This window comes from Oryx dammah, unplaced genomic scaffold (assembly GCF_014754425.2).
Source record: "Oryx dammah isolate SB20612 unplaced genomic scaffold, SCBI_Odam_1.1 HiC_scaffold_15, whole genome shotgun sequence".
NCBI classification, from domain to species: domain Eukaryota; kingdom Metazoa; phylum Chordata; class Mammalia; order Artiodactyla; family Bovidae; genus Oryx; species Oryx dammah.
The window spans coordinates 34,793,146-35,081,503 of record NW_024070199.1 but is presented as its reverse complement, the minus strand read 5'-3'; the positions used below and the strand labels follow the sequence as shown (position 1 = coordinate 35,081,503).

Genomic DNA, 288,358 nt, shown 5'->3' with positions numbered 1-288,358 from the left:
GATGTATTTACCTGGGCTCCATTTTTTAAAGTTGAGCATGGGTTTAAGTTACCTGGAGAGTTTATTTAAACATAGATTGCTTAGGCCCCTATCCTAGAGCTTCTGAATCAATAGGTACAGATATGACTTAAGAATTCACATTTCAAAAGAAAAAATAATAATTCACATTCTTAACAATTTGACAGTTGATGTTAATGCTACGGTTCTGGAGACAACATTTTTGAGAACCACTGACCTTGGAAGACAGTTAACACTGGTTCTCAACCCTGGATTCAAACTGAGAATGTTGCAAAGACAAGGCAGAGAGCGTTTCAAGTCGGAGTGAGGGTTCAACAAGAACAAATACTGTTCAAAAGTCCAGTGAGACGGGGAATTTCCTGGCAGTCCAGTGGTTAGGACTCTATGTTTTCACTACTGTGGGCCCATGTTCAATCCTTAGTCAGGGAACTAAGATCTCAGAAGACGTACAGCATGAACAAAAAAAAAAAAAAAAAGTCCAGTAAGATGAGTGTGAAAATAAATATCCATTGGATTAGTAGCATAGAAGTAATTGGTGACAGTAGAAGGTAAAGTGAAGGGAAAATCAAATTAGAGGTAATGAGAAATAAAGGAGATGCAAAAGTGAAGACAGTGAGTGCAGATAGTAGTTTTGAGAAGTCTGGCTGTGAATCCTGTGAAGAGGAAGAAAAACAATGTGGCAGGAGAGGAAAGGGGGCTGAGAGCAGACAAAAGCATGAAGGGCAAACCACTAAGACCAAATCACAGTCTTCTTCCTTGAATTAAAATAAAAGTTAAACCACCAATTCGTGTTCTGACAATGAACTGCATTTCAGTAGTTTCATCTTAAAGAACTAATGAGTCTTCAAAAATCAAAAGGACGGACTTTGTGGATATTTTGGAGTCCTGCAGAACAGGTAAGTCTGCTGAATCACAACCTTCTTCCCTGAGGTCACAGGTCTTGGGAAGCCCCCATACTACTATCTGATAAAACTTGCCCCCAGATTCATTTATTTCATATATTTTATTAATCATGATTAATTCATTAAACATCTATCAAATACCTATTACGGGCTAGACAGCTGGGCTCTGGGATTAAAGCGGTGAATGATGAGTGCCTTACAATGGTAATTAGAAGTGTTGGAGAAATGTGGAGGGCTCTAAGAATCTATATCATAAGATCCAACACAAGCTGAGGGACCAGGGGAGGAGGTCTTTAAAGAGTGACTGTCAAAAAGAGAGCTGAATTCCATTTGTGTGAAAGGTCCAGAAGTGGCAAATCTGTAGACACAGAAAGTAGACAGGTCAGTGGTTGCTTGGGGCTGAGGAGCTAGGGAGGAAGGGAGAGTCACTGCTAATAAAAGTTTCTTCCTAGGGTGACAAGAAGGTTCAAAGATTGACTGTGGTGATGACTACAAAATCTGCATGTACTAAAAAACACTGAACAATAACACTTTAAATGGATGAACTGTATGGTATCTCAAAATGTACATTGTTGTTCAGTTGCTAAGTCGTGTCCAACTCTTTGCGACCCCATGGACTACAGCACACCAGTTTTTCCTGTTCATCACTATCTCCCAGAGCTTGCTCAAACTCATGCTGGGTTGGATGAAGCACAAGCTGTAATCAAGATTGTCGGGAGAAATATCAATAACCTCAGATATGGAGGTAACACCATCCTTAGGGCAGAAAGTGAAGAGGAACTGAAGAGCCTCTTGAGAGTGAAAGAGGAGAGTGAAAAAGTTGGCTTAAAATTCAAGATTCAAAAAACTAAGATCATGGCATCCAGTCCCATCACTTCATGGCAAATAGATGGGGAAACAGTAGAAACAGTGACATACTATTTTCTTGGGCTCCAAAATCACTGTAGATGGTGACTGCAGCCATGAAATTAAAAGACGCTTGCTCCTTGGAAGAAAAGTTATGACCAACCTAGACAGCATATTAAAAAGAAGAGACATTACTTTGCCAACAAATATCCATCTAGTCAAAGCTGTGGTTGTTCCAGTAATCACGTACGGATGTGAGAGTTGGGCTATAAAGAAAGCTGAGCACCAAAGAATTGATACTTTTGAACTGTGGTGTTGAAGACTCTTGAGAATCCCTTGGACTGCAAGGAGATCCAACCAGTCCATCCTAAAGGAAATCAGTCCTGAATTTTCACTGGAAGAACTGATGCTGAAACTGAAACTCCAATACTTTGGCCCTTGATGGGAAGAACTGACTCATTGGGAAAGACCCTGATGCTGGGAAAGATTGAAAGCAGGGGGAGAAGGGGACAACAGAGGATGAGATGGTTGGATGGCATCACCAACTCAATGGACATGAGTCTGAAAAAGCTCAAGGAGTTGGTGATGGACAGGGAAGCCTGGCGTGCTGCAGTCCATGGGGTTGCCAAGAGTCAGACATGACTGAGCGGCTAAACTGAACTGATATCTATTGAGTCAGTGATGCCATCCAAATATTTCATCCTCTGTTGCCCCCTTCTTCTCCGCCCCTTAATCTTTCCCAGCATGAGGGTCTTTTCCAATGAGCTGGCTCTTCACATCAGGTAGCCAAAGTATTGCAGTTTCGGCTTCAGCATCAGTTCCTTCCAATGAATATTCAGGATTTATTTCCTTTAGGATTGACTGGTTTGATCTCATTGCTGTCCAAGGGACTCTCAAGAGTCTTCTCCAACACCACAGTTCAAAAGCATCAATTCTTCAGCATTCAGCCTTCTTTATGGTTTAACTCTCACATCTATACATGACTACTGGAAAAACCAGAGCTTTGACTAGACGGACCTTTGTCAGCAAAGTGATATCTCAGCTATTTAATATGTTGTCTAGATTTGTCATAACTTCTTCCAAGGAGCAAGTGTCTTTTAATTTCATGGCTGCAGTCACCATCCACAGTGATTTTGGAGCCCAAGAAAATAAAGTCTGTCACTGTTTCCATTGTTTCCTCATCTATTTGCCATAAAGTGAAAGGAATGGATGCCATGATCTTCAGTTTTTGAATGTTGAGTTTTAAGTCAGCTTTTTCACTCTCCTCTTTCACCTTCATCAAGAGGTTCTTTAGTTCCTCTTCACTTTCTGCCATTAGAATGGTATCATCTGCATATCTGAGGTTGTTGATATTTTTCCTGGCAGTCTTGATTCCAGCTTGTGTTTCATCCAGCCGGGCATTCTGCATGACGTATTCTGCATATAAGTTAAACAAGCAGGTGATAATATACAGCCTTGACACACTCCTTTTCCAATTTGGAAACAGTCCATTGTTAAATGTTAGGTTCTGTTGCTTCTTGTCCTGCATACAGGCTTCTCAGGAGATAAGTAAAGTGGTCTAGTATTCCCATCTCTTCAAGGATTTTCCACAGTTTATTGTGATCCACACAATCAAAGACTTTAATGTAGTCAATGAAGCAGAAGTAGATGTTCTTTTGAAATTCCCTTGCTTTTTCTATGATCCAGCAGATGTTTGCAATTTGATCTCTGGTTATTCTGCCTTTTCTAAATTCAGCTTGTACATCTGGGAAGTTCTCAGTTCATGTACTGCTGAAGCCCGGCCTAATGGATTTCGAGTAAAATCTTACTAGCATGTGTGCATGCATGTGTGCTAAGTCACTTCAGTCATGTTCAACTCTTTGTGACCCTATGGACTGCAATTTACCAGGGTCCTCTGTCCATGGGATTCTCCAGGCATGAATACTGGAGTGGGCTGCCATACCTTCCTCTAGGGGAGCTTTCCAACCCAGGGATTGAACCCGAGTCCCTTATGTCTCCTGCATTTGCAGGCAGGTTCTTTACACTAGCGCCACCTTGTAGGTCAGATAGCATGTGAAATCAGCACAACTGTATGGTAATTTTAACATTCTTTGGTACTGGAATGAAAATTTGCCTTTTCCAGTCCTGTGACCACTGCTGAGCTATCCAAATTTGCTGGCACATTGAATGCAGCACTTTAACAGCATCATATTTTAGGATTTGAAAGAGCTCAGTGGAAATTCCATCACCTCCACTAGCTTTGTTCACTAGCTTTCTAAGGCCCACTTGACTTCACACTTCAGGAGGTCTGGCTCTAGCTGAGTGACCACACCATTGTGGTTATCTGGGTCATTAAGACCTTTTTGTACAGTTCTTCTGTATATTCTTGCACTTCTTCTTAATCTCTTGTTTCTGTTAGGTCCTTGCTGTTTCTGTCCTTTATTGTGCCTATCTTTGCATAAAATGTTCCTTTGGCATCCCCAATTTTCTTGCAGATATCTAGTGTTTTCCATTCTATTGTTTTCCTCTACTTCTTTGCATTGTTCACTTAAGAAGGCTTATCTCTCATTGCTGTTTTCTGGAACTCTGCATTCAGTTGGGTATATCTTTCCGTTTCTCCTTTGCCTTTCATATCTTTTCTCAGCTATTTCCTCAGACAGCCATTTTGAGAACCCCATGAACACAATAATGTTCATATGCACTGGTAAAAAACAAAAATCAGCTCAGTAAATTTGAAGCTCTAATTAAGCTTCTTCTAGGATTCCTGAATCAGGTAGTAGCCCATCTGTCAGGAAAAGTGTGGTCTGAGGGGTTGTACAAAATGGAAGGTTTCACAGGAAGAAGGATGAGGACAAGGGATTTTTAATAAAGAATATGAAGGATTATCTTAAGGCCAGAGCATCTTCTTCTGTGGGGAAGAGGGATAGCAAGGGTGTTACCATGCAGACTGCTTGTCTTCCTGGGGCAGATGGGGTAGGGAATGGAGCAGGTCCATATGACAGACTGCCTCATTAGTGTTGACTTGATACTTCCAACTTCAGTTCAGTCACTCAGTCATGTCCGACTCTTTGCGACCCCATGGACTGCAGCATGCCAGGTCTTCCTGTCCATCACCAACTCCCAGAGTTTACTCAAACTCATGTCCATTGAGTTGGTGATGCCATCCAACCATCTCATCCTCTGTCATCCCTTCTCCTCCTGCCTTCAATCTTTCCCAGCATCAGAGTCTTTTCAAATGAGTCAGTTCTTCACATCAGGTGGCCAAAGTATTGGAGTTTCAGCTTCAACATCAGTCCTTTCAATGAATATTCAGGACTGATTTCCTTTAGGATTGACTGGTTTGATCTCCTTGCAGTCCAAGGGACTCTCAAGAGTCTTCTCCAACACCACAGTTCAAAAGCATCAATTCTTTGGTGCTCAGCTTTCTTTACGGTCCAACTGTCACATCCATATGTGACTACTGGAACAACCATAGCTGTGACTAGACGGATCTTTGTCAGCAAAGTAATGTCTCTGCTTCTTAATATGCTGTCTGGGTTGGTCAAAACTTTTCTTCTAAGGAGCTACTGCTGCTTCTGCTGCTAAGTCACTTCAGTCATGTCTGACTCTGTATGACCCCATGGACTACAGCCTACCAGGCTCCTCCATCCATGGGATCTTCCAGGCAAGAGTACTGGAGTGGGTTGCCATTGCCTTCTCCGTTCCAAGGAGCAAGTGTCTTTTAATTTGATGGTTCCAGTCACTATCTGCAGTGATTTTGGAGCCCCCCAAAATAAAGTCTCTCACTGTTTCCACTGTTTCCCCATCTATTTGCCATGAAGTGATGGGACCAGATGCCATGATCTTAGTTTTCTGAATGTTGAGTTTTAAGCCAACTTTTTCACTCTCTTCTTTCACTTTCATCAAGAGGCTCTTTAGTTCTTTGCTTTCTGCCATAAGGGTGGTGTCATCTGCATATCTGAGGTTATTAATATTTCTCCCAGCAATCTTGATTCCAGCTTGTTCTTCAACCAGTCCAGCATTTCTCATGATGTACTCTGCATATAAGTTAAATAAGTGGGTAACAGTATACAGCCTTGATGTACTCCTTTCCGGATTTGGAACCAGTCTCTTGTTCCATGTCCAGTTCTAACTGTTGCTTCTTGACCAGCACACAGATTTCTCAAGAGGCAGGTCAGGTGGTCTGGTATTCCCAACTCTTCAAGAATTTTCTACAGTTTGTTGTGATCAACACAAAGGCTTTGGCACAGTCAGTAAAGCAGAAGTAGATGTTTTTCTGGAACTCTCTTGCTTTTTTGATGATCCTGGATTTTGGCAGTTTGGTCTCTGGTTCCTCATAGGGGACTGGAATGCAAAAGTAGGAAGTCAAGAAATACCTGGAGTAACAGACAAATTTGGCGAAGCAGGGCAAAGGCTAATATAGAGTTTTGCCAAGAAAACATACTGATCATAGCAAACATCCTCTTCCAACACATAAGAGAAGACTCTACACATGGACATAGCCAGATGGTCAATTCCGAAATGAGACTGGTTATATTCTTTGCAGCCAGAGATGGAGAAGCTCTATACAGTCAGCAAAAACAAGACTGGTAGTTGACTGTGGCTCAGATCATGAACTCCTTATTGCCAAATTCAGACTTAAATTGAAGAAAATGGGGAAAACCACTAGACTATTCATGTATGACCTAAATGAAATCCCTTACGATTATACAGTGGAAGTGACAAATAGATTCAAGGGATTAGATCTGATAGACAAGGTGCTTGAAGAACTATGGATGGAGGTTCATGACATTGTACAGGAGGCAGTGATCAAGACTATCCCCAAGAAAAAGAAATGCAAAAAAGGCAAAATGGTTGTCTGAGACTTCCAAACCAGTTGATTAACATCAATTCCTGGTAAAGGTTGAAACTTCAATTAGGTCAAATACTAAATCTAGTTTTGCTATCATGGGCTTCATCAAACTAATGCCATTTGGGCATGTGGTTTTTCTCTTTAAATACTTATATATGTAAAAGAGATGTCAACTGAGAGGAATTAGCTGAGGAATAAAGTATATATACACAGAGGAAATCATGTGTTCATTGGAGGAAAGTGTGTGGCATTTTGAAGATTCAAAAAAAAATCTGCAGCTGGCACATTCCTTGAAAGAATATAATGAGAGTTGAAGCTGAAGTTATATATTGAACAGGCTCGTGTTATGTAGCTGTGAAAGCCATGATAAAAGTTTGATATTTTATCATAAAAACAGTACTCCTGGTGAATTTAAGGTTCTTTCTTTGCAGCAAAAGAATTCACAGACGAAGCAGAGAGGTTCAGAAAGTAAGAGCTTGAGAGAGGGGAGTGGCAGAAGACAAAATGGCTAGATAGCATCACAGACTCAATGGACATGAATCTGAGCAAATTCCAGGAGATAGTGGAAGACAAAGACCAACAAATGTCCCTTTAGTCAAAACTATGGTTTTTCCAGTAGTCATGTATGGACATGAGAATTGGACCATAAAGAAAGCTGAGCACCGAAGAACTGATGCTTTTGAACGGTGGTGTTGGAGAAGACTCTTGAGAGTCCCTTGGACTGCAAGATCAAACCAGTCCATCCTAAAGGAAATCAGTCCTGAATATTCATAGAAAGGACTGATGTTGAAGCTGAAACTCCAATACTTTGGCCACCTGGTGCAAAGAACTGACTCCTTGGAAAAGACCCTGATGCTGGGAAAGATTGAAGGCAGGAGGACAAGGGGACAACAGAGGATGACATTGTTGGATGGTATCACCGACTTGATGGACATGAGTTTGAGCAGGGTCTGGGAGTTGGTGGTGGACAGGGAAGCCTGGCATGCTGCAGTCCATGGGGTCTCAAAGAGTCAGAAGCAACTCAGCTACTGAACAATGATGCTCTCAGAGGGCAAACAGGTGAGGAGCTGCTGCCCTGTGTTTCTTTGGCAAGCTGGTTATGAGGGGCATACAAATGAAGGGGCAGAATATTCACTGGGGAAGGAGTTTAGGGATTGTTTCCCTAGAATAGAATTTTTCATCCCAGCTCCATTTTCCTGAGGGGAGGAGGGATTTTTGTCCGTTAGCTTAGATCAGAAGTGTCATCACTTCAGAGCCTGATTGGTACTTATCTGCAAGGCTAATTTTATTGTAAGACCACCATGAGCAAGGTTACAGTTGGATGCAGGAGATTCCTGCTTTTCCCCACCTTTCTTTGTCTGATGTCAGGACACTTATCACCTCAAAGGTGTGGTTTCCTGTCAGTCTGGAGGTTCCTGTTTTTCTTTGTCTGCCCATGGACCCCCGCTATTTACAAGCGTTGCAAGATTTCCTGCCACCTGGTCCCTGCCCCCATTCTCTGCTCATACCTAGCTATCTGCCTGCTGTAACAACAGGAAGCCATTGTTGTGTGATACTAAGCATTGTAACTCCCGCTACCATGCAGAGAGTGAAGAGAGGGGGCAGTATATTTGGGAAACCAGGTAGTCGGTATTACAATTCTCTGGACACAAGGTATTGGTTGGTGTTAGATTAGGATGGTGGCCATTAGGATAGGTGGCTTCCCTGATAGCTCAGTTGGTAAAGAATCCGCCTGCAATGCAGGAGACCTGGGTTCAATCTCTGGGTTGGGAAGACCCCCTGGAGAAGGGAAAGGCTACCCACTCCAGTATTCTGGCCTGGAGGATTCCATGGACTGTATAGTCCATGGGGTTGCAAAGCATCAGACACGACTGAGCAACTCACACAGGAATGGACAAATTCAGCAGGACATGTTGATGGGTTGGAACTGAGATGTGGCAGAGCAGTGAAGCTGGTGTGCTCAACTGGACAGATGATGAACTGAGAATAGTAGAAGAGGTCCAAGTTTCAGGGCTGGGGAGCAAGATTAATTTTCTTAATATACTTGGAACACTCTAATAAGGGAGCAAGGGTGCTGTGTGCAGTAATGAGTTCTCTACCGGAATTATCTAAGTTGGACCAGAGATCTCTGAGATATGTGTTCACTGTTTGTGCTCTGAAGTAAGTTGTGGACTAAATAACCAGGTTCCTATTCAGCCCTAATGGTCGACCACAAGCTAGTGCCATTTCTGCCAGAATTTGGTCCCCCAAAAAGTTCACAACTAAAATAAAACCCTCTTTGCCTGGAATTTGAATTCCTCAGAATCACCCACACCAGGTTAATAATTAAAGGTTCCTCATACTGTCCACCTTTGTTTGTTTCACCTGTGTGCAGGATTCTGGTTTCATAAAATCCTCCCGGCAGTATTATTTAATCAGTGTCAAAGAAAGGTGTATATATTCCACCAACCCAAGGGCAAGTCTCTACTAGCCCAAGAAGGTGGGAGGCCGCAGAAGCCACAGAAACTGACCCTGCCCAAAGCCAAAACAGAGGAGAGGACTCCTACAAAGCTAACCTTTGTATTTTTTCTCACACCCTATCCAAGCATCTCAACTGGTAAAGAATCCGCCTGCAATGTGGGAGACCTGGGTTTGATCCCTGAGTTGGGAAGATCCCCTGGAGAAGGGAAAGCCTATCCTCTCCAGTATTCTTGCCTGGAGAATTCCATGGACTGTATAGTCCATGGGGTTGCAAAGAATCAGACACGACTGAGCAACTTTCACTTCATTTCACTTCATCCAAGCATCTAGTGCTGTGCCCTTAGGGCCCCACAGCCATCGGGTAGCCCCACAGTGTGGCCCCACAGATCATCGACTGATCCTTCAGTCCTAGGGTGAGGGTGCAGTGAGAGGATGCTAATTTTCAAATATAAAATCAAAAATAGAAAAGTATAAAAGGGGAGAAGAAACAAGAGAATAATATATATTTTGTGTTAGGGCTGTCTCCTCAGTCCCCAGGGAAGCAGTAAACACTTGCCTAGTGGTCCTTTATTGATAGTCCTATTAAACGCCCTAGGAGAAATCGAGGGGATTTGTTTGACAGCTTTATTCCAAGTGCTAAGTCGCACACCTACCCTAACACAAGGACCACCAGGACTTCAGGCTCCTGGCCTTCCTTCAGACTTGCTTTGTTGCTGCTGTTCCTCTAAGGGTAAGCATTTCGCCTTATTTTCCTTCTCCTTCAAATCTCAGCACAAAACTTTCTGGGCCTCATTTGCATCTTCCTGACTTTCCTCATCTCTGAAACGGGAATAATAAACACGATGGTGGGAGTAACAGTAAAACTGACCTATTAAAATTGCTGTGAGGATTAAACATATATACTTGAAAATCTGTTGGAAACCGCAAAAGACTACAAAGTTAGACGTTGTTTTCTGGCTTTTATTTCTAAAGTATATTTCAGTGGTTGGAATCGGTGGGTACCAGGGTGCTGTTCTCTCAGGGAGATTAATGCCAGGCGTTGCCAAGCGTTTCAGAAGAAAACGCCACTCTGCTTCAAAAGGGACGTCAAGCCCACCTTGCACACAGCCTTTTGGTGGTCTTTCGGTGCAAGAGCTGGGGGCGTGGGAAAACCATGTATGCAGATGCGGGGCGCCTCGCTAGCCGCACCCCCTCCGCCCCCGCGCAGCCCTCCGCTCGCCTGGGGCGCCCTTCCTCCCCGCCCGCCTGGGGGACGATAAGGCATGGGGTCTCAGGAGCTCTAACCCTGGGCGCGATTCTGCAGGTGACCGAGAACTCTCGAGCCCCCGGCAGAACTGATCCCTTCGGGGCGTCCCGAAGACGCCCTCGTCGGAAAGTCAGGTTAGTGGAGGTGGAACCCAAGGAGGCTCCAGGTGTGGAACAGGCCTACATGGGGAGCGGCTCTAGGTGCCCTCGTGTTTGGGGGAACGAGGTGGATCTCGCCACCCATTTCAGAGCTGGACGTCCCGCCAGGCGGCCCAGGGACTTTCTAGAACAACCCCATGCGCCGAGGCCACAGGGAGCCGGAACCCGGCCGGGAGCGGGAGCCGGCGGGGCTCGGCGTCCTCACCTGCCTGGGGCCGCCTCTCCGCAGGCCTCAGTTTCCGTGTGTGAGAAATGGGCTGACTACGAGCTTACCCCCTCGCCGAGAGAAAGCGGCTGGGGTGTTCCGGCTCAGCGCCTCTACAGAAACCACTCGAGAAAACAGAGTCTGTTTCGGTTTTAGTTCAAAGAAGGGGAAAAAAAAAAAAAAAACAATAGCTGTGAACCTTGCCCAGAAATGCTTGTCAGGTTGAGCGAGAAGCCGGCTAAGCGAACGAGCACAGGAAGGACGAATTGGCCAGGTGGCGGGTAAAGGTAACTCGGCACTTATGAAGATGCACCGCCCGTATCAGAACCCGGCTGCCTCAGGAGACTGAGTCGCACACGGTTGAAGTAACGGATACCGGGAGCGGCCTCCTCTGCGCTTGCGCAGTACCCCCGTCTCCCCCGCCCCGAGCTCGCGCCCCGCCCCCGAGCTCGCTCGCGCCCCGCCCACTTGCCCTCCCCTTCCCCAGCCCGGCCGCCCGCGCAGAGCATTGTGGGACACAAACAAAGTGCCCCCAAACAGGCTGGAGTGAGCCGAGCGGCAACAGCGGCGGCGCCGGCCCGCACGCGCGCGGCGGCGGCTCCCTCCCAACCTCCCCCTCCCTCCCCCTCACTCCCCTTCCCCTTCCCCACCCCGCCCCGCCGGGAAAACGCGAGCCGTCGCCGCGCTCCCCAAACCGCCGCCTGCCCTCGGCCAACCGCCCCCAACGGCCGCCCGCGCGTGGCTCGCCGGGCCCCCTCGCTCCTCCCCTCAGGCCCCCGGAGCGCTTCCCTCCCTCCGCCTTGCACTCTCGCACCTCGCAGGCTTGCCGCCTTTGGGGGCTGCCATGCCCCTGCCTCAGGCTGTCCACGGGCCTAGGCGCGGCGGCCCGAGATAGGGTCCCCTCCGCCTCCCGGGGGAGGAGAGAGGCAGCGGGCCGCGCGCTCCGCCCCCTCCCCCCGGGCCGCCGCCACCTCGCCGCCTCAGCCTGGCGGGGAGGAGGAGGAGGAGCAGCAGGCCTCCGGCCTCCGGCACCGCCGCCCGCAGGTAACCGGGAAGGGAGGGCAAGGCCGGCCCCTCCTCGCCGCCCGCGCCCTCGGGCGGCCCCCCATCTGGGTGCTGGGCGGAAGGGAACGCCAGGTCTCGTCACCCCCATCCGCCCCGGGAGACACCCCGCAGGTTCCCCTCAAAGGCGTCTAAGCCTTCAGGGAGGAGATTGGCCCTGCGCCCCGCCGTCTGGGAGAAATTGCCCCGATCTCCCAGGGCGCCCCTCGACCGCGCGCGCGTGTGCTCAGCACCCTGACCCCGAGGAGGCGGGGTGCTAGCGTCTCACCTGGTCGAGCCGAGACACACAGCTCCCCCCTCTCCCCCGCTTCTTTTTCTTTCGTATTGGAAAGAAAAGGGTGGCATTTATTTAAAAAACGAAAACCTTTTTTCTTCCCTACCTGGGGCACAGTCTGCCTCTAGTCGTTTTCTGCTGGCCTAACCAGAAAAGGGTTACCTGCGAGTGAAATGATGAGTACGTTGGAAGGAAACTGCATGCTTGTTAGAGGTTTGAAGCTTAACCAGAATTTAGAATAAAGCCTAATAATGATTTGCCTTATTGGAACTTAATTACAGAAATGAAGGCCAAGGCTTAAATGTTTTTCGGCATGTAAGTGAATTATGGATTTTGGTCAAGAAGACATTCTAACTTCCAATTATTTTCTTACTGTTTTATTCGGATAGAGGCTAATACCAAAAGTAGACTTCACAATTTGAGAGCTACTAATAGTTTGGATAGGTAGATTTTTTTTGTCTAGAGGGTTTCAGTTGGAATTACTGCATTTAAAAAAATACTGTGTAAATCTTCACTTATACAGTCGGTTGCTCCCATTACTTCCCTTTGACTGCCAATGGATATTTAATTTTACCTGATGTAGTTTCCTAATCATAGAATGTGGCAATAATGAAGGGAATGTTTTGTTATAGTCTTGTATTTTACAGTGTTTGCATTAATTAATTATGAGAACCTTCTCCATATCTGATCTGATTTGCAGAACAACCTAATGACTTAGATATTATTACTTGAGTTTTACAGGTGAGACGAACTTAAGTAATGTTAAGTAACTTGCTTTAGGCCACACAACTAGTGATAAAGGTGAGATTTATACTCAGATATGTTTTCAGTGTAGGTGTGTTTTCTACTGTATCTTCAGTACAGGTACACCTTTTTTTTTTTTTAACACTTATTTATGAAAAATAATCAGTCTCTTTGAAATTGAGGAAAAATTTCAAGGAATATTCCAGTACCTAGGTTCTGTGATTGACATTTCTGCCATGTTGTCCCCCCCTTTCTGTGTGTAATCACTTGAAAGTAAATTGCAAACACCATGACACTCCAATATTTCCTCCTGCGGTTATACTGACCCCAATATCATTATCAACACTTTTCTAAATTAGCAATCCATATGCAAATATCTGGGGTCTCTTTGGGAAATCAACCCCCACCCCACCCCCCCAGCTGTATTCAGTTAAGGTTCACACTTTGTTAATTATGCCTTGGATCCTTTTGTTTTTTTAGACCAGTACCCATCTCCTTTCATTCTGCCAGTGAACCAAACCACTTGCTTTATAAGAATGCTCCCACTTTTGGGACTTGTCCATTTCCTAATGGTGTCATTTAATGTAATCCTCTGTCCTCCTAATTTTCCTGTTACTGGAAGTTAGGTCTAAAGAAAAGCTAGATTAGTTTAAGGAAAACTTTTTATTTGGCAAGAATATTTCATAGATGATGCTATATACCTATGTACTTTTATGTTACATCATGCTACACTATTAAAGATACTAAATGTGACCACTTGCTTAAAGTGGTGACAACCAGATTTACTATAACAGTTTGGTTTGCCTGTTTGTGATTTGTATATGATCTTGGGGTAATATCTTGACCCCAAGCAAACAACCTGTTTCTGGGTACCTTTTGCTCTGTGATAGCACCCATCGATGACTGTTGCTTCAATCAGTTATTTTATTGGAGATTTTCTGTCAAGATTTCTTTCATTAACTAGGAGTGAACTGAACTTTCTCCTAAAAACGTTAATGTCCTCCCTTTAGTTACCAATATTCAGGGTAAAGAGTTGGGGAGTTAGTCACCCCCACTACGTGCATTGCATAATGGTGGCAAATTAGATTTTTTTTCTTCTTCTTTTGGGGAATACTATGGACTGATGAGTTTTGATTTTTTTTTTTTTTTTAAATATAACCATTACAGTCGTTTTTCTTTTTGATGATCAAACTGTCCCAAATTTGGACAGTAAAACCCTTTCAAGTTGGTTCCTGTGTCTTTTTAATGCTCCTGCTCACCATTAGTCTTGGAACACTCTCTGGTGCAGAATATTCCAGGCTTACCTTGTTACTTTCCTTGTTCCAGATCTGGAATGGGCTTTTCATCCAAGAAGTCTTGACTCTCTTTAGTGACAAATGGTGTATAGAAACCAGGGTCTGACTGGCATATTCATGCTGCTGGAGTGTCACTGCATCTAGGCCCTTTGAGAAGGGAGAACAACAAATGGTGTTTTGCTTGTTTGTTTAAGCAAATTCATAGGGATATATCCAATTCAGATTTAACATAGCAGGTTTTTCTTTTCTTTGTCTCTCATCTTAAACGAAAATCTTAGTTCCTAATAAAATGAACATTCTTGCTGTATCCTACTATATGTACTTAAAATTATTTCAGTATTTTACCAATATCACTACTAGCAGTAAACTTCTGAGTAAAGTTTTAAGATTTCTTTGCATTTATTCTTGTCGTTAGAATATATTGCATGAAGGCTGTGTAATCAGAGTACTTACTGTGTTCAGAAGTCACTTGAAATACTTTCTCTGGTTATCCTGCCAATTTGATATGGTTCATTGGTTCCATTTTTTATTTTATGGTTTTCTTTTTTTTTAATTTTCCAAAAGAAACAACTTTTTATTGCAGTATAGTTGATTTGAAACTTGTTAGTTTTAGGTACACAGCAAAGTGATTCACATATATATATATTCTTTTTCAAATTCTTTTCCTTTATAGGTTATTACAAGATATTGAATATAGTTTCCTGTACCATACAGTAGGTCCTTGTTTATTTTATATCTAGTAGTGTGTATCTGTTAATACTAAACCCCTAATTTCCTCCCCACTTTGGTAGCTATAAGTTTTGTTTGTTTGTTGTGAGTCTGTTTTCTGTTTTGTAAATAAGTTCATTTATATCACTTTTTTTAGATTCCACATGTAAGTGATATATGATATTTTGTTTTTCTCTGTCTTACTTCCCTAGGTTCATGGCATTATTTCATTCATTTTCATGGCTGAGTAATATTCCATTGTGTGTGCACATGTGCACATACAACATCTTCTTTATCCATTTACCTGTCGATGGTCATTTAGGTTGCTTCCTTGTGTTGGCTGTTGTAAATAGTGTTACATTGAATACAGGAGTATTAGGAGTATACAGGAGTATGCCCAGGAGTAGGATTGCAGGATCATTTGGTAACTCTGTTTTTAGTTTTTTAAGGAACCTCCATACTGTTCTCCATAGTGGCTGCACTAGTTTACCTTCCCAGCAACAGTATTGAAGGATTCCCGTTTTAAATTTTATTTTTGAGTATATAAACTATATGTGCTTAGTCGCTCAGTCATGTCTGACTCTTTGTGACCCCATGGACTATAGCCTGCCGGGGGACTTGTCTGTGGGGATTTTCTAGCCAAGAATACTGGAGTGGGTAGCCTATCCCTTCTCCAGGGGATCTTCCCGACCCAGTTATTAAACAGGGGTCTCCTGCATTGCAGGCAGATTCTTTGCCAGCTGAGCTACCAGGGAAGGCCATGTAAACTATATACAAGGTTCAGAAGTACTTTTAAATACATTTTAAAAGTATTCTTAAAGAAGCCTTACCTGAGTTAGTTTTAAAATGAAGTGTTATTTAACTGTCATACCTTTTAATATCTAATAGACTCGTATATCTTCACTGTAGGAGGATTAACAGTGGACAGAGTGTGTTACTTAACGTGAAGTGGTATTGGAGTACATTTATGTTTTGCAATTAGATTCCAGTTTCTCTGGCAAAGAGAAAGAACTAGACTAATCTTTAGAGGTGAGCAGAGAAGCAGATTTCAGGCTTATTTTTGCAAGCTTTACTTTGAAAAATCTCTTTATTGATGAGTCAATTCTTTTTTCTTTTGGCCTCGTGGCCTGTGGGATCTTAGTTCCCCAACCAGGTATTGAACCTGGGCCCTGGCAGCAAAAGCCTGGAATCCTAATCACTAGGCCACCAGGGAATTCTGAAAATCATGTCTTCAAAGAGGCAGGCAGTTGATACAGTTTTATAAATCCATCTACTTACATGTAACACAACAGAACTGACGTACATATGCTATCTGCAGATATAAAAGGTATTTGGATGTGTGATCAGTGAAGATAGCACTTTTTTTTGATTGGGCAAAATGTAATAGAATCTATAATTATGCCTTCAAATGAGGATTTAAGAAGGAGCAGTCAATGACGGTCTGAAGTGAGAATACAATTACACAGTTTATCAGCTGCCTGTCACCCAGGAAAAGATGAGCCACGGTGTGTTCCCTCTGTACACCACTACTGCTTTTGTTAACAGAGCAAACATTTCTTTCCTCAGGGAATGGAGTGGGAAAATGAGCAATGCATATGCACTGGGCCATTTGCCTTCATCCTGTCTTTAATCTTGGTAAAATATACTGCTGAAGATTATTAGGAAACATAAAGTGATGAAAAAGTGCCACAAACAGTAGCATAGGTCTATAGTCTCACATAGCAGCTGTAAACTGTTTTGGTAGACTGAGTGGGCTAATACAGTTATGAGAATTGCCAGCATTTGTTGAGCCTTTTGAAAAGGTATCACTGTGCTAAATATTTCATACATCATCTCATTCAGATCCCACTTTAACCCTTTGTTATTGCCACTTGTATCTTTGCAAACAAGTAAAGTGATATCCAGGTGTCAAACTAAAGTCCGTCTTCAGTGTTGCACTTAACACATTACTGCCTCTCACAATTAAATATGTGTCATAAAATTGGATATATTTTCATTCAGCATGAATCACAAGAAATACATGACTGACATTAGTCCTACAGCAGCACTGAAGATTGCATCTGAAATTTTCCATAATAAAATGTTGGAGGTTTTAAACTTTGAGGAAGTCTATTTTCTAGCCTTGTAAAGGATAGAATTCTCTTGTTACTGAAAATGGTGAAGCATCAGAGATTATTGTAAAGAGATTTCATATTGAATATGTGTGTGCGTGTATATAGAAATACATATATTCCCCCCCACCCCACCGTGGTTTCCTGGCATTTTGTAGACTACAAGTGAGCATATCTTTATATGTGCTATAATGGGATGTCTTAATGCAACCACCACATTCATGATTGAAACAGTTCTTCCTGTATCTTGACTGATTTCTTGAAATGTATCTCCTATTAAACTGAAAGCCACTTTCGTTTTTTCCTTTGTTCTTTATATCAGAAATACTTCACTCCATAATGAGCTGGAAATCTCTGGATTTTTAGTCACGGCATCTAAAAATAGTGATTGTACATGTGCCTTTAAAAAGATAAAGATGCATTAAATTTATATTGCACTCCTGCTTGATGGGCACTTTCTTCACTAACATTATTATTAGTGCCAAAGGTGACTTCAGCCAGCACATTTTTACATAACTGATTCTGGAGTAAATCACTGACTTACATCATTGTGATCCTTCACATTGATAATTCTTTCTTGCTGCTGCTGCTGCTAATTCACTTCAGTCGTGTCCGACTCTGTGCGACCCCATATACGGCAGCCCCCCAGGCTCCCCTGTCCCTGGGATTCTCCAGGCAAGACTACTGGAGTGGGCTGCCATTTCCTTCTCCCATGGTGCGTGCTAAGTTGCTTCAGTCGTGTCCGACTCTTCGACCCTATGGACAGCAGCCCACCATGCTCCTCTGTCCACAGGATTCTCTAGGCAAGAACACTGGAGTGGGTTGCCATTTCCTTCTCTGAATTCTGTCTTATAAGAGTGCAAATTGATGAATGAAACTTAAACTAACGTCTCGGTTTTCTAGGAGAACATCATTTCTGTCTCCATATTGAATATTCTTCCATTTTAGTAATTGTATAGCTTAGAAAAAAAAACCTTTAAATTATAAACGTTTGATACCCCAGTTTCAATATTCTATACTGTTAATCCTTCTATAGGTATTAAATGGTGTATGTAGGTTGGTTTTTTTTTTTTTTAATGTTGACATGATTCGTTATTTACTTGGTTTTAACAGTTTTTGATGCATTCAGCTTACAAACAACTTAGGGTTACATATAACCAAGAGTTTGAATCTTTGGAATCAAGATTTTGTGGAACTACTAGCCTCTGGCTTCTGAAACAATGTAATTCTTTTTAAAAATGATTTTCCCTTAATTCACATCTTAACCTAAGTGGATTATCACCTACTGTTAGCAAGCAAGCCTGTTCAGAACTTTGGTGTTTTTCAGTTGCTGAGTTGTGTCCAGAGCCTTTGCAGCTCCATGGGCTATATAGCACACCAGCCTCTTCTTTCCATGGTGATTTTTCAGGCAAGAATACTGAAGTGGGTTGCCATTTCATTCTCCAGGGTATCTTCCTGGATCAGGGATTGAACCTGTGTCTCCTGCACTGGCAGGTGGATTCTTACTACTGAGCTACCAGGTTAGCCCCTATTCGGAACTGTCCTCTATTAAATGTGGCATGTTTAGTTTTGGAGGCTGGATAATTTCATTAGGCTAATGAGTGGGAGGGTTATTCCAATTATTTTGGAAAAGGGGCAGAGAGTTCCAAGAACTGGGCCACTGCCCACTTTTTGGGCTTTACAGTCAGCCTTGGAACTATCTTGGGGGCTTCCCAAGTAGCTCAAATGGTAAAGAAACTGACTGCAGTGCCAGAGACCTAGGTTCGATCCCTGGGTCAGGAAGATCCCCTGGGGAAGGGCGTGGCAACCCACTCCAGTATTCTTGCCTGGAAAATCCCATGAACAGAGGAGCCTGGCAGACTACAGTCCGTGGGGTCGCAAATAGTTGGACACAACTGAGCAACTAACACACACACACACACTTGGAACTATCTTGGTGCCTGTGGATGTTTCATTTAGCGTGCCGATTGTAACAGTGAGTGAGGCTTAGTGTCTAGAGGAAGTAGACTTGTCTGTCACCTTGGACCTACTTGCTTTATGTCATGTCCTAGGGCTATGTCGTTCTTTTAAAGGCTGTGCCCTGCCACCTTCCCTCCTGTTTCACATTTGGAGTGCTTCCTAGGCGGGAAGTGAGCCACTTGAGGATAAGTCACTCTGGTGTATACAGCTGGCCTCAATTTGGGCTTTCTCTCAAGTCAATTTGTCTTGCATTTGATTGGTGTACCCTGTTGAAGAGAGGAATTGTTGTGAGACTGCCTGATTTAGGAACCGGTTAATTTGCTTTTCCAGAGCTAGGCTTGCCAGTTTGTTTGAAGGCCTCCGTTTGGGAGTGGAAGTGGAATTTTTGACTACACCTCTTCTGATTTTCTGTGTTACCATAGCTTTGTTGTTATTTATGTTTTTGTGTATGTGACTTTGGGATAATCTATATATGGTCCCTTTTTTCTGGGCTGCACTTTGTCTGATTATTTCTTTGTGGGGCAATGTGTTTGTTGTTTGTATGTGTGTTAGTACCTGCATTGGCCAGTTAACAGGTCTTGGATATGACAGTACCAACTTTCTTATTGCTTAGGTTTCGCCTGTGGTGCAGCGAAACCACAGGTTAGGATTTTCCCTTTTGAACTATCCTTGGTCATTCATTCAGCTTTATCTCCAATGGGGCATTGGTTAGGATTCTCCCCTTTTGGGTGCTAGGGAACTGTGACACTGAGAGAACAATTTGAATTGCTGTTTGCTTGTTAATTGGTGACACCAGCTGTGAATAATTAAGTGTAGATGATCATAGTTTTTATTTCATCTTACAGTCCCCTGGGGTTATTTGCAAAACTTAAGAGATCTTTAGCTATGCTTTGTAAATGAAAGAAAATGTATCAGTCAATACTCCCTGAGATCTGGAAGGCAAAGGCCCCTAATAGATTGACTATTTTGTCAAAGTGGGTCTTTTGCAGTTGCTTTTATCTTGAGGGTATGTGTGTGTATGTGAATGAGTGTCTTGGTACCTGAATCCAAATCTCTTTTGCTCATTTTGCTGAAAGAAGACTTGTGAATGTGAGTGGATGGTATGTATTACTGTATTTGTTTAAACTGGGTTGTTTCACTTAGCGTAATATCCTCAAGGTTCATCCATATCATAGCATATATCAGAATTTTATCCCTTTTTAAGGCTAAATAATATTCCATTGTATATATATATACCACAGTTTGTTTATCCATTTATCTGTTGACAGATATGGGCTATAGTGAATAATGCCCCTATGAACATTCATGTTACAAGTATATGTTCATGTCTCTGCTTTCAGTTCCTTGGAGTATATACCCAGAAGTAGACTTGCTGTATCATATGGTAATTCTGTGTTTAATTTCTTTGAGTAACAGCCGTAGTATTTTACATAGTGTCTATACTTACATTCCCACCAACAGTACACTAGGGCTCTTTATCCACATCCTTGGCAACACTTACCTTCTGTTATTTCGTCTTTTATAGTAGTCATGTTAATGAACGTGAGATGGCAGTGTGTGGCGATAGGTCACTGATTTGTAGACCGTCTTCTCTTTATATACATTTAAAGCTATAAATTTTACTCTAAGCACTACTTTAGCTGCATTCTATAAATGTTGATAATGTTGTATTTTCAATATTACTCAGTTAGAAATACTTTTCAGGGATTTCCCTGTCAGATCCAGTGGTTAAGACTCTGTGCTTCCAAGGCAAGGGCCATGGGTTTGGTCCTTGGTTGGGAAACTTAAGATCCCACATGCTCTGTGGCAAAAAAAAAAGAAAAAAAAGACAAAGCTTTCTAATTTCCTTTGTTGATTCCTTCATTACTATGGGTTATTTAGAAGTGTATTATTTAAAATACCTGGAGTTTTCTTGATAGCTCATTGATTTCTAATTTTTTAATTTGTGATTAGAGAACACACTCTGGGTGCATTCATTCTTTTAAAATTTATTAAGATTTGTTTTATGGTCCAATTGGTGAACATACCTTGTTGCATGTGAAATATGTACCAATGATTTTGTGTCACTGGTAACACTTTTTGTCATGAAGTATACTTTGTCTCATATTAGGGATAGCCAATTCTTGCCTTCCAGAACTTACAGTTTGCATGGTATATCTTCTAACATACCTCTTTGGTTTTTTATTTAAAGTGGATTTCTTATAAAGTGCATGTAGTTGGGCTTGCTTTTTCAATCCTATGATAGTGATAGTGAAAGTTGCTCAGGCATGTCCGAGTCTTTGCGACCCCTTGGACTATACAGTCCATGGAATTCTCCAGACCAGAATACTGGAGTGGGTATCCTATCCCTTCTCCAGAGGATCTTCCCAACCCAGGAACTGAACCCAGGTCTCCTGCATTGCAGGCAGATTCTTTACCAACTGAGCTGTCAGGGAAGCCTAGTCTCTCTTCCTTTTAGTTGAAATGTCTGTTAGTCCATTAAAATTTAATGTAGTTATGTTTTACAGTATTTCGAAAAACAGACACATATTTGTCTGCTCCTGCTGCTCTAGCAAAAGAACTACAACCCGGATGGCTTAAAGAGAAAATTTTGTCTCAGCTCTGGAGGTTAGAAGTCTGAAATCTTGGTGTTGGCAGGGTTGGTTCCTCTTAAGGGAAGGAACTTACAAGGGAAGGAGCTCTTCTTGGCCTCTCTCCTTGCTTTTGCTTGTGGCAGCATAATTTCAGTCTTAACATGGCCTCTGTCTTTGAATTTTACTTTATATAAGTACATCCTAACTACCTCAGTTTAGTTTGATTACTTTTGTAAAAAGCCTGTTTCCAAATAAGGTAACATACTCAGGTACTGGGGATTAGGATTTCAACATATCTTTTAGGGGATACGCTTCATAAGACAGCAGTGCAAAAGTGTTTTAGGTAAAGTCACTATACTTGTGTACATATTTTAAAGCATACAGAGTAGGACTTGGTATGAACACTTAAAAACTCCTTAGGGAAATACAGAGCTCTTTAAATGCTAATTGACTATAAAAGTGACTTAAATTTGACTTGCTTATGTAAGGATCCAAGAGACTGAATAAGATATACCCTTTCTTCAGGCTTTCTTTTTAGTAAAAATGATTTGATGTTAATGGCTGGTATTCCTTAAGTACTGTGGTTGAATTCTTGTAAATGGCAACTTGTAAGTTGGGGAGAAGGGACTGAATCTGTGTTTTTTAGTCAGATCTTTCTTCAAATCCTGGTTTTATTACTTATAGGAATGTGGACAAGTTAATTTAACTTTCTATTTCCTCCTTTTAACTGGATCTTAAAAATTCTTTCCTGAAAATTGTGACCACAGTGAGATAAAGACACTTGGTAGGAGTTACTCAGTGTATATTAATGTATTTTCCCTGGATATAGAAATTAATAATAAGCATAATTCTGGTTACCAGCAATGAGAGGAGATTCTAATAATTTAATGTTACTGGTTTTATTGATTTATTGCTTTAACTCCAGGCAAATCTCATTCTTACTCATGTAGTAAAATAATTAAAATTTTTACTTGATTAAAAAGTGGCTAGTTATAAAAAGTTAAAATGACCTTTTTTTATAACTCAGATACAGTAATTCATTTGGAATTATTTGTAAAAAATCAATAAAGACTTAAGGAAGACCTTTGAGGGTTAAACTGTTGTCAGATAAAGATCACATGCATTTTATTAGTGTTCATGCTCTCAAATATGAGTACTCATATGAAAAAGTTTAGTACTCCATTCAGAAAAAAAAAGGTATGATTCCTCTCATGGAAAAATACAGATATTTGTTTTTGATTAGATTGACAACATAGTGACAGTTTTTCTTAGAACAAAATTTAAAGTATGAGGCACTGTAGCATTTGTCCAAAACACTTGATTCTAAAGGAAATGATAGTGAAAAACGTTTTAACAATAACTTTCTGGAGAAGGAAGTTGGTGACTTGTAATTTTCACTGCTTGACTCAGATTTCTGTGTAATTCTGAGCAAGTGTCTTCTGAGCATGAACTTTTTTCTTCCATCCTTGCTTAAACCATGTATATTGACAAGTTTTCTATAAAATATTTGTATTTTAATTTTATATAAAATTATAATTTTATACTTTAAAATATTTGTATGTTAAACTCCTTAAAGTATATATTTTAGGTATTTTGTCTGAAGCTTTATTTTGCTGTCATTTATAATTGTACTTTTATTAATAATATAAATGAACATAAAAGAATGTGCTTATTCCAAAAGTAAGCACCATAAATCACATTTATTCAACTTTTTTTTAAAATGCCCCCCCTGTCTGTGTTAGGAAGTTATAGAATATACACAGGCTCAATGTTTTCCCGCAAGTAGCATATGGATCTGTACTACCTGTGATACATAAAATGCTAATTAAAAGAGCAATGATCTTTTTGTGGCCATAAAGAAATGCCCAGTTGAGAACCACTACACTATAATACACAATGTTACTGATAAGAGTGTAGCACATGTTAATGGTGTAGACAGAAATGATTAAGAAACTGCTGGTATGTTTACATGAAGACTGCACAAATAGTCATAGCAACTTTATTTGTAATAGTCTCAAACTGGGAACAACTCAGAGTTTGTTCTGTTAGGTGACAACCAGACTGTGGTAATTGCACACAATGGAATAGTATTCAGCAGAAAACAAAAAGTAACAAAAATTCTGGAGCCTAACAACATAGATGAATCTCAAAATAATTATATCCAGTGAAAGAAGGCAGGTGATTCTATATATATTAAAATTCTAAAAAATGCAACTAAAATGAAAAGCAAATTAGCAGTGGAGGTGAGAGACTGGTGGGGGAGATTGTGAAGAGGCACAAAGAAAATTATAGGAGTCATGGAAGTGTTCCTTATCTTGATATCCTGATGATATCTGTGTGAAAACTGACCTGATTGTATTGCAGGGCCCCTTCCAGGGCCCAAGAGTAGGCTCTTGTCTTAACACTTGAAATGAATTGTCCGAGGAGACACACGTACTGACAAAGCAAGAGATTTACTGGGAAGAGGCACTCAGGCGGAGAACAGTAGGGTTCGTTCTGACTCAGGATTCTTCCTGATGGTGTATCCATTGCTCAGCCAAGATGGATGCCACTGAGAATTATCCTTGGAGGTGATTAGACACATGGTGTTTCCTTTGACCTTTCCTGAACTCTTCCAGTTTGTGGTGACTTATTAGTGCCATGTTCCTTACTGGGACTAGGACCTCTTGTCATAAAATAACTCACATAAATGGTTAACTCTGGCGCCTGGCCAGAGTGGGCGGTTTCAGTCAGTGTGCTTCCTCTAACAGTTCAGTTCAGTTCAGTTCAGTTCAGTGGCTCAGTCGGGTCCAACTCTTTGCGACCCCATGAATCGCAGCATGCCAGGCCTCCCTGTCCATCACCATCTCGCGGAGTTCATTCAAACTCACGTCCATCGAGTTGGTGATGCCATCCAGCCATCTCATCCTCTGTCTTCCCCTTCTCCTCCTGCCCCCAATCCCTCCCAGCATCAGAGTCTTTTCCAATGAGTCAGCTCTTCGCATGAGGTGGCCAAAGTACTGGAGTTTCAGCTTTAGCATCATTCCTTCCAAAGAACACCCAGGGCTGATCTCCTTTAGAATAGACTGGTTGGATCTCCTTGCAGTCCAAGGGACTCTCAAGAGTCTTCTCCAACACCACAGTTCAAAAGCATCAATTCTTCGGCACTCAGCTTTCTCCACAGTCCAACTCTCGCATCCATACATGACCATTGGAAAAACCATAGCCTTGACTAGATGGACCTTTGTTGGCAAAGTAATGTTTCTGCTTTTCAATATGCTATCTAGGTTGGTCATAACTTTTCTTCCAAGGAGTAAGTGTCAATTTCATGGCTGCAGTCACCATCTGCAGTGATTTTGGAGCCCAAAAAGATAAAGTCTGATACTATTTCCACTGTTCCCCATCTATTTCCCATGAAGTGATGGGACTAGATGCCATGATCTTCGTTTTCTGAATGTTGAGCTTCCTTAAGCCAACTTTTTTACTCTCACTTTCATCAAGAGGCTTTTTAGTTCCTCTTCACTTTCTGCCATAAGGGTGGTGTCATCTGCATATCTGAGGTTATTCATATTTCTCCTGGCAATCTTGATTCCAGCTTGTGCTTCTTCCACCCCAGCGTTTCTCATGATGTACTCTGCATAGAAGTTAAATAAGCAGGGTGTCAATATACAGCCTTAACGTACTCCTTTTCCTATTTGGAACCAGTCTGTTGTTCCATGTCCAGTTCTAACTGTTGCTTCCTGACCTGCATACAGGTTTCTCAAGAGGCAAGTCAGGTGGTTTGGTATTCCCATCTCTTTCAGAATTTTCCACAGTTTATTGTGATCCACACAGTCAAAGGCTTGGGCATAGTCAATAAAGCAGAAATAGATGTTTTTCTGGAACTCTCTTGTTTTTTCCGTGATCCAGCAGATGTTGGCAATTTGATCTCTGGTTCCTCTGCCTTTTCTAAAACCAGCTTGAACATCTGGAAGTTCACGGTTCACGTATTGCTGAAGCCTGGCTTGGAGAATTTTGAACATTACTAGCGTGTGAGATGAGTGCAATTGTGCGGTAGTTTGAGCATTGTTTGGCATTGCCTTTCTTTGGAATTGGAATGAAAACGGACCTTTTCCAGTCCTGTGGCCACTGCTGAGTTTTCCAAATTTGCTGGCATATTGAGTGCAGCACTTTCACAGCTTCATCTTTCAGGATTTGAAATAGCTCAACTGGAATTCCATCACCTCCACTAGCTTTGTTCGTAGTGATGCTTTCTAAGGCCCACTTGACTTCACATTCGAGGTTGTCTGGCTCTAGGTGAGTGATCACACCATCGTGATTATCTGGGTCGTGAAGATCTTTTTTGTACAGTTCTTCTGTGTGTTCTTGTCACCTCTTCTTCATATCTTCTGCTTCTGTTAGGTCCATACCATTTCTGTGCTTTATCGAGCCCATCTTTGCATGAAATGTTCCCTTGGTATCTCTAATTTTCTTGAAGAGATCTCTAGTCTTTCCCATTCTGTTGTTTTCCTCTATTTCTTTGCATTGATCACTGAGGAAGGCTTTCTTATCTCTCCTTGCTATTCTTTGGAACTCTGCATTCAGATGCTTATATCTTTCCTTTTCTCCTTTGCTTTTCGCTTCTCTTCTTTTCACAGCTATTTGTAAGGCCTCCCCAGACAGCCATTTTGCATTTTTGCATTTCTTTTCCATGAGGATGGTTTCGATCCCTGTCTCCTGTACAGTGTCACGAACCTCATTCCATAGTTCATCAGGCACTCTATCTATCAGATCTAGGCCCTTAAATCTATTTCTCAATTCCACTGGATAATCATAAGGGATTTGATTTAGGTCATACCTGAATGGTCTAGTGGTTTTCCCTACTTTCTTCAATTGTACACTTTAAATATGTTTGGTTTTACATCACTTATACTGCAAACATTTATAAAATGATTTTTAAAGAGCATGGGTATCATTGATTCCAAATATATACTGGAATTATTCTTGGAAAGATAGGACATACATCTGGTAAACCTAAATTGGTATGGTGTCATATGCCAGATCATTGGTCAAGACAGAAAATGGTACAGGAGTTCAGGGGAGGAAAGGCAGCATAGTTTAATAGTAAAATGAGAGGATTAAGTCAGAGTGTCTGATTTTTAGGCCCTGTTAGGCCACATATTTTCTCTGATCTTTGTTTTCCTTGGTCTTTGAAGAATTTCCTCATCTACTTCAGAAGATTGTCTAATTTTTGTATTTAGCTGCGCCAGGTCTTAGTTGCAGCATGTGGGATCTTTTATTTGCAACATGCAAATCCTTAGCTTTGGCATGTAGCATCAGTTCTCTGACCAGGGACCAAACCCATGCCCCTGCATTGGGAGCTTGGAGTCTTAGCCACTGGACTATCAGGGAAGTCCTTCATCAGATTTTTTTAAGATCCAAATAAAATATATTTTAAAACACAGTGTAATCTGAAAAATGGCATGCAAGTGGCAGGTATTGCTGATATCCAGAGTAGAAGAAAGAACATAGTAGAGTAGTATTTGACTTGATGAGAACAATAAGGGAATTACAAAATGAGACCAGAGATGGAAAGTGGAGATAATGTGTAGTATGTTCAGAAAATGGTTCAAAAATCAGTTTGGAGCAAAGAAGAACATCTAAAACAATAGCAGAACGGAGAGAATTTGAAGTATTAGTGAGAAATAGTAGCATCAGGTTGTCAATTGCTGTTTACTAGCCTTATGACCTTGGATAAGTTGTTAATTCTCTGAGCTTCTATTTCCTCACCAATATAATGAATGGTGAAATAATAGTCCACCTTAGAATACCTAAACAGACATTTCTCCAAAGAAGACTTAGACAAAGCTAATAAACACATGAAAAGATGCTTAACATCACTCATTATTAGAGAAATGCAAATCAAAGCTACCATGGTATCACCTTACACCAGTCAGAATGGCCATCATCGAAAAGTCTACAACAATAAATGCTGGAGAGGGTGGGAATCCTCTTGCACTATTGGTAGGAATGTAAATTGATACAACCACTATGAAAAACAGTATGGAGATTCCTTAAGAAACTAGGAATATGACCCAACAGTCGCACTTCTGAGCATATACACTGAGGAAATCATAATCGAAAAAGACACACATACCTCGCTGTTCATTGCAGCACTATTTACAATAGCTAGGAAATGGAAGCAACCTAGATGTCCATCAGCAGATGAATGGATAAAAAAGCTGTGGTACATATGTACAATGGAATATTACTCAGCCATAAAAAGGATTGCATTTGAGTCAGTTCTTATGAGTTGGATGAACCTAGAACCTATTACACAGAGTAAAGTAAGTCAGAAAGAGAAAAATATCACATATTAACATACATATGGAAAGGTGGTACTGATGAACCTATTTGCAGGGCAGCAGTGGAGATGCCAACATAGAAAACAGACTTATAGACACAGTGGCAGAAAGAGAGGGTAGGGTGATTTGAAAGAATAGCGTTGAAACATAAACTTTACCATATGTAAAACAGATAGCTAGTGAGAATTTGCCGTACGATGCAGGGATCTCAAACCTGGTGCTCTGTGACAGCCTAAAGGGGTGGGAGGGAAGTGGGAGGTTCAAGAGGGAGAGGACATGTGTATACCTATGACTGATTCATGTTGGCGTATGGCTGAAACCAACACATTATTGTAAAGCAGTTATCTTTCAATTAAAAATAAACTAATAAAAGTCTGCCTTATCTCAAGTATTTTATATATTGAAATCAGTTGATATCAAACGATAAAAAGGCAAGTGCTGAGAAGAATTCAGTGCTGTTAAGAGTTGTTCTGGGTGATAGTTAAAGCATGAGGTAATTGCTGGACTAAAATGATTGGATTTTAAACAATGTGAACAGTGGTGAAGGATTAACTCAACATCCTGAGACTAAAGACAGGGAGAACAATCAGGATGTTAAGTAGCCCAGGGCAGTGGCCAAAACAGAAAGGACTGATTTGATACAAGTCTTAGTGACCAAGTCTGTGTTTGGAGGAAAAGTGAAGAACAGAAGTTGTATTAGTTTCCTGTGGCTCTTGTAATAAATTATCACAACCTGGATGGCTTTAAACAGCAAACTCATCCTTTCACAATTCTGGAGTCTAGAAATTCATAATTGGTATCATTGGATTGAAATCAAGATGTTGGCAGGTACCGTCTTTCTCCAAAGACTCTGGTCAAGGTGGGAAATCCATTCCTTGGCTCTTGTAATTTCTGGTGGCTGTATGCATTCTATGACTTGCAACCTCATCACTCCAATTTATGCCTGTCTTCCCCATCACCTTCTCTGATATCGGTGTCATATCTTCTAACTTCTCTCTTAGAAAGATGCTAAAGATTGTACCTAGGGGCCACTTGGATATCCAGAGATGTCTCCCTATGTTGGGATACTTCATCCCACCTGCAAAGTCCTCCATAAAAACTGTTTGCAAATTCCAGGGATTAAGACATGGATATATCTGAGGGAGTGATTTTTTTTTTAAGACTACTGTAGAAGTCAAAGATGACGCCCAGGTTTTTTGCTTTTTGGAATGATGCTATCTTTATCTTGGGCCAGAGAATTTGAAAATAAAGAGTACATTTGGAGAAGTGATGATTAATTCTTTTGGACCTGTTGAAGTACCTATGGGAGGTCTCTGTGTGGATATTTATTTTGTGGATCAGAAAACTTTTAATGGAATGAGTTAAAACACTATTTCAAAACAAAACAAATTCTAGAGTAAGGCAGCTTCAGAGTTAGTTACTCTGCAATTCAGTGACATCATCAAGAGCCTCAGTTCTCAACTTTTTGCTTTGCCATCCTGAAGTTAACTCTCGTTATGGTTCCGAGGTGACCCGCCACAATTCTAAGCCTTAAGTCCAGAGATGAAAACACCTAACTGCATTTTTGTGTGCCTTTTTTTTTTTTTTTTAAATCACCCTAACCCCTGAAGCTCTGAAGCAAGCTCTGTTCCTTTTAGCCAGATAAACATTTTAATGTTTTCTTGGTTATCTTTTACCTAAATAGACCTATTACGTCTATGTTGCAGTTGGAACTTATGATTATCTTATGTGACAAATGGATTTTACTACTCTTTGATGTGCAAATTTGAATACACAAACCATGTCTCTGGCCTGGCTCAGAGAAGCAGCCCATTCACCTTGTTGAGCCTTTTATTAGGTTCTTGTCTAAAAATTTCTAACCATCTCTTGATTTATTAAATGTTAAGGCATTTAAAAACACTTATAATTTTTCTGAATTTGCCTATGAAGGGGAGAGTAGCAAAGGAAAAATTTACAGATTTTTAGAGGAGATGGTGAATCAAAAATAAGTACTAGATTTTAAGCTCTGGGTGAATGGTTAATTAAAAGCATCTGTCATTAGCAGTTAGAAATCCTATAGTGGAGTGTCAGTTGAGAAGAATTTGGAGTTCAGTTTCAGGCAGTGAATTTGAAAGATAGCAGACATATCCAGATAGAATTGTCTAGCATTCTTGCTGATCATACAGAGGAGCCTGATGGGCTGCATACAATCCATGCGGTCACAAAGAGTTGGACATGATGCTAAAACTGAAACTCCAGTACTTTGTCCACCTTATGCGAAGAGTTCACTCATTGGAAAAGACTCTGATGCTGGGAGGGATTGAGGGCAGGAGGAGAAGGGGACGACAGAGGATGAGATGGCTGGATGGCATCACTGACTTGATGGACGTGAATCTGAGTGAACTCCAGAAGTTGGTGATGGACAAGGAGGCCTGGTGTGCTGTGATTCATGGGGTTGCAAAGAGTCGGACACAACTGAGCGACTGAACTGAACTGATGTGACGGAGCACATGTGCACTAGCTCAGCATAAGCGGCCCAGAATTGGAGTTCAGGAAGGTGCTGGGCTTAGAGATTTGAGATGAATTGAGCCAGCGGTGATAGAGCCCTGTCAACAAAGACTCATCACTCAGCGCTGTATAGCATTCTTCTGTGTATGCTATGTGCTAGGCACTGGGCACTTCCCATGTACTTGTTTTATCTTGCTTGACTCCCGCCACATTTAACTAGTTTAAGGGCATCCAGTAAGTTCAGTGATACAGACATGATTAAGATCCAAGTTTGTAGAGGAAAATAAATACTATATGATACTGCTTATATGTGGAATCTTAAAAAACTAATGACTATAACATAGAAGAAGCAGACTCACAGATCCAGAGAACAGATTAGTGATTACCAGTTGGGGTGGGCAATATAAAGGTGTGGTGAGTCAGAGGTACAAGCTGTGGACTATAAGACAGACTCAAGTATGTGTTATACAACATGGGGTATATAGCCAATATTTTGTAATAACTTTAAATGGAAAGTGACCTTTAAAATTGTGTAAAAATAAAGCAGGTTTTTAATTAAAAAAAAATTCCCTGGAGGTCCAGCGGTTAGGATTCTGAGCTTCTTACTGCAGGAGGCATAGATTCAGTTCCTGGACCCCTGGTCAGGGAGCTGAGATCCCACAAACCATTTAACACAGCCAAAAAAAAAAAAAAGAGGACACTGAAGCAGACTCACAGACATAGAGAACAAGCTTATGGTAACCAAAGGAGAGGGATGGAGGGATAAATTAGAAATTTGAGATTGTAACAGGTAAAAACGACTATACATAAAACAGATAAGCAACAAGGATTTGCTATATATATAGCAGGGAATTGTGCCCAAAACCTTGTAATAACATACTATGGAATATAATCTGCAAAAAAAAAAAAACAAACCACAAACCCTGAATTGCGGTGCTCTACCCTTGAAACTAATAAAGTATTGTAAATTTACTATTCTTGAATAATAAATAGATTATAAAACTGTAGCAACCACAAATATCCAGATTTGTCTGAAGTACAAAGCAATGCTCTTCCTACTATATAAACTATTCCTAGGCAACATTAATTTATTAATTGATACTGAATTGGGTATAGTAAAATAAAGAATGCTTAGTTTTACATGAGGTGGAGAAGTCTGTTATTGGACTTGGGCAATGTGAAAAGACTTTACTTTTAATTAATGCATTATACTGTGTCAAAAGGCTCAATGTATTTATCCTTATAGCAGTTTATCATTCAAAGGGACATGGATACCAGGAGTATCTATCTATTACATATATCTAGAATTTAAAACCTTAATAGCAATTGAGGAGTTATGATGTATGATATATATTACGCATTGGGGAGATGTGAGATAGTAGTTTCTAAGAAAATTCAAATTAAGAGGTGTTTTTTAAAAGTTTACTGTATATTTCTATACAGATTGAAGAGTTATAACTATAAACTTAGTTTTGGGGGGCAGTCAGATAATCATAATAGGCTAATGTTTGGTATTTTCACAGTGACCTTTTCCTCTTTAGATTATTTTGCAGCAAAGACTAAACTCAGCTTTTAAAATTCTGGTCCAACAGCAGTTTATTTCAAACATCATTTTGTTACAGAATTTGCCTTACTAAATCTTTGACAATTTAAAAAGGTATTTAATGAGTCCTAACCTTTTCCTATCCCAAGCTGTTTCCAATTGTTCCTATATGGAAACAGTTATTCTTATACTATTATGAAATCAATGGAAAGAGTACTTGTTGTAATTTAGGAGTGCTGGTTGCAGGTCCTATTTTTAACTGTGATTTTTGTACAAAACAGTAGACTCCAAGAATCAAGTAATCTGAGGCTCCACTCCTGTCTTCCATTGAGTTGTGACTGGTTGACCTTTCTGGGCTTTTTAGCATAGTATTTGTATTTAGCACCTGATAATGTTTGTTGAACTAAACTTTTTAAACCATTATCTTCTTTCAGCTTTAAAATTCAAGTTCCTTCATTCTATTTTCTGAGAATTCTTTCCCCATTGACGGGGAAAAATTTGCCTCTTTTCAATCTATTCTCCCATTATCTCTTTAAGTTCTAAGATAATGAGCAAGCCGTGAAAAGTAATATCTGTAGAGTAAGAGAATGAAAACTGTCAGTTCCAGAGACGTACCTCACAGTCTGGCATATGGTTCCTCTGGAGACACTTAATGTAGTATTGACTATATAAAAGTGTAGTTTTTCCATAGTTGTCTGTATCTTCAAATACAGGTGATGGCTAGAGTTACTATAGGAGTTCCTGTTCTTGACCAGTTTGAGTCAGGAGTCTTCAAAGGACTGGGTCTTACCAGAGGTTTTTGTTTTTAATTGGAGGCTACTTACTTTACAGTAATTATGTAAATAAATGTATGGTGGCTTTTGCCATTCATCAGCATGAATCAGCCACACGTGTGCATGTATCCCCCTCCATCCTGAACCCGCCTCCCTCCCCACCCTATCCCTCTGATTGTCCCGGAGACTGGCTTTGAGTGTCCTGCTTCGTGCATAGAACTTGCACTGGTTACCTGTTTACCAGAGGTTTTGTGATTGCTCTTAATCAGTTATGAGTTAAAGCTAGAGCTATTGTATAGAACCATTACTAATGTACAGTACGTCTAACAGTTGTGGCAATTGTGAATTATTTGTTTGTGATTATCACAGTTACTTCTTTTTTATTCTATCCATGAATAAATTTTTAATGAAAAAGATGAGTCAGCTAGGTGTCAATTGTATGTCCATACTGCCTATAAGCAAGAATGATTCCATGAAAAAATTTGTAGTAAAATACAGTGTAATCCTGTAAATTTTACCTACCTGTGTGCTGCCTTTTTAATATTGCCTGTGGAGTAGAGAATCAGAAAAATAAAATCAAGATTCCTTCTTATTAAATAAAGCTCAATTTTTAAAAATGAAATTGAACATATTTTCTTTATATAAAATGGAAGTCTCTTGATATATTTAAATGATGAGCTTATTTCTTACACACTTTGTAACATTCTTTTGGGACTATCATGCCAAAGTCAAGTCTGTGATGCTTTTGTTCTCTGCAGTTCTTTTGAATGTTGTCAAAATCTATCCTTGTCAATGACAAAATTTTAGAAATAGATAATGGTGCTATCTCCACAGCAGTGTGAATGTACTTTATGCCACTGAACTGACAATTAAAAATGGTTAGAATGGCAAATTTTATGTTAACATATATTGAGCACAGTTTTTTTGAAATCTGCCCTTGCCCATGGAGGTGTATCATACATGTGAATATCCTCTGTCATATGTGCCATGGCTAAATTAAAACACTGGTGGTAGCTTCCAACTTGGAAAAGAGAAATGTGAACAGCTTAAAGTGGTAGCCACTCAACAGAATTTTATAATTGTGATAATTTGTATCAAATGATTTAAGTATTAGAAGGCTATGGAACTAGATGACCTCTAAGATTGATCTCTACCTGAAGATTGTTTGAATTTGTAAATAAATCCTGTTTTCATTAGTTAAGTAGAGGATTAAAAAATGACACAAATCTTCATCAACAGGTGAATATGTTAATAAAATAATCAATGGGATATTATACAGTCTTTAAAAAGGAGGGGAATTCTGGTACATGCTACAGAGTGGATGAAGACTTTGTGCTAAATGAAATAAGCCAGTTGCAAAACAACAACTATTTGATGCTTCCACTTACATGATGTACCTAGAGTAGGAAAATTCATAGAGAATTGGAAGGTTGGCTGCCAGAGTCTGGTAAAGAGTGAAGAATGAGGAATGAGGAGTTACTGTTTGGTGGATATTGAGTGTCATTTCAGAATGATGAAAAGTTCTGGACATACTGGTGATGGTTGCAGAACAGTGTGAATGTCCTTAAAGCCCTGTACTGTACACTTTAAAATGACAAATTTTGTTTTATTTTGCCACAATATAAAAAAACCTTTATTGACCACTATTAGTTAAATAACTGAGAATGTGGGCATTTTCATTTATAATAGAGTTTTGGAGAACTTTTTTTATTTTTATTTTTTTAATTTTTTTTTGGAGAACTTTTTAAAAATGAAGTGATATGTGCACATTACTAATTCAGTACAAGTGCTTTTTCACATATTACTTTAAATGTGTCTAGTGAGATTGAGGAGGTGAATTTTCAATTTAATTTAGTTTAATTGATTTAAATTAAAATTACCACATGTGACTGGCAGTTCCTTCATTGGACAGTATAATTCTGTATTTTTTTTTCATCCTTTTATAATACTTTAAACTTCCTTATATCATTATTTTGAAATGAGTGCCTTATGGATAGCATATAGTTGGCTCATGTTGGCTCATGTTTTTAAAATATCCATCCTACCAATCTTTGTCTTCTAGTTGGTTTTATTTGGACTGTGTACATTCAAGGAAATAACTGATATGTTGAGACTTAAATAGACCATTTTATTATTTTTTTTTATTTGTTCCCTCTATTCTTTGTTTCTGTTACTTTCCTGCCTTCCTGTGGCTTATTGTACCTTTTTGAAAATTTCATTTTGATCTATCCTTGGTGTTTTGAGGGCATGTCTTCTTAAATATTATTTTGAATCTGCTCTAGGTATTATATATACATAAATAACTTATCACAGTCCACTGATGTCAATACGATATCAGTCTGAGTGAAGGCTTACCTCTTTTTGAAGTTACACTCCCCTGTTTATAATTGTCTTAAATATTTACTTTACATACTTTGAGAATCACATCAGCATTAGGATAGTTTTTGCTTCAATTATGTGAAACATAATTTAGAAAAGTCAGAGGAAGAGGGAAGACTAGAACCTGTACAGTTGACGCTTGAACACGGCAGCAGTTAGGGGCACTGAGCTGACTCTGCAGAGTAGATAAACTGTGTATAAGTTATAGTCAGCCCTTCGAATCTGACAGTACCTCTGTATCCAGGGTTCCGCATCTTCAGATTCAGCCAACCGTAGACCAGGTAGTATTGTAGTATTCACTGTTGGGAAAACACCCACGTATGAGTGGACTTGCACAGTTCAAAGACTCAGTTATATGTTTTTACTTTTCGTTATTCTTTCATTTCAAGAGCAATCTGAACTTATTCTTTGTGGGTGAATCTGCTGACGACAGCCGATTCTCTAGTTTTTATTCACATGAGAATGTGTTGATTTCTCTTTCTTCCTGAAGGGTATTTTTGTTGGCTGTAGTGTTCTTGGTTGGCTGTTCTTTCTTTGGGTACTTAGAAAGTGTTGTGTCACTTCCTTCTCTCATGGTTTCTGATGAGAAGTACTCCATTATTTGAATTGTTTCCCCTTATTATAAGTAGGGAGTCATTCCCTTCTTGATGCTTTTAAGATTTTTCCCTTTGTCTTTTTGTTTCCAGCAGTTTGTATCTGAGCATGGACTTATTTGAATTTATCTTGTTTAGGTGTGTTGAACTTCTTAAATCTCTAGGTATAGATTTTAAAATTAGTATAGAGGCAATGGCACCCCACTCCAGTACTCTCGCCTGAAAAATCCCATGGACGGAGGGGCCTGGTAGGCTGCAGTCCATGGGGTCGCTGAGAATTGGACACGACTCAGTGACTTCACTTTCACTTTTCACTTTCATGCCTTGGAGAAGGAAATGGCAACCCACTCCAGTGTTCTTGCCTGGAGAATCCCCGGGACGGCGAAGCCTGGTGGGCTGCCGTCTATGGGGTCGCACAGAGTCTGACGCGACTGAAGCGACTTAGCAGCAGCAGCAGTGGCAGCATACCCTACATATTCACCCATTTAAAGTGTACAGTTCAGTGGCTCTTAGTGTATTCGCTGATTTGTGTATCAGTCACCACAGTCAATTTTAGACTAACATTTTCTGTTATCTAAAAAAAAAAAATCCCTGAATCCCTTAGCTGTTAACCCCAAATTTCCCCCACCGCCCCCCCAACCCTAGGCAACCACTCATTTACTTTGTCTCTCTAGATTTGCCTGTTTGGAACATTGCCTATAAATGGAATCATACAATATGTGGTCCTTTGTAACTGGCCTTTTCACTTAGCATGTTTTCAGATTTTATCCATGTTGTAGCATATATCAGTACTTAATTTCTTTGTTGTGAAATAATATTCCATTGTATAAATATACCATGTTTTATTTGTCCATTTATCATGATGGATATTTGGATTGTTTTCACTTTTTGAATATTATGAATAATACTGCTATGCTCTATAGTTTCTGTATGGACATGTTTTCTGTTCTTTTTGGCGGGTGGGAGTTGCTGGGTTGTATCTAAAGATCCTAGTGTTGCATCTGCTACTAAACACAGTCAAGACATTTTCATATGTAATGAAAACACAGTACAGACATTTTCATATGTAAATTCCACCTGGATATTCCTGTTGGAGGCATCTTAAATTCGGAAACATCAGAAACTTTCTTTTCTGTCCTTGATCGGTTTTAATGAGAATATAGGAGGGGAACAAAATTATATCTGGCATTTCCCAATCTAATCTTCATCTTCCTCCCATCCCATACCTCCATCTTTATTATGCTGTGTACCATATGTGTGTAACCATTACGTTGTACAAATGTGATTTGCAGAAGATACTAAGAATTTATTTTATTTTTGTCTTCCACCATACATATAAATTTGTTCTGTAGGGTTAGTACTCCCTCCAGTTCCTTGAAGGGCAAGTCTTCATAACTTTTTTGGTCACTTTTAGGGAATAGAAACATTATTTTCAAGAACTAATAAACTTAATTCAGAGTTAAAGGTTTTCTTATTTGCCCACCTCAGGCCTACTACAGGTCTGCAGTGGAAAGAGATTTGTTTGGCTTCCTTTTTCTTTCTGTTTTTCCCCTCTGCCTTTTTATTCTTCCTTGTTTGGTGAGTGGTTTCTGGCCCATCCAGGATTGGGAGAGGCACAGGATTGAGTAAGAAAGGTCTCTAATAACAGTAGCAGCAGCACCAGGACTGGTGTTCTGTAGCATTTATTTCATGCTGAGTAGTGTTAAAAGCACTTCACATGTATCAGGCCAGTTAATCCTCAGAACTCTGAGGTAGGTTGTCTTACTCTCTTTCACTGCTGAAGAAATGAAGGTGCAGTCTGGTGACTTGCCTAAGGTCCCACAGTGACACACAACAGAGCAGGGCGTGCACCCAGGGTTGGGGCTCCAGAGGATCCTTGCCACTCCAGGTATCGCTTTTATTCACTGTTGGGAGGTGGTAAGCATACTTGCTAGTCTTGGCCAGAGTTTAAATCAGACTTGTATCCTTTAGATTTGTTTCAAGTGTGGCACATTTTCCATAGACCTAAAACAAAGGGCAGACTTGCCTCATCTCCTTTCCCTTACAGGGGAATAGAAGGGAATGGGAAAGGGATTGGAACTCAAAACACACTGATCTCTCTCCACAGGAATCCTTTTCTGATATTTAACTCTTTACCTCCTTGCACAGGTTGCCTTGCACCTCTCTTTGAAATGGTAGTATCTGTTGTTTGGAACCTCTACCCAAATTGCGATTGAGATGTTTTCAACATCCTGTTGCACATGTTCTCCAAATACACTATTTAATTTCTTGCCTTCACACCTTTGTTCACGCAGATGGTCCCTGGATTATGAGTGTCGCTTCCTTGAAGGCATGCTCCTGCCTGAACCGTGTGATCTCCATCAAACTAAGTGCTCTTGGTGGCTGGGCTTTTAAAGAAGCTGGTTTACTGGGGTGCAGCAAATGGACAAAAAACTTGATGTAAAACCTTCCCATTTTTTTTCCTCTTCATCTCATTCCTATGAGAGAGAAATCAACAAGTATGTTGAATGATACTTTGGTTAGATCAATCCTAGCTGCCTGGTGTCTTATGATTACTTGTCTTTGGGAAAGTAGAATGGAGCAGGTTTATGTTTGAACTGTTACCTTTGATGTGGTTAATTGTTTCAGTGGCCTTACCTGGCTGTCTTGGCACAAGGTTTTATGCCATTTATTGTGTTATCAGACCAAGAAGATTCTTAGATTGATCATTTTGTCCTCTTATATTAGAATATTCAGTGGATTATTTGTATCTATTCAGCTGGAAATCATTAGAATGTCTTTTTAAAAATTGTTTCCCCTTCACATGTACATATACCTACAAAGAACATTCAAAGGGGTTGTTTATGTAATGGATTGATGTTTGAACTGACATTGACCTCTGCATCCTCACATTTAGAGTAACTTCTAGTGGCTCAGAGGTTAAAGCGTCTGCCCGCAATGCTGGAGACCTGGGTTCGATTCCTGGGTCAAGAAGATCCCCTGGAGAAGGAAATGGCAACCCACTCCAGTATTCTTGCCTGGAGAATCCCATGGACGGAGGAGCCTGGTGGGCTACAGTCCACGGGGTCGCAAAGAGTCAGACATGACTGAGCGACTTCACTTTCACTTTCCCTGGTGGCTCAGACGGTAAAGCATCTGCCTACAGTGAGGGAGACCTGGCTTCAATCTCTGGGTTGGGAAGATCTCCTGGAGAAGGAAGTGGCAACCCACTCCAGTATTCTTGCCTGGAAAATCCCGTGGACAGAGGAGCCTGGTAGGCTACAGTCCATGGGGTCACAAAGAGTCAGATACAACTGAGTGACTTCACTTTACAGTGCCATTAACAACAGTTGGCCAGTACAGTGCACCCAAGGCATGTCAGGATGGTGAGCACTCACTGAGATCGTGTGAGGTCCCATGAGAGCTTGGTGCACCTGTTTGCTTTGTCAACCTGTAGAGTTCTTTCATGAGGCCCTGCCCTCTGTGATTCTTCTTCTGCCTAGCACACTCAGAATTAAATGTTTCATTGGTTGCTTTCATGTAGCGCTAGCTGTGTAGTCTTAATTAAGTACATATGTCATTTTCATAAAGACTGTAAGCTTAATGAGGTAAAGAACAATGTTTTACTTGTAATTGTGTTCCTCTCTTACATAATAAAGTTCCTCACATCTAATAAGTCGATTATTAAGTTTTCATTAGTGTAAACAAAATCAGTAGTATGGCTTCACCATCTCAATACCCAGTTTAGTCTTATTTGTGCCGAGATAAGGAAGGTAAAGATAGTAAAGTTATGCTCAAGTTATAATTCCCATACCTGTCATATTGTATGCAGCTCTTTGAACCAGTCTTAAGGGAATATGGGAAGTGGAGATTGTTGAGCAGAGCAAGGATATTCATTAAATTTTAAGAGGCACTTAGAGGGACAAGGGATGTTTAGCTTATAGAAGAGAACCTTAGGAAAGGAATGTGACTGCCATCTTCAGTTTTTGAAAGGTTTTTCAAGGGGAAAGGCAAAGGCCTACTCTGCATGACTTTTGGGGTCCAAACCAGGAGAAATTGAAGCCCTAGTATGTGTGTGCATGCTCAGATGCATCCGACTCTCTACCCCATAGAATGTAGCCTGCCATGCTCCTCTGTCCATGGAATTTCCCAGGCAAGAATCCTGAAGTGGGTTGCCATGTCCTCCTCCAGGGGATCTTCCCTACCCAGGGATCAAACCCAGGTCTCCTGCATTGGCAGGTGGGTTCTTTACCACTGAGCCACCTGGGAAGCCTCAAGCCCTATTATGGTGCTTTTTTAAAAGAAAAAAAAAATGTTTAATGTGGAAAAGAATAAACACCCATACGTTTTGTGTAAAAATGAAGAAACTACCATCTATACATGCAGACATCTTTCAGTGTACAGTTTCAAGAAGATCATGGCCCCTTAGTGAATCCATGAATCTCTAGTTAAGATTTTATGTTCTCTTGCTCTGTGTGTGTGTACAGATATATACATATATGTATATATTTCACAAAGATGGTTATTATCTATGTACTCTGATGACATAACTACTACTGAGTGTTCACTGTATTTAGTGATTGTGCATTATTTAATGCTCAGAACCACACATTTTCTCTGGTCAATTAAATATTCATCAACTGTTAAACATTTTTTTTAAACTGGTAGCTCTAATTTTGAGGTATTTGAAACTTTTTTATCTAAAGATGGCTTACAAAAAATATTTCCCCGAATATGCTTTGTTTTGTATTTATTTTAGTACTTTTTTTTTTTAAGGTTATTTACCTTAGATAAAATAATAGCTATGTGTTTTCGTATTGGAAAAGTACTGTGATTAAACAGTAAAAGACTCAGATCTTAGCTTTGGTTATCATTTGTTAGTCACTTAACTTCTCTGAGCATTATCTTTCTTATCTTTATCAAGGGGCTAATATCAGCCTCCCTGACTTCACATAGTGGAGAAGGAAATGGCAACCCACTCCAGTACTCTTGCCTGGAAAATCCCATGGATGGAGGAGCCTGGTAGGCTACAGTTCTTGGGGTCGCAAAGAGTCGGACACGACTGAACGACTTCATTTTCACAACAGTTTAAGGGGAAAGTACTATAAGAACTAGTATTTAGAAGTATTATTAGAGTTTAGAAATTAAAAGTATTTAAGAATGTCAGTTTTCTTAGTTTTTAGTAAATGTAAAATCTGATAAAGCCAAATCAGTCTTTTTTTTTTTTATTTTTTTTTTTTAGGAAAAACCCAATCAAGTGTCTGATTTTAAACATTTGTTTCATAAACTTCCTTCCAGAAACGTGGTTTCGTTGTGTTAGTAATATAAAAGCAGTCACTTTTCTCTTGTTGCGTGTTCACAAAGTGCCAAATACTGTGCTTAAGCATATGCTACATGTGTTTCATTTAGTTCTTATAACAAACTTGGAGGAATTGTTGAAGAAAGAATGCAGACCTGTTACATTCTATGACCCAGGCTCTTGGCCACTTGTACTTATACTCACCTCATATCCTAAAAGAGGCAAGATAAAGCATTGAGGTTTAGGGTGCAGATTCTGGGGCCAGCCTGCCTGGATTTGAACCCTGGGTCTGCAACTTAACAGCTTTTGATTTCTTCAAGGTAGTTAGCCAGCCCTTTTCTCTTCAACAGCAATAAAATGTACCTATTGGTAGAGACATCATGACAATCAAATTATGAAATGTGACACATTTGAAAAGTATCTGGCATGTGGTTTGCAAGCAGTGGTAGTAATAGGGACTCGTCTTCTGTAAGCTATGCGTGTGACATGAGCACACAGACTCCTCTGGTAGGATGCTTTAGGGAGCAGGCACTGGGAGTATATTTTAACATGGTTGTTACCTTGGACTTTCCCATGGCCATCTTTCACCTTTCTATTTAGCATGGTGGCTTCATGAAAACAATCTCAATCACCTTGTATTTCAGCTACTGATCCATTAATTAATGCTTATTTTATGTATCTTTTAGGACATTTCTGATTCATTTGCATCCTTGAAGAGCATCTATAGAAGAGGAAGGGAAAGATGGGTGTGAAAACATTTACTCATAGCTCCTCTTCCCACAGCCAGGAAATGCTTGGAAAGCTAAATATGCTTCGAAATGATGGACATTTTTGTGATATCACTATTCGTGTCCAGGACAAAATCTTCCGGGCACATAAGGTGGTACTAGCAGCTTGCAGTGATTTCTTTCGCACCAAACTTGTAGGCCAAGCAGAAGATGAGAACAAGAATGTGTTGGATTTGCATCATGTTACAGTGACTGGCTTTATACCCCTTTTAGAGTATGCGTACACAGCCACTCTGTCAATTAACACAGAAAATATCATTGATGTTCTAGCTGCAGCCAGCTATATGCAAATGTTCAGTGTTGCTAGCACCTGCTCAGAGTTCATGAAATCAAGCATTTTATGGAATACACCCAACAGCCAACCAGAAAAGGGTCTGGATGCTGGACAAGAAAATAATTCCAACTGCAATTTTACGTCTCGAGATGGAAGCATTTCTCCAGTGTCTTCAGAGTGCAGTGTGGTAGAAAGAACCATCCCTGTCTGCCGAGAATCACGGAGAAAGCGCAAAAGCTACATTGTTATGTCTCCGGAAAGTCCTGTAAAGTGTAGCACACAAACAAGTTCTCCCCAGGTGTTGAATTCTTCAACTTCCTATTCAGAAAATAGAAATCAACCAGTTGACTCTTCTCTAGCTTTTCCCTGGACTTTTCCTTTTGGAATTGATCGAAGGAATCAGCCTGATAAGGTTAAGCAAGCAGAAAATACCCGGACTTTAGAATTACCTGGCCCATCTGAGACCGGGAGAAGAATGACTGATTATGTGACTTGCGAGAGCACAAAAACTACCTTGCCTCTGGGTGCCGAGGAAGATGTCCGGGTCAAAGTGGAAAGGTTAAGTGACGAGGAGGTCCATGAGGAAGTATCCCAGCCTGTCAGTGCGTCTCAGAGTTCACTGAGTGATCAGCAGACAGTGCCAGGAAGTGAGCAAGTGCAAGAGGATCTTCTGATTAGTCCCCAGTCTTCCTCCATAGGTATCGTGTCTTCTGTGTTTTCCATGATGCTGTTAAGTATGGGGAGCCATTTTTAAGTGTTTACTAGATAAGTTTTGTGCTGTATCCTATAGGAAATATTAAGAAGACTAAAACATGGTAACTGGGATTTTTTAGTTGCTATCAGTCCTACCATATTTTTTAGTAAGTTACACATGAGTAGAAAGAAAGTAGTTGAACAGTATCTGATGGGACACATATATTATGGCACAGTTCATGTACCAATGAATTGTGAATTACTTTCAGTACAAAAAGGACCAGTTTTAAAAAATGAATTAGTATTTTATTCTTTATTAAAATTATTTATTAAAAACTTACCATGTGCCAAACTTGGGGGGATATATGATAAAAAAGACAGTGCTTGCATCCGAGGAGTTAACACTGTTAATTGAGAAAGCAGATGAGTAAGTCAGTAATTAAAACTAGGCTAGAGGTATAAACAGTGTGACAGGCTCACACAGGAAAGATCAAGTTAACACTGCATGTTTGAGCTGGATCTTACGTAGTAAGTAGGAGTTTACCCAAGTGAGGAAATAACATTCCTTTGAAAATGTATAGAAGCTCAGAGGTGTGGAAGAACATTCACTGCATGTTTGATAAAGCAGTGAATTCAAAGCACAGTGATGTGAATAAAGCATGAAAACCTGCAAGTATAGAATATAATGGGAAATAAGAAAAATGAGTGGTTGAGAACATGTTTGAAAAGCCTCAAACACTAGTTTCAGTTAGGATTGCATTCAACTACAAAGAACAATCCCTTCAAAGTGGCTTAAACCAAATAGGATTTTTTTTTTAATTATTGCATACAATGTTCAGAAATAGGAAGTCCAAGAGCAGTATAGTGGCTCTGCAGTGACCTAGGCCCCTTGTATTTTTGCAGTCCACCATCTTTAGTTTGTCATCTGTCTACTTATTACTTCATGGTTATAGGTTTTTTGCTTCATCTTTAGCCTTGTCTTTTAGAAAGGAGTAATGCTTGTATGGAAAATGTTTCTAGAACTCTCAAAAAAACTTCTGCCAGATGATGTCACATGCATGGCCCTTCCTAGCTGCAAGATAATCTGGGGCTGCTGCTGCTGCTAAGTCACTTCAGTCGTGTCCAACTCTGTGCGACCCCACAGACGGCAGTCCACCAGGCTTCCCTATCCCTGGGATTCTCCAGGCAAGAACACTGGAGTGGGTTGCCATTTCCTTCTCCAATGCATGAAAGTGAAAAGTGAAAGGGAAGTCGCTCAGTCATGTCCGACTCTTAGTGACCTCATGGACTTCAGCCTACCAGGCTCCTCCGTCCATGGGATTTTCCAGGCAAGAGTACTGGAGTGGGGTGCCATTGCCTTCTCCAAATCTGGGGCTATATATATATATATATCTTAGTTGGGTATGTAACTGCCTCACAAAATTATAGATATTATTTGCAACTAGCAGTATCTACCACAGCTAGGCCAAGTAAGCTTGGGTTTTATCCTACTGGTAATAAGGAGTCTACCTTAAATGGAATGAAAAAATATTTTCAGATATTTTAGGAAAATTTGATATTGGTCAAATTCATAGGGGGTTGGTTGGGAAGAGACAGTCCAAAAGCCAGATATAGTACAGTTGTCTTTGTGTGAAAGAAGATACTTGAAGTCTTACTGTAAAGAAAATGGATATGAAGAAACTTTATAAAGGAAGAATCATTACTACCTGATGTTAATGAATATGTGATTTGAGGAATAAGAAAGTCAGGGTTCGTGAATGACTAGAAAAAGAGATAACATTATTGTCATTGATTATAAGTCACAGTTTTTCACATTTTATTATCTAAATTCAGATATGCTTTACAATTAATAATCTTTACAGTTACTTTTTCTTTCTTAATGGTGCAAAAAATAATGGTAATCATATACTTGATAGGAACCTGTTAAATACCATAACTACTATGAAAGTCATTGGGAGGAGGTAGAAGCCCAGTTTTAAAAGTTAACTAAGCAAGGTCAATTCTTTGTGAACTGGGCTTGGGTGATGACCAGGCAACCTGCCTCAGAGCCCTTGAGGTCAGGACTGGAGGTGACCACTTTAGCACTTTTAGCAGTGACACATTGACTCTCAAACAGGAAAATGTAAGAGCCAGAACCAGAGAACTGCTCCTTGAGAAATAATCTATATTCAGGGAGAAAAGGAAAGCCAACAGAGATGAGTGAAGAGGATTTCTCCACAAGGTTGGAGAACCAGGAAGGCCGTGTTGACGTTAAGTTCTTAGATTCTGATGCACTACCTGAGTTTCCCAGGGTTGCCACACCAGGCACCATAGACTTCAAACGGCAGAATTGTATTCTCTCGCAGTTCAGAAGGCCGAAAATCAGAGCTTAGGTGCTGTCAGGTCTGCAGGGAAGGATCTTTCTTTGCTCCTTTCTAGCTGCTGACAGTCACTAACACTCCTGATGGGCCTCCGAGTTTAGCTGCCTCTCTCCACTTTCTGCCCCCATCCTTCTGGGCCTTCCTCCAGATCTCCTTCCTCAGGACACCAGTCATTGGATTATGGCTGACCCTACTACAGTATGATCTCTTCTAACTTGTGTATTAGTTGGGTGTGAAACCACCTCACAAAACTGTAGGAGAATGGATATTGTTTGCAACTAGCAGTGTCTACCACAGCTAGGCAGAGGTGATCATATACTCTGTTGTTGCTGTTTCGTCGCTAAGTTGTGTACGACTCTTTTCGACCCCATGGACTGTAGCCCACCAGACTCCTCTGTGCATGGGATTCTCTAGGCAAGAATACTGGAGTGGGTTGCCATTTCCTTCACACACTCTAGGTAATGGTAATTACCTAGGTCTCTGCAGAGAGCCTGTTTCCAAGTAAGAGTATATTTACTGGTATTGGAGGTTAGGGGGTGAGTATGCATTGGGGATGGGGAGGAATGCAGTTCTTCCCACAATACCTATTAAAGATAATATTTCTAAAGTTGGGTCAAGATACTTTTGTACTTTCCAGATAACCACACGTTGAATAATGTATTTGATGGCAGGAGATCCTAGCTATGTGTCGGTATAACTCGTTTTTTGTTAAATTACTGACATCTTTAATCTTGAAAACACCTTTGTACCTTCTACATAGTGAACTAATAGGTAATTATTAATACTATTAATTATCTGAGAACTTAGGAACCAAATACTAATATAACTGAACATCTTGCTAACTAGCTATGTGAAATAGCCTTATTTTAACCACTCTCGAGTATACCTAATCAGTTCAGGCTTTGCCTTAATATATTATTAACACAATTAAATAGAGGAGTTAGGACCATAAGTACAATAAGCCTTTCCGTTATCTAAGAATAATTTCCAATATATACTATTACAAATGTAGATTCTATTACAAATCAGACATATGGAAGAACTCTGATCTGAATATATGTAATCAAATAATCCAAACGAGTTGTCTTTTCTTTACCTTCAGAGCAAACTCACTAATTACTCTCAGCTACCCCTGTTAACTCCAAATGTATACACTAAACACCTTACAGAAAAGTGAAATTCAATGAAATTTGTTTAAGTGAGGACTCTAGACTCTAAAATCTGCCATTAAAAGAGAAGTAATTGTTACGAGGGTCAGTTAAGATGTTGAGAAATAGTTTGACAGTTTCTTGGTAGCAGTAGTGAATAGATAAACTTGTTGAGGTGAGCAGTTAGAATGATGGAGGAATTTGCAACACTGAGCGTATATGCAGTATGGGGAAATGATTAAAAGTTCAGGACTTGGAGTCAGGCAGGTCTAGAATCTGCTCTCAGTTTCTGCCACTTACTAGATGTGTGACTTTGAACAAGTCACTGAGCCTCACTACTTTTCCATAACCATAAAGTAATGATAGTATTGACTCTCTGTTGTATGTCAGTGCTCTCCAGCAAGACTACCAGGAATACACCTGTAGTTGAACACATTGAGATGGTGGTTTGAATATCTGAAAATCCCTAACGATTAGCTAACTATACAAGATAAGTTAGTGTGCAGCAAGCTTGGGTAAACCCTGTGTGCACATAGAAATAGTGTTCTAGTAGTGGGCATATTGAAAGTATAAGAACTGCTCACTGCAGCAGGAGTGAGGCAGTTTTGGTCCCTTAAAATGGACAGATTCTTTGGAGTTATACAGTTCCTGCAAGTCAGACTCAAGTGTCTCTGAAGAGAACCAACTGGCTATCATAATTGAGATGGTCCCAGGATTCTGGTCTTTCTGACTGAATAGGTCTTGCTGTTAGGATTGTAATTGCAGGAGAAGCATGTTGATTTGAGGTCAGGGTCCATTTCTCTGTGGCTGAAGGCTGGAGTATGATATATAATGTTGCCTATAAAAGGGAATCTACCTTCTGCGGTGCTTAAAAGAACAGTTATTAAATTTTTGTCAGCAGGGTCAGATGGAGGTTAACAGATCTAACAATCTGTCAAATTCATATCAGTAACTAGTCTGGGGTGGGGGTACAAGAGGTTTTTTCTCAAGTGGCAGAAAAAGATCTTAGGGGATCAGAAACTATAGGATGAAGATGAAAGATCGTATTGGCTTTTATAGGAATGATTAATAGTAAAGAGAGGAGTACTAAAGAGTCAGAAAATTAATCTGATTTTGCCATCTTCGGTAGAAGCTGTCCACTTTTGAGGTCATTATCTTCTGGAGAATTCCTTAGAGGGAATGGATGTACAGGAATCAGAAGGATGTGATGTCTTTCAAGTTAGAAACTATGAATCCAGTGAATGTCACCTCGAACTGTTACTGCTGCACCAGTGGTTAACATCCAATCAGTTCCTTTCTATAGATACCAGTGGAAAGTTTTCTCTGGTGGCATCTTTTCCAGAATACCAAAACTCCAGACTTTAAAGCATTCATCGGCTCTTCTGTGTTTGTGATAAACCTGGAGTATCATTGTAGTATTTAATTGTATCAGTTGGTAATCAGGTAGAACCTAAGATTTAAACCAAAATTCCCACCTGAAAAAGGAACATTCTGTTACCACATAAGGGGTCACCTTGTGGATCTTAGAATGATTTATCTTATTGCCATCAAGACTCTTGACAGTACTTAGGACTGTGGAAGTTTGAGGGTTTTAAAGTGCTTTGATAAATATAGTTTTAGAATTCCATTTGTTCTCTTAACGTTTGTGGATGATGGGGATATTGGAGAGTCTGTGTTTTTAAAAGGTCATGCTTATGGGGTGTTTTAAAAGCAACATCAGTGTAATATGTGGTCCTATCACTTGAGAAATAGTTGCTATTTCCTAGTCAGGAATACAGAATCTGCTCATTTGTTTTCAACCATTATAACATAGCTCTTTAGCATGAGGAAGCCTCAGTCTACCTTAAAAGTAAACAATAAATAAAGTGATAACTCATTTGAAGGTGTTTAAAAGTATACTCAGTGCTTGGTTCTTGTCCTTGGCTTAACCAGGAGGACCACACATCAGCAGCATCCATGGGGATACCTCTTGAAGTCCCTGCTCCAGTGTTGGTACAGTGTTGGTGTATCACAAATGAATGATCTTGTTCATGCCTGAAGCTCCCCACAAAACGGCTACTTCCAACTCCAAATTGTCCTTGGTGAAATGGAGTTAGCTGAGAGATAAGTGTAACGTGTTAGTTACAGAGAAAGCATGAAGGAAGCAGATGTTTGGCCAGAGAGAGATGCAATTTCAGATTGAGACACCTCATGATAACTGTAGGAGTCCAAAAGAATAATGCTTGTGTAATTTTTTATTTCCAGTTGCAGAGGCCAAGGATCAGACAAAATCTGGTTCTGAAGGCATTTGAAACTAAGCAAACCCATTCTCAGGACACGAAGACAAACTTGAAGTCAGGGCCTTATAAGGTTTTTTTAAACATCTTTATTGAAATACAACTTACATATCATTAAATTCACCCATTAAAAAGTATACACTACTTTACTGTAGTGAGTTTTAGTATGTTCACAGAGTTGTATAGTCATCCCCCCAAAAGAAACCCTGCAGTCCCTCTCTCCAGGACCCACCTCTAGTCCCAGATAACTACTTATACACTGTCGGTATAGATTTGCCTGTTCTGGATGTTTCCTATAAATGAGAGCAGCAATATGTAGTCTTTTCCGACTGACATCAGTCATTTTACATTATATTTTCAAGATTCTTATATATGTGATACCTTATAAAGTTTTCAAATGTTTTTGCCAGTCAGTGGTCTCTCTGACCTCAGCCTCCAGGGCCAGTTCATAGGGACTGATCTTGTCTGTGTCCATCCTCTCATTACAATGTATTCCTCTTGTAGATGGGAGTCTGCACTCAGTAGATTATAGGAGAAGGTATTAGAAGGCCAGAAAGTAGTTTCATCAGGGAACAGTGACAAGTCTAATTGGATAACCAATATATTCCCCAGAGACCTTTTTCTAGAAAAACACAATAAACCCAATACTAAAGGGTTTCAGTGAAATATTTGAGCTCAATTCAGCATGAACTTACCTCCTAGCCAAAGGGCAGGTTCCACCTCAAAAGGAATTTTAGATACACACTTTGTTATCGAGGTTTCCAGTGCAAGGCAGTAAGAACTTCAGCCAGATGTGCATGGGCCCTGCATTTCTGCCAGTGCCCTCTTGCCAGAGACCACCAGGAGCCACCTATAATTCAGCAAGTTGAGTTCAGTGCCCATTTGCAGTGCGGGAGATCACACACCGGTGGGGGGTGGAGGGCTTCAGGGCTCCTCATAAGACCGTATTAGAAAGGACCTAGAGGGTTTGGGCTTGTGTTATGTGATTTCAAGGAGGATTCAAGGAAGTGGGATTTGCTCAGGGACTGGTGGTGTCAGAAAGTACAGATGACTGACTGAGAATCTTAACAGAGATCTAGGAATGCAGACCAAAGTGAACCTAAAGCTGCAGGGACATCCATTACTTTTGCAAGGGGAGGTGCAGTTTTTATGATTGCACAATAACCTTGTTTTTGTCTGTGCTTAAAAAAGTTATGTGTTTGAGACCAGTGTGACAGGGTCTGCTGTTGGTGTTCTGTGAGGTTGTTTTATGTCCAATAGAAAAACGCGTCAGTGTCAAGCCAGTTCCTCTTTCACAAGTATGAAATAAGGTGTGTTTAACACATATAGAGCAGTGGCTGGCATATGGTAAAAACTCGGTAGTAGATGACCACTGTGTCTATTTTTCACCACCAGAAGGCTTTTTTTTTAAGTGTCTTAAGTACTTAAACAATGGTTACCAAAAACAAGACTCATTTTGATGGAACAGCACTCCTTAATGGTGGAAGAGAGTGGATTCTCTGTTGATAAGATAGCCTTAACATATAAAGCTGTTAAGTCAGAATTCTTAATCCCTGAGAGCAGAATTCTTATAGTTTAGAAAGGAAACTTCGTTTTAATAATTTAAGAAACATCACTATTACCTCAACAAAGTAAATGCTGTGTATACTACTATTAAATTGGTTCAGGTAACATTCCAATTAATATGATTACTTGCGTTGATGGGCAGAAACTATCATGTCAGGAAAAAGAAAAAATTTATAAGATTTATTTTTGTGTATAGTTGCATAACTGATACAGCACTATGTTACAATGCCCACAGTATGGATAGATTTCTAAAGGTCTGTTTTAACTCTTAATTTAGCTTGCAATGGTTTTTATTTTTAGCTTTTGGCACATTTAATGTGTCATGGACAAGAAGAGAGTGCCCTTTGTTTTACTTTCCATGCTTACTATCCATCAAGTTAGGGATCTAGAGGCCAAGGTTTAGATATTTTAGAATGTGGAAGTAGATTTGTTTTAAGAGGGACCATCTGTTAGGTATGTCTTGTTCTCCATTTTAGTTCTTTTTGACCAGCTTTTAAAGCAAACTCTTGGTAATACCAGAATCAGTCCGAAGCACAGTGGGTTTTATTTCTACCTCACCATGACCCCACCCTCTCCTGAAGTATTATAGCTTGCCTTGCCTGGTGGTCATATGTCAGTTAGGTCAGTCTTTCTGGCCTGCCCAGATCACACCCCCAGGCTTTTTTTTTGGGGGGCAAATATTTACCTATAAGCTTTAATGTTGCCTGCATTCTGAACAACTGCAGAATACTAGAAAGTAGATTTGTGTGTGTGTCCATGGTGACCAGGTCCAAATACCAAGACTTTTCCAGTTTTTATCCTAGGACAGGTTGAAATGTTAGAGTTCCCTCTTCTTTAAACAAAAAAGTGACAATGGGAAGAAATTGACAAGAGCTCTTTCTTAAACAAAATGCAGCATTATCTGGTTTTCCAACTCACATCTGGTTTAAAAACCAATGAGAAGGATCAGGAATAAGTTGGATAAGTAGGCATAGGGAAAAGGCATAAATGTCTTGACAGTAAAGGAAAGGCATGCACTGACATGCCAAACACAAACCTGTAAGGGAGAGATGGCATGGGGGCAGAAGGAATAGAGGTGCAGTTGGGGATTAATGCAAACACATAGGGTCTTGTCTCCTTTCAGAAGCCTCTGTCAGTGTATTGGAACAAGGTATAACAATTGGTGTTCTTGAGTTATCAAGAAACAAGCAAAAGTTACATTTAATGTTCTGTATTTAAGAAGTCAAGGCAAAATACAATTCTCGCACAAATTTTGTAGTGCAAATGACTTAATAAAGTTCGGATGCCTTAAAAGGGATTAGGTTAGTTTTTCAGGAGAATTTTACTTAAGTAGAAAGCATATTCATTTCCTGATGTCACATGGTTCAAGTGTTCCAAGAGGGAAAACTGAAGTGGTGCTGGATTCTAAATTTTCACTGGGAGGAAATTTAATCTTACATGTCTGTTAACAAATGATGTTTATTAAATGTTCACGTGTATGTGGTGTTGTACAAACTGTTACAGTTAGTACATTTTAGCTTTTGTTACAACACTGCCACCAGAAGAGTGTACAGCTGCAGAGGCTCCTTGGTTCAGTTGGGGCAGCACAGCTTTCTGCACGTGGTAGAGACATCGACCAAGTTCAACACCTGATGAGAACTGTTTGGATCTACCCTCCCACTGAAAACAAAAATACCTTTTTTTAAAGTCACCTTTTAAGATATTTGAAAAGATGATCAGGGTTAATTTTAAGGAAAAGAGTCTGACCCAGAGAGGTAAGTACTCACCAGAGCACTAAAACCTGTTTTCCCCTAGATATTTGACAAAACACCAATGGGCTTTGGTTCATCAGCTCAAAGGTGAGGGAGACAGAGGTCAACCCAGAGCATATGGAAGCTGCAAAGTCTTAGAAAAGGTGCATGCATGAAGTAGGGGCCCCAGAGTTCACATACCACAAGGACTACACCTGCTCACCTTCCTTGGAGACAGCTACCTTGGCAATGGGCTGCCTAGAAGATGAAAAGGGAAAAAAACGCACCCCTGAGAATGATGGATAGTACTCTTGCAGATTTCTGTCATGCTTGCTCCTTGCAGGGGCAAGCCAAGGAATCTCAAACAGTAAATTGGTTTAGATAATGCCTACCTTCCAGGAACCTCACAGAGGCAAACAGAAACCTTTTCTGGAAGAGGGCACATTCATCCTCCCCTCAGCAAGTCAGTCCTCTCCAGGGTGTTTTCAAGGGCAATAACCACTGTCAGAAACAACCAGCCCAAAGGAACCATGGCTAATCAAATATTTTGGTAGCAGGTTGAACTGAGCAGAAGAGAATTGTTGAATCCGAAGATAAATTAGAAGAAACCACCTGAGCGCTGCACAGACAAACTGATAGGGTTCTCCAGAGGAACAAACCCAGTAGGATGGATAGGCAGAGGTGTGTGCAGGGTGAGGCGGGAGCGGGGGATTCACTCACATGACAGTGGAGCACTAGAAGTCCCAGAGTGTGCTGTCTTCTAGGGGGAGGCCAGGAAAGCCGGGAGTGTAGTTCCAGCCCAAAGCCTGAGTCCTGGGAACTTCAGGCCTGGTAGTGTCAGTCCCAATTCAAGACCAAAGGCCTAAGAACCAGAAGCACTGATGTTCAAAAGCAGGAGACCACGGATGTCTCAGCTCAAGCAGAGTGCAGTTTGCCCTTCTTTCACCTTTGTGTTCTGTTCAGCCCGTCACCAGACTAGATAATACCCACCTGCATTGGTGAAGATGGTTCTCCTTATTCAGTCTACCAAAATACTAATCTTCTTGGAAACATGCTCACAGATACACCTGGAAGTGATATTTTACCTGCTCTTTGGTTACCTCTTAGCCCAGTAAGTTGACACATAAATTAACCATCAGACTACAGATGTACAAGAGGGTAAGGCTTATGGACGGTACAAACATAGGTATATTTAACTTCTTAATAACATTAGAGACCAATGAAATAATCTCTTTAATGTGCTAAGGAAAATAAATGTGAATCTAGATGTCTGCACACAGTGAGAGTATCTTTGAAGAATGAAGGTGAAATGCATTCTCAAAAATGATTCGAATATCATCACTAAAGAAACATTTAAGGATAGGCTACAGGTAGATGTAAAGTGAACATGGAAGGTTTAATATACAAAAGAATGAAGAGCAAAGGTAAACATGAACAGATGTGGACAAACATGGCTTATATGAAAAAGAGGCTTTATCTAAAAGAAGTAAAATCTGAGGCAGTAATTTGTAAATTGCAAAATGGGTGTGTATGAGAAATGAAGTTAAAATTTCTAAGATCCTTCTGTTGTCCAGGTGGAAGTAAAGTTTTCTTTCGATTTTGGTAAGTATGTGTCTAATTTCCAAAGCAACCAGTAAAGTGAAGGGAAAAACTGTGTGATTTCCAAACTGATAGAAAGGGAGAAATGGAATAATTATCATTTACATTCAACAAGTTAATTCTAAAATGTATAAAGAAATGCAAAGGTATTCAGGAAGCAAATGAACAAGGTAAGAGGATTCACTCAGCCTGACATCAAGATTATTCCAAAACTGCAGTAAGTACAGCCTGGCATTCATGCAAATATAGACCAGCAGATGGAACTAGTAGAGAACCTGGAAACAAACCCATGCATTTAGAGCTCTGCGGAGCAGAGAAGAAAAGACAGACTTTTCAATAAGTGTGTTCCCTTCACAAAATCAACTCCAGGTGTGTTCAAGAAAGATATAAGTGTCAAGGGCAAAATCTAAATCTTTCATAAAGTAATTTGAGATAGGAAAGGATTTTTAAAAACAAGCCCCCGAAGCCATAACTGTAAAGAAAAAGACTGGTCAATTAAGGTATAAATCTTTTGAGTCCTCAAAAGAAACCATGAAAAGACAAGTCATAGAAGAGGGGGAAATATTTGTAACATCTTTCACTGATAAAGACTTGGTATCCAAAACATGAAAAGAACTTTTATAATGAAGAGGGCAACTCAGTAGCAAGACTTGAACAAGCATCTCATAGAAAGTGAAAATGTTAGTCACTCAGTTCATGTCTGACTCTTTGTGACCCCACGGACTGGCTCACCAGGCTCCTCTGTCCAAGGAATTCTCCAGGCAAGAATACTGGAGTGGGTTGCAATTTCCTTCTCCAGGGGTTCTTCCTGACCCAGGGATTGAACCCCTGTCCGGATTGCAGCCACTTTACCAACTGAGCCACCAGGGAAGGGTACATGAAGTTAAAAAAATACATATCCTGCTGCTGCTAAGTCACTTCAGTCGTGTCCGACTCTGTGTGACCCCACAGACGTCAGCCCACTAGGCTCTCCCGCCCCTGGGATTTTCCAGGCAAGAGTACTGGAGTGGGGTGCCATTGCCTTCTCCATACATATCCTATGACCAAGCAAATCCATTCCTGATTTAGATACCATAGGAATAAAAAACCTGCATACCTCCACTGTTGTACAAGAATACTCACGACAGGGAATTCCCTGGTGGTCCAGTGGTTAGGACTCAGCGCTTTCACTGTTAGGAGTGCTGGTTGAATCTCTGGTGAGGGAATATTCCGCAAGCCACATCACAGCCAAAAAAAAAATGAAGGGTGAGGAGAAAAGGAAGCAAGTTATAACCGTGAAAGACAGGATGATGGTTGCTCTTGGAAAGAGGGGTTTGTGATCAGGAAAGGGTAATGGGGACTTTAAGGATGCTGCCAGTGTAGTGTGTTAGGGTTTGTGAGTATTGTACATGTTCACCCTACAGCTGTCTTTTTAATTTTGTGTAAAAGGTGTATGTACAACAAGTCAGCTGTGTGTTGCCATAAAATGTCTTTAAAAACAAAACTTGTCAGTGATTCCTTAAATGTTACATTATTTAATTTTTTATGTCAATTTTTGTTTCATTTATATTTGAATTTCTGTGCTCCTTTCTAAAATTACTCAAATAATCCAAAGAATTTAAGTAGTAATATAAGAATGTTGTTTTACACATGATTTTTAAAATCACATGTAGATAATCTGTTCAAAGTCTTAGAGACAGAGCTTGCAATTTATATATCCTGGTTTATTTATTTCACCAGAGTAGTGACAGCTGTCCTCTTGTTCACAGGCTCAGTAGATGAAGGCATCACGGAAGGATTGCCTACGCTTCAGGGCACTTCTAGCACCAACGCTCACGTAGACGATGATGATCGGTTAGTACCAACACAGTAGGACGTTTTCTTGTAAGGGTTCCGCATGTAATTCTAAATCCAAGCATTTTACCTAGGATTACATAAAAGCTTACTGAAACCTGACTTTTGTATATTTTGTAATCATGACGTAGCCACATAAATTAGACAAGGTTTTTCAGGTATTTCCTAAACTTCCCAGCTCCATTGGTTTAAATAGTATCTGTTTCAGGTGTTGGCAAACCTGTGGCCCACAGGCCAATTCTCCCACCACCTTTATTTGTAAATCAAATTTTATTAGGACACAACCATGCTGTGTCTGTGGATGGCAGAATTGAGTGGTTGAAGTAGAGATCATGTAGTATGCAAAGCCGAAAGTAATTGCACCTGTCCTGCTACCAAAACAGTTCACCAGGCCCTTTGCCTTATACTCATGATTCCCAGGTCATTGTCTTCTCATTGACCCTTCCTGCTGATATTCTCACAGACGTAGCAGGGCCATTTCAGACTTAAGACCAAAACAGTGCTCCAGCCTCCTCCGTCAGACCTGCCCTTCTAGTCTTCCTGTCTCAGTAAATTGTGTCATCGTCAAGCCCAGATTTCTTCAGCAGCGTCTCTGTGAATTATACTTGATACTTTCCCTCACACCCACCCCTGTATTTAATCCACAAGTCCTTTCTGGTCTGCATCCAAAACATGTTCCTTGTCAATCCACTTTTCCTCCAGCTCTGCTGCAACCACCCCAACCCAGGTCACCACCACCTTTTGCCTTGACTATTGCAGTAACCTTCAACTGGCCCCTGATTTCATGATCCCCTCTACTCCAGTCCTTCATGTAGCAGCCAGAATTTTGTTTTTTACATTAAGTCAGATTGTGTTGCTGTTCTAAGTAGCAGACTCTTTAAATTCTCCAGTTGTTCACTTCAGTCGCTCAGTCGTGTCTGACTCTTTGCGACCCCTTGGACTGCAGCTTGCCAGGCCTTCCTGTCCATCACCAACTCCTGGAGTTTACTCAGACTTATGTCCATTGAGTCATTGATGCCATCCAACCATCCCATCCTCTGTCATCCCCTTCTCCTCTTGCCTTTAATCTTTCCCAGAATCAGGGTCTTTTCAAACGAGTCCTTCACATCAGGTAATGGAGTTTCAGCTTCAACATCAGTGCTTCCAGTGAATATTCAGGACTGATCTCCTTTAGGATGGACTGGTTGGATCTCCTTGCTGTCCAAGGGACTCTCAAGAGTCTTCTCCAACACCATAGTTCAAAAGCATCAATTCTTCAGTGCTCAGCTTTCTTTACAGTCCAACTTTCACGTCCATACGTGACTACTGGAAAAACCATAGCCTTGACTAGACGGACCTTTGTTGGCAAAGTAATGTCTCTGCTTTTTAATATGCTGTCTAGGTTGGTCATAACTTTTCTTCCAAGGAGCAAACGTCTTTTAATTTCATGGCTGCAGTCACCATCTGCAGTGATTTTGGAGCCCCCAAAAATAATGTCTGTCAGTGTTCCCACTGTTTCCCCATCTGTTTGCCATGAAGTGATGGGACTGGATGCCATGATCTTAGTTTTCTGAAAGTTGAGTTTCAAGCCAACTTTTTCACTCTCCTCTTTCACTTTCATCAAAAGGCTCTTTAGTTCTTCACTTTCTGCCGTAAGGGTGGTGTCTTCTGCATATCTGAGGTTATTGGTATTTCTCCTGGCAATCTTGATTCCAGCTTGTTCTTTCAACCAGTCCAGCCTTTCTCATGATATACTCTACATATAAGTTAAATAACCAGGGTGACAGTATACAGCCTTGGTACTCCCTTCTGGATTTGGAACCAGTCTGTTGTTCCATGTCTGGTTCTAACTGTTGCTTCTTGACCTGCATACAGATTTCTCAAGAGGCAGGTCAGGTGGTCTGGTATTCCCATCTCTTGAAGAATTTTTCAGTTTGTTGTGATCTACACTGTCAAAGGCTTTGGCATAGTCAGTAAAGCAGAAGTAGATGTTTTTCTGGAACTCTCTTGCTTTTTCGATGATCCAACCGATGTTGGCAATTTGATCTCTGGTTCCTCTGCCTTTTCTAAATCCAGCTTGAACATCTGGAAGTTCATGGTTCACAAACTGTTGAAGCCTGGCTTGGAGAATTTTGTGCATTACTTTACTAGCATGTGAGATGAGTGCACTTGTACAGTAGTTTGGGCATTCTTTGGCATTGCCTTTCTTTGGGATTGAAATGAGTAGATTCTTAAATCTAAACTCCTCGCCATGCCTTGAAAGCCATACATGATGTGATTCTAGCCTGATGCCCTTCAGACCACACTCCTAACAGACCACGTTCCAGCCATGCTGACCTTCTTCAGTTCCTGGAGTAGTTCATGTTTGTTCTGGCTTGCAGCCCTGCCATTTTAAGGCCTTTCTTCTGCCTGAAATGCTTTCTTCCCTAATTTTCACTTTGCTCCCTCTTTCTTCATTCTTCAGATCACTGTCAGTTCTGAAGGTTTTTCATGACCTCCAGTCTAAAGTAAAACAGCACCAATCATTGTTGGGTTACTCAACTTTAATTCTCTGTTCTGATCATTTTTTTGTATGCTATTGTGTGTCTCTGACCATTGAATATAAAACTTCACTGAAGTAACTCCTCATCATTAGAGTCCAGGACAGACTTTAAGAAGTGTGTTTATTGAAAACTCAAAGGATTGAAAGAATTCAAACATGATTTATTGTATTTGAGAAGATAACCTGGTAGAGCAGGTTGTGAACCAGAGTCCTTTGAGTAAATGATAGAAGGTGTATATATGGAAATATGCCTAGCTTTCTTAATTTCAAACATGAATGGGGTTGTCTGTTCTGTACTAGATACTCTGCTGAGTGGTAGGGATATTGAAATGAAAGGTAACCCTTGTCCTCAAAGAGGTCAAGCCAACACTTGAGCCGGGAGAGAGGTTAAAGACTGACAAGTAAGCAGATAATCATGGGTGATCAGCAGAGGAGTCTATTGCTCTGCATAGGAGAGTACCTACCTAAATCACTGATGAATCAAAGAAGGCTTTCAGGAGGAGGAAGTTAACTTCTTGGCTACATCTCATAAAATGACTGGTGTGTTATCTAAGCAAAAAGGGTAGGCAGGTAGAGTAAGTTAAATATATGAAAGCACAGCACTGAGAAAGAAGTGTTAAGGAGGAACTGCTTGGTAGGGGTATGTTTGGGGAGTGTGACAAGAAATAAGACTGGAAAAGTATACAGACCCAGATCATGAGGAGTCTTGTATGCCTTCATTCTGAAGATAGCAGTGAACCATCACAGGACTGTTATCAAGAGACTGATTTAATCAGCTCACTGTGCAAGGGGTGTGGGGCAAAATAGAAAGAGATAGCCATATATTGACCAGAGCCTGAATTAAAGCAGTAGTAGGAAGGAAAGGATTATTAGATTAAGGATACCTAAAGTAAAATCATTTATATGATCTTGGTCACATGTCTTTGCTTAACTTAGGATGCTGGACATTCTGGACAGTAACAGTTTTTTTATTATAAATGAATCTTGTAATCTAACTTTTAAATTTGTTTATTTCCTTTTGTTCATTTAAACTTGTGCAGAACTGTTTATTGAACTTAAAAATCAGAGCCTGGTTGCCTTCTTTGGTCTGTTTTTTAGATTGGAAAATGTTCAGTATCCCTACCAACTCTACATTGCTCCTTCCACCAGCAGCACAGAACGGCCAAGTCCCAATGGTCCAGATAGACCTTTTCAGTGTCCAACGTGTGGGGTGCGATTCACCCGTATTCAGAACCTGAAGCAGCACATGCTGATCCACTCAGGTAATGCCATTGTTCCTCTTCTGGCATAAATGAACCCTCTAGAACATTTTATTTTGGAATTCCAGTTAAAAATAGTAAACAGATGCTTTTGAGTTAGGAAAAAGTATATCTCTGGGAAGTCTAGTGAGAACAGATCAATTCAGATCTGTTGCTGATTTGTTGCATTGTCAAAAAGATATTTGCTTAATACATCAGCCACAGGCATAAATAAGTTTTCTGATTGGGAATGGGGACAAGTGTGATGTGTACATGATATACATGAAAAAGAGACCAGATATTTGTGTGTGTATATGTGAGGGAGGAAAGCACAAGTGCACTTGGTAAAGCAAATGGGGTTAAAAGGGCATATATTGGTATTCTCTGTGCTAGTCTTAGAATTATTCTTAAGTTTGTAATTCCAAATAAAAAGTGTTTTTAAAAATTAAATACAATAATTTTATTTTAACTGTGCAATTCTAAATTTCTCTATGCCCTATTCAGCCAGCCTTGCAGTATTATTTTAGCGTAAAAAAGATTTTGAGTAAATGATGTGTAGAACATACTTGAAACTTAAGTTCAGTGTTCACATAAAGGCAATAAAATTCTTATAGATAGAACACTGGCCTCTGATAAGGAATATTCTCAGCTGTTTAACTGTCTCACTTTCCTCTTCTTCAGATAGGTCTAACAATCCTGTGCTAACACTAATTCCCTTTGACTGTGTTGAATCAACAGATTATGTTTTGAAGGTTTTTGAAATTTTTTTGCTAAAACTGTGATAATGAATTTGAAGAGACCATAAATGCACTTTACATTTCATATATTAATTTCTACATATTTATGTCACTATTACATTAAGTACCCCAAAACTTAACCAAAGGTAGTTCTGTTACAATCACTAATTATGTTCAGAGATGTTAGAATTTTTTCTTTTTTCTTCTCATTTTTCTCTGAGATAGGAAATTAATATTAGATAACTGATCAATTTACACATTTTCTTGATATAAACTTTACTACTTTAATGAAATGAAATAATAATAGGTGAAGAACTGGCATCTGCTTAAATAAATACTCTTGTTATATTGTATTTTGAAGCCTAAGAAGATTTGGAAGAATTAAAAAATCAGATGGAGTATATATCATTTCAATTACCCCCACCCCCACCCCATGGTGCCTTTCTTGCTTGCTTGCTTTTTTTCAAGCACTAGTGACTTTTCAGATGTTTTGTACTTTTTCTAAGATACTGAATTTGGGACTCATTTCTGCTGATGATTTTTATCTTTTCAGATTATCTGTTGCTACAAAATTACAGTTCAGAAATTTGTGAAGTTTATGACATTTCCATTTATTTTGTTTTTAGATAATATTTCTTATCGCTTTATTTTATAGGAATTAAACCATTTCAGTGTGACCGCTGTGGGAAAAAGTTCACCAGGGCTTACTCGCTAAAGATGCATCGCCTAAAGCATGAAGGTAAACGCTGTTTCCGGTGCCAGATATGTAGTGCCACTTTCACTTCCTTCGGGGAATATAAACACCACATGAGGGTTTCCCGGCACATTATCCGCAAGCCTCGGATTTACGAGTGCAAAACATGTGGCGCCATGTTCACCAACTCTGGAAATTTAATCGTGCACCTGAGGAGTCTGAACCATGAAGCGTCAGAGCTAGCAAACTACTTCCAGAGCAGGTGAGGTGCACACCGAAAACTGAACCAGGGAAACTGCTTTCTAAACTCTCTCTTCCTGTTGTTAGGGCAGCCGGCTGGGTTTTGTTTTGTTTTTTTAATCAGGTTGCCAGCTAATCAATCACATTCCTTAAAAATTCCCACTATCCAATAACACTCTGATCTCCTGATAAAATTTTGCTAATTCTACTAAGTATAAACAGTTTTAAATACTTTTATAGTTGGCATTAGAAATCTTTTCCTACAGAGATAGACCACTTGTTTTGGGTTTTGGGGGGTTTTATGGGGTGGTTTTTTTGTTGTTGTTGTTGTTTTTAATATAAGGTTAAAGTAATTCTGTAGTAGATTTTAAATAGACCTGACTGGAAGATTTACCATGTCAGATGATATTTGGTGACAGTGGATTACTTCCCATTCTTTGAATGTTGGTTAAATTCTTGACGACTCCTCTTTTTTTTTCCCCTCCCTAAATAATGAGAGAAACTTCAGCAGCAACTGATAGTTTACATCAAATGAAGTTTTCCTCTTTTTCTTTCAGTTTAGAACTCCATACATTGAATATTAAAAATTTATGATAGAGTTAACCTTTCTGATTTATCGGGTAGCTGAGGATCGGGTTCTAGTTCTGGCTCTGCCGCTCCCTGCTGGTATGATTGAACACATCACTTCACAGATGAAGAAGCTTGAACTTAGAGAAGGATAATGTGTAAGCTTTAAAGATGATTGCTAAGGTCTCCTCTAGATATAAAATTCTGTTGTCTATTTTTAATACTTTATCAGAATTGTACATCTATAGGAATCCTTAGTTTCTTATAAAATGAAATCAAATTTTACACCACCTTTATTTTTTTAATCTTATTTTTCTATAAATTTTTTTTCCTGCATTGATTTTTTTTTTCTCTTCAAGCCAGACATTTTGTCCAATCTAATCATTCCTGACTCTGAGTGTCTGGTTATTATATCACTAAACTTATATGATACATGACATACCAAAGTTTGTTAAGGACTAAAATCGTGTCCCAGTTAACTGCACAGCCCGTTTTCTGTATCTTCCCTGTGCTGAGCCCTCTGTCCTCCAGTCTTTAACATCGGAAGACTTTTATAACCGAGGACATCCTAAATTGCTTTGCAAATGAGCAGACTTTAATTTTTTTTATTAATAGTGGACAAATTATAAAATAACCTAAAGTATATTAGATATTGAAATTATAAAGTATAATGAACTTTTTTGTTCAATAGTAAAGATTTAAATAAAGCATCTAAGTAGTATTTTACATTTTTCTATATAGTAGATTGTATATAAGGTCATTTATGCATAAGAATTAGTTTCTTAACTATATCCAAGAAGTAATAAAAAGCTAGGTTTATATACCTTATAATTAGTGTATATTCCAAGAAAGGTTACACATAAGTTATTCAAATGATCTTTGTTTAAATGAACATGCTATTTGCGTTTGTTTTGTGCACAGAAACTCTTCTACATAGAAGGAGAAAGGCTGTTTAGGTGTCCACAGTGACACTGAATGTGATCTCTCTCTCGTGATGGTAGGGAGAGTTGATATACTTGGGTTCTAATGGATGGTTTGGGCTCATATCTAGGGAAATTTAGAAGCTGAAAATTCCTGAGTTATAATCTTCATTCAAGAATTAGAGAATGAAAATTCCCAATCTTGTTTTACAAATCAGGTCTTTTTATTATGTCTTATTTATTCTTGGCTTGAAAATTAACTCCCTGTTTCATCCTTTGCCTCTTACCTAGTGATTTCCTAGTACCGGACTACTTAAACCAGGAGCAAGAAGAGACCCTTGTTCAATATGATCTTGGAGAACACAGTTTTGAAAGCAACTCCTCTGTTCAAATGCCTGTAATTTCACAGGTCTCCTCGACCCAGAATTGTGAAAGCACTTTTCCCTTGGGGTCTCTTGGGCTGACAGAAAAGGAGGAAGAAATGCCAGAGCAGCCAAAGACCAGTGCTTGTACCGAGGCAACCAGAGATGACCCCCCAAAATCAGAGCTGTCTTCTATAACTATTGAGTAATTTCATAGTTTGGCTTCATTTTTAATTTTTGGAAAGTGCCTGTGCTTGGTCTTGTACGTTTGAATTTTAATTTTTTAAGCAAAAAAAAGGGTTTGGAAAAATTTCCCTTTTTACTTTGTAAGTCCTGCAACTGATGTTTTATTTTTCGTGACTGAGAGATTGCTTCTGTAAGTGCACAATAACATGGTGTTGAAATACGGTAGAAACCCTGAAACTTAAGGAGAGGAAGCAGGTGACATCACACTTACATCAGTTTCCTCTTCCGTCATCAGGAGTAGGCTAACAACATATTATTAGGTTGAGAAGAAATCAGATGATTATTGACCTTCCTGAAATGAAAGGGTACACCAGAAACATACTACTAAACAAATTTGGCAAATAGCCTGAATAGATGTTACTCCTATACACAGGACATTGTACAATCTTCTGTAAAGCCTGTTGTTTCTGGAAATATTTATGGTGAGCTTTCTTAAAAATTATTAGATGTGTACTTCTGAAATTCCACGTATTCTTTTTTTTTCTTTAAGCTTTGTCATTATAATTTTTTATGCTGAAAATTTGGTATTGGGATAGGTATTCCCTGTACCTTTATAATAGTATTCTCCAAATTATCTTTCTTCTGTGAAAGACGGCAGAGAGCCACAGTTGAGAAGAGTCAAGCTCTGCATGAAGAGACCAGGAATGGGGAATATAGTGTGTGAATCTCAGCTTCATAGGAACTCTTTCATACTGCTTTTCTGGTTAAAATCATTGTTTACCTGGTCTTTGAATGTTAATGCCTGGCTAATGAGGTCATTGCCTAAATCAGTTTTTGTCTTACCCTGTCAACAGTACTTTCTTTTGCCTATACTTGGTGTGATCCCATAAAAAGGAAATATACTGGAGATGTTCTATATTTTATATATAGGTTTGTGTATTATTGAGGATGTTTTCATTCTGCTGTTTGGACAAAATAAAGAATTCTCTCTTAAGGCTATGTTCTTAACCCAACTAAGATTGTTTACAAAATACCATGTGACAGTGATATATTGTCCTTATTCCAAAATATTTTTAGACATTGCCAAATGTCATATTGAAAGCAGTTAGTATAGTTTTTACAGAATGTAAGCAATAATGTAGAAGAGAAGAGGCTATAAAATGATGATCTGTGACTCAGATCTATTTGGGGGAAAAAGTTGTTAAGACTAAAGAAAAACTAAAAACCTTAAGGTAATGAATATTACCTCTTGCTGCTAAAAGAAAATGAAACTTCCTGGTTTATAGTTGAAATACATATGATACTCTAGACTGGAGTATATATTTTACCTGGTGCTGTTAAAGCATCGCTTACCTTGATCCTAAATTTCATGAGTCCATGAACAATGATCTTTTGAGTAACTTTTTTTTCTATGTACATACCCAGAGTTTAATCATTATGAAAACACCTGATTAGATTAGAAAAAGGAAATACAGTTTCTTATTCAGAACACAAGATCTCAGTTTTGTCTGGGTGCTAGACCTCAATAAAAATTTTTTTAAGTTATAGTGATTTGTTTCATTTTTTTGATTGGCTCATTCTGTAACTTATCTCTTACAAATGTAAAGGAAGGGAAATGAACTCCTTGAAGTTTTTTTAGGCTAGTGTTCTTTTTGTTTTCATATTCTGTTGTTTTTAACTTGTTTCCAACTCCTTTTCTCACTCAAGAACCTGTTGTTTCCTTTTTGCTCCCCAAATAGCTATATTATCTTAAGGAAAATGAACACGTACAGATTCTGATCGCCCTCCATCATTTATGCTTCTTTATCAGTAGGTTGAATTACTTTTCTTAAGCAAGACTATATGATACTAATAGCGGTACTGCTGTGTCTCAACTGGAAAGGTCAGGAATTTTTATTTTTAATATTATATAGATTCTCTGGAAACTATTATGCCTACCAATAGATAAATCTCAAAGTTAATTTTAAAATCTTATATGGACAAGACAAGAGTAAGTGAAATTATCACCAGGAGTCATTGTTGCCCTCAGTTCTAAGAGTTATTTTTTTTAGAATAAGGAAGGAAGAAAAGAAAGAAAACAGACTCGAGGAGAAGATATGTCAGAACTTGGAGACTGGTTGATGGAAAGTAATTTAGCATACCCCCTGTCCTGAGAATTTTGGACTGAGAGTCCTGCAGAGATTTGCCCGTTCTGAGGTGTTCTGTGTTCTCAGAATGTAGGATTACCATCACTGGCTATTTTTTCCCAAGTGGAAACTTTAGACTTTCATTGGTAATTACAAATTATACAGATTTCCAAGTCTTATGCGACATTTGAACCTACTGTGAAAATGCTTAATGCTGGTTGTCTGTTCCCCACATCTTATCAATACAGGTAACTAACTAATATTTAACATGTGGTATAAACAAAGGCCTTTTTTCTCTATTTCAGTGAGGCGCTACATTTTTCTTGATCTATAGTTTAAGGTTACTTAGCTTATGGGCCTGTTTTAAGAAACTAAGCTGCAAGAAAATAATTGTATATAGTGTTACTTAGATTTATTTAAAATTCATCTAAGAGAAGGATGCCTGGATGTATAATTTTTACCAGAATATGTGGAGAAAAAAATACAAAGAGATGAAAACCTGTTATATTATCTCATCATCAGAAATTACCAGTATAACTGAACATTTAAAAAATTCCAATTTAGAATACCATAGCTATCTTGCTTAAATTAGGCCCCAGGAGGTAACTTTGTGATGTTTAAAGGGCTTAAATTTTAGGATGCAAGATAAATTGCCTTTTTTAAGCAAGGATTTTATATAATAAAAACATTTATTTTCATTTTAAAGCTACCAAATAGGTATGCTATACATACTTCACAGATGAGCAGAGATGTGTGCTCTGATACTGGGTGTTTCAGCACCTGCAGGCATCCTTTCCACTTTATAAGGCTGTGTTCTAATAATGAAAGCACTTGGCATGTTAGTGATTGCACTAATTCACAAACAAAAATTTAGTGCTCATTTTTTTTTTAAGTTTTCAAGAAAGGGATGCAGATGGAGGTTATCACCCACAAATATATTTAAATAAGTGTTTCTTACTTTGAAAGTAATCCTTAAGTAATTAGCTATCTATCTAGTTACATTACCAGTTTATAAAGTTCTCAATTTCAGTGAGATAAAGTGTATTAAAATGTTTAAATAACCTCACTTGTTCTTACATTCTGGCTTACAGAACTTTACATTCTGGTTCCTTGTTATGACACATGCCCTTAGGTTTTAAAAACAAACAACAAACAAAAAAACCCTTCTGTTTTGTTAAAATATGTTCCCAGGTGGAAAGAACTATCCAGCACATCTAATGTACTTACTGTTGGTAACTCTGTTACCTTCTGACTACTGAGCCAGTCTCTCCTGATGTATAAATGGTTCCCTGGGAGCCTTTGGAAGCCGTATTAACTCTTTCAGTTTTTATTTTACCTCTTACTAACTTTTATTCTCATACTTAATCTAAATAGAGGCCATTTATCTGGTTCAGTGGCTTTTATTTTGAAGATTCTCAGATCACGGTTTGCTTTCTTTCAGCTTTGTAGCCCCTGAGAAATACATAACCTTATAATGTAATGGCAGTGTATGCTAGAATAATCACATGGAGAGAATTACTACTTGATGAATGAACAATCCTAAAATTATAACTGAAAGGACTTTGAGATTTAAGGAATTGATGAAGAGAACTAGCAACTTTTGTGTGGCGTTTACTCTGTTTTCACTCATCTACAAAATGTGAAGTCATAGCTTTGGAGATATACATCCTAGTGAGGGAGAGTAGTTTTCTAGTTATTAGTATTAATTGGGAGGGAAAAAACGAGAAAAATTCACATCAGGAAGTGACCCAAAGTTGCTGAAGGATAGTAAATGCTGTTTTCAGTGTAAGTTATTGACAGAAAATGATTTAATTTATGTTTATATTTTGAGAGTTAATGAGAAAAGCATATATACAAACTTGATTTTCTGAATCAGAACAGAATGGTAAATGGGTGCTCAATTAGAGTAACCATGTCTATGAGGAATATTAAAGCTAAGCATACTCCTACAGGCATTAGACGCAGATCATCCAAATTTAAGTTATTCTTTATTTTGCCTATACTCATTTTTATCTTTCAGTGTCATTTTTGCCTGACAAAATGTTGGTGACATAGGGTATTTTTATTTGGAAAGTCCTCAACAAGACTAATTGCCAAAGCAATAATGGTTCACATTAACAATGAAGTGGAATTAATATCCAGGTTCAACTAAGGAGCAGACATCCTATGGCTATTTCATTTTTAGATTATAAACATGTTGAGATTTATTAATGGGGGATTAAGCCTATGTCAGATTATGGGATGACTCTTCATGACATTATAGTTGTACTTTTCTTTAACTTCATACTCAACTAATACACTTAGATATTTATACTGTATCATAGTGATTATATTTTTATGATAAAAAAGCAAAAGTTCCATATCTTTACAAATAGTCTCTGCAGAGATGTCAGGCGATGGTGGTGGTGGCATCTCAATTTGACAGTGTCTGAAAAATGAGACTGCCTTAAAGTGTACGTGCTACAGAGCTCACTCTGCATGTGGTCCAGGCCAGTTCCAACTAACATCAAGCTTTTTATGTACATAATAGTTTACAAAGAATTTAAAGGTTTGGACTATTGGTTGAAAACAAAAACTTAAAAAAAAAATTTTTTTTTAACTTAAAATTTTTTAATTTCAGTTTGAAGTGCCTGGTTTATAAAAATCAGATTCTTTGATTATTGGCTTTCTCTTTTAAACTGACTTTTTGCTGATTAAAGCCCTAGGCTCAATTGTGATGATTTATGGATAAAATTGCTGCTTGATGGTATGAGGGCCTAAGTGTCAAGATTTTATTAAATTGTCCTTGTTTTTCCAAATATCAGTCTAACCATATCCAAATTTCATCATTCAGGTAAGCAGGTTAAAAAATCATCCTGTGAATTAATGTTCAGATTACCAAAGTACATGGTCTGCTGAGGAAAGGTCAGTCTTCCCTAAATTAATTGTATTAGTGGAGGTTATGTTCACTTAAGGAAGGGCAGCCTTTTGTGCCATTCCTAAAAAGACCTGTTTTTTCTAGAAAGACTTTTTTTTGTATTTTCTGTAAGAGCTTCCTCTTATTTCAACCGTCAGTTTAATTTTCAAGTTGACAAATGCTATGTAAAGTCTCTCATACTGAGAGGGGTCCTTTGAGTTATTGAAAGTCGCACTGCTGTTCATCTTTCAGGCACCTGAAGTGAATGCCATCAGCTGAATCAGGAGTAAGATTAGTCATTTTCTTCCTTATACAAAGTAATGGCTTCTCATGCTTATATTTCAAGATATTTTTTAAAAAGACCACAGCCCCTACTAGAGTACAATTTGATCTCAGTTCACGTCCCAATAATATGTTTGATGTTTCTCTTGTTGCTGGTGCCTCCTGTTGCATCAGATAGAGATTGCCTGCCTCTTTGTAGGGCACCCTTGTGGCACCTTATGTCCAGTTGGAAGATGGCATATGGCTTCATTTTGTGCCTCTGCTATCTTCTCAAAAGCCATTTTATAAAAATCCTAGGTAGCCTATTTTAATATTTAAATATATATATATTTGTGAGAGATACTTTTAGAACAGACTTTTTTTTACTTTAAAATTCCTGTATTCCCATTTTTAAGAGTAAATTTAAACTTTCCAGGATTTGAACTTTTTCCGCAGCAGCATAATGAAAAAGTCAATTTGAGATAATAGAATGTAATTCAATGATAAGAGAGATTGATGTCTGGTTATAGGAAACAGAAGGGAAGGGAAAAACGTTGTTTTGATGTAACAAACAAATTTTAAATAAAAATGTTTTTGTTTTCTGTAATTTTGTATTTGCTGCTACAGTAGCTCAATGTTTTACGGAGCTAACATATAGATCTGGCTCCATTCAGAAACTGGAGTACTTTCTAGTACAACCAACCAACCTAGGAGGAAGGTGTGTACCACAGTCTTCCAGAAAGGTGACTGGCGGCCCTGTTTAGCTGATGCATGCTTTAAAATGCGCCTGTAGCCCAACATCAAGGAAGTGTGGGAGAAACGTTTATCTTGCTAGTTAGTAGCATTATGATTCTTTTTGGGCCCTGGCATTTTGTGAAACCCTTGAGGGAGGGAAGGTGATGCTGGAGAAGAAATGTGAATTACATTATGTAGAAGGATGTTTTCATGCTTCTGTCCTCTCCTAGAACCAGAACAGCTTTTGTATCTGTGCCAGGCTCTAGTTCACCAGCTATGTATCCAGTCGTCATCTCATTCACATTTGGCTTCACTTGGTGACAGCGCCCATAGCTAAGTTATTTGGCATGTTTGACTTTGAACAGTAACAAAAATGGTTTTGGATTTTATTTCCTAAAAATGTATACAATGTCGAAACTTTACATTTTATATACTAGTATCTGGCTATTAGTATTTTACAGGAACCATGGTTCTTGGTGACTACATATATATATATATATATTTTTGTGACTTTTTTGTATACTAAGTGCCGTTTTCAATGTTACAATCATTTTTAGAGTTATTGTAATCAATGTGAATATCATGTTTTTTCAAATCTGTTCTGAGCCTATAGTGTTTGCTTTGTGAATATATATGTGTATTGTATATATTCTGTATAGTTACATTGTACTGAAATATTAGCTTGTTTGATATAAGGAAAGTATGTATTGAGTACTTTTTGCTAGTTTGGTTGTTTAATCTTTTTAAAAAAGGTTTAATCTTTTTAAAAAGCAAAAACTTTAAACCGGCCTTTATTACATGGTCACAAATAAAGTTGCAGTTAGAAGGGATGGGCAGGGAAAAAAATAGTTTTGAGTGTCTTTGAATAGAAACAAGACTAAGTTTTTAAGTTTTGTTTGGTTCTCTTCCTCCCTTTATTAAAATATCTTATTAATGCTTTATGGAGTAAAACTTCCTGCTGTTGTCATTTACTATTGGCTGGAAGGAAGAATTGCTGATTGAGGTCAAGTGGATAAGAAAAGTCATCAGAGTAATGCGTTTCTTAAGTAAGCATCTGTTGAGTGTGTACAGACCAGAGAGTGCTCTGTGAGACAGCACACATCAGCTTCCTGGGCAGCTAAGAAAAGAGTTCATGAACACCATCCCTGAAATCAAAAGGAATATACAGGAGGCTAATGAAGAAAGTCATCAAATCCCAGAGCGACCAAGCCAGGTATCTTGTTGGGGCTACTTTCCTGAGTGCTGGGCTGCATTTTTCTGAGCCTGTGCCTTATTGATTAGAGACCTGTTGGTGATACTTCCATAATATCTTACAACCAAGGAGTAGAGATAGTACTTCCTGGGGAAGCTGCTCATCGCATAGGTGAGGAGCCTGCGAAAGCCCTGAAGGAAGGCCTTCCTAACTGTAGGTTCCTCTTGCTATGGACTTTGACAGTGAGTGGTCTGCAGAGTGAGAGTAACAGGCAGGGGAAATGTTCACTGACCCCAAGTACCAGGATCACTTCAGTTCTGGGAGGTAAATTTTTAAGAAGCATTTTCTGTCATTCAGCGAGTGTGTTGAGTATTTTTAACAACAGTTTACCAGACTACTCAAGGTCAGCAAACTGCTGGGGTCCTCAGTAGCCCCAGCCAAGGGTGATCTCTACGAACGCAGAAGGCAGCATCCATAGAATCATGCCCTATAGTTTATTAGAGACCAGGAAGATTGCTTCTGGAGAATGATACTCAATGTGATAACCAAAGGTGTGTGTATCCTTGGCACATGGCACAGGGATTGATAGCTGCTTTTCTGAACAGAATGTTCCAAGTACTAACCCTGAGAGATCTGCAGACATACTGAGAGTTGCAGTGGGCTATACTTGCCCATAAACATCAAGTCCCAAAGTGTAACATCATTCCCTTTCCACGTGGGTAAACTTTTATACAGATGGGAAAACTAGGACGGGACTGTCAATCCAGAAAGAGCTTCCTCATCAGCAAAATGATGAGAACTAGGGTTTAAACAGCCTTGGAGCGGAGGGGAATGCTGTTTTATTAAACTCTTGGTTCGTTTACTTAAATTCTTATACCAAAAACACTGAATTTCTTACCCATTTTGTAGATAAGTCATTGCAGAGGCTGTGGGCAGAACTGCCTTTAGAATCCTGTCGGGCTTCCATGCAGCCCCACACCCTTCTGTCTGTTCTTCCCTATGTTTGTTTTCCACACCTAACATTTCTGGCTCCCTTTGGCTGAAGTCATAATGACTGAATAAGTGAATGAGTGAGTCTCATTGACCAAAGAACCTGAGCATCCACACATACCCACGGCCTCTGGTAAGCCTGGCCATCTAGAGATCCTTGGGAAGGCTGCTTTAAAACAGAAGAAAAGGTCACACCAAATAGAGCTCCACTCATACACTCTAACTGAGGGGCCAGGGCACATGTGCTCTCTGGGGTTCAGGCGTCACTTGGGCATATGGCGGGACGTGTGCATGATTGATAACTTGTCCAGAAAAAATTCTTGATTGCAAACAAGTCTACCTGCAGGATGATCAAAGATTCCTTTTCAGTATGTGTTACAGTTTATAAAAGGCTAGCACTGTGAGTGACTTGGTCTTCAAAGCCCCAATGACATAACAAACATGTGACCTGCACAGATAGTTGGCACCCTTCCTACCCACTGTGAAAAGGCATAAGGTCCACCCTGAAACCTCCAGGCACCCACAGGGCTGGAGCCCAAGAGGTGTTGAGCTGACAGAGCTCTGTTCTGCCAGGCCTAATGATGGGCAGAGACGCCAAGAACTTGACCCAGCCAGTGCCAGCATCAGTTCTTTGGGGCAGTAGCATTTGGGGAGAATCCCTTGAGCAGTGCTGGCAGAAAACATGAGTTCAGTTATGCAAGTGGGTGATTCTGTCTTTCGTGCCAGGGCCTAGTTCTGAAGGAGAATCAGGTTAACTTACTCTTCTGATGTATAACAATTGCACATGACCTTGTCCTGTGTAAACTTTTGTAATACGGGTGCTTTTACCTAGCTAAATACCACCTCTGGACTATCCTTCCCACCCCTGCTGGTAATACCATCTTATTATTTTCTCTATCCCTACTTCTGGTACTTAATTGGAGCCATTGTTATTGCTGGCCTAGCAACTAAAACAGCCCTGTCTCCTGCCAGGCCCACTCTGGTCCATCCTTCCCATTTCTGCTGGAGTCATCTTTTAGTTGGGCCACTGCCCTACTTCAAATCTGCCTTCCTTTCTCTTGGGAAATGTCCCAGCGTGCTGAACTTGGCTAGCTGTAGTTGGACTTCACAGCACAGATCAGGCTTCACCTCCTCTCAGAACCCACCCCTCAGCCCCCACTCGCATCTTCCTCCACTTTGGGGATGCAGTCCCTCCTGTTTATTCCCCTAGCATATTTTGTTTAGTTCCCAACAAGCCACATCTCAATCACATCATCTTGTAATCTACTTCATGGGGTGGTTGTGAGAATTAAAATGAATTATATGTAAAATGCTTACAGTCGTGCCTAGTGTGTATATCAGTCAGTTCAGTCGCTCAGTCGTGTCCGACTCTGCGACCCCATGAACCGCAGCACACCAGGCCTCCCTGTCCATCACGAACTCCCAGAGTTCACCCAAACTCACGTCCGTTGAGTCGGTGACACCATCCAACCATCTCATCCTCGGTCAGCCCCTTCTGCCCTCAGTCTTTCCCGGCATCAGGGTCTTTTCAAATGAGTCAGCTCTTCGCATCAGGTGGCCAAAGTATTGGAGTTTCAGCTTCAACATCAGTCCTTCTAAAGAACACCCAGGACACACAGTGTGTATATACACCCAGTGTGTATATAGTAGCCACTTAATAAGTCCTGTCTATTTATTACTCGTGTGTCTCCCTCAGCTGGCTTAATTCTTGACATCGGGGACTGTGTCTTCTATTTGTGTATCCCCTGCCCAGGCACATAGTAAAACTCAAAAAATGTCGAATGAATAATTGAATGTCCCAGGAGATGCTCACAGGTAACTTTATGCTCACCAGGGAACTTTAGGACAGAATACCAAGAATCATGTCACCTGGTAGCTTGCCTCCATTCCCACTTCACCATATACATCAGAAGCCTACTCATCCTTAAGTGAAGGTCTGAAATGTGAGGCTGTACGCAGTTTAATCCCTAAGTCGTGTCCGACTGCAGCCCCATGGACTGTAGCCCACCAAGCTCCTTGGTCTGTGGGATTTCCCAGGCAAGGAGTATAACTTCAGATCTAATCCTCAGAACAGCTGCCATCAGCCTGACCAGAATGTCCCCACGTTACCTGAAACGCTGGGCCTGCCGTCTCTCTCCCCTCAGGGTTTACTCATCCATCAAGCCCACAGCTGCACTGGCTTGGGACTTCGGGTTCACAAAGCGTCCGATGCTTCTATTACAATGGTAATTGAGGATTCAAAAGCAGTCCATTAGATTCAGTGCCATTAGGACAGGGCCCTTACCCATCAGGGCCAGGGTTGATTGAATGAAGCCTCAGACCTTAGGAATGAACAGTTTCTGAATTGAAGAATTATAGAAATAAAACTAATAGAGATATAACTGCCCTCAGGGAACCACCAGAGCATGTGCTCTGCAGATTTGGAGGGCTCAGAGGGGACATGTTGGGGAGGGGCCCTCCCTGTCTAGAGGCCTAGTAGAGATGGGGGGCGGGGTGGGTGGGGCACAGGAAACAACACTGAGCGTGGAAGGTGGCGTGTCCACGGGAGACGGTGGTTCAGCACCCCTGAAAGGACTGAGTGTTGGAAAGCAGACTAGGGTCGGATCAGAGGAGGTCTTTTAAGAACCTGAACTAATCTGGTAGGAAATAGAGAAGCATCACACATTTTGAGGCAGAGAGACAGCTCAATCAGAGCTGGCTCTAGAAAGATGAACACGCGTGGAGTAGGTTAGAGGGCTTACAGGCTGAGCTGAGATCACAGAAGAGTTACATCAGTAGTTCAGGAAAACAGTCAGAGGAGGGTGCCCTGAGGGGCTAGAGCAGGGGTCTAGGGAGGGCTTTGATAAGACGTCGGCCTGGGATCTGAAGACATGTGTCACCTCTGGACAGTGGACAAGATACTTTATTTCAGGCCCTCACAGTGCTACTTCCTTGATCTTGTCAGGTTTTCAGGCAGATTCCCCTTGTTTCTGAGGAGGAACTTCGTATCCTAGACAGTGAGAGTCAGGCAGAGTTCCAAGCTGGGTTCCAGAGCTGAGCTCAGAGTGAAGGTGAGAGGTTTAAGAATAGTCCTGCAAGAAAAGTTACGTAGCTGGGTGGCTCTTTTCTAGCAGAGCCTGGCTTCTACTAAACCAGGTTGCTGAGGTTGAAAATTCCCCTTCGCTCTGCTTCTTACATTCCATCTACTTTCAACAGACTGCTGCACAGGGCGCTGTTCTAGGCACTGCAAACAGCATGGAACAGCACAGCAAAAACCTTGCCCTCATGGAGCTCATCACCTTGATGGGGGAAGGGGTTTGTCCAACAATAAACAAGATGAAGTGTGGGAGTGGGCAGGGCAGCAACTTTAGGTACACTGGCCAAGGTGAGCAAATGGTCAGTAAACTGGGTCCAAGCACCTGAGGGCCAGGGCGCTGCACGCAGAGGGTCACCAAGGTCAAGGGTGCTGCCCGGCCTGTACAGGAAGGAGGCCGGGCTCCTCCCCACCTACTTCTCTCTGGGAAGAAGCCGAGTAGCAAAGGCTGTGCCAGGAGATTATAAAGGGAAACAGTGTGGAGAACAGAGGAAGTTTGTTTCCACATGTGATGTCTTTTCCTGGACAAACTCAGAGGAAGTCTTTTCCCCCAACACAGGCCAAGGAACAGGTTGCTGGGAGTCAGAAACTGAGCTTAAAGGCCAGCCCTGGCAGCAGCTGTAGATGTAACAACGTAGCTGAGCTCGTTCTCTAATCCAAATTTTTGACCTCTGTCTAAGATGGCATTTAAGAGACCTCTGCATGTGTCAGATATCCGGAGGCAGCCTTTCCTGCAAAGATGGACTGCACACGGGCTCCTGTGCACACAGCCCAGAAACGAGGTGTAGACTATCAACGTGTAATCCCCATTCACCCAGCAGATGGGAAGTGGCTTTTGTAATACAGTTGCTCTCCCCTCAAGAACCTCCTGACAGGCAAGTAGACATGCGTAACTGCCCAGGACAATCTTATGTGCCTCCCGAAGAGGTACAAGAGGGAGGTCTAGGGTAAGGCGGAGGTTTAAGCACAGGGACGCGCACTAATTCATGCAGTCCTGCTGAGTACGTGCCAGGTGCAGCCGTGCACAAGTCCTTGCCAGAGTTGGGGTTCCACAGCACCCCCTGCCTCCCAGGTACGACCGTATGACATCTGTGAGAGCTCACATCCACTGTCTGACATGGCAGGGCTTTCCACATGGTCCCAGGAGAAAGACTGGCACAGATCAGCCCTGGAGAAGGCCTCGCTTTGCCTTGCACGTTGGAAGTGCCACAAAGCAAATATATAGACACAAAACACACACAAAGGACAGACAAGTGAAGAAGGCAGGGTTCTCTACTTCAGTCAGGGTCCATCTACAGCTCTGGTCTCCCCATGTCCTTGGAGAGCTGCTGTGACCAGGAGTCCTGCCTATCCAGCACCCCTTCCCCAGGGCTGCTGCCAGGCCCTCCCTCCTGGGGCCCCAAGCCTGCAGCCCAGAAACACGTGAGGCCAGAAGCCCTTTCGAGCCCCCACTGGAGCTGACACCGCCCCTCCCCCCGCCCCCACTGCCACTACTTCCTTTCTGTCAGCAACAGCCACCATTCCAGAGCGAAACAGTTCTAGCTGTGTACTTGCCTCTGTTTGCAGGCACCAGGTGTGGAAGGCTTTTCCCCAGCGTGCTGAATCCCTTCCCACCTGGACTCTCACTCAGTCACTAGTTTACCCTAGCGCTCATGTGTGCGTCAGTGGATTTTCTGGCTCCTCTTCCACCATAAAGTGTAGGCTGAAATGAGGGTGGAGGGGTGAACAGAGCCAAGAGCAAAGGAAAAACCCAGCAGCTCAGTGTGCCCAGCAACCCCCAGGCTCCAGTGGGAGCCAAATGCCCCCACCACCCAGGCCCAGCCCACAGCGCCTGGGCTCCAGCACCTTGGCATGCAGGCCTCTCCCTCACTGCCCACACGTCACTCCAAGTACATTACATAAGCATAATCTGTTTTCAGTGTAGACTTGAAAGTTTGGTCCTTGCTTCCCAGAATTTATCTCTAATGCAGTCCCATGAATAATCCAAGCACAAATAGAAGGGGCTCACTAATCCCAAGGAGAATGAGAAGTATGTGGGGAGGTCAAGTCTGAACATAGTTCAGACTGAGTCCAAGATAATGTTAAGCTAGGGTGACAGGAACATGTGGTGACAAATGTGCTTAAGACCTTTCCAGAGCCAAAACCTCATCTGTATGAGTCGCTGGGCACTGATACCTTTTCTGTGAAACCATCAGCTCTGCCTCCTGCCTCTTGACATTTCTTCCCCTCCCCTGACGGACACACAGGACAGATAGGTGTATGGGCAGCTGAGCTGCTTACCTCCCCAGGCCTCGCTTTCCTCCCCAGTTACCATGGATGCAGCTCTGGCCCCCCACAGCCTGGAGCAGGCCTGGCGCACCCTGAGAGGTCAGTGAGTGTCCTCGGAAAGATTCGGTGAGGAGGGACAAATGCACACCCTGGAAAAGGGTTCGTAAGATTATCTGGTCACAGTTTTAAAAAGGTGTAACACCTGTAACATGTAACCTCAGCACACTTCCTGCCTCTCACTTTCACCCTCAGCAATGGACCACAGCTGACTGCGAGCTGCTCATGGAGGAGCAAAGCTCCTCGGCAACTTCCCCAGACCTTGTTATGAACACGACTGAGAAGCCAGAAAACAGTCCCAGGGAGAAAAGCCTGACAGGACCGTTTCCACGTATTGTCTGTGCTCTCAGTCGTGTCCAACCCTTTGTGACCCTACGGACTGTAGCCCACCAGGCTCCTCTGCCTGTGGGATTCTCCAGGCAAGAGTACTGGAGTGGGTTGCCATTTCCTTTTCCAGAGGATCTTCCCAAACACAGATACATTAAGTGGGATGAGATAAATCCACGCCTTGTAAAAGGTGACCCAAGGAGCTTCTATGGACCCTCTACTCATCCCCCCTCCACCCCAAGAAGAAAGAAAAGAGGATACTGCATCCCCATGGTAGTGACGATGATCCCAAACCCCCTGGGCCTCCCGTAAACCTGCTCCAGCCTAGGAGTCTGCCAAGCAAGGCGGCACCACGCGCAGAGGTAGCAGTCCAGCGCCTGCCAGCCTCTCCAGGATGGTGGGTTTCCCATGGGGACCACTGCCCAAGAAGTTCACATCCTGGAGTGAGTGGCCTGGAAGAGGACGCGCAGCAAGAGGCCGCGCAGCACGACCCCCTCCCCCCGCTCCCCCAGAAAGCTGCCTTCACAGGGGCGCACACATGGTGTTCCCCAACTTGGCAACACAGGGTTCCATCTGTTGGAACACAGGGACGCGAAAGACTCACCATGAATTGGGTGGGAGAGGGTCGTGGAGAGAAGCTGCCCACCACACCTTCCTTCTGGATGTGGCTGCTTCAGCCACTGCACCTGCGACGTGCAGAGCATGGGCGCCCTCTGCTGCCCTCACCTAGAATGAGCCCCAGGGTGGAAGAATCTTGGCCTTTAACCCAAACTTACAAACTATATATATGTACGCATGTGTTTGGCTGCACCACGTGCAACGGCTAAGTTCACCAGGTGTTAGCTGTGGCACGTGGAATCTCTTAGCTGCAGTGTGTGGGATCTAGTTCCCTGACCAGGGATTGAACTTGGGCCCCTTGCAAGCACAGAGCCTTTAGACCATGAGGGAAATTCCAAACTTACAAAATATTTATTAAGCCTAATCAAAAGGCTTTTGTTTACAATAGATACCCAGTGAGACAATTCAGACTGTTAACCACTCACATATTTTTCAAAAGCCCTTAAACTAGAATGAGGTGGACTGTCTTTTCAGCTCAGGGGGTGATACTCCCCCAGGTCCTAGTGAAAGTCCCTGTCATTGGTGAACAGAAACACTTCTGTCACCTCACACATGCTCATTTCGTGGCTCGCTCTTTGGGAGAATCTTGAGAAAGGGGATTTCCTGGACTCAGCTGGCTTTCCGTCAGCCCTTCTTTTCCAGGCTCTCCTCCAAGCCCAGGTGCCCCATCACTTTTGGCCTCTGTTCCTTTTGCTCCAGCTTCCCCCAGCGCTCAGCAGATATGGCTCCAGGGAGGAAAGTGGGGCAAGAAGAATTGATCCTTCTGAATCACAGGTCAGAACATGTTCAGCTGCCCACAGATGAGACCGCAAGGAAACATCATCTCCCTCCAGTCCATGCTAGCCCCAGTCAGGGGGACAAGGGGAAAGCAGATGGTTTGGCCCCTGCAAGAGGGAAATACCCAGGGGCTGCCAGGGTTGGCCAAGGAAATGGGGACGGGAAAGATTTTAAAATGCTGCAGGAGTCCTTCCAGAGCCCAGCTAGCTCACTTTAACCGCGTCCACGCGTGCCTGAGCCAGGGAGCTGATCACCTGGCAAGAGGTCCCGGATCCTCGAGGCTTCAGGTGGGGAGTGCCTTGCTCCCGGAAGGCAGTGCAGGACGTTACTACACAGTGGCTGGAATTCATCCTTCCTCTTCTCTTTCTACTTCTTTTTAAATGTAGTTGTTCTTTTCTTTAAAAAAAAAAAAAATTTAATAATGGCCACATCAGGTCATAGTCATTTCTCGGCCTTTGGCTAAGATCACGTGTAGTATGGGGGCTTCCCAGGTGACTGCCAGTGCAGGAGATGCAAGCGACTCAGGTTTGACCCCTGGGTCAGGAATATCCCTGGGAGAAGGGAATGGTAACCCACTCCAGGCTTCCTTTGTGGCTCAGCTGGTAAAGAATCCACCTGCAACTCTGGAGAGCTGAGTTCAACCCCTGGGTTGGGAAGATCCCCTGGAGAAGCGAAAGGCTACCCACTCGAGTATTCTGGCCTGGAGAATACTATACAGTCCATGGGAATGCAAAGAGTTGTACACAACTGCGCGCCTTTCACTTTCAGTTTCCTGTATCCCTGTTGGGAGTATCCCATGGGCAGATAGATGAGGTTTGCGGGCTAGTCCGTGGGGTTGCAGAGAGTTGGACATGACCGAGCTGCTGAGGAGAGCACATGGGATCCTTCGTTGTGGTGTGTGGGCTCTAGAGCACGTGGGCTTAGTTGCCCCATTGCATGTGGGGTCTTAGTTCCACAACCAGGGATCAAACCCACATCCCTTGGAAGGTGAATTCTTAACCACTGGACCATGATGGAAGTCTGGATTCCTCTTTTCTTTCGGAGGAACCTTGAACCAGATGCTCTGGTGGGGAAGCAGTGGCGGAATACACACGCAGCACTCAGCACACGATGCCCCTTGTTGCTGACCCCTCCTAGATGCCACGGGAGTAGCTGATCAACCGGACCCTCCCCTGCACAGACAGCAGCGGGAGACTGCAGACGTCTCGATGACTTCTAACAGGTGGCAGGGCAGGTGTGTGGACGTGGGTGTCCTGGTACCTGGAAGTCTGTCTCCCAATATGTTAAGCAGATTCCTACCCACCAGACCTTTGAGTTTCTTTCCAGCTGTGAGATTGAATGGAGGGGTCCTCCCAGTTCTAAAATTCAGGCAGTTGTTATCCCACCAAGTAACAGCGGGGGAGGCACAGAACCGTCCTGGCAGGCACCCAGAAAAGCCGCCAACATAGGCCCAGGAGACAGGTGGTCAGATCCGGGGAACCCACACCTCCCAGGAACGTGAACCCCCAACCTACTACTGCCTGTTTCCCCTGTCATGAAGGGCACAGGCCGGCCCTCGGCAAAATCTTGTTGAATTGATTACTTCCTTCTCCATCTTCCCTCTGCTATCAATAAACTTGTTACCATCTTGCAAGGCACATGTTTCAAACATAAATTTCAATTTTCTCTAGTCTGTTTGTACACATTTTTCCTGCCCTATTAGTTATTTGGACAGTACTTAGGTTATGAAATTCAAAAAGGTATTGGATGCCTTGTTTACTCTGGGAGCTGGTGGTCGCTGACGAGAGAGGGAAAGGGGAGAGATGGAGAGACCTTCCCCACCCTTCTCTCTGGACCTGGTCCTTCTCGCAGACCCCACCCCAGCCTCCTTCCCCGGCCCCCCTCCCCACCCCCACCACACGCAGCTCTTTGGAAAAAGAGCACAGGCTAAGGGGAGAAAAGTTTCCTTTTCGAGTTAAATAAGTCCGTATGAAGTTCCAGCAGAGAGGTCTGGCGGAGAGACTGAGTTATTCTGGACCACAGGGGTGTGGGCAGGGAAAATGCTGATAACCTCAAGGTGAAGGAAGCATGTGGTGGAGGGGAGCACAGAGCCAAGGGGAAGGGCAAGCTGGGCTTGCACCCCAGGAAAATACACAGCCCTCCTGCTGGAGGGTTCTGAGACAATGGAACAAACAGAGAATGGGGTTGATTCCACCTCGCCTGGAAACAGTCTGGACCCTGACTTTTTAGGAAACAGCCGGAGGTGAGGGCAAAGGGCAGACTGAACGCAGTTGCCCACATGCAGGCGCAGGGCAATGATGACATGGGCGTGTGCACCCTCTGAAGAAGGAGAGGGGAAAACAGATGATGGCACTGACTGAAATCCTCAGAGCTGGGGTTTTTTCACCAAAATGCAGTCATTGCCATAGGTATGTCAGACCCTGAAGCAATTAGTGCGATGTCAAGTGCTAATCTGAGAGTCAAGGCTGCTCTTTCCTTAGCATCTCTCTTGCAGTGGGGAGTGAGGGGTGGGGGGATGGGGGTGGTGCAGACAGCCTGAACTTGAAGACAACCCAAACCCAGGCCTCCCCTCAGGCATAGCCTGCTTGCTCCTGCTTTTCCTGATGTTGTCAGAGTCAGCTTGCCCTCCTTCCATCCGCCATGAGCGCAGTCGGCTAGTCCCAGGGAGGAGGCTGGCCACCCCGCAGGCCTAGAGGAAGGGCCACTCACTCAAAACCTCTGACAATGTCCCTCCCCAGCGTCAGGGCCCATGTTTGTTATCTTGTGCAAGGACTCTTCGGACCACCTTCTAGGTAATCCCAGGATATAAACGCAGGTGATAATTATTTAAATTCTGCTCTGGGGTTTGATCTCATCATCTGAATGGTATCTGGTGGCTTTCCAAGCTCTGTTCCTGATTGCCACCCTAAGGAATCCCAGACCAGCAACCAGGTACCTGACCTGCCAGCATATCCCCACCTGCTTCGAAAAGAAAGCTTTCCTCCTCCCTCCCTCCGCCAACCACCTTTACAGAGCAAGAGGAGACGCCCGAGAGCTGGTACAAACCCAGGGACATCCTCACCGCCTGGGACTTTGCTGAGGCTCCCATCCTGCGGTGCTATACACCCTCCCCTCACCCTCCTGTCTGGGGAGCCTCAGGTAAGGGCAGAAACATAGCCCCCTGCTGGCCCTGGGGAGGTCACGGGGCACTGTGGTCCCCGCTCTCAGCCCGACCCTTTAGGATCTGGGCTGAGGGGAATTTAAACCCAATTTCTTGCTACTGGAGCTAGAAGAGCCCACTAAGGCCAGTAAGAAAAACAATTACCTAAAAAGAAATAAAGCGTTTTACTCATACACACAAATACACACAGTGAACCCCACCCTTGGAGCCAGTAAGACATTCTGATCCTGGACCGGCTGACGTTCAGGGCCTTCGGGCCTGAGCTTCCTGAAGACTGTGACCCTGGGGGTGCCACCAGCCCCACCAAGGGGTCCCAGAGGCCACACGACAGCTGCTCCCGTGCTCCCGGCGGACCAAGCGAAGCAGGCCAGCTTGGAGAGGGGAGGTTCCGTCCTCTAACGCGCCTCCCGGCACAGCCGGGTCCTCCCTGCACAGCCAGGTCCTCCCCACCCCAACCCCACCCCCATTTCCGAGGCTGAGTGGGGAGGCCCCCCCATCCGCAGTCTCGGGGATCAGTTCACAGTCTGGGTTCCGGGGCCAGAGGCGGGGGCGTGCGGAGTAATCCCGTCCTCAGCCGGCAGATGTGCACCTGGGGTGACTGCAGCTGGGCCTCGCGTCTATACCCCGATCTGCGCTTTAATCCAGTCCCGGAACACAGGGAGCCTCGTGTACACGCCGGGTTTGTTCCTCTGCGCACAGCCCTCGCCCCAGCTCACCACGCCGGCCTGAAACATCCGCCCATCCGCCTCCGGGCTGGACAGGGGGCCCCCGGAGTCGCCCTGCAGGGAGAGCAGGCCTTGGCACGGCATGCCCCCACCCTGGCCGCCACCTCCACCCCGCGCCCACCATGCCAGCCCCGCCCACGCCCCAAGTCCCTGCTTATCCCCCCGCCCCCTGCGTCCCTGCCCCGCGCCCACCTGGCAGGCATCCACGCCACCGCTGAGGTAGCCCACGCAAATCATGCGTGGGGTGATCTGCTGCGGCAGCAGGTGCTCGCAAGTCGTCTGGTTGATGACCCGGATCTCGCCCTTCTGCAGGATCATAGCTCCCTGGCCTGCGGAGGAGAAAGGGCGGACATGGGCAGCTCGCCAAGTCAGGCCGCGGAGGCAGGACCCGGGTCCAGGGCTCGCGGAGCCGGGTGGGATGCTGCGCAGCTGGACACAGTGGTCAGGGTGTCCTGACCATCGCGGGGGTGAGGGGGGGCAATCCTGGGAAGGCGTGTGGGAAAGGAAGGGACAGAAGGACAGCCACGAAGCCCCGAATCCCACAGCAGTGCGGTTGTGAGCAGACCCTCGGCCCCCACTCACCTGCCTCCTGCGTGTGGCCCCAGCCAGTGACCCAGATGGCCTTGCCGGCGGGGAAGGTGTGGTCAGCCGCGGGCAGGCAGATGGGCCGGATGGTGGCGCTGTACTCCACCGGCCGGTCCAGCTGCAGCAGCGCAATGTCGTAGTCGAAGGTGAAGTCGTTGAAAAACGGGTGCTTGATGATCCGCTGCAGCCCGCGCTCCTGCACCCCCGGGGCGTTGCGCTTGCTCTGGTCATGCAGGCCCAGGAAGGCCGTCCACATGCTGTGCTCCGAGTACCTGCAGGGAGCGAGGGCCCGAGAGGGAGGCCTGAGCCAGGACCCCAGCCAGATGCCCTGCCCCAAGCCTACGCCCACTCGGAGACCATGCTCAGAGGCCTCCTTCCCTGCTGCCCTCTCTCAATACACTCTTATCTCACTACTAAAAATATCTCGCTTTTTATTAATCTACCCTTCCTGCCAGGAGAGATTCTTGAGAGTCCCTTGAACAGCAAGGAGATCAAACTAATCAATCCCATAGGAAATCAACCCTGAATATTCACTGGAAGGACTGATGCTGAAGCTGAAGCTCCAATACTTTTACCCCCTGATGCAAACAACTGACTCACTGGAAAAGACCCTGATGCTGGGAAAGATTCCAGGCGGGAGGAAAAGGGGACAACAGAGGATGAGGTGGTTGGATGGCATCATCGATTCAATGGACATGAACTTGGGCAAATTCTGAGAGATGGTGAGGGACAGGGGGCCCTGCGTGCTGCAGTCCATGGGGTCTCAGAGACAGACATGGCAACTCAACAACAGTAAGCAGGATAAAAATAGCACATCAATCCAAGTACTTCTCTAGCGCAGCAGTACATATTTTAAGTACCAAATGAGCTGAAAAGTAGATGGAACTTTGTCTCCCAGGTTTGTGGATGGCAGCAGAAGGGTGCAGCAATTCTCACCACTGCACATAGGAGAACTGAACCCATAAGGACAAGACCCTGCTGTTGCTGGGAGACAGGGAGATGCTGGCAGCAGAGGCGGAAGAAGAGGAGAACTTGCACTGGGAAGATCCCCTGGAAGAGGGCATAGCAACCCACTCCTGGAGAATCCCCATGGACAGAGGTGCCTGGCAGCTACACTCCATAAGGCCTCAAAGAGTCAGACCTGTCTTAGTGATTAAACAATAAAAAACACCAACAGGGGAAATACCTTTATAACGGAGAAACCTGGTGGACATCACCCTAACCAAGTAATCAGACTTTTCTCCAAACTGTCCTCCATTGATGGGGACTTGTGTACTTCTTGAAGACACATCAGCTATATGGCGTTTCCTGACCAAAAAAATGTTGAACCTAACTCTCCTCATGAAGCAACAACCAGGAAAAGCCACATCGAGAGACGTTCTGCAGAACAGCAGCTGGGACTTTTCAAAAAGGCAATGCCATAAAAAAAAAAAAAAAAAAATTAAAAGGCTGGGAGAGACTATTCTAGACTTAAAAGAGACTAGCATTGTAAAGCAACTATTCTCCAATTTAAAATAAACTAAAAAAAAAAAAACAAACTAATGACTAAAACAAAGCATATCCCTTGACTGGATCCTAGACTTTTTAAGAAATCTATAAATACCGGGAGAATTGGAGGAATCTGAAATCAGGCCATATTGCCAGTTAACACTGCTATGTCAGGGCACTCGTTTCTGGGTTTAATAACTATGGTGGTGACGCGGGAGGATTTCCTTGTTCCTGGGGACACCAGCGGCTGTACTTAGGACAGAAGCACCATGATGGCTGCATCTAACTGGGAAATGGCTCAGAAGGGTATATGTGAATATCTCGGGAATCACAGCTTAGATGTGACCCGTGTGCTGGAGTCCACAGATGAGTACAGTGTCTGAGAGAAGAAGGAATCTGAGAAGACTTCCGTGTCAGTCAGCAGTGAGGGCCTGGAACTTTCAGAAAACAAAGAAGAGAAAAGGAAGCAGGGGGAAGAAGAGACAAAGTGTGAAAGTCCCCGCAAGGTCATGAAGAACGCTGGTCCCCCGCAAGGCCATGAAGAACGCTGGTCGTGCCGAGGCAGCTGGTGATGCTGTGTGCCACACCATCACACGCACATCGGCTGGATGGCAGACAGGGAAGGTCACACATCAAGAGGTAACTCAGCGACAGGTCAGACAGCACAGCAGCACGAAACACCTGCAGTAAACCCTGGCCATTCCATTGAGACCTAAGCAGAGGTCGACCAGTCAACCAGAACAAGCACTCTTCCAGAGGCTGACATGCTAAGTCATCTTGTCCCTAGACACCCCATCAAGGTGGTCACGGGCCACTGACTCTACCCAGTGCTCTAGCCCGTGCTCTTGACACATGAAGTTACCTCTCAGGAACAGCCTGGGGTCACCTGCTGACTTAGAAATGTGTGCAAAGTACCTGCACTTCAGGTCCTAGCATACTTCACCCCTGCCTGTCCCTGCTCACAGCCCTGCCTTTACCTGGAAGATCTGAGTCACCTGGTCCAGTGACAAACACCCTCACATTTCAACACCAGACCGGACACCCTGCCCACATAGGCACTCCCTAGCAGTCGCTCTCCCCAGCCTTCAGGAGAGCTCTAACGCCACACACTGGGCCCTCGACAGCCTCTCCCCAGCTCTGTGCACACATGTGTCAACATGTGTGTATGTGTGTACCCTGTCCCCCTACCCCGGGACATCTGGAAGAGCAGGGACCAAGTCTAATTCAGCTTTGTCTTCCCATGCCAGTGATAACAATGGGTATTGAGTGCATTCACTGACAGAAGGAAGACTGCTGAGCAGGAGAAGAGGAAGGAAAAGGAAATGAGAAATGAAAAGATGAAGCAGGGGAACGAGGGCCCAGGGGCGGGTTCTTTAGGAAGCACTTCCTAGCTCACCCGGCCGACAGGGCTGCAAGGGGACTGTGGGAACCAAGGGGGTGCGCAGTGCCCAGATCTTGGCTTCTTCTCAGGGGAATACCTAGCTCTGGGGCTGGGCCAGGAAAATACAAGATGAGCCTGGAGCACCAAGTAGTGTCAGCAGGGAGGCGGCTCAGAAGAACAAAAGAAGGGGGAACATGTCAAAGGGAGCCGGGAGCCAGCCTGGAGAGTTCCCAGTGGCCAGCTCCAAAACAATCAAGTAATAGCACACAACACGGTACCAGATTACAACCCAAAATACACACACAAGTCCTTGCACACAGAAATAGACGATTAAATAAACACATGGGAGAGAAGGGACAAATCCTCCTTACAGAACAACGCCAGACTGACTCACTTCCAAAGAATAGAGACCAGAAGAAGGAGACCCAGGCAGGGAGGGGAGGAAACTGGCATCAGCCTCTGAACCAGATGACCAAGACGAGCATCACCAGCGATCAGCCACGGTGACATCATTTACCTGCTGATAAGACATGACTGTCTTCCCAACACTCGTAACCCCAGGCTAACCATGAGAACAACGTCAGCAGCCACTGGCCTTCAGACAATCCAGGTCACGAAGAACACACAGAGACAACTGAGAAACCGTCCGGGACAGAGGAGACTGGAGAGACACGCAGCAGACACTGAGGGGGCACCTGGAAGGACTCTTGCTGCAGAAAGGAGGCTGGTATGAAACGCGTATGGTGTTAAATGCTCGTGTGGCACCTGGGGTTGGAGGGATGGGAGTGGAGTCCTGGAGCAGCCCCGAGGCGAGTTTCTAGGACAGAACTGTGAGTTTCTCGGAGCTGACAAACGCAGCACGATAACATCAAGAGGAAGTATGTGTGGGGGGTGGTATAGTGAATTCAGTCCTGTCTTTGGAAGTTGTCCACATTCCAAAATGATAAGTTCATTCTAAACTTTCTTCAGAAGGCTCCCCCCACCCCAGAAGAAAGCAGCTCACCTCTCCCCAGAGCGGTACGGAGTGTGCTAGTGAGAAGACAGGCCACGTTTTGCCCGCCCAGCCATGCCCAGCGACCACCACTAATCCCAAGCCCCCACAGGCCTCCGGTGACCCCTCCAGCACATGCACCAGTCAGGCCCCGCCATCTGGACACAGGCCTACTTCCTGCTGCGGGCCCTGTCTGTCCCAAAAGTCCACGGTGCTCCTTCTCTCTCTTTGCGAAACGGTGACCGTGGCAGCCTGGGTCCCCTCCACCCGCAGCTGCCCAGGGCTGGAAGGCTGGTGGCTGGCAGGAAGGGCCTGAGGGAGGGGGGGCCCTCCAAGCCCTCAGTCTCACTCCCGCAGCCGATGGCCAGAGCGCCTGGGCGGGCTGGACCCAAGTCACAAAGAGCCCCAGCCCTGGGCCACCTGGTCCCGCTAAGCCACCCTGAGAGGCCAGCTCGGCCCAGTGATGTGCTTGGTGACCCTCCCCAGGGTGGCTTCGGGTCTGCACGGGCGCCAGCATGGGCTCAGCGCTTCATTGTCACCCTTGTGTTTCCTTCTCACACCTCTCAGCCTACAAATCACAGCATCACCATGAGCCCCCAGGAGCCCCAGGCTCAGAAAACTTGCCCATGGCAGCCTGGCAGCCTAGAGCTGGGCCGTGGATCTGAGGGCCCCAAGCGGGGGTCCCACCCTGCAGACACTGACCGCTCAGGCTCAGGAATCCACACACCAGGGCTACAGTCTGGTTCTGCAGCTTAAGAGCTGTACAACCTCAGACAAATATCCTTACCTCTCTGATCCTCTGCTTCTGTAAGATGGGCACATATGAGACCTGCCCGCCTGGCTTTTAGAAGAGGCACTGAGGTCCCAGCAGACAAGCAGGGGCACCCACTAAACATTTAGTGCCCCAGCCGTCCAGTCCTGCTCCTGCCTCACCCAGGCAGGCCTCACAGATACAGGGCCTTTCCACCTCAGGAAAGATACAGGGGCCCCACTCAGCGCCCTGGAGAGGCCTCCCGGCTCCTGCCTGTGACCCACCTGAATCCTCTGTCGTCGACGAAGCAGTGTGCAGCGGATACCATCCAGCTGGGGGAGATGAGAGAGGCCCCGCACAAGTGGCCGTGGCCCAGGGCGTGGAGGCTCACCTGCCAGGGCCACTCGCCTTGGTCCGAATTCTCACCTCCAACGACCCGGGACTGCCTGGTAAACGACCGCCGCCCACAGTCTGGGAGAGGCACAGGCAGGAGTCACCGGGTGGGAGTGGGGGCGGGGGCAGCCTGCTAGACCAGCCTCCTGGCCCCTCTAGCTGCCCCCGGACTTAAAACCCTCACTCCCCACCCCTGGACTCCTGCACAGGTGCCATCGCGGGCCTTCAGACCTCTGCTGGTTTGCTGAGATTTAATTTGGATGTCATTTGCCTAGATATCCTCACTGAGTGCTGAAGGACACAGCTCTCAGAGACAAGAGTGATGGGTGATGGAAAGTCAGAACGGTCCAGCTCTACACACATTGAACCTGTGGCCAGCGCTTCTGAAATATGCAAAGGGCTGCAAATATGGGCAGGGTGCAGACAGAACCCTGCCCAGGGGTCCAGGAGCTGTGCTCTTTCTCCTCCAGGTAACACGGAGAAGCCCGGCCTTGCCCCCATGGCCAGGTCTACAAAGCAGGGGTCAGCCCAGCACCGCAGCCCCGCCACAGAGGCCTGACATACTAGCTGCCCTGGGCCTTGCCTCTAGGGTCAGAGCTGCGGGTGAGGCAGTGCCTGGGTGCCAGTCAGCAAACATCCTTTCCTCCAGGCAGACACATCCTCTTCCGGGGGCAGAGCTGGGTGAGTGAGGCCCTGGCGTGATTTCTGCCTCTGTATGCACCTTGCTCAGTGAACAACCTGCACAACTGGACGCAGCAGCCCTGCTCACCACAGTCCTTCTCATCCGAGCCATCAGTACAGTCCTCGTTCCCGTCACACTGGGGGTTGCTCTTGTCCACACAGAGCCCATTGAGGCAGCGGTAGGTGTGTTCCGTGCAGGTAACGGCTTTCACTGCTCGAGAAGGAGGACTCAGGATAAATGGACACACTCCATTTATCTGAGGCACCCGACCTGATGCTCACCCACCTGTCGCCCCTCTCTTGGGCCTGCCCCACCCACCCACAGACACCCACTCTCCTCCCGGCCCTTCTGGACAATTCTCTCCCAGCTGACACCCTTTCTCATCCTGTTCCACGTTGAGTGACTGTGGGAGGCGGGCCCCGGCCTCACCGTCTTGGCACTTGGCCTCATCGGACCCGTCGCCACAGTCGTCCTTCTTGTCACACTGCTGGCTCTGAGGGAGGCACTTCCCGTTGTCGCACTTGAAGGTATTGGGTGGGCAGCCTGGGGGGCACAAGGACTCAGCAGGGGCTCGAGGGCCAGCAGCGAGGCCACGGGGAGCTGGGCAGCGATCCCCACCCCGACCCCGGCCACACTCACTGCAGCCCTCCTCGTCGCTGCCGTCCTCACAGTCCCTCACGGAGTCACAGACCCAGAACAGGGGCTTGCAGAACTTGTCCTTGCACGTGAACTGGTAGGTGGTGTTGCACTCTGGAGGGGCGGAGAGGCAGTTGGATGCCAGGCTCACTCGGTACTCAGTCACTTGCCACGCTCCTGGGGATCCCATCCCGCCCAGTCGTGCAGGCTGACTCAGCACCACGGGCTGCAAAGGACAGGAACGACCCCCACCCCCACCTCGGGCCTTCCGGCTCGGGGTCGCAGGCAGAAGCCGGGCACAGACAGGGCAGAGGACGCCAGGGGACTCACTGCAGTCGAGCTCATCGCTGTAGTCAGTGCAGTCGGCCCAGCCGTCACAGCGAAGTTCCTTCCGGATACACCGCCCCGTGTTACACATGAAACTGCCCGGGCACGCTGCAGGCAGAGGGTAGGCCTGAAGTCCACAGCCACCCCCATCACCTCCGCTGCAGGCTTCCCGACCTTGCAGCCAGCCACACTGGGCACCAGAGGAGACCTCCCAGCCCAGCCCCCAGTACAGGGGAGTGAGGCTGCAGCTGGGGGCCCACTGAGCTGTGGCAAGGGGTTCCTACAACCGGTGGGACATCCGGAGAGGGTGGGGAAGGCACTGGTTGTGGTCCCTCCTGGCCCCTATGACCAATCCCTGGGAGGCCCCGGGCAGAGCGGAGAGAGGCCGGCGGGTGTGCACTGATTTCTACAGCCCCCTGTCATTGGCCGGCCATGACCCCAAGCACCAGGCTCCCCATCGGCAACCGGGAGCAGCAGCCACTCGGCAGACAGATGACGTGCGTATCCTCCCCCAGGCACCGGGAATCGCTGGATCTCCTTAATTCTAAGGTGTTTCCACACTTGAACATTTCTGAAACTAGGATGTGTGTGACAACTGATGTCATCGGGCAGATGACAAACTGAGAGGCGGAACCTGTTTCCCTTTCTCTGCACAAGTAGCTTTGTCACTTACCAAAGGGGTTTGCTCATCTAATTACACTCTGGGTGGTGAGCCACGCAGCTGGATGTGAACTTAAATTCGGATGCTTGTGTGCAGTTAAACGGAGAAGGAAATGCCACCCCTACTCCAGTGTCCTTGCCTGGAGAATCCCAGGGGCGGGGGAGCCTGGTGGGCTGCCGTCTATGGAGTCGCACAGAGTCAGACACGACTGAAGTGACTTAGCAGCGGCAGTGCAGTTAAAGTGTCTTCCAAAAGGTTATTCTATGATTTGTTATTGTTTACTAGCTAAGTCGTGTTCCACTCTGCGACCACAGGGACTGCAGCCTGCCAGGCTCCTCTGCCCATGGGATTTCCCAGGCACGGATACTGCAGTGGGTTGCCATTTCCTTCTCCAGGGGATCTTCTCAGACCAGGGATTGAAACTGCATCCCCTGCACTGGCGGTTTCTTGACCACTGGCAGCCACCTGGGAAGCCCTATTCTATGATACAAGGTTGAAACAAACAAAAAGATCCCACTGTGGACAGAGAAGAACTGATATTCACAGCAGACAGTGAAATTAAACACCACGGAAACAGTTAAGATCTCTTCAGTAGAGATCTCACAATTTTCAGAGCTAGGAGTGGTTCATGCGATGATCCATGCCCCAGTGTGCCCTGTCTCAAAAGCATGCTATTCATCTGGCAGCTGCTAAAAGGCCAGAGACAAGCACAGATTCTCAAAGTGTAAGGGACAGTGGCCCAAAGGCACTTGGAGTTCCCGAGCCTGAGGGGCTGCTCCCAGGGACCTAAGGGCACTATTGGCTCCTTTTTCCTCAAAAAGCTACTGCAGTGACTGAGATGCCCCCTACGAGCTCTGGTGGCTCAGCGTCAGAGATGCTAATGAGATGCAGAATAGACAGCCAATCTCAGGTCGGCCCTCCAGCCAGGCCCCGCTTCCTGAGCGCAACACTCACGGTCACGGGCATCGAAGGACAGGAACTCGGCCAAGAATCCCGTGTCGGTGTAAGACTGGTCCGAGTGGAAGTGGACAGTGATCTTGTTGCTCCTGCTGCTGGCGACAAACTGTGGCCTCTCTCCACAGTACCTGGGGGCGGCGGGCAGCTCAGCAGAGGACGAAGACTCACCTGGGGCTGGGGCATCCCCACTCGCCCTCCCCCGACACTCACTTCTCCCCGTTGACCTCCACGTAGTCCTTGGTGCAGGAGCCCACGGGGACATTGGGCTCCTGCAGGAAGAAGGCTTTGAAGCGCACCTTCACATTTTTGTTGTTGGGCACCTACAGAGAGAGATGCTGCTGTGGGCCTGGCTCTGCACAGCCTCCCTCTTTCCTGAGCTGGGGGGGATGCGGGGGGGGTTCTTCCCTCCCACCTGCCACCCACCCGCCTGCCTGCAGGGCAGTGAGGACACAGCAGGAGGGATCTGGAAGGAAGACCTTCCTGACTTGCCAGCCGCAGCACACATTGGTGTTCTAAAGAAGGCTGGGCAGTTTTCCCACATCACTGACTGGATGGCGCGTGTTTCTGGCCACCCAGTGAGCGTGTCCTCCTCTGCACGGCACTCACTGTCCCCACAGCTCCTCTAGGAGGCCCCAGAGCCAGCTGCATCCCGGGGGTGGGTCCCTCTGGCAGGCACCGGCCATAGGAGGAGGGGTTGAGCTTGGGCCTAAAGATGCTGCTTCGAAAACTGCCCCGCCCACAGCCTCCACACACACCCCTTGGGAGTGGCCGAAGGTGCGCATCGCCCTCTCTCCTGCCTCCCTGGAGCACCCCCGCCCCTGTCCTCCCTGGAGCACCCCCAACTGCTTCCTCTTTCCTCCCCCATCAACTGCCGAACCAGCTTCTCTAACCCCCCACAGCACACAGCCCCCACCTCAATGTGCCAGGTACAGTTGACATTGGGCGGGTAGTGGCCTGGATAGTAGGGGCTGTTAAATGTCCCCTGGGCTGCCTGCAAGTAGCCTCCACAGCCTGGAAGGAAAGGCAGAGAGACGAACATGACGACTAAGGTCCCAGGAGGGCGAGGGGCCCCGAGGAGCCGGCTGGCCTCCCTCAAGCCTGGGCACCAGACGCCCACAGCTCAGGAGGGCCTGAGCTTCAAACCCCATGGCCCCGAGGCCTGTCCCCGCCTGGGCCACCCCTTACTGCTCATCCGGGGCAGCTGGAAGAACACAGCCTCAAAGCCAGGGTGCCTGCGCTCGGTGCTGGTCACCAGCGTGATGAGCAGGACGTTCTGGGAGGAGAGGAAGGTCAGGTTGTAGGAGGGAGGGTAGGTCCCACACAGCCTGCGGGGCAGAAGGGGGAGTGTTATGGGAGCCACAGAACCCCAGCAGAGGGGTCGAGGGTGGGGTCCCCCACCACCCTTGGCCCGCCAGTTAAGTAAAGATCTCCTCATAAGACTGTCTTTGTTTATAAACAACTCAGAAACACTGAATGCCTGATAATAGAGGACTTGCTAAACAAACTAAGGGCCAAATAATTGCAGCAGCAGTTAACAGCATCAACTGTTAACACTAACACTTACTAAGAATATACCAGGCACCATCCTTACTGCTTCTATATCCATTAACTTGGGTATTCATCACAACAACCATTAAATACTATTATCCCCATTTTACAGATAAGGAAACAGAGGTGAAACAGGTTAAACAGCTTGCTCAAGACTGCACAGCTGGTAAGTGGCAGGACTAAATGAAGAAACAGCGCATAGAATGGGAGATAATATTGGGAGGTGATACAACCCACAGGGGATTAATCTGCAAAATATACAAACAGCTCATGCAGCTCAATATCAAAAACAAACAAAAATAAATAAATAAAATGGGCAAAATATCTAAACAGACACTTCTCCAAAGAAGACGGCAGCCCACCAGGCTCCACTGCCCCTGGGTTCTCCAAGCAAGAACACTGGAGTGGGTTGCCATTTCCTTCTCTGATGCATGAAAGTGAAAGGTGAAAGTGAAGTCGCTCAGTCGTGTCCGACTCTTAGCGACCCCATGGACTGCAGCCTACCAGGCTCCTCCATCCATGGGATTTTCCAGGCAAGAGTACTGGAGTGGGGTGCCATTGCCTTCTCCAAAAGAAGACATAACACATGGCCAAAAAGCACATGAAAGGATACTCAACACAGCTAAATATTAGAGAAATGAAAATCAAAACTACAGTGAAGTATCAGCTCACACTGATCAGAATGGCCATCATCAAAAAGTCTACAAACAAAAAACACTGGAGAAGGTATGGAGAAAAGAATCCTTCCCACACTACTGGTGGGAATGTAAATTGGTGCAGCTACTATGGAAAACAGTATGGAGGCCTTAAATAAACAAAACTGGAGCTACCACATGACCCAGCAATCTCACTCCTTGGCAAATATCCAGAAAAGATGAAAACCATAATTTGAAAAGATACATGCAACTGAAAGCTCGCAGCAGCACTATTTACGGGAGCCAGAACGTGGAAGCAACCCGAATATCCACTGACAGGTGAATGGATAAGGAAGATGCAGCATGTACATACAATGGAGTGTGTACTCGGTCACAAAAAAGAACGTAATAATGCCATCTCCAGCAACATGGACCCAGAGACCATCATACTAAGTGAAGTAAATCAGACGGAGAAACAAAAATACCCTATGATATCACTTATGCGTTGAATCTAAAACAATTACACAAATGAACTTATTTATAAAACAGAAAGAGACTCCCAGATATAGGAAACAAACTTCTGGTTACCAAAGGGGGAAGGGAGGGAGGGATAAATTAAGAGGTTGGGATTCACAGATACACACCACTATATATAAAGTAATCAACGAGTACCTACTGCATAGCACAGGGAACTCTACTTGATACTCTGTAATAACCTATATAGGAACATAATCTGAAAAAAGAATAGACAGAGAGATGCATAACTGAATCACTTTTCTGTACACTTGAAACTAATACAACACTGTAAATCAACTACACTCCAATATAAAATAAAAAATGTTTTTTAAATCTTTCAACGAGTGAATAAGTCAATGAAGGAAAAGAAAATCTCTGCTCACCAAAAAAAAAAGCAGCAGGACTGAATTTCAGACGCGTCACTTGGGCACTGGAGCCCTCACTGCTAATAAATACGGCATATGAGCTGACCGATACCAGCACCGTCAACAGTGACACAGACATGCCACTCATTTGGGAGGGCCATCATAACAGGCCTCATCTTTACAGAGCAGGCAGCGTGACCAAGTGTGCCACATAAGCCTACTTTAAAATAAATACACAAAGATACACATAGCAAACAAAACCTGCAAGAAGGTACAACACATTTAACAGTGACCATTTCCAGATGGTAAGATTATGAGTGGTGTCTGCCCTCTCTGTGCACATGTTCTACCCTCTGCCTCTCAGGACCAGGTATGTGTTGGTTGTACAGACAATCAGTTAGAGAAAGAGAAAGAAACCCAGCATGAAAGGGGTGTTTAGATAGAAGTCCTGGCTGCCAAGCTGTGGTAGCAGATGGCTCTCTCTGGGTTTCAGCCTGAAGTTTAGCCCCTTATTAATCACAAAACATCTGTCCAGCTCATTTCTATAGACAACAATCGAAGGCTCCGGTCCACTGAGTCCAAGGTGGCAGGGGGAGGTGAATGGAGGCAGTTCATTCCTACCTGCAGGCTCTGATTCACCTCAGCACCCCCCAGCAGGTATATTATGCCTTTTTTTTTTTTTTTTTTACTTTTAAAAATAATTTATTTCATTTTATTTTGGGCTGCGCTAGGTCTTCGCTGCTTTTGCTTGGGCTTTCTCTAGCTTTGGAGAGCAGGACCTACTCCTTAGCTGTGGCGCACAGGCTTCTCACTGCCGAGGCTTCTCTTGCGGCAGAGCATGGGCTCGAGGGCGCATGGGCCTCTGCAGTTGCAGCCTGTGGCCTCAGTAGTTGCGACTCCTGGGCTCCAGAGCACAGGCTCAACAGTTGTGGTGCACAGGTTTAGCTACTCTGCTGCACATGGTATCTTCCCAGACCAAGGATCAAACCCTAGTCTCCTGCATTCGCAGATGGATTCTTTACCACTGAGCCACCAGGGAAGCCTCCACGCCTTTTTTTAATTGAAGCATAGTTGATTTACAGTGTTTCTGGTGTACAGGAAGGTGACTCAGTTATACATATATATTTTTTCTTTTGGATTCTTTTCCATTATAGGTAATTACAAGATTTTTAATATAGTTCCCTGTGTTTATATATTTTATATACAGTGATGTGTATCTATTATGCCTTTTTATTTCCTATAATTCTGATGCTCTGACCCCTGGGGGCTTGCTAACCCTGGAGAGGTAGCCTTCCCCCGCTGCCCCCCAGGGCTAGTCAATCCCTCGAGACAGTTAAGACTTAGGCAAGACTTTTAGATGCAGGCTAACTGGAGCCCACACCCCAACACCTTCTCTGTGGGGCTCTTCTACTGGAGACCACTCTCTACCTCCCCTAATTGCCCAGGTACCAGTCTAGTGGAGACAGCCCCAAGCTACAGAGCCCGCTGGAGTTATTCAAACCAACCCATCCTAAGGTGTAACTCTGCCTTGCCTTTCCTGCAGAATCCACACAAAGGCTCTTGCCCACATTATCCCTCCAGGCCCCTCTGCCTCCTGAACAACCCTGGTGCCTCCCCCTGTGGCCCTGTGTAGCTCTTCCTCTCAACAACTAACTGTCAGCTTGTGAGTAACAAACTGTCTTTTCAACAGCAGTCATCTCCCATCTGTAGGCCTCGGCCTCACAGAGCAACAATAAAACCTTCATTCACAATAGCAAGGGCGGGGGGTGAGAGGGGTCCCAGGGGTGGGACTTCCTTGGTGATCCAGTGGTTAGGACTTGGCATTTTCACTGCCATGGCCTGGATTCAATCCCTGGTTGGGGAACTAAAGTCCTGCAAGCTTTATGGTGCGGTCAAAAATAAAAATAAAAAAGAGAGAAAGAAAAAAATACAGTAGTGGGCAGCACCTTCACAGTGGCAGGTAAAGGACAGATAAAGGAGCACCCTGCTCACCAGCATCTAGGGACCCGTGGGCCTCCGGCACCCTTGCCAAGGCTGATGGTCACCTCTAGATGCTCCCTGCAGGTCACGCTGAGGACCATGCCACCCCTGCTCTGTGATGCCCGCAAGTCGGCCGTGGCCTGAAGTTCCAACCTCCACAGCGGTCATTCCGGAGGCTCAGCCCACCACAGGCAGCCCACTGCCCACCTCCACTCGCCCGGGACACTCACTGCACCACGGCCCGGGGTTCCACGGGGCTCAGGGTGTCATACACCGTGACCAGGTCACTGCCACGTTCGTCACAGGTGGCGACATCGAAGCTGCGGAAGGTGAGGCTCAGCACGGAGTCAGCGTCCCCCCGAAGCGTCCACTGGCAGCGGGCGTGAGATGGGTAGGGGCTGTCGGGGAAGCCGGGCGTGCTGAAGCGGGTGGGATCGCTGCCCTGGGCGTGCAGGGCAAAGTTGCAGCTGTCTGTGTGGGGCAAGAGGACACGGGGCAGAACTGGGCAGGAGAGCCACCAGGACCCCCGCCCATGAGGGTGCAGCCAGCCCTGGCCCCTCTAAGGTGCCCCAGGCTGCTCTGGACCTGGGAGAGGCCAGGAAGGGGGTTTGTCCTGGCCTGGGAGAGGCAGAAGGATCTGGCCATCACCACGTGTGACTCTGGGGGACCCCCTTGCCTGAGCGGGCATCTGGCCACATCGCTTCCCTTCTCCTTCGAGAGGAGGGCAGATACTTACTGTCCTGGGTGTTCTGTACTATCCTGGGGTCACTGGCTGAAGAACAAGAGGGAGAAGAAAGCACTTACTCATGCAGTCCATTTCCTCATTCCCCTAGAGGGAGGTGCCCGGTCAGCTCGTAGTCTCCTCTCCCAGGCACTGAGTCCGGGAGAGCTGAGGCCCCCACACCAGCCCAGGAGCAGGCCGTGCTCCAGGCCGGACAAACGCCCACCCCGGTGCCCCCTGCACTCACGGAAGGCCACCACCGAGGTCATCACGAAGGAGCTCATGGAACGGGCTCGGGGCGGCACTGTGACCATTCGCTTCTCCGCCATGGCCTGCTCAGCTTCCTTCACCAGGTGCTTGGGGATGTCGAACTCCGACCAGTAGTAGGCAATGACGCTGCCCTCGCTGGGGAGAGAGGGCTGGGCCTGAGACGCCGGGGTCCACACCTTCCCGGGTGCCCGGTGAAGACGGAGCAGGATTAAGAGCCTCCCGGCTGGAGGAGACACTCACCGAGAGACCTTCTCCAGGCCGGTCCCCCCACGCCACCCTAGGCTCCTGTGTGCCCACCCACCTGCTGACCCCTGAGCCAGAGGCCTGGCCCTTGACTCTCATAGGCTCACACCCAACCGGACTCGCTGGGGTTGCGGCTCAGGCTCAGGAGTGAGAGAAAGCCTGGAGTGGAGTGTGGGCTCTCCTTCTAGCCTGGGCACACTGAGTGACAGCTCGAGTCTGTTTCTTGAACGTGAAAGGGGCCGACGGCGCCGCCTGCCACGCTGCCTCCGTAAAAGATTCGATGAGACCAGCAAACTCTAAGGTACTTTCCGGATAAAGTCAGAAGAAGGACTGGCGGGCATCCTGGCTCTTCAAGCAGGACGTCATGGCCTCATCGCCCCGGCGGGCCCCACACCCTGCCCGCCCCCCAGCGGCCCCCCTCTCGCCAGCCCTCCCAGCACCCACCTGAAGGCGGTCACAGTCGACGTCTTGTAGTAGGGGCCCAGGACCGGGATCCCGCTGTATAAGAACTTCAGCTGAGGGATGGAGAGGAGGCTGACGGCCGGCCAGAGAGCGCCAAGGACCCCGGCCCCCAGCCCAGGCCGCTCCCTCCCTCCTGGGACTTGGGCCCCCTTCCCAGGTGCTGGAGAGCCCCTGTCACACGTCTGGGGGCAGCGGGGGCCTCCTTTCTGGGGGTGCCAGAGCCGACAGCAGCGCCGGGGGCCGGGACTCACCGCCTCCTTCACCTTCTTGGCCAGGTTTGCAAACTCAGTGGAGTTGGAGTTCTCGTAGGCATCCAGGAAGTTCTCGTTCCGGACACTCAGGTAGCCGTTGAAGATCTTCTGGACTCGAACATTCCGGTCTGTGAGAGACCCAGGGAGGACGGTGGTCAGAGGGAGGGACGTACGCCCTCCAGAACCGCACAGGCCCAGCTGCCCTCAGCCACCCCGGGGAGCGGACCCTGCGGTCCCCTCTCCCTCCCTCGAACCGTATCCTCCCTCCACCCCCGAGGAGGGTCACTCACCCTGGAAGTGCCACGCCAGGAGCCCCGCCAGGAGGGAGAGCGCCAGGAAGGCGGCCAGCACGGCCACCAGCACCACCCACCGCCGCGGGCCGCCCTTCTCCACCTTCCTGCTGTTGTTGGCCGGCAAGAACTCCACGCCTTCCTCACAGCCATTCATATTCTGCACAGAGAAGCCAGTGCACTGCCCGTCAGAACCCCTGCAGCCTGCCGGCCCCGCTGGGGAAGGACATGTCCAGGCTCTCAGGTCCAGCTGCACGAGAAAAGCCGGGAGGACCAAGCAGTGGCCTCCCCTCCGGCCATCTGCAGGCATGCACTGCCTGAGAACTGTGAGTGTAAATAAAAATGAAACAAGCAGCCCGTCTGAGCTCAGTCAGTTGAGACTGTCACCTTCGTGAGTCACCTCGGATGTAGGAGGAGGGCCAGGTGTGGGGAGAGCTGGCCCAGCCCAGGGATCACCTCCTCAGCACCTCCGGGCAAGCTGCACTGTACACCCTGACCCCAATCCTTGCTCTGCCAGTGTGTAAGCAGCCAGAAGTAAAAAGGCAGTAACGTGAGCAGCTCTGCAGTGCCACGGCAGGGCAAGTCTCTGCCTTGAGCGTGAAGTCTCCCAGCCCAGGACACCATGGCGAGCTGAGAAGGCCAGGTCTCTACTGGAATCCATACGTATCCATGCTCAGACCCAAGAGCCTGAAAAACGAATGAAACTTCCAACAAACAGGATGGCGGGGGTGGGGGGGCTCCAGGAATAGGGGGCACAAGTATGGACAGGGAGGTGGGGTGTCTGCAGCATGCAATGGCAGGTAGGCAAACTCATCCGCCTACAGCACACACTCTCATCTGCAGCCCTAACAAGCAAAAGCCCCACCCCAAATTCCACAGAGGTGCCCATTTAGTTTTCAGACGTGGCTGTCTTGGTGTGAATCTCAGACTTGTGCTTGAGCTGACATTTCCTGTTGTCACATTCAGACATTCTCACACAGCTTACTCACTGCTGTGAGAGCTTGTCCCCACGCCTGCCACATTTGGGTGTCTGTATCTCGAATTTTAGTTTCCTAATGGATTATATTTGTGACTTCATCTAATATCAAACCCAGACACATACCCTCTAGCTAACCCCGCCATGATCATCGTACTACAATATCTAAACGGATCAAACCAACACGTTGTACACCTCAAAATTACATCTCAAAACGAAATAAAATTTTAAAAACAAAAAAGAAGCACACCCCAGAGTCAACCACTTAAGATGTTTTCAACCTGCTTGTTCTGGAATTTGTCTCCGTATTTCTGAATAATACACCAATACCACCAACTCGATTCATCTATAAAATATAATCAGCTGACTTATTACGGAAATGTGCATTTCAAAGTCCTTCCTTCTGTCTTTCACCCATCTTCCCAAAAGATACAGGGCTAAAGTTAAAAAAAAAATTATATCCATACTCTATATTTTCATTATTAGTCTTGAGAATATTGTTCACTATAATTTCCTTCTCGCTATAATTGATTTGTTTTTCCTGCTGTGAATATTCATTTACTTGGGTTTTTTTTTCCCCCTCCACATATATCTAAGTCTTTCCATACAATCTAAGTGCTCTGTAATGTTCTTCTCACCTTCCACATATAAAGTCTGTCAAAGAGCCTCTCATTTCATTTTCTTCCTAGAGGCACTCTGTCCTTTCCCGTAGCTGCTGTCTGGAACTTCCCCCAACACCATGACCCTGGGAAGTTCCTGAATTCAACTTCCTCTTGGGTGGATAATATCTATGACTTTCAGGATTATAGTTCCCCGACCAGGAATTGAACCCAGGGTCATGGCAGTGAAAGAATTGAGTCCTAACCACTGGACTACCAGGGAACTTCCAATTCCTTCTTGCATTAAACCCCCCATTTCCTGGATTCCATGTCTTCATCTCTGTTGGCTTACTTCATTTTGGTGGACACATACTTCAGTAGTTTCTAGAGAGGGACATTTCTTGCAACTTTGCATGTTTCAGAAGGACCTTAACTCTGTACTCATGTTTGTTGATGTCTGGGCTGGCTATAATTCAAATAATTTTCACTTAGAATTTTGAAGTCCCCAATGTTCTATAGCTTTTAATTTTGCTTTGCAGAAATAAGATAATAGTACAAATCCATCATTTTTTATCCATAATTTGTCTTTCTCTGAAAATCTTGAGGAAGTGTTTGGAATTGGATCTTTCAGCTTCACAACATTGAGCTCTCCGTCCACCCTTTGAGCGTGGAAAGTTATATCTTTCAGTCTGGGAAAGTTTCCTGTATTATTTTAAGTTATGCCCTCTCCTTTATTTTCTCTTTTCTCTTTCTATAAGTCCTATTATATGGATCCTTTATTTATCCTTTCTCTGCTACTATTATCCATCTTGATTTTTAATCTTTCTATTTTTTCATTTCTGCTATCAAAACTTTCATCTCCAAAAGTTCTGTCTTGTTCTCTGATTTTTTGATGCAAAAATGTTCTCATCCTGATATTTCTATTGAGTAACTTTTTTCAATAGAGAAACTGCTGTTGATTTTCTCTTTTGTGTTGAAGGCTTTCCTTAAATGCCTGAGAATACGAGGCTGTTTACTCAAAATCAGGAATGAAGTCCTAAAGGTTGTTTGGAAGTTCTGTGGACATGGCTAGCCACAGGTGGCTTCACTTTGGGCCACAATTCAGTGACTAGACAGATACTTTACTGGACAGTCCCAACTGCTAGACTGTGTAGATCTTTTCTATGGGATGGCTTAGTTACTGCAGAGAATGATTTTCTAGTCTCCAGGATGGGGTAATTTAAACCTGCTGCTGCTGCTGCTAAGTCGCTTTAGTCGTGTCCAACTCTGTGCAACCCCAGAGATGGCAGCCCACCAGGCTCCCCTGTCCCTGGGATTCTCCAGGCAAGAACACTGGAATGGGTTGCCATTTCCTTCTCCAATGCATGAAAGTGAAAAGGGAAAGTGAAGTCGCTCAGTCGTGTCCAACTCTTAGCGACCCCATGGACTGCAGCCTACCAGGCTCCTCCGCCCATAAGATTTTCCAGGCAAGAGTACTCAAGTGGGGTGCCATCGCCTTCTCCAATTTAAACCTAGCCACTAGCATTCAGAACACAGGAGAGAAGAGACCTATGACTGTTTTCGCCTTCACTGCAGCCCTCTAGCTCCCGGTGTCCTCGAGTCTGGAGAAATCAATTTCCCATCCCTTCTATGAGATGTGTGAGTAGGAGCATTTTTGTTTGGAGTGGAGGTGGGGCTCTGGAGATTTCTAATAATGCCCTTCCCTGTCTCACCTCTGTCTTCTATAAATACCTGAGCCCCATTCCTGAGTCTGGCAGAGGACGTTATCAGAGAAACACTAGTAGAATATTTCCAAGCACTAAAGAGAGTCGTATCTCTTCAAAGGGTTCGTTGAATAATGAGAAAGATAAATGAAAAAGCACACATAACAAAATACATCATGACGAGGTTTCAGAACACTGAGGTTTACAAGCACATCCTCTACTGCACGATGTGAGCGACAAGGGCTTCATTTCCAAAATATACGAGCAGCTCATACAACCCAGTAACAAACAACAAACACCTCAATCGACAAATGGGTAGAAGACCTAACCAGCCGTTTCAAAGAAGACATACAGATGGCCAACAGGCACATGAGACGAGGCTCAACCTAGATAATTGTTAGAGAAATGCAAATCAAAACTACAATGAGGCACCACAGGTATTCACTGGGCAGAATGACCATCATCAAAAATTCTACAAATAATAAACGCTGAACAAGGTGTGGAGAAAGGGGAACCCTCGTACTATTGGTGGGAATGTAAACGGGTTCAGCCACTGTTGAAAGCAGTATGGACGTTCTTCAAAACACTAAAAACAGAGTTATGTGATCTAGCAATCCCAGGCCTGGGCCTATATCAGAACAAAACTGTAACTCAAGAAGATACATGTTCCCCTAAGTTCTGGGCAGCACTATTCACAATAGCCAAGATATTCAGTTCAGTTCAGTTCAGTCGCTCAGTTGTGTCCGACTCTGCGACCCCATGAATCGAAGTAAGCCAGGCCTCCCTGTCCATCACCATCTCCCGGAGTTCACTCAGACTCACGTCCATTGAGTCGGTGATGCCATCCAGCCATCTCATCCTCTGTCGTCCCCTTCTCCTCCTGCCCCCAATCCCTCCCAGCATCAGTCTTTTCCAATGAATCAACTCTTTGCATGAGGTGGCCAAAGTACTGGAGTTTCAGTTTTAGCATCATTCCTTCCAAAGAACACCCAGGGCTGATCTCCTTTAGAATGGACTGGTTGGATCTCCTTGCAGTCCAAGGGACTCTCAAGAGTCTTCTCCAACACCACAGTTCAAAAGCATCAATTCTTTGGCACTCAGCCTTCTTCACAGTCCAACTCTCGCATCCATACATGACCACTGGAAAAACCATAGCCTTGACTAGATGGACCTTTGTTGGCAAAGTAACGTCTCTGCTTTTCAATTGAAACAACCTAAATGTTGACCAGAGATGAATGGATAAAGAAGATATGGTATATTTATACAAAGGACTATTTCTCGGCCATACAAAAGAATGAAATATTGTCATTTGCAGCAACATGGATGAACCCAAGGATTATCATACCGAGGGAAGAAAGTCAGACAAAGACAAATACCATATGATATCACTTATATGTGGAATCTAAAAATTGACACAAATGAATCAAGCAAAATTTCATGGACATGGGTTGGAAGACTCAAGAGAGTTAAGATGTCTTATTTTCCTCAGTTGCCTACAGCGTCAGCACTATCTTGATCAAATCCTCAGCAGGCTGTTCACAGAAATTGATGAGCTGCTTCTGAAATTCATACGCACCAAGCTCTGAAAAGGAACAAAACTGAAGGACTTACATCACCTTATCTTGAGATTTACTGCAAAGACAACACATTTTTTTTTTTAAGTCATGCATTTCATTTCCAAGAGTGACTTTGATTCTTAGATGGTTCTTTTTTTAACCATAGCCTTTTCGATTCTATGAATTCACCACCTTCTTGTTCTTTCTTAGGATACCAACTTGATTGTTTTTATATGATCTTCAGAATCATGTCTTTGCCCGTCTAGGTTGCAGGTTTGCTGTAAATGTCCAGTGGTCTTTGGTTGTCTAAACATACTGGAAAATGAAAAAACAGTAAGGCTTTAGCTAGACTCTGAGCAAACTGTGTGTCTATGTTTATATGTGCTGGAAGACATGTAACAGAATAATAGTTTATTCAGTTTATTTTCAGCATACAGGGTAACTTCACAACTGTTTTCTTACTCAAGCCCCACAACAACCCTGAAAGCATTCATGACGGGTATACTCTACCATTCTACAGAAGGGCAGGGAGAAATGATGAGTTTGTGGGATCACACAGCCACGAGGTGGCGCTCCAGATTTGACCTTCATCTTCGGCCTTCCTCGGTCAGCATCCAGAACTCAGGGACCAAGTATTCTGGGAAACAGGAAAGCAAACTCCTAGGGAAGGAAAGGTGGCTGACAGCATGGACAGTGGACCCCAGGGGCGACCCCAGACTGGCTGCGGAGCACGGTGTCGACGGTGGGGCTGGCTCCAGGGTCTGTTCATCCCTGCAGTGTGAGTCCTGGGCTCCGATCAGCCCAGAAATGCTGTTTAATCAGTAACTAGATGACTTCTTTTATTACCCTACTCTTGGCTCCATTTTCAGGTATATGAGAGATCATCTTGCCTAACCCAGTCATTTTACTGATAAGGAGACTGAGGCTGAGAGACAGGGAGTGACCTGTCCAAAGTCACAAGGGAGGTGTTGCTGCTGTTGTTTATCACTAAGTCGTGTCCGACTCTTTGTGACCCCATGGACTGACTACAGTACGCCAGGCTTCCCAGTCCTTTACCATCTCCCGGAATTGACTCAAACTCATCTCCATTGAGTCACTGATGTCATCAAACCATCTCAACCTATGTCACCCCTTTCTCCTTTTGCCTTCAATCTTTCCCAGCATCAGAGTCTTTTCTAATGAGTCAGCTCTTCCCATCAGGTGGCCAAAGTATTGGAGCTTCAGCTTCAGTCGTTCCAATGAATATTCAGGACTGATTCCTTTAGGATTGACTAGTTGGATCTCCTTGTTGTCCAAGGGACTCTCAAGAGTCTTCTCCAACACCACAATTCGAAAGCATCTTCAGCACTCAGCCTTCTTTATGGTCCAACTCTTACATCCGAACGTTGACTACTGGAAAAACCATAGCTTTGACTCTATGGACCTTTGTTGGCAAAGTGATGTCTCCCCTTCACAAAGGGAGCGAAGCTAGTAAAACAACAAAGAGGGACGAGCCACACCAACCCTTGAGGCTGGGGTTTTACAGATGCATGGGACCGGGAGGCCCCAGGGAAATAGGAGGCAGGCAGTTCCCACCGGCTCACACAGCAATGGCAAACAGCAAACACAGCCTTCTCCCTACATGTGACCACCTCTACAGGCCAGAGAGCCAATGGAAGTGGGAGGATGTGCATGCCCACCTGGGCCTCTCCTTTCTCCTTCATAAGGTAAACACGTTTGCAGGTGCACACATAAAACCCGTGCTGTGCTGTGAAGCAGGTGCTGGCCTACCACAAACAGAGGCCACACAACTCTCGTGGCCTCTTCTCACCAGCCGGCTTGAGTCAGATCCTGGAGGCTCAAGTCCAGCTCAGACAAGAGAGTGAGGAATGACTTCCTGGAAAACAGATGGATATCACAGGTGCACACAAAGCTCCTGGAGGGATAACCCAGGGAGCGGGACACCAGGGCAAATCAGATCACCACCCTGTCCACCCGACTTCCTGGAGGGATGGGGGGGTACCACCCAAAGACCCAGGAGGAGAGACATGTATGCCCTGGAGAATATCATATTTTTTGCCGGTTTAAAGCACGCCAGTGCAGATGATGCCTATCCTCCCTAAAGTCAGGGGTTGTCCGTCCAAAAAACGAATTTATAGAAGGTAAAAACAGAAAGGCATATTTTATTTGATGCTATAGGAAAGATCCTTGTGGGCTTCCCTGGTGGCTCAGTGGTAAAGAACCCTCCTGCCAGGACAGGAGACGTGGGTTGTTTCTGGATCAGGGAAGATCCCCTGGAGAAGGGAACAGCAACCCACTCCAGGATTCTTGCCTGGAGAATCCCCATGGACTGAGGAGCCTGGAGGGCTACAGTCCATGGGGTTGCAAAGAGCTGGACACGACTGAGTGAGTAAACAACAGAACCTTGTAGCCACCCTACTCCTGTTAAGTACCAAACTCACCAGAGCTAAAAGCTACATGCTTAGCGAGCAAAACTGTGTCCAAGTCAGCCTCAGAAGCCTCCTCTGGACAGCACCCTTCCCCCAGTTCCCCGAGTGCCCCCGGATGGGCTGGCACCACTGCCCAGGTCGGCTCTCCCACCGGCTCCAGGGACCAGCAGATCCAGAGCCAGCAGCTGCAGCTGGGCAGCCCATTACGGTCCTTGCGGGAGAACAGCTACTGGTGAGTGCTTGTGTTTACAAACAGCAGAAAGGACAGTAATGACCCAAAAATCCACACGAGATTCCAGTCAAAGCAGACAGGAAAGAAAGAAATATTCACACCAGGCTCTCCTTTTTAAGACTGTTCCTCATTTGGCCAAGGTTGGGTATGATCTGTTGGGAAGGCAGGGGATGAAGCTGAGGCTAAAGAGGTCACGGAGAGTCCTGGGAGGGGCCATGAAACGCCCTCACGTGACGCCGGATGACATGCTTCTGCAGCTGAGGATCAAGATCAAGGGGTAGAAGTGATGTCACTGGCTGCAGACAATGACCTAAGGCTAGACACAGTGGCTGGCTTCATGCACCACTCCCAGCTCCACCGTGACTGCTGGTCACAGTCTCCATGACTCAGTATACCCACCAGGTGGGACAGATTTCAATTCTTTTGTAAGAGTTATTTGTTTCTTTATTTTTGACTGTTCTGAGTCTTAATTGCACACAGGCTTTCTCAAGTTGAGGAGGGTGGTGGCTACTCTCTAGTGGAGGGGCACAGCTCTAGAGCATGGGCTCAGTAGTTGCAGCACACAGGGTTAGCTGCTCTGCAACATGTAGGATCTTCCCAGACCGGGGATCGAACCTGTGTCACCAGCATTGGCACGTGGATTCTTAACAACTGGAGCACCAGGGAAGCCCAGGATGGATGTCAATTCCATGATGAGAACCAGAAAATATCCGTGAGATGGTTCAAACATGGTGTGCATGCCTGCAATCATTTCCCAAGGTGAGGGTCCATCTCGTGTGACTTTGAAGATGCCTTTATTTTCAAGAGGAAAAGACAAAGCCAGCATAACTCTCTTGGCCACTCCCCAGTGCCAGGTCAAGTTAGATCCTGGCCAGAGTCCCTAGAAACTCAGCGTGGCTCAAGGCCACCTGAGATGACAGAGTAAGGAGTTAATTCCAAAACCTAACACTGTCTTTGTCACCCTGGGAGATACTGAGCGCAGTACAATGCATAGCACTGAGATACCAGGGATGAACCTGGAGAAAGGCCCCTTCTTCAAGTTGCTAGTTATAATGGGACCCTGTCTCCAGGCAGGAGGGGCCCTACTTAGATGGGCTCTCTCCAGTTTAATCAGAAGCATGGGCTTACCTGGTGGGCCAGTGGATAAGAATCCACGTTGCAATGGTTTGATCCCTAGTCCGAGAAGACCCCATATTGGGCAGCTGAGCCTGAATGCCACAACTACTGAACCCAAGCTCTAGAGTCCACGAGCCCACAACTATTGAAGCCCACACGCCCTAGAGCCTGTGCTCCACAACAGAGAAGCCACTGCAATGAGAAGCCCATGCACCTCAACTATAGCAGTCCCCGCTCTCTGCAAGTAGAAAAAACCCAGGCGCAGCAACGAAGACCCAGCACAGCCAAAAAGTAAATACATAAATCTTAAAAAACCAGCACCCGTCAAAAAACACTCAAGCGGCTGTAGGCAGAAAGCAGCCGACATGCAGGCTCTCAAGGGCAGGGACTCCACTCATTCTGCGGTCAGTGCAGTCCCAGCCCTGCACAATGACCAGCACAGAGAGGACACTTGATCCGCTCATCACAGGATGACTGAAGCAACAAAGGAGAAGGGAAACGACACCCACTTCAGAATCCACTCACTCACCAGCCCTAGGGCGACTGATTCCCCAAAGAAGCCAGATTCTCAAGAAACAAGAGGCTCTCCTCAATCGCACCACCCCAGCATTTCCCAGACTTGCCTGGTGTGAAAAATAATGATTAAAATACACCAGCAAAAGGAGCATAGTGCTTGCCCAGTGTCCAGAACCCCTGGCCCCTCTCCCGGGAGGTTCCGATGCTGCGGGGCAGGGGCACCACCCCAGGGTCTGCAAGCTTAACCCGCATCCCAGGTCACTCTCGGGAAATGGATCTGGAGAGTACCAGCCAGGCCGCCTACCTTTTCCTGGAGGCTGCTGGCCCGGCCCACCCACCTCCCCTCTCAGTGAGAGGAGCCCGCCAGCTGGGTCATGTCAGTTTCAGTTGGCCTATTTTAAGCAACCACCTGGGATGCAAGGTACCTGCAAGAGGGGCTGGACTTGGCGCCTAAGCTCAGGGCCCCCCCACAACAGCTTATGAGCAGCACCCAGAAGTCCCGGAGACTGCCAGCAGACACACACTGCCAGCCGAGGCTCGTCAGCGGCTGATGGCCTCCCTGAGCTCTCTGCCTTCTTGTTGCTCGACCCTCTGACCCTTCCCTTTCAACCTGGTCACTTTTCTCAGCTGCTGACCTGCCAGGAAATGGGTGAGGCGCCGGGGCCCTACAGAGGATCCAGAATTACCTGCAGATCTGTGACCCCAAGGCATCTAGGAGAACAGAAAGCTGACTCAGAGCCAACGGCTCCCACTGGAGGAAATAAACCTAAACTGTACACCTGGTCAGAGCTGGACGGAAAGTTCCCAGGGTCTGACTCAGTCAACTGTGGGCACTGTGGGCACAGGACCTGGTGATTCTCTGCCAGTCAGCGTCCAGCTCCTGCAGGTTTCACACCTGTATCCCCTCCCCATTCCTGGCACTGCCCAGGGCCCTGCCTGGCCACACCACTGTGGCACCAGGACCACATACACCTGCAACCAGACTCGGCAGATACAAGCCGCTTCTTCTTTTACGAGGGGTCGGGGTGGGTGGATTTCTACCCCTCCAACACTGGTCTGGGCGTGCTAACCTTGTCCTCAGCCAGGTGGCCCCCAGACCTGTGAGGAAGTAGGTTGGTGCCCATCCTGCCACCCTGAAAGGCTCGGCTCCCATCACCACCTCTGAAGCCCAGTGTGTCCCTGAGGACAAAGCCAGGGCCCAGCCCCTCCAGGAAGTGTCTGTGGACCACCTCAGTCCACAGTCTTTGTCCCTGGGACCTCTCCTCCCTTAGACCCTTGGCATCAATGATATCCCCAGGGCACAGCGGGCAGACAGGCAGTCCTGGGAGGTCAGGCGCCCCAGTTTCCTCTTTCTACTTCTTCTCTGCCCCACACCCTCTACCCTTGACTTTGCCCAGGGTTAGAACCTGATTGGCAGACTGACGGAAGGACTTCGCTCGTCAGAACTAAGTAGCCTACCCAAGACAGGTTCCAAGACCCAGGGAACTTTCCAGACCTGTCTCCACTCAGAGAAAGCTCAGTTTACCCAGGGATCAGCTGGCAGCTCGCCAAGCTCTCTGCTGTCAGCCACCCCGCCACATGCTATACCTTTAGCATCTAACTTTAGACCCTCCTGGTCTCTTCCTCTCCCAGTCCTCAGTTAAATGCTCCCCCTCTTTTGTAACTCCAAGCAGAGAATTCTATCTCAGATGGGCTCCAAGATCCTATAACAGAGCAGCACCCCTCAGTACAGCAAGTCTCTTTGATCCCACAAACTTTGCCCCCACTGTGTCCTTTTCGGTCAGAAACCCTCTTCCGGGCCCAGCCACGCCCACCTTTCTCCTGTCACCTGACCGGGAGCAGACGTATCTGCCTGCAGGGGCAAAACCAGGCACATTCCCCCAGAAGCTAAACCAGAAAGAAACTGAACAAGAAACTTACAAACTAACAAAGGAGAAACTGAAGACAGAAGTGAAAGGAGCACCATGCAATTTCTTTTCATCTTTCTTCTTGACTTTATTCTCACTGAGCCCATGTGCCAGTTTCAGGGGGTAGTGCTTTTTTAGTCGTTAACACTTTTGTTGAGATCACTGTAAATTCAAATGCAGTCGTAAGAAATAATACCAAGATCTCTTGTACGCTTCACCCGCCTCCCTCAATAGTAACCTCTCATAAGACTATAACACCACGACACTGCTATAACCCACAGATCTGATTCAGATTTCCCATTTTACTTGTACTGATTATTAAGTTCCATAAGATTTTATCACTGGTGTATGTCTGTGTATGTATATATCTGTGTCTCTACCAACAGTCAGGATTCTGAACCAAGACTTCTCTGGCAGACCAGTGGTTAAAACTCCTCGCTTTCAGTGCAGCAGGCATGGATTTGACCCCATGGACTATAACCTAGAATACTGGAGTGGGCTGCCATTTCCTTCTCCAGGGAATCTTCCTGATGCGGGGATTGAACCTGAGTCTCCTGCATTACAGGCAAATTCTTTACCATCTGAGCCACCAGGAAGGCCCCAGGAATGTTAGAAAAGTGAAAGTGTGAAAGTGTTAGTTGCTCAGTCGTGTCCGACTCGTTGCGAACCTATGGACTGCCAGGCTCCTCTGTCCAAGGGATTCTCCAGGCACGAATGCCGGAGTGGGTTGCCATTTCCTCCTCCAGGGCCAGGAACATTAGCTCAACTACAAATCTAGCAGTTTGGGAGAAAGCACTGAATATCCAAACAAGAAAGCCCCATCACCAGGGAGAGGCCTGGAAGCCCCAGTCCACGATTACAACTCGTGCAAGGACAGAGCGAGGAGAGAACTGCGGAACCCTATCCGGTCCCATCCCCTGGGGGCCACCCTTCTGGGGGAAACAGCTTTTAGGGCTATGGCCAGCGTTACAAAATTCTCCCTTCCCCCAGGGCGTTTGGCATCATAATAGCCCAGCATATTAGCGTTGCAATAGAACCAGCCTCGTTCCTCCCAGCTCCTCCAGCTCCACGCAGCTACAAAAACACTCCTCTGGGTCTGCTCTTTGTCCAGCTCAAATGCTGAACTCAACCAACCGTTCAAACTGTTTCCTGAACCTCTGGTCGTCTGGTGCCACTTCACAGGAGCAATGTTCCCGTTAAGACCTGGAACCCAGAATTCAGCAGCAGAATTCAAGTGGGTCAGGGCTGTTTGTCAATTTCTTCCCCTAGCCCCTTGGCTCTGTTTCCATTCATTGTTCCATAACACAGGCAATTAGCACACACAAACACCACAAATAAAATAACAATCCAGAATGACACATCCACTTGATGAAACGACACAGCAATCAAGAATAGCTTTTCAAAGAGTAGGAAAAAACTCTCTAGAATACAATGTTAACTGAAGAAAAACAAAGTCAGTGTTGGGCCCTTCCCACCCTTCCAAACTCCCGCTTAGGTGCCTCCTCTGAGAAGCTCCCCAGGAAAGCCCTGCCCCTTCCAGTCTCCCCAGCGTCCCAAGCACAGCTCCAGTACCAGCTGGTCAGTGCTCAAGGTCAACCACCTGCTCCTTAAGGATGGAGGTGGGGAGCGGGAGGGAGCCATGTCTTGTTCCACAATCCTAGCATGCATAAAGATCTGTGATAAATGTGTGATGAATTAGTTCATTACAACCATGCCTTTAGCTGCAGAACAGGAAGAACATTATGATTCCATTTGGGTAAGAATATATGTACACATAATATTAATATGCCTAGAAGTACTGGTTCATGCATAAAAGACTGGGGGAGTAGAAATCAAACTACTTATAGGGATTATGAAACCTGGGGGAGAGAATTTCAGAGGAATTTCACTGTGTATATTTCTACATTGCTCAACTTTAAAAAAAAGTCCTGAGGCACCCCTGGTGGTCCAGTGGTTAAGAAGCTGCCGGCCAATGAAGGAGACACAGGTTTCATCCACGGGTTTGATCCCTGGTCCGGGAAGATCCCACATGCAGTGGAGCAACTAAACCTGTGGGTCACAACTACTGAGCCTACGTGTGCTACTGAATCCCACTCGCCCTAGAGCCTGTGCTCTGCAACAAGAGAAGCCGCCGCAATGAGAAGTCTACACACCATAAGAAGAGTAGCCCCTGCTCACCACAACTAGAGAAAACCCGCACAGCCAAAGATAAATAAAAGTCTTTTCCTAACTTCAACAATCAGAAAAAAGAAAGCAACTTTTTAATAGAAAATATACACAGGCAATACCAAGATATTAAAAAGCCTCTCTAGGGAATTCCCTGACGGTCCAGCGGTTAGGATTGCACGCTTTCACTGCTGAGGGCCTGGGTTCAACCCCTGGTCAGGGAACTAAGATCCCACAAGCCGTGAGGTGTGGCCAAAAATAAATAAAATAAAATATGAAAATAATTGTTTAAAGTATGACCAAGTAAAGACGCTGGGGAGCGGGGAGATTTACTTGACATTTTAGGGAGACACATTACAGGCCTGGCTTCGTCAACTCAAAACTCTGGGTCTGCCGTGGCATCCTGCTGGCTCCTTGGACTCCTTCGGTCCCAGCCGTGGGAGGCTGAAGGCTTGGCATCCGCAGTCAGGGTGGTGCGCTCACTCTCAGCGAAGCCGGGCAGAGCGGTATTCTGCACGGCCTCTCTGGAGGCAGCCCAGGGCCTTCTGACTCATGATTAAGTCATCCCAGGTGTCAGCCTTTCCCTCCCGGTAGGATGCCACCGACAGAGACGATTTCTCCAAGACCACGTCAGAGCTATTTCGATATAAGAAACGACACAGGAAGGATGCAGGACAGCCCCAAGGCCACCGCCCTGAGCGACTTGGGTGCGTGAGGGCACCCTCTTGGGCACAGCTGTGCAGCGAGACACCCGTTCCTCCAGCCTGCAGTCCTCCACTGTGCCCAGCACACTGGAGGCTGAGAGGCCTTCCAGAACATACACTGCACATGTACAACCACACGCTAGGTGAAACCCCGGTGCATGGCACAGACTGCACAGAACATGCAAAACTATACCTGATTCGTTTCCTCTGGCAGGTGAAATTCTTCTATTTTAAAATTCCCACTATGGGCTTCCCTGGCGGCTCAGTGATGTAGAATCAACCTGCCACTGCAGGGTTTGATCCCTGGTCAGGGAAGATCCCACATGCAGCAGAGCAAATAAGACCTTAGGAGTTGTGCCACCACTCCTGAGCCTGTGCTCTAGAGCCGGGGAGTCAAAACCACGGAAGCCCACGTGACCTTGAGCTGGCGCTCCACAACAAGAGAAGCCACCGCAATGAGAAATCAGGGCACCGCAACAGAGAGCAGCCGCCCTCTTGCCGCAACTAGAGAAAAGCCCACACAGCAACGAAGACCCAGCACAGCCAAAAATAAATAAATTAAAAAAAATTTTTTTAAATTCCAATAATGATTTTTAACCATGCGTATCCTAAACAAAAGCTACATTTTTCAGCGTCATCTCCAGTCGGTCTCCTGGTTTACCAGGTGAGGCTTACCAACCTCATCAAAGGAGAAACCAGTCGGGTGTGGTGTGAGAGGTCGGCAGTGGACCCATGTTGGCGCCTGGTGCTCAGGACTCTGTCCAACCACGTGTTCCAGGGCTTTCCTGGGGATGTGCGTCAATCACCCACCCTTCGGAATACAGCTGTACAATGGCTTTGCGGTTAAGGCCGCAGACTTTGAAGTCGCACAGATCTAGGTTTGAACTCTCACTCTGCCTCTAACTGCCTTTCAGCCATTCCATCAGTTCAGTCCTGTCACTTAGTTGCGTCCAACTCTTGGCGACCCCATGGACTGCAGCACGCCAGGCTTCCCTGTCCATCACCAACTCCTAGAGCTTGCTCAAACTCATGTCCATTGAGTCGGGGATGCCATCCAACCATCTCATCCTCTGTCGTCCCCTTCTCCTCTGCCTTCAATTTTGTCCAGCATCAGAGTCTTTTCCTACGAGTCAGTTCTTTCCATCAGGTGGCCAAAGTATTGGAGTTTCAGCTTCAACATCAGTCCTTCCAATGAATGTTCATGACTGATTTCCTTTAGGATGGACTGGTTGGCTCTCCTTGCTGTCCAAAGGACTCTCGAGAGTCTTCTCCAACACCACAGTTCAAAGGTATCAATTCTTCAGCGCTCACCTTTCTTTACAGTCCAACTCTCACATCCATACATGACTACTGGAAAAACCATAGCTTTGACTAGACAGACCTTTGTCAGCAAAGTAATATCTCTGCTTTTTAATATGCTTTCTAGGTTGGTCATAGCTTTTCTTCCAAGGAGAAAGTGTTTTTTAAATTCATGGCTGCAGTCACCACAGCTCCAGTGATTCTGGAGCCCCCAAAATAAAGTCTTTCACTGTTTCCATTGTTTCCCCATCTGTTTGCAATGAACTGATGGGACTGGATGCCATGATCTTCAGTTTTTGAATGTTGAGTTTTAAGTCAGCTTTTTCACTCTCCTTTCACCTTCAAGAGGTTCTTTAGTTCCTTTTCACTTTCTGCCATTAGAGTGGTATCATCTGCATATCTGAGGTTGTTGATATTTCTCCTGGCAATCTTGATTTGAACTGTGCGTCATCTAGCCCAGCATTTCGCATGATGTACTCTGTATATAAGTTAAATATGCAGGGTGGGGTGACAATATACAGCCTTGACTTACTCCTTTCCTAATTGGGAACCAGGCTGTTCCATGTACGGTTCTAACTGTTGCTTTGTGAGGTGCATACAAATTTCTCAGGAGGCAGGTAAGGTGGTCTGGTATTCCCATCTCTTGAAGAATTTTTCACAGTTTGCTGTGATCTACACAATCAAAGGCTTTGGTGTAATCAATAAAACAGAAGTAGATGTTTTTCTGGAACTCTCTTGCTTTTTCAATGATTCAACGGATGTTGGCAATTTGATCTCTGGTTCCTCTGCCTTTTCTAAATCCAGCTTGAACATTCAGAAGTTCACAGTTCACGTACTATTGAAGCTTGGCTTGGAGAATTTTGAGCATTACTTTGCTAGCATGTGAGATGACTGCAATTGTGCAGTAGTTTGAACATTCTTTGGCATTGCCTTTCTTTGGGATTGGGCCATTACGCAAACCTTTTGAATCTCAGTACTGTCATCTGTAGGGGCTGCCCAGGTGGCCAGTGGCAAACAATTCACCTCCCAAAGCAGGAGACACAAGAGACATAGATTTGATCCCTGGTGGGGAAGATCCCCTGGAGGAGGAGATGGCAATCCACCCCGGTATTCTTCCTTGGAGACTCCCATGGACAGAGGAGCCAGGTGGGCTACCGTCCATGGGGTCACAAAGAATCAGACACGACTGAGCAACGGCATACACATGGTCATCTGTAAACCAGGCATTTTTCTCCTATAGTTTCTGTGAGGATAAGAAAGAATAAACCAAAGTGCTCATATTTAGTGATGGGCAGTAATGACTGCCATCCTATTCTTCACATTTCACCACCATCACCACCAACTCAAGAGAACAAAGGATCCAAGATTCTGAGCTGTGAGTCAACCATCACAAGGATTCTAAAGATTCTGTTGCTAAGCCTAGAGGAACAAGCAAATTCTGAAAACGTGAGCTTCCAAGATGGAATTCTTAGTAGGAATCTGCTTCTAGAAAAGTTCTTAGCAAAGAAACAAGGGCAAATACTGCCCACAAACATTGAGCAAACCCCAAACACTCTTCTCACCACTGACAGCCCGGGTGAGAGTTCCATGAACCTCTCAGAAGTTCCCAGTGACTCTTCCTATTCTACCAAATGGTTATTATAAATATGTTAAGTCCCAGAAAGTCCCAAGAAGAAAAATCCATTTTCTTACCAAATCAAATCAGCTCTTACCCTTAGTGCTTCATTCCTTTCTGAGCCCACTGGGCTACTAGCCCTGTATTTCACTAAGGCAGTCCAAGTGGAATATAGCAAAGCCAGACTGCTTGGATTCAAATCCTGATCTCACCACTGTTTCGCTCTGTGACTTTAGGCAAGTTACTTAGCCTCTCTGTGCTCCACTTCCTTCACTTATAAAAGGATAATAACAGTACTGATGCTAAGAGGTATAATACATGGTCCATGCTCAATAAACTCAGCAGTGATTAGTATTCTAAACACTCCAGCAGCATGGATGTGGCCAGAAGCCACATGTTTGGGATCTGGGCTCCTTGGGGGTTTGTCACACAGTCACTACTTTTCCAAGAATAGACTTTCTCTTTTAGAAGACAGAAGCCAATAGCCTGGGCAGAACCACAGGCCAGAGAAGGAGATGGCACCAGGGGAACTCCAGAACCACAGCAGCCACAAACCACAGCTGGCTGTCAGGTGTGGGCGGAGGAAGGGGCCTGTGATGAGATGCATCCCCCACCAAGGAGCCAGCTCCTGGAGACTCCCAGGGGTTTGCAGGCGACACAGCCTTCTTCCTTGGGCAGCTGTCAAGCTAGTGCCATCTTCTCTTACCCTCAGTTTTCCCGTGTCCTAAATGAAGGCCATGGATTTCCAGGTGTTCCCAGGACCGAGGTGGAGGGAAGGCTGGGTAAGAGCTGAGGAACACAGGCTTCCTGTCCATTCACAGCACCCAGGTCTCAGTACCCCCCGCAACCCCCCACCGCACACACCTCCCAGCACAGGGCCTTCCCCTTCCGGAGGGGCCAGCACAGAACCGAGAAAGAAGGAAGTGCTTAAAGTTCTGTTTTATGTGGTAGGAGGGAGAAAGGGTCGAGTAGCCGGTCTCAGCACCATTTCCCTTTCCCAGCAGGACCATGTTCATAGAAGCTGAGTAAAGGGAGGAGAAATAAAGAGGGTCTCCATCACTGGGGAGACATTCCCTGTGTTCTGGAGACAGGCCACACACCTGTACACCAGACTGAACCTTATAAAGGGCTTGCATGTAAATTATCCCTTTTAATCTTTGCAACAAGCCTGTAACATACCTATCATTCTTATAGAAACTGAAGCATAGAGAGATTACATAACATCTCTGAGATCACCTTGAGGGAAAGCAGTTGCACCAGGTCTTGGCTCTACATTAAATATTCCTGTCACCACGTCACAGGTGGCTCTGGCTATAATTTACCTACCCTGGTCCTTCAAGCCTGAGTCAGACACCCCTCCTAAGTGGCCCCCCAGCTTCTCCAGAACCCAGTTCTCACCATGAAAAATCAAATATCTCTATGCTACACTATGGCATCACTGACTCAATAGACATGAGTTTGAGCAAACTCTGGCAGATAGTGAACGACAGAGGAGCCAGATGTGCTGCAGTCCATGGAATCGCAGAATCAGACACAAATGAGCAACTGAACAATAATAACATTGCTACACTATACTGGGCGGTCCCTGAAGGCAGAGATTGTGTGGCTGGGCTCTCCCTCAGGACTACTGCCCAGGGCCTGGCACTTGCTCTGTCGATGGGCACCTAATAACTATCTGTCAGGTGGGTGACCAACTACCAAAGAGAGGAGACCCTGAGAATAGCCAGAGCTGCAGAGCCTGGCCCCCAAGACATCTGACTTTGACCCCACCAAATCTGCTCTCCTAATCCTGGTCTCTGCATGCCGAGGGGACACTGAGTCTCACCCGGGCAACACCGACTTTAGAAAGAACCAAGGACTCCTTCCAAACAGCTGCCTGACCACCATCTAAAGTTCGACTGGGGCCAAGACACCCAGTGAGGCAGGCTTCCCAGTTATTGTCAGTGTCCATGATAACTGACATCCGTGTCCCTACTCCCATGCAGGCTGGGCTCATGGTCGCCAGACAGGACATGCACATCAGGTCTCTACAAACATCGGGGAACACAAAGATGGCCACCTCCCACTTAATAGTAATAGGATCAGGTGGAGGGCGCTGGGGCCAGAGTCATCAGCCTTGGGAAGGAGGCAGCCAGATCCAAGCATCACCAAACAGAACCTTTCTCCCTCCACAAAGGGATGGAAGTGGCCAGGAGAAAGGAACTCAAAAGCAACAGTGCTTCTGAGGGACTCAGCGTGACCCAGACTGGCTCTGCTAACACAGAGGACAAACCCAGGGGCAGCGGCTGCGCTCCTGGTCAGAAGACAGCTGAGGCAGAGTCCCCAGACCCTGGCTGCAAGCATGGCAGGGCAATCCAGAGTGTGAGAGAGCTAGGGAAGCAGGAAACAGGAGGGCACAAGGGGAGACTTCCTGGAGAAACTGAAATGAGTTTTGGGCACAGCAAGCTACTTTCTTCAGGACAGTGTTAAACAACCGCTCAGTCATGTCTGACTCTTTGCGACCCCATGAACTATAGTCCACCAGGCTCCTCTGTCCATGGGATTCGCTGGGCAAGAATACTGGAGTGGGTTGCCATGTCCTTCTCCAAAGGATCTTTCCATCCCAGAGACTGAACCTGGGTTTCCTGCATTGCAGACAGATTCTTTGCTGTCTGAGCCACCAGAGGAGCCCAGAGTCACGTCTAATTTTCGTGCACATCTCTTAGCATGGCTCTCAAGAGCGTAAGGGCCTCCAGGGAAATAGCCAGATCTTATTTGTCTTTGAGAGCCTGGCCCAAGACCGGACACGGTACTGCCGGTTACAAGGAGCTTGGCGGGAGGAAAGATGGAGTGATCCACGTGGGAGAAAACGGCAGAATTGGCGTGGAGAACAGATGAGCTTCACGGAAGGTGAGAAATGAGGGGAAGGAAGTGAGGGCTGACGGGTGGCCATGGGAGCTCAAAGGCCAGTGTGGCATGTGGGCAATGTCAGCTGGAGAGGGTCCCTGAAAGGGAAGTGAGGAAGAGGGAGGGAAGAAAAACAGTCCTGAAATAACACCACCAGACAGCGGGCTCTCTGCTGAGAAGGCAGGACTCTAGAGCTCCTATAACAGGCAATTATCAGGGATTCACAAACACAGGAATTATGGAAAGGAAACATCGGCCGCCAGCAGGACAGACAACTGGCCACAGACCCCCAGCCTCCAGACTGGGTGCTGAGTCCTGCTTCCTCCCGCATAGGGAGGACAAGTGGAGAAAATAATGCCCACCTCAGTTGTGATTGGTGGCTCAGGGCACCAGGGCAGACCCTAAATCTAGTCTTTGGCAAGCTCCCTTAGTCCGCACACCACTGGAGAAATGGACTGGTCCGTGAGACCTCCCAAATCAGGCCCAATGTGGGCCCAACCACCGAGTGCGGGCCAGTAGAGGAGCTCACTGGCCCCAGGGTCTCAGAAGAGAAGGGGACAGGCCCATGTTTGCAGAGCCCCAAACAGCTCCTGCGTCTCAGCAGCCCTCAGTGCCGGTGACCTGGTGTGCAGGGGACGCTGGGGGCCCCACTACAGGGAGGTGGAGGCCTGGCTGCCAGTCCTGCCTGGGCACTGCCACCTAGGGTGCCCTTTTACTGCCATCAGTAAAGAAACTAACAACCCATTTCCACTCTCTATGGTAAGATTTAATGTTTTCAAGTTCCCAACTCATTAGAAAAAACCCTGAGGCTGGGAAAGATTGAAGGCAGAAGGAGAAGGGGGGCAACAGAGGATGAGATGGTTGAATGACATCACCAATCCAATGGACATGAGTTTGAGCAAACTCCAGGAGATGGTGAAGGACAGGGAAGCCTGGCGTCCTGCAGTGCATGGGGTCGCAAAGAGTCAGACACGACTGAGCGGGACAGGGCTGACCGACTAAACAACAGCAACAAAGATTCTTTCCGCCAAACAAGAGCTCCCTGCTTCAGAGTCTCCAACAGGTTCAAGACACAGGTTCCCACTTCCTTCCCAAAGGGCTCCATCCGCCTTCCGAGAAGACCAAGCAAGCCCCACCCTGGAGTCCTAAGCTTCAGGTTCTATGGCAACCGAAGTTCTGGGCTCCCGGTTGCCCTCTGCCCGGGGGGCTCAGATACCTTCTGACCAGTGAGACAAGAGCAAATTCCCGCAGAGGCCAAGGATTCCAGAACACCAGAGCCGCCTGGAAACTTCCCTCCCCGGCCCAAACCCTCGCTCGCAGCCTGCGCCGCGGCTTCCTTCCCGAGGCGCACGCACAGCGTGGAGATAACCAGGTGCCGAGACGAGCCCACTTCCAGGCCAGGGAACTGCCCGGGGTTGGGGTAGGGGAGAGGGCCGGGGGAGGGGACCGCGGGGCTGAGCCGAAGGTCCGGCCAGGCACCCGCCAAGCAGGAAATTCCACCTGTCGGGCCGGCGCCGCGGCCACAAACCGGCAGCGCAGCGGCTCCCTCGGCCGAGACAAGCGCGGCGCTGCCGGTTCCCCGGCCCCCCTGGTCCCCCCGGCGCCCAAACACCCCCCGATTCCCTGGCCCCCCCGGCCCCGCCTCGGAGCCCCCCGACCCCGGAGCCCCCGCGCCTCCCACCTCCGGCCGCGAGGTGTACTTGAGTCCAGCGCCGAGGGCACCGGAGCCGCCTGCGCCCCTGCGCGCCCGCTCGCTCTTCATGGTCCCGGAGGCCGTGGGGCTCTAGCCATCGCCGGGGGGCCGGGGCCGGGGCGCGGGACGGGCCTCGTTCAGATCGCAGGCCCAGCGCTCCGGCCGCCCAGGCTCTGCCCGGCCCTTCCTGTCGCGCGCAGGTAGTTTCAGGGTGTGGCTCCCGGGTCGCCCCGCCCCGACCGCCGCGCCGCCGCACCTTCCCGGCCCGTGCCCTCCCCGCCTTCGCCCCCGCTCCTCCCCACTCCTCCCCCATCTCTGCCCCCTCCCCTCCCCCATTCCCCACCCCCACCTGCCCCCACCCACCGAGCTCACGGCTGCCTCCTCCCCTGGGGAACCGGGAAGCGCGGCCACCTCCTGAAGGTGGTGGAGCCGCCAGGCTGACTACCTGCCTCGTGGTGGCCCTCGGCTCGCACTGTGCCCCGCACCGAAGAGACCCGCGGGAAGGACAGAGCGATGGCGAAACTTAACCCTCCTGCCCTCCTCCTCGCCTAGAAGTGGCCCTTTCCGCTGGAAGACAGCCTCCCAGCCGCCTCTCGGAGGCCCGCCACGATTTCCCTCCGTCCCTGCCTCCCTCCATCTTCAGGCTCTCCCCACCTAGCTCCACATCCAGGTCCCACGTAGAAACCCTCCAAATCCAAACAAAACCCAGGACGCCCCTGGGCCAGCCTGCCCCTCCAGCCACTGCCCTCCGTCCCTCCTGCCAGCAGCTGCCCGCCCAGCCCTCCCCAAGTTCCTCAACCCCGTGCCCTCTTTTCTGTCCTGGGCTCCATCACCCATCTGCAGTATCTGATACCCATAGATCCAGGCCTCCAATGCCCACCTTCCCTGGATTGTAGTCCTACAAACATCAAGGTTCCTAAAGCTCTCTCTTTCAGCCTCTTTTTCATCTACACTTTCTCAGCAACTCATCTTGTGGTTTCAAGGAGGTAAATCTGGGATTTCCCTGGTGGTCCAGTGGATAAGATTCGGGGGGCTGGGGTCCATCCCTGGTCAGGGAACTAGATCCCACATGCTGCAATTAAGACCTGGCGAAGCCAAATAAATATTTTTAAAAAACCCACAAAGCCAACATGCCCTGCATTGTTAAAATAACTTAAAAAGGAGGTAAGTCAATGGCAACCCACTCCAGTACTCTTGCCTGGAAAATCCCATTTTCAGAGGAGCCTGGTAGGCTGCAGTCCATGGGGTCACTAAGAGTCGGACACGACTGAGTGATTTCACTTTTGCTTTTCACTTTCATGCACTGGAGAAGGAAATGGCAACCCACCGCAGTATTCTTGCCTGGAGAATCCCAGGGATGGGGGAGCCTGGTGAGCTGCCATCTCTGGGGTCGCACAGAGTCAGACATGACTGAAGGGACTTAGCAGCAGCAGCAAGTCTGCCTTCCTAGCATTGACATTACAAAAGAGTGGCAATCTGGCATTAACAGTTCTTTGAGAACTTCTCCATGCTCTACTGGTATTACACAGTCAACAAGTAATACTGAGCACAGACTGTGTGCTGAGCCTTGCTCTAGGTACTGGGAGACAAGAGTAAACAAAATAAAAGCCCTCCTTTGCAACCAGCAAAGGTCCATCTAGTCAAAGCTATGGTTTTTCCAGTAGTCATCTATGAATGTGAGAGTTGGACTATAAAGAAAGCTGAGCACCGAAGAATTGATGCTTTTGAACTGTGGTGTTGGAGAAGACTCTTAAGAGTCCTTTGGACAGCAAGGAGGTCCAACCAGTCAATCCTAAAGGAAATCAGTCCTGAATATTCATTGGAAGGACTGATGCTAAAGCTGAAACTCCAATACTTTGGCTACCTGATGCAGAGAACTGACTCATTTGAAAAGATCTTGATGCTGGACAAGATTGAAGGCAGGAGGAGAAGGGGACGACAGAGGATAACATGGTTGGATGGCATCACTGACTCGATGGACATGAGTTCGAGTAGGCTCAGGAGTTGATGATGGACAGAGAAGCCTGGCGTGCTCTAGTCCATGGGGTCTCAAAGAGTTGGACATGACTCAGCGACTGAACTGAACTGAACTGAACTTGCAGTCAGCAAGCTCCTAATGTCCTTCCCAGACTTGTCCATCTTGCACTGTTTCCTCCAGTTATAATATGATCATTCTCCTAGGCTCCAAACCTGACTCTCCACCCTCCTTTGCATCTCGTATGTAATTTGTTCCAGACCTCACCAAGTCTTTCTCTTAAGTGGGTGATGTGTAGCATCCTCTCTTTCCTCTCCATTCAGAGGATCCCACTCCAAGCTCTTACCCACCTTTGCCTGGATTAGAAAGTGAAAGTGAAAGTCACTCAGTCGTGTCCAACTCTGTGCGACCCCCATGGACTATACAGTCCATGGAATTCACCAGGTCAGAATACTGAAGTGGGTAGCCTTTCCCTCCTCCAGGGGATCTCCCCAAGCCACGGATCAAACCCAGGTCTCCCGCATTGCAGGCGGATTCTTTTTGCCTGTATTAGTGTAAGAATCAAATGGAGAATGTGCCCACTGTGTCCATGGAGAGAAGCTGTGGTGCCGCGCTCTGGCCTGAGGCACTGGGGCACCTAGACAGGGAGGATGTCAGCTCCATTAGTCCGGGCCACTGTCTGGACAGTGGCTAAGACTACAGTGGCTTTCCTGCTGGTCCAGTGGCTGACTTCACACTGACAGTACAGAGGATCCAGGTTCAATCCCTCGTCAGGGAACTAGATTCCATAAGCCACAACAGAAAAAGATCCTGCATGCCGCAACTAAGACCTGGTACAGTCAAACAAATATATATATATTTTTAAAAGATAAGCCTGAACACATAGTTTTGAAAGTTGGTGTCCCAACCAGGGGTTGTAATGGCCTTTCCTACATGCTAGAATATACAAAGACAAAAGGAAACTGTGATGAAGAAATTGTTCAAGATGGAGTCAGTTCAGACTGTTCATCAAGAAGAAAGCACAGCTAGCACTCTTAGAAACAGAAACGGATGATGCTGAAGACACATTGTTTATGTTCAATAACCCAAACATCAAAGGAAAGTGTGGCTGCCAAGAAAGCTTAATATTTGACTCTTCAGGGCTATGCAGTCTGTGGGCCCCAGGAGAACTGCAGAAGCTCCAAGGTTTATTGAAGAAACCACGTGACTGTCACATGCTCAAAGTCTGCAGTATCTGGCCACCCTACAAAGAGAACAAAGTGATGCATTTAAAAATAATAATAATAAGCAAATGGATCTCCTGCCTCCAGTTTGGCCACCCTTTTATCTCTCCTACACACAGCAGTCAGGTCACTCATGCTACACCACAGCTCCTTTAAAACCCTCAGTGTTGGACTTCCTTCGTGGTCCAGTGGTTGGGAATCTGCCTGCCAAGGCAGAGGACATGGGTTCAATCCCTGATTCAGGAAGATTCCGCATGTCAAAGATTCCACAACTAAGTGAGCCTGCAGAGAGCCCGAGAGCTGCAACAAAGACCACCACAGCCAGTAAATAAATACATGAAGCCCACAGTGTCTCCTGGATCAAAGCCTGGACCTCCTTGCCTGGCTGTCACAGTGTGACTTGTCTTCCTTTGCTAACTTATCTCCCAGCACTCCTACTGGGATCCCTTCTCTGCAGCCAGAATTCCCCACTGTTGCACTCTTCCTAGTGCTTCTCACCCACTGGAAGCCTTTCTCCTTCACAGACATCTCTGCACATCAGGAGAAAGTCACCTGCCACAACAATAGTCATTTGTGTTCTTCACAGACTATTTCTAGGTCTCTGCCTTCTAGGCACAGGCTAGGATTTACAGTTAGATGTGGCCATATGGCTAGCTGTGGGCAGGGAAATGACAAATGGCAGATGATACACATCTCTTCCAGGTAGGAGCGTGAGGAGGCAATGCACAACCCCAGCGTCGTCTAGGCAAGACCCCCATCACCCCGCAGCCCAGCTGCAGTGAGCAGACATAAATTGTGGTATTTATCACCTCTTCTTTGCATTTCTGTCAATGTCTTATGCACCTTTGAGTCCTCAGGGCCTAGCACACTGATTGGTGCTAGTAAATCATGTCCATTGAATAAGTAGCAAAAAAAAAAAAATCTGCCACCTTCTGCCGTATGAAGCATTCTAAAGCTAAATAGATGTCAGAATGTACTTTTCTGCACAATGGGACAAAATCACCACGGAATTTGTAGGTGTACCAAGTAGGTGCTCTACAGTCACCAGTGATGCAGTATTCTTCAGACAGGGTAGATGACTGAAAGTATCCCATCCCAAGTAATGACAAAGAGAGACACTCATGGTACTGAAAGTGCTACTCCACCCCCGCCCCACAGCTCCTTTAAACCCTCAGTGTTGGACTTCCTTGGTGGTCCAGTGGTTGGGCATCTTATATTGTCTCCCAGGTTCCTTCAGCATCCCCTCTCACCTCATGGAGCTGTGAATGCCTTGCACGTAGAAGGCACCCAGTGCTGTCATCTGAATGCAATGTACATGTATGCGTTTACTGCAATCCCAGATCAAAAGAAGGTGATGCAGGCCAAGATCCTTCCCGTGACACTGTGTCCTGTCAGCTTACTGAGTGCACACCATGCGTGTGACAGAGGAAGAAGTGTAACCACATATCCTGGCACTAAACTCATGACATGTGAGGTCAGTGCTTCTGTTCCTAAATGGTACATGAAAAAAGCCAAGAGCAGAAGCCTGATCTTTGTAATATGCTCACATGCTCATCAGTTTCATGGCCTCGTGCTTCCCTGCAGCCACGTTTAGAGAGCTCTTACGTGGGCCAGGAAAATCAAAACGCCCTGCTGTGCAAGCTCTAGTTGAGAAGAGTTCCGGATTCTGGGGGAACTGAGGGGGACAGATGAACTCTGCCTGTGACACCTTCATAGGAGTGACATTTGGGCTGAATTTGGATTTCACCGGGCCAAGGAGAGAAGGCAGGGTGGGGTGATATGGGGAAGATGCCAGGAGGGTGCAGCGTTGCTGTCAAGGCCCAGGTGTGGGTGGGCGTCCTGCAGGGAGAAGGCTGTGCCCACCAGACAATGGGTATTTAGAATCTAGTTCATGTTTACCCTACACAGGGAAGTAGGTGTCAAATACAGTCCTTGTTCTAGAAGGTTAAGATACATTCATGGACGAGGGCTCCCTAACAGGTTGACTCTGCTCTCCCCTGCTCTTTCCAGACCTCCCCCACATCAGACTCGAGTGCAAACTGGTCCTCGCAGGAATGGCCCCTGCAGGCAGGCCTGGCATGATCTGCCTCACCTGGGTGTGTGCCCGATCTCATCACCTTGAGCAGCAGAGCTCGATGATTTTAAACTTGAGCTGGAGCTGCCTGACATGGCCCCTACTCCCTTCCATGTCATCACCCACTGAAGCCAGTGTCTTTCAGCCTGCAGCCAGGTCCACACGTGGACACCCCGTAAGTAGCTCTGGCCCCAGGGACGTTTGGGTGGTTGGAGCAGCCTTCTGAGGAGGCCCCCATGGACAGAGTCCTAGGGTCAGGAAGAGCAGGACTTACGGGGAGGGGATGGCAGCTTTGGACACGGAGTGTTTGTGGGGGAAGAGAAAGGGGATGGTGGAGGCTGTGTGACACGGGCTGAGGCTGACACGGGTTAGAGTCTGGACACACCCCTTAGGAGCGTGAGAACCTGGCTATATCCGACAGGCTGTCTGCTCTCAAGTTTCCTCAGTTACCATTTAGGAACGGAAGCACTTACCCATGTGCATAATTTATGAGGATTAAAGCAAGCGGGTTTAACGTCAGGACATGTGCTTACACTTCTCCATCTGTCCCACACGCATGGTGTGCACTCGGCTGATGCCACACGGTGTAGGGGAAGGGTCTTGGCCTGCACCGCCCTCTCTCAGCCTGGAATCGCAGTAAATGCATGGCATGCACATTGCATTCAAATGACAGCCCTGACTGCCTTCTACATGCAAGGCATTCATAGCTCCATGAGGTAAGAGGGGATACTGAAGGAGCCTGGGAGGTGGTATGAGACTCCTTTTGTGGGTGGAGTGGGGAGGGCAGCTTTCAGCGTCATGAGTGTCTCTCTTTTATGTTACTTCAGATCTGCTCACCTTAGTAATATTGGCTTCATCCATTTAATGAAAAAATTGTAAAGACATCTCTGGGGACTTCCCTGGGGATCCAGTGGTTAAGATTCTGTAGGCACAGGTTTGATCTCTGACTGGGAAATGAAGACCCCAGCATGCTGTGGGGGTCTTCAAAATAAAATAAAAATTGATGCAAAAAAAAAAAATCCATGATGTTGGCACATACACACACACAAGACATCACTGATTTGTTTTTGTTTGTCCCACTCAGCCACAAGAAACAAATCTGTCAGTTTTACCCCCAAAAAATATTTGGAATCTGTCTACTCCTTGACCTTTCTACTATGTCTCTCTATTCCAAGCCACCATATTCTCCTTCCTGGACGACACATGACCTCCTGAAGCACTGCCTTCTTCCACTTGGTTCCACTCCAGCCCGTTGTGATGACAGATACATGGCGCTCCATCAGCCACCTCTCGAAACACAAAGCACCTGACTTCCCTGGTGGTGCAGTAGTAAAGAATCCACCTGCCAATGCAGGGGACATAGGTTCGACCCCTGGTCCGGGAATATCCCACATGCCACAGGGCAACTAATCCCACACACCCCCACGACTGAAGCCCGTGTACCCTAGAGACTGTGCTCCGCAACAAGAGAAGCCACCGAAATGAGAAGTCCACTCACAACAACTAGAAAGCAGCCCCCGCTCCACAACTAGAGAAAAGCTGGAGCAGCAACAAAGACCCAGCACGGCCAAAAATAAATAAATAAAAATTTAAAAAGTAATAATAAATTTTTTAAAAACCCCACAAAGCTCCTGAGGGCCAGGATTGCTATCTGCTTGTTCCCCAGCTCATACTCAATAAATGTTTGTTAGATTATTGATTTACTTACTTTTATTCAGCATTCATTCAACATGTTTATTGTATATTTACAGCATGTTAGGTACTGCTCTAACATGGAGGATAGAAGGGCCTATAGGATAGAAAATGTTCCTTTTCAGAAACTGTTCCTACTGTCATGGGACATTATAGTTGTGGGGGTCAGGGGGAGTAAACACTTAAAGAACAAGATAATTTGATAGCAATACATACTATGAAGTGTTAAATTATTTTAAAACTAAACGAATAAGTGAAAACATTTTCTGGTTTTCTGTTATCACTTAAAACTTTTTATTGTTAAATGCAACACAAATATAAAAAACAGCATAAAATAAATATACAGTGTTCTGGATTACTCTCAGGCAACAGCATCTTGTCAACACAGCCAGCCCTGAGCCCTCCATGTGCTAGTCCCCAAACAACCCCACTTCCCCCCTGACTAGCTGTGTACCCACCTCTCTGGGGATTACTTGAGTGTTTTTTTTGGTATGGTTTTTATCAGGCAGGACTGAACCTCTGCACATCAGGGTTTAGCTTCAACCCACTTTTGGTTTGTCTGTTCTGTTTTAAATATGTTTTTTAGGTCTCTTTTAATCTAGAGATTCCCTTTTTTCTTCCTTTACAACTTATTTACTAAAGAAATCAAATCATTTGTCCTGAAGACTTTCCACAGGATTTTTGTGGATTATCTTCTCCAATTGTTGTCCTTTAGTGAATTTCCTCTCCATTTGTATTTTCTACAAATTGTAGTATCTAAAGGCCTGGGCTTCCCAGGTGACTCAGTGGTAAAGAATCCTGCCAATGCTGGAGATGCAAGAGACATGGGTTCAATTCCTGGGTCTGGAAGATCCCCTGGCAGAGGAAATGGCAACCCACTCCAGCATTCTTGCCTGGAGAATCCCATGGACAGAGGAGCCTGGTGGGCTACAGTCCATGGGGTCACACAGAATCGGACAGTACTGAAGTGACTGCTGCTGCTAAGCCGCCTCAGTCATGTCCGACTCTGTGCGACCCCACAGACGGCAGCCCACCAGGCTCCCCCGTCCCTGGGATTCTCCAGGCAAGAACACGGGAGTGGGTTGCCATTTCCTCCTCCAATGCATGAAAGTGAAAGTGAAGTCGCTCAGTCCTGTCTGACTCTAAGCGACCCCATGGACTGCAGCCCACCAGGCTCCTCCGTCCATGGGATTTTCCAGGCAAGAGTACTGGAGTGCGGTGCCATTGCCTTTTCTGACTGAAGTGACTGAGCAGAGGCTTAATCAGATAAAGGTTTGATTGTTTTTTGTTTTTTAATTAATTTTCTGGCTGCACTGCATGGCATGTGGGATCTTAGTTCCCCAACCAGGGATGGAACCTGCACCCTCTGCAGTGGAAATGCAGTCTCAACCACTGGACCTCCAGGGAAGTCCCAGTTTGATTGTTTTACAGAGGGAAGATGCTTAATAGGTGGTGATGTGTCTTTCAAGTGAGGTCCGTGTCTGATTATCTCATTCTGTTTTGTTAGTCCCATGCTTAGACTCTAAATTCAGGAAGTATAACCAATAGTGTTTTAACTTATCACCCCTTGTTTATTTACATGCTGGAATACTTCTAAATAGAGAAATTTATCATCTATGTGGTTACCTGGTGGTAATGTTTCTACAGGAAGGGGAGAGTAAAGGCCTGTTGTTGTTGGTGGTCGGTCACTAAGTCACGTTCAACTCTTTGTGACCCCATGGACTGCACGCCAGTCTTCCCTTATCCTTCACTATCTCCCAGAGTTTGCTCAGACTCATGTCCATTGAGTTGGTGATGCCATCCAATCATCTTATCCTCTGTCACCCTCTTCTCCTCCTGTCCTAAAGGCCTGACTCTCCCTCTATAAGCAGTTTTCAAAATAGCTCCCTAGCATCTTCCAAAGGAACCAATTGGTGTTCACTTTGTTTTTGTATTATTATGGCTTCTTGGATTTAAGCGTATTTGATATGTTTTGGTTTGTTGCCATTTTTATGCTATCGATGTTCAAACTCTCCCCTCTGTGACCAGCAGGAATGTCTTTAAGTGAGTTCTGAGTCATGTTTGATCTATTCCTCCTCATCTTTGATCATTCTTTGCTTTCTGGCCAGATATTTCAGGTCCACCTTGTACATTCTCTGCCTACACTTGCAATCAGACATTTTTCCAAGACATCCTGTTGTCTTTCCATTGAGTTAGACAAGGCTGTGGTCCATGTGATCAGTTTGATTAGTTTTCTGTGGTTGTGGTTTTCATTCTCTCCACCCTCTGAGGAATAAGGATAAGAAGCTTATGGAAGCTTCCTGATAACAGTCCTGATGGGCGGGGCCATGCTCAGTAAATCTTTAATCCAGTTTTCTGTTGTTGGGCAGGGCTGCATTCCCTCCCTGTTGTTTGACCTGAGCCCAATTATGGTGGAGGTGATGAAGATAATGGCAACCTCCTTCAAAAGGTCCCCTTCACGAACTGCCACACTCAGTGCCCCCAACCCTGCAGCAGGCCACCGCCAACCCACACCTCTGCTGGAGACTCCTGGACACTCACAGGCCAGTCTGGGTCAGTCTCTTGTGGGATCACTGCTCCTTTCTCCTTTCTCACTATGAACAAAGCTAGTGGAGGTGATGGAATTCCAGTTGAGCTATTTCAAATCCTAAAAGATGATGCTGTGAAAGTGCTACACTCAATATGCCAGCAAATTTGGAAAACTAAGCAGTGGCCACAGGACTGGAAAAGGTCAGTTTTCATTCTAATCCCAAAGAAAGGCAATGCCAAAGAATGCTCAAACTACCACATAACTGAACTCATCTCATACTCTACCAAAGAAAGAAAGTGAAGTTGCTCAGTTGTAACCGACTCTTTGCGACCCCATAGACTGTAGCCTACCAGGCTCCTCCGTCCATGGGATTTTCCAGGCAAGAGTAATTCTCCAAGCCAGCCTTCAACAGTACCTGAACCATGAACTTCTAGATATTCAAGCTGGATTTAGAAAAACCAGAGGAACCAGAGATCAAATTGCCAACATCCGTTGGATCATCAAAAAAGCAAGAGAGTTCCAGAAAAACATCTACTTCTGCTTTATTGACTATACCAAAGCTTTTGACTGTGTGGATCACAACAAACTGTGGAAAATTGTTCAAGAGATGGGAATACCAGACCACCTTACCTGCCTCCTGAGAAACCTGTATGCAGGTCAAGAAGCAACAGTTAGAACCGGACATGGAACAACATACTTGTTCCAGATCAGGAAAGGAGTACATCAAGGCTATATGTTGTCACCCTGCTGCTTATTTAACTTATATGCAGAGTACATCATGCAAAATGCCAGGCTAGAAGAAGCAAAAGCTGGAATCAAGATTGCCGGGAGAAATATCAATAACCTCAGAAGTGCAGATGACACCACCCTTATGGAAGAAAGGAAAGAAGAACTAAAGAGCCTCTTGATGAAAGTGAAACAGGAGAGTGAAAAAGTTGGCTTAAAACTCAATATTCAGAAAATTAAGATCATGGCATCTGGTCCCATCACTTCAAGGCAAATAGATGGAGAAACAATGAAAACAGTGAGAGACTATTTTTTGGGCTCCAAAATCACTGAAGATGATGACTGCAGCCATGAAATTAAAAGATGCTTACTCCTTGGAAGGAAAGTTATGATCTACCTAGACAGCATATTAAAAGGCAGAGATATTACTTTGCTGACAAAGGTCCATCTAGTCAAGGCTCTGGTTTTTCCAGTAGTCATGTATGGATGTGAGAGTTGGACTATAAAGAAAGCTGAGTGCCGAAGAATTGATGCTTTTGAACTGTGGTGTTGGAGAAGACTCTTGAGAGTCCCTTGGACTGCAAGGAGATCCAACCAGTCCATCTTAAAGGAAATCAGTCCCGAATATACATTGGAAGGACTGATGCTAAAGCTGAAACTCCAATACTTTGGCCACCTCATGCGAAGAATTGACTCATTGGAAAAGACAGTGATGCTGGGCAAGACTGAAGGCAGGAGGAGAAGGGGACTATAGAGGATGAGATGCTTGGATGGCATCACTGACTCAATGGACATGAATTTGAGTAAGCTCCGGGAGTTGGTGATAGACAGGAAAGTCTGGTGTGCTACAGTTCATGGGGTTGCAGAGTCGGACACAACTGAGCGACTCAACTGAACTGTTATCTTTTAGGAAAAAACAGCATTTCAAGACAATCGTCGGGCCACCAGGGATGTTTATCACTACTGAGGTAGTAACTGTTTCTGGGGCTTTTGGAGGACAAAGCTAGGAAATTTTTAAGAGATAAAACACCCAACAAATTCACATTGATATTTCTGATTCAAATTTAGGACCACTGTAGTATCGACTATAGCATCTTATGTCTGTATTTTCCTTTTTCCTACACTCAGAGTCCTTCTCATGTTACTTTTTGCTTTTGTTTTTTGTGATATCTTCTTTATTTTCTTTTTGAAAAAGATTCATTTATTTATTGATGGCTATACTGGGTCTTCATTGCTGTGGGCAGGCTTTCTCTAGTTGCAGAGAGCCGGGGCTACTCTCTCATTGTGGTTCAGGGGCTTCTCATTGCAGTGGCTTCTCTTGTTGCAGAGCATGGGCTCTAGATGCTCGGGCTTCAGTAGTTGTGGAGCACAGGCTTGGTCGCTCTGTGGCATGTAGGATCTTCCCAGACCAGGAATCAAACCCCTGTTCCTGCATTAGCAGGCAGATTCTTTACTGCTGGGCCACCAGGGAAGTCCTGCATTATCTGCTTTGTTAAGGGAAGGCAACAAGGTACCATTTTCTCACTAGAGTTCAGTGAGTTTGCCCTTAATGCAGTTTTTGTCAACTTGCCAGCTCATGAACAACAGAATGCTCTAGCTAATTTGAGCGAAAAAGAAGAGAGAGAATTATTTGAAAGATTCTTAGGAGGCTCATAGAATCTCTGGGCAGGTAAGAGAGGCAAGAAGGGAGGAGACACAGCCAGAAACGTGGCCCGACACACCACAGGGGAGCCTGGGGAGCCCCACTGTCCCTAACCTCGGGAGACGGCTCGCCCCACTAACCGTGGAGGCCTGCGATGCCGCCCTGCTGCCCGGAAGCTGCGTGTTCTGCGGTCAGTGTAACCAGAGAGTGGTCTCTGGGCTCTCCTTGTTCCCTCTTGAGTAAGCCTCCTGTAAGTGCCTCTCTGGTAAGTGACACCTGTGCCCTCCCCAAGCCAGCTGATAAGTCGAGTTCTGTTCCTGCTTTGGGTAGACAGGATGTGTAATACAGAACTTCTGCCAGCATAGAAGAGCTGCTCCAAAAACACCCTGTGGTGTCCCTGGATGGGGCAGACGCAGGCACTCTGAGCTGGCAGTCTCGGAACCTCCCTAGACGTGTGTTTAATTACCTGCTACTCTGGTGAGCAGCACTGTGAATTTCTGCCTTGTCCACATGGTCAACACATCAAGGTTCATCCTTTCCTTCACCTGATATTTGTGCCTGCCCCCTGACCCTGCATGGTGCTGCATGGGGCCTACATTGGTTTGGTTGTTTTTTTTTAAATCAAAGTACCCAATGCATTTGCTTGCATTCTGAGTCCAGGGCTCATTCACCAGGTTAAAGGAACTTTATGTTTTAAGCAAATAATGTAAACAAATTTGCACGTGGCTTTACAAGGTTCTTGCAGCATTATTCTTCACTGCAAAGAACAACAAAATGATAAGATTGATGTTTCTACTCCTAGTATAAACCCTTCACTGGCCACATTATCAGGTTACAAATATTATCATCTGATAAGAAGTTGGTAAAATTTTTTTTTTTTGGGTCAGGTGGCGTTCAGAATCCTTGTTCCCCAACCAGGGATTGAACCCAGGCCATCAGCAGTGAAAGCAAGGAGTCCTAACCACTGGGAAGTGCCAAAAAGTTCTAAATGATCAAGACTGTGGATTTACTTTGCACATTAATAATGTCCACTTACAACATACATTTAGCAATGACATTCCTCATTCTAAGTGTATGTCAAGTCAGGTGGCACTGACGAATATTTCAAGACCAGCATGATTAATGTCATTTAAAAATTTAATATCCAGAACATGAAGACAAGCCACTACAATTTTTTCAGTGCTTAAAGTCATGCAATATTCAATTACGTAATTTACAAAATTTCATTAAGGAATGATAAATACACACCTTGAGTTAATTAAATGGCAAAGACAGGAAGCCATAAACCAGTATAGAATCATAAAGAGGCTGAAATAAAACACAGAAGTGACATGGTGGCAGTATAATCCACGGTCCTGTCAGCAAGTGCTGTTGGAGGAAGGTGGATTTGAAGAAACAAGCAGAAAGCCATGTCAGGCTATGTTTGGAAGAAGTACAACCCAATTTATGGTATGTTGTTGTTTAGTCACTTAAGTTGTGTCCAACTCTTGTGTAATCCTATGGACTATAGGTCACCAGGCTCCTCTGTCCATGGGATTTCTCAGTCCAGAATACTGGAGTTGGTTGTCATTTCCTTCTCCAGGGGCTCTTCCTGACCCAGGGATTGAACCTGTGACTCCTGCATTGCTCAGACGGCAGGAGACCTGGGTTTGATCCCTGGGTTGGGAAGGTTTCCTGGAGGAAGGCACAGCAACCCACTCGAGTGTTCTTGTCTGGAGAACCTCACGGACAAAGGAGGCTGCAGGGCTATAGTCCATGGGGTCCCAAAGAGTCGGACACGGCTGAACGACTAACACTCCTAGGTTGCAGGCAGATTCTTTACCACTGAGCCATATTCAGTTCAGTTCAGTCGCTCAGTCGTGTCTGACTCTTTGCGACCTGAGCCATATAGTATTTGCCAATTGTTTTAATCAGGAAGTACACAACTACTTTTTTTTTTTTTTTTTAATCAGTCCCTGTGTTCTGGGAAAAGATGTTTTCAACAAATAACACTAACTCACATTCACTGAGCTCATCTGTACTGGGCATTGGTATAGCTTTAGCATCTTTCCCTGTGGTCACTCACTCCTAACCCAACAGGCTAGTGCTGCCTCCACCCCATTTCTTCAGATGGAGAAACTAAGACACAGAGCAGTTACGCAGCATCCTCAAGGCCACCAGTCAGTAGGTGGCCAAACTAGAAAAAGCATCACGAGGTTTGGCTTCAAAATTCCCACTTGTAACATGATAGCTACCTCTTCAATTTTATTTGTATTTTATGGGAAAGAATGTAGTATGCAAAATCTGGGAAACGTAATGCTCTGACTGGGGAAATGAAGTCAGTCCGTTCAGTCGCTCAGTTGTGTCCGACTCCTTGCGACCCCATGGACTGCCGAACGCCAGGCTTCCCTGTCCATCCCCAACTCCCGGAGCTTACTCAAACTCACGTCCATCAAGTCGATGATGCCATCCAACCCTCTCATCCTCTGTTGTCCCCTTCTCCTCCTGCCTTCAATCTTTCCCAGTATCAGGGTCTTTCCCAGTGAGTCAGTTTTTCACATCAGGTGGCCAAAGTATTGGAATTTCAGCTTCAGTATCAGTCCTTCCAATGAATATTCAGGACTGATTTCCTTCAGGACTGATTTCCTTTAGGACTGAAATGCAGTATCCCCAGATAAAGTTTGGTGCTAGAAATCATTAAGTGCAATGCTACCAAATGTCTCCAACCAATAGAGTTATTCTGGTTAGAATCAAGAACATTTAAATACAAATCTTCACCATATTTTTTAATAAGGCAGGAAGTACCCAAGAAAACATTCTGTACCTCAGAGATTCATCCTGTGACAAAGTATTTAGAGTTGTACTTAATGATGCTAAACTGTTTTCTGGTTTTCATTTTATTTAATTGATCTGTTTTTGGCTGTGTTGGGTCTTCCTCGCTGTGCTGGCTTTCCTCTGGTTGCGGCTAGCAGAGGCTGCTCTCTAGCTGAAGTGTGCCGGCTTCTCTCTGCAGAGGCCTCTCTGGTTGCTGAGCACAGCCCTGCGCGCGCGGGCTTCAGTGGGTGTGGCTCCCGGACTCTAGGGCGTAGCCTCATTGGTTGAGGTGAATGGGCTCTGTTGCTCCGCTGCCTGTGAGATCTTCCCAGACCACGGATCAAACCGGCATCTCCCGCATTGGAAAGCAGATTCTTTACCACTAAGCCACCAGGGAAGCCTTTTTGTTTGCTTTTTAAGCTAAAAAACGCCTGTTCCAATTTGCTTTCTCTAAAGAGAACTATGCTGTGGAGAAATTTGAAAACCAGCATCTGGAAAGTTTTCCCCTAGTATATAATTCTGCTATCAAAAGTGGTGCCTCATCTGAAAGACCCATTTGTATACTTAAATTCGGGAGTGGAATCGGTAGATAGGATTGGAAATTAAGTATTGTGCTGTTAACAGGCATGGTCAAAGATGGTTTCTCCCATCCCAGCCTGTTTTTGCAAGGTCTCTTTCAGCTTAAAAAAAAAAAAAAACTTTATTGAGGTATAATTGACATACAATAAACCGAACATATTAGAAATGTACACTCTGATAAGTCTGATACATGTCAGGCTTACACAACCCTGAACCCATCACCACACTCAAGAACTCTTTCAGCTTTGATAGCCATGAGATATAATAATGAAACAAGCAGACTTTAGAACTAGACTTTCTAATTGCTCTGTTGCAAACTGTTAGGACATGATTTGAAAATAAGAAGGTGTGGCCCAGCATAACGCCCCACTTCTTAAGCACATAACTATGTCCTTCCAGGGAGAGAGGAGAGAGACTCCACGGAACAAACCGACAAGTGTACCTACAGGCGAGTTATCAAGGCCAAGATAGACAGTGGCGATCATGGGGACAGCTCATACCCTTGACGTGCTGTGATGAGCATGGCATTTGGCTGTGGTCTTCCTCCCCAGTAACACACAACCCTAGGGTCTTATCATGATAAAAAAAAAAAAGGTGTAACCAATCCTGGTAGAAGAGCATCCGATAGTATGCTGACCTGTACTCCTCAAAGCCATCAAAAAAGAGGAAAGTGTGAGGAAATTTCTACAGTCAAGAGGAGCTTAAAGAGACATGTTTTCCTGAAGGTTTTACTTTTGCTTTAGGTTAGAAGGATTCATTAACAAATCAAACCACTTGTGGCATATATAAACAATTATTTATGGAAGATTATTTGACCTAATTTCAATATAGTCATTAAAAGAAAAGAAACAATAGAGAAAAATAACAGCATACACATCACCAAATTGGGCTGACCAAAATCCAGAATTAAGCAGCAATGGGAAGTCCCTTGTTAACAGCAATCGGGAGTCCCATTTGGGAAAGCCCCCTGGGCAGTGCATTCACCCTTCGGCAAGACTTCAAATTGCAGTTTTGGGGGGCTCCTGTTTATAATCCCAGGCTGAAAACTGATACCAGCATCAGATGGTGTACAAGAAAATGCAGCTTTACAAAGCTGTTTCACAATTTTTGTGAGTCACAAGAATTCTTAGACTTGGGGGGGATTGGCGAGAACTCCAGGGGCTCAAGAATCCCAAGACCCACTCCCTTTCTTATCTAAAGGGCTGCCTGATTGCTGTGCTTGCAAGTGAGCAGATACAGAATCTGAGCAAAGTCAGAAGCAAAGTTGCTCTTCTGCCTCTGAAGCCTGAACAAGACTTCCTCCATTTTAATTTCCCTAACAAGACACATCTAAAAATGTGATATCTTGGGACAGAGAAAGGACATTGGGTAAAAACTAAAGAAATGTGAATCATCTATGGACTTTAGGTGGAAGAAGAATGAAAACAATCACTTTGCTTCCACTGAAACTAGTAACATTTCACTAGACCCAAAAGGCTTTATTCCTTTAATAAATAAAATTTTGCAGGCAAATTTCACCTTTTTTATGCTTTCCAAATTTCCATTTATAAGTGCATATATATACTTTTTAAATGACTATCTAAGACACAAATTTAAAAGGTTTTGGAGTGCTGGTAAGGAACAAGGAAACTTTGTGCACTGTTGGTGGGAATGTAAATAGTGGTGGTGCAACCACTATGGAATACTGTATGGACATTCCTCAAAAAAGTAAAAATAGAAATACCATTACAAAAAGGTTTTACTGATGGAGATTGCTGCTGTAAAGAAAGAGCCACTGCCTTCAGTTCAGTCAGACCTGGGTTAAGTCGGCCGAGAACTGGAGATTGATCAAGAAGCCATGCTCCATCCATTTCAAGGATGCTAGAAAAATGTTTTCTGTTTGGTCAAGTCCCATCCCCTCCTCTGGATACCTGGACCACGCCCCTCAGGAAGGCACAGCTCTGCTGGTTGTAAATGTCTGCTGGACCCAGTGCCCACAGAGGTCAGGAGAGACACCATTTCCCCTTGTTCACTGCAGCTAAGAGGGCATGGCGCCAGCTGGCCCTGTTTTACAAGGACCACTTCACCCTTTGTCCCAGAAGATTACTGCATACCCCACAGACTTTGGCTCTGTGCAGGAGCGTGTGAGCTGGTGGCCATGTGTCAGCTGTGAAACGAGGGTGGGACAGGGAAGCCACGGGGCCTTCTGGTTCCTTCTCTCAAGTGTCCACTTCTAATAGTCATGTAAGGCCGTATGTTCCTTTGGAGGGGACCCCGGGGCCTCCCCAAATTTGAGCAACTCATCACGTCCCAACCTATCAGAAATCAGCGTCCGCGGCAACTGAAACCAGAGTTACTGGGACACCTGGGCTGGCTCAGACCTGACTGCCAGGTTCCGCTCGTCACTGAGAGCAGACACGGGAGGTAGGAGGACCTCGCGCCAAAGTCCGCAGGAGCTTCGGGCGCCGGAGGCCACCAGGAGGGGGTGGGGCCCCGTTCCCCAGAGGCAAGGCTGAGTCACCTGCAGAAACCAGGAGAAGAGCGGAGTTTCTCCCAGGACGGCGTCAGGGAAGGTGCCGCCAGGGAGCGGAGTGGAGCTGGCTTAGATAAGACTGCCTTACATATGCTTCCTTTTTTTTTTTTTTTTAAATTTACTTATTTATTCCACTGCACCAGGTCTTAGTCACACCAGGTGGGATCTGGTTTCCTGACCAGGGATTGAACCCAGGCCCCAGCATTGGGGGCACTGGACCACACGTCCACATTTCCTTTCAAAATTAAAAAACTTAAATCTCCACAGAGCTTCTACACATCTACAGTTTTCCATCATTCCAGGGTGAGGACGCGGGAGCCTCGTTGCCAGGACATTCAGATCCACCCTCGGCTCCCTCTGCACCGACGCCCTCGGGGGGTCGGAACCCACTGCTGTTTCACCAGCGCCCCCCGCCGCGTGTCTCTGAGTCACACTGTCAACAGGGGCGTGGGTGATGGACCCTGGGGCTAAGAGCTGGTGAGCTGGACGAGCCCTGGCTGACAAGCGCTGCGTGTGGGGTGACTCCGGCCCGTTTCCCAGGACCGACATCCCCTGGGCAGGGGGTGTCATTCCTCACCTCTGTGTGTAAGACAATAGCCCCCTGTGAAGTCTAGACAATAAAATGAGGCAACGCATTCAAAGCAGCCGGCAGATGGCAGGCGCTGACCCAAGCGAAGCTGGTCTGTTAGATTTGGGAGGGAATCTTAATGAATGCAGACCCACACATCCCCACTGGTATTGCAGAGGGCCAACTGAAGACACGTTCAGAACTCGGAGACACCGGCTTCAAAGAAATGAAGTTTCTATTTTCCCAACTTCCTGGCAGTGAGTTGTGAGGTCAGTGCAGGAGGGAGGGGCAGATGGGGAGCTGCTGATGGCAACAAAGAACCAGCCGGTTCAACTGGTTTGTCCCAGGGCATTTCCTGGCCAGAGGCTCATAAAACGCACGCCCCCAATTCCAGTATCTAAAGAACATGCATACACCATGTCTGTGTACACATGGACACACAGTGGGATCTCGACAGCACCATATATGTAAGCCCACACTCCACTAGGGTGAGGACTGCTGAGATCAGCCCCTGAAGTTACTCATGAGTAGAAAGACTTCCATCAGAGTGAAAATCACCCTGGGGCACAACGCACTGAAAGCAGGTGTTGAGTAAACAAATCTCCTTCAATGAGAAAGCAGTGCCTACTAGTGGCAGGTTATTTAAGAAACTCAGAAATGAAGGCTGCAAACCTTTCTTAAAAATTCAGCCCCAAGCTCTACTCACTGTCGCCAGGATCGAGAAAAGTCTCATGTTAATAATTTTATTTTGTTGCACCAAACCCTTCACTTTCTTCTTTCTTTCTTTTAGCTAATCATGTAGTTCTTATGTTTGATCAAATGAATGGTCACCACTCATTTATAGGAATTCAGATGGTAAAGAATCCACCTGCAATACGGGAGACCTGGGTTCCATGCCAGGGTCAGGAAGATCCCCTGAAGAAAGGAACGGCAACCCACTCCAGTATTCTTGCCTGGAGAATTCCATGGACAGAGAAGTCTGGTGGGCTACAGTCCATGGGGCCACAAAGAGTTGGACATGACTGAGTGACTAACACTTTCACTTTCAAAAGCAGTCAAAAGGAAATAGGCATATGGAGAACAGTATGAGATCCCTTAAAACACTGGGAATAAATCTACCATATGACCCAGAAACCCCACTACTGGGTACACACCCTGAGAACACCACAATTTTAAAAGACACATATCCCCACACTCATTGCAGCACTATTTACAATGGCCAGAGGGAAGCAAGCTAGATGTTCACCGACGAATTGATAAAGAAATTGGGGTACATATACACAACGGAGTATTACTCAGACATAAAAAACAGAACAAATTTGAGTCTTGGTTCTAGTGAGGTGGATGAACCTAGAGCCTGTTACAGAGCGAAGTTAAGTCAGATAAATACAGTATATTAACGCATATGTGTGGAATCTAGATAAGTGGTACTGATGAACCTTTTGCAGGCAAGGAATGGAGACACAGATGCAGAGGATGGACTTGCGGACACGGTGCAGGAGTGAGTCAGTGGACAAATGAAGAAAGTGCCATCAACATACACTATCACGTGTCAAACAGACAGCTGGGGGGAAGTTGCTATGTAACACTGGAGCCCAGCCTGCCGCTCTGTGATGATCTAGAGGAGTGGGATGGGGGGAAGGCAGGAAGACTCAAGAGGGAGTGAGTACGTGTGTAATTAACGGCTGATTCACATCGTAGTATGGCCGAAACTGAAACAACATTGTAAATATTAAAAAACAAACAAAAATAATAATAAAAAAGGAAACAGGCAAGTTAGAGAAGGAAGAATACTTTAAAAATCCTACTGCACAAACTCAGATGGATTTGTCCTCATAAAAAGATATGTTATGAGAGCTATCAAGATAAAGCCAGCAGGGAATTCACAGGCGGTCTGGTGGTTGAGACACTGCAAGGGGCACAGGTTCCGACCCCTGACGGGGACTAAGATCCCACATGCCACCAGGGATCAAACACCCCTCATGTAGCACAGCAAGGAAGAAAGGGAGACAGAGCAATGAAGCAAGCAGTTCTTAGGAATTTAAAAACATAATTACAAAACTCACTAGAAAGGTGAAGACACACAAAGGAATCACCCAGATTACAGACTATAAAGAAAAAGGAGCAATTAGAGGTTTAACCAGTTAACAGTTCTAGAAAACATAAAATACAGTGCAGGAAATCATTACAGAAATAATGAAAGACTACTTCTCTGAGATCAAAAATGTCATAAGCTTTGAGGTTGAAGGAACTTTTCCTCTTTTTAAAATGAAAAATGCAATTCAATCTCAGGAGTCCAGCCTGCTGGACCACTTCCTGCCTCCGCCGAGTGGTCAGTGACCCTCTAGAAAAGGAAGCCACCCACTCTCCGGGGTGGAGGGTTGAAGCCGTCACCACGAGTAATGCCAGGCCAATGACACACGGAGTCCTGGTGGAAGTTAAAGTATTTATTGATGTGTTTAAACTCTGTACATTCTCCACAGATCAGATTAAGGAGTTTTTAGGTGAAGCTTATCTGTGCATAGTGGGAAGACATGGATGGGTAAAGGGGAAGAAGAAAAAAAACATCACAGGGAAATAGAAAAAAAAAGATACACCACAGGTTACCAGAACCTTCTGAATTTAAAAAAAAAAAAGGAAAAGCAGCAGCTGTGAGCAGCAACATCAACTACACAAGCATTACAGAGACTCATGTGAATGAAACAAAACTTTCGGAGCTTCCATGGGGTCTACAGGTCATTTCGCGAACAGCTTGGAACATCCACCTGCCACAGAAAAGCACACCTCCCTGGTTCTCCCCGGGCTGCTGGCTGTCTCCTCCTGCCGTCTTCTCCCAGTGGATGGTGTGGACCAGTGCCTTGGCGGGGGAGGGGGGCCAGGAATTACCCAAAGAGGAAAACTGCACATCTAGACATCACTTGGGAAGGACGTGCGTGGTCAGAAGCTACGGTGAGTCAACAGCAGACAGAGGAAGGTCGCCAGGTACCGACGACAGGCTAATTTCTGTGGAAGAACTGGATTGAGAAGGAGCGCAGCAGTGGGCCTGCTCTGCACACACAGGCTCGCTGAGAGATGCTGAAGCGCAAATGCTTGCTCCGAGCACCTCTCTGGTGACAGGACTTGTGTGAAGACACCCTGGTACCCAGCAGCGGGAGCACCAGATCTCCGAGAAAGGGTCCTTCAAAGGCATTTTCAGAGGGGATGCTGATGTACTTTAAGGACCAATAATTACAGCTCTTGATTCGGCTTTCTCAGCAACTTTCTGAAAGCCCATTTAAAGGTAATACTGCCTCCTCTTCTTCCTTTTTTTTTTTTTTTTTAAATAAAAACCAGGACAGTGAGCCTTAAAGAGTTGGTTTACACAGTGCAGCTGGAACAAATAGCCCGCATGTAGCATGGTCAGTCTATCGTTGACAATCAATATTTTCCATTTCAATAGAGAGCATGTGTGAGACGATACAACAGAAGTGAGATTCCTGATTAATTTAAAAAAAGAAAACTACATCAGTCAAATATCTGCAATAGATCATTTGTTCATTTAAGGTTTATATATCATATATTGTTATATTAACATTTTTTTGCCCATTTAAAAGAATGGAAATTGCGACTCTACAGTAGTACTTTATAGTCTTAATGCTCCAGGAGATCTGAGTGTCGAGGAACTCCTCTGGAAGTCACTGTCGGTCCATCGTCCATCCAGACCTCTGGACGTCTGCTGCCCGCCCAACCTCCCTCCACTGGCGCTGCGCTTTCCCCGCTTAAATCTGCATCTGCTCCAGGTATTTGTAGGTTGGGTTTTCGTAGCCATGGTTCTGCATCTTGCTCAGGTGACGCTCTTCTGGGGTGAGCATCGGGTCGACCTGGAGGAACAAAGACAGCGGTCACTGTGTGAACGTAGCAGAACATGCCAGAAGATATGAACTGTGCAATCCCCGGGGACCACGGGGGTGGACCAGCCAAGAGCAGGCGGTGAGGACCCAGGGGGAGAAGAAAGAAAAGAAGAGGGTCAGGGGGCCTCCCTGGTGGTCCAGTGGTTAAGAATCCGCCTTGCAACACAGTGATACAGGTTTGATCCCTGGTTGGGGAATTAAGATCCCACATGCTGTGGAGCAATGACACCCACATGATGTAACTACTGAGCCCTCGCGCCCCAGTGAGAGCCCTTGTGTTGCAACGACAGATCCCGCGCGCCCCAGTGAAGACCCCAGGTGTTGCAACTAAGATCCGACGAAGCTAAAGAAATAAAAAAAGAAAACCGGGGAAGGTATCGGCACAGGAGCTGGGACGGAGAGTTCCGCTTCCAGTGGCAGGGTCTGGGGAAGGGGCGGGGTGGCAGGCGCCACGTCAGGCTGCGAAGGTGACGAGAAGCCCCTGAAGCCGCCCAAGAAGCAAGCCAAGGAGATGGACGAGAAGGGTAAGGCATTCAAGCATAAACAGAAGGAGGAGCAGAAGACATTCGAAGGGCTAAAAGGAAAGGGCATGGGGAAAGGACCCCTGACCACAGGTGGAATTAAGGAATCTGGCAAACAGTAAGCTGTTCCTTGTGTCCAAGGTGGTGATGACCTTTAGTTCCATTCCTGTGCAGATATCCACATTCCCTGCCGTAGCAGCTGCTACACCTCTAGGTAGGATGAAGTACTGTCCTGGAACTTTTTGTACATTTAAAAAGTTCTTTTTTCTATTTATTTATTTGTTTTTTTATATTTTACTTTACAATACTATATTGGTTCTGCCATACATCATCATGAATCCACCATGGGTGTACATGAGTTCCCAATCCTGAAACCCCCTCCCTCTTCCCTCCCCAAAAACTTTTTATTAAAAATAATAATAATAAAAGAAAAGAGGGTCAGAGAAGCCAGCCTCCTGAAACCTAGAGTCCATGTTGGAGGGAACGGTGAGCTGAACCTATAGCAAGTCTCTGCTCTGCCGTGTCTAAGAGGGGTGGCCTGGGCCAGGGCGAGCCAGGCCAGCAGCAAGACTGGATGGCCTCAGGTCTCCTTCAGCTCCGGAATCCTACCACCTGATCAGTGTCCAGGAGGAGGTGAAACCAGATAACTAAGTGCATTTGGACTAACTTTCCCAAGCACATTCTATTCCTTACCCATTTACACCATGGGCATACCCACCGCCCACTAAACACTAGTGCTAAGTAAACATTTCTGAATACAAATGAGCAAAAGATAAGTCAGAAAACAATCTGGTCTGGCTCTTTCTGAATTTTCTGCTGCTTTTTTTCCCCTATTGAAAAATAAGAGTGTTATTCCTCTTTCATATTTTTAAGACTCAGTTCACTCACATAGCCATTGTTACCTGATCTGTTGTATACCTACCTGGTTTGCTCCTTAGAAAACAAGTCAAAAGAACCAAACTATTAATAGATATTAAAAAGTTAAAAAAAAGAAACCAGTATTAGCAGTCTTTCATTCTCAAACATCTAATACACCTGAAAAAAAAAAGGGAAACACTAAGGAAACAATTTGAGAAAACCATTTTCTCAGCATAAAATGCTCTTACGAATTCCTCACATTCACAGTCAAAGCCCAAATTAATGTTAAATGTTGGTGGCAGCCCTTGTGACTGGATCAGCTTAATTCAGCGGGGGCTAACTTCCAAGACGGGCGCCAATAACACTGCGATTAAGCTGATGCTCGGGTCCTGTCCAGCTCATTGACGGCTCACCTCCACGATGCCATGGCTGATGCTACCGTACTGCCTCCTCCTCAGCATCACTAGGCTGATGACGATGATGGTGGCGATGGCCACCGCGACGACCAGCAGGCCGATGAGGGCGCTGCTGCTCAGGCTGAAGTCTTCCCGCAGTGGCCCTACAGACTCCTGAAGCAACAGAACAGACAGGCCACAGGGGGTGAGAGACGACAAGCCCGCGGGGGCGCCAGGACCCTGCTGCCCAAGTGGTTATCCAGGTGGGGAGGGCCCCCATCCTTTCTCTCCAGGGACAAACCCCAGGTCTCCCGTTTTGCAGGCTGATTCTCTACCAGCTGAGCAACAAGAGAAGCTCAAGAATATTGGAGTGGGTAGCCTATCCCTTCTCCAGCAGATCTTCCTGACCCAGGAACTGAACCGGGGTCTCCGGCATTGCAGGTGGATTCTTTACCAACTGAGCTATCAGGGAAGCCCTTCCTTTCCCTTCATGGGGATGCTAATCTTTCTTATCTGAAAGTACAGGAAAATAGGGGACGAGGGACCTTGATAACTAGATAGCAGGTGCTGCTCCGTTTTCCCCCTGAACTGAGAGGGTGGGAGAGAAAATGGCCAAGGCTGACCTGAGACCTGCCATCAGGCTCTAGAGCAAAACACATACCGGTTCTTCCTCGAGGCCTCCAACTCTCTCAGAGTTGAAAATCATTTCCTTCACGTCCAGGGTCTCATCAATGACCTGGAACAGTGGGAAAATGTCACCAAATGAGTGGGAGGCAAAGTTTAGCACATAGATAACTACTTTGCTGCTCCACATACCATTTGGTGGAGGGAAACAGACACTGGATGGATACCCAGTAACCCATCAGTTCTGCCACGTTCACCTAGGTCCACTCACCAAACTCCTTAACAAAGGGGCAGGTGTGCATGCAAAACTCCTGTACAGCAGTTGGCCTTTTAAGGGCTGTCACCTGCCTTTTCCTTTAAGTGACCATCGTGGAGATATTTCAGGACAGGTTATCCAGTAGCCATGTTTAAATATCAAACTCAGTTAAGGATAATCTAGAAACATTAAGTGATAAACATGCTAGAAAAATAATTAGCAGGAGGTATAAACCTCAGGCAGCTTAAGAACCAAATGTGACTCTATTCCACTTCAAGTTATTAAATCTACTCATTAGAAACAGCTCTCACATTTGTTCATACCCTTAGTTGCGTCCCTGGTGGCTCAGAGGTTAAAGCGTCTGCCTGCAATGCAGGAGACCTGGGTTCGATCCCTGGGTCGGGAAGATCCCCTGGGAAAGGAAATGGCAACCCACTCCAGTATCCTTGCTTGGAGAATCCCATGGACAGAGGAGCCTGGTGGGCTACAGTCCACGGGGTCGCAAAGAGTCGGACACGACTGAGTGACTTCACTTACTCACTTAGTTGCAAATATTATTTTCCACTGTATAGCAAGAGATGAGCTACTGCTGAAAGAATTGCTCCGTCTCATACTCAGATGCCGAAGAACAGAGCCCAACTGCAGGGGCAGTGGGAGCCCGCCCTGTGCTCCCCCGTGGGCACGGACACGTCGGGGTCCCGTGAGGGAGCGTCCGATCATTCTCAAAGTTAAATCGGAGACGGAGGAGGGAGAAGCGGCTCACCACGTTTTCATCCACTTTCTTCTTGCTGTTGATCACTTTCTCTTCGGCCCCGATCAGTCCTCCGTCCTGCTCTCCCAATGCAGATCCTGCGTGCAGAGAGCGCAGCTGTCTCCCAAGGTGGGCTGAGCTCATGCCCACCTCAAAGAAGTGGCAGACTCCCTCCTGAGGGTCAGGAGCCCCCAGGGCATGCCCCCACCCCCGGCTCTCGATGTGCTACTTCCTCCCATCCTGGAGGATGCGCCATACTCCACAGAGATGAGGGACGCAGGACCGATGGGTGTCATGGGACAGGAAGAGGATGCGGTGCTCACTGTGTAAGCCTTCAGGAGAGAATGCGGCTTGAAATACAAATACAAACTGGGTCTAAAGGCCTTCCAGCACCGAAAAACCATCGACCCCTCTGTGATATCACCAAGCACCTACTACCCCCACCTGCTCCTTTGCCATCGGGGCTCCGAATGGAAGAACTGTCGCCCCTGCATGCCCACCTCGAGCACCATCTTTCTGCTGAAATGCCCTCCCTTCTCTTGTACCTGCCCAGCTGTCCTTCAAGCTGCACATCTTTTGGGGAGACATTCCCAGGTCATGGTACTTAAAAGTCACTGTGTGTGATGACTGGCCTTGTTCTGTCTCTCACTACGCTGTAACCCTCCCAGGCCTGGATCAGATCATCACACCCTGAACAGGAAGGAGGCATTCCCTACACAGGGAGAATTCTAACACCAGGCTGGACAGCACCTCTCCAGAAACAGAGCAAGAATGTCAACTGTCCTCTTGTCAAGGTCAGACGTCACCTGCGCATGGCACTCCGAACGACAGCGAGAGGAAGAGTGAGATGCAATCTTCTAGTTTTCGCTCTGAAGCATGTGACTTCCAGCTTTCTTTTGAGGGTCTTGTTAATAATAACAAACACAGTGCTATAGAGATGCCTGTGACCTGAACCTTTTACAAATAGGTCAACCTGGCAACACAACTGGCATCCTAAGGCCACCATGGCAGGTGAATCAGATGCCAATATGGGTATCTGCAAAGCTCTGCTGTCCATGGGCTGCTAGAGGCCCAGCCACGGCAAAGCTCTCCAGCTCACAGCCAGACTTGGGCTGGACCCAGAGCCTCCAGTCACTACACTGAAGTTTTTGAACCCCCGGCCAGCTGACACTTCACTCATTAGAATGCAGCCAGAAACCAGGCAGCTTTTCCCCTCAAAGCTTTCATTTTAAAAGAGTCTCACAACGTGATTCGAGGGTGTGTTAAAGCAGGGCTGGTTTCTGTAGCCTCAGACGTCAATGGAATAGTAAGGCTGTATTTCAGCGTACAGATGCTCACGACCAAGCCCAATCAATTCAAACTGTTCCTCCCATCCCTCTCTCTCTCGTCAGAATTTCAAAGGTCCTAAGGGCAGGATCCTATTTGAAAAATGTGGCACTGAATCAATGGACTTAAAGCCCTACTGCCAGTGCGCAGACTGTCCTAACACTTTTTTTGGTGGTACAACCCATGTGTTTCTTAAATGCTGACCAAAACCACTTTGGTTAGATAGAATGAATAATCAGGAGACGTTAAGAGACCAAAAGTTAACGTTTAAACTATTCCAGTGAATAACAGCTGAAGCATAAAGGTAAAAGCCAGTTAGACTTTTAGAAAATTCGTCTTCATCTAAACACACACTGCTCAGAATAATGTCCTCCAGTGACGGAGAGGAACATCCAAGGGAATAAAACCAAGCTCACACACCCTTGTATTCTGAAAAACAACACATACACCACACCTCCAATCCTTCAACCAGGGCACAGCACACAGCAGTCAGTTTGTGTGTCCTTGTTCACAGAGACTCTGGAGGCTGGGCCACCCACCCACCCAGAAATGCCACAGCCACACTGCATTCCAGGAAATAGAAGCACCGTGGGCTCAGAAGACTGAGGAAGCTAGGTTTAAATTCTGGCGGCTCTACTTCTTAAGCTCATGACTTAACTCATGGAAGTTGAGGCTTCTTCAACTGCCTTATCTAGAAAAGAAAGTTAAGACCGCTACCTCCAGTGTGTGCAGTGGGTTACACAGGATCAAGGTTGCAAGCATGCAGCCTGTGCCCACACGAGTTAACTTTGAAAACTGGACACTTATTACATCAGGAGTTCACTTGTCTCCACCTGTTTCATCCATCAGCTTCTACTATGTCCTAAGGGACGCTACATCTCAGGGGACATGAGACAGCTGCAAACAGACACACCTGGGCATGGACAAAAAGCAAGGGACAGCTAAGAAGAAAGGGAACAGATGTAAGCGGGAGCGGCAGAGAAAGAGAGGTAAAATAAAATGACTCTCCACCTGGCCACAAGTGTGTTTTTACTTATGCCAGCAACTGGCAACCAACCCGTTTAAACTGGATATACTTTCAAAGTCCACCCAGATTAAAAGGGTTTATGAAGAATCTGCTTTGGTTGCTCAGGATTCAGGTGCCGGAGGTCTGGCTGCACTGGCTCCCCTCACAGCCACATCTGAAGGGATGAGGTGGAAGAAGTTAATGATGGGATGAAGCAGAGCATGAAACTTCTGGGCAAATGAAGGGAATGAAGGCCTTAGAGGAACATCTATGACAAACCAACCTTTCTTCATTGGGTGGTACAACTCCGGCTGAGAGTCTAGCAGAAAGGAAAGCAACAAAAACAAAACAGCACAAGAGGAGATTAAGGAAAAAAAATGCCTTCTTTCAAAATTCCTACCTTAGACCTTCTCTGTAACACAAATGAAAATCATGCTTCCTTACAAAAGGGGCCTGTACTTCCCCATAAGCAAACAGCATCGTGAGAGCTACAGCAAGACTGGAGGGGAGGGGAAAAAGGCAGGCGGTCTTGGGTCTCTCGGGAGGGCTTCTGTGAGATTTCTAAATCATTTAGCTTAGCCCCAAGTTATCTTCCTGAGAAAGTAACAGAAACACAAGTTATTCCTCGTCGTGGTTTTCCGAGGAGACAAGGTCCTAGTTCACAAACATCTAAGGTGCCCCCGCCAGTAACAAGCTATGAAGCAGGGACCCTCACAGCCCTGCAAGGGTGCAAGGGTGCGGGTCTGTGAGGGAACAGCTGGGGAAGGAGGCGGCACCTCTTTGTCCAGCTCCTTCCTTGGATTCTCTTGTATTATCAGAGGCTGAGCGGTTCTGAGTCGGCACCTCTGAGACAGTTGGTTTAGAAGGAAGACACTTGTGTTGGGGTCTGGAGGCCGAACTGGATGCCCTCTTTCTTGGGCCTCTGTGGCGGCATCACGGGATCTGGGCCCAGGACTCAGGACTGCCTCAACTCAGGCTCCAGTCCTTCCTTCCCCTCTATGAGCTATGTGACCCCAGGCAGACACTGACCCTCTTTAAACCTTGGATACCCAAACAGGAACACTCCCAGTCCCTTCCTGAGAGCGTTATTTTGGGGAAGACAATATATAGGAAAGCATCCACATACAGAGGCTGGAGTGTGTGGAGGCCTGGACAGCGGTGGCCACAGTTTTTATCATCACTACCATCAGCCGAGACAGCAGTAAATAAATGGAAGCTGACTGCACACCCTGGCCTCAGGGCCTGGGACCAGCAGCCTGTTTATTTCTGGTACAGACTCATGGCTCTGAGAGCACAGTACACACCCGGGAAGCAGCAGGGAGCCTCCCATCGCCTACTTCCCAAGACTGTGAGGAAAAGGCAAGGACAGCCTAGGACACCAGAGTGCTATTTAAGCTGCAAAGGGGCCTCCACATCTAGGCCTCACACGCTGGACGCAGCTGGTAGCCACGGACAAGCAGAGGGCTTTAGGCTTTGGTTTATACAAGGGAGAAACACCACAAACTTCCGAGGTTCTGAAGGCGCCCCACTCGGAAGGTGCCTGGCGGACCCCATCCCCTGGCCTGCCCGAGCGGCACAGGAACACAGCCCCCCGACACCCCCACCCCTCCCTTCATCTGACTTCCATTTGCTAACCGTGTCCCTCCCTGCCCTTGGTTCCACTGCCGGGCTGGCCTGTTGCGCATACGCACCTTCGTTCTCAGGCACGGATGGGAAGGGATGGAGGGAGTGGAACGGCGGGATCTCGTCGCTCTCTTCCGAGCTCACCCGCACGTCCACAGGGGTTTCTGAGAAGGAGGAGCTGAACTGGTCCATGTCGGCTCGCTGTTCTTGAAGCAGTTCATCTGACAAAGACAGACGCCCAGGAGCCATGTTTTCAGAAGGATACCGTTTCCTGGCACAGGACAGCCTGAACGGGACTCATCTGGTCGGATGGGAGCTCTGCTTAACGGAGTCTCAGCAGTTCACAATTCAGGCCACGACCTGTTCCTCTCACCTGAGGGTGCACCTCTGTAGACTGCAGAACCCCAACACTGGGACCCCAGGGCTCGTTCCTAAGCACCCCTCTCTCCTCTAGCAATTCACTCTGGTTTCCTCCAATGACACAACGTAAATACCATCCATGGATCATGACCCCCATATCTGTGTCTTGCACCTATAGCCCGGAGATCTGGCTCATCTACCTGAGAGCCGACCACTTACTGTCCAAGGGCAGTTTCCATCTGAACAAGTGAAGACTACGCTGTACCTCGGCACTATTTGGCCCCACCACCCACTTAGCTGCTCACAATGAGAACCAGGGCATATCCAGTGCTTTTCTTCCCCTCACCCCCTGCCCCACCCACCCCATCAGCACATCCTGTTCACCCTTCCTCTGAAAGGCACCCTTCAAGTCCACCCACCCCTCCAGCTCCTCCCATTCCTATCTCAGGGCACTCAGCCAGCCCCTCTCCCTTGGATTTTTACAACTACTTTCTGGTGACTTCCAATTTTCATCAATCCTCAACACAGCAACCTGGTAATTTTTTAAAAATTCACATTGTTTTAAAAAAGCATAATCCAGATATAGTCACTTGCTAGTTTAAAACCCTTGAGCGACTTTCTGTTATCCCAGAATAAAATCCAAACTCCTTGATTTTGCTAAACTCTCTCAACTTCAGGTTCTGTAGTTGTCACTTCCTGTGCTTGCTGTGTTCCTGCTGGGGGTCTCTGCAGGGAGGGCTCCTCCTCATCACTCAACTGCGCCCCCTCACTCCATCCACCCCTGCCCTAAGGCAGCCTGACCACCAGGCACCTTCCCCAGCCCACTCTTCCACCTCCAGCACAGGACACACCCCCCACAGACACATCTTCCTGTCCTCTCCTCCTACAATGTGAGCTTCCGGAGGTCTGTCTCTGTCACACACGGTAGACACGACAAACGTTCGTTGAATAAATGAAGGAAAAGACCAGAAGAGGGAGAGGAAGTGAGAATGGTGTGAACAGGTGCCTTGAAATATACCAGCAATTACAGAGGCGAGGGTTAAGAGGGTGCATGTCCAGTCCCTTGCAATTTCACACCCTAGATTTCTCTTCCGGAAACAAGAGTCAAGGTCAGTGAAACTCAAGGCTCTGTGGCTGCCAGCCCAGGACTTGACCACGTGAGCCTGTGCACACTAACGCCCAGCCTCCTTTCTCTAATCCGGCACGGTCTGACCTTGATGCCCACAGCTGGCACCCACCGATTTCCTCTTGGATCTCTTGGGCCACGTACGGGACTTTGTAGAGCAGGGAGAGGCTCTGGTTCCGCCGTTCTTCAATCACATGGAGATGTGTCATCACCTGCGAGAGAGTACGAGGTGGGGGAGAGGCTTTGTCACCAGAACAGCTGGGCCTGTCGGACACCCACACACTCTACAAAGGCCTGTGTTCTCCAGCAAAGCAGCTGGTCAGAGGGGCAGTAGGACTTGCCCCCGCCCCATAGTCATCGATCACTGTGGTGTAAGAATGTGTGGTATTGACCCTCAGTGACTTAAGGATTCACCCACACAGAGTGCTCCAAGTTAAGGGAAACTTAAAAAAAAAAAAAAAAAAGAACCCTAATTTGCACAATGTCAGACACTCAGGAAGGTTTTTCTGAGTGAAAGAGGAAACCAGTTGGTCAGTTTTTACCACTGGCCAGACTAAATGAAGTAACAAAAGAATGAAATCACTGCTTAAAAAGTAGATTTGCGGGGTGGGACCGTTCATGGATTGTGCTTAGTGAAGCAGCTGCTTGAAATGATTATCACTGTAAGCAAGAGAACAGGTGATTCCTGTTTAACTAAACGGGGTTTCCCTGGTAGCTCAGGTGGTAAAGAATCCGCCTACCATGCAGGAGACAGGCTCGATCCCTGGGTCAGGAAAATCCCCCTGGAGGAGGAAATGGCAACCCACTCCAATATTCTTGCCTGGGAAATCCCATGGATAGAGGAGCCTGGTAGGCTAGAGTCCATGGGGTCACAAAGAGTCAGACATGACTGAGTGACTAAAACTTCACTTTAACTAAACAAGCTATGCCTCCAAACCTTCACACTGAGGTATAAACAAACCTGATTTAATGGGTGATAAGAAAGACATATCTACCATGTCTTCCATGCTCATTTCTTTTCTGAATGTAAAAGTTCCAAAGTAGTTCATCCAAAAAAAAGAGGGGGAAAAGGGCATTAAAGTGGTCCCTGAATTTCAGAGCTTTTTATGGTGGAATTGGAGAAGGAAATGGCAGCCCACTCCAGTACTCTTGCCTGGAAAATCTCACGGACAGAGGAGCCTAGTAGGCTACACTTCATGGGGTCGTAAAGAGTCGGACATGACTGAGCTACTTCACTATGGTGGAAATAAGATTTGGGCTACCTCCGCCCCTATGACACAGTGAGTGTGAGGCAGGTGCCCACAGACCATACAAGGTCCTTAAGAAGGCTAATCCCACCAGTTACACCTGCAGCCACCAAGCTGCTCCTTAAGAGGGCGCTCTGAGCCAATGGATTAATTATGTGGGCTTGAAGCCATTAACGTGAAGGGTCAAATGCAAAGTGAAGTTAAATGGAAAGAGGCTTTTATTATAGATTGATGTCTCTCTGACCTTTAAAAGCAAGGATGAAAGCAATTTAATTTTTCACTTGCCATTCTTTCAATCAAGTGAATTGATGGGAAAGCACCAGAGTTGAGTTGAGTGCCTTACAGAAAAAATGCAAATGGAAGGGGAACCATCAGCTGCCTGGTCTGGTCTCAGCAGTGGTGACACTGTCGCAGTCAGAGGATGGTTTCCACGAGGACAAGACCAACCACAGGCCGGGACACTGGGCGTCAGGGTTTTTGGAGGAGCCCCTGGAGCTGCAGAGTGAGGGGGCGGCAGCCCATCAGCTATGCCTCAAATCAACGTGCAGATGATCTAAGAGGCTCAGCGTGTTCGGGGTTTTCTAGAGTTTACATAACATGACAGGGAACAGGCAAAGGCTGGTGTAATCTGGGGGCTGAGCTGCCCTAGAATTAAGGGCTTTGAGCAGACGGTAAACAGCACGCAGCAGAGATGCTCTAAGAAGATGCTCCGCCTCCTGGGGCCCTCACTCGTGTGGCACCTGCCTCCTGGCTCGAAGGTTTACTGACCACACTGACTGAGGTCTCATCTGTCCTGCTACTCTAACCACACGAAACAGGCTGTTTCTCTGTAAAATACTTCACAATAGTCTAGCTTTCTTAAAAAAAAAAAAAATAAGAAAGAAAGAAAAACGTGATTACACTAAAAAAAAAAAAAAAATCGAGTAGACCTGAAAAATTCTAACCTCTTGTCAGGATGCAAGCTCCCCCGCCTGAGCTTTCTGGAAGCTGCCCAAGGTCTGCTGGCCTTTCCTCCTCCTCTCCTACCCCGTCCACCTTCAAACGCAGCCTCAGCTCCAGGCCCAGGAGAGGCCCCAGGTCCACAAGTCCCTCCCACTCTTTAGGAGCCCCATTTCTTTCACTGGCTGAACACTCAGCTGCCAGGGTGGGCTCGTATGTTAAAGGACAATTCTTCTCCATCTTTACAGCTCACATAACTAACGCCACACGACTGTGAGCTGCTCAAGGGCACACAAGGATTCAACTGTGCAGTCAGATACGGGAGCAGAACCAGGCAAGCAACAGGAGGCGGGAGGGGACAGGTCCCCAGCCTGTGCACGCCATGTCCCCACAGCCTGCAGAGCACTGCATTTAGAATACAGAAAGTAATAGAGGAAGACCACTTATATCATTTCAAGGCCCTCTAGGAAAACTAACAGGCGAACTGTTTTAAAGAAAGCTAGCGGTCTTGAAGGCAACTTCATTTCTATGAACACAAGAGAGTAAAACTCAAGTTCATATACAGACAAACCCAGAATGAGAAAGCAGGTCCAGAAACAATCTGCTTTCAACCTACAGACAAGTGCACAGACTGGCGGGACACAGCAGGGGACAAGACAAGGTACCTAACAGCATCTAAACAACAGCGAAACTGTGCAAGACAGTGCCGTTTTTAAGACGTGCTTGGTATAGAGTCGGCTAAAATATTCGTTCAGGTTTCTATACCATCTTATGGAAAAACCCAAATGAACTTTCTGGACAACTCAATATTTGCCTAGAAAGAGATTTTAAATGTTAATTCTGGTGGTACCCTTAACCAGTAGTAAACTGAAAGAAATTGACTTATCTTGTCAATACAATTATCCATTTCTAAACTTCCAGAAACAATTTAAATAGAACATACTTAATATTAAAAAGTATGGGATACATATGTTTGAATTTGTACCTTTGCAAAACCCAGCTTTTGTATTTACTGTCTCTGGAAATAAAAGGTCATTCTCCGAGGACTAACTACAAGCAGCACTGGCCAGAGCGGTCTCCCCACTGTCTGCTGTACCTGGGACCTCATCTGGGCCGCCTTCTCGGGGTCGACAGCCAGCACGTGCTGGTAGTGACGGAGGGTATGGAGGCGGTCTTTGTTCTCAGCGCGGACATAGCGCCGCAAGGCCTGCAGGATGCGATGGGGCTGCAAGACAGAACGGGAGTTTTCACGTCCAGAGACTACAGAACTAACAGGCAGGAAAATGAAGCTTTAAGAACTCACTGAGAATGTCAACCTCAGCAAGGCATAGGAATGAAACCTGTACTTTTAAAAGCTTTCAGTTACCGAGTAGTAAGAAGCTACCTTTCTAAGTAAGGTACCAAAAGCTAAGTTCCACAGTTACAGAGGCTCCTCTACAGACAGTATTTCCCAGAACCTCTAGCCCACTTCCTCTTCTAGCCCAATCTATGCTGTTTCCTGAGCTCAGCATCTGATGCTGTAAATACTCAGGACAGACCTCACTTGCTTAAGGAGGATACAGACAAACACCCTGTCCCCCCAGAGCAAGGCAAGTCAGAGCTGAGGGATCAAGTCTAACAGCACTGGCAGAAAAGAGCTGTGATATAAACTTGCTCATCGTATGATTTAAAATAGAATTGGTTCAAAAGTCTTCATCCATGGGAGGCATGTTTTTATCTTTGGAAGTAAGGCTACTATAAAAATGCAAAAATTGGGGAACTGCCGACTAGCACCCCGAGGTTCTGCTTTTCCAGGGGAAGCTGTGTCGGCACCGCCGGTGGCCCCGAGCTGGAAGTGGTCCCACACAGGCCACCCTGGGCTTCAGGGCTGGGCACACTCACCCGCGGAGGGTCGGACTGCAGGGCCGCCAGGTAGTTCTCCAGCGCCACCCGGCGGCGGTCGTTGAGCATGGCCTCCACACGCGCCAGATGAGTCTCCACCAGCTGCTGCTTCTCGCTGGCTGCCTCCTTCTCCAGCGCCTTCACCATGGCCTGGAAGTGCTGAAAGAAAGAAGGAACCACATGGGATCCATGCCCCTGCGGGCGTGCACCCCACTCTGCCTCTCTGTGCCCAGTGCCCCTGTAAGAGGCACAGACTCGGGGGAGCAGGGGTCAGGTCTGAGGGTTCTTAAGAGGTGACCTTGAACATCGCAGGGGTTGAGGGTCCCAATCCTCCTTGGTCAAAGATCCCATGTAACTAACTTACAGTCGGCCCTCTCTATGTGCAGTCCCGCATCCACGGATTCAGCCAATCATGGATGGAGCGTTACTGTGATGTCTACCACTGAAAACATCCCTGTGTTGGGGGGATCCTCTGTTCAAGGGCTGACTGTACTTCTCCATCTAACCAGAGCACATAAATCTGGGTGTCATGCAGCCTCCTCAGCACCTCTAGGGATAGAAATCCCAGCACGCAGAGCCCAGGCCTGGCCTCTCCATGTGCACTGTGAGAAATGGAAGGCTGTCTTTCCCACACTGTAACAAGGCACCCCCAAACCACAGATCAATGGGGGACAGGCTGCGACACACAGTCCAGCCCCAGGGTGGGTGATGCTGACCATTCATACCATGTGGTGAAGGGCAGGCTCCCTGCAGGTGCCAGGCCAGGTCTGCAGACAGAATTTAAGGCTGGAGAGCTGAGACCGCCCCCCACCAAGAGTACACTAGCTATGCATAAAGGGACACTCGTGGGTTTTCTAGGTTACTGGTGAAAAAGCAAAGGTGATTCAACATCACAAGCAGAGAGATTCTGGCCCAACATAAACACAAGCTGACTTAAACAGCAACCAGTGTCGAGTCCCAAATCGGTCCTGTCAATTCCTGTCGACGCCCTCCTCTAGTCAAGGGGAAGGCAGCTGCTGAGGTTCTAAGATTACATTCTTACATCCAAAGTTAGAGATGAACTGGTATCAGAGAGCTCTATTTTCTGCCTTAGACTTTAATTAAGTCTGCCAAAGGAAAAAAAAAAAAAAGCATTCACTACTGCAGAAAATAAGGCGCAGCCTACGGACGATGCCAGAGGACTTGCCAGGAGAGGAGAGTAAACACAGCTGAGCAGAGGTTACTTCTGCGCATGAAAGGTGTGTGTGCTCTGCCCTGGGTTTGGGTTTCCCTCCACGGCAGGTGAGCAACTTCAGAGAACACCACTAGGAGGGAAAACGAAGCAGCAAAGACCTCCTTGTGACCCGAGCTCTCAACTAAGAGGGGGTGTCAACGTCTGCCTTGTGGGGAGTCTGGCTCTGACCATATCCTGAAGGGTCTGCCTGGGGCCCCTCCCTGGAGGACACGTCTCACCTGAATGAGAGTCTGCCTCTCTGCTTTGGGGAGGTTCTTCGCTTGAAGTTCAGCCTCTTCCCATTCCTTCTTCACCTGGAACAAAGGTCAAAGCCACTATGACCAGATAATCTCTGGAACGATGGTCCCATTTTCTAAAAATACTGTGGGGCTCTGAACACGATGTGGGAACGCACACAAGGAGCGCGTGGCCCACGTGCCCACGAGCTCAAGATCTGTCCCAGGGCGGCTGCTTCAGGCTGGCGTCAGTGGCCCCCCACCAGGGGAGCCCCATCTCACGGCTGCCTCGTCCATAACCTTGGGTGCGTTATTTGCCAGACTCTGTGCCTCAGTCTCCTCACAAGAAAGGGGAGGAGGGCTAACGCCTGCTTCTCAGAACAGTCACAGGTTTCTCCCAGCACACAAGCGAGCACAGGAGACATGAGGCTGCTGCCCAGACCTGGCAAAGAGTCCCTTTTCAGTTTTCTTTCAACCTTCTGAGTAAGTCTAGGAGAAAGCTGCACTCGTGTGGCGCTCTTGTTGCTCTGACCCTTCCAACTCCTTTAAGGAAAAGAAACCCAGAGACTCAGACCTTCAGCAGGCAACAGTATCTAGCTGGAATGTTCTAACACTGCTTTCATTCAATGTATGTTAGTATCGTTACCCTCTTCTAATGGTAAAGGATACTAGCTTTCTACTTACAATATTGATATAGAGTTCCTTTCTTCAAAAATAAAAAAACTTTAAAAAACAAGCAGAACGTAATGTTGACAGGAAGTGCCCCCTGGCAGAGTGGAACAGTAAAGCCCTGGGAAGGGTGACTCCACCATCACGGGGCTGGGGGAGGGGCGGGCACCGGTCCCATCCAGCGGACAGCCTCGCTCACACTCACACGCCTCACCTGAGGAGGTGGTGTCCCTTTGCTTCAACTACGAAGCCCTGACACCACCAAGATAAGGGGCCAAGGTTTACCCTGTCCATCCGGTTGCGGTGGCGGATTTCCAGCTGCTCCTTGGCCTTCTGGAAGCGCGCGTGCTCATTGTCGTCTGCAGACGTCTCGAAATACACGTCGACGTCATTGGTTGGCAGAGGAGTTGGGGGAACTGAAACAGAATGACCGGACAGTTCTCTCCAGGGCCCGGCCTGATGCTGAAGCTGCACGGTGCTCGGGGACAAAGCCCAGCTGGGCCTGCTGGAGATACCAGGGTGTCCGGCACCACCTTGGGGGGTGCGCCCATCTGGCGGGACTCCGCCCTGTCTTCCTTACCCAAAATCCAGCTGCCAGGCCCATCTGCACCCCCTGTACCTTCAGAACCAGCGAGGTACCTACTTGGGACTTCACAGGTAGAGAAGGGAACACTTCTTACCCTCCCTCAGTTCCTGAAACCTTAAAACCTAAAACTAACTACCCGACCAACCCTTCTGGTCACTGAGTGCATCTGACCAGAGACAGGGCTGACGGCAGGCGTGCAAAGGCACCGCAGGGCTCAGGCTGCCTTTTCTCCAGCTATTTTCAGGTCACAACTCACGCTGCACCACTGATTCAACTGTGTGTTCTCTGCACACAGACTGGGCAGAGAAAGTCCAAACGGCCCAGCTGCCTCTGCTTAGGTTTTAGTCCCGCTGGAGGACCCTCAGCCCAGGCCCCCGGCAGGGACAACACGTCTCACAAGGACTTGCCGTGGAAGTGAAGCCACTCAGGGCTTATCCATCCATGACGCTCGAGGGCCTCACCCGGCCACCACCCAGAGAACAGCCCATTAGAACAAACACTCCGCATGCCTAGTCCAAGTTCCTGGTGGCCCCGGGCAAGCGAGTGTCTGCACGAAGGAGCTTATCCACATCTAGGAGGTTGAGGCAACAGGTTTACTTAGTTGTCTTAAATACCTGTGGAGACGCTGAACACCCCAACTCACTGGGGATTTCCCAGGGCAGGGAGGAATGTCAGGCAGCCTGCTCACACAACTTGTTCTGTCAGTCACACTTGAGAGCCACATGGACAGCAAAAGCCAAATTCAACGAATTTCGATTCGGAGACAAACTCACCCGATTTCCAGAAACACGTAACTTTAACACGATATGAGAGCAACTGGCAAACTGACGAGCGTGAGCACAAGCCAGTCTGCCACTCCACGTCCTTCTGTCTGGGCATCTCCCATTCACCCTCTTACTGAGTTTTAAACCTAAAAGTTACGGCTCAAAGTCTTGTCAAGAATATCTGGATCCTACATTAAGTTTAAATAAGGTCTCAACAGCCAATTTGCAGACTGTCACTGAGTCAGAATCTATATAGACTGCTTCAGAAACCACGTTCCCCACGACACTCAGGAGAGTTTCAAAGCGCTGAAGTCCATCCGTGCCAACAAGCACATTGCTCAGTGATGTAGGCCCGCAGCTTAAAGGCTTACGTGTTGGAGACAGCCTTCGGTTCATATCATTGGGCTGGATAAAGATAATATAAGCGCTGGCTACGTCCGCCCCGGAATGAAAGGGCACAGGAGCAGCACACCTGGAGGTCTGCTTCTGAAGACAATGGACTCGGACCCGGAACAAGATGCCCTCTGCGTGCAAGCAAACGGCCCAGGAAGCTGGCACACTCGCAGGCGCTGGTCCCTTTCAAGGGACAATGATGCTACCAGGTTCCAAAGCGCTCAAGTCAGGGGCCCCACAAGTGCACGGACACACTGCTTCTCCTTCCACAGTAACAGGAGACGCCGGTTCTGCAGACTTCAAAACCGTTCGTGCTCTGCCCACCTGCTGTCGCCTGGTGTCTCTTACTGCCCATCAACACTTGACCCTTTGGGTAAAGACTGCGCCTCACGTTCAACATGATCTTCAATGACCCCGATTCCTCAGGCTTCCGCCACAAACAACGCTTTCTTGCCCCTTAGTTTAAGGAGTTTAACAAAGCAGGAAGAATCACTGTAATTTCTAGCTCTGTCTTTCCTGAGCGAAAAAGTTTCTGCCACCGATGTTCCCTAAGGGCTTTTTTTTCCTTTCATTTTTTCAATGATTTCAAATAAAAACTCCACAGAGCAGCCACTACAGTGGAAGCACTAACAGTATACCGTATCATATTAAGAGGGAACAAAAGGTTGTGAAGGAAACCTTTGAATGAAAAGCCATCAGACGCTAGAGCCAAAAATCTTTAGAGCAAATGACCAGGACCGGCAATGAGTGTCAGAATCAGAAGGCAGAAGGGTCTGTCCAGCCAAAGGGTTTTCCTACACACAGGTCAGAATTGCTCCAGATGAGAATCTTCAACAGGAAAAGGGCTAACTATGAAGAAAAGCAACCTATTGACATCTGAGTGAACCAGACTCCACTGAACGTGGAATTTCCTTTGTGACCAAAGAAAATAAACCAAAACTTCCTTGCTTCCTAAAGCTCTGTGTCACCCAAGGTCCCCCAGAATACTGGGGAAACAATCACCACCGCGTGTCTGCAGAGCAGGCTCCCTGGAGTGCATAAAGATGTTCCAGTGCTCTCAGCGTCCCAAAGCGTCCTTACTGTCACCTCCTTGGAGAGGAGGCGGTCCCCTTAGTGAGCGTGCATTGTGGGGTTGGCGACAGGGCTGCTCAAGACCAGAATGAGGGACAAAGCCTGGACACGAGCATGTGCAGAACTCATGGCCTATCGCGAGTGCCCTTCATGCCTTTCAGCGTCTGACAGCAGAGGGCAGGGCCTCCTTCCCAACCAACACAAGCGCTCCCAATGAGAAAGGGCAGGCCCCAGGCTCTCCCCTTGGGCAGGGAGGGAGCACCACCCCTCCGCCATCACCATCACCTCCACCACCACCACCGCCATCACCTCCACCACCAGGCCCACAGCAAGCACAGGACACAGAAAACTGAGCTGACAACTGCCGACAGGAAAGCAGAGCTAGATCTAGAAAGCACAGAGAGGAGGGCAGACGGCCGACAGTGACACCGAGTGGGCGGGGAGCACCACACAGACGCGGCCACGAGGACGCACGCCGGACGGGACTTACTCATCGCTTTACACACAGCCATACAATAATCCTCAGACTCAAAATTGTTCCTGTTGCCGCCGCAGCCGCCATATATAAAGCGCACGCACTTCCCCTTGGAGAGGTCGAAGTACCAGCGGGGCACCACGGCCCGGCACGGCCCCGTCAGCGCCTCCTGGGAGCAGACAGCTGTGTGGAAATGGTCAGAAGGTCAGCGGGGCGGGGCAGCGGCTTCGGGGGCTCACAAAGCTACAGACCAGCAAGGGGAGAAGGGCCGAGTGACACTGGACCTCAGCGAAGGGACAGGGTGGGACCCGGGGGTCCCGGCCAAGCATCACTGCCAGCCGTCGCTGAGCATGCAGTCCTCTTCCTTCCCGAGGCAAGGGAGAGCTCTGGGGCTGGGACACTGAGCGGTGCTGTCTGCACCGTCTGGAGCTTAGAGTGGGAAAGGGCTGATGTGGAGGAACTCCACAGCGCGCAGCTCGGGAGCCTCACATTTCTGGTCTGTGTAGTGGGGACAGCTGCCTGCCGTGGCGTCTCAGAGGCGCCCAGGGCAGAAGGAGGCAGCGTGGGTGCAGAGGCAGTTTAAGTGGCCGTCACCATCGTAAACACTACTCAGGCCCCTTGAAAGGGCCAGTGTACCTTTTCTGTTCTCCAAGGTTAATCACAAGCTTCTAGACTCGGCAAGTCATCAGCTCCTGGCTGAACCCTAAACAATTCTTCAGCTCCTAAGTGGCTTCAAATACACAGTCAGCAGGGGGCTGCCCAGAAGTGGTCTGGAACGTTCACTTTTTATTTAACGGTGCAATTAAAAGGGCCCTGATCCCGTACCAGAGGTCATCAAATTCCAGATGCCCCGATGGCCAATCAGGGCAGCCTACAGATTGGAACACACTCAGGAAAAGAACTAAAGAAGTGAGGTCCACTCCAAAACCTGGGACTTTGGCCTCAGGGAGAAAGGGGCTCCCAGGCGGGAGCATCTCCAGCTAGATGCGGGAGAATCCTGCCGGGGGGCAGACAACATGGTCTCTCTGATTCTCTAAGTCCTCACATGCACATCACAGTTTCCTGACTCCATCTGTCTGCTGCCAGACCCGGTAGCACCCAGAGCTGACCTCACTTTTGGGGCATGAAGCTGCCCTCCTGGGAGGCAAGCAGCCTGTAAGTGAATGAAAGAATATTAACATATTCTAAGTAAATGACTGCAGGTCTACCTCTGACATCATGAGTGATCTCCTCCTCTGCAGCGGCCCTGTAGCTGCTGGGCTCGGTGGGGCTCTCCTCATTGTAGTCATCTCCCTTGAAGGTGTCGTAGTAGTAGTCGCGGTCTTCCACCACCTCCTCCCCCTCCTCCTCCTCGTCGTCGTCCTCGTCTGCAGTTGCCTCTGTGAAGTCTTCCAGATCTGCTTCGGTAGGAAACTCACTAAAGGTCACAACAAGAAACGAAGGTCACCACCAACTGCTGCACACAGAGAACCACTGACTCCCTTTCCCTACTCTGAGACTCGGAGCCCAGAGGCAGGGAATAATAAGTTCAGCCCATCCCTGGTGGCTCAGACGGTGGGAAAGAATCCTGCAATGCAGGAGACCCAGGTTCGATCACTGGGTTGGGAAGATCCCCTGGGGGGAATGACAACCCACTCCAGAATTCTTGCCTGGGAAATCCCATGGACAGAGGAGCCAGGTGGGCTACAGTCCATGGGCTCGCAAGGAGTCAGACACGACTGAGTGACTAACACTTTCACTTTTTCACTTTCACAGTGAGCTATGCTGCTAAAAGCCCTGAGCCCAGCCACCTCATCAGGAGCTGACCTCCAGGGAGCAGGGGCCGCGTGATTGTGCAGGAAGGCGCGTCCCAGGATAGGTGGATGAAGGCCACTGGTGCACCTGGGCTCAGCCACAGTCGAGTGAGATGTGCTGCCCGGCTGTGGAGGAACAGGCTTCACCCAGAAGCCTGGGTGTAGCAGCCGCAGCTGCCCACAGGCTCAGGACAGAACTCACCTTTTATAAACGTCATAGTCTTCCTCTTCATCCTCGTCGTCGTCGTCATCGTCGTCGTCCTCGTCCTCTTTGGACACCGCAGTTTGGACCACTTTTGTCTGCGGGCAGCACACGTACTCGGTGCCGTGGAACTGGTCCACCCCGCAGGGCAGCAGCATGCCGTAGCTGTACAGGGTCATCCCCTGAGTGAGGCAGGCCTGGGGGCCCGGGATCACGGTCAGGAGACAGCAGTGCACTCAGAGACCCCACCCCTAGCTCTCTAAGGACACAAGCGTGCTCAGAGACCCCACCCCTAGCTCTCCAGGACACAAGTGTGCTCAGAGACCCCACCCCTAACTCTCTCAGGATTTACCAGTGCGCTGAGACCCCCACCCCTAGCTCACTCCAGAAGAACCCCTCACTAAATCACAATGTTAAGCCTTTCTCACGGACACATTAATTTTTTGCCAAAAAGTTGTGATGCTACTACTTTACAGATTTACAAATTTCGCTTAACCTGCAATGGGAAAATGTCATCTGGCCCAAAACAATGAAAGCCCAAAGGTGGAAAAAATTAAGGCTGGGGTGATGGTGGTGGTGGTTTCTTTGAGTAATTATCAACACTGGTTAACAGTGGTCAGTAATAACATACATTCTTCAGTGGTAAGGAATTGAAATTACTTCATAATTAGACAAAATAAAGGCAACTGACTGGAAAAACCAACTAAACTTTGAAGACAAGCTAAGGAAGCTCCTTCTCCTCTGAGGAAGAATGATATGACTTCTGGTCCTGTCAGCATGCATGTCTACACAGATTCTCTGTAATTGGATATTTCCACACAGGCCTTGGGGTCTGGGGCAGCCTTACTGGATGCCCTGCCGAGAAGTTCTTAACAATCCTTTTAACGTCCTTGACTCCAGGTGCTGTTAATACTGTACTTCCTTACCAAAATATCTATTCTTCTTCCAAGTATTTTTAACTTAGAAGATACAAGTAACTGTAAACTTTGATGAGATAAAGGGGAAAAAACTGAGTTAAGAAGACTATTATTTTTCTGGAGAAACACGCTACTCTCTCTCCCGACAGGAGCAGCAGCCCCTGACTGCTGCCGTCCGGCCTTTACCTCTTTGACCACGGTGTGCCAGCGCTGGTGATTCTCGCACACCTCCATCCGCTCCTTGTGGAAAAACAAGCACTTCTCTGGAACTAGCAGAACATCACTGACAAATTCACCCACTGGAAAAGAGAAGCTTTGTCAGGAGCAAACCTGATCACAATTCAAGGTGAAAACGACCCTGACTGCAGGTTACTGGGACGGTCACGCAGCCACGTGCAGACAGGAGCAGTCTCTGACATGCGTGAGCTGAGCGGCAGCTCATCTGCAGGAGCCAAGTGGACGTTTCAGCTCCAGGCCAGCAGACACACAGCCGTGACGCCCGGGACTTCCTCCCTCCTCCCCGCTCTCTATCCCTTACTCCCGGCAGGCCTGTGGTATCCAGCAGGGAAAACAGGAAGAGGAGCCCATCAAGACCTCAAACACACATGGCAACTCCCCACCACCTCTGACTTCACACCAACAACAGTCCCAGACTCTCACTTCTCTATTTCTGCTCACATTGGGTTGAGTAACAAAATGTCCAGGAAACTGAGACTGCCTGTTCTCCCACAGTACAGATGAACTTTACTTTAGCTCTCTGTGTACCTATAGATACTTTGCTCTAAGACAAACCACCACTGTGATGATTGATCCGGGTACAGACCATCAGTGGAGAGTGAATGACGAAGGGGGAGAGATGTCTTTGCACAACTCCCCAACCAGGACCAGGACTGTTTCCTTTCTGCCAGAGAAGGTCTGGCAGATACGACTTTACCCGGGTGAGTAATAAGCTGATGGAAGTCATGTTCTGAGAACACATCACCTAGACAGTCTTTCTGCTACAAATAGTCATCTGGCTCTAATTATACACAACAACAAGAGGATGAGATAGTTGGACGGGATCACCAACTCGATGGACGTGAGTTTGAGCAAGCTTCGGGAGTTGGTGATGGACAGGGAAGCCTGGTGTGCTGCAGTCCATGGGGTCACAAAGAGTTGGACACGACTGAGTGACAGAACTGAACTGATACACAACAATATGACAGAATCATATTCAGAGATACTGTGTTAAACAAAGGGCTTAGGCTGTCAAAAATACTGTCATGAAAGATTCAGGAACATCCTTAGCGGTCCAGAGGTTAAGACTCCACTCTTCCACTGCAGGGGGCACAGGTTCGATACCTGGTTGGGGAACTAAGACCCCACATGCTGCCAAAATAAATAAAAGATTCAAAAGAAGAAGCTGAGGAACTGTCTAGATTAAATATAATACATCACCCTTTTTGCAAGGGAGCTGCAAAGGACATTATTTGAACACTAAGGACAGTTGTCCCAAGTGTGACTGCTATATCACAGTCATAACCTGAGAACGCCCTTGCTCTTAAGAAGCTGAAAGCTACTTGGAGGTGAACTATCATAAAGTCCCAACTCACTTTCAAATGGTTTAACAATGAAAAGTAAGTAAAGGACACAAAATAGACAGTAAGATGGATAAGGCAAAACTGGAAGCCCAGGTAAGAGGTATAGAGTTCAAGACTGCATTTACCACAGGTCTGAAACTTCTCAAAAATAAAAAGCTGGGGGGAAATTACACATAGCTGCTTAGAAAATAGAGCCCTTATCTTTTAGAAATACATGCTGAAATATTAAAAAAAAAAAAAGGTATCTGTGATTTGTTTCCAAATAATGAGGGGTTGGTGGGAGTGGGCCACAGACGGGGTAAGGGTGGTCCATGAACCGATGCCCGTTTGATTGGGCAATGGGCACATTGGGGGGTAAGGCAATGATTCTCTCTGTGTCTGGGTATGTTTGTAATATCCGTAATAAAAGGCTAGACACTCTGGGTCAGTAGGTCCAAGGCGGGCCTCAGTGATCCACACTCAACGAACATCCCAGGCTCTTCTGATGCATCATGGACAGGGCCCACAAGGCCCAAGTGCAGGACACGGAGGTGGTGCTAGGCTCAGGGGAGGCGAAATAAGTAGGGAGGGGAAAGGAGGCGGGCAGGCTCAGCTCTGACGTTTTACAACAGCAACAACAACAAAACAACAAAAAGGAAAACCTAGTAAGGAAACTGTCTGGCAAGAAAGGTCTTGGGGAATTCCCTGGTGGTCCAGAGGTTAGGACTTGGTGTGCTCACTGCCAGGGCCCGGGTTCAAGCCCTAGCGGGGAAACTAAGATCCCAGAAGTCAAATGGCAAGGTCAGAAAAAAAGCGCAAAGTTATAGGCCTGAACTGGTGTGAAGTCTACACGTAGACCAGCTTCCCAGCCTCACCACAGCCTCAGGCCTCAGTCTCTGGGAGGCCAGGGGCAGCCCCTGACCTGCTGTGAGGGGGAACACACACTCTTGTCGTCACAAGCAGCGTCACAAGTGTCACAAGCAGCTGCATCGTATCAAAACAGCCCTCCACAGGGCAGTGAGGTTTCACTGCGCTATTAGCACAGGGACTTTGGGGGCCCAATAGCTCAATTTGACACTAATGCAGGAATACAAAGGTGAATTACACACAGTGCTGCCCTCGAGGGCCTCAAAGGCCCCAGGGAGGTAGAAACAAAAGTTTACCATCAACCAGGCTTACAGTTGGAGCTCAGTACAGGCAAAGCCCAGTGGCAAACCAGCATTCAGCTCCACTGGGGAAGCAACCTGAGGCTCAATCTAAGTAGAAATCACTTGAATTCTGACATCCAAGTACCAGCTCTCATTGTTGACAGTAAGTGTATTTACTTGGCAACATATTTATTTTTGGTTTTTATTTTGGCCCCACCTCGAGGCTTCTGAGAACAAGACATCATGGCAACCATCCCCATCCAAAAATCCTTCCAGAAATAAACAAGGACAGAAACAGCCACAGGCTCACAGAGCTCCCTTCTTTAGGTGCAGGAGTCCATCTGTATATAAATGTCAGAGATGACTAACTACCTCCCCAAAATATCAGCACCTTTGCCTCTTCATACTTTACCAACTGTGTCCCACTCAGACCAACCTATGTAGATAAAACTTTATGGATAACGAGGCAACTAGTAGTAACGTAAGCTATAAGATTCAGTTTGAGGGGGAACATCAAAGGGTAACTTCTCACTGAATATACTAAGTACCAGTGAAAAAGAGCCACACTGGGAAAGATCGAGTTGCAAAGGCTTATGGACAAGGATGCAAAAGGAAGAAATGATTGCTAGGTACCATCTATCTATTGTGTATTCAAGAATGCGCTTTCATTTCCTTAAGCTTGAGAGTTTTACAGAGAATGAATGAAACCTCATACCCAGAGATTCCTTACAGCCAAATGCAATGAAAAAACATCTTCCAAACCATGTCACACAGAACCTTTCAAAAGCCTCTCACCACTGCAGGGTGCTCAGTTTTAAATAAACCGTGTTAAGCACACACAGTGTCCTTTCCCCTGCTCAACATGTTTAAAACAAAGTAATTACTATGTCTTTTAAATACTGTTACTCAGGTGCTGCCTCTGTTAGTTTGCTATATGTGAGAATGAGAAAAGCAATGAATCCCATGTTAGGAAAGGTTTTAATGAAGGGAGGAAGGGGAACAGGTTAAGTGAATGGTTAATAGAAATAGCCACACACAGAGAACAAAGCAATGGATACTTAGAGGGAAGGGGCAGGGGGGGGGGCGGGGGGTGGTGGGAGGAATTGGGAGACTGGGATTGCATAAAATAGGTGACCAATGAGAGTGGACTGTACTGCACAGGGAGCTCTACTCAGTGCTCTGCGGGGACCTGAACCGGGAGGAAATTCAAAAAAGATTTGGAAACACGGCTGATTCACTTTGCTGTACAACAGAAAGTAACACAATCTTGTAAAGCAACTATACTCCAATAAATATTAATTTAAAAATAAATACATCCACAGAACTACAGAGGCTGTCTACTTTTTGTTAAACTTTTTATTTTATATTGGGATATAGCTGATTAACAATGTTGCGATAGTTTCAGGTAGACAGCAAAGGGACTCAGCCATACATATACCTGTATCCATTCTCCCCCAACCTCCTCTCCCATCCAGGCTGCCACAGAACACTGCAGGCTATCTACGCTTAATACTCTGTGTTAGTCCTATTACAGATCATCAAAAATCGACCATTTTGCCCCATTAAGCTTCTATGACCAAATCTGCCCAAGTCACCCAGGTTACAGATGTGTGAACATAATTCAGGTGTGTTGACGATGAGTGGTCAGGATGAACACACTCACTATGTAAACATTTGGAACAACCCTCCTTCTGGGTGATAAAATGTTACAGTGGTCCCCAAGTTTGCTCTGACTGTTCATACAAAGGCATGGAGTCAGGAACACCCTTATCAGCTGAGCCTTCAGACGGGCAGGTGGCACAGGGCCTGGCCGAGGCCACCTTGATGTCTACAGCAGCTACAACTCACTCCTTCAGCTCCTGAACACTAACACGGAGTCTGATCTGGCCGGCGATACAGGACTTCAGCAAAATGTGTGGGCGAATTAAGGGGACCAGAAGACCACCCCTCAGGCTGCTGCAGTCCTACGCACGCTAGGGCTGTTAACAGTCACTTCAGACTCGACGTGAACGAAGCCGGGCAACTCTGAGGGCAGCACGCTCACTCAGGGCTGTAGAGAAGACTCATCCTGTGAAGTCAGAGGATGCCTACAACGGGAGAGGCAGAGTGAGCGACCAGATGAGTCACCTATCAATGCCAGAAAGCTGCGAGTGTTCAAAGGTCCCCGATGAATTCCTACAGCCCTTGGCTTCTTAGCAGATGAAGCTATCTCACTGTGAGCCGAGAGAAAATGAAATGTAAGGGACTTCGCCGGCGGCCCAGTGGTTAAAACTTCACCTTCCAATGCAGGGGGGACACGGGTTCAATCCCTGGTCAGGGAGATAAGGTCCCATTATGCTACGCAACATGGCCAAAAAATAAAAATTAAAATATATATTTATAGTTTTAAAAAATTTTTTTCAAAAAGAAAAGAAAACGTGAGACCGGGGACCCTGACTCGCTGAGCGGCACCCAGAGGCCCCAGGAGGCTCACCGAGACACTTGAAGGGGACCACGACGTGGCTCTTGCACTGCTTCTCGCCCCTCCGGCACCAGTTGTCCACACTGACCGGCTGGTTTGCCTCCATCACATTTGTGATCTGTAGCTCTGGATACATCTGCAAGGAACAGGGAACATGCACGGTAAACGGACTTTGTCCATCACAGACGGGCACTGGCCGGGCAAGTGAGGGTGGGGGTCTGTGTGCTCAGCTTCGCCATCGTCCCCTGTAAAGGTGAAGACCCCTCCGCTGCCCGGTTCCAGCTGAACGCCTCCTCAAGTAGAGACATTCTGTGACCATTAGCTTTCTTTCGACAGGGACTTTGGAGCACTTCTAACACAGCTTCTCTTTAAAAGGACCTACAGAAGTAACAAGCATTCACCCCAAAACGAGTCTATTAGGTATTGAGTCCACTTACAGGACATGTGTAAATAGCCAAGTTCATCAACTAAACCATTTGAAAGGCAAGTCTATGGAAGTGTCTGTTAATGAAACTATACAATAATATTCCAGCCCTGACCCCAAAGGCTAGTTTTGGTAAGAAGTTAAAACATCTCATATCCTTTTCTACATCAAGTGTTGACCCGAAAGGTCTGTTCAATCAGACCTGAGAGAATCCCTTACGATACTGGTGGCTCTTGGCTACAGCCTACAAGTACAAAACACAAGTGCACGCGTGACACCGGGCCTGCTTCACGTCTTCCTGTGACACGTGGGAAGCCAAGGCTGCATCTCTATGGCCCTGGTCAAGCTCCTGCAGTATTCCTTCTGGAAAGGCCAAGAGTTTGCAGCACGCCTGGGCCAGGCACACACTCAGAACAAAAGCCTGCCGCCTGGTCATTCCAAGCTTGGTCTTAGGTCAAAAGAGGAGAATGACGGAGCACCTGTTTCTAAGGTTAATAGGCTCACACATGACCCAGAAAGAAAAGCATCTTTAAGCTTCAGGCAGCACGCTCACCTCCTGACAGTACTGGAGAACTTCTTCTTTTGTGCCGAAGCAGCTCTGGGTGCCCGCTGGGTCAGGCTCCCACCTCCCAGTCTGGATGTTCACATGCATGTTTAACTTCCCACAGAACATTGCGATCTGAGGCTCGGCGACAGCGAATCCTGTTCCAGCGCTGGCTGCGAGGGCCTACAGAGGGAAAACAATTCCAGGGTCACTCCCAGGAGGCAGGCGCGGAGGCAGCAGCGACAACTGACCTTTAAAAACTCTTCATTAGTTACTATTTCTTCTTCATAAACAAATCTTTTTCCCAGGAACAAAGCCAGAATAAAAAAAAGACCTTTGGACGTCTACGGTGGAGAGAAAGGTGGGTGAGAAACATAACCCCCTCTCCACATCTGGATACTTCTGACCTGGGAACAGATCATCCGCCTGCAGTCCCCTCCAACACAAGCAAATCCACTTCCCAGCCCAGAACACACCAAGCCACAGAGTACAGAATGGCAGAAGTTCCAGGGATTCTATTCAATTCACTCACACAACAAAATTTTATTGAGCAGCTAGTATCTTTGCACAGCAGCATGCTAAATGCTTAACACACAAAGTGAAGTCGCTCAGCTGTGTCCAATTCTTTGTGACCTCATGGATTGTAGCCCAGCAGGTTCCTCCATCCATGGGATTTTCCAGGTAAGAGTACTGGAGTGGGTTGCCACTGCCTTCTCCAGGGGATCCTCCTGACCCAGGGATTGAACCCAGGTCTCCCGCACTGTAGGCAAACGCTTTACCGTCTGAGCTACCAGGGAAGTCAACACACAAGGATGAGCCAAAGATTACGTTCCCTGGCTGCAAGGGCTTATGGTCTAGTTCACAGTCGACTCTCACACAGGAAGTGTGATCCCACCCCAGACATCCTGAGGAGGAAGAGAATGCAGAGCTGGAGGAGCCTACAGTACAAAACAGGGATGTGACGTAGGCCTGGGTAGGAGGTTGACTGGGGAAACGTCCCAAAGAGTGACACTGAACAGCTCTGGGCATCTGTGTGGGGAGTGTCAACTGAGAGTCTGTTGAGGCCCTAAGGGAGATGGGTAGCACGCAGGGTCCAGACTGGACAATCCTTAGACCAAGGAAGGATGGAGTGCTGAGCATTTTAAGTACAGCCTTAATATTTCCAAATGCAGCTCTGATGCTCTCTGTATGCAAGGGAATGGCTCAGGAGCTGGAGAAATAACAGTAGCTCAGGTAAGACACCCCTGGGAGACAGGAAAGGCCTGGTGACAATGGCGAGGGGTGCGATACGTGAAAAGGGAACAGTAAAAGGGACTTCAAGAACAATTTCATCTTGTGTTAGGAAAAAACCCCCAGCTGTTTGTAGCCGTTAATCGCTCACAAATTACAGGTGACAAAAAACATCTAGGTATGATGAAGCTCCTGCAGTCTCGTGCACCAGAAAAAAACACAGGCATCTCTGCGTCTGCAGATATACCAATATTCACAGTGACATCCACAGTAAAGTTTTGTTGTCTCTCCTAATATAAAGGTTCTTTCAAAACAGAAATTAAACATCTTTTAAAAAACATGAAAACTTAAGGGTCGGGTTAGATTATATGGTCTATTATGATCTTTCCAAAAAGAGCAAAGAGCATTAATATTAAATGGGTTTTCCTATTAACAGGAGAAAGCAGATTTGGCTTTTAAAATATACAGAAAGTCGTGTTTTCCAGGCAAGTCTCGTTGATCTGTGCTGATGGACTGATTATAGACACGAATGGTCCTTCCGATCAGAAGCCTATGTTACATTCTGAAATACCACATTTTCCAGGACCAACTTACCACCTGTGCAAGTTTTGCTTTGCAGCTTATTAAGATTAGCCTGCTTTCCACTAGCATGAGACAAGGAAGCACAAACACTTGCTCGATAGTGGGGGGAAAGCTAATCTGGATCTAAAATGTTGCCAAGATCAATCAGGGCTGAGAAACACCTCAATGAAATCCAATGATGAGAACAGTCAGCAACTATTAAGTAGATCATTGGCCTACTGTGAGGAATAATCATTTATTAAAATAGAAGACAGATACTATGCCTTCAGAATAATTGATTGTGAAGCTACATACTGGAGTTAAGTCTTGTCTACTCAGAAGAAAGAAAAAAATAAGTAAGGTACCTATGGAAAGAATGCACAGGTAGTACCCTAACGCAGGGGTCCCCAACCTTAGGGATCTAATGCCTGCTTACCTGAGGTGGAGCTGATGTCATTACAGAAATAAAGTGCACAATAAATGTGCTTGGATCATCTCAGAAGCAGCCCCTCACCCTGGTTTCTGGTGTCAAAAAGGTTGGGGACCACTGCCCTAGTGGCATTCAATTCAAATAGATCATTAAAAGGTATAAAGAGGAATAAGATAAAGATGCTTAATTCTCACACTGAGCTAGAGATATGCATAAAAATGCCTCTTGTACTGGTCATTCTTCTTCTGGGAGCCATACTAAGGATCAGGGCTAGTAACCTGGGTTAAAATGCGCAGGGAAACGAGCATACAGCACACAAGGGGGCACACACAGAGACAGAGGGGAGCAAACCCCAGGATGCACTCTGCACCAAAACCAGTATTCTCAGCAAATTCCTTCCTTCCAACTCGTCAAAAGCTTAGACAGATATAAACAATCAATGGGTCAGGAAATAGTATTTCCTAGTAGCTTAGATGCTCAGCCGTGTCTAACTCTTTGTGACCTCATGGACGGTAGCCCGCCAGGCTCCTCTGTCCATGGAATTCTCCAGGCAAGAATACTATAGTGGGTTGCCCTGGCCTCCTCCAGGGGATCTTTCCAACCCAGTGATCAAACTTGCATCTCTTATGTCTCCTGCACTGTAGGCAGATTCTTTACTACTGTGCCACCTGGGAAGCCCAGTATTTCCTAAACCTGCTACAGATGAACTGCCGTGATTAAATAGACTTATGGATATATACAACAACATGGCTAAATCTGAAATCGGATTCGTGGTTATCCATAAAAGAGTTAACGACTGGGAAAAAAGGACAAGAATATTTTTGAACAATAAAAATTTTTTAAAGTTTTAGTCTGGTAATAATTGCATGCATATAAACATTTTTCACAACTCAAAAAAATGGTATATTCTAATATTAAACAAGTGGAATGCCAGGGTGGGATCTTATCTTTCAGAAGTACAGGCGCAAGGGAGGGAAGCCATTTGCCTCTTATATTCCAAAAAATGAATGTAGGTAAGAAGCAGTGTCAGTTACGTGAGCTCGCCCAGGCCACAGAGTGGGCGTGGTCAAGATCATGCAGGCAAATGTCCATCTGGCAGGTGATGGTCCATGTGTGGCTGTTGGCTGAAAGACCACAACGGTTCTGACTGCAAGAATGCTCAGTTTACGGGTCAACCACGGAGGTCAGTACACTGGTGCTAAGTACACTTGATCTTTGTGTAGAGACAGTCAACATCATCTTCCCCAAAGAAGATCGCAAACACCCAAGGGTAAAGCAGCAGGAAGCAGCAGCTTGCAGCCACAGCTCCTCACATCAGTTACCGCGAAGGAAAAGGAGGGCAGCTGGAATCGGTCCAGACAGCTCATATGCTGCCGTGATTCACTTCTGAGTTCAGAAAGATTAATCCTTGTGGTCATCAGAGACTCTCAAGAAGGTATCATTTGGAATATAAAAAGCCTCTGCGGACCACGTCCAGGAATCAACTAATCAAACATACCCTAACATTACCTAGAGTACAACAGGATTTTTTTGTTGTTGTTGTTTTGTTTTTCCTGTAATGCTTGTGCTTCTTTCCTTTGAAAATGCTCTTATTTAACGTGCTCTCCATTTTCTGAAGCACACACTGTGCTTTGACCCATTACATCAACATATAAATCAATCTGCTTCTTAAATCTAACATGTTACAAATGGGATTTTGCTGCCAAGTCAGCACTTCTGACATCCTGTGAACCTGGAATCCTCCACCAGAGAAAATGAATGCCCCGTGCCAGGGCGCTGTGGCTGGCCCTTGATCTGTGCATGCTGCAGCACTTTCAGGGCTTTGAGTACAAATTGCATCAACTGCTTTCCTAGCCCAGCACTTCCACTTTACTTAATAATTCATTCTTAATAAGAAATCCCATTCTATTAATTTGGCTCAGGAAAAGAGTTTAGCTACCTGAGGATGGAAATTCAACTTGGTTAAAAGTGCTTCTAGTCACTTGGTTGAAAACCTGAAATGGCTTAAAGCAACAAATAAACAGGAACAAACAGAAATCTCATCCTAACGCTGATCAAGGGTCTTTAGTCATCACCCCAGGAGAAGCATCTCCTGGGCCCACCTCAGCCCCATCTCCCTTCACAAAACTGCTCCCCCATCCAAAGCAAACAGGTAACCCATTACTTCCCCACTAAAGCTACTGCCCCAGGATCTGATTTGGCTCCAGGCTCTATTGAGAGTGCCTGCCATGGAGGGAGCATCCTTCAGAGAGGAGAGCTTTATCTCGTTCCTGAGGGAGTCTGTTTCCTGGCACAGGAAGTGTTCCTGTGGTCTGGTCCAGGGCCACACAGCTTCAGCTCCCATCATAGCACTGAACAAGCAGCGCCTAGTTACCACGGCACAGGAGTGACATCGAGACAGACTCTTACTCAAAGACACTTTTTAAAAAATGAAGTCAGTAAATGACAATCTACTCATGGATGTGAAGATCCTGTATTCATTTCTGTCTGCTCAAGTTCTGAATGGCACTTCACGATTCCTAAATTAAAATGACTTCAGTCTGTGTCCACACACCTGCGGCTAAGATTCACTTAATCGAGCAAAGTTTAACAAAATCTATAGTCTCAAGGTTCTTGCCCCAATATATTAACTGCAAAAAGGAAGACAAATGACTTCACAAGTGGAGACACTGCTGTGTCTCCAGCAATAATTCATGTTAAGAGGACAGATGACCAAAGACGCATCGATGGCTGTCCCGGACTGGAGGCTACGGACAAAAAAAAAAAACAGATGCAACGTGGGAGCCCAGACAGCATCCTAGAACAGGAAAAGGATGCTGGAGGAAACCTGGAGCCGGATGTGAACAAGGCCTGTGAGTCAGTTAACAGCACGGTACCAGTGTCCACCTCCCAGCTTTGATAACCGCATGAGGGTGATGTCAGATGTTAATAGGAAGAGAAGCACAGTGTTAACGTATGGGGGAACTCCCTCTAGTATTTCTGCAACTTTTAAAATATTCTAAAATTAGTTCAAAATAAAACAACTTTGGTATTTTAAATCCTGTTTCTCACTTGCCTGAATCTGACTGTGACTGCAAGGTTTCAATCTGTCAAAAGGAAACATTTTGGCAGGACAACTAGCAAGTAAATCAACCAGGCCCAATACCTGAATAACTGTTTATTCTGAACACACCATAACGTAGTAGAACCCCCATGTGTGTATAGATTCTATCTGATTTCTCTCCAGTGGGGGAACTACTACAATCCTGCCCAGAACCTAACGTGTAAGAGACCCCACTTCTATTACTGTCCAAAGGATGACTGTAGTCTGATGCCCCAATTACGTCTTCCCCAGCAAGAGTGAAGCTTTCAATTGGAAAAAGCTCCAGGGACTTCCCTGGGGGTCCAGTGGTTAAGAACCTGCCTTGCAATGCAGGGGACACAGGTTCAATCCCTGGTCTGGGAACTGGGATCCTACATGAAATGGGACAACTGTCGAGCCTGCACTCCGGAGCCTGCATGCTGCAACTGGAGAGTAGCCTCTGCTCGCTGCAACCAGAGAAAGCCTGAGCACAGCAACCAACAGCCTGTGTGCCGTGACAAAAAGCCAGTGGGGCCAAAACTAAATAAATAAAAACAAAAAAGCTCCAGGCTTTAAACATTTTAACCTACTATTTAATAAAACAGCAGAATTCTTGCTGAGCATTTTCCAGCTTTGGAAGCAAAGAGAGAAGCCTGCGCTTAAAAGGGAGTTTACATTACACCAGCTAAAAATCCTCAGTCTCCCTTTTCTTTTTTCTTAACATTTGGACTTAATTCTAATTAGAAACTGGTGAATTAGGTTAGGCGGAAGAACTCTAAATGTAAAAGGCCATTTTTCTTCCACCAACATATGCCAGCTGTCAGGTATCATTTTCATAGGCAGTAATTTATACAAATGATCCTGCTTTTATTAGAGCTCTAAATATTCAAGTATGGATGAGGTATCAATTCCAAGACTGAAAGCAGTTTAGAGTGTCTCCAAGGCTTTTGACAGGAACATGGTGGTCTGTCCATCTGAGCTATACTGGGAAGGCTGCAAGCATTAAGGTTTAAGAGCGGTCTGTCTTTAAGTGTTTCAGAGATGAGAGCTAATAGTCTTTTATAAAGTTACTGAAATACAGAAAACACTTTCATATATTGAAAAAAAGAAGGAGTAGAAGAGTGTTTATGGATCTAGAATTCTCAAATGAACAAATTCTCTACAGGTTCCTGTGTTTCTTTCCAATTGCCCATAGTAAAATAGGAATTCTACAAAACTGACGTCCTTGGGTACAGAGGTCCTAGGGACGATGGCTTTTCCAACCATCATCTCCTAACCCCAGAGCAAGTGCATGACATGACGGCTAAGAGCACCGGCTGTATGGGGCGGACGAAGTGTGGCTGAGTTCTGGCCCTACCACTGACGAGCTGTGCCACATTTGGGAGGTTACCTAAGTAACCTCCTGGACCCCAATCTCCTGTCTATAAAATGAGGACAATAATAACTAGACACCATAGTGATGTTTTGAGGTTTAATGAGTTTCACACACATAAAGTGCTTGAAATAGTGCTTGTTACATAGGAGTTCTTCAAGTGTTGGTGGCTAATATCATCAGGCTTTAAACTTTATCTGTAAAATAGGGCTACTGACACACTACTCCTCTCAGGCCTGTTGTGGGATTAAATTAAGAGAATGCAAGTAAGCACTAAGCAAAACTCCTGACTCAAACATCAGCACTGTTATCATCGGCTGGCTCTTGAAGGCATCATTCTCTCAGGCTACCGGAACAGGGGCTTAAGTCATGGGTGTACCACATGAGCAGTCACGTCCCCACAAATCCATGAAATGGAGTGAAGATGGCACCCTCCTTCTCTAGATTTGAAATCTGGATGCACCAGAGTGGGCTGCATCCACACTCCATGCTTTATTTTGAGGGAATTCAGTCATCAAAGGTTCACATGACGATTCAGTACCAGGATACCACATAAAAAGAGAAGCACCAGGGTTGCTAGCTTCCCAGTTCTGGTTTGGCTTCCTGCTGAAAGTGAGGTCAAGATTAATCTGTGTTTCCTATCAAAAGGACACTATGTTATTTCCCTAAATCTTGAGGGCTGTTCTCTTTGACCTAACTGGGTAAGTAGTCTTGTGGAGGTTATTCTCTCTTGACCCCAGTTATCCCTTTCAGGTGATGTAAATATAGCGTTACCCAAATGTTAGGTGTTTCAATAAATGACACCCATGGTATCAGCTCTGGCTCCCATTACAGCAGACAGAAGTCCACGCTCCTGTAACTCTTGACACACAAGACACACAGCTTGCAAAAGACAGCTTCCTTACTACATAAAAATCTGCCCTATTCCCAAGCAAAGCAGTGACCTGTCATTTTTGAAGGCTGTGACCTGCAGAGGTCAGAAAGCTGGGACGGTGGAGTGTGAATAGTAACATCAGACAGTCTCCATGGTGTGAACTTGGCCTTCCCCTTGGCAATCACTGGCCAGTATTACCCAGGCAGGAACCAAGGACCTGAGAAACAAACAGCTCAGGCAGGCTTGGCGGAGGTGGGGGAATAGGCATGTTTTCTAAACCTTAAAAGACTGAAATGATTTCAAGTTACTAACACCAAGAAGTACAAAGATTAAATATTATTCATTAAATATATTCACTCCAAACCATTCTTATGGACTCAGATGACAGAAACAACACAAACAATGGAGCACTTTCTGCGGCATAGGTGAGCACAAACCTGGCAATATTCTCAGAAACTAGAAGCATACTTCTAACTGATCTGATGCTCTCTAGTATTTTGTGTATTTCAAATGCATTAGGTCAATCATTAAAAATTAGATAATTTGGAGGCATATTTTGAGTATTTTATATACTTGAAACACAATAAATCATACCTCTTTTAGTAAATTCTATTCTTCAGAGAGACTTAATTCACCAAAATAAATACTTAGTGATTTTACCAAGGTTAAAATGGGTAACTATCCAACATGTCAGCTCTGGCTGCAATGCTCTGACTTCAAGATGTTCTAACCACAAACGTGATCGGTCAGTGTCAGATACTGGAATTTATTTCACTGGATCTTTTTTCCTTTAAGTATCTGGGAAAAGATAACAAACAAATCCATGCAGCAGCAAACATCCCCACGTAAATATTCAGGACAGTTTTTCCTGGTGTTTGAAAGCAGGGGGTTCACAAACACGTGCTGGGGTCTGCTGCAGTCTGTAACACGGTCTTCATGGAAGTTAAGAGACGCCTGGCGAGCAAGTGCACACGTGGATGCGGACGGTGCTAGCTGCTCACTGCCCTACTTGAGAAGTGACTGTCCTGAGTTCTAAGGTGCTCTTCTTTCTACCTTTTGTTTTAAAACATTTTTCATAGGATGACAGCAGTAGGAAATGGGTAGTCTGTTTTTAAAAATATATTCCTTCTTTAATATTAAGAACTGATAACCTTACCAAAATTTTTTTTCTTAGCTTTACTATCCCATGAAAAACAAAGCATTAGCTCTTTATTTCTAAGGTTCTGTGATGCTGAATGGAAAGGGCAGAAATTCTTTACAAAGAGAAAATAAGACAATTTGCCAGGATGACTTGCACAAGGCAGGGAGAAGAAACGCACATTTGAAAATACAAAAAATGCCAATTTCCACGTGCGATTCTGTGAAACATGTTAGTGTTTACAGGTCAAGCAACAACCACACACTAATCTTCATGTAACAAATCACTGTAACTTCTAAAGTCCATTAAAACAGCTGAGAAAATAACACAAATATGAGAGACATCCGTCCTTTCCAAGTTCAAAGCAAGTCAGAAAGCCATCTCCTCCCATGATTTATGTAGCATTATCAGCTCACACCAGGTCTGCCTGCAGACAGTAATTCTTCCTGTCTGGGACCCATGCCCATGAGCACTATTGTAATTATCAGCAATTTAAAAATTTAAAGTAATAAAGCGAGTATGAGCGGCTAGTCAGTATGTTTACTGCTTGCTGTCTCTGCCATTAATTAGCCTTCCTGGGTGCCAGCCACCTAACCACTAAATAAATGCAGGAAGGAGAGCAGGAAAAGCTACACATGAGTAAAAAGAATAAATAAAAAGGGCATCAACATCTGTGTGAACGCTCCCCACCAGGAAAAGCACAAAAGCATTCATGTTCCAGTGGTCAGGTGGGCCCTGGGGACACTGTGTCCATGCTGCCCTCTGCAATCCACTCCACCCACAGCATCTGAACCAGCTCCAGGCAGAACACAGCACACCCTCTCACGTTCCCAGAGATTCCATCTCTTGATGACCCCAGCTATCTGCCCCCTCCTCCCTCCATCACCCCACCAGGCACTGGGTGCCACCCTTCTGGGCACAGGCCAGGGTCTCTCCTGCCTCAAGGCACCTAGAACTCACATCTCACCTCTCAGGACCCAGTTCAAATGTGCCTCCTTCTGGGGACCCTTCCCAAGGACAGGCCCCAACCTGTTGGTTGTTTTATTTTCCCATCAAGCAATTCAAAACCACCCTCCAAATAGAATGCAGGTTCCTGGGGGCAAGAAACAAGGCTCTCCGGGTGCTCTAACTGCATCTGCAAACGGCACCTAGAACCTAGTAGGTTATCACTGACACCCACGGAGGTGACTTGACTGATTCTAAAACCTGTGCTCTTGTTTTTTTCCCAAGACATTTAGTTAAACTAATAAGAATTAGCAGATACTGCTCAGTGGCGATTTCTAAATGATGGACACTGTGCTGGTCTTCACATCAGTACATATATAATGAACGAACAAGTTAAATGAAAAACAAAAAACCCAGGCAGTGTAACAAGGCTTCATTTTTAAAATTTTATTGTCACGTGAGTCCAGCTGCCTAGCCCAAAAGCCACCACCACCCAGCTCCTAGTGGAGTCCTCCACCCCAAGGCGGGTCCTCCTCGGGGGCGCCCCTCACAGCCCTTTCTCTCACTATTTGCCGCCTTGATTCTAAATGACAAGTGTCCCTCTGCACCTTTTCAGTCCAGACATTCTCCATTGACTTTCTATTAAAAAGGACTGAATTCAAACGACCAGACTCTCTGTTCAGCCACCCTCTTCCCTGTGCTCATGGGACCCATGCCCATGAGCACTATTGTAATTATCAGCAATTTAAAAATAATAAAGTAATAAAGCGAGTATGAGCTGGTTAAATCACTCTCCTGTTTACATGATTATAACAGAAGCAGGTACTACGGTTACAGCTCCCTCCGTAGGCATCTACCCCACCCAGTCTCAGCAAGGCCACCTCTTCCTTTACTTCCCTGTCCCGATGGCTGGTGGGCTTCCCCGGCGACTCAGCAATAAAGAACCCGCCTGCCGATACAGGAGGCACAGCTTCAATGCCTGGGTCAGGAAGATCCTCTGGAGGAGGACATGGCTACCCACTCCAGTCTTCTTGCCTGGAGAATCCCATGGATAGAGGAGCCTGACGGGCTCCAGTCCACAGGGTCGCAAAGAGTCAAGCATGACAGTGTGTACACAGTGATGGCTGGCACTCCGTCAGGAAGATCGGAGGAAGACAGCACACCATCCTCCCACGTCACCCGTGCGGAGGACTCTCCAGGAGAGACCCAGCACAGCCACCACTCCTGGGGCTCCGATCAAAACCGTCCTGAAGACTCCTCCCTTCCCTCCTGTTCCCCACTCAGTCCTCTCTCCTTCCTGACTGACCCCCTGTGTCAGTGGCTCACAGCTTCCCACGGGCTCCTGGGAAAAGGTGTGTGGTTGCTGAGTTTCAAACGTGATGGGTCTCAAAATAAGCTTTTATTTTACGCACACACTTTGTTGGCCATTTGGACAAGCTCTAAGTTGTAACGACACAACTTTCCCTCAGAATATAAAGGGTGGGACTACTTTCTTCTAGATTCCAGCATTGCTGCTTGTACATCTAGCCAGTTTGATCCCTAGTTTGCTGTGCAGGTTTGGTTTTTCCTACATGGAAGTAAAATTTTCCCAATCTCTGGTATCCTGAAATTTGACTATAAGGAGCTTTGGTCTGGTTTTTTGTCACTCACTTGCCTGACCTTTCACTGGGGTCACATCAGTGTGAAACACTCAATCCTGGGTTTCTTCTCTCTTTCTGAAATTCTCATCAGGTGCATCTTCCTTTATCTTTTCTAGTTTTTGTTCCTTCTTTCATAAAGATTTCTAACCAGATTTTTAAATGTCTGATATCACATTTCTAATAACCAACAACTCTTCCTTTTTCTCTGAAAGTCTTTTTTTTGTTGCAAAACTATTTCACAGAGCCAATACCCTCTCCTTTCTGAGATAAGCATCAAGAGCCTACTAAAGTTATCTCTCTGCTCCCTGCACAGTCTTCAAGTTGCTTCCTCCCCATCAGTTTGGCTCTGGTTCACAGTATCCCTGAAGTAGCTGTGACCCTAAGTCATCTAACTCAGTATTAAAGAAGGGGACGCTGCAAAGCTGGCTGGATGTCTTCAGCACATGGAAAGAACTTGTCCAGAGAGGAATTCTACAGCTCCCCAACCTGGGCCCTGAGCCTGGCTGTCGTGGGCCTGGGGGGCCTGACTTTCTCCTCTCAGTGCCTCGTGCTCTGCTGGGCCTGGGGTCCCAGAGTAACCTGTGGTCTTCTCCTGGGGTGCAGAGTGGGGGTGGTATTCAGGGACTAATTACTCATAATGGCAACCCACTCCACTATTCTTGCCTGGAGAATCCCATGGACAGAGGAGCCTCTTGGGCTACAGTCCACGGGGTCGCAAAGAGTCGAACACAACTGAGTAAGTGAGCACACACACACACATAGATATACTGAATTAAACAAAATGTATTGTCAAAGCTCTGTTCACCTATTTTTGCTTTTTAAAAAATGTCAACTGGAAAAAGTTACATTTCATATGAGGCTTGCCTTTCTTTCTAGTGACAGGGCTGTGTTAAGTGTTCAGCTAACACTGTGTGTGCTAGGAATGACTTTTTTTCATTCACCTGTAGACTCTGTTTAACTTTATTTTTCTTTCTTTCATTATGAAGGAAGTTTCTGGCCATTACAAGAATGGGGTGCTTGGACAGCTAAGTAGGTGAGAGCCGCAAAGCTTCTCTGAAGAGGCCAGGCTAGACAAGTAGTTACAAGTAAAATAACGAACAGGAATTAAGACAGGAAAAAGGACCTTGAGACATTTCTTCCTAAAAGGGGGATTTGGTGTAAGTTATATAAGTGGGTGAAGCAGGGCCAGGAGCCAATGCTCTTATTTTATCCAACTGCTGGAGGGTGGGGGAGGGGAAGATGATTCGCCTTCATCTCCCAGCTCTTTAGATCTACAAATAGTAAAAGAAGGCTGATTGAGACATTAACAAAACTAGAGTAGACAAAACAGAAACAAGCAAAAACCCCACTCTCCTAGGCTTCGGACAACCACAGAATCAAATGCACGGTGCTGACATCACCCAGGAGTTGTTCAATTATTTGTTTTGAGTCAACACACATTTCCAACAACCTTAGAAGAGCAGGCTCCAGAGGAATCAAAATCAAAGAGTCACAAGTTCTCACCCACAAGGACGCTTGGCTGGTAAGGAAGCCATCATGTAAACAGAATAATCCTAATAGAAAAGGAAAGAGTCGCAAACCCCTTCACATAGGAGATGCCCAGCTCACTGTCCAACTGGTTCCTAAGTGGCAGTTAAAAGTGAAGCCACAGTAAAAGGTACATGACAGGACCCCTATTTAATGTAGGTGTAACATTATAAATTGGGAGTCTATTCCTGACCAAATATGAAAAGAAAGAGCAATAAGGACACACACAAGTGTTGTTATAAACCTAAGTATCTTGATCGTAAAAGTTCTTTTGGAGTTCTTTATCTTTTATGGGATGGAGTGGCTGAGGCTTCTTAAAATATTTAAACATAGTGAAGAACAGAGAAGATGGCATCTCTTTCCCTTCAAAACGTCCCTGGGGCAGGCATGGGCATCCTCTGTTGCTCTGACAACCATACTACCTCCTTCCAGTGTATATGCCTGGATGGTGCTCACTGCTGGTTCACTGCACGTGAATGCCTCAACCACGTCCAGCAGGGATGCAGGCATCTTCCCCAAGATGCGTTCAGTGATCTTTTACTCCCAATCTCAACTAACTTTTCTTGAAACCTCTGTGATATCTCCATGTCAGTGTTTATAACCTTCCCCTGAGCATTAACTTTCTTAAAAATCCATCCAATCATTTTTTTTTGGGGGGGGGGGCAATTAAACCATCCTTTTCTTGTGCTAAAAGCTCCATCCGCTGATGATTTACAGACACTGCCCAATCAAGCTTAATCAATTACTCTGTAAAATAACACACCTTTTTAATTTAAATTCAGACACTCTACAAAAGTAATTCAATAAAAGGCAGATGAGAGCATGGCAACTATCAGCAAACTCCAACTACACTTTGAATGAAAAAAACAACAACTACCTTGCTAAATCATCTTATGCATTCCCAAACAATTAAAAAGTACCAAATAGTCAGGAAGCAACAGTTAGAACTGGACATGGAACAACAGACTGGTTCCAAATAGGAAAAGGAGTACATCAAGGCTGTATATTGTTACCCTGCTTATTTAACTTATATGCAGAGTACATCATGAGAAACGCTGGACTGGATGAAGCACAAGCTGAAATCAAGATTGCCGGGAGAAATATCAATAACTTCAGATATGCAGATGACACCACCCTTATGGCAGAAAGTGAAGAGGAACTCAAAAGCCTCTTGATGAAAGTGAAAGTGGAGAGTGGAAAAGTTGGCTTAAAGCTCAACATTCAGAAAACGAAGATCATGGCATCTGGTCCCATCACTTCATGGCAAATAGATGGGGAAACAGTGGAAACAGTGGCTGACTTTATTTTGGGGGGCCCCAAAATCACTGCAGATGATGACCACAGCCATGAAATTAAAAGATGCTTACTCCTTGGAAGGAAAGTTATGACCAACCTAGACAGCATATTAAAAAGCAGAGACATTACTTTGTCAACAAAGGTCCATCTAGTCAAGGCTATGGTTTTTCCAGTAGTCATGTATGGATGTGAGAGTTGGACTATAAAGAAAGCTGAGCGCCGAAGAATTGATGCTTTTGAACTGTGGTGTTGGAGAAGACTCGAGAGTCCCTTGGACTGCAAGGAGATCCAACCACTCCATCCTAAAGAAGATCAGTCCTGGGTGTTCATTGGAAGGATTGATGTTAAAGCTGAAAGCTTTAACTTTGGCCACCTGATGCGAAGGGCTGACTCATTTGAAAAGACCATGATGCTGGGAAAGATTGAGGGCAGGAGGAGAAGGGGACGACAGAGGATGAGATGGCTGGATGGCATCACCAACTCAAAGGACATGGGTTTGGGTAGACTCCGGGAGTTGGTGGAGGACAGGTAGGCCTGGCATGCTGCAGTTCATGGGGTCGCAAAGAGTGGGACACGAACAACTGAGCGACTGAACTGAACTGAAATAGTCTTTATTTTTTTATTTTAATATATCTTTAAAAGCCACAACCATATCTATATGTATCTATATGCCTATATACACATATGTGTATTTACACACATACAAATTCAACAATTCTTAAAAATTCACCCAATGAGAATTGATATAGCTTGGGTGCATCAACAACCAAACCACTTTATAAAAAACTAACTCTACTAAAAGTAGAGAGTATACATGTCCTTAGTTAGACCAGCCTCCAAATGATAGCAACTCAAGCAATGAAGGAAGAAAATTATTTCTTCCAGCAAACATAGTGTCCTTAACTAGAGAAAAGGTCTCTGACGTATTCAAGCACTGGGGGAAAATAAAGTATTTAAGAACTGAAGTAATTTTCAACAGATAGGAAAATATGTATAGAACACACATTGTCTAAAAAAGTCCCTTATTTTTTCCTTCTATATAGTCTTACAGTCATCAGAACTAGTTCACCTTGAAACCTTCAAAAACTGGCAGGTCAGCAGCTATTTGGTAACTTAGTGCATGAGTGACCCAATGAGTGCCCGACTCTCTGCAACCCTAAGAACCGTGGCCTGCCACACTCCTCTGTCCATGGGATGCTCTAGGCAAGAATACTGGAGTGGGCTGCCATGCCCTCCTCTAGGGGATCTTCCTGAGCCAGGGATTGAACCGGTGTCTTTTATGTTTCCTGCATTGGCTGGTGGTTCTTTACTACTAGCACCACCTGGGAAGCCTCTTGTCAACTTAGTACCCAAGTCCAATCTGGGCAATCCATTTTGGCTACTAGAATAGTAGCCTTCCTCGGGAACAGCTACTAAGTAGTTCAATGGAAGAATTTTCACAATGCATTTCTAACGCTTTAGGCTAGGGTAAAAACAAGTGTTCCTGTTAGGTTAAAGTGAATTCTTTGGCCTTAGGAAAAAAAAACTGGTTTCAAATGTTTCCAAACATACGTAAGACTAATAGTAACCCACATAACATCACAAAGCCCACACCTTAGTCTCAGTAATATTTAACATGATAATATTTTACTTGGCCAACAGCGAACTTTACCTATGCTGGTACAAAATGATGTAATCGAGGTCCTGGATTTCTTCCAAACATTTTGTCCCATAAAACTCTAAAATGTTCCAAACAGTGATGCGATATCCAAAAGAAATTTATCTTCACAAATTACCAAGGAAAAAGGATGCTAGAAGTGGTATAGTTATAACATTATCTTAATATTTACTGCAACAAACATTGCTACCACGAATCAACTTAAGAGTCTCAGAGTCTAGAGCTTTTCAGAGACACACACAGAAGCTGCTCGCCTGATACCAGATCTCTGTGGGGATGTTTCAGTGAGGATCCATTTGTCCAGCAGGAACTGGCACTGGGCTTACAATTTGCCTGAACCCCCACCAGCCAGTAACAAGTTTGCTTCTTCACCAACACACACAAACACAGACAGAGAACCACATGTAATGGCTCAGCCTGGTTGGGAGTTTATCAGCTTTGAGCCCCTGCTTTGCATTTAATCCTTTAAAATCAATACTTAAAACATTTCAGTCCAATATTAATCTGTCCTGACTACTATTTCCACTGTTTAAAAACAACACTAACAACACTCAGTCTCAATGACTTGCATCAATTCACAAGATTAATCTTTCAAAATACTAGCCCAGTAGGATATTTTATTAATGTAGTCCCAAGAATCTAATCAAGCCTCAAATAATCATTTTTCTTAAAGAGCTGCTATGAGAGAGAGAGGGAAAAAAGAGTTGCTGAAAAGAAAAACATTCATAGAGCATTAAGTGGAAGTCCTCTTCAAAGGGGCGTGGGGCAGGGCACTGGCGAATTGGCTGGTTTACCAGCCAATCAGGGGAGATTCTGCTATGAAATGTGGTTTGCAATTCACTTGATAATGAGTAATACATAGTTATTGCAAGAGGCAGTTTCAAGCCAACTTTCTCCACTTTTCAACAAGGGTTGAAAACTCTGTGCCTCTGAATGACAGAGAGCAGATGGGGGTGTAAGACAAAATGATAACCCACACCCAGCCTCTGGTGGGGAGACCAGAGGCTCTTACAAATAAAGGGGGCCTGCTCCTGCCAGATTTCCAATTTCTTCAAACACCGGAAAGGAATGTTTAAGACAAAAGTCCACAGTATTTGGAAATGGTGATGTTTTATTTGAACGTAAAATACAATGATGCCCAAGACAGTGAGAGCCAAATAAAACTTGGAGTTTGAGTAGGTCCTGTTTTGTCTTCAAGCGTCAAGTGTTCAGTTCCTACGGGAAGGAATGTACTGGGAGGCTTCCTAAGAGGGGCCACAGTTAATCTATTAATGCAATGCAATCCCCATAAATGTCTCAACAGCATATTTTGCAGAGAAAAAAAAAAACTTCTAAAATTCATATGGAACCGCACAATCTTGAAAAAGACTCTCACGTCCTGACTTCACAACAAAGCAACAGTAAACAAAACTATGTGGTACTGGCATAAAACAACAGATGTACAGAATGGAGAGCTCAGAAATAAACTCTTGAATATATACTCAAATGACTTTTTACAAGGGCGCCAAGACCATTCAACTGAGAAAGTCTTTTCAACAAACACTGCTGGAAAAACTGGATAGTCACCTGCAAAAGAATGAAGCTGGACTCTTATCTTAAGTCATATATAAAAATTAACTCAAAATGGATAAACGATCTAAACATAAGGGTAAAAAAAGATAAAACTCTCAGAAGAAAATATAAGGAAAAGTTTTCACAACATTGATTTGGCAATGATTTCAATTACATATGATAACAAAAGTAGTCAATACAAGAAAAAATAGCTAAACCACACTTCAAGAAAAAAAGACCAAACCTTTAGTTTTAAAATCACAGATCTGGTAAGGGATTGATAGCCAGAAAATATTGCAAGCTCCTACCACTCAACAACCACCATCACAAAAACCCAATTCAAAAATGAGTAAAAGAGTTGAATGGAAATTTTTCCAAAGAAGATGCAAACGGCTAACAAGAAGAGGCTTTCAACATCACTAATCATTAGGGAAATACAAATTAAAACCACAGTAAGATACCACTTCACACCCACATTAAGATGGCTTAATATTAAAAAAAAAAAAGGCATCAAGTGTTGGCCAAGATATAGAGAAATTAGAACCCTTGGCACTGATGGTGGGAAAGTAAAATGGAGCAGCGTTTCTCAAGAAGTTAAAAAACACAGAAATTACTGTATGATCTAGCAAATCTACTTCTTCCAGTACATACCCAAAAGATCTGAAAGCAGGAACTTACTGGAGGATAATGTAAAAATACCTGGAAGTAAACCCTATAAATATTTCTTTAAAAAAGATAAGTTAAATTAAAATAACCTATTTTTAAAAGACTGGAGAAGTGCTGTCACTTTTTTAACCACCTAAAAGGCTTCTTTCACTCATCATCACAGCAGCTGTATGTTGCCCTCACCTGTGTGTCATATTTGCTTGCACAGTACTCTGCATACAGCATTTTAATAAATGTCTGCCAACAACAAGGACCATGAGGAACTTCAAATGAACCAGTTACAACCAGGGAAAGTCTTCAATTTTTGAACAAGTTACATACAATAGTTCTTTTAAGTGTCAATTTGAGATACAGCTAAAAGGATTTTTTTTTTCAAGTTATTTATTGCATACTGTTTACATTAGTGAAAAATTAGAAATGTAAATTATAAAAAAAATTATATAGAAGACTCTTGCTTTTACATATAATCCTGAAAAGACAGGCAAAGTTCAAAGACATATATGTGATTTGGGAGGATTCTACCACTAGAAAGCTAATGATTTATACAAATTCCAATTACTTCCATTGTTTTAGGAAAAAAAAAATATTCTCAAAAACTTAATTCTAGCATTTTATAAACATTCCTTAGCTCTTTCTACATAATTGAGCCCACTGTTTGTTCATCTCAATTCAAAGACTCTCAGCCTAAAAAGCACCAAATAAGCACCAACTGCATCAAACCGTATGCTATGCATCAATAAAATAAGGGCAAAAATGCAGGAAAATACTCAAATTATAGTTCCAATAGTGCTGCAAATATCCAACCACTGGCTGGTAAGCAGTATTCTCATGTAGTAACTCAGAATATCTGTGCATCAACTTTTACAGCCCAAATTCAGAGTATGGAAGGCAACTAAAAATAGTGGATACTGCACATTTTGTTTTTTTGGAAGGAGTTCAAATGTCCCAAACCATGAAAGATGATTCAATTTAAAGCAATGCTGTAAATATTTAATGGGTTGGAAAGTTATTCAATAAGTCAAAAGGAAGGAAAACAGACTATAAACATATTAAGAGGGAATCCATTCTTTCAAAAAGACACAGACTGGGAAAATTTTAAAGTTTTTTAATCTGGCAAATTACAGTTAATTTATTTCTGTTTTTGTTTTAGCTTTACCTATATTTTCTAGAGTTTTCACAATGACCATATATTTTTTCTTTAACACGGGATACACAGAGTCACTATTACAAACAATCATTTGTAAAGAATCAATTTATAATCTCAGTCATTTTTAATGAAAGATATTAAGACGTAGCAAATAGGTTCCTGAGATGATACATACTCAAGTCATAATGCACAATGACTGTAAGCCTAAATTCTATGATCTGATAGTGACTTGGTGGTAGAAAGAAAGTTCAAGAAATAACCTCAAAATGGCTTTCTTTACATTCTGATTACTAAGAATCATGTACTGCAAATTTCTGCCTGAATGGGACTGTTGTCAGGTAACATCCACAAACTCGTGGTGGTCCCATGCTGACCTGAGACATCCCTTTCCCGGGCCTCTGCCCAGGCCACCTTTCTACCACTAAGCACAAACTTGAGAGCCAGTTCATCACTTACGGATTATAGCCAAGATCAAGTCACTTTATCTGTGTATGTTTTAGTTCCTGTATCTGTAAAACAGGAATAACCATAGTACCTGTCTCAGAAGGTAGTTCAGAGGCTTCAATCAGTTCAGTTCAGTCGCTCAGTCGTGTCCGACTCTTTGCAACCCCATGAACTGCAGCACGCCAGGCCTCCCTGTCCATCACCAACTCCTGGTGTTCACTCAAACCCATGTCCATTAAGTTGGTGATGCCATCCAGCCATCTCATCCTCTGTCATCCCCTTTTCCTCCTGTCCCCAATCCCTCCCAGCATCAGAGTCTTTTCCAATGAGTCAGCTCTTCACATGAGGTGGCCAAAGTACTGGAGCTTCAGCTTTAGCATCATTCCTTCCAAAGAACATCCAGGGCTGATCTCCTTCAGAGCATGTGTAAAACACTATACACAGTGATTGCACCATAAATACAACTGTCACTATTCTGACCACTTCAACCACCACCAGAATCTGCCGCTCTACTCTTGCTTGTCTACTCTTTTCCCCTAACTACTTAAAATAACATAGGTTCTCTCTATAAACTCCCAGCAAATATCTAATTTCAAGGGAATTAATTTCCAGTTATGGTCAACTACGTAATTCAGACCAATCCTCCTGATAAGGACAGCTAGAAAAGCAACATATTTTTTAAAAAAGCATTTAGTTAAAGGCAGTAGGAACCTGAAAAGACAGTGAAGATTTCCCAAGTCAGTAACCAGGGGAGGATGAAAGCCCAAGGAGATGAATAAAGCACAGAGGGCTTTCTTCCTCTGGGGATGCTGAAAAATCCTGAAAGATGCAGCTAAGCAGTACTTTTAACAGCCTGAAGGATCAAATAGAGAGGGCTGGAGTCCAGGGCAGGAGGCAGACGGGAAACAATGCTAATGGTTTGGACTGGGACCCCAACACATGCTTAATCTAGAAGGGTAATCCAGAAATTGACAGGACTTCATAGAGACTGCAGCTCAGCTTCTATTCCTCTCAATTTGTGAAACAAAAGTGAGATCCTAGATTGCCAGTTCATCACACCCCAGGTAGAAACAAATCACTCACTGGAGTATAACAGCCCCAGCCTCAAACTCATCTATAAGCATTTGTATCAATAAAACATATGGCACATTATCAAAAATACTCTGACAAACGAGGTAAAAGGAACATGAAGAAATAACCAGCAGAAACAGGTAACAGAAAAGACACACAGGGACCTCAGACACAAGAATTACCAGACACAGACTTTAAGTGTACTTTTCATTTTCAAAGATACAAATTAAGAATTTCAGCTGTGATTAGGAAACAATTGAAAAAAAAAACAACCAACCAATTTTGAATTATAAAACTGAAAACTACAATAATTAAATTTAATTCAATGGATGGGACTTCATGGTAGATTAGCTACAGCTGAAGAAATCCTTAGTAAACAGAAAGATGGGTCAAAAGAAAAAGCTATCAGATGAGGCATGAAAAAACACATAGGCTAGGGCAACAGTGTCTACGATATCTGTTTCTGGAGTCCCAAGGAAAAGGAGAGAAGTAGGCAGAAGCAGTGTTTAAAGACTTAAATACTTAGATGGTGGTTGAGAATTTTCTAAAACTGATAGAAGACATCAAACCACAGATTTGAAGAGCTCTACAAGCAAAAGATAGTTAGCCTCTTATAACTTCAGATTCTGTATCCGTGGATTGAAGATACGCAGGGAAAAAAAATTCCATAGGCCCAATAACTATCTACAGAGCACTTACATTGTATTTACAACTATCTACATAGTATTAAAAAAACAAAGGTCATGACATTCGGTCCCATCACTTCATGGCAAATAGACAGGGGAACAATGATAGATTTTATTTTCTTGAACTCCAAATCACTGCAGACGGTAACTGCAGTCATGAAATTAAAAGACCCTTGCTCCTTGCAAGAAAATTTGTGACAAACCAAAACAGCATATTAAAAGTGAAAGTCACTCAGTCATGTTAGAGTCTTTGCAACCCCACCATTCCATACAGTCCATGGGATTCTCCAGGCCAGAATACTGGAGTGGGTAGTCTATCCTTTCTCTGTGGATGTTCTCCGTCCCAGGAATCAAAATAGGGTCTCCTGCATTGCAGGCAGATTCTTTACCAACCGAGCTATCAGGGAAGCATATTAAAAAGCAGAGACATTACTTTGCCAACAAAGTCCATAAAGTCAAAGCTAGTCATGTATGGATGTGAGAGTTGGGCCATAAGAAGGCTGAACACCGAAGAATTGATGCTTTTGAACTGGCGTTGAAGACTCTTGAGAGTCCCTTGGACAACAAGCAGATCAAACCAGTCAATCCTAAAGGAAATCAGTTCTGAATATTCACTGGAAGGACTGATGCTGAAGCTGACGCTCCAATACTTTGGCCACCTCTTGCAAAGAGCCAACTCATTGGAAAAGACCCTGATGCGGGGAAAGATTGAAGGCAGGAGGAGAAGGGGACGCCAGAGGATGAGATGGTTGGATGGCATCACTGACTCGATGGACAAGAGTTTAAGCAAGCTCCAGGAGATAGTGAAGGACAGGGAAGCCTGGCATGCTGCAGTCCATGGGGTCACAAAAAGTAGGACGTGGGTGAGTGACTGAACAACAACAACGTTTACAACTATCTACATAGCATGTACACTGCATTAGGTATTATAAGCAATCTAGAGGTTACTGCAGCTATACAGAATATTCACAGGTTACACGCAAGTACTACACCATTTTATAAAACAGTCGTGAGCATCACAGATTTTGGTACCGGGGGAAGGGGAATCCTGGAACCAATTCTCCAAAGATACCAAGGGGCTACACATTTAAAAAAAAATCCACACCTAGGTACATAGTAAAATTGCTGAAAATCAGATTCAAAGAGAAGGTCTAGTAAGCAGTCAGAGACAAGGGACACATTACCTTCAAAGGAACACCAATCTGACAGTTAATTCCAGTAAGCTATTGATAATATTCAACCTCAGGATAGACATTAAATATCAAGGAACAGAATGAAGAATAAGATCTTCAAAATGATGAAAAAAATTCTATCCCCAATGAACCTGTCTTGCAAGGAAGACATTAAAAACAGATATTTGGTGAAAGAATATATATCACTAGCCAACCTTAAGAAAACTCTAAAGTGTGTCTTGGAAGACAAAAAATTACCCGAAAAAAGAAGCTTAGAGATAAAAAATGCATGAAGAATAACAAAGAGAATATATAAATCTAAATCAGGGGCTCTCAATCTCATTGTAAATTTGAATCACTGGGCAGAGTTTTTAAGAAATACTAATGGCTCACACCTTCCCTCAAGAGACCTTGATGTAATTTGTTTGAACTGGAGTGTAGGCAATCTGTGCTTTGTAAACATTTCCCCAGATGATACCAGTGTGCCCCCAGAGCTGATAACTACTGATGCTAAGTTCATTTGACTGTGTAAAACATGGCTTGTGAGGTCTTCCAGGGTTTACATGAAATTAACAACAATGGCAAAAATGTTGAGGGGAGGTTAAAGTGTTCTGATCTTCTATTCCTGGAAGAGGGTAAAAGTACAAATTAATATAAAACATTGATAAGTGAAAGATATTTAAATGTCTAAAGCAACCACTAAAGGGAGAACAAAAGATTATGAAATATGTTCCAAATTAATATGAGAAAGAAGTAAAATAATAACTACTTTCAAAGGAGTTGAGTAAGGGGATAAACATAGCAACCTGAATGTCCACTGAGAGGTGATAGGATAAAGGAAATACGGTGAACACACACACACAGTGGAAAGCTATTTGGCCATAAAAAGGATATCCTACCATTTGTAACAACATGGACAGACCTTGAGAGCATTATATAAAGTGAAGTAAGTCAGACAGAGAAAGATAAACACTGCATAGTCTCCCTTACATGTGGACTCTAAAAACACTAGTTTCATAAATATAGAGAAAAGATCACTTGTCAGACATGTGCAGTGAAGGTTGAGGGGTGGAGGGTGAGCAAAATGTGTGAAAGCAGTCAAAAGGTATAAACTATAAGGTATAAGGTACTAGTTATAATAGAAGTGAGTCTGGGGAAGCAACATACAGCACGGTGACTGTAACTACCCACACTGTACTGTATACTTGAGAGCTGCTAAAAGAGTAAATCTTAAACGTTCTTGTCTCTCTCTCTCACACAGACAGACACACACACACACAAAGACAAGTCACCATGAGGTGGTGGGTGTTAACTAGGCTTAGTGTGGTGATCATCTCACAAAAGGTGAACAGTTGTGTCCAATTCTGTGCGACCCCATGGACCACAGGCTCCTGTGTACACACAAATATTAAATCATTATGTTGTGCACCTGAAACTAATATAAAGTTGTATACCACTTATACTTCAGTTAAAAAAACAAAAAACATAGAATTAGCAGAACAAAACAAAAAGCACTAAATAAGAGTAGATGAAAACCCAAATACCTCAGCAATTATGTTAAACGTAAAAGACACTGTTTTCTACGTCTGCAAAAGAAGAAACAACCATAAACACATCTAAAACATAAAGATGGAAATACTAGACAAAGTAGTGATAAAGGCAAAAATTTTACTAGAAATAACACGGGAGAATACAGCTATGAGAGGCTCAATTCCTTAGGAAGAGATAGTAATTTTAAACCTATATACTCCTAATGACAGCCTCAAACTAACCAAAGCAAACAGAATGACAAGTAGAAACTTTTCCAAAATCACCGTGGCACATATATTTTTTTGGCCAATCCACACAGCACATGGGATCTCGGCCCAGAGATCATGTCCAAGCCCCCTGCATTGGAAGCGCAGTCTTAATCCCTGGACTGCCACGGAAGTCCACAGTGGGAGATTTCTAAGATACCTTTCTCAGTAAAAGAAAAAAGATTTTTAAAATAATTAGGGATAAAGATCTAAACAACAATGGAAACAGTATGATCAGAAGCCATATAAATACTGTCAGTAATAACTTACAGATTAAACATTTTCTTTATGCACACAACAAAATTTTATCATAAACTGGGTCATGAAGCAAGTCTCAACAAGTTTCAAAAAACTGAAATCATACAGACTAATTCTCTGACAACAAAGTCAGAAATGGACAGCCTGAAAGACAGCCAGATAACCTCCTCCCCATCCCTGGAAATTTAAGAAACGTACTTCTAAATTACCTGTAAAAAAAAGTCACAATGTAAAAATCTATTGTTTTACTTGAATGATAATGAAAATATTATATATCCAAACTTGTATCTTATTTAAGGGTACAAATTTGTAAACAACAGTTAAAGACTAGAGGCCTAACTCTCAGCACAGTGATTATAGTCCAGAATACTGTTTTGTAAACAGCGAAGTTGTTAAAAGACTAGATCAGGAACCAGTTCACGCCGGAGCCAGGGCAGCAGCGTAGCGGTCAGACGCGGCCGCTGCGCGGAACTCGTAGGAAAACCTTTCACCAGGTGGACACGCAGCCCCCGCCGCAGCAGCAGCATGGGGAAGGGCGACCCCAACAAGCCGCGGGGCGAGATGTCTTCGTACGCCTTCGTGCAGACCTGCCGCGAGGAACACAAGAAGCAGCACCCCGACTCCTCAGTCAATTTCGCCGAGTTTTCCAAGAAATGTTCCGAGAGAGGGAAGACCATGTCGGCCAAAGAAAAGTCCCAAGTTCGAAGACAGGGCAAAAAGTGACAAAGCTCGCTACGACAGGGAGATGAAAAATTATGTCCCTCCTAAAGGTGACAAGAAGGGAAAGAAAAAAGATCCCAACGCTCCGAAAAGGCCTCCATCTGCCTTCTTCCTGTTTTGCTCCGAACATCGCCCAAAGATCAAAAGTGAACGCCCTGGCTTATCCATTGGGGATGCTGCAAAAAAATTGGGTGAAATGTGGTCTGAGCAGTCAGCCAAAGATAAACAGCCGTATGAACAGAAAGCAGCTAAGCTAAAGGAGAAATATGAAAAGGATATTGCTGCGTACCGTGCCAAGGGCAAGAGTGAAGCGGGGAAAAAAGGGCCCTGGCAGGCCAACAGGCTCCAAGAAGAAAAACGAACCAGAAGAAGAGGAGGAAGCAGAGGAGGAAGAAGATGAAGATGAGCAGGAGGAGGAGGAAAATGAGGAATAAATGGCTATCTTGTAATGATGTGTGTGGAGTATGCCTGTGTGCTCAGGCAGTTGTTTTGCTAAGAATGTGAATTCAAGTGCAGCTCAATATTAGCTTCAGTATAAAAACTGTACAGATTTTTGTATAGCTGAGAAGATTCTTTGTAGAGAAAATACTTTTTCAAAAACACAAGTTGTGGCTTTTGAGGGCTACTACATACAGTTAGAGTTTCAAGCTTCTGATGTTAAATGTTTCTAAATATTTAATGGTTTCTTTAATTTCTTGACTTGTGTATGGTAGCACAGCAAACTCATAGAAATTAGCATCGATAGGAACTTTTGGGTTTTCTAGAACGAGAATGTTGCATTTTTTTTTTAATTTTGTAATAAAATTATATATATTAAAAAAAAAGACTAGATCATAATTGCTCTCACTACCAAAAAGAAATTTTAATTATGGATGAGAGGTGGTAGCAGCAGCAGTGATACAGTGGTAAACATACTGCAATGTATAAATGTATCAGATCAGAACACTGTACAGCTTAATCTTACACAATGTTATACACAATGGGCTTCCTTGGTGGCTCTGATGCTAAAGTGTCCACCTGCAATGTAGGAGAGAGTCTGCCTGCAATGCAAGAGACCAGGGTGCAATCCCTGGGTCGGGAAGATTCCCTGGAGACGGGAACCCACTCCAGTGCTCCTGCCTGGAGAATTCCATCAACAGAGGAACCTGGCGGGCTACAGTCCACGGGGCTGCAAACAGTCAGACATGACTGAGCAACTAACACACACATATCTCCTTTGTTAAAAATATTAAATAGAAAGCTAAAAACAGTTATGAATTGCAGCTAAAGCCCTGTTCAGAGGAAAATATATAGCTTTAAACAAATCAGAAGAGAAGAGAAAGCTGAAAAAAATAAAGCAGTCATCTCAAAGTGCTAGGGGAAAAAAAATTAAACCTGTGAAAAGTAGGAAAGAATTCTAATGGACATAAAGTAATAAAATAGAAAATAAAACCTACAGAAAATAGGAAAGAGGCAATGAAAGTGTCAACTTTACTTCTACAACGGCAACAAATGATAACCGAACATACTATATATAAGATTTCTATGCAAAAAGCTTTAAAACACTGAAGTTGATTAGTGAGGACCTAAACAAAGGCATGTATCGTGTTTCTGGGTTGGAAGACTCAATATGAGAAAAATGTCCAGTTTTCCTAATTGAACTATAGATTCAATGCAACCTGAATCTAAATTCCAACAAACGCTGTTTTTGGTTAAATGTACCCAATGTATATGGAAAGAAAAGGGTCAAAGAGCAGTCAAGGCACTACTGAAGACAATCCAAGTAGAAGGGCTTGCTCCAGTAGGTATAAAACCTCATTACTAAGCACAGTCATTAAGACAGCGTGGGCTTGGTACACGGATACAGTGGATTAGGAGAGCCCAGAAAGAGTCTCACACATACAGAGAGATAAATTAACAGAGCTGGCAGGGGAGAGCAGGAGGGAAAGGAGACCTTGACATTAAATGGTGCAAGCTGGGTAACTATGTGAAAAACAATAAATAAGGAAAAAGACCAATACTTCGTATCTACACAGCAAGGAGTTTCAGGGAAACTGTGGCTCCAAACGTGACAGGCAAACAGAAGGCCCTTGGTAGGCAACACAGGAGAAAAACTATGTCCTCTGGGGGGCAAATTTCTCACACGTGACACAGAAAGTACCTATCGTAATTTTTAAAAAAGTAAAACTGATAAATTAGACAGTAAAACGAAGGACTTCTAAAGACATCATGAAGAGGGTAAAAAGGCAAGTAGCAGAAGGGGTAGTGTTATCTCAATAACCTCAAACTGGAGACATTCCAAATGTCCGTCAACAGCAAAACAAACTGTGCTTTCTTCAGGTATGGGAGTACTATACAGCTGTGCAAACAGGTGAACCACAGCTACCATCAGTAATCCAGATGATCCTCAAAAACAAGTCCAGTGAAAGAAGCCAGAAACTCAAGAAAACATACTGAGAGAATTTCCTTAAAGACTAGAAAACCAGAAAAGTTAAATTACAGTGTTTAGGGATGAATGCCTGGATAGTAAAACTATAAAGAAAAGCAAGACATAAAGTCAGGCTGACAGCTACTAGGTGCAATGGGGAATGGGAACGCTCTACTTCTGGACCTTGGCAGTGGTTACACAAGACAAGTGGTTACACTTCTCTATCCATAGTGTTTTAGTTCTTTAAAAAAAAAGTTAAAGCAAAGATGGGAAGTGCTAAAATTTAACAAAACTGGAGGGTGGATAAGTGGATATGAATACCTTTTACATACTTACCATGCTATTCCTAATAAAAGGGAATAAAAGGTCCTGTTTTATGAAAATACACTGAGTTATACTTTTTTTCCCCTTTGTGTATTTAAGCTGTAAAAAGCTCAAAAAGTCTCCAGGCTTTACATGTCAGTGTGCAGGGCTGCGATGGGGCCGTAGCACCTTTCACAGGCACCAGTTTGTCCTTACTTCCATTTCAAATATCCTAGCATTCTTACCTTCTAAAATTATCTAAAACACTCCAGCAATTTGCACTCTGCGCTCATCTCTAAAAGCCTGGGATCCAAAGAGATGAAAGGGTTTTCTCTCAGCACGGGAACATGAATGGGAATGCTGAATTCCCAACTCAAGATCTTAAGAGTTACTTCCGGAAAGGAAGATTAATGGGATGGGGGTTCAGAGGAGGCCTATAACAATGCTTTACTTATCTATCCATAGTGTTTTAGTTCTTTAAAAAAAGTTAAAGCGAACATGGGAAGTGCTAAAATTTAACAAAACTGGATGGTGGATAAGTGGATATGAGTACCTTTTACATATTTACCATGCTATGCTGATAATATTCCTAGTGAAAGGAAATAAAAGTCCTACACTCTTTACACTTACTGGCTCATTTCTTTCTCCATGTAAAAATTCTGCTTGAGCCTAGATTAAGTCATACTTAGCCTTCCAGAGACAATATATAAAAATTTGAAAATGTTTATGTTCTTTATCACCCACATTAAAATCCATGTTTTCATCTTCTCTAGGCTAAATATCTCCCTTATAAATTTTCAGGTACTTCTCCATTCAGCCATTCTGTTCTGGACGGCAACATCCCTCAAAATGAAGTGCAAGACCCTAATAAACCATGGGAGAGCCTTCTTTGTTGTCTCAATTCCGCCGGCAAACTTTTAACTCACAGGTAACTTAGGTAAGAACAAATGCACTCTTTTCCTTTCCAGCCAGACCAGCCATATGTAGCAGATGTTGGGCTGTTATCTACCCAACATGCACAGCCCTCTTTCCCATCAGAACCCAGTGTGCAGTCTAAGCCTGTCACAGCACCACCACCACGACTCACCCATGACTGCTTTGGCTGGAAGCACTGGATATCATTCAGCCCAGTTGATGAGCTCTGAGAAAAACCCAATGATCCCCTGGATGTTATCACAACAGAGCCTGTGCTTTGAAACTGCAACACCCTTCTGCAACCACAGGAAGCGCCAGGCTGAGGAAGGCAGAGCAGAAAGGCTGTGGCGGGGCTGTTCAATTAACCTACACCACAGGTGCCCACTCCAAATGATGACTTTTTTTCTGGACCACAATCTTCTTTTAGTCGTATGGGTTACCGTGTTAGCCTCTTCCTAATAGTTTGTCTACCAGCCAGGCCAGTGATTCGAAGTCTGGTGCCAATAACATTTTCCCTTCCAAATAATACCATACACTGATTATGATAAGATTCCCCACAGGTGGTCAGAGTTTCTTTCCTTAAATTTTTTTTATCAGAATGCAAAGACAAAACAAGCTTACTATTGTAAAAAAAGAGAGAACTTGCACATTATACAAAAAAGCATTAGATTTTTTTTTTTTTAATCCATGGAAAATGTAAAACAGCAAGGCCTCCTTTAATTACAACCTTCAGAGAAAACCACTGTTAGCAGTTTGGCAATACGTGGATTCATGATACAGTATCTGTGAAATTAGTTTCTTTTAAAGAAAATATTCATATCAGATTTCCTGATGGTAGAGAAAATAGGTAAACAAGAGTGGGAAAAAAAAACAAAAGAAAGAAATCTGCAACCCAAATAGAAATGTCATGAAACACCCTGATATAGAAGGAGTAACAACTCAGTGAGACAGACCAGTTCTCAGCCTGGCCTTGCTGCCCTCTCCTGACTCCCTTTTTCAGGTGTGGATGAGAAGACCTACTTTACCAGACTTTTGGGGACTTATGGAAGATGCTGTACCCACATGAGTTCTGTTGGCTTTTTGTTTGCTGCAGTTTGTTTTTCTCTACCTGCACAGGAGAAACCCCTGGGGAGCCCGTGACAATGAGATTCCCAGATGTCCTCAAGGAGAAATCTCTGGGGGTGGGGCCTGAAAGTCACAGGCAAGTGTGCTTTGCAGAGGAAAAGGCATGAGGCATATCTGGTTTTATTACTGCACTGTTTAGCCTCTAACACGGAACCTGGTAACAGAGTTCAGCAAACATTAGTGGGATGGTTAGCAAATGAAGAGTTGTATTTTAAAAACAGGTTAATTATGTTGCAAAAGATTCCATGAAGAAAAGCTTCCGTGATGCTTATGTAAGAAAATGTCTCTCAGCAAAAAGCAGTTATTAGCTGTACTTGATACAGAGAACTGGAACTGATTTCTATTTCGTTCACTTTCCATCTTACACCATAAATCAAGGTGCACTATACTAAATTTAATTAAGAGTCAAGGTAATCTAGTTTACCTCACTAAAAAAACAACTCATGAGAATTGGATTATGGGCGATTTCCAACTCTCAAATGGCCTCCCTCCACAGGCTCTACAATCACTGTTCAAAAATTTATCCCTTTTTAATCACACAGAAAACTATTTTCTTTCAGTAGTTCTTTAGGAAAATTCAAAATACTAATTGTTAGGTACCAGCTTCAATAAGCAATCTGTCACTTTGATAAAATGTATGTACCTGGTAGCCATAGGAGGCTAGACACCACCAACACATTCACAGTGAAATTTCCACGGACAACACAAGGATCTCAGGTTATTTTTCACTTCTTATTCTTCAAATGGATTTAAAATTTCTACAATGAATGTGCACTCCCCATGTAATTTTTCTTGTAATTTTAAACAGAAAATGCAAAAGCCCAAGAATTTACTAAGAGTGATATAACTGAGGAATCCTGAAAGGTTTTTAAGTTTTTATTTTCCAGAGTCAAAACAATATCAGGTAAGTTTAAGATATTATTTTCTATTTGGAAAAATAATTAACCCTTCATGTACTACCAAGAATTCTAAAGCTCTTTAACTTAAAAAAAAAAAAAAGTTTTCAAATTCTATGAAGGCCATTATTGGTTCTACTGGCAAAATGGAATACAGAGAGTAGATCTGATCAAAGTATTGTATCAAAGTTAAATTTCTTTAAGCTGATAACCAAATGGGTTATGCAGGACACAGTCTTTGGTTCCCAGGTTCTTAGGAAATACACTTGCAAGTTTTCAGGGGTAGAGGGGTAAGATGTATGCAATTTGCTCCCTTTGCTTGTTTGCAAAAAATACATAATTACACAATGAGTGACAAAGCAAATGCTGAATAGGGGGAAATGTTAAACTGATCAATCTGGGTAGAGGGTATAAGAGTTGTTCATACAATTTTTGCAATTTTTTGTAAGCCTGAAATTATCTCTAAATAAAAATTGTAATTGAAAAAAGTTAACAGAAAAAAATACTCAAAACTGTTAAGATCATACTGGACCAACTTTAAGCAAGGCTTTATTGTGGGAAAAAAATAACATTTAAAAACTGTGCTAATAAAAACACTCATACAGCACCAACTTTAAAAAATAAATTAGCACCACCCAGGAGAAATATGAGTCATATATGTTATATTTGAAACAGGTGAGACTAATTTTAATATAATTTACTTAGCCAGTGTGTAAAATATCACTTCAATGCAATCAATATGAAAATTACAAATCAGTTATTTTACAAAGTTGTTCATAGTAAGTCTTCAAAATATGAAGTGCATTTAGCACCGACAGATAATTCACATGCTAAATTTCACAAGAAATATCTGACTTGCATTTACATTCATAAAATGTAGTTTAAAAAGTAGACTCATATAAAAAGCTGTTTCCAATCACTGAACTGAGTATTGTTTTTAAATGTAAATTAGGTAAAATTAAATAAAATGGAAAATTCATTCCTCAATCATTATAGCCACCACTGCAAGTGGCTACCCTGTGGGATAGCCCAGCTTTCGATGATGAAAACAAACCTCATCAAAGGAGGATTTGCCAAAACTTAGCACATCACATTTATCAAAGGATTTTAACACAGTTATGATAAAATAAAAGCTGACGCTTCTATCAGAGGCATTGGTATTTGTCCAGGTCATAATCAGACATTGCCTCTACCATCACTTAAATACCAGCATTGATCTTCTGCCCCAGATGTCATACTATGAGTTTCCTGAATATTGGCTACCAAAGGGCCCAGTCATTTTAAAATGTGGTGGAACGAACTAGAGCTCTGGCTCTCAGAAGCCTCAGCATCCAAACTGTACAGAGTGCAGGATTTCAGCACGAATACCACAAGGGAGCAGGCCCTCAAATGAACTTGTCTCGGATTTAACAGAGGAAGTGACCATGAATACAGAGATTCCTTTTCTTTCCTTTTAAACAGGTGTATGAGATTAATTCAGTCAACACCAAGCAACACTCAAGATTTGCCAATCAATAATTCTGTGCCAAGCAATCTGATCAGGGATTTGGCTAGAATCCCTTTGGCTAATCTCAGTAAGGACCATCTCAAAGAGAATCCTGAATTAGGCCATTCTCATCTAAACCAAGGCTCAGGCGGCCCTTTGCCTGATTAAATAAACAAAATCAAATTATATATGTATGAAGGAAATTCTGCCTTTTGGACAAAAGAAAAAAACATCTGAAAGATAATGTAGTAAGGGTGGGCAAAAATACAGCTCCAAAGATGAGAAGTTTTCCTAAACCGCATTCAAACACCATTTTAGGGAAATGTCTATTTCCACTTTCTGTCTAGTCGGAGTTTCCAACTGAACAATGATGTGGATAATAACCAAACTTAATCCACAACAGCTAATTCTGGTATTGTTCACTGCTCTTTCTCTGCAGGCATTCAAGTGCCTGTTTAGACCTGAAAGGAAGATATTCTTTAAAACTGATGAATGCTTGATTGTGAATTCACTAGTGCCTGAAGTTACTCATACCTCTGGGAAGTGAGGTAAAAGAATGTGAACAATGGTTTGTGACATCCTGCCCTAAGAGTTAAATTCTACGTTCCAAACAAAAGCTTTTTCCTTTCCCTCCCACCCCACTCATCTAGCGTGCTTCCCTGCGACACCATATCGTGGATCACTGCGTGGAAACGAAAAGAATCCTAATCTAGAAGTATGCTTACATAAGCATTAACTATTTCTACTTGAAACTTCCTCCACCATCACCCCGCCCCCCGCCCCTGAAGAATCAAAGCTTTAAGCAGGATGAATAGGACGTTTTAAGCTGTTCCACTGGAGGTTTGCTCTAGAGTCGACTATTTCTAATCGTGGAAATATTTCCACTTTCTGCAGAAAAACACGTTCTGTGGGTTTTTATTAGAAACTCTTCAGTCAATGCTTGTGTAATCAAATCCAGTCTCACTTCTCTCTGAAATTAGCTAACTCCGCAAAAAGCCATTGTAATTTGCAAAAGAGCGAAGAGGGGAAAAAAACTACACCAGAAACACACATTCCAGTCCGACAGTTCAAGCACTATTTCGAGATACCAAGTAAAAATAAAGTCCCATGTCCCCCTCGTGGACAGAAAGGTTTCTATAAGCGGCCAGGTCCAGGCCACAAGGCAGGACCCCCTGACCCCAGCGAACCTTCCGGGCACGCAAGCACTGGACCATCGCCCGGCACAGACGTGTGTGTTCGCGAGGTCGCCAGGTGCGGGGAAACTACGCCGAAAAAGTACGCTTCAACCAGAGTTTTTTACAACGTATTCACGAGTACTGTCCCTGCTCGCTGAAACCCACCACAAAAGGGAGCAACGCCGACAGCGGAGAAGGGTTTCCCCTGGTTCATCAGAGTCAGGCAACCGGATTGTATTTAACAATCCCTCCCGAAGGTCCGACGCCAGAGCCGGGATCCGGAGCGGGAGGCGCACAGGAAGCAGAGGGCGCACCCGCTGCGGGGAGCGGAGCCGCTCCGGTGCCGGGCGCTGTCCGGGCGCCCGCATCCCCGCGGCCCGGCCTACTCGCCAACAAAGGCCGCATCCACCGCTCCCGGTGGGAAGCCCGGGCGCCGCACGGGGGCCGGGTTGGCACGGCCGCTCCCGGAGCCAGCCCAGCCGCACCGGGTCCCGGGCTGCATGGCGCATGGCAGAGGCTCGCGCGGTCCCGGGGGACAGCGGAGCGGGCGTCTGGGCTCCACAGGGTCCGCAGAGGATGTGGCGGCGCCGCGGGCCGGATGGGGGCTGGGGCGGCCGAGGCGGCCCGCTGCCCCCCGCAACCCCGATGCCTTTCATTTGGCCTCTGCGGCGGCGGAGACAACCCGACCTCCAGCGCCAAGCACTGCGCCAAGCCGGGGCGGGCGGGGGAGGCGCTCCAGACCCGCCGCAGCGCCGGACCACCCCCACCGCCCCGCGCGCCGCGACCCCCTCCCGGCCCGGACCCCTCGGCAGGCCGCGCTCCCCCGCGGGCGCATAAGAAAGGGCTCGGGCGCTCGCCCGGTCCCCACCTCAATGTAGCCGGCCAGCGCCGCGGCGGGAGCTGTGAGCCCGAGCAGCAGCACGACCAGGAGTTTGCCAGTGGCCGCGGTGGCCGCGGTCCCGGTGGCCGCCATCCCTCGCCGGGTCGCTCTAGCGCTCGGCTTTCAAGCTCACACAGACGGACACCGAAGGGTCCCCACCGCGACCCAGAAGCATCTGAGGCTTGTTCGCCGCCGCCCCTAGGGTTTTACACCGACCGGAACTGACTTCACAAAACCACACCCTCCGTCTTTGGCGCCCAATGCCGACCCGCAGAACCACCGCAACACACCGCCCCTCGTTCAGCCCAGACCCAATCAGGGGGCGGAAGAGCCCGCCCCTCCCTCCGCTCCAGCCGCGCACCCCGCCCGGTCCCGCCCCCAGGTGCTGATGCCCCGCCCCGCCGGACCTCGGCTGCTCTGGGACGCGGGGGTGTGCGCGGGTTTGGGGGGGCCCGGGCAGGGTGCGCTTGGGCCGCCAGCACCCCCCTGGTTATCTGCCCGCACTGCGCCCTTCTGTTCTCCTGCAGCCGCCCGACACCAGACACGCCCCGCTGCCCGCCCCTGCGGGCTATTTTCCAGATTCCTTCGGGTACCGCCCTCTTCGGGGTTCTGACAATGATTTTATGAAAAACAGGATTTTTATTTTTTATTTTTTTAAAGGAAAAACAGGATGAATTGTTCCGAGTCCAGGCAGGTTTGCAGAAGGCCGTCCTCCCGGCCAGAGAAAGGGCTGCAAGAGGCTGCGTTCCTCCGCCCCAACCCCCGCGGGGCGCGCCCCGTCCCAGCCCGCCGCCCGCCCCGAGCCGCGGTTTGCAAGCTCTCGACCGCTGGTCCTTAGGCCTCAGCCTTCCTCCTCCTTGCCGGCGGCCACTAGAGCCCGGGATAGCTCCCTCCCACCGGAGACCAGCGGTGCGAGGACCACGTTGACCTCAGAGCCCAGGTCCAGGCCTTCCTCGTGTGTTTTAGGAAAAGATCGTTTTTCTTTCTTGTTCGGTTCACGATCGCTAGCAAGAGACCTGCTTCTCTCTGCCTGCGTGCGTGCCCCGCTGAGCTTCCACTCCAGCTGGGAGACGCCGTACTACTCGGTTCACAGCGGGCACGGCCTCGCGGTGCTGGGGCGCCGCCGGCTTTGTTTCCTCTCTGCAGCCGTGAGCTTTATGGACCACCCTCTGCAGCGTCCTTGCTCGTTTCCAAATACATAGAGAGCGGCGTCTCTACCCCAGGAAACAGACGGTAAAAGCGAAGAGACAGTGTCCAACCAGAACGCCGGACTTTCCAGCCCCACAGCAGGACGCGCCCGGTCCTGGACTTGAGCAGGCTCTGCCCCATTCCCCAAAAACAGTCTGCACCTTTCCGTTACAGAGTCCTCTCCATGCCTGCACTGTCCTCGCTCCCGTTACGTGTTGTAAACATCTTTCTCTTCCTCTGCTCGCCTCTGTTCCGAATCCCCAGAGCCCTGTTCCCTACTATGACACTTGCTACCCTTTGTTGTTGTTTAGTCCCTCATTTGCGTCTCTTTGCCACCCGTGGACTGTAGCCCACCAGGCTTCTCTGTCCATGGGATTCTCCAGGCAAGAAGACTGGAGTGGGTTGCCATTTCCTCCCCCAGGGGATCTTCCCAACCCGGGGATGGACCCTGGCAGGCGGGTTCTTTACCGTCTGAGCCACCAGGAAAGCCCACTTGCTCCCCTGGTTCTTTCCAAAGCTCTTCTGCCACTGACAAGACATAGGTAGGTCACAGTGCAGGTCCCCTCATCCTGGACACGCGGGCTCATGTTTGTGCTGCGTCATGGAAATCCGTTCTGTGGGATTCTCTCCCTAGTTCAGCCTTCAGCTGTTGCTATGGACCAAAGTGTATCCTCTCCAACATTCATGCCTGCTGAGGCCTTGACCCCCAAAATGATGGTGTTTGGAGATGGAGCCTTTGGGAGGTAATTAGGGTTAGATGAGGTCATGAGCGGCCCTCAAGAGGGGATTGAAAGTGGAAGTGTTTGTCACTCAGTCCTATCTGACTCTTTGTGACCTCATGGACTGTAACTCCGCAGAATTCTTGTCCATGGGATTCTCCAGGCAAGAGTAATGGAGTGTGTTGCCATTCCTTTCTCCAGGGCATCTTCCCCACCCAGAGAGCAAACCTGGGTCTTCTGTATTGCAGACAGATTCTTTACCATCTGAGCTGCTGGGAAGCCCCTGAAGAGGGGATTAGTGCCCTTCTAAGAAGAGAACACAGAGAAGGCAATGGCACCCCACTCCAGTACTCTTGCCTGGAAAAATCCCATGGACAGGGGAGCCTGGTAGGCAGCAGTCCATGGGGTCGCAAACAGTTGGACACAACTGAGCGACTTCACTTTCAGTTTTCACTTTCATGCATTGGAGAAGGAAATGGCAACCCACTCCAGTGTTCTTGCCTGGAGAAACCCCAGGGATAGGAGAGCCTGGTGGGCTGCCATCTCTGGGGTCGCACAGAGTCGGACACGGCTGAAGTGACTTAGCAGCAGCAAGAAGAGAACAGAGAGCTTGTTCCATGCTCACCCACCTCCCCCCACCCCCACCCCCCCTCCAACATGTGAGGGCACAGTGAGAAGGCCAGGAGGAGAGCCCTCATCATCAGAAAGCCAAGCTGGCCAGCATCATGGTCTTGGACTTCACAGCCTCCACAACCCTGAGAAACAAATTCCTGCTGTTTAGCCACCCAGTCTGTGATATTTTGTTCTGGCAGCCAGAGTTGACTGGTGCAGCCCTATAACTATGGACATACCCTTCATCATGTGACTGTCTTTCTTCCCCTGTCAAGTGGGAATATTAAGAACCTGTCTTAATTCACCAATTTGTGTGATTCAATGAAAAATGAATGTACAGTAGTGAAAAGCATGAAGTACAAATTTCTGTGGAAATATGCACGGAAACAGTATCAAGTGACTGTGAAAGACCTAATTCCACTTTGGAGCCTTAGGTGAGTTCTACAGACCCTCTGAGAAAATTAGGAACACAAAATTAGGAACTCATCTCAGGGATGTCTAAATTTCTATGACTCTAAATGCTAGGGGAAAAGCAAGTGAAATTCCCTGAGTTCAAAGTAGTGGCCCCAGTATTCATGCTTTCAGGACTGTGTATTCAAGGATGAGCTTTAATATCATGGGATAGAAGGATTTGTAGAAAAATGACCTGGGGGAGTTTCTATCTAAAATTAGTTAGATCCTGGGGACTTCCTGGTGTTCTAGTGGTTAAGACTCCATGCTTTCAATGCAGGGGATGTGGGTTCCATCCATGGTCAGGAAATTGGTATCCCACATGAAAAAAATAAATAAACCCTTTAATTTATTTTAATAAAAAAATAAAATTAGTTAGGTCCTGAAAGAAGTTTATTTGCATTTTCAGGTCACTGAAGGATCATTAATAAAACTTTGTTCCCTGTTCATCAATGTTCTTGACTTCAGAATGTTACTCTCCCTTAACTAAGTGATACTCATGGAAGCATACCTAGTCTTGCAATTTTCAAATGATAATTTTTCACCCTAAATATGCTCATGTCAGTGACCAAGTCATTTGAAGAGCACTCTGTTGTCACTTCATTACCGTTTGTTAACAAAAAGAAAAGGCCTAACATAACCTTCTATTTCTTCTCTCTTCTTAAGAATCAGACTTCCTTCTAAAAGAGTTATCTTTTATGAACACTTAAGTTGTGTGCATTTCCTTTTGGGGGGAAAAATGGTTTATTTCCCCGAATGTATCCTTATATGAGCAGTGCCCACTCATCCGTTTGACATGTTTTCAGATGAGGTAAATCCAGCTAGAGCAGTTGCTCCCAGATTAGGATGCTTTTCCAAAGAAGTTTTATAAAAAGACAAATTCCTGAGCTCCTACCTCAGAAATTTTAAATCACTAAGGCTAAAGTGACATAAGGGATTCAAGATATTTTTTAAAGCTCTCCAGGGAATTCTAATCCACTAATATGTTTGAGAGCTTGATTCTTGAACATCATGGATCAGTAAAACAAAATTTTTAAAATTGGAGTAGCATTTAAACTTAACCAGTGTTTTCAGATATAGAGAACAGATTTGTGGTTGCCAAGGGTTGGGGAGAGGTAGATTAGGAGTTTGGGATTAGGGGATGCAAACTATTATATATAGAGTGGATAAACAAGGTCCTACTGTATAGCACAGGGAACTATATTCAATACCCTATGATAAACCATAATGGAAAAGATTATAAAAAAAATATACATACATATAATGGAATCACTTTGCTGTACAGCAGAAAGTAGCACAACATTGCAAATCAACTACAATTGCCGGTGTTTTAGTTTTCTAAATAAAACATTAGGACATGACCGAAGAATTGATGCTTTTGAACCGTGGTGTTGGAGAAGGCTCTTAAGAGTCCCTCGGACTGCAAAGAGATCCAACCAGTCCTTCCTAAAAGAGATCAGTTTTGGGTGTTCATTGGAAGGACTGATGTTGAAGCTGAAGCTCCAATACTTTGGCCACCTCATCTGAAGAGCTGACTCATTTGAAAAGACACTGATGCTGGGAAGGATTGAGGGCAGGAGGTGAAGGGGATGACAGAGGATGAGATGGCTGGATGGCATCACCAACTCAATGGACACGGGTTTGGGTAAACTCCAGGAGTTGGTGATGGACAGGGAGGCCTGGTATGCTGCAGTTCATGAGGTCGCAAAGAGTCAGACACAACTGAGCAACTGAACTGAACTATGTTATCACCACTGTTTCATTAAAGAACATTGAACAACAATAAAAACAGAATGGTCATAATTTTACAATTTCAAAGACAGGTACAATGTAAATTTTTAACAACTTACTGCATTACTTTTTCTCATCACAAAATAGAATGGTGAATACTTTATAGTTGAATGGCCTTGGTTTAACTCAGGTGTTTGAACATTGCAGTGTGGGCCATAAATATGAACTGGTTCTAAGCTTGGCCTTGGCCTATAACTGGTAGCCTTTAAATATATAATACCTAGGAATTTCCCTGGTGGTCCAGTGGCTAAGATTCCTTGTTCCCAGTGCAGGCGGCTCCAGGTTTGATACTTGGTCAGGCAACTAGATCCCCCATGCTGCAACTAGTTTGCGTGCTGCAACTAAATATTCCATGTGCCACAACTAGAAAATCCTGCAAGCTGAAACTAAGACCTGGCACAGCCAAATAAATAAAAATAAATATAAAGAAAAATGTTCCTTTTAAAAATTTTATAAATAAATAAATAAGCCATACTCAGTATGCATCCTCTGACCCCCAAACCCACCCCACCATCCATGGCTAACTCGCTTCTACTAGCACCTGCTCATGGACATTTCCTGCTCTCCCCCTTCTACCCCAAGGCTGAGCTGACACACCGCCTCTGTGTTCCCCAAAACATTCTGCACATACCTCTGACACACTGTTTGTAAACTAAACATCAATCATTTATTTTTCTTTGTTGTCTCTTTTATTACATCATGAAGGGAGGAGTCAGGTTTGGTTCATTTCTGTGCCTCCATGTAGTGCTTGTACTTAATAGACATTCAAAAAATATTTGTGGAGGGAACACAAAACTAAATGAGCTTTACAGTCTAGCAGAGAGGACGAAACCTGTGCATGCATAAGGATAGCACTAAGTGCAAAGTTGTAAATGGCCCAAGAGAACTGTCTGTGTTCTTTAAGGAATAAATTGGAGGAAGAAGCTGGTTATATCTGGCTGAAGACATCAGGCAAAGATCATAGAAGGGCTTATATCTGAGACTTCCTATTATATACAAAGGATGTGCAGGAGAGCACAAAAAGCATGGAAGGAACAATGCAAGCAAAGACATGGCATTGAAAAAACACAAGTCATGTAAGAATATGTGAGTGAGACTTCCCTGGTGGTCCCTTGCCCTAGCAGAGTGGCTAGGACTCTGTGCCTCTAATGCAGGTTCAGTCCCTGGTTAGGGGACTAGATCCCACATGCAGCAACTGAAATATCTTGTGTGCTGAAACTAAGACCTGCTGTGTAAATGAGTAAATAAAAATAAATATTTTTTTAAAGACTATGTGAGTATTTCACTTCGCTGAAGTATGTTAGGGCATTTGTAATAAATAGGAAATATAAGATGGTCGGTCACGTTACCTAAAAGATCCCGAGGAGCCATAGAAATCTGTTTTATTTACAGAGAAGCCACTCTACAAAAATGTAACTCAAGAGAAATTAGAGGGACTTCCCTGTGGTTGAGTGACTAAGACTCTGCGTTTCCAATGCAGGAAGCCTGGGTTCGATCCCTGGTCAGGGAACTAGATCCTACATGCTGCAACTAAGATCTGGCAGTCAAATAAATCAGTAAATACTTCTTTTTTTTTTTCATTTTAACAGTTTTTAATGAAAGCTGTAGACAAGATGACTTTATTCTTGCATCTTCTCAATTGTTTCTTCCTTATATTTGCCCTTTTCCTTTCCTACTTGGCGAGATTTGGCTTTACGTTCGAGGATCTTTTTGCGGTCTTTGTCCAGTTTTAGTCTGGTGATAACCACCTTGCTGGGGTGAATGCCCACATGGACAGTTGTGCCATTAGCCTTCTCCCGCTGCACTCGTTCAATGTAGATGACGTATTTCTTCCTGTAAACCTGGACTACTTTGCCAATTTGCTGCCCTTAGTAGTGCCCTCGTACAACCTGAACTTCATCATCCTTTCGGATGGGCATGGATCGAACGTTGTACTTCTGTCTTAGCTCTTTAGAAAGAGGAGAAGACATAATTTTCCTGCGAATGTGGGAAGGCGCATTGAAATGCCTTTTTCGATTCTTGCTTCGGTCAGAAGTCACAAAGGGATTGAACTTCATTTTGGCCGCTAGCGCTTCAGCGATGGCCACAGAAGGGAAGAGCAGTAAATACTTCTTTACACACACACACACACAAATTAGAAAGTTCCCTAGGTCTCTCATATTTCTCTCCTGCTTGAAAAGCTTCCATGTTCCCTTTGCCACTGATGTTGAACGGCTTGGATCACTTCTCACAGGGACCCTCTGTAAAAAGCAGAAAGGTTTAATTTTATGTGAGTTTCAGCTTCAGGCTTCCCAGGTGGCTCAGTGGTAAAGAATCCACCTGCCAATGCAAGAGGCATGGGCTCGACTCCTGGGTCAGAAAGATCCCCTGGAGAAGGAAATGGCAACCCATTCCAGTATTCTTGCCTGGAGAATCCCATGGACAGAGAGAGGAACCTGGAGGGCTACAATCCAGGGGTCACAAAGAGTCAGACACAACTGAGCAACTGAGTGTGCAAGAGTTTCAGCTTCAGGCTTTATATGTGAAAATATCTATATTTTAATATTTTCACGTATAAAGCCTCTCTTACACTTCCTGCTGGTCTAAATTAAAATAGGATTTGATTTTCAATCAAGTCAAATCAACAAAAATATCAAGTACTTAAAAATCAATACAGGTTACCCAAATTTGATCACACCAGAGCAGGGTCTAGACAGAAGAAAGAATCTGGCACTGGAGTTTTCATGCAAATATCTTTTGTTTTCAATGATAATATTGATTTAACTGATTACCATCTGGATGTGAAGGTGTGGCTGAAGTATAGTGCTTGAAAAATAACTTTAAACACACAACATGTATAGCCTATGTTGTGTTTTGCTGGTAAACTGTTTGACAGGCTTGAAGCAAACAAGTTGTGAATCTTGGGTGTCCTTGTACAGACAAACGTGAGATCTTGACAGTCCCTACTGAGGTCTTGGAGGAGACGAGGGCAAGAGAGTGGTCCTGGAGTTTAGTTAGCTCTGCAGAAAATCTGCCTCTGGCTGCAAATCACTTTTGGAGGAGTTGTTATTGCATGTGGCTCTGTCTGTTTATCTTCCTTTATTTGTTGTCCCTGATTCTTCATTTGAAAGGACACATCCCATTCCCTCCTTGTACTTGGGCTGTTCTGCCTCTGTGCAACGGCTATTTTCTCAGCTGTCCATAATGACACCACATTTTCTAGTATTCTTGTTCAGTGCTTCTTAAAATGATTTCCCCTGCTTTCAGTGTGGAAAATATAAAATGATGATAAAAACCTCAGTGCTGAGAACTGCTTACACTAAAATTTATTATTGTTGGTGATTTCTACATGGGACTTGCTTTTCAGAAAAGTGGATGTGAAATGACTCAGCTTGAGAAGTCCCAAGTCATAGTTTGAATGTGTTGATATTTGGGGCATCTTTCTACCCTGTGCAGAGATCCTTTTTATAATAGCCATCATGGTAGTATGGAGAAGCTCAGAGTTCTATGATTAGAAATTTTGTCTTTATCGAGGTAATTTTCATCATATATGTGAAGATGACTGTTATATCCCATCTTGCCCTCCCCATTCTTGAAGTCCTTTTCTTCATGTACACAGATTCATTTCTGTAACCATCTTACATGCAACATTGTTAATCAGACCTTCTTTCCTTCTTTACATCTGTTTATAAATTTCAATTTACTAATCAGCCTCTAACAACCTAGACTCCAGGGACTTCTCCAGTGGTCCAGTGGCTAAGACTCCGAGCTCCCAGTGCAGGGGGCCTGGGTTCCATCCCTGGTCAGCGAACTAGATCCCCGCAACCCAGCACAGTCTAAATAAATAAATAATAAAAATGTAAACTTCAAAACCAAGCACAATACTTCACATGCTACATAGAGTGTAATGTTTTTGTGGACAGTGTACATTTCATTAATAAGCAAGCCCTGACATTTCCTGATGAGGAAAGTCACATAAAAATTCATTTGGAAGATATTTATTTAGCACCTGCAGCACACCATATATTTTAGTTGGGATATAAAGTGAAATAAGATACACTTCTTGTTCTCAATTTGCTTAATAAGTAAAGGTTGTTGTTCAATGTGAAAAAGTGTGATGACAACAGAGAAAACGTCCCAAATAAGAAGAGTTTTTACCAAGTTTGAAAAGACGGGCGTCACCTGGACAAAGAAGGCAGCTATGGCTAGCCAAGGCATTGGTCTGGGTATGGACAGGGAAACGTGGAAACACATGACCTACGTGGGAGCAACAGGAGAAGTGGGATCATGAGAAATAAGGATCCTCACTAAAGATGTTGAACCTTATCTTGACAGATGGGGAACCATTAAATAATGGTCAGATTTGCAGTTTAGAAAAATCTCTCTGTCAGCAGGAGGACAGATGAGGGATTCATCAGACCAGGAGGCTGTTGAAATCATCCAGGGAAGACAAATGAAAGGCTGAACTAGGGCAGAAGATGTAGATCTGCAGAAAAGAGGGATTTTCCTGGTGGTCCAGTGGTTCAGATTTTGCCTTCCAACGCTAGGGGTGTGGGTTTGATACCTGGCCAGGGATCTAAGATCCCACATGCCTTGTGGCAAAAACATTGAAATATAAAACAGAACCAATATTATAACGAATTCAACAAAGACTTTACAAAGAAAAAGAAAGACATGAGAGTGACACGGGTCAGAAAGTGCCCCACTCAATGACTGGGGAATACAAAAGAAATGCCAACTGGTGGAAAGGCAGGACCTCATAGCAGAGAACAAGCGGTTAAAGCAGGGACTTTAGACTCAGATGAACTTTAAGGTTCGAATACCTGCTCTATAATTTCTGGTTGTGTGGGCTTAAAAGATTTAATTCCATCAAAGATGAGAATTTTATTGGCAAAATAGGATACTTTCACCTTTTCAGCAGGAATCTTCCAAAGACTAAATAGAATAATGGATAAAGTGTTTATGGTGTTTAGCTCAGTGCATAGTACATGATAAGTTCTTGATACAACACAGTAGGTAAATGTAGCTGGCTGTTTATGGTGGTGGTTACCATTCTCCTGAAATTCAGCAAAACAGAATTCAGGAGGAGGAGGAGCAAGCTTAGGGGAAGAGATAATGATATTACCATAGTAGCTCGTATCTGTATAGTGCTTTTCAATTTTCAAATGTCTCTCGTATCCATTATCTCACTTCAAGTTCAAAGGAGTCCCACTGCAAGTCCCACTTATTTCATTTCTAGGACTCCATCCTAGGAAAATAATACAAAATGAGAAGGATGGGAAAATGCTTATGAAATAAGGTAAATGTTTTAAAGGCAGAAAATACAAAAGTTGTGTATATAGAATGATTTCAATTTTATATTTAAAAGACTGGAAGAAAATAAACCAAAATATTTTTTTCTAGGGAGTGAGATTATAAATGATTTTTAAAATCTTCTCAACATATTTCTGTGTTTCTGAATGTTCTATATGGATAGATAAGACTATAATTATGTTTACAATGGTGAAAGGAATGATGCCCTTCTCTTTTGTTTTCCATTGTCTTATTGATAATGCTTTGTTAAGTAGATAGATTCAGTTCAGTTCAGTTCAGTCGCTCAGTCGTGTCCAACTCTTTGCGACCCCATGAATAGCAGCACACCAGGCCTCCCTGTCCATCACCAACTCCCGGAGTTCACTCAGACTCACATCCATTGAGTCAGTGATGCCATCCAGCCATCTCATCCTCTGTCGTCCCCTTCTGCCCCCATTCCTCCCAGCATCAAAGTCTTTTCCAAGGAGTCATCTCTTCGCATGAGGTGGCCAGAGTACTGGAGTTTCAGCTTTAGCATCATTCCTTCCAAAGAAATACCAGGGCTGATCTCCTTCAGAATGGACTGGTTGGATGTCCTTGCAGTCCCTTGGACTCTCAAGAGTCTTCTCCAACACCACAGTTCAAAAGCATCAATTCTTTGGCGCTCAGCCTTCTTCACAGTCCAACTCTCACATCCATACGTGACTACTGGAAAAACCATAGCCTTGACTAGACAGACCTTTGTTGGCAAAGTAATGTCTCTGCTTTTGAATATGCTATCGAGGTTGGTCATAACTTTTCTTCCAAGGAGGAAGCGTCTTTTAATTTCATGGCTGCACTCACCACCTGCAGTGATTTTGGAGCCCCAAAAAATAAAGTCTGACACTGTTTCCACTGTTTCCCCATCTATTTCCCATGAAGTGATGGGACTGGATGCCATGATCTTAGTTTTCTGAATGTTGAGCTTTAAGCCAACTTTTTCACTCTCCTCTTTCACTTTCATCAAGAGGCTTTTGAGTTCCTCTTCACTTTCTGCCATAAGGGTGGTGTCATCTGCATATCTGAGGTTATTGATATTTCTCCCGGCAATCTTGATTCCAGTTTGTATTTCTTCCAGTTCAGCGTTTCTCATGATGTACTCTGCATATAAGTTAAATAAGCAGGGTGACAATATACAGCCTTGATGTACTCCTTTTCCTATTTGGAACCAGTTCAATAATTATAATTATAACACATAGCACTTACTACCTGCCAGTCGTTGTTCTATAAGTCTTAAAAATATTAAGTTTAGATGTTAGTTAAGAATTTATTAGAATTATCATTCCAATTTTGTGTTTCCAGCTGTAAATAACAGAAATGTCTACTCAACATGGTTTAAACAAAAATCATAAATTAAGGCTTATGTAACTGGAAAAATCTAGAGGTGAAAACGTGGAGAGAGGGCATGGTTCCAGTCAGAACTGAGGCTCACATCTCTGATTCTCCTGGTCCTCCTTATCTGGCAACTTCGTCCGCAGGCTAACAGTGAGGCGTCCACGACCATTTTGGATCCTGTCCTACATACTCTCAGGAAATTGTCCAGGAGAAAAGACAGCTTCTGACCCAGGCTTCCAAATGAGAGTCCTGAGATTCTCTGGTTGGACAACTTAGGTCACATACCCACTCCTGACTCAAAAACTGGAAGTGTAAGGTGGAAAGAAGGGCAACATAAAATGAGCTGAGTATCTTGGTGCTAGTGATAAAGAATCCACCTGGCAATGCAGGCGATGCAAGAGACGTGGGTTCAATCCCTAGGTCGGTAAGATCCCTTGGAGTAGGAAATGGTAACCCACTCCAGTATTCTTCCCTGAAGAAGTCCATGGATAGAGAAGGCTGGCAGGCTATATATAGTTCATGGGGCCGCAGAGAGTCAGACATGACCAAGCACACACACCCAGATTTTTTTTCTGAAGTCTTTATCGAATTTGTTACAATATTGCTTCTGTTTTTTATGTTTTAAGGGTTCTTTTTTTTTTGGCTGTGAAAGATGTGGGATCCTAGTTCCCTGACCAGGGACCGAACTGGCACCCCCTGCACTAGAAGGTGAAGTCCCAACCACTGGACCAGCACACAAGTTCTGTGCTGGACCTCTTAAATCAACGGGCACCTCCAAGGAACTGGAGGCAGAGGGAGATGGGGGAGGGGTGATAACGGAATGAAAATCAAATATGAAGGGAGAATTGGGGGAAGTATACTGGGTAGGATATAGACAATGTCAGTTACTTCATTTCTCAACATTGAGTTTAGGTTGGATCTTTCTGCCAAGTCAGCTACAAATTTGACCTTTCCTTCTTCCCAACTGTCCTTCCAGGATCATTTTTTTGATTCTCTATGGGTTATTCTGTGCATCATTAAATAGATGTTGAAGCAGTCTATGAAACCCCTTAGCTTTAAATCACCTGGAAACCTTTGAGGTGAAGGTAACATGTGGAACAAGCTATGTACAGCGTTCTTTTCTGCCTCTGGCAGAGGCTCACGGGGTAAGAGGGAGTTTATGCGACCCCACTGTCTATTTCTGGGTTTTTGTTTGTTGTTGTTTTGTCCTGTTTTTTATATAAAAGCTTTGAGATGTAGTTCACACATCATAGAATTCACCCTTTTAAGGTGCACAATTGAATTGTTCTTAGAATATTCACAGAATTGTGCAACTGTTACCAAACCAATTTTAGAGCATTTTCATTACACCCAAAAGAATCCCTTACTGTACTTATCAGTAGTCATTCCGTGTTTCCTGTCCTCCACCTCCTCCCAGCCTTAGGCAATCATTGCTTCACTTGGTATCTGTAGATTAGTCTTTTCTAGATATTTCCTGTATTATAATAAATGGAATCATAGAATATGTGGTCTTTTACAAATACTATATGATATCACTTACATGTGGAATCTAAACTATGACACAGATGAACCTGTCTTTGAAACAGAAACAGACTCGCAGACATAGAGAGCGGATATGTGGCTGTCAAGGGGGAGGGGAGGTGGGAGAGGGAAGGACCAGGAATTTGGGATTAGCAGATTCAAACTATGATATACAGGATGGATAAATGACAAGGTTCTACTGTAGAGGACAGGGAACTATATTCAAGATAAGCCATAATGGAAAAGAATATGAAAAAGAATATACATATATATATATGTATGTATGTATGTACATTCAGTTCAGTTCAGTCACTCAGTCATGTCCAACTCTTTGTGACCCCATGCACTGCAGCATGCCAGGCTTCCCTGTCCATCCGCAAATCCCGGAGCTTACTCAAACTCATGTCCATCAAGTTGATGATGCCATCTACCCATCTCATCCTCTGGCGTCCGCTTCTCCTCCTGCCTTCAATCTTTCCCAGCACCAGGGTCTTTTCCAATAAGTCAGTTCTTTGCATCAGGTGGCCAAAGTATTGGAGTTTCAGCTTCTGCATCAGTCTTTCCAGTGAACACCCAGGACTGATCTCCTTTAGGATTGACTGGTTTGATCTCCTTGCAGTCCAAGGGACTCTCAAGAGTCTTCTTCAACACCACAGTTCAAAAGCATCAATTCTTCAGCGCTCAGCTTTCTTTATGGTCCAACTCACATCCATACGTGACTACTGGAAAAACCGTAGCTTTGACTATATGGACCTTTGTCAGCAAAGTAATGTCTCTGCTTTTTAATATGCTGTTTAGGTTGGTCATAGCTTGTCTTCCAAGGAGCAAGCGTCTTTTAATTTCATGGCTGTGGTCACCATCTGCAATGATATGGGGGCCCCAAAAAATAAAGTCTGTCACTGTTTCCACTGTTTCCCCATCTATTTGCCATGAAGTGATGGGACCGGATGCCATCACCTTAGTTTTCTGAATATTGAGTTTTAAGCCAACTTTTTCACTCTCCTCTTTCACTTTGATCAAGACGTTCTTTAGTTCTTTGCTTTCTGCCATAAGTGTGGTGTTATCTCCATATCTGAGGTTATTGATGTTTCTCCCAGCAGTCTTGATTCCAGCTTGTGCTTCATCCAGCCTGGCATTTCACATGATGTACTCTGCATATAAGTTAAAAAAGCAAGATGATGTTATACAGCCTTGACATACTCCTTTCCCGATTTGGTACCAGTCTGTTGTTCCATGTTCAGTTCTAGCTGTTGCTTCTTGACCTGCATACAGATTTCTCAGGTAGCATGTACAGTGATATGGTATTCCCATCTCTTTAACAATTTTCCACAGTTTGTTGTGATCCACACACATACCCTGAAATGCCACCAAAAAGTTCATTTATTGGAAATGAGTTGACTCCAATGTTTTCACCTACAGCACTATTCCTTCTGCAAATGGCTACTTGAAATAAGTATATAACTCTCAGTAGTTTTATCCTCAAAAGGGGATATCTAAATTCCAGAGGTGCCTTTATGTGGCTCTGTCTCTACTGACTTGTTATGAGAAGCGTTACTGATCACATTTTCTGGCACACCTCCTTAAAAGCACAGTCAGCAGCATTCAAAACAGTTTCTGGAGGCCTGCCCTACAGAGACTTTTGATGATGTCTGTACTATTTTGAGATAAAAAGAATTCTGCATACAGCAGTCCAGAAACATAGTTGAAATCAGCTTTTAAATCACTTGTTACATCTTGGATATACACGATGTACATGTACTTGATGGAGGCTACTAAAGACTTGAGTTGTTTCCAGTAGGTCTCTCTAGATCTTGCTCCTTTTTGGGGGATGGGTTGCAGACCAGACAAGGCACCATGGGGTGAGTAACCCATCATCATGGCCTTAGCTGTTGCTCACCTTGGAAGGACCAGCTTTACAGATCTTTTGAGACAACCAGGGTTGTATTGCCTGTTGCTGGCTGGTATGCACACACTAAATTAGAATTCCATAGTAAAATATTATGAAATCAAGACTCACCTATACAATGATGGACTGTTACTCAGCCATTAAAAAGGATGAAATAATGCCATTTGCAGCTACATGGATGGACCTAGAGAGTATCATACGGAGTGAAGTAAGTCAGAGGAGAGATATCATATAACATCCCTTATAGGTAGAATCTAAAAAGAAATTATCGGAGAAGGCTTTGGCACCCGACTCCAGTACTCTTGTCTGGAAAATCCCATGGACGGAGGAGCCTGGAAGGCTGCAGGCCATGGGGTCACTGAGGGTTGGACATGACTGAGTCATTTCACTTTTACTTTTCACTTTCATGCATTGGAGAAGGAAATGGCAACCCACTCCAGTGTTCTTGCCTGGAGAATCCCAGGGATGGGGGAGCCTGGTGGGCTGCTCTCTATGGAGTCGCACAGAGTCGGACATGACTGAAGTGACTTAGCAGCAAAAAGAAATTATACAAATGTACTTACTTTCAAAACAAAGAGATTCACAGACTTAGAGAACAAACTTATGGTTGCCTTGAGGGAGGGATAGTTAGGGAGTTTGGGATGGTATATTCAAAATTATTAACCGACAAGGACCTACTGTCTAGCACATGGAACTCTGCTCAATGCTTTGTGGCAGCCTGGATGGCAGGGGATCTTGGGGGAGAATGGATACATGTATTTGTATGGTTGAGTCCGTTCACTGTTCACCTGAAAGTATCACAACATTGTTAATCGGCCATACTCCAATATAAAGTTAAAAGTTCAGAAAAAAAGACTCATCTTGTGAAGTTTTGTTAAATTTGTTAGATGTGACAATGGTATTGTAGTTATGTGAGAAAAAGTTTTTTCCTTTGAGATGCATACAGAAAAAAAAAAAAAATCTAAGAATGAAACCGAAGAGTAAGAGGTTGCCCTTAAACGAAGAGCCTGTGAGTGGCAGATAGATTTGAATATTTGACACAAGTAATTTTAAAAAATGCCTAATTGTCACTTGAGTGATTGAGTTTTGATTATGAATGCAACCTTTTAGATCTGATAGAAATTATTTACACGGAAGTGCTAAGAGAACAGTAAGATAAACAGATATGGCAAAGATATCAACTGACATACCCGCTAAGGGTATGTGATGCTTAAACATCACAAGGGTGAGTGAACATCACCAAACAAAAGCTTCGTAACAGTTTCAAGTAGACTGATATATGGGCCAATAACCTATCCTTGCAAGAGAAGTTATTCTTGCAATGGTTTTTTTTTTTTTTTTTTACCTTTTGCTCTTGGCTGCTGCCCTAGAAAGATTAAAGTTGGAGCTTTCAGGATCTATGAGGTTGAATTTACAGTGACAAAGCGTGCAGATTGATCTCAGTATTCTTACCTTGAGAAAAGGTGAAGAATGGCTTTCTCATTCTTCATCATGAAAAGAAATTTGGGGTTTTCAATCCTGCATTCCACTGTTTTCTATCACTCAGCTGTAAGTCAATTCTAATTTGAGTTCAGAGGTGATTGATGAAAATCAAAGTCAACTCTCAACCATTATCTACTTTACATGTTATCTGTGACCTCTTAGTTCTTCAACCTACTAACCCCCTTTATTTTATTTTCAAAAATGTTATTATTGTTAACTTTTGGCTGCACTGGGTGTTCATTTTGTCATGACACGTGTTTTGTTTCCCTCTAGTTACACTGTACCGGCTTAGTTGCCCCTAAGCACGTAGGATCTTGGCTTCCCAAGTGGTACAGTAGTTAGGAACCTGCCTGCCAATTCAGAAGATGCAAGAGACTCAGGTTTGATCCCTGGGTGGGGAAGAGCCCCTGGGGAAGGAAATGACAACCCACTCTGGCATCTGTGCCTGGAAAATTCCACGGACAGAGAAGCTTGTAGGGCTTCTCAGTCCATGGGGTCGCAAAGAGTCAGACACAACAGAGTGACTGAGCACATTCACACGTGTGGGATCTTAGTTCTTAAACCAGGGATCGAATGCACATTCCCTGCACGGGAAGGCAGATTCTTAACCACTGGACAGCTTTCAATTATTTAAGTTCCACTTCTTATCAAAAAGGAATGTGGTGCCATTTGGCTTGGGTATGTTTAGTAATACCTCAAAACTTCTTTAAAGGGACTTCCCTGGTGGTTCAGTGGTAAAGAATCCACCTGCCAATGCGGATGACACAGGTTCGATCCCTGTTCTGGGAAGATCCCACATGCCAGGCAGCGTCTTAGCCCCTGCGCCACAGCTACTGAAGCTGGCGTGCTCTAGAACCCGCACTCCACAGCAAGGGAGGCCACTGCGACAAGAAACCCGTGCGCAGCAACAGAGAGAAGCCTCTGCTCACCTCAACCTGAGAAAGCCCGCACAACGCAACAAAGACCCAGGGCAGCCAAAACTAAATAAAACTTGAAAAACAAACCACAAGCTTCTTTAGAGTTAGTGGCTATTTCTGCCTGCTGCATTACTTTGAACCATTGAGCAGTGAGCAACATTAAAGGAAACTGGAAATTCTTGAGCAAATTGCTGACACCTGAAGCACCAACAGTGATAGCTACCAAATTCCTGGTCCAAAGATGTTCTATATTTGTGTGGTGATTATAGTTTCTAAAGCTAAGGCATGTGATCAGATGAGATAAAATATTTCATTCTATTTTTAACCACGTGGCACAGTATGTGGCATCTCCTTTCCCTGATCAGGGATTGAACCCATGCCCCCTACATTGGAAGCTCGGAGTCTTAATCAGCAAAGTCCCAGAGATGAAACATTTTAAATCAGAACAGTTAGCCACCATACATACTTGACAGATAAAACAGTCCTTTTCCATTCTACCCCTTGCTCGTTAACTACTTTCATTTTTGTATATTGGGCAGCCTTGACCTTAACAAACACTTTCATTAAGTTAGAAACCAAAACAAAGAACACGTGCTAAAGAGGAAGAAAATGTGTAAAGACAAATGGTCAAAGAACTGGAAATTACACTGCTTAGATATTTAATATTCTTCAGCAATGTTAGGTCATTCTTTTTAATAAAACTTATATTTTTGAACAGTTGTTAGGACATTTTTAAATGGCTAACAATTTTGGCAAATCTGATTTGCAAGAACAAGAGAGAAAAAAAGCAGTCTGCTATATTCAGCACTAGGGAGATTATTCTTGGATATTGTGTACGATTTTGGTTTCCCTAATTGAAGAAAGATGTGTGCAACTTGGGAATGGTTCCAAAAACTCAACCAAAACATTCAGAGGCTAGAAAAGAAGCCATATGGAATTTATCTTCCAGATATACTCACACAAATGAAAAATAATGTATGTTCAACTGTATTCTCTATAGCATTATTTATAATAACAAAAGATTGGGATCCCCCTAAAAGTTTATCATTATGAGACTGGTTATAGATGAATTACAGCTTAGCTATACAATGATATTTACTGTAGCTGTAAAAAAGATTGAGGAAACTCTTTATTCTGTGTTAGGGAAAGCTCTCCAAGATGTATTGTGAAGTGAAACAAGCAAAGCATGAGCAGTGTGTGGAGTATGCTGCTATCATGTTAAGAAGTAAAAGGAGGGATGATATATATTTATATCCGTGTTTGTATGCATAAAAATAATCTTTGGAAGTGTACACGAGAATTCAGGGACACAGAGTTTGGGGATTAGCAAATGCAAACTATTATATACAGGATAGATAAAAAGCAAAGTCCTAGTATATAGCACAAGGAACTAGATTCAATATCCTGTGATAAAGTATAATGGAAAAGAATAGGAAAAAAGAATATATATCTGAGTCAATTTGCTGTACAGTGGAAATTAACACAATATTGTAAATCAACTATACTTCAATAAAATTGAAAAGCAAACAATGATAGTAATTGCTTTATAAGGATAGGCAGGAATTAGATGGATGGGGAATGTAGATTTATGCCTTTTGATTTTTGATTCTTACATATGCATTACTTATTTAAAAACTAATTAAATAACTTTAAGTGAATGGCAAAGAAGAAAAGAAACAAAATGAAGAATGGTGAGAGCACTGAGAATTTAAACTGTGTCTACATTTGCGAAAAGCCCTAAGTAAGGCTTCTTATCTGTAGCTCCATAATCAGTGTAAATTACCACATGTTAACTCAATTGCAAAGACAAACAATGAATGAGTTGATTGTTTTATAATAGAGTTCACTCATGATGCAAAGACACGGCCCTAATTCACAGAAGAGAAGATTGAATTAGTAACTGATTTTTCCCCCAAAAATGACAAAGAATTAGTCAATGAAAGAATAATACAATTCACTATTCCCTGGATCTCATACTGTTTGTAAAGCATTTTATAGTTCTCAAATTGTGTTCACATATGTAATCTCATTGGATCCATCTTTACAAAAACATTAAGTGGTATACAAGACTGAAATTTCTATTTCTCATTTTACAAATGAGAAATGGAAACAAAGAGAAGCGAACACTGGCCAGTGGGCTCCACCAACATGACAAGGTATCTGAAACAACTGGCTTGAAAAATTAGGGGTAGAGGATGATCAAGGACTTCTCAAGTCCAGTCCCTGAACTCCTTAGAAGTATCTATAGCTTTAAAATTCTTCTACTCTGTTTTTACCCAGAGTTATTTCTCAATTATTAATTTTTCTTTGTTCTTATTCAGAGATTCAGCTGAGTTTCTGACTCATCTTGTTTCTTCATTAAAAAAAAAAAGACATAGAACCCCTTCTCATCTTCCATCCATTGAATCTCACATTTTTGCTAAAGAACCATAGAGGAGAGTTGATTAGAATATGTATTGATGACTCCTCTCCCAAGCTTCTGAGTCACTGGGTCTCAGGTGGAACCAAGGAACATGCTTTTTCATAAGCATGTGACTGCTTACACAGGAGGTCTGAGCATCACCCTGGAAAATACACTCAATGCACAGTGAGGTTGTTTGTAATGAGTTACTCTCTGTGGTTGATTAAAATCAAGGCGGCCTCTCAGAGCCTCCTTCCAGCTCATTATTGTTACAGCAGAAAGGTAAAGCAGGGAGCTGGGAGTGATGATTAACCTCTAGTGAACTGAAGATTAGCCAGCGGTGGCAGCATACAGGGCTAATATTTGCCTAGCAGTTCAGGGAGAGATTCACACTCAAAAGTCATCGTATGTATCTTCTTTCCCTCTGAAACCCTCCAATTATGAGACCAAAATCATCTCAGGGTCTGAACAAGCTGCCTATTTCCTTCCAAGGAGAATTTTAAGGGTTGACCATGTCTGTAAAGACCTAAGTGGTTTGAGATTTGGTTACCCTAGTGACTGCCTCTCCCCCTCTGCGGCGCTGTGGCAATTTGTGATCTGGTGAGGCACACCTACTCACAGGTCCCAAATTCCATCTGGAGAACACGGACCAGGAGACCACAGAGGCTGCACCGTGGAGGACACTCGTTTACCTAAGCTCTTCTCCACTCCAACCCTGAAGAAGCCTCTTGTGTGGCTTCCTGCAGAGTTTGTACCAAGATTTATCTTTCTTTAGCTGGCCTCTTCAGAAGAAGGAATTTTGTGAAAGCTGTTTTAAAATTATTTAAAATGGCTTAATGCCTAAAGAGTACATTTGTCATTGGCTGAAGGTTTTTATAGTTTTGCATAACTTTCTGAGGGTTCTTAATTTTGTACTCATGCCTCAAGGCAATTATTGAAAAGGACATACATTTATTAATTGAAATAATAAATATTTTATAAATGTCCTAATAAAATGTGATGATTTAAGGTTTAAGTGGTATGTAGAGTCATTCTCGAAGAGCCATAGAGCACACTTCTGTAAAAGCCAAATGAAAAAGTACAGAGCGAGGAAAAACGTAATGAAAAGTTAAATTACAGTGCACCAGGTACAGAGAAACAGTGGAGAGAATTTTAAGAAAAAAATCTTAGGACTTTCCTGGTGGGCCAGTGGCTAAGACTGCTCTCTCAATGCAGGGGGCCTGGGTTCAATCCCTGTTTAGGGAAGTAGATCCCATGTGCCACACCTAAGAGATTCTGAGTGCTGCAGCTAAGACCCAGCAGAGCCAAATAAATACATTTTTAAAAATTAAAAGCAAAAATCTTCTCATGAGTTTTGGAAAGATGTAGTCACGAGAAACTTCACTTGCTAACTATTTCTCCTGTCCTCTACAAAAAGAAGAGTCATCCTGAGCTGTGACCACTTGTTGACCTGATGGAGTCACTGAACACAAATTGCCCATTTTCCTGCTCTCCACATTATGTTAGTTGAGTGTTAGTCTACCTTTCAGGAAGGAAGAAGTGACTAGAAGTTTGTCTAAGAATGAAATTAGATTACTGTTTACATTTGCCTCAAATCCTGAAACTTTCTCTCATAAACAAACATAGTAAGGAGCCTTGGGTGTACAGACTTACTTCTGTCTCTTGGTAAGATCTTTTTTACAAAATATTTATTTATTTGATTTTTGGCTGCACTGGGGTTTCACTGCTGCCTGCAAGCTTTCTCTACTTGCGGCAAGCAGCCCTGCTTGTAGTGCAAGAGTTTCTCCTCTTGCAGAGCACAGGCTCTAGGGTGCAAGGGGTTCAGTTGTGGCATACAGGATTAGTTGCCCCTTTACTGGGGATCTTTACTCACAGACCAGGTAATGAACTGGTGTCTACTGCATTGACAGGTGGATTTTTATCCACTCGACTATCAGGAAAGTCTCCTCTTGGTAAGATCTTTATCTGAAAATCTTAGAACAATTCAAAGATGGAGACCAGGACAGAAGCCTGAATAGCTCATGAGAAATAGCATTCCCTAGGGAAGAGTGAAGAGGGCTCAAATTAGCTAGTTTTACGCACATCACTCATGTCTTACCCACAGTTTCCTCATCCAGAGTTGTACCTGCAGAAGCTCTTCTTCAGTTAGGAAGGTGGGGAGTGTGGAAAGTGCCGGAGCTGCTGGCACATAACTCTAGACCAGGACCGTCCTACAGTTCTTTCTGAGACACAGTTGTGTTTGAGACCTGGGCTGTCCAGCATGGAAACCACCAGCCACACATGACCACTGAGAACTTGGACACGTGTCTCATGTGACTGAGGAACTGAGCTTTAAATTTTATTCAGTTTTAATGAATTTAAACTTAAAGAACCACCTATGTCTATGGCTACTTACACTGGTGCAGTTTTAGACTTTCAGATGACTTATCCAGCTATTAGAGCCCAAATTCAGATTTCCTGGCCAATTGAGTATTCAAACCTTAACCAACTCCTCAGTTTGGTTCAAATTCAAAGAAGTAGGTGGTTGAGAAGTGAAAAGGTGAGAAGAAAAAAAAACCCTCATATATTATTAGAGTAGAAGGAAGATACATCAACAATTCTAAATTAAGTAGACTAAAAAAACTTTAGCTGATCACCTGAACACTTGGTATCTATACAACGTCAAAAAACTATTGCTTTTTTTTTTAAAAAAGAAAAAAACTGAATGGAGTGAACTGGCAGATGAATTTGGCATTATGTAACACAGTAAAATATAAATGAATAACAAACACCAGGCGAGCCTAAGTGGATGTGGATTAAATTAAATATTTACGCTCTACACAGCAGATCTTTTGTAAAGAGCAATTTTATAAACCATGCAGCTTCAATAATAAAAGGATGGAGGGAATGTTTCATTTTCTTAAGGCCTGTTGTTTGACACTTGGACCATCCAACCCAGATGCTAGCAGATGACTTAGGTACCACAAACAAAATGATCCGATTGTGTTTAAGTGTGTTTGTGTGTATAAGTGAATGAAATCAATGAGTGGTACATATACCCATGAATGTTGATAGCAATTATTCTAGTTGGGGTTTTATTATTGTTATTGTCTTTATCCTTTTCTGTTGCCTCCAGATTTTTAATATTGAGCAGAAATATTTTTTAAGAAAAATTTTTTCAAAAAATAAAAGCACAGAGAAAAATATTATAAACATTCATATGTCTACCACTCAGATTGAACAGTTGCCCCTAATTCATTATATTTGCTTTGGCTATTTCTTTCTTTTTCTTTTTTGAAGAAATAAAACACAATACCTATGGCTGAATCCCCCAGGCCCATGGCCCCTTTTCCCCATTAGCTTGAGTTTACTCATTTGAAAGTTACACATTTGAAGTTCTTTCCCTTCATACGCCTATGTTCATGAACAACACATAGCACTATTTTTACATTTTAAAAAATTTAAAGTGTTTTGCAAAGAAGATATACAAAGGCCAACAGATACATGGAAATACACTCAACAGCCCTTATCAGGGAAACACAAATCAAAACCATGGTGAAATACTGCCTCACACCTGTCACAGGCAGGAAATAACCAGAAATCTTTTCTCCAGGATGTGGGGGAAAAAAAGACCCTTGTGTACTAATGGTGGGAATGTAAACAAATATAGACACTATGGAAAGCATATCCTCATAAAACTAAAAATAGAACTACCAAATGATTCAGGGATTCTACTCCTGGATACATACCTGAAGAAAAAGGAAGCACTAATTCAAAAAGTACATACACTCCAATATTCATACAAGCATTATGTACAGTAGCCAAGATACGGAATCAACTTAAGTGTCCATCAACAGGTGAATGGATAAGGAAGACACTATGAAAGTGAAAGTTGCCCAGTGTGTCTCACTCTTTGCAACCCCATGGACTATACAGTCCATGGAATTCTCCAGGCCAGAATACTGGAGTGGGTAGCCTTTCTCTCCTCCAGGACATCTTCCCAACCCAGGGATAGAACCCAGGTCTCATGCATTGCAGGCGGATTCTTTACCAGCTGAGCCGAGGGAAGACACTATATATATATACACACATATATATGTATATATAGCCTCCCATTGTATACAGCAGTATGCTATTCAGCCACAAAAAAGAATGAAATGTTGCCATTTGCAAACACAGATGGACTTGGAAGGTATTGTGCTTGGTGAAATAAGTCAGACAGAGAAAGAGAAATGCTGTGTTATACCATTTATATGTGGAATCTAAAAGACAAAACAAGGTAGTGAAAATAACAAAAAAGATACAGACTTACAGATGAAAGAATGGTTACCAGTGGGGAGAGGGAGGGAGGAGGGGCAAGATAGTGGCAGGGGATTAAGAGATACAAACCACTATGCATAAAACAAATACATGACAAGGATATATTTTACAACACAGGAAATAGAGCCAATGTTTTATAATAACTATAAATGGGACCATAACCTTTAAAAACTGTGAATCACAATATTGTACACCTGACTCACATATTGTATATTGACTACACTTCAATTAAAAAAATTAAAAATAGAACTACCATATGATCCAGTTATTACGTAAAGAAAACGCAATAACTCTCTTAATGAAATAGTCACAGCCCCATGTTCATCACAGCATTATTCACGATAGCCAAGACACAGAAACCAGCCAAGTGTCCGTCCACAGATGAGGGGATCAAGAAAATGTGACATATATACAAAAGAACACTATGTAGCTATAGAAAAGGAGAAAACCCTGCCTTTTGTGATGACATGGATGGACATTAAGAGTATTATGCTAAATGAAATAAGACAGAGAAAGACAAATACCATACATACCACATGTACCACTTATCTATGGAATCTTAAGAAGTTATACTCAGAAACAGAAATGGAAAGGTGATTTTCAGGGGCTAGGAGGTGGGGAAATAGGATCAGTCAAAGAGTACAAACTTTTCAGTTATGAGTAAGTTCTTGGGCTCTAATGGACAGCAGGGTGATCACAGTTAGTGATACTGTCATATACTTGAAAGACGCTAGGAGAGTAGATCTTAAATATTTTTACCACAAAAAAAAGGGTGATAGAGGTATTAATTAGTAATTATTTTGTCATATACAAATGCATCAAATCATCACACTGTACACCTTAAACTTACAGAATATTGTGTGTCAACTAGATTCCAATAAAGCTTGAAAAATAAAATTTGCAACAAACTACATTGCATATGTTTCTACAAATTACTCTTCATTTAATTTTTAAAATTATTATTTTTTAATTGGAGGGTAGTTGCTTTACAATGTCGTGTTGGTTTCTGCCATATAACAATGTAAAGCAGCTGTAACTACACATATATATATATAATTCCCTCCTGCTGGAGCCTCCCTCCCACCTCTCTAGGTGGTCACAGAGTGCCAGGCTGGGCTCCCTGAGCTATATAGCAACATCCCCCTAGTTATCTGTTTTGCCCATGGTAATGTATATGTTTCCATAATCCTTTCTAAAATCATCCCATGCTCTCCCTGTGTCCACAAGTCGGTTCCCTACGTCTGCGTCTCTATTCCTGCCTTGCAAACAGGTTCATTCTTTTCATTCAACTTGATGGTTCTGAGAGATGTTGAAGTGTACGTACAGATCTTAATTAGACAAATCATTTTTTTAAGGTGGTCCTTTAGAAACCATCAGCACCAAAATTAAAAGGAAGACTTTTGTGGAATTACATGGTATGTATTTTCACATTACCTTATTTGAGCTTCACAACCTCACAGGAAACAGATATTATTAATCCCATTTAATAGATAAACCTAATTCAAGTAGTTTAGGAACTTTCCTGGGGCTACAGGCAGAACCTGAACTCAGACCCCGACCAGTGCAGGCAGAAGTTTTTGTTCCTCAACCTTTTGCCTCCTGTGGTGCCCTGGATTCTCTTTTGATCCTTAGAGCCACCAGTGAGAAAAATGGAAAGGGGGAGAAGAGGAAGAACGAGGTTTATAAAGATTGGGAAGAGAAGCCATTTAGCTGTCATTCTATCACATTTTCATCATCCTGTTGGCAACGCCATTCTATCACATTTTCATCATGCTGTTGGCAACGCTAGGGATGTAGGTGGGGCTGAAGGCAACTCTTCACTTTCCCTAGAGCTGCTTTTCCTAAACTGTAGGAGGAACCAGAGATAATTTTAGATGTCACAGTCTAGGCAGCAGTTGAACGGCAGAGTGTGAAAGTGGAATCTTTTCAAGTTGGTTTAATCGGTATCTACCCAGTTTGTTGAACAACCTGAATCAAGTTGAGTATAAACCCAAAAGAGGAAGCTCATGACTCAGTGGAAAAGAATCTGCCTGCCAATCCTGAGACAGCAGTTCAATTCTTGGGTCAGGAAGACTCCCCTGGAAAAGGAAATGGCAACCCACTCCAGTATTCTTGCCTGGGAAATCCCATGGACAGAGAAGCCTGGCAGGCTGCAGCCCATGGGGTCACAGAGTCGGACACGACTTAGCAACTCAACAACAGCATAAACCTGAAATGTTTTATTTTTTTTCCCTTCTGCCATGCTCAGTGGAATCTTTTTCTCCCATAATTTTGGGAAAGAAGGAAGACAGAACACACGTCTCTGCTCTAAATGAAGTCTGACCCTCTTAGGCTTAGTTGCCTCACTGGCTAACACATCTTGACTACTGAGGTCCCCTTGTTCTGGGTGTCTTAATAAATTCTGGTTTTCTCATTAGCTTGAGTAGTTCCCTCACACTGGAGGATAACTCTGGTTTGACGGCCTCAACTGACTTTTAGTTGTCGTTCCACGTACTTTCCACACTGTGGGGGTGGAGTGGGGGGAGCACCCACCATCTCCAAGGCCTGTGTCTCTGTTGAGGTCACAGCTCCAAGCTGAGGCGGCTTCCAACCTCCAGTGGATGGGTGTCATCTCCTCCCTTACGATTCTGTGGTCCGCACAAGTGACTCTCTCAGGCCACGTCCTGCCTCGGAGGAGGCGGAATTCCTGCCCAAGTCAGGAGTCAGCATGGCGGTCCCCACTCCTCCCCAGCCCCTCTTTCTGGGCTGCTCTTCTGGATTCTCAGTGACCTTCCACCTCTGATAACCTAAGAAGGTATCTGGTTTCCATTGTCTTCAAGTCTATTGATGGTGGAGGCACAAAAAAGCTTTGTTCTCAGTCTGGAATACCTGTCGCGGGTTCTGATTACATCAGAGACAAATCCCCCTTTGGTGCTGGTATAAACCACCTTGCTAGTATTGTCAGTCTCTTCTCTCAAGCAGAGAGAGCCCGGTTTCCTTAGGTAATAGCACTTGTCTGCAAACCAAGATTGTTTGGCTTTCCTTGTGCTTATTTTCACAGTACATTTTATTTGTGACAGATGATACTGATTTTGCATTTCAGTTCAGTTCAGTTCAGTTGCTCAGTCGTGTCCGACTCTTTGCAACCCCATGAATCACAGCACGCCAGGCCTCCCTGTCCATCACCAACTCCTGGAGTTCACTCAGACTCATGTCCATCGAGTCCGTGATGCCATCCAGCCATCTCATCCTGGGTCATCCCCTTCTTCTCCTGCCCCCAATCCCTCCCAGCATCAAAGTCTTTTCCAATGAGTCAACTCTTCACATGAGATGGCCAAAGTACTGGAGTTTCAGCTTTAGCATCATTCCTTCCAAAGAAATCCCAGGGTTGATCTCCTTCAGAATGGACTGGTTGGATCTCCTTGCAGTCCAAGGGACTCTCAAGAGTTCTCCAACACCACAGTTCAAAAGCATCAATTCTTTGGCGCTCAGCCTTCTTCACAGTCCAACTCTCACATCCATACATGACTACTGGAAAAACCATAGCCTTGACCAAATGGACCTTAGTCGGCAAAGTAATGTCTCTGCTTTTGAATATGCTATCCAGGTTGGTCATAACTTTTCTTCCAAGGAGTAAGCATCTTTTAATTTCATTGCTGCAATCACCATCTGCAGTGACTTTGGAGCCCCAAAAAATAAAGTCTGACACTGTTTCTCCATCTATTTCCCGTGGAGTGATGGGACCGGATGCGAGTGATATTTTTTAAGTGAATTTATCTAAGTTTTATTTAAGTAATTTTGTTTAAAAAACAACATTTGGTTGATAACTGGTGTTGACGGTAAGTGAATAAGGAAAGGATAGTAAAAGTAGTGTTTGAAAGACTCAAACTAAGAAGTAGGCCTTAGAAATAAATGAGTTGAATTGAGTTACAGCGTGTAATGTGTTTAAAGCAGCTTACCACTAAGTACTTATTATTAATATTACTATGTATTTGTTATTAATTAATATGTATTATTTATTATATTAATAAATATAATATGTATTATTGATACTTATTTTCTATTATTATTATTTAGTGATTTGTTATAGTATTGAGAATCTATACATGTCTGGTGGGTTTCTAAAAACAACTTTATTGAGGTCTGATTCAAATTTCATAAAATCCACCATTTTAAGTGTATGTTCAGTGGCTTTTAGTAAATTTTACAGAGTTCTGCATCCCCACAACCACAGTCCAATTTCAGAGCATTTCCATCACCCCAGACAAATCCCTCCTGCCCATTTGCAGTCTCTTCCCTTCCCGCCCCCCAGCCCCAGGCAACTCTAACCTACTTTAAGTTTCTATAGATTCGTCTTTTCTGGATTTGCCTTTCCCGGCGTAAGTGGGCTCAGGCAATATGTGATTTTTTTTTTTCATGTGGCTTCTTTCGCTTAGCATAATGTTTTTGTGGTTCACTCATGAATAAAGCGGCTATGAACATTCACACATCAGTCTTTGCGGTGACATATGTTTTCATTTCTCTTGGACCGATGCCTAGGGATAGAATTGCTGGGTTGTATGGCAAACTGATGTTTAACTTTTTAAGAAACTGCCAAACTGTTTTCCAAAGAGGCGGCACCATTTTACATTCCTCCCAGCAAAGCACGAGGGTGCCAGGTGTTGCTGATATACTATTTTGCAGAGATGCTCTGTGTGTGCTTGGTCGCTAAGCCATGTCCGACTGTTTGTGACCCCACGAACTGTAGCCTGCCAGACTCCTCTGTCCATGGGGTTCTCCAGGCAAGAATACTGGAGTGGGATGCCAGTTCCGATTCCAGTGGATCTTCCTGACTGGGGGTGGAACTTACATCTTTGCATTTCCTGCAATGGCAGGCAGGTTCTTCCCCATTGAGCCACCCGGAAAGCCCCCATACCACACTTGATCTTAGCCAAAAGCTTTGCAGAGATATATGAGGTCATTTCATGACCACTATTTTAAAGGTGGAAAATCTGAGTCTGAAAGAGCTTAACTGACTTGCAGGAAGTCACCCAGCCTTGACGAAGCCAGTATTCAGCCATATCTGATCCCACATTCCCATAGTTCCCTGTGTGACCAGGCTCTGTGCTGGGTGTCTGCTTTCTCCAGAGAGGTGGGGGAAGCGCTGCGGTAGCTTTGTTCTCAGCTCCCTCTGTGGAACCACTGGAGATATCAGGTGAGTAATGGGACCTTGGGCCAGGGGAGGTGTCTCCTTTTCCCACCTGGTCCTGGGCACCAAGCCCCGGAAATGATTTACATGACTCACTTATTTCTTTCAACTTACAATGAAACTTCGGTCCTGCTTAACGGATGACATAGCAAATGAGCCAGCTGGGTCTCCCATCCCCGTGAACTTTGGCAGTCTTGTAATCGCTTGGCTAGCCACAGAACTGGGAGAGGAGATTTTGTGCTTTCCTATCGCCTCTGAGTCAGCAAGTAGTTAGTTATTGAAATCACATCCGATAACAAGTCCAGGCAACTGCTGACTGCATTGTTCCCGTTGTCTTGTTTTGTATGGCCAGTCAAAACACAAACAGCAGGCTGTAGAAACTGACTCCATAAGGACAAGGGAGACAACCAAGTTCAACTGAACACATCAAGGAAGAATTACTGCTCTTTATAACCTCCACCTTCAGCAGGATTTTAATACGAATCCCTCTTCTCTTATTCCAAGCTTTCTACATCACTGGCTCCAAGGGTAAATGTTAGGGTAAATGAGCATGGAGTTTGGCATTTTTCTTCAATCATCCTTCCCGTCAGGAGCCATGTTTTGCTCAGCTTCTCTTCCCTGCAGTGCTTAGCAGGATGTCTTGTAACATCAGACCTTCACCTTATCTCACCTGGACTACTGAGTCCATCTCACAATGGTCACCCTCCATCTGTATCTCCTCTCTGCAGCCAATTTTTCACACTGATTCCCGAATTATCTTTCTAAAACACATCTTTTTATTCAAAGAGAAATGATGAGGGTTTTTTAAAAAATTTGATTAGATTCTGGTATTGCAAATATGGCAAATGTAGCACCATGCATGTCTGTGCATTTAAAGATGTTCACTGATTTATGGTACAGCCAAAAGAAAGAAAAATATGTATATTTTAAGGCTGTCAATGACAATGGGAAAAAAATCCATATTCTTTCAAGTTATCAAAGATAATTTGTATCCTGGCTGTGGAACCTGCAGGTAGATTTCTCACTATTCTCTTTTCTTCTCTGCTTTACCTGAAAGGATCTCTTGGTCATTCTCTTTATATCTTCTAGCGCAGGTGGCAGGTCTGGACATAAAGCAGTGATCAATAAATACTTCAAGGTAGATGATAGTTGTTCTGACCTGTGAAGAGCTCTATTAATTCCATGAGGCTTCAAAGGAGACTTCTACTAATTCCTAGAACTTTCTTCATAACAGAGGAGGTATAAGAATGGTAAGCAAATGTCACTGATTGCTTTTCCCTTCTTAGTGAAACCACTGATTCCTTCAACCTCTGTCTTAAATTATTTTTAACTGAAGTTTAGCTGATTTACAATATTGTGCTAGTTTCAGGCTCACAGCGAAGTGATTCAGTTATTTATATACATATATTTTCTAATTCCTTTCCATTACAGGTTATTACAAGATACTGGATATAGTTCCCTGTGCTATACAGTCATTTTTTTTTTTTTTAACCCAAGTAAGATGGTAAGTGTTGCAAGAGGGCTATACAGTCATTTTTAAAGTCATTCAGTCTTGTCTGATTCTTTGCAACCCCATTGGACTATATAATCCATGGAATTCTCCAGGCCAGAATACTGGAGCGAGTAGCCTTTCCCTTCTCCAGGGGATCTTCTCAACCCAGGAATCAAACCGGGGTTTCCTTCACTGCAGGAAGAGTCTTTACCAGCTGAGCTACCTTGTTATACTTATGTATAGTGTGTGTGCATGCTAAGTCATGTCAGTGATGTCCAACTCTTTGTGACCCCATGGGCTGTAGCCCACCAGGCTTCTCTGTCCATGGGATTCTCCAGGCAAGAAAACTGGAGTGGGTTGCCATGCCCTCCCCCAGGGTGTCTTCCCGCCCCAGGGGTTGAACCCGGGTCTCCTGCATTACAGGCACATTCTTTACCATCTGAGCCACCAGAGAAGCCTTTATGTATACAAGTAGTATCTGTTAATCCTATACTCCTAATTTATCTCTCCCCACTCCTTCCCCCTTTGGCAACCTTAAGTTCGTCTTTTATGTTTGTGAGTCTGTTTCTGTTTTGTACTATTTTTTAGATTCCACACAGAAGTGAAATCCTGTATTTGTCTTTCTCTGTGTCTTAAATTGTTTTTAAAGCCAAATCTTTATTTTAAAATTACGGAAGTGCTCACCCTTCCAAGTGAAAGAAATTTGTGAAGAAATAGCAAGGCTGCTTAGTTTGCTCACATTACACAGTTTAGTGAAATGTAATTTGAAGGGATATAATGGTCATGGGAAGCCTTCCCCAGTGGTGAAATGGTAAAGAACCTGCCTGCAATGCAGGAGACCCAGCAGACAGGGGTTTGATCCTGAGTTGGGCAGATCCCCTGGAGAAGGAAATGGCAACCTGCTCCAGTATTCTTTTCTGGAGAATCCCATGGAGAGGAACCTGGTGGGCTGCAGCCCACAGGGTTGCAAAGGGTGGGACACAACTAAGCAACGGAGCACACACAATGGTTATTTAAATGTGAACTGCTAAATATTTTCCCAGGAAAACAAAAATAAATAAAGGAAAGAAAACATAAATGAAAGGTTTCCATAAGATTAAAAATTGCTCACACTTTAAAACTACTCTGGGTTTAGCATTCAACAGTTCCTTCAGTGCTGTTCTAGGAAATGGATGAGTTATGACCACTAAGAGAATCTTAAAGTTTCGTTCAGTCATGTTTGACACTTTGAGACCACATGGACTATATAGCCTGCCAGGCTCCTCTGTCCCTGAAATTCTCCAGGCCAGAATACTGGAGTGGGTAGCCATTCCTTGCTCCAGGGGATCTTCCCATCCTTGGGACAGAACCCAGGTCTTCTGCAATACAGGCAGATTCTTTACTGTCTGAGCCACCAGGGAAGATTAGCACATTTGTAAACTGAATGATTATATTAATGATTTGACCACCAGAATGTCTTATCTATTGTGTGTATGACCACCCACATTAGAGTTGGACATGACTGAGCAACTTTCACTTTCACCCACACTAGCAAAGTGACATTATAATAGAATCAAGTTATTAAAACTTTTAATTGTATCAGGTCAGTTCAGTCACTCAGTAGTTCTTGGCGACCCCATGAACTGCAGCACACCAGACTTCCCTGTCCATCACCAATTCCCGGAGCTTGCTCAAACTCATGTCCATTGAGACAGTGATGCCATCCAACCATCTCATCCTCTGTCAATCGCTTCTCCTCCTGCCTTCAGTCTTTCCCAGAATCGGGGTCTTTTCCAATGAGTCAGTTCTTTGCATCAGGTGGCCAAAGTATTGGAACTTCAGCTTCAGCATCAGTCCTTCCAATGAACATTCAGGACTGATTTCCTTTAGGATTGACTGGTTTGATCTCCTTGCGGTCCAAGGGACTCTCAAGAATCTTCTCCAACACTACAGTTCAAAAGCATCAGTTCTTCAGCACTCACGTTTCTTTATAGCCCAACTCTCACATCCATACGTGACTACTGGGAAAAACCATGGCCCTGACTAGACGGACCTTTGTTGGCAAAGTAATGTCTCTGCTTTTTAATATGCTGTCTAGGTTGGTCATAACTTTACTTCCAAGGAGCAAGTGTCTTTTAATTTCAAGGCTGCAGTCACCATGTGCAGTAATTTTGGAACCCAAGAAAATAAAGTCTGTCACTGTTTTCATTGTTTCCCCATCTATTTTGCCATGAAGTAATGGGACCAGATGCTATGATCTTAGTTTTTGAATGTTGAGCTTTAAGCCAACTTTTCCACTCTCCTCTTTCACTTTCATCAAGAGGTTCTTTAGTTCCTCTTCACTTTCTGCCATAAGGGTGGTGTCATCTGCATATCTGAGGTTATTGATATTTCCCCCTACAATCTTGATTCCAGCTTGTGCTTCATCCAGCCCAGCATTTCGCATGATATACTCTCCATGTAAGTTAAATAAGCAGAGTGACAATATACAGCCTCCATGTACTCCTTTCCCAATTTGGAACCAGTCCATTGTTCCATGTCTGGTTCTAACTGTTGCTTCTTGACCTGCGTACAGGTTTCTCAGGAGGCAGGTCAGGTGGTCTGGTATTCTTATCTCTTAAACAATTTTCCACAGCTTGTGGTGATCCACACAGTCAAAGGGTTTGGCATAGTCAATAAAGCAAAAGTAGACCTTTTTCTGGAACTCTCTTGTTTTTTTCAATGATCCAATGGATGTTGGCAATTATATCTCTGGTGTATCTGCATTTTCTAAATCCATCTTGAACATCTGAAAGTTCATGGTTCACATACTGTTGAAGCCTGGCTTGGAGAATTTTGAGCATTATTTTGCTAACGTGTGAGATGAGTGCAATTGTGTGGTAGTTTGAACATTCTTTGGCATTGCCTTTCTTTGGGATTGGGATGAAAACTGACCTTTAGTAGTCCTGTGGCCACTGCTGAGTTTTCCAAATTTGCTGGCATATTGAGTGCAGCACTTTCACAGCATCCTCTTTTAGGATTTGAAATAGCTCAGCTGGAATTTCATCACCTTTACTAGCTTTGTTTGTGGTTCTATTTCCTAAGACCCACTTGACTTCACATTCCAGCCAGGATGTCTGGCTCTAGGTGAGTGATCACATCATCGTTTATTGTATACTAATAGGCATCATTTAAAAACTAAACCATGGACACAACAAACCTAGGAAAAATGTATAGCAAATTTGAGAACAGATTAATATATTGTTATATAAAAAGCTATTAAGTTGAGAGAAAATCCTCTCTTAACAGCTTTGATGGGCAAAAGCCATGAAAGATATATCACAGAGGACGTGATATGATAACAGAAAAATTTCAACTTCTCCAGAAATCAATATACTATCTTTTGCTGAGCAAACTAGTTGAAATTAAAGAAAAAATTTGCAATATCCATGGCTAAGAAGTGTGTGATAAAACAAGGTACTATATTTCCGGTGAGAATATAAAGTTGGTATAATCCTTTTGGAAAGCATTTTGACAATATGTGTCAAGGATCTAAAAAATCTTCATGCTTTTTGATAATTTCACTTTGAGGATCTACACTTAGGGAATAATCCTACATGAAAAAATATAATATGCCAAATGATATTTGTCAATATATTGTCTGTATAGTTGCAAACCACCTAAATATTCAACAGGAAAGAAATTATAGTATATTTATTTGATGAAGTATGATATAGCAAATATGACTTGATGACGCCCATAAACACAGCATGGAGGAAAAAAATATAAGCAAGTTGTAGAATACAAACTGTATGATATTAATTATGTAGAGTCTGAAACATGCAAATGTTACTACATACTACTTGAGGATTCAAACATATGTGGTAAAAGTATAGAGAACTGTAAGAACTGAATAGTCCAGAATTTAAGAAAGTAGTTATGCTACAGAGAGAATGATCACACAGAGGTATGAATTGTATTGTAAAGATTTATTTATTTTATTTTTTACCTTTTAAATAGATTTATTGGAATATAATTCATATAGAATTCCACTTTTAATTTTTATTTTATTTATTTATTTATGGCTGCAACATGAGGCTTGCAGTATCTTAGTTCCCTGACCAGGGATTGCCCCAGTGACAAGGAAGCCCAGAGTCCTAACCACTGGACCACCAGGGAAGTCCCTCCACTTTTAATTTTCTTTTCTTTAAACACTCTGTGTGTATTTACATTTGAGAAAAGTCCTGAGGAGTGTATATATGGCACTGTGTGGCGAGGGAGCTTCCTTTTTCCAGGGCTGCAGATAGAAGCCATTCTAAAAATAAAATACTTTTGTACATTATTCCAATAGCTTACACTTATCAAGTTTAATCAAGTACAAATGAGTAATAAAAAGCAGTGAAGATATTTTACACAGAGACAAATTGGTTTTTAAGCAACAAAGGTTATATTAACATGGTTAATACTTAATTTAAATGCTATGTAACATTTGTAAACACATATAAACATTTACTGACTGCTTATTGTGTATCGTATTCCCTGGTGGCTAAGACAGTAAAGAATCTGCCTGCAATGCAGGAGACCTGGGTTTGATTCCTGGGTTGGGAAGACCCCCTGGAGAAGAAAATGGCAACCACTCCAGTATTCTTGCCTGAAAAATCCCATGGACAGAGAAACCTGGCAGTCTAGAGCCCATGGGGTCACAAAGAGTCAGACACGACTGAGCAGCTTAGCACTGGTGCATTCATGTACTGTCCTAGGCGGTTTAGTCCTGTGCTACCTCATTTGATTTTTACAAGAACCACATCAGACAGGTACCATTATTATTCCCATTTTCTGGATGAGGAAATTGAGGCAATGGTCCAAATTTGTATAGCTAGTAAGCGACGGAACTATGATTGGAAGTGATTTAGGCCAGCTCAAAATTGTGCGGTCAACCATTATGCTAAGCTGCTTTTCCCTAAAGTAGTGCAGGGAATTAAACTGTGGCTTTAAAATAGGAAATTGCATTTTTTTCTGAGTCAGTTATACACTCTGTACATGGAAGTTAGTGTGAAAATTAAATGCAGATTGAGCTTTCAATTTCCAGACCACCTCTCACTATCTTGAAGCTTAACCTGGTTTTTACTTATATTTTACAACCGCTCCTGCCCACCCCCAGTTTTGATGACTCAGCTTATCTGTGTTGTGCTTCTTTTCATTACTTCTAGATCTAATAAGGGTTTCCCTGCTGGCTAAGCTGCTAAAGAATCTGCTTGCAATGCGGGAGACTTGGGTTCAATCCCTGGGTTGGGAAGATCTCCTGGAGAAGGAAACTGGAGAATACCCCTCCAGTATTCTGGCTTAAAGAATGCCATGGACTATTCCATAGGGTTGCAAAGAGCAACTTTCAGTATGAAACACTGCCATTGTTTTGGAGAAGTATGTTTTAATGTGGGGCCGTTTCATTAGAACAAAAAAGCAATTTCATAAGGAACAGAGTTTTTATATAACAGATGCAAGCACTTCCCTGTTTCGAAGTTCAGCCTTGTTTTTTCTCTAGAAGAAGAGAGAAATGACTTTGCTGTTCATTTTCACTTCTTCTAGATTTATGAATGTATATTTAATAACTCTTGACCATACTGTTAGGCATGAAACAACAAATTAAAAGAAACATAGGTTTTATAACAGGAAGGTATACTTTTATTATTTAGGCTTTCAAAGTATTTAGTGTTTTTGAACAGCTAAATGGTATTCAGAAGTCAGTATGAAAGATGCAGAAGGGCCTTCAGTGAAAAATGAGTCCCCTTGCTTTTTTACTCTGCCCTTGACAGAAGTGACTGCTATTACCATGTTATTACTGTGCTGTGGGAGGGGTTTTATCTTCATAAAAGCACCTTGTCCTTTTCAGCTTTCTTAGACTACTTCTATCTATTTATTTAATTTTTATTGATGTATAGTTGACTTGCATAGACTTATTATTTTATCTACAAATATCTATTGGGCAATGATGACATATTAGGTCCTGTGATTTTTTTTAAATTAATTTTAATTGGACTATTGTTGCTTTACAATTACAATGTTGTTAGTTTCTACTGTACATCAAAATGAATCAGCCATACATATACATATATCCCCTACACAGACTTACTTTTAAACAACTATCTTACTTGTTTTTTTTTTTTTCCCCTACTTGTTTTGTTTCAGCATTTTAATGGTAATAGTCCACTGCTTTATGTTGTCCTTTCCTCTCAATAACAGGCCATGACAATATTGTATTGTCATTCTATGGTTTATTTCTTAAGCTCTATTTATTCTATTAAGTTCTATTTATTCTATTTATTCCTATGTCTTTTTGTATGAAATATTTCATGATAAATTTAAAATGTTATATAGCTATCGAAAAGTTACATATAAAGCAAATGTGATAACATGGAAAACATTTGTGCTATAACATTAAACTAAAATTCAGAACGATTACAAGTATGTAAAAGGCACCAAAACAACTGACAGAGGAAGACCTCTCCAAATTAACACATTTCCCTTTGAATGGCGGTATTATTACTTCCTTATTTTTAAAAAGTATTTCATTTGCTTTCCTTTATGATTGGCATTATACTATAACTTAAAAATAGTAAACTTATTTTTAAAAACAAGCACAATATATTTATTAGGTATTAAGCCATTTCCAACCAGTCCATTCTAAAGGAGACCAGTCCTGGGTATTCATTGGAAGGACTGATGCTGAGGCTGAAACTTCAATACTTTGGCCACCACATGCGAAGAGTTGACTCATTGGAAAAGACTCTGATGCTGCAGGGATTGGGGGCCTGAGGAGAAGGGGACGACAGAGGATGAGATGGCTGGATGGCATCACCGACTTGATGGACATGAGTTTGGGTGAACTCCGGGAGTTGGTGATGGACAGGGAGGCCTGGTGTGCTGCAATTCATGGGGTCGCAAAGAGTCAGACATGACTGAGCGACTGAACTGAACTGAAGCCATTTGTACTATTACTACACTTGATTTTTTTTAAAGGTTTTTTAAAATGTAGAACATTTTAAAAATCTTTATTGAATTTTTTATAATATTTCTTCTTTTTTTTCTGCAAGATCAAACCTGTCAATCCTAAAGGAAATCAGTCCTGAATGTTCACTGAAGGGACTGACGCTGAAACTGAAACTCCAATACTTTGGCCACCTGATGCAAAGAACTGACTCACTGGAAAAGACCCTGATACTGAGAAAAGAGTGAAGGCAGGAGGAGAAAGCGATGACAGAGGATGAGATGGTTGGATGGCATCATCGACTCGATGGACATGAGTTTGAGCAAACTCTGGGAGTTGGTGATGGACAGGGAAGCCTGGCGTGCTGCAGTCCATGGGGTCGCAGAGAGTCGGACACGACTGAACACCTGAAATGAACTGAACTTCTGTTTTATGTTTTGGTTTTTTAGCCATGAGGCATGTGGGATCTCAGCTCCCTGACCACGAAACTGGAACCTCCTGCATTGGAAGGCGGAGTACTAACTACCAGACCACTAGGGAAGTTCCATCACATTTGATTTGTAAGTTACTGTTCTGCTTACCTTGGAATTCAGCATCCTTCATGAGCTGTAGGAGAATGGGGAGGACAAAGATGGATTTCACTGGTACCCAAGCTGGTTGACAGAGGATTGTGAAAGCTGGGTGAACAAGGGTTGCTGCTACAGATTCTTGAAGTTTATAAGATGATTGAAATTTGCTTCCAGTGAGACTTGAGGTAGCAGCAACTTTCCTTAGACCCAAAATATGAAATGTGAAAAAGTCAAGACTAATATTGAAATTGAGGCTCTGAACTCAAGTTTAGATATTAGAATATTTTCATAATTCCCAGTGACTCTTAGACTTCTAGAATGGTTCAGATCTTTGAGAACACCTGCTTTAACTTCCTCATGTGATAACTGAGCAAATGAAATGCCAGCCAAGTATGCAAAAGAATCAAGTATTTCCCACTTCTTTAATTGTATTAGTTCCTGTGTCAAACCCAAACCAAACAGTGTCCTAAGATTTTCACAGGAAAATAGACTAAAAATTCCTTGACCTGCTCTTTGCTAGTCACAGAAAACCCTTGACAATATGGCTCCAAATTCTCTAACTTATCCCACACGGATCCTCCAGAAATGTGTGGAATTTCTGCTACACTCTGCTTCCCAACCTCCCTACCCGTGTTGACACCTCTGTTTCCCTCACCAACGAGGCCTTGGTCCTTCTCTCTGCCTACTTAAGACAATTCATCTTTCAAGCCACAACTAAAATACTTGGTGAGTTGGTTACTGTCCAGATGCAACATAGTGAGTGGCTTGATTTGCTTGATGGATGTGGAAATAAAGTAGAATGCAAAATAACATGTGTTACAGGGTTAGAGGTGGGAAGAATGATGAAGCCATAGGAATAATAATAATATAATGGCAATGATAACTACTAACATTTATTGCATGCTTACTATGTGCTACGCCCTGTGTTAACCATTTTTATATTCACTGTCATACTAATTCCAACTCATTGTAAAAGACCCTGATGCTGGGGAAGACTGAGGGCAGAAGGAGAAGGGGATGACAGGGATGAGATGGTTGGAGGGCATCATTGACTCAACGGACATGAGTTTGAGCAAACTTCAGGAGATAATGAAGGACAGGGAAGCCTGATGTGCTGCAGACTATGGGGTCACAAAGAATCGGACATGAATGAGCGACTGAAAAACATCACACGATAATATTCTCAAAGACAGTGAAATAGCCTATCAGGTTTGTGTTACATGCAATAGAGAACGCTACAAGAGTTTAAAGAAGTCCAGTGGTTTTTTTTTTTTTTTTCCTCTCTTCTTTCATTTAATAAGGACTCCTCCAGTCCAGTTTTTGTGTGATTCAATGACATCAGCAAGAATCCTATATTCTTTCTTCACTCTTCTCAGCATATGTCTTTCATTTTCACAGTTATAATAGCGCTGACACTTCTCCAAACATTGCATCTGCCTCCTGGAAAGAAAGGACATGAACATCTCTTTTCAAGAACCTCCATCAGCATCTTTTTGGTCAGAACTATGTCTCATGGGCCCCTCTAGTTGCAAAGGAGGCTATAAGATCACTAAATAAAAATGTGTTAATAAAGAGGAAAGAATGAATATTTTGGAAGACAAACAAAAATATTATCCTCATTTTACAGTTGAGACAGATGAGGCATAAGAATGCTTAGAAATACTGTTGGAAGTAGGTCTGCCAGCAGAGCCCAAGTTATTAAGCATTTACATTATATGGCACTATTATTTAATGGCTTTGGTCCTGCTCTCAGTTAAGATGGGGTGCAAATGATTGGAACACACTCTGTGCTACCTTTTCCTTCTTTGGCACCTCTCTTTCTCTTTGCTGTTGTCTTTCCCCCTCAGATCTCAGAGAGGAGGCTACAGTTTTTAGTTAGGGCTGGAGGGAGGAAACTCAGTGTAGTTCATCATCTTCTTTCCCACTTGAAATCCTCAATATTGTTTTTGAAAACAAGAGGATGATTTGATGAATCTGGTAAATGATTTAGTGTGAAGCTTGACACAGAGTCCCATAAAATCTTAAGGTTTTGATCACAAGGTGTTTGGGCTATGAAGATACATATGAATGAGAAAGAGGAATTGCTAAATTTCTTGTGTTAAGTTTCAGATGTTGGCAAAACTTCCAGATAAGACTTATGGACATGGGGAGAGGGGAGGGGAGGGTGAGATGTATGGAAAGAGTAACATGGAAACTTACATTACCATATATAAAATAGATAGCCAATGTAAATTTGCTGTATGTCTCAGGGAACTCAAACAGGGGCTCTGTGACAACCTAGAGGGGTGAGATAGGGAGGGAGATGGGAGGGAATTTCAAAAGGGAGGGAATATATGTATACCTATGGCTGATTCATGTTGAGGTTTGACAGAAAACAGCAAAATTCCGTAAAGCAATTATCCTTCAATTAAAAAAAAAACAACTTCCAGATAGATATTGATCATCATGAGTGAGTCAATCATAAGAAGCAGAAGATATTGTGAATATTTGACCATACTTTAAATTTTAAAATGTATTAAAAAAGAAAGCAGAGGAGAAGAAAAGTAAGGTGAATGTATGAAAAAGCAATGATATCACCCCACTGGAATAATAAAATAAATTTGTTTTGTTTATTTCTAAACTTGTTTGTAACAAGGCTTTATATGCCTGAGGATGAACAAAGAGGGTAATATTTCAATCTTGAAGATAATGAAACAATGACTTTTTTTTTTAAGGAGCATCATTAATTTATACCTATTCTGCACTTGGGGAATACACAGCATCTTATGAAACTCTGTGAACAATTCTATGGACTGGGGCAGGGGATGGAAGAAATAGAAAAATAAGGAATTCAATCAGAGAGCTCCCATGATGTATATTTATAAAATCAACTTCAGACCTCCCAACAGTGGGGGAGAGTGTTTTCTTTTGTCTCATGAATATATTCTTTCTTCTGAGTGTGGCAAAAGTCAATGCTGTGCGTGTTTACTTTCCTGTCTTCATCAGACAGTGGGATATATTGACAAACATAGTATTAGAATCGTCTTAACGGGTGAAATTTTCCAAGTTCTGCATAGGATCCTCTTTGGATGTGTCATTTTTTTTTTTTTTCTATTATTTAAAGTGGGGTCCATGGGCCAGCAGTAACAACATCACCTTAAATTTTGCTAGGAATGCAGACTCTCAGAGTCGACCTAGACCTTCTGAATTATAACCTGCATTTTAAACAGGATCCCCACATGATCTGTGAATTAAACTTTGGTAAGCACTGAGGGAGCCAATTAAGAAAGCACATGGAATGCAACAGAAAAGCTTCTTGGTTTTTAGTCACTGTTATAAGGCAGTGATTACTGGTCTTCATGGGATCTTGGACTTCAGGAAACTAGGAGATCTCCCTTCACAACAAATGTACCTGAGCACTTGAACATGGTACTTTGCCTAAAAGTTTTTAGAGGAATCCACAGTCTCAGGGCTAAAAGCCAGGATCTTATTTTCCTTTTCTAACCTGGGGAAACGCTTTCCAACCACTGACATGCAAGCAGGCTGATTAACTATGGCATGAACACCAGCTGAATGTGTGCCTGATGTCTGCGTGAGCAAACAAAACTAAAAAGTACTTTTTCTAGAAACTTAGTCACCAGCCATGACTGCGTTTGCAGGTATTGGTGATTAATGTTTTTTCCTGGTGAGGAAATAAAAAAATTTAAACAGAAAAAGCATTTAATTTTTGTTTTACTGAAATGAAATCTGATGCCAGACTAGAGTTTGAAAGCAGCCTTGAGAAGAAAGAATCCTGCTTAAATCCCAAGCCCTTGGTTGGTGATTTTAATACAAGAGAGAGAAGTTAAGAGAATATTTACATTCCGTGACTACAGAAGTAGAGTTAAAAAAAAAAAAAAAAACACTGGGAAGGAGCAGAAAAGGTCTTAAATTTAAATCTATACAGGACTGTCTCTTGTCAATATTTACTGAGAAGGAACAAAAGGCTTAAACAACTTAAAATCCACACTCATTTTTTTAGCCAATGGGACTGAGCTTCCTCTCAGTCTTTAAAATTAGGCATCCACAGCCCTGGTAACAGTAACGCTGTGTTTTATTCTTCTTTATCATCATATGTGCTGGAAAAATTCCATCCCAATTTTTTTTTATCTGATTTGCATCAGCGATATCTATTTCTGAGGATTATTCATGGATTACCCATCAATATTCAGAACAACGTTTCTATGGATCTTAATCTTTATTATATTTGGCTTAATGTTTTGTTTTCTAAAAAAAATTTCCATTTCCTTACTGCCACTCAGCATAAGACTAACCCCAGTTTACTGTTTGGTTGGCCAACGTATTTGCAATCTCACTTAGATGAAAAGGGGCCATCCACATGAAAGGCTCAGCAAGCTGAAGCTATACAGAGAGAAGGGCTTAACTCAAAATAGAAATTGTCCTGTGCATTTAAAAAAAAAAAGAAAATAAGCTTTAAGCAACCCAAAATGGGTGCTCTGAATGTTTCATTGTGGAAATTCTTAGAAAGTATTTTTCTTTAATGTTTTCTGGGAGTTTTTTGAAAACTGGTCATTCACAGCAAAACTTACTTGAGTAAAGTTGGTGGTGGTGGTGGTGATTTTGTTGTTTCTTTTTTCATTTTGCTTCCCATTCCTACTTTTCCCATCAAATCCTGCAGTTGTCATTCTTGCTATCTGCGGTCTTGTCTTTCTGTCATTTTCTCCCATGATGGTTCAGCGAGAGGGGAAGCCAAATCATAAACAGGAGGAGAAAGTTGGCTAACAGCCACAGTTTGTTTTAAAACAGTCTACATGTAATACAGCTCTTGGCTTCTGCTTAGAAAGTGACCTTCTCTCATAAGCAATGAGCAAGGCAGCGACTCCAGTGGCTTAGCCACAAGTAAAGACACACAGGGTCTTCCCCGATGGCTTAGCAGGTAAAGAATCTGCCTGCAATGCAGGAGACAGAGGAGACGCAGGTTCCATCCGTGGGTTGGGAAGATCCCCTGGAGAAGGAGATGACAACTCACCCCAGTATTCTTGCCTGGGAAATCCCATGGACAGAGGAGCCTGGTGGGCTACAGCGCGTGGGGTCACAGAGAGTCAGACATGACTTAGCGAGTGAACAACAACATCAAAATCACACAGGGGGCTTGGGCGCTGCTACCTACAAATGGCTTTGGAACCAAACGACAGTGATCGGAGAACAGAGAGTTAAAGACTGCCCATCTGTATTTCCTGCTGTCAGAGAGGAATGCCGAGAGGATGAAAAGTAACCATGGTAAGTGGGCAGACCACAGGCAACATGGTAAAGCAGGCTGGGGTGCCTGGAGGAGAAACCTTGCTGCTGAGATTCAGAAAGTCCTCTGAATGACTGAGCCATCTCATGTCTTTTTCGTGTGTTTGTTTGTTTTCTGTTTTCTGGTCACACATGCAGGATCTTAGTTCCCCAACTAGGGATTGAACCCATTGCCCCTGCAGTGGAAGCATGGTGTCTTAACCACCGACTGCCAGGGAAGTCCCTGAGACGTGTCTCACTTCTTGAAGGACAGAGCCAAGTGTGTAGCAGGCTCTCCATATCTACATATTTTTCTATGATACTTCTTAACGATTTTTGTTACTGTTAAGGAAAATTATTAATTTGCATTTAATTATTGTGAGCCCACCTGCCAATGCAGGAGATGTGGGTTTGATCGCTGAGTTGGGAAGTTTCCCTGGAGAAAGGAAATTGCAACCCACTTCAATATTCTTGCCTGGGAAATTCCATGGATAAAGGAACCTGGCGGGATACAGTCCGTGGACTCACAAAGAGTCCAACATGACTGAACGACTAAACAACAACAACAACATTGTGTGTGTGGTCACCATTTCAAACTCTCTTATAGACCCAATCGTGTATCAGTGGATAGCTTCTGGATTTCTGCACATAACCCTGACCTCTTCCCTTCTTTCCAACAATTATCTTGTTTTTGTCTTCTATTTTATTGCACTGATTTGAGCTACCAGGGCAGTGCTAAATAACTGCAATTCATGTGACATAGTTGTTCTCTCCTTTTTAACAAAAATGCTTTGGTCAATTATCATAAGTTATATACTATAGCGGGTTGAATTGTATCCTCCATGGTAAAGAATACACCAGCAATGCAGGAGACGGGGGTTTGATCCCTGGGTCAGGAAGATCCCCTGGAGAAGAAATGGCAACCTACGCCAGTATTCTTGCCTGGGAAATTCCATGGATAAAGGAACCTGGCGGGATATAGTCCATGGGGTCGCAAAGAGTCAGACACGGCTTAGTGACTAAATAACAACAAAAAGATATGTTAAAGTCCTAAGCTTTGTTACCTGTGAATATTGACCTTACTTGTTGCTGTGATCAGATGAAGATGAGCCCTAAATCCAGCGATGGTGTCTTCTTAGGAGGAGATTTGGAGATACACATGTCCTCACAGGGGGAAGACAATCATGAGACCGCAGAGGCAGAGACTGGGGTGATGATCCTACAGGCCAAGGAATGTACGGATTCTGCCCCCAGCAGAAGCTGAGATGAACCAAGGAAGGATCCTTTCCCAGAGCCTTCAGAGTGAAACTGACCTTGCCAGTACCTTGTCTTCAACCTTCTAGCCTCCAGGACTGTGAGAGAACAGGTGTCTATTGCATCAAGCCATTCAGTTCATGGTAATTTTGTGTTTTAAAACACATATTTAAGAGTAGTTCTCTTTGATTATGATATTTTAGAATATTAACAATTGAATACTTGCTAAATATGTATTTTAGTTTTTAAGTGTCTTTATATATTTTTATGCACATAGATTATCTTATATAAATTCACAAATATGGAAATATGATGACCTGATAGCCTGGATTTTGTTTTTAAATGTTTTCAGCCTCTTCCTCAGTTTTTGGTTTTTTTTTTTTAAGTTTTTGGCCACACCCCATGGCAGATGGGACCTTAGTTCCCTGACCAGGGATGGAACCCATGCCCTGGGATGGAACCCATGCCCCTGAAGTGGAAGGTAGAGTCTTAACCATTGGACTGCTAGGGAAGTACTGTGCTTTTAATATTGTAGTCTTTTTCTCGCTTGGCAGCGTCCTCCTCTTCTCCACCTCCTACTCCCATCCCCCATCCACTGTACATTACCCTAACCCATATACACAGGTAACTGTTCAGTATTTTTTTTCCATGCTCAACCATGTATATATAACTTCAACATATATTCACAAATGTACAGATATTTGCATACATATATATGTACATAAATATATAAACACACAGGCATTTTTCTCATTATTTGTTTTTCAAAAATGAAATATTACCCATGTGATGTCAGATATATGTGTCCTGGGTTATTCCACCAAACACTGATTTAAGTGTTGTTGTGTATTTTGTAGATGAGATTACAACCCATGACCAGTGAGTGACTCAGTTATGCAGGCAGGTCTTATCTAACCGGCTGAAAGCCTGGAAGAGCAGAGCTGGAACCACCAGCTTTAACCCTTCCAGCTGCCCTCCTGGGCATCCCTGTGGATTTTGGACTAGACCAGCTAGTTCCTATAGGTGTGAAAGCGAATCCCACAATAAATCCCTGAATATATGTCCCTACTGGTTCTGTTTCTCTACATGAGTCCTGACTGATACAACACACTCTTCTTACTTTGCATTCTAATTCAACAATATTTCTTGGAGATCGCTCCAAGCCCACTGACAGAGCTATAGTCCATTCTGTTTAATGCCTTCACGCTGTACTATGGCATGAATGTACCATTAAGGGTTGACTATTTCCAGCTTTTTTGCCATTACAGAAGATGCTACATTAAACGCCTTATCCTGGTGACTTTTTTCCTTCTAGATAGAATCCCAGAAAGGGGAGTGCTGAGTTAAATGATTATGTAGGTATCTTCTGTAATGTGTATACACATATATACATAATATTAATTGATGTTAATACTTTACTTTCCAAAATGAGTGGAACAACTCCAGTGCTATTCCTTACGTGAAAACACTCTAACAATAGGTGCCACTGTTCTATTTTTTTCTGATGACTATAGAGTGATATAGAATAATCACTTTAATTTTCATTCCCTGATGTGTAAATTGAGTATATTTTACATAGTTTTGAGCATTTGGATTTGCTCATCTTCCTTGAAATTTTCTTAATGTACCTTTACTTTTGGGCTGTTTGCCCTTTCTTACAAATTTATAAGATATTACTCTGTTCTCTGTATAGCAAAAATTTTAACATATTGTTTATTGACTTTGTTTATGGTATATTAGCCAACATTTTTCTTTACATGCAATTAAAATATGCCTATTGTCTCCCTTATATATACATACATACATACATACATACATACACATTTGGCTGTACTGGGTCTTAGCTTTGGCACACAGGATCTTCAACCTTCCTTCCAGCATGTGGGATCTTTAGCTGTGGCATGTGAACTCTCAGCTGGGATGTGGGATCTAGTTCCCTGACCAGGGGCTAAACCCCAGCCCCCTGCATTGGGAGCCTGGAGTCTCAGCCACTGGGCCACCAGGGAAGTCCCTCCATTACAGATTTTATCCCCCATTACAGCTCTCTGGTTTTAAATCTTGGAGAAGGCAGTGGCACCCCACTCCAGTACTCTTGCCTGGAAAACCCCATGGGCGGAGGAGCCTGGTAGGCTGCAGTACATGGGGTCGCGAAGAGCCGGACACGACTGAGCAGCTGTTTCAAATCTTGGTGAAGAAGGTTGCCGATGTCCCTAGAAGAGATGGCATTTGTAGGCTGTCTTAGAAGATTTGTATTGCTTTATTGTTATATTTAAGCCTTTTAGTATTTTTGTGTATATTATGTTTACCTGAAAAACCTAAGCAGCTTTGGTAAATCTTAATCATATAAACAAATGGAGATTGAATTCTCCTTTTCAAATTCATAACCAATTTAAAACATTTCTTGACTTACTATAACAGTCAGAAATCCCCCACAACCTGAACAGCTTTACTGAAGTATAACTGACATCCATTAAACTGCACATTTAAAGCGGGCGCCTTAATCAACTTTGAAAGATGTACACATCCATGACTCCATCACCACCATTGGGAAAGTGAGCATACCCATCTCAGAAGCTTCCTTCGTAACCCCGCCCCCTCCTGCCTACACGCAGGCAGGCAGATCTGCTTCCTATCGCTACAGTGAGCTTGACTTGTCTAGAATTTTATATAAACGGAATCATGAAGTGTGTACTTTTTTTTTTTCTTGATCTGCCCTTCACTCAGCATTTTAAGATTAATTTACATGATGGAATGTATCAACGGGATTCCCTGGTGGCTCAGATAATAGAGAACCCACTTGCAAAGGGGAGAACTGAGTTCAATCCCTGGGTCAGGAAGATCCCCTGGAGAAAGGAATGGCTACCCACTCCAGTACCCTTGCCTGGAGGATCCCATGGACAGAGGAGCCTGGTGAGCTACAGTCATGGGGTCGCAAAGAGTCGGACACGACTGAGCGACTAACACTTTCACACTTTTATGTATCAAAAGTTTTTCTTAGTTAGCTTCTTTTTCAAATTTATTTATTTATTAATGTGGAGTCTTTTTAAAGTCTTTATTGAATTTGTTACAATATTGCTGCTGCTGCTTCTTTTTTTAATGTTTCGATGTTTGGCCAGGAGATATGTGGGACCTTAGCTCCCCAACCAGGGATTGAACTCCCACCCAGCTGTGTTGGAAGGCAGAGTCTTCACCATTGGACCACCAGGGAAGTCCCAAGTTTATCTCTTTTTATTGCTGGATAACACTCCAGCATGCGGCTATACCACAGTATATTTACCATTCACATGTTTTTGGACATCGCCTTCAGCATTGGTTCTCATGTGTGGAGAGTAGCCTTGTCCACACACTTCAGATTCATGTTTATTACATACAATAAGCAGTGCGATTCCACAGGCTTTCCACCCTTAGTACATTTACAGGGCCCATCGCCTATACGAATGCTGTAATATTCAATGTGGCACAGTTTCTGCCTGAAAGTTTTTGCACATTCACTGTATTTTCAGGGTATCTCTCAAATGAGACTTTTCACTTGCCATTGAATACATTCTCATCTTCCTTACATGCATAGGGTTTATCTCCAGGAAGACTTCTCAAGCACCTGCTAAGGCTTGACTTTGGAATAAAAGCTTTCTCATAGCTACCACATTCATAAAATTTCTCTCTTGCATGCATTTGATGAATAATGAGGTTTTCCCTTTTGTCTGCAGAGTTTTCACATTCATTACATTCACCGAATTCCTTTCCAGCCTGAATGTTTTGATCTGTAATGAGGCACTGCTTCTAGGTAAAGACACTTCCACATTGATTTACACTCAGGGCAGTTTTTCTAGCGTGGACTGTCTCACACCCTGTGAGATGAGATTTGCTATGGACGTGGGGATCGCCCACTCTCTTTATACTCATGGGATCTCTCCACATGCCCTCTTTGATTTCGAAGGAGAAATGACATTCGAATACAAGTTTTCCCACACATTTACAAGGTTTCTCCTTAGAAAGATGAGCGTGAGCTTTTTCTATGACAGCTGAAGGCTTTTCTACCTTCCTCACTTTTATATGATTTCCTCCTTATGTGGATTCTGAAATGTAGAATGAGGAATGAGATTCAACAGAACACTTGAAAGAGAGAAGCAGATACTTGATCCACTCAGTGCATGCCTGAATGCACAGCCTCCAGTATGCATTTCCTCCTGGTCTCTGAGGTATTTCTTCTGGCTCATTATATTCCTGAGTGTCCCCTCTAGTATAAATTTCCAACATTCCTTACATTGGAATGTTTCTCTTTGGTATTTATTCTCAGGTATCTATTGACATTGTATTTCTGAGAAGAGTCCTCCCACAATGCGGTTTCTACACGTGGACTCAGCAGTTGTGACTCCCGGGCTCTAGAGCACAGGCTCAATAGTTGTGGCATATGGGCATGCAGGCTCTTCCTGGATCAAGGCCTGAAACCCTCAGTGAGATCACTACACGTAGGAGGAACCATATCAAGATCATTATATTCATAATCATTCTTGCTCACACTGGCTCCCTCATACTGAAATCTAAGTTATGGTCCAAAGTTTTCAAACTGAGCTACATTCATAAAATGTTTTCTTGAAGGAACAACGTTGGATGGGAAGTACTTTTCCATTTGTCATTTTTGCTTGAAAAACATTAAATAATTGTTACGCTGGCTGCCAAATGGTTGCTCTTCTTCTAGCGTTCCTTTCCCTCTGATCAGTTTGCTTTCTTCTGAAATGATGAGCTTTGCCTTTTTTGCTCATCGACTTTGTTTTTAACCTTTGTAGGGTTCTCACTCTGTTTTTTTTAATGCAGCTCTGTGATGCATTTAAAGAAAAAAACTCTTTTACAAACAGCATGTACAGCATTTCAGTTGTTTTCCTTTTTTAAACTTTCTTTACTGAATTTTATTTTAGGCATTCTGGCTCTTCGTTGCTGTGAGGGCTTTTCTCCAGTTGTGGAAGCAGGGGCTACTGTCTAGTTGCAATGCCCAGGCATCATGGTGGCTTCTCTCAGTTCAGATCACGGGCTCTAGAGCGCTCAGGATTAAGAAGTTGAGGCATGTGGGCTTAGTAGTTTCAGCTCCTAGGCTCTAGAACACTGACTCTGTAGTTGTGCCACAGGGTCAGGTGGGATTATCCTGGAGCAGGGATCAAACCCTTGTCTCCTGCATTGGCAGGCAGATTCTTTACCACTGAGCCACCAAGGAAACCCTTTGATTAACAGTTGTTTACACGGGCCTATCTTATCTGCTATACGGATGTCACTCTTCACCTCCCACTCTTTCTTCAGAAGATTCCTACTACAGTTTCTAACCCTTCCCTGAAGCTGCTATTGACAAATGACCAACTGCTTCCTCTCCATCTTTCTGGTTATCTGCATCTTTCTTGACCTCTCAGCATCATGAGCTGCATCTGACGACTATACCCTTTTTCAAGTACTCTCTTCCTTTGGCTTCTCGGACTCCACCCTCACCTGTTCTCCTGTCTTACTGGCCTTCATGATGTCTTTGGTTGGTTCCCCTCTCACCTCTTTGGTTGGTTCCTCTCACCTCTGAATTCAGCAGCTCCCCAAAGTTTAATCCTGGACCCTTTTGTTTCCTCTATAAATACCCTCTCCCTTGTCTAATCCTCATTAGATGATCTCATCTTATTAGACTTCATGGAATCCACTGTATTGAACAATGATTTATGGCAGGGGGAGGGATAAATTAGAAACTGGGATTAGCAGATACAAACTACTGTATATAAAACAGATGACTAATAAGGACCTACTGTACAGCACAGGGAATTCTACTCAATACTCTGTAATTAATGGCCTATATTGGGGTTGCAAAGAGTCGGACATGACTGAGCGACCGAACTGAACTGAATAAAGTCTCCATAAAAGCCCCAAAGGATGGGGTTTGATGGAAGCTCTGTGTCTTTTCCCATATACAATCCTAAAGGAAATCAGTCCTGAATATTCATGGAAAGACTGATGCTGAAGCTCTAATACTTTGGGTACCTGATGCAAAGAACTGACTCATTGGAAAAGACCCTGGTGCTGGGAAAGATTGAAGGCAGGAGGAGAAGGAGATGACAGAGGAAGAGATGGTTGGATGGCATCACTGACGCAATGGACATGAGTTTGAGCAGGCTCCAGGAGCTGGTGATGGACAGGGAAGCCTGGCACGCTGCAGTCCATGAGGTCACAAAGAGTCGGACATGACTGAGTGACTGACTTGAATTGAATGGGAAAAAAGATATCCTTTTTATTATAGGGGACTGGAATGCAAAAGTAGGAAGTCAAGAAACATCTGGAATAACAGGCAAATTTGGCCTTGGAATACAGAATGAACCAGGGCAAAGGCTAATAGAGTTTTTGGCTCAAATCATGAACTCCTTATTGCAAAATTCAGACTTAAATTGAAGAAAGTAGGGAAAACCACTAGACCATTCAGGTATGACCTAAATCAAATCTCTTATGATTATACAGTGGAAGTGAGAAATAGATTCAAGGGATTAGATTTGATAGAGTGCCTGATGAACTATGAACGGAGGTTCGTGACATTGTACAGGAGACAGGGATCAAGACCATCCCTAAGAAAAAGAAATACAAACAAGCAAAGTGGCTGTCGGAGGAGGACTTACAAATAGCTGTGAAAAGAAGAAAATCGAAAAGAAAAGGAGAAAAGGAAAGATGCCCATTTGAATGTAGAGTTCTAAAGAATAGCAAGGAGAGATAAGAAAGCCTTCCTCAGTGATCAGTGCAAAGAAATAGAGGAAAACAATAGAATGGGAAAGACTAGAGATCTCTTAAAAAAAAATTAGAGATACCAGGGACTATTTCATGCAAATATGGGCACACAAAAGGACAGAAATGGTATGGACCTAACAGAAGCGGAAGACATTAAGAAGAGGTGGCAAGAATACACAGAAGAACTATAAAAAAGATCTTCACAACCCAGATAATCATGATGGTATGATCACTCACCTAGAGCCAGACATCCTGGAATGCAAAGTAAAGTGGGCCTTAGGAAGCATCACCATGAACAAAGCTAGTGGAGGTGATGGAATTCCAGTTGAGCTATTTCAAATCCTAAAAGATGATGCTGTGAAAGTGATGCACTCAATATGCCAGCAAATTTGGAAAACTCAGCAGTGGCCACAGGACTGGAAAAGATCAGTTTTCATTCCAATTCCAAAGAAAGGCAAGGCCAAAGAATGCTCAAACTACTGCACAACTGAACTCATCTCACACGCTAGTAAAGTAATGCTCAAAATTCAAGCCAGGCTTCAACAGTATGTGAACCATGAACTTTCAGATGTTCAAGATGGATTTAGAAAATGCAGATACACCAGAGATATAATTGCCAACATCCATTGGATCATTGAAAAAACAAGAGAGTTCCAGAAAAAGATCTACTTTTGCTTTATTGACTATGCCAAACCCTTTGACTGTTGTAGATCAGCACAAGCTGCGGAAAATTGTTCGAGAGATGGGAATACTAGACCACCTGACCTGCCTCCTGAGAAACCTGTATGCAGGTCAAGAAGCAACAGTTAGAACCAGACATGGAACAATGGACTGATTTCAAATTGGGAAAGGAGTACGTGGAGGCTGTATACTGTCACTCTGCTTATTTAACTTACATGCAGAGTACATCATGCAAAATGCCAGGCTGGAGGAAGCACAAGCTGGAATCAAGATTGCCAGGAGAAATACCAACAACCTCAGATACACAGATGACTTCATTGGGAGGACTGATCCTGAAGCTGAAACTCTAATACTTTGGCCACCTGATGCAAAGAACTGGCTCATTTGAAAAGACCCCGATCCTGGGAAAAGTTGAAGGTGGGAGGAGAAGGGGATGACAGAGGATGACATGGTTGGATGGCATCACTGACTCAATGAACATGAGTTTGAGTAGGCTCTAGGAGTTGGTGATGGACAGGGAGGCCTGGTGTACTGCAGTCCATGGGGTCAGAAAAAGTCGGACAGGACTGAGCAACTGAACTAAACTGACTGGTACTTTTCCTCTCACTTACACTAGTCCAGATCTCCATCATTTCCTGTTTAGCTCATATTGCAACAAACACTTACTATCCTTTTCTCCTGATTCGTTCCCTTCCCCACCATGATAAACTTCCTTGAGCAGAGTGAGTTATCATTAAAACAAAACGAAATAATGTATCACATCTTTGCTTAGAACCCCTAACTGCTTTAAATTGTACTTCAAATACAATCTTCCATATCATAGCTTTCAAAAGCACATATGATCTGGCCTTTGCCTGTTTTCCCAGGTTTTTTTTTAAAAGATGTATTTATTTATTTTTGCTGTGCTGGATGTTTGTTGCTGATTGTGGGCTTTCTCTAGTTATGGAGAGCAGGGGCTACTCTCTAGTTGTGGTGTGCAGGCTTCTCACTGCAGTGGTTTCCCTTGGTGTGGAGCATGGGCTCTAGGCCCATGGGCTCAGCTGTTCCTTGGCATGTGGGATCTTCCTGACCCAGGGATTGCATCCTTGTTCCCTGCATCGTCAGGCATTCTTTACCACTGAACCACCAGGGAAGGACCCCCAGCCCCCAAGGTTTTTTGAATCACTATATTCCTTGCCCTATGTTTCAGCAACTCAGGCATTATTGTATTTTTCAGTGTGTTAGGATAAAAGCTCCATAAAGGCAGGGATTTTTATGGGTTGTTTTTCCTTCTGTTCATAATGTTGACAAATCTCAAAGCACCTAGGACAGTGCCTGACATATCAGAAGCACCTGGTGAATATTCATTCAGTGGAAGAATGAGTATGTGCAAACTTTTCTTTCCCTATCATGCCCTTAAATTTGCTGCTCTTAGACTGGAATGTTCTCCAGGATCTTAGCGTGGCAGGCTTTTTTTGTTTTTCATCAATCAAGTCTCAGCTCAAATGTTAACAGCTTAGAAAGGATATCTTTGACACCTCTATTTAAATTGCCAGCGTTTTCCTCCCCTTTGCATTTTCCTGCTTTTATTTTCTTCAAAGCACTTATCGTTACCTGAAATTATCTCATTTATCAACTTTCTTCTGTTGCCTCCACCAGAATGTAAGCTCCATGAGAGCAGGGGCTTCATTTTGTTTTTGGTTCCCCATTCCATCTTCCTTATTTACAGTGGTGATTGGTACACAGTACATATGGACATAACTTACTGACTAAACAATAGCAACATATTCAATACCGAAAGGAGAGAATTCTACTGTATGCAAATTTAATTTAAACATTTATATAAAAGGCAGATTCCTGAGGCTCGTTCCAAACCTTCTGAATAAAAAAATCACTGGGGTTGTGTCTACTCAGCGATTTTTTGTGCAATCTAAGTTTTAGACAATTTCTCCAAGTCCATGAGGCTAAGTTGGGCTCTCTAGTCCAGACAGCCCCATTTCTCGTACTAATCTCCCTTTTTGGGTTCCTTGGCAACATTTAGGGTCGCCAGGCCTCAGCTGTGATGATCCCAACCCATCAGAGAGGATGCAATCATATTAAATCTGAAACAGGGTAAGTTCTCTCCAGGGGCAGTGGATCTGGCCCTTTCTGCCACTGTCTACTCACTGCACCTAAAGGGAACATTCAAGTGGGTCTCTTAACCAACAGCATCGTTCCTAAGGCACCTACTATATAGCACAGGGAACTCTGCTCAACGTTGTGTGGTAGCCTAGATGGGAGGGGAGTTTGGGGATGAATGGATACATGGCATATGATGACTGAGTCCCTTCGCTGAAACTATCACAACATTGTTAATCGGCTCTACCCCAAGGTAAAATAAAAAGCTGTGGGACTTTTCCTGGTGGTCCAGAGGTTAAGAATCTGCCTGCCAATGCAGTGGACACGGGTTCAATCCCTGGTCCAGGAAGATACCCACATTCCTCGAGGCAGCAAGAGAAGCCACCAGAGCCTGTACATTGCAACTAGAGTAGCCCCTGCTCTCTGCAGCTAGAGAAAATTTGTGCACAGCAGCGAAGACCCCGCACAGTCAAAAATAAAATAAAATTTTAAAAAGTCAATAAAAAGTTAAAAAAAAAATTTCCTAAGGCCACTGACTTCCGCATGTCTATATCCAGTGATGAGTCAACAGCATCTCTCTCTATAAATGTTAAGGTCTGCCTCATCCAGCCCAAAATATGCTTTCTTTTCAGTTAAATTCAACAAATGTTTAACGACAGCTTGCACAGGAGTCTATGGAGGAACAAGCCATTGGCTAGTCATCAAGTTGCTTACAGGGTAGTCAACTGTCTTGAAATTCTAAAAACATAACGTTTTCCCAAGATTTCCCAAACTTTGTTTCGTTTTTAAAATACATGAAACAGTAAAGAGGATATCGTTTAGTGAATTTTACCTCCTCCTCACCTTCTCCCATCAGTGTTTTCTATTCTCTATTTCTTTTACTTAGTTGTACTTTTTTCTTGGTTAGCTAGTGAAGTTGCTCAGTCGTGTCCGGCTCTCTGCGACCCCATGGACTGTAGCGTGCCAGGCTCCTCCGTCCATAGGATTTTCAGGCAAGAACACTGGAGTGGGTTGCCGTTTCCTTCTCCAGGGGAATCTTCCCACCCCAGGGATCGAAACCGAGTCTCCCACATTGTAGGCAGATGCTTTTACTGTCTGAGCCACCAGAGAAGTCCCATAGTTAGTTTAGCAATTTTGCCCGTTTCATCGTCGTTAATTCTTTCATCCGTTTAAATTCTAGTGTGCTATTTTACATGTAAATTCCCCTTAATCTTCAAAACAACGTAAGGTAGATGTCACGGACAGGGTAACTGCCCCAAGAAGGTCCAAAGGTTCAAGATCTGTTCAAGGGCTAGTTGCCATTCATATTAGTGCCCGGGGGATTAGGGCTGATGTCTTGCTGCTAAGCCTGAGCTCATTTCTCTGCCCTGGGCTATTATGCGAAGGCAATTTTTTGGGATGGTACGATGTGGAAACCTGAGGTTAAAAGAAGAGTGAGTGAAGCCCTGGGTTAACCAGGGTTGAATAAGATCATGTTTGTGAAAATCACTTCCTCCGAGCACAGTAAAGGGGAGAGAAGAGAGCCGGCGTGGCGTTCTAGGGTTCTGCCGGGCTGAGCCCAGACTTCGTGGCCCAGCTCCAAGGCGCAGGGGCGCGAGTCCCGGCCGCCCTGCGCTCGGCTGCGCGCACGGCGTGGGCTCGGCGGGGCCTCCGCAGATCGGCCCGTCGGGTGCCCAGGCTCGGCTCCCGGGACGTGGGTTCTCGGGGACCTGCAGGGAAGGCTAGGCACCCGACGAGCGGCCCCTCCTCCCGACCTGGGGTACAAGTCTTCCCACCTGGGCAGCCGGAGGTCCCCCCAAGCTGTCCTGGCCCTGAATCCGGAGAGTCGGCTTCTCTGATTGGCTTAGAGCACAAACGCAGGCGAGCGCTGCCTGAGACGCGCTCTTTGATTGGATTTGAAACGAACAGCAGAACACGAAATAAAGAGGCCTTCCGTCATTGGGCCATCGTGCGAATCTCCTTTTGGCTTCTCCGCCGACTGAATTAGCGTCTCAGGATCTCGGTCATGAGTCTTAAATCTGGGCCTGTCAATTCGCCCCGGCGTTACTCGTCTCTAGACGAGGCACGGAGTTTACAGAGTTCAACCAATCACATAAGGCCGAGATCGGGTTGCCAGGCAGGTTATGCTAATGAGGCCCCGCCTTTTATGCTGCTCCCACTCTGCGGCGGGAAGAACCACCTGGAGGTGGCGGGGGGGGTTTGATTTCCATCACCCCTAGGGAGAGAGGATCGGGGACCCGCTGATCTCCCAGCTCCCCTCACCCAACGTCGTGTAAGTACCTAAAGGATTAGGGGAACCGGATAAGCCAGCGTCCAGAGTACCCCATCGACTGGGAGGGTGTTTCGTCTTTGCTTAGTCCCACCCAAAATGGCGCCAAGCTCTTTCCGCGTCTCAGAGCCCGGTCGGGGCCAACCGACCGCGGACCCGGGTGGGGGGGGACTTGATGGTGGTGGTGGGGGGGGGGGAGAAATCCCGGCGGCACCGCCCGATGGTACAGTCCAGCCGGGGCTGGGACGAGGCACCTCACTCGGGGTGGGGGGTCAAACCATCTGCACCTTCCAAGGGGAAAGGGGCGAGATCTGCTCTCGGAGCCCTCCTGGCGCTGCGATCGGCCATGGCTCCGGCGCCTCTTCGCCCTGCCTTCCCCGCGCGCGGCCTCCCCCGTGCGACCCCCGAGCGGCTCGCACGCTCGGCCGGCCGCGCGCACCTCTCCTCCCCTGCCCGCGTTGGTTGGGCCGGGACGGCAGTTGGGCGCCCTGCGCGCTCCTGCGGCGGCGGTTGCCGGGCGCTCGGGGTGCGGCGGGCCGTCTCGGCCGGCGGGCGCGGGGGCGGCGGGCTCCGTGGATCGGGCACCCTGCTTTGTCTCGGGAGGCTGCGCCGCCGTCCTGCCGTGGATCGCTAGTGTCCCCAGGACCCGGCGAGGCCCCGCTCGGACGGCGTGGGGGTGGCCGGCGTGGGTCGGTCGTGGAGGACGGTGTCCGTGGTGGGCAGGGCGCGGGCCGAGGTCCACGTGCGCTCGGGGTCGAGCCCGAGGCATCTGGGGAGCTGGTTGGTGATTCCAGCTGACCGTCTGCTTTCCTTAAGCACTTTTGAACCTGCGGCCTCGTATCAGGTCCTCCACCAAATAGAGCGAATGCAGCGCTCTGGAATCGCGGGCGTGCGTGCCTGCCTGCCTTGCCTTTCCTGGCGGATTGGTGGGTTTCGGTCCATTTTCAGTCAGTGTCTGCCTACGTCTAAGCATGAGCCAGTTCTGGGTCTGAACCCGAGGGTTCGGCGCCTGGGCCGTCCCACCCACCCCGGCCCTGTGCCGTCTGCGCCTGTTCAAATCTGGCCTGGCTCATCGTCTCCAAAAGGTCTTGAAACTCAAAAGCAATCTTCGTTAAAAACAGAATTGCTCGTGACAGTTTGCGGCCTCTGGGTCAGACCCACTGCTTCGTTTCTTTTTACACCTTTTGCTGGAAGCTCTTTGAGGGCAGGAAGATACGCGGCGTGCCCCGGGTACCCTCCCACACACTCCTCCCAAGGCCCTGCAGCCGCTTCCACGTTGAGGAGCCGTGCTTACATGATGCTGTAGAATTGAAAAAGCAAAATTAAGAAAAAAGCTGGGCTGGGGCAAAGCTATCCTTAAAGCAGCTTTGATTCAATCTAATGTTTACAAAGTAACCTCTGTGTTTTTAAATGAAGTGAAATTGACATAAAGTGAAGTTTCATAGTAGATGCACATTTAAAAATTTGAACCAAGACTTTTTTTTTTTCACTTTGTAACTCATATTTATTCCTTGAGCACCCATTCTTGGCTCTGTTCTTTGTTTTGCAAGAGAGTTAAACTGCTATCTGCTTTTCTGAATAAGCCATTTTTCCCTAATGTTTTGCAGTATGCCCCACCTCGCGATGTGTCCATCGAGTATGTATTGTAGATAAGGCTGCAAATAAGGCGAAGCTCAGGTCTTCAAGGCCCTCAGTACTTTTTAAGATATTACGGTGGTATAAAGGATAGTGTATCAATCTAGTGTAATCCTAAATTCGTTGGCACTGCCTCAACCTCCACGTGTCTGAAATTTTTTTTTTTCTAGTTTTAACAGTAAGACATGATCATTGTAGAAAATAGAGAAATAGTATATAAAAAGTAAAAATTAACCTGAAGTTCAATTACTGTAGATAGTTTCTACTAGTTTTTTGGTTACTTCAAATCTTTTGTGTGTGCATAGAAAATGTTTTTACAAATTTGTCATCATGATATGTGGTTTTCATATCTAGTATTTGGGGGGGTTTGTTTACTTATTATTTTTCTCTTTTAAAAATGTAGATAGTTGCCTAATGATTTCACTGATGATTTGCCATTTTCAGTAGTTTTTCCCCATTATTTGAAGGGGGCATCATGAAATCCTCTGAACTGAAGGAATTAGGAAATTTGGATCATTCTGTTTTTCACAGGTAGAATTTATTGATTGCTGTTTAAATTTATCATAGGTAACTTCATGAAATAGGTTTCTGAGTAGTAAGTGGAATTGTTTAAGGAGTTGAGAAATACTATACTGTAATTTTGGTTTCCTTAGTAAGCTTACGTGTTAAACTGGTGAACACATGGTAACTGCATAATTTCGTTTGGTACAAATGATAAACACCCTGTCATTCCAATGTTGGATTTGTTTAGCCAAAGTTTGTTCTAAAATAGGATACTGATGTACTTTGACCTATGCCCAGCAAAATACAGTCTTTCCCAAGGACTTCAGTCCTGGAGAGTGGCAGACACACCCTGTCCAGCCATTTGTATGATTTTCACAAGCAGAATTTATTGGTTACTGTTTAAATTTGTCATAGGTGCTCTAGTAGATTAGCAGTATTGGTCTGGTGACTAAAAAGAGCTGTGAGTTAAGGAAATGCTATGGCCACCTCTTTGTAGAATGGTCCTGCTGGAGTTCTCCTGGGGATTGGGTAGGGACAGGAAGGTGAGAGGGGAGCTTTTCTGACTTTATTATGTTGGTCATTCTCGACCTCTTCCTCTCCCTCTGTGGTCTTATGCTGTTTACATGAATTACTGCTTAAGGGGTGTCTAGCCTGGCTCGTTTTTATTCTGTAAATTGTAAGCTTAGTTCAGGACTTAACGGGGCATCCTGAGCAGTAGCCTTTCCAGTTTTGTCTGCAAAGCAGTTTATTTGCCCTTTCTGTGACACTTGATACATTACTGAAGCATTCTTCCCACTCCCTTTGGAAAGTCCTTTGGTGGCTTCAGGCTTCCCCTTGCCCAGACCTGAGAAGATTTTAAATGTTCAGGTTGTGGACAGCAGCTGCAAGTAGGTTCTTTTTGGATAACTTTGAAATATTTGAAAGAATTGGGGTTGAAGAAATGGAGGGGGAGGAGAGAGACTGTATAGATCCTCCCAAGTTACAGTCATAGCAAGACCAGTTAAAAATGTGGTGAAAACACACGTTATAAAATTATAAAACACTCATTATTGCACATTATAAAACAATAATGTGCAGTGCTTTAATAGCTCCAAACAGAGATTGCTGGAAGGTGAACCTGCCAACAGCCTCTCATTTATCTCAGCATTGGAGCACTGGAGCCGAATCCCCACTTTTCTACGCACATGCTGCACTCTGGCTCTCTGATTGCAGCCACAGTCTCTTCCTGTCTCTCAGACCTGTGCTGTCGGGCCCGGTGGCTAGTGCCGTGTGTGTGTGTGACTTATAGGCCAGATTTTGAGATTTAGTGTAAAAAAATGAAATATTTAAGTTTCTAAAATACTGATTGCATGTCGAAATGATAATATGTTGCCAATCCCATGTTAATAAATAAAATACATTATCGCAATTAATTTGGCCTGTTTGTACTTTAAACAGATGTGGCCACTGTAAGATTTAAAATTATGTTTATGGCTTGCCTGTGTGGCTTTGCCTGATAACAGCAGCCACCTTAGGCTTAGTCCCATGGGGCTGGGGGCTCCCAGGTGGCAGTAAATCATCATACAATGTATTATCTCTTTGTTTCTATAGTTTCAGCCAAAAGATACTGCTTATGGTAGCTGTATCTGATTTCTTTTAGTGCTTTTATGATTGCTCTCACAGAAGCACTATTCTTCTGAAGAATACCTTAATCTTAAAACCACTTCCAGGTAAATGAGTTAACTGTTACTGAATTAATATATTCAATTAATCATTGAACTTAAAATAATGAAATGACATCTGTTAAGCACATAATCCATTAAAGAAAATGTTGAGCTAAGCATAATCAGCTGAATTTTCCCCAGCTTGGCCTGCTACTTACTCATTGATTTTTATAATGGACTATTTTTCAAAGATTTAAGAAATATTTCTCAGAGAAACTTGAAATTGAGAAAATCAAGCTCACGATTTATTTTTTTTTTTCCTGTGATTAAAGAAAAGGCTACAATAGTTTGCTTTTAAGTGTGGAACACTTTGGACCAGCTCGTGGGACAGCTATGCTTTTAACACAGTTGAAAGAATGGTATTCTTTTGGGACTTCCCTGGCAGTCCAGTGGTTAAAACTCTGCTCTTCCATTGCAAGGGGTGTGGGTTCCATCCTTGGTCAGGAAAGGAGGATCCTGCAGGCCAAGTGGCCTGGCCAAAAAAAAAAGGTAGATGAGACACTATACTTAAAAAAAAAAATCATATTTTTATTTGATTTTACTACCTTGTGTGAGGGTTTGATGCAGTGTCCAATTTAACAGCATAGGCCCTGTGGGGCAAAGGAACCTATATTCAGAGCTCAGCTCAATTGACTGGGTGTGATCTTCGGCCCATTAGTTATATTCTGTACACCTTAGTTTCTTTATCAAATTATTAAACTAGTTTCTTAATTATTAATGGGGTGTAGTAGTATCAGACTTCCCAGGTGGCACAGTGGTAAAGAATCTGCCTGCCAATGCAGAGATGCAGGAGACTCGAGTTTGATTCCCTGGGTCGAGACGATCCCCTGGAGAAAAAAATGGCACTGCGCGCCAGTATTCTTGCCTAGGAAATCCTATGAACAGAGGAGCCTGGTGGGCTGCAGTTTATGGCGTCACAGAGAGTCAGGCATGACTGAGCACACACAATATCGTGGAGCAACTATTTGTGCTTATTTCTTGCTTCCTAAATGTGTTGTAAATTCCTAGAAGCTTTGAATATTTTTTTAGCCCCCTTATATAGAATGCGGAGAAGGCAATGGCAACCCACTCCAGTACTCTTGCCTGGAGAATCCCATGGAAGGAGGAGCCTGGTAGGCTGCAGTCCATGGGGTCGCTAGGAGTCGGACATGACTGAGCGACTTCACTTTCACTTTTCACTTTCATGCATTGGAGAAGGAAATGGCAACCCACTCCAGTGTTCTTGCCTGGAGAATCCCAGGGACACGGGAGCCCAGTGGGCTGCCGTCTATGGGGTTGCAGAGAGTTGGACACGACTGAAGTGACTTAGCAGCAGCAGCAGCAGCAGCATATAGAATGCAGTTCAAAAGTGTCTTTTACTTGTGTTGTGCTTAGTCTCTGTGAGAATAAAGGAGTGAATGCAATTAACATAAGACATTAAAGTGAAAAGTGGAATTTTCCTCCCTCTCCTTCACAATTCTTTTGTATGCACGTCTCACCATTTTGTAGGCATTGCTTGAAGGTTTTGCTTGGAGGTTATTTTCTTGGGGGTTATTTTCAGTCTTGCCACAAGCCATCATTATAGGCAAACTTGTTATAATGTTTTTCTGATAGAGGAATAGCTGTAATCCTTTGACTAATTATTGCTTTGTGTTTGACTGACTTTTCAAGTGTCCTTTCTGAGGCACCTGTTTACATTTAATTCTTACTGTGCAGTAGTGACAACAGGGGTTTACAAGTGAAAAAAAAGGAGACATGAGTTTTGTGAATGATAGAAGAGTGGCGGGAGCAAGGTGTCTGGGTTCTCAGTCCCAGGCAGTGGTATGTATAAGATTCAGCCTCTTACTCATCATTTATTCATCTTCTCTTTTATCCTTTTTCTCTTGAAGTTGGTGAATTGAAACTTTTCTGGATTTCAAGTGCTTCATAACTTGATAAACAAGCACCAGTGGCCAATCGCCATTTAGGACACTTGTTTATGTAACACTTAAGTTTTCTCAAGTATGTTTAACCCACTGAAGTAAGGTGTGAAATAACCACAAAGCAATAGTTCTAGAATTAAAACTAAATTATGGAGCAGTAATTGTACTTTGATTAACTTTGTTTCATTTAAAAATTTTAAGAAAGTTGAAAAGAAAAAAACAAAATAAAAAACAAAAAATATGAAATTAAAAAAAAAGAAAAAACAATTTAAGGAAGTTGATCCTTATATATATACATAGTTTTCCCAAACCTTAGAAATCTCACTGAACAATTGTATCTTTTTATACATCATTTAAAAAATCATCTCTTTTTCAGATTTGTGGTTTTTCAACAGTTATAAACTATAGGAGGCATATTTTAATTCTAACAAAATCTTTACATGACTGCTACATAAAAAAATCCAAAACTTTACTTAGTGACTCTAAGTAAACTCTAAATAAATGGAGAGACTGGTTTGAGGACTGGAAGATTTAATATTGTAAAGAATCAATTTTTCGGAAACTGACATGGATTTAATGTAATCCTAGCAAACTGAAAAGCAAAAACTAAACAAGCTAATACATTTTTTGCCAAGGCCTGGAATAAAGCAAGATACTTTCAAAAAAGAAAAAGAAGTTGGAAAAACTTACATTCCAGAGATCAAGAAGAGTTCAATAATTAAGACAGTGAGATCCTGGCATCAGGGTAGAGCGACTGGACACCCCAAGGAGTCCAGAAACAGTCTCTCACACAGTCAAACATTTGATTTATGACCCAGGAGGCATGGCAGATAAAAGGCCAAACAACACAACTTTTAGAAGTTGACATTGAGAACTAAATTCATGACCTCAGTCTAAAGGTGCTCAACCGAACAAGGAATATAATCAAGGAAAATATAATCAAGAAAAATAATCAAGGAAATGCAAATTCTAGCCAGAGTGCTATGTCACGGTGAACCTAAAGTTGGCAACCACATACCTAACTGGAAGTTGGCAATACCAAGTCCCGAAGCTGTTGGGCAATAGGACAGTCAGTCACACCTGGCTGGTAGAAATAGAAACTGGTATGACCACTTAGGAAAACCTTTTGGCATTGCCTGGAAAGTCAAAGACATGCAGACGGCAAAACCCAGCTATTCAACTATTAGAGAAATTCGTATACGCCAGAGAACCCAGACTGGGGTAATTTTCCTGATGTGAGCTGACTGAATTCATATTTGAGGGCTGCTGTGTTCTCTAAACAGGTTAGCTGTATTTTGGCACAATGGTAAATAAATGTTACTTATATTTTCTCCTTCTCTGCTGGATCTTTTAATAATATCCAGTCTGGTCTTCATTTCCTAAAACAGTTGCGTCTGACTCTTTGTAACCCCATGGACTGTAGCCCACCAGGCTCCTCTGTCCATGGAATTCTCTAGGCAGGAATACTAGAGTGGGTAGCCATTCCCTTCTCCAGGAGATCTTCCCGACCTAGGGACTGAACCTGGGTCTCTTGCATTGCAGGCAGGTTCTTTACCATCTGAGCCACCGCTGCTGCTGCTGCTGCTAAGTCACTTCAGTCATGTCCGACTCTGTGCGACCCCATAGATGGCAGCCCACCAGGCTCCCCCGTCCCTGGGATTCTCCAGGCAAGAACACTGGGGAAGCAATAATATCCAGTCTGGTCTTCATTTCCTAAAACAATGCTGGCACAGAATAGGCCTTTAATAAATTTTTTTATGTTTGAAAATTATTATTTGAATTTTTATAGTGAGTACCCTTCACTATAGCTTTGTAGTTGCTTATCCCTGGCTGTTGATTAATTTGCTCAATTAAATCTGTCTGTGGGTTCCAGTTGTCAAGATCAAGATAAAGAACTTGCCTCACATCCAGTATTTTCCCACCACTTTGTACTGAAAAAACACTTTAAGAAATGTTCTGACTTGTACAAGCTATCTCTGAATACCAGGCCAGTGGTGAATGCTGGCTTCCTATGAAGTGAAGTGAAGTGAAAGTCGCTCAGTCGTGTCCGACTGTTTGCGACCCCATGGGCTATACACCCATGGAATTCTCCAGGCCAGAATACTGGAGTGGGTAGCCTTTCCCTTCTCCAGGGGACCTTCCCAACCCAGGGATCAAACCCAGGTCTCTTACATTGCAGGCAGATTGTTTACTGTCTGAGCCACCAGAGAAGCCCAAGAATACTGGAGTGGGTAACCTATCCCTTCTGCATCGGATCTTCCCAACCCAGGAATCAAACCGGGGTCTCTTGTATTGCATGTGGATTCTTTACCAACTGAATCAGCGAAGTCCCACTGGCTTCCTATAATAGTTTTATTAAGATGGAGGAGGTTGAAATTAGAACAGCATATTAATTATATGCCATTAATACAGAGTTTTTATGAAGGCAATAACTGCCTCATCGTGTCATCTGTCTGGGCATACTATTTTGTTACTCAGATGCTTATTTTTGACCATTCCATGTTTCATATTTAACTTTGTGAACAAGGGAGCAAGGCTGAGGAATGAGAATTTGAACACGAACAGTAGGTGAGACCCATATTACGTGTTCACAGGGGGACTGAACTGGATACAGAGGGGATTATTTGGAGCCAGTGTCATCTGGCTTCTTAGCCCTGGGACAGGGCCATGGTCCAGTCTGTTGGAACAAAAGGCTGTGCTTATTTCAGTAGCAGAGCGTCTCATGCAGAGTGAATGGGCAGCCACACTGTCTTCTCTTGTGTTATACACATCATGTTAAATTATGAAACCTGTGCTCTGGAATGATTTCCTCTATGCAATTTCTATACTTTTTTTTTTCTAGTTAAAACATTTTAAAGCACTTGAATTTATTGAGGGAACAGCTTAGTACTTGAGATTATGCCTGTTAACATTACCTAATATTTTACCCTAACCTGGATTTGTGATCATCGAGTCAGTTACCACCTGGAGCCCTCTGTTAAGTGCGGCTTCCAGGGCCCCAGAAGACCCGCCTGCGAGTCTCCTATTTAGTTACTGCGATTGTTGTTTCAGTGAGGAGCTTGCGATATATGGGCCAGATAGCTTTCTGTCTATAGGTGTGCCCGGGCCACAGGCTGTACTTGTACTCTTGCCAGTTCTCTCGAGAACAGATGCTTCTGTTGAGAAAGGGGGCTGGAGGGATTGCGCTCAGAGCTAGGTTATCCACAGTCAGAAAACGTGGATGCTGCATATTATGTGATGAGTCATTCGTATCAGTCTTTCAGTCTTCAGATGTTCCTCGTAGGAGCATACAAAGCTTGTTTCAAATATTTGCGTACAAAGCTTTTTTCAAATATTCCTGGTAAGTACATGGAATGGATTTGCTTGTTATCACGTGGCTGAGGGAAGCTGGAAAATCAAGCGTGCATGAGAGTAATCCGATTGGCAAGGAAGACCACCTGAAGTAACCACCACCAGCCTTTTCAGAATTCTAAGACATTCATACCACAGACGTATTAGAGAAGCTGGTAAGATGCATATTTTGAAGAAGGGTATAAAGATTCTTGCTAAGTTTTTGTTTGTTAATAAAAGATGTCTCTTTTTAAAAGGTGACTTTGGGCACTAATGGTCTGTTTTTCTTTCTTTTTGGCCACAGTGCACAGCTTTCTGCATCTTAGTTCCCTGGCCAGGGATACTGAACCAACTGCCCTTGACGGTGAAAGTTCAGAGTCCTGCCACTAGATTGCCAAGAAATTCCCATGAATAATAATAATTATTATTATTTTGGGGGAAATTGATGCAATTATTTAATTTTTAAAGATTAAATATTTTAAATTTAAATTTAAAACAATTAAAAATTTTTGAATTAAATTATTTAACAGATTTAGTAGATGTAATTCATATGCCATAAAATATACCCATTATAGTTAATTTCTTAGCATATATGCAAAGGTTTGCAGCCATCAATAGAATTTATTTTATTTATTTTCTTTTTTATTTTATTTTTTTCATCAACACAATTTAAATTGAAAACATTTTCAGCACTGCAGAAAGAAGCCCTATATCCATTGGCAGTCACTCCTGCTCACCTGACAACCTCATCTCCAGGGGATATTTCGAACTCTATAGATTTGCCTATTCTGGACATTTCATATTACTGGAATTTACAAGTAATCTTCAGTGTGCATCAGCCATGAATAGTTATTAATATCATGGAGTTGGAATAAGAGTTAAGTGCTCTAATCATTGCCTGTGCTTAGTTGCTCAGTTGTATCCAATTCTTTGCAACCTCAAGGACTGTAGCCCGCCATGCTCCTCTGTCCATGAGATTCTCCAGGAACGAATACTGGAGTGGGTTGCCATTCTCTTCTCCAGGGCATCTTCCTGACACAGGGATCAAACTCAGGTCTCCCTCATTGCAGGTGAATTCTTTACCATCTGAGCCACCAGGAAAGCCCAGTCTTTGCCCAGTGCTTCCGAAAGGCAGTTCCTGGCTTCAGTATAATCAGTCCTTCATATTACTTCTAGAATGCTTCTCCAAAAAAGTGTTATTACCATGATAAAATATGTTGCGTTGGCCACGCCCAGCTGACTTCAGCATCCTCTGGAGAGGTTCATAAACAAAGACACCTACTCTTCCCCTTTACCTTTGCAGTGGAGAGAGTCTGGAATTTCAAGAGTGACACTCTGGAATGTGTCTTTTTTCCTAGGTCCTTAGGTGAATCTGATAAAACCAGTACACGGATGTTGGGAATTGTAATTTTTCACCTTGAAGTCTTAGAGCCCTTCCTTAACTGTGTTTGAGGGTTTTCTCTCTTGTACACACACCAGTCCCTGAGCATAGCCTCAATTTCTGTTGCTTTTGAAACTTTCTCAAGCTGTGTTCATCAGAAATGCCCTTATATTTACTCTAGAAGCAAATATTTTCTTTCTCTATGTCTCTATCTCCCTATATATATTCTTGATGTCTATTACCAAATGGCTTCCTCAAAGGTTAGCATTGATTTAAATGCCCATCTTTTTACTTTCTAAAAAAAAAAACCTTGAACATATTCTGTTGTTCATTCTGTTGATTGATGTGCCAACTTAATTCCTATCCTTTCCTATTTTCTGCTATAAAATAAAAATTTATTCTTTATTAAAAAGAAAAGCAGCTTGTGGTACAATTCGCATAACATACAATTCACTCAGGTAAAGCATACAGTTCCGTGGCTTTAGTGTGTTCACAGTTATACAGCTGTCAACACCATCAATTTTAAAATATTTTCACACTTTCAGAAGAAACTACATCTCTTAGCCATTACCCGCTAACTCCTCATTACACCCCAATCCCTGGCAACCACTTATCCATTTTCTATCTCTATGGATTTGTCTTTTCTGCATATTTCATATGAGTTCAATGTATGGTCCTTTGTGACCAGCTTCTTTCAGTTAGCAAAGTTTTAAAGGTTCATTCTTATTATAGCATGTGTCAGTATTTCTCTCCTTTTGCTGAGTAATATTCCATTATATGGATAGACCGTAGTTTATTCTGTTCAGGTTGTTTCCATGTTATAGCTATCATGAATAATGCTGCTAAGAATGTTCAGGTACAAGTTTTTCTGTGGACCTATGTTTTTATTTCCCTTGGGTTTTTTTTATACCTTGGTGGCAAAGCTCTGGGTCATTTGGTAACTATGTTTAGCCTTAAGAAATCGCGAGACTGTTTTCCAGTGATTGCAGCATTTTACATTCTCCTCAGCGGTGTATGAGGGTTCCAGTTTTCCTACTTACTCACCAACACTTGCTTTTAGCTGTTTCTGTTTCAGAATTTTGAATGAAATTGAGAAGATTAAAGTACACTGCCAAAATGAACATAATAGAAGCTAGAAAATCATTAACAAAGGCAACTTTATGTAGTTAGTTATCAGAAAAGATGTTGCCAGTGTTAAGGATATAGATGAATATTTTGCTGAAGTTGAGGGTACATAAACTATGTTCAGCGGGCTTCCCTGGTAGCTCAACTGGTAAAGAATCTGCCTGCAGTGCAGGAGACCCGGGTTCAATGCCTGGGTTGGGAAGATTCCCTGGAGAAGGGATAGGCCACCCACTCCAGTATTCATGGGCTTCCTTGGTAGCTCAGATGGTAAAGAATCTGCCTGCAATGAGGGAGACCTGGATTTGATCCCTGGGTTGGGAAGATCCCCCTGAAGGAGAGCTTGGCAACCCACTCCAGTATTTTTGCCTGGAGAATCCCCATGGACAGAGGAGTCTGGCAAGCTACAGTCCATGGGGTTGCAAAGAGTTGAACATGACTGAGAGACTAAGCACAAGCTATGTTCAATTAGAATTCTGAAGTTGCAATATGCTGTATATTTTCCTTATGTTCAACTAGAATTCTGAAGCTGCAATATGCTGTGCATTTTCTTAGCTGGGAAAACCTTTACTGTTAGTGGAGAGTTTACGAGTGTGTGAATTGAATTTCTAGAATGTTCTGCTTACACAATAGCAGGTGAAAACCAGGGGTGCTCTTTCCTCTTAACCTTAGGAGTCAACTTGAATTGTTAAGGTGTATGAATAATTAGTATCAGTAATGGGAAAAGACCCTGATGCTAGGAAAGACTGAAGGTAGGAGGTGAAGGGAGTGACAGAGGATGAGATGGTTGGATGGCATCACTGATACAGTGTACGTGAGTTTGAGCAAACTCTGGGAAATAGTGAAGGACAGGAAAGCCTGGCATGCTGTAGTCCATGGGGCTGCAAAGAGTCACACATGACTTAGTGACTGAACAACAATCAGTAACAAGAACAACCACAGCCAAGAACATTTGCCAGTATTTCCTAAGTGTCCACTGGAGAAGGGAATGGCAAACCACTTCAGTATTCCTGGCTTGAGAACCCCATTAACAGTATGAAAAGGCAAAATGATAGGATCCTGAAATATGAACTCCCCAGGTTGGTAGGTGCCCAATATGCTACTGGAGAAAGTGGAGAAATAACTCCAGAAAGAATGAAGAGGTGGAGCCAAAGCAAAAACAATGTCCAGGAGTAGATGTGACTGATGATGGAAGTAAAGTCTGATGCTGTAAAAAACAATATTGCATAGGAACCTGGAATGTTAGGTCCATGAATCACGGTAAATTGGAAGTGGTCAAATAGGGATGGCAAGAGTGACCATTGACATTTAGAAATCAGTGAACTAAAATGTAATGAAATGGGCGAATTTATTTCAGATGACCATTATATCTACTAATGTGGGCAAGAATCCCTTCGAAGAATTGGAGTAGCCCTCATAGTCAGCAAAAGAGTCTGAAATGCAGTACTTGTGGTGCAATCTCAAAAATGACAGAATGATCTCTGTTTGTTTCCAAGGCAAACCATTCAATATCATTGTAATCCAAGTCTATGGCCCAACCAGTAATGCTGGAAAAGCTGAAGTTGAACCATTCTGTGATGACCTATAAGACCTTCTAGAACCAATACCAAAAAAAGATGTCCTTTTCATCATAAGGGACTAGAATGGAAAAGTAGGAAGTCAAGAGATACCTGGAGTAACAGGCAGACTTGGCCCTGGAGTACAAAATGACGTAAGGCAAAGGCTAGCAGTTTTTCCAAGAGAATGGACTGGTCATAGTAAACACCCTCTGCCTACAGCACAGGAGATGAGTCCACATGAACGTCACCAGATAGTTACTACCAAAATCGGATTGATTATATTCTTTGGAGCCAAAGATGGAGAAGCTCTATACAGTCAGCAAAAACAAGACCAGGAGCTGACTGTGACTCAGCTCATGAACTCCTTACTGCCAAATTCAGCCTTAAATTGAAGAAAAATCAAATTCCTTACATTGTATACAGTGGAAGTGACAAATAGATTCAAAGGATTAGATCTGATAGACAGAGTACCAGAAGAATTATGGACAGAGGTTCTTGACATTGTACAGGAGGCAGTGATTGAGACTATCCCCAAGAAAAAGAAATGCAAAAAGTCAAAATGGTTGTCTGAGGAGGCCTTACAAATAGCTGAGAAAAGAAGAGAAGCTAAAGGCAAAGGAGAAAAGCAAAGGTATACCTATCTGAATGCAGGGTTCCAAAGAATAGCAAGGAGAGATAAGAAAGCCTTCCTCAGTGATCCATGCAAAGCAATAGAGGAAAACAATAGAATGAGAAAGACTAGAGAGCTCTTCAAGAAAATGAGATACCAAGGGAACATTTCATGCAAAGATGGGCACAATAAAGGGCAGAAATGGTATGGATCTAACAGAACCAGAAGATATTATGAAAAGGTGGCAAGAATACACAGAAGAACTGTACAAAAAAGATCTTAATGACCCAGATAACCACGATGGTATGATCACTTACCTGGAGTCTGAAGTCAAGTGGGCCTTAGGAAACATTACAATGAACAAAGCTAGTGGAGGTGATGGAATTCCAGTTGAGCTATTTCAAATCCTAAAAGATGATGCTGTGAAAGTGCTGCACTCAATATGCCAGCAGATTTGGAAAACTCAACAGTGGCCACAGGACTAGAAAAGATCAGTTTTCATTCCGGTCCCAAAGAAAGGCAATGCCAAAGAATGCTCAAACTACCATACAATTGGACTCATCTCACACGCTAGTAAATGCTCAAAATTCTCCAAGCCAGGCTTCAACAAGTATGTGAACCAAGAACTTCCAGATGTTCAAGCTGGATTTAGAAAAGGCTGAGGAACCAGAGATCAAATTGCCAACATCTGTTGGATCATTGAAAAAGCAAGAGTTAACCATCTACTTCTGCTTTATTGACTATGCCAAAGCCTTTGACTGTGTGGATCATGACGAACTGTGGAAAATTCTTCAAGAGATGGGAATACCAGACCACCTTACCTGCCTCCTGAGAAACCTGTGTGCAGGTCAAGAAGCAACAGTTCAACAGTTCAACATGGAACAATGAACTAGTTCCAAAATGGGAAAGGAGTATGTCAAGGCTGTATATTATCACCTCTGGTTTTTAACTTATATGCAGAGTTCATCATGTGAAATGCCGGGCTGGATGAAGTACAAGCTGGAGTCAGGATTGCCGGGAGAAATATCAAAACCTTAGATATGCAGATAACACCATCTGTATGGCAGAAAGTGAAGAACAGAGGAGCCTCTTAATGAAGGTGAAAGAGGAGAGTGAAAAAGCTGGCTTAAAACTCAACATTCAGAAAACTAAGATCATGGCATCCAGTCCCATCACTTCATGGCAAATAGATGGCGAAACAATGAAAACAGTGAGACTTTTTTTGAGGAGCTCCAAAATCACTGCAGATGGTGACTGAAGCCATGAAATGAAAAGACCCTTGCTCCTTGGAAGAAAAGCTATGATCAACCTAGACAGCATATTAAAAAGCAGTGACATTACTTTACTGACAAAAGTCCATCTAGTCAAAGCTATGGTTTTTCTAGTAGTCATGTATGGATGTGACAGTTGGACCATAAAGAAAGCTGAGTGCTGAAGAATTGATGCTTTTGAACTGTGTTGCTGGAGAAGACTCTTGAGAGTCCCTTGGACTGCAAGGAGATTAAAGCAGTCAATCCTAAAGGAAATCAACCCTGAATACTCACTGGAAGGACTGATGCTGAAGCTGAAGCTCCAATACTTTGGCCACCTGATGTGAAGAACTGGCTCATTGGAAAAGACCCTGGTGCTATATTGAAGGCAGGAGAAGAGGATGACAGAGGATGAGATGGTTGGATGGTATCACCGACTCAATGGGCATGAGTTTGAGCAAGCTCTGGGAGCTGGTGGTGGATAGGGAAGCCTGGCATGCTGCAGTTCATGGGGTCACAAAGAGTCGGACACGACCGAGTGACTGAACTGAACTGAACTTACCCACTGTGAGGTGGTCGCCTCTGTGTGCGGCGGTGATGGTGATATCTGAACAAATGTGTTAGTGCCATTGTGGGCATGACACAGTTCATGGTTGCAGAAACTTCAGAAGCTATACCTTCAGACATCAAGACCTGCACCGGGGGCTGAAATGAGTGGACTTCTCAGAGAGTTTCTTTTAGTGCCATATTTGGTCAGTGTTTTCTGTCATATTTGGCTTTGCGTTTACTAGGACTGATTTTGATTTTGTGTAAGTTGGGAGTGGCTGAGTTCCATGTACCTTGGTAATCTTACAGTTGGTGTGATTTCAATTCCCATCACGATGTTCAGATTTGCTAGTTTATGGTACTACATAATGTCTTGAGTAATTTACTTTTCCTCTCCATGGTTTTTTCTTTTCAGCTCATTAAAAGTTCAGTTGTAAATATTGATATCATACATAAACTTAGCTTCTCTACCACGGAAGCAGTTATACACCATCATTTCAGTGGTAATGCATTATTTATGGGAATTTATCCTAAGAGGGTCTTTGTTAAGTAACAAGTTTCCTCTGAGGCAGGAGATTCGCCCAGAAACAGTGGTGACTGTCTGCTCCTGGCCAGATTCCAGGTGCTGAGGGCCCTGCGTTGGCCCGTCAGATGAGGGCGCTCTTTTGCAGCTGCATTCCCCCGAGGCAGGTGGCAGGGGACACAGACTCTGCACAAAATGTATGCATCACTTAACTGATGGTGCATGCTCTAGAGAGTGTTATGGGAGAGCAGCATGGGGCCGGGGAACAGGAAAGGCCTCCTGAGGAGGTAACACTGACCTTGAAATCTGATTGAGGAGGAGGAGGTGGCCATTCGAATCCTGGCAGAGCCTCTGCGAAAGCCCTGAAGGCCGGCCTGAGCCCTGGGAGGGTGTAAAGCTGGAAGCAGAAGGAGAGGCTTACTGGTGCAGCCTTTAAGGGTCGGGCCAGCGAGTGAGCTTGTAAAGGAGGTGGCAGAGAGGCTGGAGGAAACCAGGGAAGTTCCATGTTAGAAGGTGGAGAGAAGAGCTTAAGGAGGGTGTGAATGTTGCAGAGGTCAAGTGAGATGAGAACCTGGAGAGGTAGAAGAAGAGGCCAACTGGGGAGGGAATGTGGGGTGAGGAAGTAAGTGAAGGTGGACGTAGACAGCTCTATTGCCTGTAAAAACAGCAGAGAAGGATAGGTGAGCAGGGAGGTGGGCTCAAGGGAAAATTTTTTAGATGTAAACAATCAATTGAAATATAACGGCTCTTTAGAAAAGTGCACAGTAAAGTTAGGAGATACTGTTCACATTTGCTGATGTGAATGTTCCAGCAGGGAGGGGAGGGAGCTATGATGCTGCAGAGAGGGGTAGGGTCGGGTGCAGCCCTTGAGGGGACCAGCGGACTGGCTGCCGGCCAGCCCAGGTGGAGAGCCTGGCTTGGGTTAGACAAGGGATGTTTCCTCCGTCACAGTGTATCAGGAAAGATGAGGGAGGAGTATTTAATTTCAAAGTTGGGAGAATCACATTTTAATAACAGCACAATATTTTTAGATGCTGCCTATATTCCAAAGCTTTCTCATTGCTTTTCCAGTCCTCAAAAAAGCAGTGACCTGTTAAGTGATTCTGGGTGTAGATTGATTGTACTTTGTCATATCAGGTACGTCACGTGACAGTGCTTTTTCTTACCAGTGTCTACCATATCTGGTGTCCACAAATTTTGATAAACAGAGTCACAAGGTCAAAGAGAAAATGTTTTCCAGTCTCATCCTCCTGGGATTGTCCTCAGTTTCCTACCGAGGCAGCCAGTCCTGAGTGGTCAGATCCAGTAGAAAGGTGCTTATTAAAGTATACCCCACTCTCTGTACCTGCGCTCCCCTTTGGAGCATTTTCTGATTCCCAGGAGGCTGGGAAGCTGCTTGGTAAGGGCTGCTGAGAGGCAAAGAGGCAGGTAGTGCTTTAGGCTGCCTGTGGGGCTGGAGAGATAAGACATTCTGGGTGAAGGGCTGCCAAAGCTATCAGAACTGAAGGGCCGGCATCCCGAGGCAAGGAGGCAGCCTAATGCACTCTGTCCCACATCTGGTTTTCCCCCTGAGGTATTTGTTGACTAGGCCAGGCTGGTCGGGAGGCTCACAAGTCAAGCCCTAAGCAGCTGAATAGCAGACTGGGATTTGGGTAGTTTTGCTTTGCTGAGAAGAAAAAAATTGGAATTCAGAGCCCACCAAGGGAGAGGCTCCCTAGGAAACATCTTGAAATTCTCATTGCCACTTCCAGAAGGTCAAACCTAGGAGGAGACTCTGTTTTCTGGTCCTTCAGAAACTGCAGACCGGCTTCGAGTCAGCTTGATGGAATGTAGGGCCCTTCCTCAGCCTGCTGAGGATGGTGGGGGAGTGGTGGTGCCTTGGGAGAGAGTGCCATGAGAACTCAGGAGCTGGTGGCTTTCTGTTCCTTGATCCACATATATCCACTTTGTGAGCATCCCTCAAGTTTGGACACTCCTGATTTGTATGCTTCTCTCTAGGCCTGTTGTTTGTCATTGTTGTTCGATTGCTAAGTCTTGTTTGACTCTTTGTGACCTCATGAATGCCAGGCTTCCCTGTCCTTTGCCATCTCCTGGAGTTTGCTGAAACTCATGTCCATCGAGTTGATGATGCCATCCAACCATCTCATCTTCTGTCATCCCCTTCTTTTGCCTTTAATCTTTCCCAGCATCAGGGTCTTTTCCAATGAGTTGGTTCTTCACATTAGGTGGCCAAAGTATTGGAGTTTCAGCTTCAGTATCTGTCCTTCCAGTGAGTATTCAGGGTTGATTTCCTTTAGGATGGACTGGTTTGATCTCCTTGCAGTCCCTCGGCACCACAATTTGAATGCATCAGTTCGTCGGTGATCAGCCTTCTTTCTTTATGGTCCAACTCTCACATCTGTATAAGACTTCTGGAAAAACTGTAGCTTTGACTATATGGACCTTTGTAGGCCTGTGATATGCTGCTATTTGAGCTTTCCACCTGAAATCTTGTAAGAGAAGAATGGAGGACTCCCAATAGATTTCTCTTTGAAACTGCCTTCACGCTTTTCCAGCCAGCCAGCTCTTCTTTGTAGAAAAGGAAAAGCAAACATCAAGGTTTACCGTTCTTTAGAACTCAGACTGAGTGCGGGTTCCTTTTGAACTCTCAAGGATATGAATGTAGAATTGTCTGGCTAAGACCTCCAGCACGTCCTTAGTCTGGGTTTTTCTTTCCTTCAAGTGTACAGTAGGAGTTGTTTTGAATGACTTGATGGGGTTCTAATGCATTGCTAACAAACTGTCAAATGGGGTGGGAGGATCAATCTTTGTTTTTTTGGTGCATGAAAAGTTCTTATCTGAACTAGGAAATAAAGCCCACATTTCTTGGGCTGACACAAAGAAAGAAAGATTTGCTGGCATGCCTTTTTTGAGGCATGAAGAAAGGAGTGCCACAGCCCTGACTGGAAAAAATAACCTTCTTTCAAAGAAAAGTACTCTTAGTTGATAGTCTCTGAAGCCCTTTTTGTGCACAAGAAAGGCAGGAGGAATTTCTGTAGGGGATTTAATACGATTTCTGTAGCGAAGTGGAAAACACAGAGAGACACACACAGAGAGGAGGCAGAGACGGCCAAGGTGGCCATTTCAGACCTGCCGGGCACATCTCATTCCTTGCTTGCTGTGTTTGCTAATCTCTCTTTTTTTTTTTAAAGAAGGAAAATTCTGTTCAGCTCTCTTCTGGTTACACAGTGTCATTCTTGTTTATGTCCAGAAACAAATTAGAAAGATCCTAACCAGGGACTGAACCCCGGCCTTGGCAGTGAAGCGCCAAATCCTAACCCCTGGCCCATCAGGGAATTCTGTCTGCAGTAGTTTTTAGATTGTAACAGGTAGTTCTGTCTCATTAATATGAAAAGTGCCACTTATGCTGAAATTTGTCGGCCATTGTCTCCTGCTCACTTATCCAGTTTCTGAAGGTTTTTCTGGAGTTTTTCCATTGGCATAAAATTTTATCTGGATTTTTTCTATAGTCTTGTGCATTTCACTATTTACTTCATTGCCAGCATTTGTAACAAATGTGAATGGCATCGGTAGAAATACCCAGAGGACCCCATTATGATGCCTTTTTCATCCTTTCTTTACCCTTAGACTTCTCTGCTTATATGGAAATATCCCCAATCCATAACTGCTTAGTTAAAAACCCCTCTTTTATTTGGAACCTAGTCAAAGGTTTGTTGTTATAATTTTAAAAATTTCTTTTATAAAAAGAAAAAAAATTTCATGGAAAGCTTTTATGAAAGCCCGGTTCCCGGATTATTTTCTTTCTTGGAAACTTTTTAGTTTTTTAGGCATATTTCCCTTCCCTGAAAGTGTGCTTATTTTATTAATATTTCCTTGTGGAGTTAAGCAATGATATTTTAGTCCTACATCTCTGCCCTCACTTACAGGTTTCCAGTAGCTCTTGAGCTGGGGTCAGAGTGGTCCCGTGGAACTGGGCTCTGACAGACAGAGGGACCTCAGGCTGACCAGACCCAGAACTGTGGTCCAGTTGGCACTCCGTCTGTGGTCATTCTGTCTTTCGTGATCTGTAGGCCGGTCTGGCCGAGGCGAAGCCCGAATAAACAGTGTCTGCTGGGCGTGGGGCACCTTGCCAGGCAAGGCAAGAATGTTGCTGATAGTTTTCACTTCTCATTTTCATTTTTTCTCAGTGGAAATAGTAATTTGTTGTGAATTTTTAAAATTGAGAAACTATGTGATGGAGTATTTGGCCTTCCCCCTTTCAGCAAGAATGGGGAGTTTGTGTTGAAATCGGTATAATTCTGTTATGTGTCCGTCATTACTTCCTCTACCGATTCCTGTTCACCATTTAGAACCAAGTTCAGCTTTTCGAACTGATAAGAAAAAGAACCCCTCTTTCTTCCAGATATCAATGAAATGTAAAATTTCAACTTCACATTCCAAACGAGTGAACATCGTAGAAGCTTCTACCCCCAATTATAATGAATTTATTTATTAAAATATAGTTGATTTACAGTGTTGCATTAGTTTTTGGTATGTAGCAAAGTGATTCAACTATGCATATGTATATATTTATACACACTTTCATAATCTTTTCCATTATAGATTATTAAAGAATATTGGATACAGTTCACTGTGCTATACAGTAGGACCTCGCGGTTACCCATCCTGCATATTGCTAGTTTGCGTCTGCTCTTCCCCAGCTCCCGGTCTGTCTCTCCCCGACCCCACCGTAACCACAGGTCTGTTCTCTGTGTCTGTGAGTCTCTTTCTCTTCTATAGACATGTTCATTCGTGTCATAATTTAGATTCCCCATGAAAGTGATGTCAGAGCGTATTTGTCTTTCTCTGTCTGACCTCACTTAGCTTTCAGGCCCATCCATGTTGCTGCACACAGCATCGTTTTGTTCTCTTTTATGACTGAGTCATATTCCGTTATGCATATATGTCCCATGTCTTCTTCATCTGCCAGTCTGAACATCTGATCCTATGGCTTGCACGTTTACAGCAGCACCTCAGTCACGCAGTGATGGTCAGCTGTGCAGAGTGGAGCACTAGCTGTGACAATGTCCTGTTGTGTCTTCTGAATTGTGAGGTTAAACAGCTTTCTTGGGTGTCATGACATTAAATCAGCCGAACGGACTGATGAGTGTCACTCCTGAGGCCGGTGCTGGCACACGGCAGCCCAGCCCGTCCTGAGCTTGGCCAGGGTGCGCTGTCTTCCCTTGGCTGCACCAGGGTCACGCACCAGAGGGCTGGCTGGATGGAAGCTTCGCTAAGACAGACGTTGTCCTAGATGAGTGGTTCCCAAACTACCCTCTCCCCAGACAGTAGTGTTCTAGAGCTGGGCCAATGTGTTTTCTCCATTTAAGTAAAAACAATGGAAAGAATTTTCTTAATTTTGAGTTTCTTGTCCCATGAAATTTCATTAACTGTTTATTGCTATTACTGCCAATCAACTTAGCACTGGGAGGTGACAAATGAACAAGGAGCAAAAAAAGTTAGTGGAAGATGCGGGAATACCTGCTGCTGCTGCTGCTAAGTCACTTCAGTCGTGTCCAACTCTGTGCGACCCCATAGACGGCAGCCCACCAGGCTCCCCCGTCCCTGGGATTCTCCAGGCAAGAACACTGGAGTGGGTTACCATTTCCTTCTCCAATGCATGAAAGTGAAAAGTGAAAGTGAGCAACTGCTCAAGTCTTGTCCGACTCTTAGCGACCCCATGGACTGCAACCTACCAGGCTCCTCCGTCCATGGGATTTTCCAGGCAAGAGTACTGGAGTGGGGTGCCATTGCCTTCTCCGGCGGGAATACCTAGTCTTGCTTAATTGGATAGTTTAAAGAACTGTAAAATGAGATTGGATGTGATATTTATATGACTCATATAATGGAGCCATTTATGCTGGAATCTTAACACAGGGCAAGTGATCTTAGTTTGTGGACTGAGAAGCAGGGTGGAGTGGGAGCCTCCACCTGGGTTCAGAAGCAGGTACTTGGGCTTATATCACAGCTCTGCCGCATACAGACTCCCCCCCAGCCCTGTGACCCTGCGCAGGTCACCTAACCCCTCTCTTTCTCAGTCCCTCACCTATAAAGTAGAGACAATAATGTACCAACTTCATGGTTATTGTGAAAACTAAATGAATCAACACATGCAGAATACTTAGAATGTGCCTGGTGCATACTGCTATACAGTGTTACGGAATGTTGTTTTGTGACGTTAGATGTAAATATTTCATGGTGCTCAGCAGAGAACACTGTGGTCCTGTATTGTGAACATATCTGAGAACCATGGGTTTGGGGTTTCTCTCCTAGTTCTGAAATCCTATTATTCTGTGTCACAGAATTAGATTCCCCATTATCTTTCTTTTCCTTTTTTACAACTTAGTGCTTTAATGAAAGTGGTTTTTTCCCCTCCCCTCTCTACCTAGTGTGAAATCACTCTTTTCCTTTTCCAAGTGGGATCTAATCTTAAATATGACCTCAAAGGGTTCCCTTCCTGTTCCTTGACACAAAAGTGGTTTTGTATTGTGTGCATTAGTTACCCTTATCTACTACTACACGCCTAATATCCTTCAGCTTTTTATCCTATAGATGAGGACACTGAAGCTCAGAGAGAGTAAACAAACTGTCAAAAGCTACAAGTGGCAGATCCATGACTTTAAGTCAGGCTGTCTGACTCCGAAGCCTGCTCTAATGTCAGTACAGCAAATTGAAGTTGCCGTTCCAGTGGCTCTGATCCTGTTCCAGTGTAACTAACCTAAAGCAAGTTCTGGCCCCAAATATCCACATAGGTATTCCTCAAGGATGCTCTTTTTATGCTATCCCTGCTTATTCAGAGAAAGCTGAAATGTTCAACAAGCAGGGAGTTCTCTGGTGGTTCCTTGGTCAAGAATCCACCTGCCAGTGCAGGGGATACGGGTTTGATCCCTGGTCCCTGGTCCCTGGTCCCTGGTCAGGGCAGCTAAAGCCCGTGATCCACAGCTACTGAAGCCTGCATGCCCTGGAGCCCATGCTCCAAAACAAGAGAAGCCACTGCAATGAGAAGCCCAAGCACCACAGCTAGAGAGCAGCCCCTGCTCTCTGAACTAGAGAAAACCGCGCTCAGGAATGAAGATCCAAAATTTAAAAGAAAAAGTTTTAAGCAAACAAAAATAAGCAATTGTTTGTGCACTAGGCCAGACAGCCTCTGGGCCCAGCCACTCTCTGTCTGCCCCAGGGGATGTTTCCTGTCCTGCACACTCTGCCCCAGCCGCGAGGAGAGGCAGTTGGCGGGCCCCCTTGGTGTCTGCTCCCCCTGCCTTCTCGTGCTTCCTTAACGTTTCCCAAGCGCTGGCTGCTGAGTGTCTGGACTGTGGTGCTGGTGGCAGCAGGTGCTCAGGGAGAAGACAGCAGCCCCCACTCTGGGGCTGGAGCCCTCCTGTTCTGTCCCCAGACCCCACCCACCGCTCCCTCCCCAGATTGCAAAGCCACCTCCTCCATTGCTTTCCACAGTTTTTATATCCATTTTGCAAGTGTGTCAGCCTCCCTCTAACTTCTCTCCATGACTCATGTCTCCTGTTAAAATTCAGGGAAAGGGTTAGCAGTTTCTGCTGGTTACTTTGTAATGAGCCAGAGAAGTCGGTTCGCAGGCCTACCGTCTAGAATGCAGCACACTTCTCCGTGTAAAGAATGATGTGTCTGGAGGGAGCCATGCCACCCCAGCACAGAAACCTCTGCTGCAGCCTCAGTATTTCTGAGGCTCAGTAATGTGCCTGTCTACCTTTGAAGGTGGGTCTGGGCCTCTTCTTCCACCTCTTCCTGCAGGTCATGAAACAGGAGCGTCTTCGATTCCATGTCCTACGTGGTTCTGGAGAACTGGCTTCTTTCAGCCCAGAAACAGGGCTGGTGGGAAACAGGCTGGTGGGTGGTAGGGGGTGAGCAGCACCTGGGAAACGGGAACTATGAGGAGGGGAAACGAGGTGGAGGCTGGACCCCTGGGCCACTCCATCTGGCTCAAGGCTGCCTTACCAGTGAAATGGCTGGAAAGGCAGGTGTCTCTCTGGCCTTCCTCGTCCCCCTTACCGTTCCTCAGTGTCACTCTTAACCATGCAGGTGTCCCAGGTGGGTTGGGAAGCCAGCTGCCCTTCCGTCCCACTAGACTGTGAGCTCCAAGGGAGCAGAGTTCTTGCTCACCTTTAATGCTCGATATTCACAAAGCATGAAAAAAAATTACTACTATTTTTTGAATATCCATCATCATGCTCTGTGATCCCAAATGCTGTCATGTTGTATTGAATCTAAGATGTTGCTGGTAAGAAACACAATTATTTTATGTATCATTACGAAAGGAACAAGCCTTGCCACTTAAACTCTGATACAAGGGCTTTCTGCTACTTAGAATTTTTATTGTATACTTGTTGAAACAGTTCTTTTAGATTCATTTGGGCATGGATTGGTATCATTCATGCACATATGTGGAGGGGAAAATATAAGTAAAATGTTTAACATACTCCTAAATATCGTCACTTTCAGAATCTGACTCGAGAATCACTTTTGGCTCAGAGTCTTACTGTCTCTGTGTCACCAAGAGTGTTGGTGACACAGCGTTTCTGCTGTCACCAGGAATCTCCTGCAAGCAGCTCCTACCCATTCTGGGAGTTGTGATCCTGGTGTGTTTTTACTCAGCCTGTGGCAGGCCTGTGTTTCCACATATCTTAGTAATAACTTTGCACAATGCAGCATCGTTCATGCTGCCCTGTCTCATACCCACGTACCATAGATTTGGTAGGCAAGGTCATTTTTCCAGTGACGGATGTTTGCTTCCCTAATCAAATTTATGCCCAGCTGCTGTTCATATGCCTCTTGGATTAATGCCAAATTATAGTGTCATCTTTTTGAAGACATTTAAAGTGGCAGCTCCACTCAGGGTGTCTAGTGCTGACAATACACTGACTCAGTGAAGCGAGGGCAGAGCTAATGAAGGGCAGCGAGCAAGGTCACACTCGAGCAGGCAGTGCGTCCACATCCTTCCCGCCATCTGGATGGTAGTTACTACAGAACCCAGTGTGGTGGAGTCAACCCTCGCTCAGCAATGTGAGCAAAAGTGGAAAAAAGTACGTTAAAGACTTGATGGAACTCTTACAGCAACCGTGCCAGGCAGATAATTTGGATTTTCCAATGAGGAGACTGAGACTCAGTCTGTGGCTTACTATTGTCATACCCTGGTAAACACGGAGTAGATTTGGGGGCATAGAACCCAGATTTGTCCCATTCTAAGGCTCATACTTTCAATTATATTGTTACACTCTTTATTCATATGTGTGTATGTTCAGTTGTGTCTGACTCTTTGTGACCCCATGGATCGTAGCCACCAGGCTCCTTTGTCCATGGGATTTCCCAGGCAAGAATACTGGAGTAGGTTGCCATTTCCTCCTCCAGGGGATCTTCCCGACCAAGGGATTGAACCCACACCTCTTACATCTCCTGCATTGGCAGGTGGATTCTTTACCACCAGTACCTATGATGTATGTTAATATATATGACCTAGAATAGTCCCTGGCACATACTAATTTAATACATTTATTAATAAATTTAATAAATATTTGTTGAATAACCAACCCAGGGATCGAACCCAGGTCTTCCACATTGCAGGTGGATTCTTTACCAGCTGAGCCACAAGGGAAGCCCAGGAATACTAGAGTGGGTAGCCTATCCCTTCTCCAGCAGATCTTCCCGACCCAGGAATCTAATGAGGGTCTCCTGCACTGCAGGTGGATTCTTTACCAATGGGCTTTCAGGGAAGCCCATAAAATCATTAGAGAGTCCAAAAGACTTCCATACATCTGTGTCCCTTTTGCTGTCTCGCATATAGGGTCATTGTTACCATCTTTCTAAATTCCATATATATGCGTTAATATGCTGTATTGGTGTTTTTCTGACTTACTTCACTCTGTATAATAGGCTCCAGTTTCATCCACCTCATTAGAACTGATTCAAATGTATTCTTTTTAATAGCTGAATAATATTCCATTGTGTATATGTACCAAGGCTTTCTTATCCATTTGTCTGCTGATGGACATCTAGGTTGCTTCCATGTCCTGGCTATTATAAACAGTGCTGCAATGAACATTGGGGTACATGTGTCTCTTTCAATTCTGGTTTCCTCGGTATGTATGCCCAGCAGTAGGATTGCTGGGTCATATGGCAGTTCTAGTTCCAGTTTTCTAAGGAATCTCCACACTGTTCTCCATAGTGGCTGTAGTAGTTCACATTCCCACCAGCAGTGTAAGAGGGTTCCCTTTTCTCCACACTCTCTCCAGCATTTATTGCTTGTAGACTTTCGGATCGCAGCCATTCTGACCAGCGTGAGATGGTACCTCACTGTGGTTTTGATTTGCATTTCTCTGATAATGAGTGATGTTGAGCATCTTTTCATGTGTTTGTTAGCCATCTGTATGTCTTCTTTGGAGAAATGTCTGTTTAGTTCTTTGGCCCATTTTTTGAGAATAGCATTGAAACATGTATATTATCATATGTGAAACAGATCACCAGTCCAGGTTCAATGCATGAGACAGGGTGCTCAGGACTGATGCACTGGGATAACCCTGAGGGATGGGATGGGGAGGGAGGTGGGAGGGGGGTTCAGGATGGGGAACACATGTACACCCATGGCTGATTCCATGTCAATGTATGGCAAAAACCACTACAATATTGTAAAGTAATTAGCCTCCATTTAAAATAAATAAATTAAAAAAAAATAAAATTTACCACCTTAAAAAAAATCATTAGAGACAATAGAAATGCTTCTTTTCCTGGAAATGAAGTCTCTGACATTTTGGACAGTAGGTGAAAGAAAGAAAGAACGATGGGTGGCCATTCTCTAGACAAGCTACAGTTTGTGGCTCTCAGGTTCTTTGAGGTTGAGAAGAGGAGCAGAGAACTCCGTTCCCAGCTCACAGAGTCTGTCAGCACCCGCCTGTTGGACAGCACTAAGGTACTTCCTGGAATCCTTCCTGCCCCTGACCCATTGCCTATAAATCAAGATCAACAGAGTTCTATAAACTGTTCCGTGAAATAAAAATAAAGGAAATCAAATATGACAAGCCTTGCTATGAAGGATGTCCAGGTACAGGGCAGTTGTTATTGGACAATTTGCTAAGTTAAAAAAATATAAGATGTTTTGAAAATTCTGAAGCTCTTACGGTTCATCAGGAAAATGTGAAAATTGGCATATTTGAGCACCACCATGTGCTAGATGTATGCCTGGGAGTTTTACACGTGTCACGTAACCCTCACAGTAACACCAAGAGGTCAGTATCATCTCCATTTCACATAGGATGATATTGAGGCTCCGGGAGCGTACGTGATTTGGCCAAGGGATGTAACTGCTGAGCAGCTGAGCTAGTGGGGAAGCCCGGGTGCTCAACTCAGAGTCTGTGGATTTTCTACTGTTCTCTGCTGCTTCCCATCTAAGCTTAAGGCCAGAAACCCCTTTATACTCTGGTTTTACAGTTGACAGTGCTGATGCTAGAGAATTTCAAGTGACTTACTTTGGAGCAGACTCATACCTAGAATTTAGTTTTCTTGAACAGTTTATTAAACAACAAATACTTGAAGAATATCACACAGTTTTAAACAGTTCAGTAGTTACAGAAACTCCATAGGTCTTGTAAATATATCTTAAAGAACAAGAACTGGGTATTCTGTATCAGTGCTTTAGATTCCAGACATTTTTTGAATGAAAGAGTTCGCCATCTTGGGCTTCTTTATGTGCTAACAGTATTTTAAAATGAGTGAGTGAGTGAGTGAAAATCGCTTAGTTGTGTCCGATTCTTTGCAACCCCATGAGCTATACAGTCCATGGAATTCTCCAGGCTAGAAAACTGGAGTGGATAGCCTTTCCCTTCTCCAGGCGATCTTCCCAATCCAGGGATTGAACCCAGGTTTCCCACATTGCAGGTGGAACCTTTACCAGTTGAACCACAAGGGAAAATGATTGGGAAGTACCATTTGGGGCAGTATTTCACATCTGTAGTACTAAACTTTACTAGCAGGCTTTCCTATGTGTCAGTGAACTGTTCTGTTATTTTACCCCATCTGCTAAGTATTATTTCCTTTTTTCTCCCCCGTTATCCTTGCTGTATGTGGTTTCGGTGTTTTATGTCATTGTTACGTCTACTTCTTTATCTTGGTAAGATCGAACAAAGATATTTTAGTCTGGAGTAAATGTCCCATTCCTTCCCTTCTCTGCTTTCTTGTTCCTCTTCATCCTTCAACTTTCATCTTCTCCAAGAAGTCATCCGTGGATACCCACTTAGGAATCAGGTGTCTTCTTCTTTTCCCCCGCCCGGCAACCGGTCCGTGCACATGATCAAGGACTTGCCACACGCCAGATCTAGAGCGCCTCACGTTCCTTGACATGAAGGAACTCAGCGTTGAGATGGAGAGGCACACAGTTAGACAGAAAGATGCAATATGATTGAATGCCTTATTTTAAAGCTACTTGGTGAGTGTTTTTCATGGGGCAGGCATTGTGTGAAGTGAGCATCTTATGTGCATTATCTCACGTTCTCTTAATAACCTTATGATCCTGATTGTAAGGAGAAGGAGAGTGATTTAGAGCAGTCCATGTTCTGCCTAATATCACTGAAGTCACAGAATTGCTGCCGAAATCTGGGTCCAG

At 44.2% G+C, this 288,358-nt stretch overlaps 5 protein-coding genes, 1 long non-coding RNA gene and 2 pseudogenes across 15 annotated transcripts in view; 4 read left to right on the top strand and 4 right to left on the bottom strand.

Annotated features, from left to right (window-relative positions):
- Positions 1-11,371: 11,371 nt before the first annotated feature.
- ZBTB44 (zinc finger and BTB domain containing 44) lies at positions 11,372-69,459 on the top strand. 4 transcript variants are annotated; one of them, XM_040255879.1, is made up of 6 exons: positions 11,372-11,710; positions 41,455-42,528; positions 54,951-55,035; positions 58,709-58,818; positions 60,187-60,487; positions 62,244-69,459. In XM_040255879.1, exons 2-6 carry the CDS (start codon positions 41,511-41,513, stop codon positions 62,521-62,523), a joined length of 1,794 nt encoding a protein of 597 aa, XP_040111813.1. In that variant the 5' UTR covers positions 11,372-11,710; positions 41,455-41,510; the 3' UTR covers positions 62,524-69,459. The 4 variants fall into 4 exon arrangements, with proteins under 4 accessions (XP_040111813.1, XP_040111811.1, XP_040111814.1 ...); XM_040255877.1 differs by having other exon boundaries at positions 11,374-11,710; positions 58,655-58,818; XM_040255880.1 differs by having other exon boundaries at positions 11,374-11,710; positions 58,655-58,818; positions 60,187-60,270; positions 62,244-62,570.
- Positions 69,460-81,125: 11,666 nt separating this feature from the next.
- Positions 81,126-119,376, bottom strand: ST14 (ST14 transmembrane serine protease matriptase). Of its 2 annotated transcripts, XM_040255875.1 has the most exons (19): positions 119,224-119,376; positions 97,839-97,998; positions 97,549-97,676; positions 97,280-97,350; positions 96,570-96,727; positions 96,338-96,373; positions 95,832-96,072; positions 91,743-91,882; positions 91,471-91,568; positions 90,768-90,877; positions 90,555-90,685; positions 88,943-89,047; positions 88,616-88,726; positions 88,406-88,519; positions 88,064-88,186; positions 87,186-87,372; positions 82,288-82,562; positions 81,898-82,034; positions 81,126-81,759 (listed from the first exon to the last, which is right to left on the bottom strand). In XM_040255875.1, exons 1-19 carry the CDS (start codon positions 119,302-119,304, stop codon positions 81,598-81,600), a joined length of 2,568 nt encoding a protein of 855 aa, XP_040111809.1. In that variant the 5' UTR covers positions 119,305-119,376; the 3' UTR covers positions 81,126-81,597. The 2 variants fall into 2 exon arrangements, with proteins under 2 accessions (XP_040111809.1, XP_040111808.1); XM_040255874.1 differs by lacking the exon at positions 119,224-119,376 and having other exon boundaries at positions 97,839-98,335.
- A 20,605-nt stretch (positions 119,377-139,981) lies between these two features.
- On the bottom strand, positions 139,982-203,446 carry APLP2 (amyloid beta precursor like protein 2). 6 transcript variants are annotated; one of them, XM_040255868.1, is made up of 18 exons: positions 203,225-203,446; positions 168,817-168,990; positions 167,852-167,975; positions 162,858-162,970; positions 161,755-161,951; positions 160,968-161,176; positions 159,775-159,942; positions 156,756-156,886; positions 155,805-155,879; positions 154,353-154,511; positions 153,568-153,696; positions 150,398-150,497; positions 148,868-149,020; positions 147,460-147,495; positions 144,857-144,942; positions 143,875-143,949; positions 143,232-143,387; positions 139,982-141,409 (listed from the first exon to the last, which is right to left on the bottom strand). In XM_040255868.1, exons 1-18 carry the CDS (start codon positions 203,327-203,329, stop codon positions 141,308-141,310), a joined length of 2,292 nt encoding a protein of 763 aa, XP_040111802.1. In that variant the 5' UTR covers positions 203,330-203,446; the 3' UTR covers positions 139,982-141,307. The 6 variants fall into 6 exon arrangements, with proteins under 6 accessions (XP_040111802.1, XP_040111806.1, XP_040111803.1 ...); XM_040255872.1 differs by lacking the exon at positions 159,775-159,942 and having other exon boundaries at positions 203,225-203,435; XM_040255869.1 differs by lacking the exon at positions 147,460-147,495 and having other exon boundaries at positions 203,225-203,430.
- On the top strand, positions 141,454-142,951 carry LOC120874833 (translation machinery-associated protein 7-like). The gene is made up of 2 exons (XM_040256530.1): positions 141,454-141,518; positions 141,854-142,951. Exons 1-2 carry the CDS (start codon positions 141,454-141,456, stop codon positions 142,080-142,082), a joined length of 294 nt encoding a protein of 97 aa, XP_040112464.1. The 3' UTR covers positions 142,083-142,951.
- On the top strand, positions 193,740-194,815 carry LOC120874466 (annotated as a pseudogene).
- A 6,117-nt stretch (positions 203,447-209,563) lies between the features above and the next one.
- LOC120874464 lies at positions 209,564-210,102 on the bottom strand (annotated as a pseudogene).
- Positions 210,103-242,600: 32,498 nt separating this feature from the next.
- LOC120874463 lies at positions 242,601-247,993 on the bottom strand. Its single transcript, XR_005723654.1, has 2 exons — positions 247,908-247,993; positions 242,601-242,778 (listed from the first exon to the last, which is right to left on the bottom strand). It is a non-coding gene; the product is annotated as an uncharacterized LOC120874463 (long non-coding RNA).
- An 11,542-nt stretch (positions 247,994-259,535) lies between these two features.
- PRDM10 (PR/SET domain 10) overlaps positions 259,536-288,358 on the top strand; it is a 93,370-nt gene continuing 64,547 nt past the window's right edge. Inside the window, exon 1 of the mRNA XM_040255866.1 lies at positions 259,536-259,636. The gene's annotated coding sequence lies outside the window, so the exon portion shown is untranslated. The remainder of the gene's footprint in view (positions 259,637-288,358) is intronic.

Excerpts from the sequence above, each read along its gene's own strand:
- ZBTB44 (XM_040255877.1), top strand. The coding sequence starts at position 41,511 with ATGGGTGTGAAAACATTTACTCATAGCTCCTCTTCCCACAGCCAGGAA. Across the intron at positions 58,819-60,186 it reads GCACATGCTGATCCACTCAG|GAATTAAACCATTTCAGTGT; the intron begins GTAATGCCATTG and ends TTTATTTTATAG. Across the intron at positions 60,488-62,243 it reads GCAAACTACTTCCAGAGCAG|TGATTTCCTAGTACCGGACT; the intron begins GTGAGGTGCACA and ends CCTCTTACCTAG.
- ST14 (XM_040255874.1), bottom strand. The coding sequence starts at position 98,148 with ATGCCTGCAGATGGCCGGAGGGGAGGCCACTGCTTGGTCCTCCCGGCT. Across the intron at positions 97,677-97,838 it reads CCTGGCGTGGCACTTCCAGG|ACCGGAATGTTCGAGTCCAG; the intron begins GTGAGTGACCCT and ends GGTCTCTCACAG. Across the intron at positions 88,187-88,405 it reads TGAGGCCAAGTGCCAAGACG|TGAAAGCCGTTACCTGCACG; the intron begins GTGAGGCCGGGG and ends CTTCTCGAGCAG.
- LOC120874833 (XM_040256530.1), top strand. The coding sequence starts at position 141,454 with ATGCCAGAAGATATGAACTGTGCAATCCCCGGGGACCACGGGGGTGGA. Across the intron at positions 141,519-141,853 it reads GGACCAGCCAAGAGCAGGCG|TGGCAGGGTCTGGGGAAGGG; the intron begins GTGAGGACCCAG and ends TTCCGCTTCCAG.
- APLP2 (XM_040255868.1), bottom strand. The coding sequence starts at position 203,329 with ATGGCGGCCACCGGGACCGCGGCCACCGCGGCCACTGGCAAACTCCTG. Across the intron at positions 143,950-144,856 it reads AGAAAGTGGATGAAAACGTG|GTCATTGATGAGACCCTGGA; the intron begins GTGAGCCGCTTC and ends CCACTGTTCCAG. Across the intron at positions 143,388-143,874 it reads GAGGCCTCGAGGAAGAACCG|GAGTCTGTAGGGCCACTGCG; the intron begins GTATGTGTTTTG and ends CTGTTGCTTCAG.